Source organism: Notechis scutatus, chromosome 4 (genome assembly GCF_049901735.1).
Source record: "Notechis scutatus isolate UNSWTSFEM ecotype Mainland chromosome 4, rNotScu1.2, whole genome shotgun sequence".
Classification (NCBI taxonomy): domain Eukaryota; kingdom Metazoa; phylum Chordata; class Lepidosauria; order Squamata; family Elapidae; genus Notechis; species Notechis scutatus.
The window spans coordinates 126,664,375-126,952,732 of NC_142012.1; the positions used below are offsets into that span (position 1 = coordinate 126,664,375).

General features: G+C 37.5%; 7 protein-coding genes and 1 pseudogene across 24 annotated transcripts in view; 3 read left to right on the plus strand and 5 right to left on the minus strand.

Moving 5' to 3' along the window:
- Positions 1 to 767: 767 nt before the first annotated feature.
- On the plus strand, positions 768 to 64,488 carry NGEF (neuronal guanine nucleotide exchange factor). Of its 2 annotated transcripts, XM_087964826.1 has the most exons (16): positions 768 to 954; positions 11,337 to 11,673; positions 18,919 to 19,048; positions 29,411 to 29,656; positions 30,333 to 30,475; positions 37,734 to 38,008; positions 47,333 to 47,493; positions 48,750 to 48,902; positions 52,181 to 52,310; positions 53,203 to 53,277; positions 55,660 to 55,749; positions 56,600 to 56,763; positions 58,079 to 58,234; positions 60,689 to 60,768; positions 61,624 to 61,728; positions 62,111 to 64,488. In XM_087964826.1, the coding sequence occupies exons 2-16, from the start codon at positions 11,406 to 11,408 to the stop codon at positions 62,281 to 62,283; spliced, it is 2,349 nt and encodes a 782-aa protein (XP_087820952.1). In that variant the 5' UTR covers positions 768 to 954; positions 11,337 to 11,405; the 3' UTR covers positions 62,284 to 64,488. The 2 variants fall into 2 exon arrangements, with proteins under 2 accessions (XP_087820952.1, XP_087820953.1); XM_087964827.1 differs by lacking the exons at positions 768 to 954; positions 11,337 to 11,673 and adding an exon at positions 13,238 to 13,638.
- Positions 64,489 to 67,532: 3,044 nt separating this feature from the next.
- Positions 67,533 to 82,082, minus strand: SNORC (secondary ossification center associated regulator of chondrocyte maturation). 2 transcript variants are annotated; one of them, XM_087964828.1, is made up of 3 exons: positions 79,947 to 82,082; positions 71,119 to 71,298; positions 67,533 to 67,673 (listed from the first exon to the last, which is right to left on the minus strand). In XM_087964828.1, exons 1-3 carry the CDS (start codon positions 80,017 to 80,019, stop codon positions 67,564 to 67,566), a joined length of 363 nt encoding a protein of 120 aa, XP_087820954.1. In that variant the 5' UTR covers positions 80,020 to 82,082; the 3' UTR covers positions 67,533 to 67,563. The 2 variants fall into 2 exon arrangements, with proteins under 2 accessions (XP_087820954.1, XP_026540642.1); XM_026684857.2 differs by having other exon boundaries at positions 71,119 to 71,301.
- Positions 82,083 to 84,506: 2,424 nt separating this feature from the next.
- On the minus strand, positions 84,507 to 181,646 carry GIGYF2 (GRB10 interacting GYF protein 2). 4 transcript variants are annotated; one of them, XM_026684976.2, is made up of 28 exons: positions 181,554 to 181,646; positions 171,014 to 171,071; positions 155,773 to 155,902; positions 150,241 to 150,336; positions 140,121 to 140,232; positions 137,628 to 137,739; positions 136,537 to 136,577; positions 117,016 to 117,195; positions 112,140 to 112,357; positions 111,893 to 112,055; positions 111,623 to 111,808; positions 110,448 to 110,632; positions 108,462 to 108,621; positions 104,684 to 104,850; positions 100,739 to 100,830; positions 98,983 to 99,090; positions 97,650 to 97,744; positions 96,447 to 96,547; positions 95,663 to 95,821; positions 93,586 to 93,744; positions 92,721 to 92,954; positions 89,906 to 90,028; positions 89,452 to 89,679; positions 89,159 to 89,367; positions 88,076 to 88,230; positions 87,461 to 87,621; positions 86,980 to 87,127; positions 84,507 to 85,561 (listed from the first exon to the last, which is right to left on the minus strand). In XM_026684976.2, the coding sequence occupies exons 2-28, from the start codon at positions 171,052 to 171,054 to the stop codon at positions 85,494 to 85,496; spliced, it is 3,831 nt and encodes a 1,276-aa protein (XP_026540761.1). In that variant the 5' UTR covers positions 171,055 to 171,071; positions 181,554 to 181,646; the 3' UTR covers positions 84,507 to 85,493. The 4 variants fall into 4 exon arrangements, with proteins under 4 accessions (XP_026540761.1, XP_026540830.1, XP_087820957.1 ...); XM_026685045.2 differs by lacking the exon at positions 150,241 to 150,336; XM_087964831.1 differs by lacking the exon at positions 95,663 to 95,821.
- On the plus strand, positions 122,389 to 133,098 carry KCNJ13 (potassium inwardly rectifying channel subfamily J member 13). Of its 2 annotated transcripts, XM_087964832.1 has the most exons (4): positions 122,461 to 122,549; positions 129,364 to 129,415; positions 129,925 to 130,405; positions 131,232 to 133,098. In XM_087964832.1, the coding sequence occupies exons 3-4, from the start codon at positions 129,928 to 129,930 to the stop codon at positions 131,849 to 131,851; spliced, it is 1,098 nt and encodes a 365-aa protein (XP_087820958.1). In that variant the 5' UTR covers positions 122,461 to 122,549; positions 129,364 to 129,415; positions 129,925 to 129,927; the 3' UTR covers positions 131,852 to 133,098. The 2 variants fall into 2 exon arrangements, with proteins under 2 accessions (XP_026540951.1, XP_087820958.1); XM_026685166.2 differs by lacking the exon at positions 129,364 to 129,415 and having other exon boundaries at positions 122,389 to 122,549.
- A 9,901-nt stretch (positions 181,647 to 191,547) lies between the features above and the next one.
- On the minus strand, positions 191,548 to 239,185 carry EFHD1 (EF-hand domain family member D1). The gene is made up of 4 exons (XM_026685362.2): positions 238,788 to 239,185; positions 211,115 to 211,262; positions 193,484 to 193,618; positions 191,548 to 193,193 (listed from the first exon to the last, which is right to left on the minus strand). The coding sequence occupies exons 1-4, from the start codon at positions 239,114 to 239,116 to the stop codon at positions 193,059 to 193,061; spliced, it is 747 nt and encodes a 248-aa protein (XP_026541147.1). The 5' UTR covers positions 239,117 to 239,185; the 3' UTR covers positions 191,548 to 193,058.
- A 12,557-nt stretch (positions 239,186 to 251,742) lies between these two features.
- AIRE (autoimmune regulator) lies at positions 251,743 to 269,553 on the minus strand. The gene is made up of 12 exons (XM_026685466.2): positions 268,704 to 269,553; positions 267,980 to 268,154; positions 267,439 to 267,588; positions 265,565 to 265,636; positions 262,188 to 262,306; positions 259,802 to 259,917; positions 256,629 to 256,725; positions 256,069 to 256,224; positions 255,238 to 255,359; positions 254,578 to 254,674; positions 253,159 to 253,227; positions 251,743 to 252,810 (listed from the first exon to the last, which is right to left on the minus strand). Exons 1-12 carry the CDS (start codon positions 268,851 to 268,853, stop codon positions 252,730 to 252,732), a joined length of 1,404 nt encoding a protein of 467 aa, XP_026541251.2. The 5' UTR covers positions 268,854 to 269,553; the 3' UTR covers positions 251,743 to 252,729.
- A 7,069-nt stretch (positions 269,554 to 276,622) lies between these two features.
- On the minus strand, positions 276,623 to 280,492 carry LOC113424293 (uncharacterized; annotated as a pseudogene). The gene is made up of 2 exons (XR_015749448.1): positions 280,368 to 280,492; positions 276,623 to 277,524 (listed from the first exon to the last, which is right to left on the minus strand). The product of XR_015749448.1 is annotated as an uncharacterized LOC113424293 (transcript).
- The window catches only part of SCLY (selenocysteine lyase), a 17,615-nt gene continuing 9,311 nt past the window's right edge, over positions 280,055 to 288,358 (plus strand). Inside the window, exons 1-5 of one of the 11 annotated variants that reach the window (XM_026685855.2) lie at positions 280,055 to 280,151; positions 283,424 to 283,556; positions 284,078 to 284,190; positions 286,962 to 287,062; positions 287,677 to 287,863. In XM_026685855.2, coding sequence (XP_026541640.1) covers positions 283,459 to 283,556; positions 284,078 to 284,190; positions 286,962 to 287,062; positions 287,677 to 287,863 — 499 coding nt within the window. In that variant the 5' untranslated portion in view covers positions 280,055 to 280,151; positions 283,424 to 283,458. Of the gene's footprint in view, positions 280,273 to 280,407; positions 280,548 to 280,816; positions 280,950 to 280,984; positions 281,197 to 283,423; positions 283,557 to 284,077; positions 284,213 to 286,961; positions 287,063 to 287,676; positions 287,864 to 288,358 lie in introns of those variants that run through there. The other 10 variants (XM_087964836.1, XM_087964833.1, XM_087964837.1 and 7 more) reach the window with 10 other exon arrangements.

Consider the following 288,358-nt stretch of genomic DNA (forward strand, 5'->3'; position numbering starts at 1 on the left):
AGGGATCGCGCAGCTTCGCAAATCCCTGCCGCTCGCGAAGCCGACAAACCGGAAGTCCCCAGCAGTAACCAAAGTTAACCAGTGATGGAGGATAACTAAAAATGTGTATAAATGCAAGATTAGACTCCAGTAAAGATCATCATGATTCAGTTGTTCATGATCAAACAACTCGACTGCCTCGTCATTACAACAACTCAGCAATCCAGCCACTCCTTTAAACAGTCTACATCTTATGATTTTGAGTGAATTTGTGAGTTCCATTCATCTCTTACCCAGTTAATAGATATACTGTATTTAGTTAACCATGGCAGTGCTTAAGATCTTACTTCAGCTTTCCTTTGCTTTACCAACCTAAAAAGGTCATAAGTGCAAGGATATCTTTTCAACTTCGTCATAACTACAAATGATTACTATATGAGGCAGTTGCTAAGCAAGGTCTTCCTATATTTATGTTTAATATCTCCACTTTGCCTTCATCATATATAGTAAATATGTGAAGGAGAGGAGTGATTTGATGAATAAATTAAAAATATAGTATGCCTTCATTCTTCGCAGTCTTCACATGTCAATACAGTGGCTTTAGGTTCTCACCTAGACATTATTTCAATGGCTGATGACTAAACTCTTAAGTAGCGCAAATGACACTTGGCATTTGTTTGCATTCAAATGAATAAAAGAAACCTGCTGCTTTAAATCAGGCTTGCTGTGACTCTGGAAACAAAGTAAACAGTGTCTTGGTAAACCTTGTTCCAAACACATAAGAGTCTGACGACAGGTGCTCTGACTGAAGGTCATTGCTGTTCTCAAAAAGGATTTTTCCAGTCCAGGCCTCAGAACTTCACTGTAAGCTCTTTAAATCACTTTAACGAGTGAACAGAATTTGCAACTGTAGATGAAAAGCTGTTAGTAGAAAATTTGGGCTGAAAGAGGAAATGGCTTAAACAGCAAAACTAGGTAAGTGAAAATGTTCTGTCTCTATTGTGGAGAAATAAAAATGGAATCTCAAGATAGCTAGGAAGAATACAAGTCTAGAAATTCAGTCTGTGTCAGGGAAAGGAAGAATACAAGTCTAGAAATTCAGTCTGTGTCAGGGAAAGGAAGAATACAAGTCTAGAAATTCAGTCTGTGTCAGGGAAAGGAAGAATACAAGTCTAGAAATTCAGTCTGTGTCAGGGAAAGGAAGAATACAAGTCTAGAAATTCAGTCTGTGTCAGGGAAAGGAAGAATACAAGTCTAGAAATTCAGTCAGTGTCAGGGAAAGGAAGAATACAAGTCTAGAAATTCAGTTTGTGTCAGGGAAAAGAAGCCAGTTCAAGACCTGGGATTTCCATGTTCTAGTTTTTAATCTTTTCAATATTTATTCTGTTTCTTTTCATTTTTTCTCTTACCGTAGGATATTTGTTATAACAGAAAAGATGAAATGGTTGTGTGATGGCTTTTGATTGATCACGAAGGGAGTCATCCACCTAGAATAGTGTTTCTCAATCTCAGCAACTTTTAAGTTGTATAGAATTGGAATCCACATATGTTAAAGTTGATGAGATTGAGAAGTACCAACCTGGAAGGTCTTTTAAAAAGACCTCCTCCCCCTAAAAAGTTTCCCCCTATTGCAGATCTTTTGTTTGCCCAGACACAACCTCCTTCCCTTGTTCTTAAATCACCTGGCATGCTTTGACATAATTTATGAGAATACCAAGATGAGAATTCCACTTTTTTAAAAAAATAAAGAATTCCACTTTTTAAAAGAGTCAGTTTGTGTGTGTGTGTGTATGCATGTGTGTGCATATGTGAAAGAAATAAAAGTTGTTCCTTTGTTATGCAGCATTTTTAGTGTCTAAGAGAGGAAGACTACATTTATGGAGAAAAGTAGTAATTTCTGAAATTGCGTGTAAGGCAATGGTAAAGACAAATGTGATGGCTAACAGAAGAGCAAAAATGAAAACCTCTTAAATTTATACTTTAATTGTATATTTTCATTGAACTTGGAATAACCACCCTGAATTCAGCAATCCTGTAAGTCAGCATCCTATTTTGAGTAAGCATGTATTCCTGTATTAAAATATTATTCACTTTAAATTTGATAGGTATGAATGTGCACATATGTAAATACTGATACATTATTGAGTTAACAGGTTGGGATAAAGGCATACCGAGAACTTATTGTTCTGACAACTCTATGAATAATTTCAGTCCACACCCATTAATGTTCACATAGTTAAATAATCTGAAGTAATGCATAAAGAAATACACAACTAAAAAGGTACTCTGTTTGAAACAAAAACAGTGAAATGTTAACAGTTGCATCCATCTGCACAAAATTAGTTGATAATATTCTGGACCAGGTGGTCTAGCTTACGGCAACTCATACAGCTGGAATACTACCACACTTTCCATATGGAGCTATCCTTGAAGGCCATCCGTACATTAAAATGCAATAGCTCATGCTGTGTTGGGCAGCCCCTGGTTTGCGCATATTTCCCAGCTGTTCCACAAATCTTAATGTCTTCCCAGGGGCAATTCAGGGTGCTGACTATCATCTTTAAAGCCCTGCATGGAATGGGGCTAGGTTATTTGTGGAATCATCCCTGAGGGCGTTCCACCAGGTTGCCTAGGGCAGGCCTGCTCCAGGTCCCTCAAATATTGCCTTCTAATGAGATCAAGCAAATGTTCTTTTCTGCAGCAGCCCGTGCCATGCCCCATGGAATACCCTTCCTTCTGGTTCAGAGACCCTCCAAACTTTCAGCCTTCTGGAATACTGGAAAAAACTAACTCTTTCCCCCAAGCATTGGGAAATAGTGAAGTTAAGTCCAGGGGTTTTATATATATTAATACATTGAAAAGCTTTGGTTGAGGCACCATGTTCTGGTTTTACTCTTTTTTGGGGGGGGGGAGAGATTATTGTTGTGAGCATACCAAAGTTGTGGCAATGAAGATGGATGGCCATATAAATAAATATCCTATTAATTACAGTATATATTATAAATGAAATTCAGGCAGTTTAAAATAATCTGTTTTCCCTTGGAGCTCAGCCAACTCTGTGTCTTCATGTTTGCTAGAATGCTTTTGAAATGAACATGTTTAGACTTGCTTTTAAGAGACACAATGACGCTATCGTGCAGAAATCTAAAGAAGCAGGTAACATAGCCAGCTCTTTCTCCTGTTTCTCACCCATACTTTTCCATCTTACATAGCAATGCTCATAACAAATTGCAATGATGTCAACACGACAAAACATGCACATCATGTAAAAGCTTCAGTTGTATACTTGCCTCATATCTGAAGCAAATACATAAATCACAATCTGTGCATAATGATGTCATCATACATATGTCATCAGTTGCCCTTACCATGCCCTCTGCAGGTGCGATGAGCAGCTTTATGTTTGCAGCATCTTCTAATCCATCACTATTTTGTCCCTCTATCACACGCATCACTTTCTCCTACATATCTCTTTCTGTCTGCCTGATTTCATCCATGTTTCATATTTGTGAGCCTAGTTCACTGCTACAGGTCATTACGGGATAGTAGATCTGTTCAGATGTTGCCTCAGAGGATGGGGAAGTCTCCTTGGCTGAACGTGTTGGATGACTATCTGTTGTGAGATGTTGTAATACTGTATTTCTCTTCTCTATAGAAGATTGAACTAAGTTCCAGTATCCTTAGCAATCCGGCAATTCAATATTTTGAACAGCAAGCAGCCCTGCCCTTTCCAAGTTGCACTAGTGACATCATTGAGGTTCTGATCTCCATGCTCATAGGAGAGTTGTCCAAACAAGAGGGCTTTTGTATGTATTAAAAGGTTTCCACATGAGCTGGCCTTTATAGTTTAATTAAAGGTTTATTACCTGGTCATGTGAACTAATGTTCAGTTTCATAGAGTAGGAAGAGCAAAGCATTCAGTATTATTCCTGATTACTGTTTTTAAAAATTTTAATGGCTTAGAACTTTAGTTACAGAGGCTGTGGCTCTTGTAGCATGAGTCAGACTGCTATAAGATCAGTTGAGGAACCACCATTATGCAAATTGCTGGCTTCAGGTGAATAATAAATTTCTGATTTTTTCTCTGAAGACTTCCTACACCAAGGGTCTTCAAACTTGGCAAGTTTAAGATTTGTGGACTCCAGTTCCCAGAATTCCTGAGCTAACATGACTGGAGGAAGAATTCTGGGAGTTGAAGTCCACAAGTCTTAAAGCTGTCAAGTTTGATCCCAAGGATCAAATAACTTCCTTCCTTCCTTCCTTCCTTCCTTCCTTCCTTCCTTCCTTCCTTCCTTCCTTCCTTCCTTCCTTCCTTCCTTCCTTCCTTCCTTCTTCAAAAATAAAAATTAAGATGTTTCTCAGAGATTTTCTATAAATAAGCTTTTGCTGCTTTTACCAGTGAGTCAAAGAATAATGGAATAAAAACAAGGCAGAATTCAGATATGAACTTTTTTGTGCTGAAGTTGGGCTCTATACATTTTGACTTTAAGAAAAATGTTATTCTGATACTGACATTTATTTTATTTATATAATAGAATAAGCTTTGGCAGATCTCTTACTTATAACTGGATAATACAGGAGGAATTGTTTGATGTGGGGTGGGGGGGACAATCAGAAGGATATAATTAAATTTAGTAGATGGAAAAGAAAGAAAAATGTTATACTTTATTTAATCTAAGGCCCAACATGTTGCACTGGTTGGTGCATCTAGCTCTCAAGTCTTAAGCAAGACATTCTCCAAGTCCCTCATATTGTCCTGAAATATCATCTGCTGACTGGACAGGGAAAGAAGTATCACTTCATAGTCTGCAGCAGTGCCCTTCATCTAGTGTAGAATAATATACTACATTTCTTTCTTTGATATTGCTAACTCTATTTCATGTTGCCAGTCAGGTATTTGTAATAATTTAGAAGTAAATTACTTATAAGTAATTTTAGTTAAGACAATTGCCCATTTGAGAGAAGAAAACTTCTAAAGAAAACAAAATACATACACAAACTAAGTGGAACTAAACCACACTTCCCCAGCCTTGGTTGCAGAAATCAAATCTCCAAATGTTTACACATAGCAATGATGGCTGAGGAATTTTGAGAGTTAAGGCTAAGTTAAATCTTGTGGGTATTTAAATGGGGTAGAAGTTGCCTAGAATCTCTTTGAATGCCACTATCGTGCAACAATGAAGTTATGAGTCTGCATTGCTGTCTGTATGGGTCTGTGATAGAAATGCAGTCCTACAAGATCCTATAAAAATTAAAATACATTAAGTGCATTATATATTTTATATGCAGCCCAAGACAATTCCTCCTCACTGAATGCAGCCCAGGCAAGCCAAAAGTTCCCCTCGAGCAGGAGGTGGGGAACTATGGCCCTTTTATGATCTGTGAACTTCAACTCAGGAAGTTGTTGGCTCAGGAATTCTGGGAGTTGAAGTTCACAGATTGTAAAAGGGCCATAGTTTCCCACCCATGCCCTAGAGCAGTGGTCCCCAACCACTGGGCCCCGGACCGGTACCGGTCCGTGGACCATTTTGTACCGGGCCGCCTATTTTGCTTGGGCGCCGCCATCTTGTTTTAACGGCGCTTGAGAAAGTGCTTCCGGGTGCACTTGTCGGTCGTCGGTTGGCATTTGGGTGCTGAAGGAATCCTCGTGCCTTAGTTTTGTCGAGGAGGGGGTGGCTTCGAACGAAGAGCCATCCCGATGGCGGTGGAGTCTCGCGTTACTCAGGAGGAGATTAAGAAAGAGCCCAAAAAGCCCATCGACCACGAGAAGGTACAAAGGAGGAGTTGAAGGTGGCAGGGAGAAGCGGGGGATGGCTGGCTGGCCGGTCGCTCGGCTCACCTTGCCTTGGTCATGCATGCTGATGCCGGTACCAGTCCGTGGATCATTTTGTGATGCCGGTACCAGTCCGTGGTACAAAAAAGGTTGGGGGCCACTGCCCTAGAGGATAGACACCATGAGAATGGTAGAAGGGACTTGGTCCTCAGTACATAAAGTTGGCAGTATGCCAGAAATACAGGGAAGGCACACAGGCCAAGATCAGATGATATCAAAGTTACCAGATTCAGTAGTAAAATATTTTTCTGTTATGATTCATTAATTGCCTTTTTTAATCAATGACATTGCTAATCTCATAAGTGCTCGAAAGAGTTAATGTCATTTGCTCTAGATCACTGAACGAGTAACACTGTGGAACTAAGTATGAACTTAGAGTTCTATTGATTATGTTATTCTAATTTATTCAGCATCATAGTATTACAAATCACATTGCAAAAGATGGTAACTGCTAAAGGAATAAAATTATTTTTAAAATTATGAACTGAATTCTTATATTACAGGCCCTGCATATACCGGTAGTTCTAGCACTAGTTAGCAGCAAATAGAATTTTCTATATCTCTTTATTACCTTCTAGTGTTTTTCCAAAGTTCTATACCCCTCATCTGGCAGCGCTAGTCTTTATTGTGCCTCTAATTACATTTGCCCCATGTGTCCACCTGCAGGAACTTGATATTGCTCATTGATGTTTGCTATGAGATTGGTAAACACCAATCCAAGTATGAATATGGCAGTCTTGAATGTTAATAGAGCATTGGAAAGAACAAAAAAACCAGAAATTAGATGGGCAGTTTTAAGCTAACAGCACTGAGCAATTAGTTCCTTATTGTAAGTAAGAGGAAGGAACCTGAAATTGCTAGTACATGTTTTATGCAACTGAAAACCTAGCTATGTTTTTTTTTCTTCTGTCATCAGGGTGTGGACAGGGTGATAGGTAGCATAACAATTCATACTTTGAATTCTTGTAGACAGTTCCTGAAGTCCTGTGAGAATAAGCTGAAGAAAAAAATATGCACAGGTGTACTAGAGGAAAAAGGATGAATACAATTAAAATAATGACAAACACATTTTAAATTTGAAAACATACATATGGCCTGTCCCTTTGAGAAAATAATTTATATATTTATATTTGTTGAACTATTGGACTGAGAAAATATGCGGACATGAAAAATGAGGGGGATAATTTTGCTTCTTATTTTAATGCAAACCAACTAAATTCATACTTCCTAAATTAACATGTGAACTAGAACACAAACTTTTAGCATTCACATTTCTCCAAATTATGATAGGCAATTAATTGATCCAAGTATGAATACAAAAAAGCGTGAAGTAGAAAAATAGTGTAAAGTACAACTTCATAAATAATTAAGTATATGAAAATAATTATAAATAGATTATCTTAATTTTGCGCACTTTTTAATTTATTTAATTTAAGTTATGATTTAATATAAACATTTAGCAAAGAATACTGCTATTAATAGGAATTGTGCTGTCCAGCCAATATATGGGAATTGGATAGTTAGGTAGCAATTGTGAGCTGTTCCCTTAAGGGAGTGCATCATGGTAAATGTAGTTAAGGTATTCTGGGAAATGTAGTCCATGTCACATGACCACATCTGTAATCCTAATTGGTCACTAAATTGACCCTCGATGGGTTGGGGGAGTTTTCCTCACTCTTGGCTGAATTCATGGACTCGTAACTGTTCTACTTCTATCATTACAAGAGGGGAGAAAAAGGATAGGAGATAAACCATCTTTTTACTATTCTGTATCCTGTACAGATGCAGATAGATAAACTCCACAAAACATCCATAACAAAGTACTTTTATTGGTTCATCAGGTATCCTCATAACTCACATTTGTGACAAAGTTCTTCTTTAATGATCAATCCTTTGCATATCTGTCTTGTAGGTAAAAAGATGGTTTATCTCCTATCCTTTTTCTCCCATCTTGTAATGATAGAAGTAGAACAGTTACCACGAGTCCATGAGTTCAGCCAAGAGTGTGCACAGGATACAGAATAGGAATCAGCACTGAATGGTCAAGAATAAATCCTTATGTCTTTTTATACAAGAGTGATTAGTTGAATAGTCCAAGGAATGCTGAAGATATATCATACTTTGATCTCAATAAATTGTATGATAAATTATGATAAAACCTTATTAACAAGATGAATAATTATGAGCTAAACAGCATTGCAGTTCAGAGCATTTGCAACTGGTTAAACATCTGCAGCTTGGAACAAAGTATTGAGAAGCAACCTCCAGGGATCAAAACTTCATCCTGTGCTATTTAGCATTTTTATAAAGAATTTATGGAATGAAGAATGTAGGGATGTTTCCAGATTTCCAAGTGACAGCAAGCTAAGGGAATACCTTAGAGGACAAAAATCATTAATCAAAATTACCTTAATAGGTTTGAACATTGGGCCAAACCCAACAGGATGAGGTCTGTGACAAGAATAAAAACCTACATAGGAAAAACTCTAATCAATTATAAACTTGGAAAGATTTACCTTGGAGATGTGTGTGAAATTTACACGTACTATGGTAATTGTCAGGCACAAACAACTAGGTTCACATGTGAAGGTTCAAAACTACTGATTCGTTGCTCAAGCCTGTGCATAGGAATCTTCTCAGACTAATAGTTTGCACCTGTATAAAACTAGATAAGGGTCAATAGTATTCAAGAGGGGGTTGGACTTCATCCTTCTTTGACTATGTAGTAATTCTAAACTGATGCTTTGCTTGATTCCTCCCCTGACTCTGCCGGTCTCTCCAACACAAATGGACTTGTAAGCAGGAAGGGAGTGAGTGTGTTACAATAGTGCTATGACACAGACTCTATCCTTTATGTATATCCATGTGACATTGCAGCACCAGTACGAAAAGGCAGGTGGTGCTACAATGTACATTTCATCATTTTGTTGTTATAATAAATATGTCTATCTAAACGTGTACAGTATAGCAACTGAACAAGTCAGTGTAATCTTGGTCTGCAATAATTGAACCACCAAATTTTTATATGCAGAGTCTGAGATAGACCTTGATTGCTTCCTCCAGAACTGAAACTTAAAGTATTTGAAAGACTATACTTAACTGTACTATTATCAGGCATTAATCATTTATGCTTGTGCCTAACAAATCTCTCAGTGAAGAGTGTGATCTTCATTTTTGTACAATTAAGATATTTTTTTTCGTAAATAGTAAGAGATTCCACATGACTTGTTGAGAAGGCAGAAAATGCATCAGTACACAGATGCATGGCTATTGGTTTGCAGTTAGTTTTTGGAGAATAAAACTCCATTTATTTCACTGTTAGCACCATGGAGACAACATAGATTATAAATAGAATAGGACCCAGAATATACTGATGCTTAACACTTGCTGGGTGAAGATATGAACTAACAAACTATTTTTTCTAACTTGCATCAAAATCAGGTTTGACTCACTTAATAACCATCTTCCTTCCACCAAAAGTGGAACTTTTGGTCTCACTTGTAGTTGTAAATCAAGGACTACTTGCATGAGAACCACCAATCAATATTTATTTTCAGTGACTTAGCAACTGTAAGTTTAATATACTAATTTCTGAGGGGCAGATAGTGTCATGGCTCTGCTGGACATGTCCTTTGATGAGGCAGAGGCACCTAGGAAAATAGTATTGGTGTGACCCAAAGGTGCTTTTTCAAGAGGCAACTGGATTTTCTGGTTTTTCTTTGAAGACGTTTTGCTTCTCATCGAAGAAGCTTCTTCAGAGAGAGCTCTCTGAAGAAGCTTTTTGGATGAGAAGCAAAACGTCTTCAAAGAAAAACCAGAAAGTCCAGTTGCCTCTTGAAAAAGCACCTTTGGGACAACCATGACATGTATGACTGAAAATCTCCATAGACAGTCTTGGTGTTAGTGATTCAAGTAATGGTGGAACCAATGACTCCATTCTGACTGATGAAATTCCTATAAGCCCCCAGAGTGCCTTGTCTACTCCCATGATAGCATCTCCAAGTGTCAAACTCAGGTATTCTGTCCTAAGCAGAGGCGTGTGATAAAGATTTAATAGAAGTAAGCAGAACTTGAGAGAGCGATTGGCCAAGAAGCAAGCCTACAGAGGAGCCAATGTTGAAGAATAAACTGCCCTAGTTATGCATGGGATAGAGATACAGCATGGCTGATTTCTTAGCCTTCATCCCTAAGAATGTTTCAAGCCTCAGATTGCATGTTTGTGAGCCACCCAGAGTTTGTTAGAATATTGGGGTGAGATGGGTGGCAAACGAATAAATAAAAAAAAATAAAAATAAGGCATTAATGGTCAATGCATATTGTAAAGATATTAACTGCATCTGGAAGTAAAGGCTTTAAAATAAACAGACATTCTAACCCTTGATATTGGGATTTTACAATTATTGCTACTAATGATTTTGGTTAACTAGAAAAAGGTAGGGTTACCAGATATCTGAATGGGCAAAAGAGAACACTGACAAGTGGAAAGGAAGACAAACTGAGATGGGGGAGGAAGACACATCGTTTAAAACTTTCTTGGCATCTGCGATAAATGCTACAGTATAAAACTGCTCCAGAAGTACTTAGACCTACATGCACATGAGATTATACTGTATTTTCCAACATCAGAAAGACTGGTTTTTCAATGGCAGGAATGTGCTGGAGGGTTAGGAGATGAATGTCTTTAGCTAGTAACTGATTAAGGTTTATTCAATTTCAGGTAGCAGAACAGGCTGGGAAAGAAAGGATAGAAATCATCTAATTAAGGTCACAAATGGGAGCTTGTTAACTTGCCTTAGCCCTTATTACAGAAGTGCTGTTGTGAAGAAAAGCTGCTCATGAAGCTGGACAATATTTGACTTTAAGACTACACCTACTAGACAGAGGACAAGAGGATAAAGAGGAGGATATGTTCTCCCTTTACTGGACTTCTGGTAACCCTAGTTGAAACAGTCTTCCCTATTGCTTAGGCTGACTTATTATACCAGTATATTGTATGTTATCTAAACTTGCTGGAGGCATAGAGGCCCATGGAATAAGAGATAAATGCTGGGGAAACAAAATTTTGGTTTAGGATTTAAAATCTGGTTACCTGATTTTTTTTTTCTATTTCTAGCCTCTCTGTTTAACTTACTGTTAAAGATAATCCTAGATCAGAAATGTGTTCTTCAAGGACCTGTGTTTGAATATTTTAAAACATTATTTGTACTGTTTTTCATTTTAAAAAAGTAAATTCTATTGAAGTGCAAGCTAAATTGCAATGTTAATTCAAACTTTTCCATGTAAGTGCCGTTCATAATAATGCAGATTGTGGGATCAAGATAGTTGTGAATCATATCCAGATTAATGTTTTGAAAGTATTATGAATGACTTTCTTTCAATTAATGTATCAAACTGTTTAATGATCTTAAAGGTGTATAGAATAATAAAGAATCAAGAAGAGTATCCATTTCTAAGTTGTTATCAAGCAACAATTTATTCTTCATATAAACATACAATGTACTCTTCTTTTTTAATTCTCATGCAGAGAGATCTGATGGAATGTACGAAGCTTCCTCGTTTGCTTCCTTGTTATTAAAGAATAAAAATTGTTGCTATGGAGAAAGAAAAACTGGAAGAGGTACAAGGACACCACCATGGGAGATCAGCCAATGATATCCAGAAAGATAATCCTCCACAGTCGATATCAAGCCTTGACTTGATCTCTGATGATGATTCTGAGGCATCTGGCAGTATAACTGAGAAAGAACCAAAAACACATTACATTCCTATTCGAAGGAATTCCATATATTATCGTTCTATCAGACATCGGAAAAAAAAGAAAGCAAGGAGTAGTAAAGAAGTTCAAACAGAATGTTTTGAAGGTAAGTAGCTGCCTAAGTGGATAGCCTTACTTATTTTTCCACTGAGATTGAACATTATGGATACTTATAGGAAAAGCAGGAGGAATGAGACAATGTATAAAATATAAATATAAAATAGAGTCCTACAAGGACTCTAGAATCTGGGTGCCTGCCTTCAGACAGCTGTTGGGTATCACGTTACAGTAAGTCTGACCAAAAAAAAAAAAAAGGTTTGAAAAGAGAAAGTGAAGAACGGCAAGATCTTCACAGTAGTAGATTGATAAATTTTTCTTTAAATTGAGTCTTAATTTACTTTGCCAAACCTGCCACAAAGGAAGGAAAAGAAATTACCAAAATATTTTATACAAATGAAGAAGCCTCTAATTTTAATTCAAAAGTAGAAATGGAATCATAGAAATAAATCTTCAAAAGCGTAATAGAATATAATTTTAAAAATTTGAGTGATGAGTAACTCAAATCCATATGGATTTCTGCCCCTCGACACCACAAAAAAATTGTATTAGCGTTTATGTACACAATTCAGTGATTCAAAATGATTTACTTATTCATTTATTTATATCATGCCTTTATTATTTTTATAAATAACTCAGGGTGGTCAATATAACAAATACACTTTCCTTTCCTATTTTTTCTCTAATAACAGCCCTATGGAGTGGGCTGGGCTGAGAGAATGACTGGTCCAAAGTCATCCAGCCAGCTTTCATGCCTAAAGAAGGACCTGAACTCATAGTTTTCTGGTTTCTAGACTAGTGCCTTCATGACTAGACCAAAGTAATAATTTTGTTCCTGCCAAGAAGTTTACTCTGATGCCCACTTAGAGTCCATTATTTTCCAAAAGAGGGAGGAGGCCCCTCTAAGAAGGAGTAGTGTTTTCCCTTCCTTGGGACAGAGGTACATCTTGCTCTGCATGGGTAATCTCATTTGTTTAGGGACCATTCAAACGTATAATGGCTTTGAATAAAAGTGAGTTAGGACCAGTTCTTATGCTTACCACAGCATCCTCACAGTCATGTGAATAAAAATTTGGAAACTAGCATGTATTTACAGTGCTTGCAATGTCACAGAATCATCACCATTTGTGATCTTCCCAGCTAGTCCCAACAAGCAAAGTCAATGGGCAAAACTCGATTTGCTTAACAACCACATGATTCATTAAATAACTGCAGTGATTCATTTAGCAACTGCAGCAAAAAAAAAAAGATTGTAAAATTCCACTTAGCAGCTGCCTTGCTTGCTTAGCAATAGAAATTCTGGTCCCAATTATAAGTTCAAGATTTCCTCTATCATTTGTTATAAATGACCAGGCCCATTCCTTATTACTATGGCATAAAATGTAGATCTCTGTTTCACTGTAATATTGCAAGCAGATGGCCAAAAACTAAAATCTACTATTTAATATTCTGCTCCTGTCCTGAATATAGTTCTGGATAAAATAAGCTTTTCTGTGTGCAAGGCAAATATCTTCTCCACCTCGTTAAGGCAGTGTGCTGGCAGGGTACCATACAGCTTTCCTCACTGAATCACCTGGATTCCAGAGACTTACTGCACCAAGCCTCTGACCGGCATTCAGCTGAGTCATTGTAATTGAAAACAACCCAACCCTTTTGGAGTCAAGAACTGTAGAAGAATATATTGAGGGAAAAAAGCCTGCTCTTCAGTGGATTGAGGGTTTAAACCTGGAAGTTTTGCTGTCCTGCATGCTCTCTGCTGTTTCTTTGTCCACCAGTGCTTGTTCACCTAAAAGGCTGAAGAGAAATCCATACATTCTCCAGAACTCCTGGCTTCATTAGGAGGCAGTGAATCTCTGTCTTTCTCTCTCAGTTAATATTTATTTAAACTAGGGAAGAGTAAGTTTAAACCTTCCAATCTCAGTGGATTACTGCCTGCCCTCATAAGACCTAAACACTTGGCCAATGGGGAATCACTCCTTGCAGCATTGGCTAAAATGAATGGACAAAAGAATGGGTGAGCTTTTTATCTTTTAGCTAATTCTTTGAGAACATTGAAATATTGTTCGTTTACAAAACGGAATCAGGCTGTTATTATACCATCGAAAGTGGCATTTGGTTTCTTTGGAGACAAGATCTGATTTTATTTGTTTCGATTTATTTTTTATGATTTATATTCACCTTTCCTGCCAGTAGGAAGCTATTTCTCTTTTGGGGGGGATGGTAGTACAAAATAATATTGTCTATTACCAAGGTTAAATCCAAGTGAAGAATTATTGTCTTGTACAAGGAAAAATAACAAGTTTGGCACAGGGAGGGTAGAAGCTAGCTGGAATAGCATGGTTAATTGGCCACAGAATCAACTGTGTCCTAGTATCAAGGTCAAAAGGTTACTGATTCTGGATTTACACTTTTGTTGGTGAAAAATAAGGACAAACAGGACACATACAGTGAAATTAAAATGTATTCTAGACTTATAGGATGAGATGTTGTGTGTAAAGAAAGCAGGTTTATCAGTAAATAAAATATGCACATGAGCAAACACATGTATATTTTAAAAATAGTTGAGAAGAAAACTATTTCTTTTTATTTCATAGTTTCATTTCATTTTAGTTTCATTTAAAAAGTTCAATTGAGTCTTATTACCTTATGTAACATATCTAGTGCTGCAGTCATAAGAATGAACAAACCTCTCAAGAGAATAGTAAATTTTTAAGGCACCAAACCTTGCTTGCAGAATATTGTATTCATGTTAGAAAGGCATCAAAGAAGGCATAAAAGTGATGTGCAACAAATGACCAACAAATGTATATTTGATTGCAAAATAAACTATGTTAATAAAGGGCCCTGAAATATAAAGTGTCACGGTACATTTACCTCATGAATCAGATTAGGTTACATTTAGTGCTCATTTTAAGAAGGACAGACTTTTTCAATAATATTGTCCTGCCTAGAGTAAGGCTGCCAGGCTGCTGGTAACCAGAAGAAAAAGGCATCAAAATCAATAACAGGAGGCTTATGTATAAGATTCAAAGGAGAAGGTAGGAAAAGGTACCCGGTTCTAAAGATAGTTTCTGTGGTCAGTTCAAGGATTGGAGTGTCAGTGGAGAGGGAAGATAGGAGCATGACAGAAGACAATAATGAAGTGATTCAGAACTGAGTTCTTGTAAAGTTAGAATTGTGCCAGACATATTCCAGTTGTCAGCTGTTAAGGAAGCGTCAGTTTGTTTGTGAACATCTAGAGAAGGATTTATTTGGCTTTTGGGGAGCTGCCCACCTCCAGGTGTTGGCATGGAATGGCAATGGGAATGAGAGCAGGTAGGAACTTTAAGTAGGATCAGCCTAACTTTTGCAGCTGCCATTGGAGTAATCACATGGACCAGGGACCATTTTGTCAATTTCTTTAATCTTGGTGGATTGCAGCTCTTGTGGGTTGGTGGGACAGGACGGTCTAGGGTGAGTTGCATTGAGTAGCATTGACATGAGGTTTTGCAAGATGGCAATGAATTGGTCCTCAGTAAAGGGATGTTGAGTGTGAGGCAGAAGCATCCCTGAGGCTGGTACTGGTTGGTGTTAGTATCATTGATATGTTGGGTGATATGTTGGTACTCTTTGGCATAGGAGTAGAGAAGCTAGGCTCAGAGATGATTGGATGGTGGAAAAGGAGGGACAGGCAAGGATAATGAATAGAAGAGGGGGGCAAAGTGGAAGGTGGGCGATGGGCTGTTCTTATGGAAAGTGACTTCAGTGTTTTGAATCACAACATCTTCCATTCTCTTGTAATCTTCCCCAAGGCCTGGTAATCAAGGCTGCAGAATACTGGCTCCTGACTGCTGTTGGTTAATATACAGCTAGCCTGTAATAAAATTGGCCTCACCCATTATTTAATTGTGGGTGGGATATCTGACCTTGTTTGCAACACCAAAACCTGCCTGGGTCCAGAGGGAGGGTTTCTCTCTCTAAAGTTGCCCTGCTGGGTTTTGTGTGTAGCATCAGCTGCAGAGCCAGAGTCAGGATGGCAATTTTTGCCTGAGAATCCATGTCAGATGAATTGTTCCACAGATTGTCTACTGTAAGGTCCTCTTTGTATTATTGTACTAAGGGGACAAAAGGGACTGTTGCTAGCACTGATGATGTTATCTAGGTTGGGTATTAAAATGTCTGTAAGAAAACAATCAATCTCCGAGAGCACCAAGAGATGCCTCATTTAAACCCCGAGCTATAAATATTCTCCTTTATTGATATTGCATGTATAGCAGTTTTCCTGCTATATAGCAACCTCCCTAGTGGAACTGCTAGAGTCTGTGGCTTGGTTGGCATTGGAGTTCCCCAATCTTAAATTTCAAGGGGACTTCATGGCAACTATTTGCCATCCTTGGGTATAGGCCTGGCTTATGAAGTGGCTTAGCAATTCATGGTTACCATGGCAACTGTAGACCTAACCGAAATTATATCTGGCCTAACTACAACGAAGGCCCTATAGACCACCTTGTTTTTAATCTAAAGGCACTTGGAATGGGATCTGAAACTGCTGGTGTTACCGTTAGTCCCTTGCCATGAATAGATCACTCTCTGCTGGCTCTGGAGTTCTGTGGTATTATCCCTGCCTATAGGGAAGCAGGCCCTATCGAATGTTTACCCTGGTAGGGTTCGACTGAAGCTTTAGTTGCTGCTTGGAATACAGGCAGTCAACTATTCATTTAGTGACCAAGTTATAACAATGAAAAAAGTGACTTATAACTGTTTTTCACGCTTATGACTATTGCAGGATTCCCATGGTCATGTGATCAAAATTTGGATACTTGGCAACTGACTCATATTTATGACTGTTGCAGTGTCCAGAGTCCTGTGATCACTTTTTGTGACCTTCTTAACAAGCAAGGTCAATTGGGAAGCCAGATTTCACTTAACAACCATGTTACTAACTTAACAACTTCAGTAATTCATGTAACAATTGTGACAAGAAGGGTTGTAAAATGGAGAAAAAAAATCACTTAACAAATAGCAACAGAAAGTTTAAGCTCAATTGTAGTTCTAAGTAAAGGATTACCATCAGGTAACTTTGGCTTTAGTTGTAAGTCATGCCTAGGCAGACTCTATGTCCATGGACTCCAGAAGGCTTCCTGGTTTTCAAAAGAATCCCAGGTTATGAATTGGAGTAATAGACACCAAGAATGTTACTGGAAGAAAACAAAGAACAACACGGGAAAGAGTATTATTTAAGGATTAGCTCATGGCAATAAGGGTAGCAAAATGTAGTTATTTCTCCACCTTTATTGAATCTGCAGAGTACCAACCAATAACGCTGTTTAGGGTAACCAGGACTAGGTAGGGTAACCCGTAAAGATTATTTTAGGCATCTGTCAGATAAAGTTGCTCAGATTCACTAAGAGCTGTACAAGTCTATGGAGTTACCAGAGGCAGTTGTCTTGGAGGAGTTTAAACCTCATGGCCCTAATGAGATAGACATGATCTTTTTATCTGTGACTTTGGCAAACTTGTGTATTAGATCCAGGGGTGGGATTCAAATTTTTTAACAACCGGTTCTGTGGGCGTGGTGAAGTTGGTGGGCGTGGCTTGGTCATGTGACTGGGTGGACATGGCTTGGTGGTCATGTTATTGGCTGGGTGTGGCCAATATCACTCACATCGAGGCATGCGTCTCCTCACCTGGCATCTCATGACTGTGGGGATGCTGCAACAGTCGTAAGTGTGAAAAATGGTCATAAGTCACTTTTTCAGTGCCATTGTAACTTTGAATGGTCACTCCACACAAGCAAAGTACCAGCAAAGGAGTGGGGGGAAACTCCAGAGACGTTCCTGAGACAGGAAGTCTAGTCCTGCCAAGAATGTAATAAGGGTTAATGGAGAGGCAGTTTCTGTAAGCAACACCAGAATGTTTCCTTCCTGCCTTCCTTACAGGATTAGGCCAGTAATTTCTTCTAACAACCGTTCTCTGAACTGCTTTGAGTGTTAACAACCGGTTCTAGCGAATAGGTGCGAACTGGTAGAATCCCACCCCTGATTAGATCCATGTCCCTCCTGGTTGATCTCCCAGTAGAAGACAAGCAGCTGGATCCAGGAGGTGAGGAATGCTTTTCATTCCGGGACAAGGAGGCTTAATCTCCTCTCATTTTGATTGCTGTAACAAACTTTACATGGGGCTTCCCCTGAAGATCATTTGAAAGCTGTAGATGGTCCTGAAGGTTGCAGCACAGGTAGTTATACACTAATATAATGCCTCTGCTCTGTGAGCTGCGGTAGCTCTCAATAGGCTTCTAGTTACAATTCAAAGTTCTAGATACGACCTAAAAAGTTCTATAAAGCACAGGACTGGGATTGTTTGTGTCCCCACTGTTTTACCTGCTCCCTAGTTCTTGCAGGGAGGGAATACTCCAGGTCCCTTTGATCAACTAATGCCATCTCATTGGACCTGCAGATGTACTTTCTCCATGGCTGTATCTGCAGAGAACAGCATTACCTCCCAAGAGATGCAGATGGCTCTGAACCTGTTAGCCTTTCATAAAGCACTGAAAACCTGCTTGTTTCCCCAGGCAGTTAAGTGCATTCTCTTGGTGATGTGGCTTTTTATTTTGAGTTTTATTGTTTAAACCACGGCATCATAGGTTATATATTGTGTTTATGGTTTAAATCTTTGTATGCCACTCAGAATCACTGCTGTGACATAGGCAGCTTTATAAACCATATAAATTTATTTGTTTTGTAATACTCCTCACTTAAGAATTTCCCAAAAATAGAAAACCCCCCAAATTCTCAACATATTGTTAAATTATTTTTTTTTTTTTTTTTTTTTTTTTTTTTTTTATATAATTTTTTTTAATAAAAAAAATTTTAAAAATTTAAATATTTTTTTATAAAGTAATGATGTCCTTACTTTCCATCTGAGCAAATTTGACCATGACCATTATTTCAGCTTCTGTTTCTGAGACTACTGAGGTCTACAATACATCCAATTGATAGCTTTTTCCTCTGAAAGTATCATAACACATTATTTTCATCCTTCTGTTCCATAAAGCAAAGAATATTGAAAGCTGAAATCGGAGGAAACCTTTCAAGCAATATACTTCTTCCTCTGAAAAGAATGAGGTCTTAAAGCTTGGGATTTTTGGAGGATAATAGCAATATGCACAGCTAAATGTACTATGTTTTCTTCAGTATTTTGGAAAATGTATAAACAAGATGCATCAGCATTGCCCACTGAACATAACGATCATCTCTTTCTTGTTCCTCTTAATTGCAAATACTTACTTATAAACACTTTTTTCTTGAATGCAAAGGCTCACTCAGAAATGGTAATGCCAAAAATGAGCTTCTGAACAAAGAGGAACTGTTGCATATATTTCACAAGAGTCTGTCTCTACACATAAAACCAAATATGACAACCACAGAAGAACAATGGTTTCAAAGGTAAGGAAAATAATATTTTATTCCCCTGAAAATACAGAAATAAAATAGAAAGGGTGACATTATTTTTATTTTATTAAATTTAAAATTGGTTAGTCAATATTCTCCTCCCATTTTGATTTCTGTTTCTTTATTTTTTTCCTCTGTTCTCTATCCTCTTAGTTTGGTTCAGTTCAGTTATTTATTTTATTTAATCTCATTAGCCAAATTGTTTGACTCCTCCTGAAAATCAAGACTGGTCTGTTGTCTAGCAGTGCAGAGTTTCAGATGGCATTAATAACAAAGAACAAATAAAAGCCATGATGGTATAGGAATACTTTTAAAAGTATCCCTTTGGTTGGCTAGATGGACTTACAACAAATTAGCAAAGATGACAGGATTTTTTCCACAACTTGGTGACAAGTAGGGTTGTCCACTGCAACAACCCAACCTTCTCTATTGCCTATCAACCAGTTAATCTGCCTGCTTGCCCATCCCTGTATAAGATAAGAAGGTAGAATTTCATTGTGCCTGCTGACTGCCTAGGTCAGGACAGAAGTGGGCAATCCAAGGAGGTTTCCAAAGTGTGCAGGGCCAAAGTATTTGTCCCAATTCTGAAACTGTGTGGAAAAGGATTCAAGGAATATCACAGATGTCTTAAGTTCTACAAAAAGTTTTAAAGGGGTGATTTTCCTCCAATTGAAAAAGTTTGAAGAGAATATAATATTTTTAAAAAACCCACCTCCCAAAAAAGACACTTTTTTTATCCTGACCATTCCAATTATTTCTGAATTCAACTCAATGTTTTTTTAAGCACAAAAAGAATTGCAAATTTGTTGGCTTAGGGGTCCCAATATCAGTTTATCCCAGAAGCAAAACATATTTTAACTTCAATCACTTAATATCGAAATTCAGATATTGCTCCAAATTTTCATAGAGAATCAGAATCCTCACTTTCCTCACAGAAGGCCTTCCACTGGTCTCAAACCTAACCACCAAAGCAGGAAGAACTCTGACAGAAAATGTTGAGTGATACCAGCCACTAAGGTGTCAGGATAAAACAGACATGTGCTAGTAGAAAAGGTGAGGAAAACACAGGGATGGGGGGTGGGGGGGAGTTGTTACTCCTGAGAACATAGCACATAACCCAAAAAAATTGTATAAGACAGTGACCAGCTGCTGGAGAAGAGAAAGAATACAGGTACTCCTCAATTTACAACAGTTTGTTCAGTAACCATCTGAAGTTTCAACGGCACAGAAAAAAATTACACGATCATTTTCTCACGACCATTGTGCCATCCCCACGTTCACATAATCAATATTCAGATGCTTGGCAACTGGTTCTTATTTATGACAGTTGCAGTAGCCTGGGATTAAGTGATCACCCTTTACGACCTTGCAAAGGAAGGTCAATGAGGAAGTCAGATTCACTTGTTTATTTAGTTTACTTTATTGTCATTGCACCTCTTACAATGAAATTAAATACAATCTTCAGTGTACAATTTATGACTATGAAAATAAACACAAATGCACATCCGTCACACTCCACACATTGCATTGAAAACCCCTGATATCGCATTAATATTGCACTATACAGTAGACTTCAATAGAGTTATTGCCCTGGGATAGAAGCTGTTTTTCAGCCTATTTGTCCTTGTTTTTATTATTCAGTACCGTCTGCCAGATGGTAATAGTTTTATGTTTAAAGATCCCCATCTTTTCCTACATTTCATTTAGAATCCAATAGGTATTGAGTTATAAATAGTTGAAGGGTTATGGAGGTTTTTAGACTGGACGACCATTTGACTGAGATGGTATAAGGGTCCTGACGCCTTGACCAGGTGGTTGGATTAGAAAACCTCTGAGTTCCTTCCAGCCTCTGATTTTATGCCTCTATGATTCAGGTTCTGAGAATTTGAATTAACACATTTTATGGAGGTTTAGCTTAGCTTTATTGCTCTCTCCTGATTTAGGTGTTAGGTATTAATGCAAAAGTAGGAGGGTTTCTAGAAACAGAAGCTGACCCTGTCATTTTTATTTCCATTGTTTCATATCTGCCCATAAAATATGTATGAAATTAAGAATATGCATATTTTATATCTGTGTAAATCTACACACCTATTTAAATATTTCATTTGATTAGGAAGCTTTTAAATCTTATTGTAACCTTAATATAATAATTACTATGACATAGATAAAAATGGACCATTTGAAAGAGATATATGCATGGTATTAGACTTATTTTTCATCTGGATCATAATAAGATTTCATTTGAGAAAATTGAGGACCTAAAAGGATGGCTATTCAGTTATTTATTTTTGTCTTCCATTTGTTGCATTACAGTACAGAGAGATAAATAGTTTGGCCTCAGCTAGTATGACAAGATAAATTAAATTGTGAAAGTTTATATAAGCGTTCAAAATGGAACCAAGCTTCAGTTTCACGTCTGGGTTTGAAAGAAAAATTTGGATACATGAAATGTACTGAAACCAGTCACTGAAGTAACCACATTGTGGATAAATTAGAACCCATTATTTATGATCTAAAGCAATTTTTAGGCAATTATTTCAAAAGCATTCATAAGATACGATCATATTGTCTCCAGAAGAGTGTAGGAAACAGAGCTTGCCCTTTGACATGAAAGGAAGGAATATCAACAGGAGTTCCAGGGAAGGTAGGGTATGGATAATTCTTAGATAGATTATGAGAGGTTTAAGATTTCATGCATTGCAAATGTAAGGGTGACACCCATTCCTTTTTCATGAATATAGGCTCGCTGAGTGCCTAAGCAGAGTAATGGATTAGATTAGGACAATAAAGAGGGATTTAGGGCTTATCTTCATGTCCCATTAACTGTGACATAAATATGCCCTGGTAATGGTTTATTAATGCCATTTCCTTAGGATCTTGCCTGAAGGCACTGATTTCCAGAGGCATCTGTTTGTTTGATTCCTGACCATTTTCTAAACCAGGTCTTAAATGTGCTTCATGTACATGCAGTTTTGATTATTATTATTTTAAAAAGTGCTAAACAGGGATACCTGCCCAGGAGTCACAAAAAGGCAAATGACAAAATTCTGTGTTGAGACATACAATGCACATCCTGCCCCGTTTTATATGTATATCATCACATCATATATGAAAAATGTATGACAATATGATGCTGCTTTCATCAAAATGAGAGAGCTAGTACAAGGTGCATTTAAGGAAAGAGAACAGAATATGCTGCCAGCTGTTTGTGGCTTGTTATGTCCCCACTGAGTGAATTACAACTTTTGCACTGCTTCTGCAAAAGAGGCAGTCCTTCTTACCATTTTTTATTGCTTTGGTTGATGGAATGCTATTTAGCTTACTCTTTTCCAGCCTCATGGTCCTTCATGGGCTACTTATGGATCTACCAATTATAGGGACAGAACTGGATTCACTGAATAGTTCTATCCCCAGAATAGTTCTATCACCTCCTTGCAACAGTGTTTGAAAATGAGGCACACTCATTATTGGTCTCTTCCTCCAACATCCATGTTAGCAACCTCTTAGATGAGCAATTTCTGGACATAAATTTAGAGCTAGACCTGTATTGTAGCCTGTCTAACAGGTCTGGCCAAAATGTCAGCTTTTTCATGAGAACAATTATTATATAGTTAAAGAAGCTGACCATTGTTTGAATAGGAATATCCCGTTCCCCAAATTTATTTGATGTAAAACAAAGCAAGCAAGTTTAATTGTTGAGTTGTAAAACATAGAACCCTATTCAGAAATTATATTTTGCAATTTTGCTTAATTTTTTTCCAAATAGACATACCATTTTTATTTTCATCTGTAAGAAATATGACTACAACATTCATTAACCAAATGCCAAACTAGTGATATCATCTTGCTCTTCTCTCTGAAATCCTTTTAAGCATTGCCAGAATTTTTAAGGGAAAAAAGTCTTCATATAATGCATTCTCTCTCAAATGCATATATAAAATGGCCCCAACTCAATTTTATACTGCACCTGTTTAACTCAGATGAAGTTTGTGCCAGATGAAGTGTAACAGAATAATTGTAATCTAAAATTTCTAACATGGAATATATTTAAACCCTCCAACCTAATTTAAATAGCCACGGAAGAATAATTATAAGCATTCATTTGAAAAATAGCACAATAAAAGCAAAGCAATGCTTGAAAAATATCTGTGAAGTAAAAAGGATATTAAGCAGGTTCACCCTGTCCACCGACTCTCTTGGAGAAACATATAAGAGAGGGCCATAGACTCTATCTCAATTCCAAATTTGTATGTAATAATCACATATAGCTTTAAACTCTGGCAGAAATTATTCTAGTATATTTAGACAGCATGATGAAACAGTTTGTCTATAAACATTAATACATGTCAAGAATTCCACATGTGGTGGAAGAAGTTGGCCAAATCAGAATCCCCTCTCATATAAGGATCATAATATGTATGTATCACTGTATGTGTTGAGTAAAGGAACACATGCTATAACATGTTTCTGCCATAATTATAACTGTGCAGCCATGACACGCATCAATATTGGGAAAGGGTTAGCTGTATAGTTCCACAATTTCCCTCCAATGTTCTCTAAAGCAGTGGCCCCCAACCTTTTTTGTGCCGCGGGCCGGTACCAGCATCACAAAATCATCTACGGCCCGGTACCGGCATCACAAAATCATCCGCGACCCGGTACCGGCATCAGCACGCATGGCAAGGCGAGCCAAGCGACCAGCCAGCCAACCGTCCCCCACTTCTCCCCGCCACCTTCAACTCCTCCTTTGTACCTGTGTCGATGGGTTTCGCGATGGCTTCGGGATGGCCGCTCGGCTCGCCTTGCCATGCGTGCTGAAAGAATCCTCGCACCTTAGTTTTGTTCGAAGCCACACACACCCTCGATGAAACTAAGGCGCGAGGATTCTTTCAGCACCCAAGTGCCGCTTTCTACCCGGAAAAGCTCACCGGAAGCACTTTTTCATCAAAACAAGATGGCGGCGCCCAGCAAACCGGCGGCCCGGTAGAAATTGTTCCACGGACCGGGACCGGTCCAGGGACCGGTGGTTGGGGACCCCTGCTCTAAAGGTTGTATGGGTTAAAGGAGTTGTCATCTGCACCTCTCTTTTATCTAAATCCAATTCCAGAAGGATTTCATCCACTCTTTTCCAGGGAACTATCTCTGCAGAACTGGTAAATCTATGGAAACAAATTATGTCAAAAAGAAAATGGGAGTAATTACTGGAATTCTAATATCCCAGTAATAGATGTGTCTTTATGTAGTTTATATCTGGATGCCTCCACGTTGATGGAAAAGAGTGGATTCAATTCTTAATTTTCATTGTATAAAAATAAATGCCTAATATGTGCTAAAATAAGGAATAAATGAAAATAACTCCCCTTCTATACTGCAGCATGTAAAAAAATTAAGAAAATGAATATAATAATTGCACTGCTGGATCTGATCTAAAAGCCATATAATCTGTCATCTCAATACCTCTGAGAAACATAAAAGGAAATTGGTTGAGACCATGGAGAATCTCTCTAACACAAAAAATGGAGAATACAGAAATGGGTTAATGATCTGGCAGTAAATGGCAAACTATATAAGAAACAATTTAATATATTAATAATAAAATAGTTTAGTTTATAAGAATATCCATGATAACCCTAACGTTTATTATCTTGACTGCATGAAAAAACCTTAGGCTCCCATTCAAAGTCATATATATGCCTCTTTAGGTATCTTTTTTAATACCATCAGTGCACTATTCTCAGAAAGTTGTGTGATTATGAGTTACATCTTAGTAGGGCAGTCACAGGCAATTTGGGAAGTAAATAGGTGTATTATGCATGTGGAAAACCTCTCAGTGATTGTTTCAACCCTAATCGTTATATCCTTTTGAAATATCTCTATAGATTGGAACATGGGATGGGGCATTGTGAGACAGTGGGTTCAATTCAATTTAGAGAAAAATCTCAGTAGACGGTTTTACTAATGAGGGATATATTCCCAACTTCCTGGCCATTACTTCGTGATCATTTCTTGAAGCTTCCCTTTTGTTCTTGCCTGTGGTTTAATTATCGGCAGGTAAGGTTTCCTAGTCATGGAGGAGGCATCACCAATGTTTGTACCTATATACCCTGTTCCATAAGATAGTAAAAGTCCTAAGCTAGGATGAATATGCACCAAGCTGTTCTACTGTTTTTCCTCTAAATTCATTTTCTCTTTCATTCCATTTACTAAAGGTCTCCTGCATATTTTTAAATTTTAAATTTTTGTTTATTGCCAAATTCAATATGTTGCAAAATTATGATACTTGGAGGAAGTATATGTGGGGGAAATTCTAACAGCATGGTGAAGTTGGTTATGAAATTAGTTAAATTGGGTTCTCTGAAAAAATATTTTGAGATTGACTAGAGATGGTATAGAATATGCAACTTAGTTTTCTTCCAGCTAACAGACTGCATTTAGCACAACTGGGTTACAGCACAACTGAAAATTAAGTAGAATCAAAAATAGTTAGTATTTGGGTAAAAAAAACAACCCAGCAAATACTGAGCAATTCTCTACATTGTAGAAATTTTTAAAATATTTGTTAAAATTATATTTGGAATAATAAAATAGTGATGCTATGCATTAGAGAATTCCTATTATTGTGCACTATAAAAATATAATGTAGCCATTAAGCATGCTTTAGTGCAGGGGTAGTCAACCTTTTTATAGCTACCGCCCACTTTTGTATCTCTGTTAGTAGTAAAATTTTCTAACTGCCCACCGGTTCCACAGTAATGGTGATTTATAAAGTAGGGCAGTGGCCCCCAACCTTTTTTGTGCCGGGGCCCGGTACCGGCATCACAAAATGATCTGCGGCCTGGTACCGGCATCAGCACGCATGACAAGGCAAAGCGAGCCGAGCGACCAGCCAGCCAGCCGTCCCCCGCTTCTCCCCGCCACCTTCAACTCCTCCTCTGTACCTTTGTCGATGGGCTTCGCTTCGGGACGGCTTGGGGACGGTCGCTCGGCTCGCCTTGCCTTGGGTGCTGAAAGAATCCTCGCACCTTAATTTCGTTTGAAGCCCCCCCCTTTGATGAAACTAAGGCGCGAGGACTCCTTCAGGACCCAAACGCCGCTTTCCAACCGGAAAAGCTCACCTGGAAGCACTTTCTCGTCAAACAAGATGGCGGCGCCCAGCAAACCGGCGGCCCGGTAGGAAATGTTCCACGGACCGGGACCGGTCCGCGGCCCGGTGGTTGGGGACCCCTGAAGTAGGGGACAAAACCCCTACCGCCCACCATGAAAGCTGCAACGCCCACTAGTGGGCAGTAGGAACCAGGTTGACCACCACTGATTTAGTGCATAGATGAAGAAATGAAATGCATATTTCTCATATATATTGGGTATTATGGTGGGTGGTAAACTAATACAAAGACAAATGCATGCTGTTGTCCAGATCACCTAGACTTTGCTCAACAAAACACATTTCATTCATCTCCATAAAATTTCCATCAGACAATTTTGCAAGATTGGTGCTGAAATACCCTTTGTGTTTCAGGCATCAACTTGCATTTTATAAACCAAATTGCTACCTAGGAAACACACAATATTGAATACAGTGCAATATTTTTCAAAAGTGAAAATGTGAGCACAAGGTGCTACAACATATAAAGTTGATTTTGCACAAACTATTTAATTTTGTTAAAGACAACATATTTAATTTGGTTATGGAAATAATCTATTTTCTGTATTTGTACAATACATTGAATAATAATAAGCCAATTAAATTGGTTTGGTTGCACAAAATGGTGAACCACAAACAACTACAATAAGGTTAAAAGTTATCAAACTAAAAATAAGCTCCAATTCCTGTTAACTTATTTTTTTTTAAATACCATTTGTCTGCAGCATGTAGATCTGCACAGAAACAATATTGTAAAATTAATTATGCTTGTTCATAAGTGTACTCCTGTTACAAACCGCTTGGCAGACTGTGAGGTTTGACTTCCCCTCCTTCCAGGTAGCCAGAACAAATGATTCTGTCAAGTCCACTTAAGTTCCCCTATAAATGTCCATTTAGTGAATTTCATCTGTGAATGCTCATCTGTATTCATTTTACAAACTTCTAGCAAGTTCCTGCTTTATCTCTTCTAGTCAGTTTCACAGCAGAGAAAGAAAACTTCTAGATTTATAGAAGTAGTATAGGTAGTCCTCAACTTACACCACAATTGAGTCCAAAATTTACATTGCTAAGGCAGTTGTTAAGTGAGTTTTTCCCCATTTTATGACCTTCTTTGCTGGAGTTTTAAGTGAATCACGGCACTTGTTAAGCAAGTAACCTGGTTGTTAAGTGAATCTGGCTTCCTTCCCCATTGCCTTGGCTTATCAGAAGGTTGCAAAAAGTGATCACATGACCCTGGGGCACTGCAGCCGTCTCAAATAAATAGTTTTTCTCCAAGGGAGGTGGGCGCTTAAGAAATATGAAATATAAATAAAATAAATGAATACAAACCAGTGGCCAAATGTCCAAATTTGATCATGTGACCACAGGGCTACTGCAACGGTTATATGAAAAATAGTCATGAGTCACATTTTTCAGTGATGTTGTAGCTTTGTATGGTCAGCAAACGAATGGTTGAAAGTCAACAATTATCTATATATGTCTTCCACCATTATCCTACACATTTTTCAGCAAGAATAGACAATATCAGAAAGATGGGTTGGGCTTATGTAACTTTTATTTTATTAGCTCTTTTATTCTTGACAGGATATGATGAAAATTATTTTGGCATGTATTACTTTGCTTTGCCCAAGCACTGTTTTCAGTTCCAGATCCAGTTCTGGGCACTGCAGTCTATAACGGACAAGGAACAAGTTCAGAGGATGTCTACCAAGATCAGAGGACCAGAAATTAAGCCCTAGGAGGAATAGTGAGAGGAACTGGGTACATTTAGTCTAAGTTATGACTGCGATCTTTAGTTATCTAAAGTTTTTTTAATAGAGCAGGCAGGATTTGTTATTTGTCATTCTGAAGGACCAAACCAGAACCAGCGGTTTGAAACCGTAATGAAATAAATTCAGATTTGAAATGTCCTCATAGTAAAAACTTTCAACCAGTGGAATAGAATATTGTCAAATTTATGTGCTCTCCATTTCACTGTTCAAAGCAACTTCTCACTGGAGAACATGCTACTAAGCACTTTATGGAGTGCTTAGTATCATGTCCTTCAGTGGACATCTTCAAAGAAAGGCTGAAAAGCCAACATTGTGTGGTGAATTCTGCATTAAGGAGGAGGCTGGACTTGAAAGGACTCCGAAGTCCTTTCAAGATGGCTGGATATTTCCCCTACTATCTGCTCACTCCTACCTACGTTGGCTGTCCTTCCTAATTCTTATCTTCATCCCCGGTCTCTGTTAGCTCGTTCCTAGTCACAAAGCTAACGTTTTGTACACCTTGAGGCTGCAAAGTACAACTATAAATGACTTAAGCTTTGTCTTAACTTGTTGCCTAGATTAAGATGATGTCATGGGATAAGAATAAAAATAACTCTACCATTGCATGGTTGTGCTGTGGCTAGGTGCAAGTGGGGACATGGATTATGATTTGTAGTTGTTGCAGTGAATCCCAGTCTTGTAAAATTGTGAGGATCTGTGCATCAGATTCAGGGTTTTGTGCTAGTTCTGCACCTCGATAACCATGCCCCAAGTACATGGCTATTACAGCTCTTTTTCCATAGACATATGTTATCTGTGGTTTTACAATAGGCTCAAGTGGTTCATGAAAAACTGAACTTATCTATTAGAATGGATGTTTTGGATTCACTTTTTGTCCTCTAACAGCCCCAGATTTAATCAGATATGTGATTCTTATGGGTCTTTCCATGCTGGATTCCACGAAAACAGACAAATCTATTTTGGTTCCAAGTTTTCCCACGATGTAATGCCAACAACGATTAGGAATCCCAAACCATTACGGCCCATTCTTTATAAATAAGTGTATTTTGCACTTTGAAAGTAAGCTGAGATGGGTTTATTTTGGGAAATGAAAATACATAATGGTAGAAGCTGGCAATTTGCTTCCTATATTTTTATTTTATTGAAAGTAAACAACCATTCAGTTCGTGCAGGAAAACGGAGGGATTTTTTTTTAGAAAACTCTCCGCTGACGAACCCCGGCGCTCCCCTCTGAGGAGACCTTTGGACCTCTCCCGGTCGTTTAGCAAATCAGGTATTCAGGAAAAGTGTTTCAACTTCCACTTCGGCGGAAGAAGTGGGTGCCTGGAAGCTGTACAAGTACTCGTACAAAACAAGGGAAAGTGTGAGGGGGCGGCGGCTGCCTCTTTCCCCCCCGCCACCGATCTTTCGCTCTCTCTCTCTCCTCCCCCACCTCCTGCGCAGGCTGCTCTCTTCCTACCCCGGTTACTGTGGCAACCGCCCGGACTTCCCCGGTCCCGCTTCTGCTGCGGAATCGCTCGGCAGCAGCAGCAGCAGCAGCCGCCGCCGCCCGCTGCCGGAATCGCTCCTGCTGCTGCCGTCCTCCTCGCCGCCTCGCATGGAGCTGCTGGCTGCCGCGCTCAGCGCCGCCTGCGCCTTGGACCACGAAGGATCCGCCGAGAGCGTGGCCGCAGGCCGCCCAGCTGGCAGGTGAGGGATTCAAAAAATGGGGATGGGGGGGGGGGCGCGTCCTCGGGGGGGGGCGCCCCTTCCGCCCCAGCCAAGACGCGCGTCGCCGCTCGCTTCTTCTCTCCGGAGCGCGAACTCCGGTTGCTGCGCCTTTCCTGGTAAAAGCTCCCGAAGTTCAGTTTGCTTTCTGGCCCGGCTGACTCCCGTAGGGAAAGGGGAGGTTCTGTCGCCCCGAGCCAGCTGGCCGACGCCGGGTCTCCTCAGGCTCTCTCCGACCCCTAGTTCTCTCTCTGAGCCCCCAAAGGGTGCGCAAGAGTTAACTCCGCCGTCTATGGAGCCTCGCCCCCGCTTGGCTACCTTCCCTCCTTTTTCGTTTGCCCGCGTCTAGCGCGGTTACATTTCCTCCGCGAAAGAATACTCGAGTCCTCCTCCTGCCCCGGAGACCAGAGCGGAGGACTTGTAGTTACGGAGAGCTTATGCCTCTTAACAGGTAGCGACGAGGAAGGACAGCCGGGGGCTGATGCCTGAAGCCCCGATAAACTCACTTTGATTTGCCATAATTCCGCAAACACTTACAGCCCGGCTAGTCGCTGCCTTGGGGAAAGCGGGGATTCCGGGCAAAGGTTGGGAAAGAGGCTCGGAAGAGATACTGACGCTCAAGCGGTGTTGTTTCCTTCTCTTCCTCCGTCTACAAAAGCGAATCCCCTTCCATGGCGGGGCCAACTTCTTTTCCGGAAGAGACCCCTGAGCAGACTGACTGCCCGGCTGCTTTCCCCGAAGCTCTGCAGATGATTCAGCCCATGACCGCAGACTCTTGGAAGAACTTCATTGAGGAAATAGGTAAGAGGACCCTTCCCATGCAATCCTGAGAACGGTGAGCTGCGTTGGGCAGACGCTTTTATTTATTTGCTTGCTTGTTATATTTCGCATGTGGCATCTACAGGACGCGTGCAATATCAGTTGATACGCAAAACGAATAAGGGAAGGATTCCAAAAAGTCGAGTTTGCTGGCCACTACAAAAAAGGGGTGGGGCCATGATTGCAAGGTTGCAGCTGCCATCTTGCCTTTTTTGACCCCTATCCCTGCAGCTCTCACCACATATAGGCTTCCTTTGAATTGTTCCGGTTCTATGCTGTCACAAATTTGTGCAGATAAAAGTTTAGATGTCTTATTGGATGGAGATGAGGAAAAATTGATTCTGAATGACTGTTTTGAAGCAGAACAACATACAGAGAAGGAGATAAGCCCAAAACTAATTTGTAAAAGATAAAATACCATTTGAATGGCTGAAGATAATTTGTATTATTAATTTGCAGCAGAAACACATCAACAACAATATAAAACACTTTTAATATATGCTGCTGCCCTTTATACCAAAGTATTATATATTAACTTCATTTATATTCACCTTCAAGCACAAAATAATTTTCTTATCTCCCATCTTTCACTATTCGGTTAATTTATATTAGTGCTAAGGAAAATCTTGATTATTAAGTTGATTTTCAACAAGTATTGAAAAGACATTTTTAAAAAACGTAGTTCAAGGGACATTATGTATCATTCTAAAAGCAATTTCTCTTTCTCAGTTACATGTGGGAAGCTAGCACGGTTTCTAAGATACAGTTCTCCTACTGCTATTTTAATCTCACTTTGACTAGTGTTCCAGAAACAAAGTAATTGCAGCATATACTTACAATTTGGAAGAAACCATTTTTTCTGGTGACTTTCCTGTGACAAACTATGCATGTTTCTAAATATAGTTACATTGTATGTACAATATTAGTGCTATGCATTGATCTATACAAGTAACTCCTGAATAAATGCTTACAACTTCAAATAAATGTAAATCTGTATTTAAATATAAAATATCAATTCAACACTTTATAAAATTGAAAAAGAAAATTATTTAAGCATTGCTAAACTTTAAAACGGAGGGAACCTCACAAAAACCTAGCAGAAATTTGAATGACTTTAGAATGAGTGCTTTTAGAATTTTGAAATTGACATTTAGATTTGTTTGAAACATCATTTATATGGTGATGGACATATCTTCATGTTTTCAGTGATGCATACTGCATGATTTCATTCTATAGAGCAGGGCCAATACAAATTCAGTGCCAAATTTCTGCAATTTCTAAGAAAGATGAAAATTGATGATGTCATATGTTTAATTTGTATTTGATGTTTTCAGTGGTCTTTGATGTTAATTGTGAAGGGGAGGTTCTGGTATTTCTGCAGCATTTCATAACATACGCAAGACTGGTCCTAAATTGCTCTAGGTTAAATTGGAAGGTGTTAAACATACAGTAAAATCTGAATTGATTGCTTATGGTAGATTTTTATGTAGTTTTGGCTTATTTAAATAGTAATGTTTCACTTTGGCTTTTTTAATGCAGTGATTTTGTTGCAGTTTTATTTCATATTTTGCTCTGATGAGCAGAAAACAACTAATATTACTGAATTTCTTCATAGTTTTAGAATTGTGAGATCTTAAAAAATGTTCACTATATAATTTTTCTTCATATGACTGTGTAATTCTAAATCAGATTACATTGAATTTGATAGATGGGAACAGGAAGTTTCATCCCTATTCTGTGCCAGGAAAATAAGTTATCTTTTATGTAAGAGTAAGAATGTCACAATTAGACATGTAATTACAAAGAATAAAATTTTAACTTTATAGAAGTAAAGTAGTTTTGGATGTTGGCATGTATTGCTTGGTTACAGTTACAAATCCTTTGTATGTAAGAGAGGACTTGTTTGGAAATATTCTAAACCTAATTCAAAATACTTAATAGAAAATGGTGCACCAAATTCCATTCCTCAAATCAAATGTATATGCTTATTTCTGTTTTATCTGCTGTCTTTCACTCATGTATATCCTTAAATGGGGTTCATATAATATTCTAAGGTGTAATTTACTTTTTATTCATTTTGTCTCTGTGTTTCTTGCAAACTCAACCATGTTTTATTCAACAAATCATGGTGACATGGTGATTAACTCCAGACCTTTTACCCTCTGAGCAATCTTCTCCCAGAATAACAGTATGGAGACCAGCCAGTAGTTATCAAAAATACCCATGCCAAGTAGTGGCTTCTTGAAGGGGGTACATTACCTCCTCCTTCAAATTCCAGCCCCTCACCCAAGAAGACATTCACCACTATGCTGACTCAGCTCCCTCTTAATAATAATTTCCAGACTTTTTTGTTTTTCATATTGACAGTTTTAGATTTGGATGTTAGCTGGCAGATATTTGTTGTTTGAATTCTATAGTCCCAGAGAACTTAAACTTCTTCATGTTCTATTATTTTGTCTATTTTGTTGGTCCCACCAGTTCGTGCTTGCAGGCAAATGGTATTTATTGCAGATGTTCCAATGTACCATTGTTGCTACTTTGTCACACCATTGTTTGTATTCAATCTATGCAATCCTCTTGCAATGGCTAACTAGATGGTCCACTGCTTCTTCATCTTCTTTGCAGATATGACATTTTCTGGATGGATAAAAAAATTAAAGATGAATTTAGTAAAAATCAAATGGAAAAACTAATAATAGTAGAAGTGGAGTGAAAAGAATTAAAAACTGGACATCTCCTAGAAATCATCAATTGCATGGCTTTTGGTTCAAATATCTGATAGCTTACATTCAATTATAACTAAACAGCTTAATGAAGTATTGCATAAAAGAGACATCCGAGATTGGTTAGTGGCAAAGCTAATCCAAAACAATCCAGCAAAAAAGACACAATCAGAAAATTATAAGCCAATAACATGTATAAATTACTCTTGGACATGTCAAACTCAGGGCGTCAGGCTGTTGTCATGTGACATAGCACAACGTTTCCCCCCCCTTTGCAGAGCTGGGGTGGGCATGGCCTGTGCATGACACATACAGCCGATAGGCTGCCAGTTTGACAGTCCTGATTTTGAAGAAAATAGCAGTATTCTAATATTTCAAATCCCAGTAGAAAAGAAATGAAATGAAATGAAATACAGAAAAGATCAACTTCTGATTGATAAAATTGTTTTGGAGCATTGCAAAAGGCAAAAAACCAATTTACATATACAGTGGAATCATTATAAAAAACCTGTTTGATTAATTACCACATAGTTGGACCATCAAATGTTCGGAAACAGGTGGTGTCAGTAAAAACATTAGAATATTTATAGAAAAAATAATGAAGCAATGGAAGACAGAATTGAAAAATTGAAAAATGTCAACTTAATGTGAGCTTATCAACAATAGGAGAAGCATCTTCCAGAATGACTCATTATCAACCTTGTTATTTATTATTGCTATGATCCCAATTTCAGTTATTTTAAAGAAAAATAAATATTGGCTATCAAACAACAAAAATGGCAATAAAGCATATATATATGCATGTATGTATATGTATGTATGTATATGTATAAAATAATTTGCTTTATATGGACGATCTATTCTATAGCTTTATGAAAAATCAGAAATAGAAATTTAGTCATTGACAAATATCCTAAGAATTTTTAGCATGGATCTAGCAATGGATTTGGCCTGGAGAAATGTGCTTTAGTAACAATAAATCAAGGTAAAATCACAAACAGTAATGGAATTGAAATGCCGAGGGGCCAAACCATCAGGAGCCATTAGGATGAAGCCTGTCTGGGCATTTTAAAGTTGGATAATATGAAGCATGAACAAGTTAAAATGTGATAAATAACATTTTAGACAAGAAAATTAGTAAAGACAAAATAGATGGAAAGGCCATCAAAGCCATCAATACCTAGACCATACCTCTGATATTGTACACTGCTGGAATTATTAACTGGACACAAGCTGCACTGGATAGTTTGGAGCAAAAAACAAGAAAACTAGTGACTTTTTACTATGTGTTACAACTTTGTAGTAATATTGATAGATTATACCTACATTGAAGAAATGGAGGCAAATATTTACTTCAAGTCAAACATACAGTCAAAGAACAGCATGCATTGGCTGATTATAAAAAAGACAAAATGTGAATATTGAAATAATGTAATAAAGAACAGAATCCTGGCAAGGAAAAGCATTACATGGTCAATTTCTATAAAAAATTGAGCAAAAAGTGGATAAAGATAATACTTGGTAAGTGGAACATTAAAAAAGAAGAAACAGAAGACTTTATTTTGGTTGTTGAAGAGCAAGTTATTTAAAATAATTTAATTAAAGCCAGAATTGTAAAGTGCAATTCTTCCAAAGAAGCAGAAGAAATATCATTCATATATTCAGCTTGTGCAAGAAGATCTCACAAATTGATTATAAATAACAACAATGATTATAAATAACAACAAACACATTCACCAAACTGATTTACTGGAACATCTGTAAAATTTACCATGTCCCAGTGAAGAAAAATGGGTGGCAACATATAGTTGATAAAGTAGTCAAGTATCATGTGATTTCTGATAAACTCTTGGCCTATAACACACCAGATTTAATTGGTGAAAAAGAAGAATGTACAGGTAATCAATGTGGCAATTCCAAGGGATAGTAGAACTGAAGAAGATCACAAAGGATTAAGATCTGGAAAATTGAAGTTGGAAGATCATGGCATACAGGTGAAATTTGAAAAATTAGAATATCGTGCAAAAGTTCATTTATTTCAGTAATGCAACTTAAAAGGTGAAACTAATATGTGAGATAGATTCATTATATGCAAAGCAAGATAGTTCAAGCCGTGATTTGACATAATTGTGATGATTATAGCTTACAGCTCATTAAAACCCCAAATCCACAATCTCAGAAAATTAGAATATTACATGCAATCAATAAAACAAGGATTGTACATAGAACAATATCGGACTTCTGAAAAGTATAAGCATGCATATGTACTCAGTACTTGGTTTGTGCCCCTTTTGCAGCAATTACTGCCTCAATGCGGCATGGCATGGAAGCTATCAGCCTGTGGCACTGCTGAGGTGTTATGGAAGACCAGGATGCCTCAATAACGGCCTTCAGCTCTTCTGCATTGTTTGGTCTCATGTCTGTTATCTTTCTCTTGGCAATGCCCCATAGATTCTCCATGGGATTCAGGTCAGGCGAGTTTGCTGGTCAATCAAGCACAGTAATCCCATGGTCATTGAACTAGGTTTTGGTGCTTTTGGCAGTGTGGGCAGGTGCCAAGTCCTGCTGGAAAATGAAATCAGCATCCCCATAAAGCTCGTCTGCGGAAGGAAGCATGAAGTGCTCCAAAATCACCAGGTAGATGGCTGCGTTGACCCTGGACTTAATGAAGCACAGTGGACCAACACCAGCAGATGACATGGCTCCCCAAATCAACACAGACTGTGGAAACTTCACACTGGACTTCAAGCATCTTGCAGTGTGTGCCTCTCCATTCTTCCTCCAGACTCTGGGTCCTTGGTTTCCAAATGAGATGCAAAAGTTGCTCTCATCAGAAAAGAGGACTTTGGACCACTGAGCAACAGACCAGGTCTATTTTTCTTTAGCCCAGGTAAGACGCTTCTGACGTTGTTTGTTCAGGAGCGGCTTGACAAGAGGAATACGACATTTGAAACCCATGTCCAGGATCCGTCTGTGTGTGGTGCCTCTTGATGCACTGACTCCAGCCTCAGTCCACTCCTTGTGAAAGTCCCCAACACTTTTGAATGGCCTTTTCCTGACAATCCTCTCCAGGCTGCGGTCATCCCTGCTGCTTGTGCACCTTTTTCTTCCATGCTTTTCCCTTCCACATAACTTTCTATTAATGTGCTTTGATACAGCACTTCTGGGAACATCCAACTTCTTTTGCAATTACCTTTTGAAGCTTTCCCTCCTTATGGAGGGTGTCAGTGATGGTTTTCTGCACAACTGTCAGGTCAGCAGTCTTTCCCATGATTGTGATTCCTACTGAACCTGACTGAGAGACCATTTAAAGGCTCAGGAACCCTTTGCGGGTGTTATGGTTTAATTAGCTGATTAGAGTGGGACACTTTGAGCCTAGAATATTGAACCTTTTCACAATATTCTAATTTTCTGAGATTGTGGATTTGGGGTTTTCATGAGCTGTAAGCCATAATCATCTCAATTATGACACATCATGGCTTGAACTATCTTGCTTTGCATGTAATAAGTCTATCTCATATATTAGATTCACCTTTTAAGTTGCATTACTGAAATAAATGAACTTTTGCACAATGTTCTAATTTTTCGAGTTTCACCTGTACATTGGCTGTTGAGGTTCCAGTGGTTATCAGACCGGATGTTGTACCAAAAAATCTTGGATGACACTTAGAAAATTTGCAAATTGACAAAATTTCCCTTTTTTCAAAAGGCCACCCTACTTGGATTTGCACATATACAACACTAATATATTATGCTATCCTAGGTTCTTGGGAAGAACTCAATGAATATGAAGACCAACACCAACTAAAGAACTGGCAACTATGATTTCACATTGTTGCATATATAATAATAATTTATTACATATATATGCCACCTGACTGCCAATGGCTCTGGAAAGTTTACAGATTGTTAAAAACCCTTAAAAACAAGGAACAATTTAAAAAATATACAAACAACACAAAACAAAGGAAAAGAGATGGCAGAAAAAACAAATCCAGGAGAGAATAAAGAAAAAGGTTTATCTGTTACTTCCAGCTAAAATGCCTTTACTCATCCCCAAACACACACATTTCAGAGAGCAGTTAATGATCGATTAAATTGTTGGGGGAAGAGGAAAAAGGGAAATTTACAAAGAGGAAACTAGTGATCACTGCTCTGAAAATATTTTACATTAAATTGCCCAAGAACAGAATCAGTGTCCAGTCTTGTAGCTGAGACATATTAAAGGTTGACCATCAGTATAAACTCTGATGCACTTTCCTTCAGTCTCAGGGATGAAGGAAGAGCTAATTGATATGGCCGTGAGGATGAGCATATAGTCTCAGAGTCTGTAGAAGTTCTCAGCTGTACACTCTCCTACAATTATCTCAAGTTGCATTGCTTTTTTATATGATGCCTACAATTTGGTTATTTCCATTTCTGGATTTGTCTCAGGAGGGAAAGTTCTGAAACATCTTCATTTCACATGCAATATGGGGCTAATTCAATAACAGTCTATGCATTCTCTGACTTTCTAGGTCTGTTGTATCAAGAATATCGAGATAAATCCACACGTCATGAGATTGAAACCAGACGGCTGCAGGATTCCCAGACAGATACTGAAGAAGGCTCAACTACTGAAGAGTCACCAACAGAAACAGAAACTGCAAATGTATTAGAAAACAAAACTGTCCCCCAGATTAACTTGCTCAGGAATTCCACTTCAAGGTTCAATTTATGGCAAGATCTTCCAGAAATCAGAAGCAGTGGTGTTCTGAATATTCTCCAGCCAGATGAAATCAAGCTTCAAGAGGTAATATCAACTTAAGGGGAGGAGATAGAAAGGGGAAACACTCTTGATATTTCATGGAAATAACTATTGGTTGACTCATTTATGTCAGTTACAAATATTTAACATTATTAGAATGTTTGCTTCTTTATGTAGTTTTGAACCAATTTCATCATGTTTTTTTTCTTAAAAAAAATTAAGAACATTCTGATTCTGCTCAGCCTTGGCTCTAGCTGTTCCATCAGGATTGAGCTGCTAGTGAATAAGTAACATGAATGTGTAAAGGTCATAGTCCAGGCTCAGGTTGTTTAAAAAAAGAAAAATCTACTAGTTAAAGAAGGACTTATTGGAATTGATTGACAAATTCAGCAGTAGACGTCAATGAGGTCAGTTACCCCAAAGCATTTAAAACCTTGAATGTTACATTGTTGATGATCTTTTAATTGAAATATATAACTTGTTACTAAAATGCTGATCCATTGACACAATATGCCTTCCTATTTTGCAAAGAAGTTTTAGACAAACCCAGAGAATTGCAGAAATCAGAGCCTGAGTAGTTTGATAGAAAGTAACATTAGGATTTATTTATTTATTTATAAAAATAATAAAGGCAGGATAAAAACAAACAAACACTTTAGGAATTATTGATTCCAGTACATCAGGGTCCCCAGCCCCTGGGCTGTGGCTCACTACTGTGTCATGGCCTGTTTGTAACTGGCCACATTAGCAGCGGGCCAGCGTGCTTGCACATGCACACGCAGCTCAACTTGTGCAAGTCCAACTGCACATGCAGTCCCGTGGCCCACCCCACCCCCAAGCTGGACTCCAAACTGCAAAGGTTGGGGACTGCTGCAGAAGAGAAATTAGGGGAACCAGTGTTAGAAAATGTGATGAGCCAGGGTGGAATACAAAATAAACACAGTCACAAAAAAACAGGTAAAACCCCCTTTATTCCTTCACTTTGCTTCCAAGCTCCAAATATCCTTGACTGGAGACAAAAAACTCCCACACGAGCAGTTACAAGAAGGAGGAAATGCCGTTTAAACTAAAAATGCCTATAAATTAAAGAGTAAAAAACAACACAAACCAGGCAAGATAAGGGCTTGAAGACGTCCACAGATATCAGAACACGCACTGGCAAGGACGCCAAACTCAGAGAGGAGCAATAAACTAGAGATATTTCCACGCTTTGTTTCCAGCACTGGCTTATACGCATGTCCGTCCTCTTATCCAGTTGTCACAGCTGCAGCCCATGAAGAGGATCCAAGGCCCTCTCCTCCTGAATAGACCACGTCTCTCCCTTATCCTCTCCTCCCTGCATGCCCTAGGAGGGAGAGGGGATGGGCCTGGGTCTTCCTCTGACTGCCCAGCCGGCCTATGCCGTTCCCCAGCCTCCTCCACAACCTCCCGAGCCACACTTCCACTGAGGCTGTTCCTCAGAGGTGGTCTTCAGCAGGTTCTGACTAGTTCTGAAGAACTGGTAGTGGAAATTTTGAGTAATTCGGAAAATCAAATACCACCTCCAACTGGAGATTTTACACTATCCTTCCCCTGCCACGTCCACAGAACCGGTAGTAAAAAAAATTGAATCCCACCACTGCTGTTCCTTCCCTCCCTCGGAGTCAGTCTCCATCAGGAGCATGACAGAAAACCATCTCTAGAAGTTGAATATAATATTCTATATTCTGAAATCATTGATTGTTGTACAGTGGATTTTTCAGTCATTGTTCTTTCTTAGCATGATCTTTTTATTTTCTTGCACAAATTCACTCATAGCTTTAGTGTAGCAAAGTCTTGGAATATGATTATTGGGCTCTGAATTGCACATCATGAGAATCTCTACCATCGTGATTAATACATATCAGCACATTCCTATCCTGTAAAAGAGCTGAAAAATTGTTATTTCTGGATATTGAATTTAGGTCACTCTTATGTAATTTTTAAAATTATGATTGAGAATAGACTTGTTATAGTTTTAATTTATTGCAGAAGCAAAGATTTCTGTTATAAACAGAATTTTATTCTATATTAAATGCCCTACTCTGGTTTATGTATAATGTGTAAGGTTTAACTATTCCTTTCCCACTGCCCATAAAATTAATTCCAGATAGCCTTCTTTCTAAAGGTATAAAGACAGAGTGAGCTTTTTAGTATCAACTTCACTTGATTTTAGTGGACCTTATTGCCAGACATATTGTCAATTTCAGCCATAATATTCAAATGAACTACACATCAGTCAGTGACATCTCAGAGTTATGCTGATTTAATAACTTCTAAAGTTAGTTGAACAGCTGTAGGAATTATGAGAAGCCCTCAGTCAATGTTGGCTCTGCTTCAGTGCAGGAAATCCTTGACTTACAACAGTTCATTTAGTGACTGTTTGAAATTACATTGGCACTGAAAAAAGTTACTTATGATTGTTTTTCACGTGGACAACTGTTGTGGCATCCCCATGGTCACCTGATCAACAGTCAGATACTTGGCAATTGACTCATATTTATGACAAGTGCAGTGTCCCAGGGTTGTTTAATCACTTTTTGTGACTTTCTGACAAGTAAAATCAATGGGGAAGCCAGATTCACTTAACAACAGTGTTACTGTAATAACAACTGCAGTGATTCATTTAACAACTGTGGCAAGAAAGATCATAAAATGGGGCAAAACTCACTTAACACATATTTCACTATGCAACAGAAATTTTGGGCTCAATTGTGGTCGTAAGCTGAGAACTTTCCATACTTGGTTTTATATTTTCCATTAAATGTAATATTCTGGTTAGCAATGTTCAGCTATTTCAAGTTCAGAATCTGGGAGATATGAAAAACATTTATTATGCTTGCACAAAAGAGGCAGTTCCAAATATTTTTGCAAACAATTTGTTATTGCCTTCTGCTTAGAGCTCAGAGAGATTGACTGGCCTAAATTCATCCAGTGGTGTCAAGGATAGGAATAAAACTCACGGTCTTCTGCTTTCTATGTTGGTGACTTAAACCACTGCACAAACTGTCCTTCATTCAAATTAAAAAATGAAGCATGCTACTTTTTTTTTTTATAAACACAGAGTGCAACCAGATCTGAGCTAAAATATAATTTAATTTACATAGCTTGTGCCTAATGCTTAGGAATGGTTTGTCCTATTGCAGTTTCTTTCCATCTGCAAATAGTGTTCAAATATTGCATGCTATTCTGAAATTAACATTAAAATAATATGAGTAAAGGGTGTACTGAGATCAAATCTTGCAAAAAGACTATATAGTATATATAAAAACAGCAAAGATATTATAGAAAATACAAGATGTTGTTTTCATTAGTATTCCCCATTATATATGTTATTCCAGCCTTCGTCAGATAAGATGTGACTAAACAGGGACAATGATACCTTTAAACATCCATCATTTGAAGGCATGAGAAACCATATCTGTGATGTTGCAAGGACAATTTATGAATGTGCCATGAAGTCACCAAGATTGGGATTTGAAGAACCCTATTTTTAAATAATAACTCTACATAATCTGCCAAATAAACACAGGAGAGATTATGGCAATTTTGAAATGAGTCAGGGAAGACTATTTTAATACAGAACATAGAACTATGATTATATGCTCAGGGAACAATGAGAAACGAACCTTGAAAATTAGCTTTACTGCAGTGGCAGCTAAATGTAGTGGTGGAAGCTTTTTCAAAGGATATCAGTGAGAAAGAATTAAATGGTCTTCTGGACATTTCCCAGACTTGCTAGACTGGGAATGATGAGAAAGGGTCCTGGGCCTTGCTTAGAAGCATGATAGGTGGAGATCTGTGTTTGTTTTGCCCAGGATGGTCTCTTAACCATTACCGGGAAGTCTTTTTTGTTGTTGTTTTTACAAGAAAGACAGAAGTACAAATAGTAATTTGTAATACCATATAGAAACACATTGGCTGGTAGCGTCTAAGAAAAAGTACCACCTAACTATCCTTAATTATGAATCTGAACAGGAAAACTGCCAGTGACTCGGGACAAGCAGAATGGGGACTTTTTCTTTCTTGCCCTCAGTCAGATCCCATCACTGTCTTTTCCTTATGATCCAGGCTGTCCTGGACTCCTTACAAGAACCTGAACATCAGTGATTTCAATGTTTGCTCTGCTTTAATCCTATTTTTGTTGTTGCTTTTTCTGCTCTTGTCTTAATTTACCTCTGTAAATATGAAGATATATATGATAGACGTTGTTTTCCAGTCAAGCTGTAATTAGTTATTTGCTATACATATTTTCACTTTTTGTTATTTTTAATCTGGCACGGAGAGACAGGAAGTGAGAAATGAAATAAGAGGGTTGTTTTTTTTTCTTCACTAAAGCTCCATTTTGTCTTTTTTTAAATGCTGTGAACGATTTGATATAACAAGTAAATGTAGGCTTGGAAGATATGCTTTGGGGTGATTGATTGAATCAAGAACCTCTCCCCATTCAAATGGTCCTCAGCTTAGGGCCATTCACCCACAAACTATTCAAAGGCACAGGGATGCTGAAAAAATGGATAGAGGACCAGCCCTCAAAGTTCCAGGCATCATAGCATTCCTGAGGTCACATGATTGCAGCCCGAGTGTTGGTGTGCCTGGCTTGCAACTCTAGGGTTGCAGATAGCCAGGACCATGTGATCACCATTTGCAACCTTCCCTGCCCTCTTACCACAATCAAATTCAGTTGGGGAAGCTGGCAGGGAAAGTTGCAAGTCACCCCAATAAGCCACTCCCATTTTTATTTCTGCCCAGAGTACCTCCCTGCTGATACATAACCTCTGCTGACTCTTTCCTGGCCTCCCGTGATTCTCACATACAACTTGTGCTAGCCTCTCCTGTGGCTTCTGTATGGCTGTATGTCTCAGCCCTCTCAGACACTCTCCTGGCCTCTCCCTACCACTGGTATTCCTGCATCAACCCCAAGTTCCATACCTGTAACGTTACACTTCCTCCCACTTAAAAATTCACATGTCTTGAGATATGATGATGATCAGGACTGCCTGGGATTGTTGTCACTAAGTGATGTGGTCATGTAATGTTGCCCTGCATTGGTTAGCAATGGCAATCCTGGTCCCAATTGCTGGTCCCAATTGCAAGAGCTACCTATACATCATTTTTGCACCTGTATTTTAAAGTTACTTGACTCTTCTTTGCCTGGTGTGATCCTTGGGTCACAGGCATGTAACCACTGTTTCCAGTAAGGTGGGGATCAGCCCTGGCTGAATTCATTTAATTCCAAAAGAGGTCACAAGTGAAGAGAAAGTATATTCTGTTTTCAATAATGGATGAAGAACTTAGAAGAAAACTAATTTGTTCCTTTGGAATTAGGGATGCCAGAGTTTGTCAGTATCACATAAATAGACAAATGCCTGTTCAAATACTATCTGAAAACTACATATATATTTTTTTGCTTTTTAAGGACTTGCCAAACAGGTTGGGCATAAGACCAGAGTATATGAAGTAGCTGTGACTTTACCTTTTCAGTAAACCTTGAAATTAGGCTAACTGCCAGTGACACACTGCAGCACGTTGAATTATTTTAGTTCAACATAAGTAAGGAGGGAAACATTATTGAATGATAAAAATGACTATATAACTGATGGATAGGTTTAATTATCTAGACATCCGTTGAGCATCAAGTACAGGAAAAAAACATTAATCACCAAGACTTCCTTGTGCTAAATAGGACTGATTTAATGATGCAAAAAATAGGAAAACAAGCTAAAAGAGATATTACTCAGATTCTTGTACCATGCTGACAAAGGAGGAAATGACCAACAATGTGACTATAATGGAGATGGTTTGAAAAGCCACCTAACAATTACATGAATTTACAATTTAATTACTAGCATGTGAAAATATTTTTGCAATGATTCTAGACAATTACGTTTAAATTTCTTATCAGTATTCTGCCCTGGGGACCATGCCAGGAGTGTATATTTAATTCTCTTCTGAAAACCTGAATAAGTTTATTAAATCTATTTAAGAACATGCCTGTCATACTCTGACCTCATCTATTGATTTTTTATCCTAGTATTAATCCTTACTTCAAGAGAGGTGATGGATTTCTTTTACCTCACTGGAATATTTTTAGAGGCATATATATTGCTAACATTGGAATTAAAAGTTCTACAGTTTGTTTCATAACTATGCAATTATGTAAGAAGCTAGTTTATATAACATGTTACCCATTGTTAACCATGATTTTTTTAAAAAAGAAATTAATGTTTTGGGTTTGTATAAGATGCTGTGCAAACCATATGATTAAGTTCATACATTTACCAACATTAAAATGTGGTTAGTTTGTGGTTCAGTGCAGCTAATTATTGTTAACATTTTTACATGTTATAGTTGTTCTGAGTGGCTTATAAAACTCCACATGTGATATATAAAATTCTATAATCACTTATAATTCTAGAGTAGCCTCTAGACAAGATGAGCAGCACATATTCTCTAATAAATAATAATAAAATAAAAATTGTGGTGTGCTTGGTACTCTTTGACCTTGTTGGTTTTCTTGCAGATGTTTCATTACCAAACTAGGTCATCATCAGTACACTAAAACTAAAAAAAATCACAGTCATGACTGAATTTTTTAGGATAAATTGATAATTGCAATTTAAAACCTGTTTGAAATACTGTTAGTTTTGTGCCAGTTTTGGCATTCCAACATTTTTCAATGTGTTATACATAGTGCACGTCTCAACTACAGAATATAATGATGACAAGTGTCAGATAGGCAATTATATTTAGCTGTTTGACAGTGTCATTGAATGTTAACAAAGATTTTGAGTTGCTTTCTGTGTGATTGGAGAGGAATGAGGGAATGCATCTCTGTTGCCATAGAAACTAGGCCATTATTTCTTGCCTTGCTATCCTGTACTGGTAGCTTCATTGCTGGGAGCAAGACTTTTGTTTTGATTAAGTTCTAGTTATTGACTACTTGCAATAGAATGCAGATGTGTCTTCATGTTAAGATATGCAACCCATGAGCAGCAGTGCATTGTAAATAGATAATTTTTCCTTTGAACATGCAACTATGTGCACCCTTTATCTGAATCAAGTAGGATTATTTATGTGTAGTAAGACAGTGTAATATGTCTAAAAAGGTTAGATAAAAATATGAGTATGTATGTGCACATGAGACTGCTGAGTGAGCTTATTCATTGCCATGAGGTGAGCTATCATCAGTACATTGATGATGCCCAACTATGAATCTTGTCCCCTGTAAATTAAGCAATACTGTGAACGTCTTATCCAGGTATCTGCAGGCTCTGAGGATCTGGATGGGAAGCAATAGCACTTAGACTTATATGCCGCTTCATAGCCCTCTCTAAGCAGTTAAGCAGGAAAAACCTGCTTAAGCTGAATTCTGATAAAATTAACTGGCTCTGGGTTTTGAGCCTTACTGATTCTAGGTGCTGGATACCCTAGGCAAATCCTGTGAGCAATCAGGAATCCTGCTTGAGGACCAAGTAGATGTCATGCCTAGGAAGGCCTTTGCACAGCTTCAGCTCATACCCCAGTCACCCCCAGAATGGGACTAATGGGACTACTGCATGGGGCTGTCCTTGAAGAGTATTCAGAAATTTCTGCAGGTGCAGAATGCAGCATGCAGTTATGCATGCTGCTAGGGCAGCATATATAAACCTCTGCTCTGTTCTGTTATTTGAATTGGTTGTCAGTTTGCTTTTCGGTTCAATTCAAGGAGCTGGTTTTCACTTTTAAAGACCTTCATGGCATGGAACCAGGTGGGGACCGCCTCTCCCCAATTATATTAACCCATGCCATTAGGCAGAAAGGGCATGCTGCTGATACCATCAGCCAGGAATCTATGTTTGATGGGTCCCAAGCAATAGGCCTTCTGCTCTGGTACCTGCCTTAGGGAACATCCCTCCTCCACCAACATTAAATTAGCTCTATCTCTTTTGATGATCTGAAAGTCCCTCAAGATCTGCTTTTACCACCAGGCCTGGAGGTCCTATGGAACTAGAAACTTGTTTAGATGATTCCATTGTTCCACTCTCTCTGTTTAGGGTTTGTATATATATATATATATATATATATATATATATATATATATATATATATATATATATATATATATATATATATATATATATATTTAATTATCGCCATTTCTTAATGCCGATTTTTACATTTTAAACGTTATTTTTATGCATGTATTATTTTTTTCTTGACCATTGTACACTACCCAACGTCACCTCTCATGATATGTGCAGCTGTATCAATTAGGGTAGGTAGGTAGGGTAGGTAGGTCGATAGATAGTCCAACTATATTAGGCAATGTATAACTAACACAATGAGGTAATTAAATAAAGGAGAATGTTTTAATGGTATTCAGAAAGGGAAAATAGCCTAATCTTTCGGTTCAGTACTGGTTATTTAGGATGATTGTGCTGGAGTAAATTCATTCATTCTTGCTATCCATTTCAGAAATTTACAAATATATATTTGAAGTGCTAAAGAAACGTGACATATATATTTAAACAATTTTCTGAAAAGGGTAGCTTGGGAAAACTTCCCCAATTATGAACAATCTTCTTTGCTTTGTCTCTCAGATGTTTTGCTGCTTCATTTTATCTGTTCTGTTATGAAACAGTATTCCCATACTAGGCAATTAAGGAACTATCTGCTTTATGTGAATCCATGATAATTAAAAGCTGGTAACAATGCTGAAATGGAATTTCAGTCTATTTCATACAGCTTCTTTTCATAGGCTGTATTTTTTTCACCATTGCAACACTGTTCAATCATTCCCTTTCCCTTCCAATTAAAACCCTTATTAAAATTCTTATCAATTCACACAGTGACATTTTTTTTCTATTTAAAGTGTGACAAAAACACTAAACAATGGAAGCTTTGCATCCTAAGCCTAAAATATCTGATTGAGAAAATATTTTCAGGTTGTAACCCATAAGAAAGAGTATATTGCTCTTTTAGATCTACAAACTTTGATTCAACTGCTTAAAAGCTCCCAACAAGATGTTCTGTTTCATCTGCATAGATGAACATCTATAGAAGTCTGTGGGACTGGCTGTAAGTGTAGATGCCAATCACTGGACCAGAAGAGCAGTCTTCAGAATCTACATATTTATTCCAGTGTGCATAAACCATCATAGCACATTCTCATTTCTTCAGCCATTATTTACATGGGTTTTTATATATGTATTTTCTATTGCTTTATATTCTTCTGAAGCAGCTGACATGGTAGTGAATGAAATGTACGGTATATTCAGAGATTTGTTAAATTCCACCCTGTCCCTCTGATAAAACTAAGTTAACTAACAAACTATGACTTCATAATACAATTTTGGAATTCTCCTACAGGCTATGTTTGAACTGGTCACTTCAGAAGCCTCGTACTACAAAAGTTTGAATTTATTGATATGTCATTTCATGGAAAATGATCGACTGAAAAAGATTTTGCATCCTTCAGAGGCTCACATACTCTTCTCCAATGTTCTGGATGTCATAGCAGTCAGTGAAAGGTAAATCCTTAAATGATTGTTATGGGTAGAAACTTTCTCATCTTCTCTGAAAGGGACAGATAGTGATTATTAATAACATTAGTAAAATTTACAGTATTGTTCAAAATTGCTTCTCTGAAATAGTAAGATTGTTAAGTCTTATATTTTTTCAATCAGAAACAGCAAAAAACAAAAAAAATGCATCAGACGAGTCCACTTTCATGCTGCTGTAGGGAAGTGTGGACTTAGTAGGTTGCGGAAATTATGGATGTCATCATGATGGTTGGAACCTCACTGCTTATTTCCACAGTCCTGTTCTTTTTCGAACTACTCCTGCAGGCACTGTCAGAGCAGGCAATGTATTTTAAGAACAGTCCTGTTTATCCCATATTTTATCTCTAGAATTAAAGACAGTGTGTCTTTTTAATTGAACATTATGGAAAAACAACATTGGGTTGGATAGATCTCTCATTTGTCAAGGGTTAGATTGATAAGACATAAATAATTTCAGAGTAGCAGTGTTTCAGAATTAATTTGAACGAAAAAACTATAAATATTCTGGCTTTCTCTCTATGATTTTTACTGCAGTCATTATGTGAATATGTCATAATGTACATTAATCAATTCCTGCACCTATACTGTATATATATATAAAATAGGATTATATACTCCTCATTATGCTACTTCTCTTCCTGTGAATCAGAGGTCTAACCATGGGTATGGGGTCATGTATGCATGCTATTCTCCCTACCCATGAAATGAGGGCAAAAACCTTTAATTTACAGAGATCAGTGTCAAGAATTGGTCATTAATTACAAAAACAAAAACAAGAATCTTTTACTTAATTCTTGTAACATTCTCTTTCCACAATCTGTCTAGGGATTAGTTTGTCTCAGCTTGAAAAGTATGTATGTATATGTATATATTTTGCTCACATTTTTAAATAAGTTACTTAAAGTTATTTATTAGATAAAATGAAAATGACTAGTCATGTATTAGTTTGCACTTATAATATTTTTTTTAAATAATGAACTTTCAAATATACTCACATGGCTCAAATGTGGTATAAAACAAATAAGAGAGATCTCCTTCAGCAATGCAAATAAAAATGAAAATATTTTAGAGTCTATATTTTCCAATTTTCTATGCTTCTTTCTGGAAAGAATTGAAGCAAAACACAAACTGAAGATTCTGTCGCAATCTTTGCTTTCCTTCTTTGTTGGCTGTATGTTGTTGTTTTTTTAATTTGAATGATTAATTCTTGATTTCTCCTTTAGATTTCTCTTAGATCTTGAGAAGCGAGTAGAAGAGAACATTGTAATCTCCGATGTCTGCGACATTGTCCATCAGCATACTGTTAGCTACTTCTCAGTATATGTCACTTATGTGTCCAACCAGACCTACCAGGAAAGAACCTACAAGCAACTTCTGTGAGTGTAATTTCTCAAGCATGGCTTTGCTAATGAAACAATTTAACTCCAGCACAGCAACTGGATAACCTTCAAGATCTCAATAGTTAGCTCACAGGGGAAATTTATTTTCCTCAGGTTTTAAGAATTCATGTCTGGGTTCAATGTATAATTAAGTTAAACAATACAGCCAAAAGACCAACAGAGGTAGATGTAAGCATTTTGTATTGACTCATCAGTACCTACGTTATAATAACACGGTTAAAATCAGCTTCAAATATAAGACCTAGCAAGAGCATTAATTAAGCCTATAAGGTATGCAGGAAAGCAACCAATGGCAAGCCTTATGCCCACGGGAGGCGTAGATTGACACAAACCGTTTCTGCACACACAAGAGGGGCTTCAAACGGTTAATGACCACTGCCTCAGCAAAACACAGGAAAATGGCCGAAGAAGGCATTTTATGGCCTTGATTTGCTGCTGTTGTTGGATTACTCAAGGCTGTATGGACCCATTTAGGAAGATGCTCCTTTATTCTGAAAGCCAAACACCTATAAGTTCTGTTGATGTAATTGTCTCCACAATTACAAACAAATAATTAAGTGCTAAATATGTGATTCATTTCATACCAGAATAAAAGACAAAAAGACATGTACCTGATCATAAAGAAGGATATTACCTTTGGGCATTGTTCTGTCCCTCAGTCTGCATGGCACAATTTTTATAACAGATAATTAAAGGCGGGGAGGGGGATGCATCTCCTTGCCCTCCTTTAATCTTGGCAGGATATCTTTTCTTCCTACCTATTGATGGAAGGACAATCTCTTTTAAGCAGTGATCCCATGAAATTATGAGATCCTTTTCATTGTGAGCCTTTTTATGACTGATAACACATCTGATTTTACTAGCTTAATGAAGATTGGTTCAGAACTTTGGAACAGACCATAAGTGTTGCGGATAACTCTAGTCTTTTAGAAAAAAAAATCTTCATTACATTAAGAAGTGATCTAACAATTGTGAGCACACACATAAACATAACAATAAAAATACAGCTTGTAGGTTCCCTAATAATGAAAGCACCTTGCTCTCCTTGAACCAAGATGTATCCTGATAAGGTCAGGAACATTTTTACCAAAGTCATTTAAGAAAAGCTAGGCAGAATCATATATATAACATTTACAGTTAAAAATTGAACTGTTCATGGTGATTCATGCTGAAGTCCTCTGTACCAAATGTATTCACTAAAGATGGTTTTGTATTTCAGAAATTACATCAAATTGAGGTCCAGAGGAGGGTTAATTGTGGCCATTCCAAAATTTTACCTGCTTCCAGAACAGTGCCTCATGGCCTAGGGAAGCAGAGGGGCAGAACAGCTTGCTCTGCTTCTTCAACACCATCTCTGCAGCCCAAGGTCTACGGAGACCCAGCAGAGTAGGATGGGGAGAGATAGATGAGAGGTCCTTGCGGGTTGGTCATTAGGGAAGGTGAATTGCCAAGTGCCTGAATTTTGTTCAGATATCTGTGGGTGCTGTAGCAGCTGCAACTTCAGACGGGTTGTTAAGTCCTTTCATTCAGCACCATTGTAATTTTGAATGGTCATTGAATGGTCTTAAGTTGACAATCTATACAAGCAAACGTCTGTTACTGCCATTCTAAAATTTGTTCATGTGATTCAAGGTTAAATTGCTCCTTAACAAGTGCTTAATAGAAGGGAACAGTGTTCCTTAGAGATCTGTGATATTACAGGATGGAAATTATTCTTGCTTCGAGAACAGTTTTTGCATAGGAAAGATACATTCAGGAATGAGTACCACTGGCAAGAAAGTGGACTAAAGTAGATGAATGTGGTAAGCATGGTGTTGGAACTTTATCTCTTCTTGCATCAACTTCTGATCAAAACATTGAATGACAGTGCAAATCATTAAAAAGATCAATTGTAATTAGATGACAAGTAGTGTATTCTGATTTTTTTTACTATGATTCCGTTTGAAGTTGTTTCATAACCAGGAATTAAGCAACAAAACAGGGATATAACGTCAATGGGAAAACTTTCAAAGAAAAGCTACAATGGATGTTCAATTTAATGTGCTTCCTGTTGTATATGTATTGCATAATTATATTCATGTTCCAATTCCAGGGTCAAATTGGCCTATAGTTCTCCTATCCATTCTTTCTCTTCCTTCAGAAAAAAACATTTGATGGCTCATCGGATCTCACCAGGCCCCCCCAGGGTTCACTTGAGCCAGAATCCAGGGTTTGCTTCAGCTGTGTTCCCATGATGATGGCTCAGCCTGTTTGAAACTATAAACTGGAAGTGCTCAATCAAAAATCCCTGATAGCCTGAGATGCAGCTTTCAGAGATGACCAAATTGTTATCAAACTGTAATTTTAAATGTGAATGAGAAGGAAATTAGTAAATATATGATTGAGGAATAAATGTTTATCTGTGCTTAGTTTTGCTTACATTTAAATATAAATTAAATTAAATGTTCTTCTGGTCCACTTGCTATTTTTTGGATTCTGGCCTGTGGCATACCATTTAAAGGCCAAGTGCAGCCCTAACTGGAAAGAGCTGTTTTGCACTTTGGCCTTAAATCAATAATTTAGATTTAATTTTCATATTCCAGAGGCTTCCCTCTATTGTAGTTCATTATGAACACAAAGTTCCCTTATAATGATGCCTTTTCTTGGCTGCAAGGAATCCAATAACATGAGCTCCCTTGCAAGATAAACAAAAATTGTGAGCTGCTTTTCTGAACTACTGAATGACAGTAGCCATACCTCTGCCTGTCAATGTGAGTTTCCCATCTGGGTCAAGTAAATTCTTCATCACAATATTTCCAGCAAGGTTTCCCTTGGTCAGAGCACCTTATAGAAAGCTGTCTTCTATGACAATATGCACTTCACCATACCAGAATAATCTGACTGTGTAAAAATGTATAATTAAGTCTCTGACTCAACTGCTTGGACACACTCTCCATTCACATACACCCCCACACACAGCATAGGCAGCTAAGTCTGTATATGTTACATAAGGGAAACCATTACTCTGCTTGCATATAAAAAGTCTATTTTTCCATTTCCCAATACTATAAATATACTCAACCATAAACCAACATTCAAAGTGCTAATATTTTGCACCACAATTTTCAAAACAAGACCCAAGCCAAAGGTGCCGGAAGTATTGAGAAAGGTAGTGTTGTGGATTAAAAGAATAACATAGAGCAGATCAGTTACTCCTACAGGCTTAAGACAAAATGAAATAACAAATACCTCTCTCAATCTGTCTGTTTCGGCAGCCAAGACAAGCCAGGTTTCCGAGAGCTGATTTTACAATTGGAACTGGATCCAAAATGCAAAGGCTTACCTTTCTCATCTTTCTTGATTTTGCCTTTTCAAAGAATCACTAGGCTGAAGCTGCTGGTACAGGTACAATAAATTTATATTCTTCTTTTCATTCTTATGTGGGTGCCACCTGCAAAGGAGATGACAACATTCAAATAGGAAATGAAAAGCCAATAAGAAATATTTATGGGTATTAGGCTGAATAGAAGATCTGTAAATACTCTTTTTAGTGTTGATATTATAGACGGTAATACTAAATTAGCATCAAAGTCTTATACATGTATTCAAGTAAGTACTGTTCAACAATAATACAACTTAACAATACATACAGTATATACATATATCTATATATATATAAAAGCAAAATACCATTCACGCATCATCAAAAATCTCCAGAACCGTAAAGCCTACAAACTTGAAATTTGGCACGTATGTTCCTCTTGGCTACTAGGTGCTCACTAAGAAAGGATTTTTCGAAATGACCATCAGAGCAATAGTATTTAGTATATTATTATTAACACGCTCTGATGCTAAGGAGTTCTACTCTCCCTCCCCACCTGAAAAGAAATCTGTTCCAAATGCAAAACACAAGCAGAGGAGAGGAGTTTCAGTTTTAGTTTCACAGCAGCAACCAGCTTTAGTACAGAACAGTTGAATTAAGCTATGCCCAAGCTCCTTGCTGTCTCCTTGCTCACTCAGCAAACACTTTCAGTTTCCAAACAGCCCTCAACTCTCACACATTGACAGGATGCTAGCCAGATGGATGCTGGTAGGCAGAGGCAGAATTTTTCCCCCTTGTTTTCCTCTTCAAAAACTAAGCCCGATCACATAGTTTCGTAGTGAAGCACGGGTATAGAGCTACACACACAGAGAGACAGACAGACAGACACAATATTTGAAAATATCCTACTGTATTATCAGAAGTTGCACGGTTTCTGTAAAACAAGTTAATAACATTTTACCTGCTCTTGTGCAGAATATTCTGAAGAAAATGGAAGAAAAATCTGAACGTGAAATCACTGCTCTTGAGGCTCACAAGGAACTGGAAATAGTAAGCTTGTTTAGATTTTTTACTTTCTTTTTTAGGCAAATAACAGTTCTAATGAATTGAAAGCCAGGAAAATGTCTTATATAATACTTTTTATATAAAATTCACTTCCTTTAGAAAACCATTCAAGCAAGTTTCTAAGCAGGGGTTGATTAGTGTTGAATTGACACACCTGTGAGGATCTTTAGAGGAAATACGTTTTCTGAGGGAAAACGGATTCAGACTTTAGGATCCAGAGCTGTTGTCAAACACTTGAAGGTGATAAAAATCCATGGAGAGCAGTTAATTTAATTAGCTGCCGCCATTCAAAGACTGTTAATAGGTCAGATTTGCATCTAGAAGTGTAGAGTTACTTTTATGATCCCAAAATTGTTGAGTCATGGCATATATTTTTAAAAGTGTTTCATTTCATTCAAACTCCATTTTAGGAATCCCCTGTGCATATCCTTTCTGACTAAATGCATATTTCTGGGTTAGGCCAAATTATAAATGTTACTATTAAACTGAACCAGTGTCTGATAAGAAGTGAAATATAAAGGTATCTGCCCTCCCTTGGCCATGCAGGATGCAACTCTGCTTCAGGTCTAGTTCATCTGTGTTAAGACCAAAAGTATACATATGGCCTACAAACATGGGTAGCCAGTTTGGTCAAGTGGTGAAAGTGATGTCCTAGAAACTAGGAGAACCTGAATTCCAATCCTGCCTTAGGTGTGAAAGCCAGCTGGGTTACTTTGAGCCAGTCACACACTTTCAGCCCAATCCACCTAACAAGGTGGTGGTTGTGGGAAAAATAGGAAGAGGATGGCATATAATACATTTGCTGCCTTGAGTTACTTATAATGTAATAAAGGCAGGATAAAAATATAATAATAAATACAAATAAATAAAAAGCTGAATACTTATTTCTATTTAAAACATGTTATAAGATACTGTGTGATTTTTACCACGCACAAAATCTAATTATGACCTTACCTGGAGTGGCAGTACCTTATGACAGTGACTCATATGTTTATCACCATTCCATTGAAATGCTACAATTTACATGAGCTGCTTTCAGAAACCACTTGGAAGTTCAAAACATAGCAACCTGTGCATTAGCTAAGATGCTGGACCACATTCCCCTTGTGCTGCTAGCATTACTTTGATTGTCAGTAAATTTCATGGTACAATTAAATAACTCACTGACTTATAGAGCCCCATATTGTATGATTAGGTATCTCCAGAATTACCTTCTTTAACTATAATTAACCTAGTTAAATCCCCTTTGTCAGGCATTACAAGCCTGAGACCAGAAGGAGGGTCACTCTTGCTAGCATTATTAAAGCAAGTTAAAATGAAACTCTTTTGGAAGGCTTTTGATTAGTTGGATGCCATCATGGAATTTTATATAACTATGCATCCCCTTATTTCAAATTCGGTTGAATTATTTTATATTTTATTTACATTGTGGATGTTATTCGCATTGTATGATTGGGTCACTATAAAAACTGAATATTTATTTAACAAATTTATTTAGCAACCCAACTCAATATTCCGTCCTTGGCATGGTTTAATAATGAGAACTAAATTGTAATTTGACAGAATCCCAGTATGTTGAACAGTTCATACCATATTGGCAAGTACAAACCAAAAGTTATGAAGCAAGTAGAAATAGATCTTTGAAACCATTCAAAAATTATTTTGTTGTTTAGCCCTCAATATCATTGGGGCCAGGTTCTTAATAGCATACAGTATTAAGTCTTACAGCCAACTATTGTAGTACAATTGAATTAGTTTGCCCATCCTGTTTGAATGAAACATTAAATTTTAGAGGCATTATAGATTTGTCTTTGCCCATACTTTAAAGTCATCTAGTCAGAGTATATTTTTAAATGTGTCAATTTACACAGTGAAAAAGAGTGACCTATCTGTAGCCAATCTAGGTTAGATGATTTCTTAAATAAAAACATCAAAAATGAACAAAAGAAAAACAAAGTTTCCCTGAGAATTGAGCTCAACTTGTGGCGACTCATGAACATATCCATGTTATTTTAACAATAATATAAGAAGAGATTTGCCACTGCCTTCTCCCAATGAATGAAATTATGACAATGGGAAGAATCTGAGTGAAAGGAAGTCCTTAGAAGATCTTAGGGAACTTCGATATCACTCCACTCCTGCATGTTGAATGGGCTGGCAAATGCATCTACAATTATAATAAAGGCAATTGGACAAGGACTTGCCTAACCATAAACTAATTTAAGTACTGCCTTACTTAGATTGCCCTTTGTGGTTTGTTTATTGCTGTTATAAAAAGTTAGCCCCTTCATTTTAAGTGCCGTGGAAGCTCCAAAGCAGGATCTTCAGAAGTGCTATTTCTGAAATTTCCTTATCTTTCTCTTTTAGATAGTGAAGGCATGTAATGAAGGTGTTAGAAAGATGAGCCGCACAGAACAGATGATCAGCATCCAGAAGAAATTGGAATTTAAGATCAAGGTATAAAGCTGGTAAATCATGATGAGAAGACAATTGGGTTTTAAAGAACATGCAGAATTGTATGGAAGCAGATTATATGGAAAATAGGATTTGGGACTGTGGGAGAAAAGTCTTTGCTTGATGAAAATAAACTGTGCTCTGATGAATTTTGAGAAAAAATCTGAATATAAGTGTTCTAGTTTTCACTAAGTAGAACATCATTTAGATCTCCTTTTCTTGGCTTATATTACAGAAGGACTAGCTAGAGTGAAATGACTAACATTTATACTGAATAATAAATTGAGGATTCAAATCTGTCTTCTGCCATAAAAAAGTCCACTTCTTTTTATTTTTTATTTTGTTGTGAGGAAATATTGGAGAAAGGAATGCAGTTCATGCTGCTTTGAGTTCCTGAAGGAATTAGGAAATATAAATCAAGCAAACAGATTCAGGATGTAGTTTAAGGAATTAAAAATCTATTCTAGGGAAATGGCCTAATCAGAAATCCTCCAGAGGTTCCTATTACTTGTTCAGATCTATACTACTTCAGATACCATGTAACTTCTATATCATTATTTCACGTTTACAATAAAGATATTTAACAAAGGGTAATAGAAATAGTAGCAATCTTAAAAACTGACGCTGCATTTCACCTCTTCAAAGAGTGTAACGCTTGTTAATATAGGTCCCATCCATTCTAGGGTAGAGATGAGTAAGAGTCCTTTCATTTTGTATGCCCCTGTTATACCTATGAATTTCTTCAAGGACCATAATGCCTCAAAGGTCTTAGCCCTTGTTTTAAGGGGGCACCTTTCCTTCCTTAGCAGTAAATTCTACTTGGTTATGATCTCTGTTTTCTTTCCATCATTAGTCTGTACCCATCATCTCTCATTCCCGGTGGCTGCTAAAGCAGGGAGAACTCCAGCAGATGAATGGCCCTAAAACATCCCGTACACTACGCACAAAGAAACTCTTTAGAGAAATCTACTTGTTCCTTTTCAACGACTTACTAGTACTGTGCAGACAAACTAATGGGTAAGTCTAAATTAGACAAATTTAACAATTCTGGAAGAAATTATTCTTCATTAGTAATTAATGTTTATTAATATATTAATAATTACTATAACAATATATTAATATATTGTTTATTTACAACAATAATATTTTAGAGTCTGTCTAGCATACAAAGAATCTCATGTTACTACAGCCCTTGCTATAGGCATAAAATATTAGACAAATCTTTTTAGCTCTTGTTATTGTTTTAACCAAATTTGCTCTAATGATATCCCTCCTTGGAGATTTGGACTCTCTTAGTTTCCTGGTTCCCTGCAAATTATTAAGAACCTGATTGTTCTACCAGGCCTTGGGTTATGATGGTAGTCAAGTTGCTTTGTGTTTGGGAAGGGCATCTTTTGGTTTTTTTTTTCTTTTGTGTTATGGATTAGTTTGAGACACTGGATATCAGACAGGGATTGAAAATGGAATATAGGTAGTCCTGGGCTTAAGACTGGTCACTTAGCAACCATTTGAAGTTATGACAGACTGCTTATGAGCCGGTTTTAAAGTTAAAACCTTTGCAGTGCTCCTGCAATCATTCCTCCTTATGACCAAGTGCAAAAATGCTGCAACACCTCCTGCCTATCTGTGCCACCATCCTACTCCACCAGGTCCCTACAGGCCTAGCTGGAACATGATCAAACATTGCTGAATCAGAGCTGAAGAAGCTTCTTGGATGAGAAGCGAAATGTCTTCAAAGAAAAACCAGAAAGTCCAGTTGCCTCTTGAAAAAGCACCTTTGGGATGACTGAGAAACTCCGTAGACATTGCTGAATCTGTTACCCCATTCTAATAGAAAACAAAGAAGTTAAAGGCATTTTAGGTGCTTTATATTTTTTGAAGCTATATAATAAATAGGTGATTACACTAGTTTCCCCAAATCAAATCAAATCCTTATATTATGACATGACCAGAATATGTTTCCCATATTCCCAATAATCACCTACCCTCAGGAAACCCTCCCCTCCCCCACCCCCTCAACTCCCAGAGCAATACAGAGTGAACTGGGCTACTTTCCATGTTGTGGATACAGTCATAAACCAGGTCATCTGATTCTTGCTTTTTCTTGAAATAACCTTCTAGGTCTAGGAGAACCCTTGCAACAGAGGAGGGATCTTACTATGTCCAGGTCCCTTTAATTTATAATTGAGATTAAATCATTTATTCTTCTAATCCTGAGAAATATATTATTCTGGTTCATCTCTGACAAGTATATTCTATCTGTTTCTCTGTCCCATTTTTTTAAAAAAGTGTATCCCAGCCTATAATAATAATCATTTATTATTTGTCTCAGTGACAAGTACCAAGTATTTGATTCTGCTCCTCGAGGCCTTCTTCGAGTGGAAGAGTTGGAGGACCAAGGACAGAGCTTGGCCAATGTATTTATTCTGAGGCTTCTGGAAAATGCAGATGACCGTGAAGTCAGCTATATGCTGAAGGCGTTATCCCAGTGAGTACAGCAAGTGATACGCATGTGAGCATGTGGATTCTGTGAATGAACCCATTCAATTTGTTCCAGCTTCATGAAGTATGGACTTTTAGCTTTTCCAGGCTAATCAGTGAGCAAACTGCTTGTATGCAACTCATCCATATTCCATTTTTTCATTCGCATGCATGCGTGCACAGAAATCTGTTCAGAAATTGCTCTGTGTATAAATCTTAAGCAGAAACTACCTTGTAATTTATTTCTATCAGTAAAATTAGCTCCCCTTAATGTAATTGCCTGTTTTAAAAACCCCATGATTAGGCATAGAAAATGTTAGTCTCTAATTCTTGGGCAGAACCAGAATGGTTTAGTTTCTTCCTCCCCCAAAATAGTGAATTAAGGGTAGGGTCATGATTTTTTTTTCCATACTGAAATTAGGAAACCAAACGAAATTGTTCCCCCCTCCTTTGCTGAGAGCTTTTTATTCTCATTCTTCAATACTTTGTTCCAGAACAGAGCTCTCCAAACTTGGCAACTAAGGCTTGTGGACTTCAACTCCCAGAATTCTGGGAGTTGAAGTCCACAAACCTTAAAATTGCCAAGTGTGGAGACTCCTGTTCCAAAATATTCCTAAAATGACTATAAAATGTACTAAGGAGATTATTCCCCCCCTCTTTTTTTGGCTACAAAACTGTTGTTTGAAGGTTAATTATTTTGTGGACATTTTTGCAAACAAAGCTAATGCTACCCTATGATAATTGAATTTCAAGAAGAGATCACATTGGGATTTTTTTGTGGTAACTCCTTTTTTAAATTTGTTGTTGCTTTTGATTTTATATATATAAAGGAACTTTTTCAGCCCAATTTCTGAAAACATAAGTAAGCTTTGACTACATGGAATAATATTGATTAGTATTTCCACTGCATCAGTAGATAATCATCTCACAATCAGAACATGAACACACATCATCAATCATATGTTTGAACAGGGGCTTGGAGTAGAAGACCTCCAAACTCACTTCCAATCCTTTGATTTTAATGATATGTGCAATCAGTGGCTAATACTGAGGTTACTCTGTCCTTCCTGTGTTGAAGCATAATCTTTTTTGCAACATCCTACCATGCCTGGTAATTCCATGTCTCTTTGGGAAGTGATACGTGTTAAAGTACATTCATATATTAAAGGATGTTGATCATATTACCATATTAACACATGATTAGTATTAAACCAGATGGGCAGTAGTGAGTCTGGCTCAGATTCTTTCATGCATTTCACCGTTATAGAACAATGAGACAGCAGATTTTCTTCTGAGGTGTTTAATAAACATGGATAAAAATACTTTGTGGAATTGATCCCATGTGAAAATCATAAGGAACATACTTGATGCTCTTTGATCACCATTTATTAGTTAATAGGAGATATTGCAAGTCTTTATTTGAGAATTTTGCAAATAAATCATATCCAAAAGAAATTTCAATGCAAAATTTTAATTCTGGAGTTTTGAAGGCTGCTAAAACTTGTGGACCATTTTTTCCCCAGACTAGTTTGACCATTTCATTTGCTGATGTCTGCTTCAAAAGGCAAATGGAACGTATTATAAGAGGTTTAGAAATCCTATATATTTAGTTTCATAAACTTGATTATGATTGTTTATGCAGTTCTGTAGAATTCCTTATATAATTTAATATGTTCTTCTTTAAACTTTGGTTTTTTTATGTACAGAATAGTTTTAAGTACTGAAACCATCAGCACTCAAGTACTTGCATTATATTCTGTTTTATTTTATTCCTACTTTAGTTGTATGTACAGTATTTCCATCCAAGCTACATAAATTCAGGTTAGGGACCATAGGAAATATTGTATGTTCTGTTCTGAAATCAAAGTATATGCTCTTCATGGTCAGTCCTTTATGTATGAGTTACAGGTTTACTGTATCCTGTCTGATTTGAAACTAAGTAAGAGGAGTACTGTATATAGTGAAATTTACATTTTTGTAGTCTACCAAACATTTCTTAAATACGCTCAGTTTTCACAGATATTTCCACCCAGAGTTTCTTAAGATGGCTGGCCATATGTATCTTTTAAATACATAACTGCAGATGAGTCATTTTGCAGAGGCATGGCATGAGAAGGGGAATGATAAAATGCCTATAGATTTATAATTACGTTTACATATGCTGAAGCAATCAGTATTAAGATGAAGACCTAATGCTGTGTATGCACCAAGAAAAAATATTTTAAATGAAGGAGTAATAATGGAGTAAATGCATTCTTGCATATCTTATGGTCACTGGACTTACAGAAAAAATGTGTTATGAGCTTTCTGATTCCTCCATAAATGGAATTATATATCTCTAAACAGAAGAAAAATTTGCAAATTGGCAGGAACAATTAATTGTAAGAGTTGCATGATTTCTAATCTTTCCAAAAGTGCCTGGAAAACTGACTGCTGTGATCTCTTCCTATATGTCACATAGAAGTGAAATGAAACGCTGGATGATTTTGCTGGCTCCAAATCGACGAACAAAGTTTGTTTCCTTCACATCCAGGCTTATGGGTAAGTGAAAAAGAAGGTGGTATCCAAACAGGTTGGAAAGGCATGCTATAGCTTTCTTCTTTTATTGGATTTTAGCGATGTCAATTCTTCTAGACTTTAAATCAGGATAGGTATCATTGATTGGGAAAGCCAGTTGTGTGTAGTGGTTAAGGCGTCAGGCTAGAAACCAGGAGATGCTGTTTTCTGTATCTTGTACAGAGGTGGATTCATAAACTGTACAGATGCAGAGAGATAACTCAACAAGATGTCCATAACAAAGAACATTTATTGGTTCATCAAGTATCCTCATAACCTACGTTTGTGACGAAGTTCTTTTATGACCAATCTTTTGTGTATCTGCCTTGTAGTGAAAGATGGCTATCTCCTAACCCATCTTGTAGCGGTAGAAAAGCTGCTATCAGTTCATGAATCCAGGCAAGAATGGAGGGAAACCTCCCCAACCCCTCGAGGATCAATTTAGTGACCAATCAGGATTACAGATGTGGCCACATGACATGAACTACATTTCCCAGAATACCTTTAACTACATTTACCATATGCATTCCATTAAGGGGACAGCTCATAATTCATAAGTAACTATCCAATTCCTCTAGACTGGCTGGGACAGGACAGCACATGCTGAGTTCTAGTTGTTCCTTAGGCACAGAGCCAACTGGGTGATTCTGGATCAGTCACTGTCTAGGAACGAGTTAGTGGCAAACTACTTCTGGAAACATTGAGAGATTCTTACACACTATGTTTTGCAGCAAGTTTTTCATACAGACCAGGATTTCATTAGCTCCTAATTCTATTAAAAATACCCATGCAGTTCCCTCTCATAAATGATTGGCAAGCTAAATTAATTTCCTTTAACAGATTGCCCTCAAGTACAATGTGTCCATCCTTACGTGGCCCAGCAACCAGATGAGCTTTCATTGGAATTGGCTGATGTTCTCAACATTCTGGAAAAGACAGATGATGGTAAGATCAACAAGACTTATGCAGAACTGTGTCCCAGTTCCATTACAATGGAACACTCTTTTATTTTCATCACTAAAGATGGCACACTGCAGTGTATTTGAGCATTCCAGCAGTCATGGCCCAAGGAAATGAATAAGTGTATACTTTGTCATACTCTTATTTAAAATGGCAGTAATATTAAGGTATTTCAGTGCTAATGAAGCTGTATTCTTACATTTCCTTTAGTTGTAACATATGCTTCATACTTAAGGTGGTATAACCACCATCATGATGCATTCTAATTAAAAAATATACTTGCTGCATATTGAATTATTAAGCCAATAAAGCATCGATCTCTATTAGTACATTTCTTCCACCATCACTATCTTTTCTTTTATTCTAGGCTGGATATTTGGGGAACGTTTGCATGATCAAGAAAGAGGTTGGTTCCCCAGTTCTATGGGTGAAGAGATTATGAATCCCAAGATTCGCTCTCAAAATTTAAAGGAATGTTTCCGAGTGCACAAAACTGATGACAGTCAGAGGAGGAAGATGGGCAGCAGGAATAGACAATGATCATTGCTTAGTCACCTGTTTTTCAGAAGCTATTTATGGCAGAGGCTGAGACAATGAAATGGAGTGCTTGAGAGAATGCACACAAATCATCTTTTGGCAAGCAAATCCTTCCACCTATGAACTATTGGGCTTCCTTGCATTCTCATTACAAATTGGATAGTCTTTCTGAAGACAAACTGAAAAGAAGAGAGCCTGTCATTCACCTGTACAGATGTAGAAGCTGTAAATGTCTTTCCTAATGTACTGCATACTCTGAAGATTGTAAATTTATTAACTGCATGATGAAGAAACTAATCACTTGAGCATCTGGGAAAATTATGTCAATGTCCATAAATGCAACAACTTGGTTCTTTGGCATCTTATCCAATGGTATAAAAAAGTGCAGCATTTGATTTTATGGAAAGATAATGAAGTTGTGGACAATACTACACTGAAAGTTTATACTAGAAATTGTCAACTTCCATATTTCTATACTCAGGAAGTTTCTCCTAGGAACTGAGTTTGAACTGCTCATGTGATAAACTAGTTTCTTCTTGTGTTTTGGAAGAAAGGTGGAGGTAACAAAAAGATTAGGAAGTGCAATGTTATATAGTTAAAATGCACCATAATATTTATTTACCTGGGTGTCTTGGTTATGAACTTCTACGTTCTAGAAGGTAATATTGAAGCATGCAAAGTATATTTTCTAAAATAAGAATCAGTTGGTTGCAGTGGCCCAATTGGGAATTCAGATTATCATTCTTCTACTTTATTGACCTGTGTAGCCTACACTTCTTAAAATGATACCATATTACGCAGGATGATACTGAATCAATTATTCTGTTTTATAAGAACCATTACTCCCTGACTAATTAATCACCAACTGCTCTTACTTATCCAAACGTAATTATTTCATACACTTACCACTGGTAACCAGACAGCGTATAGCTGTGTTTGGAATTAGTGCCAAAATGGGGAGTATATTAAGGTAGGGGTCCCCAACCTCTGGGCTGCAGCTCAGTATGGGCTGCGGCCTATTTGGAATTGGGCCATGTGAGTGGCTTGGCAGAACACAAGTGGCGAGCTGGCAGGCAATCACGCATGTGTGCCGGCCCGCTGCATGTGCAAGTCGAGCTGCACCCATGCATGTTGGCCCACCACTTGCACAAGGGCTGTGTGTGCATGCACACTGGCCTGCCACTCACACAGCCCAGGTTTTCCTCTTCCTCCCCCTAAGCCAAGTTACAAAATTTGGGGACCATTATATTAAGGGGTTTGTGCTAAGCAAGTGCTGCACTGAACTGTATAGGAGAATGCAATATTTGAGACAATATCCCTTGAAGAGATTTCTTTGCTTGAGTATCTTGCATACACTGAAGCATTTCCATATGTTGAAAAATATAAAAGAAAAGCAGATAACATTTTTCACAGCCAAATAAGCTACTCATAACATTCCAAATAGGTGCTACATCTGGGAAGCATCGGTGTATCGTTCAGAGTCAGAACAACGAAGTTCTGTCTTTTGCTCCTTCGTTCTGCAGTTGTGCACCAATAAGAGCCAATGCCCATGCAAAGAAATTAAGTGGACCTTAGACAAAAGGTGGATGTTTGTATTAAATGTTTCCAAAGTTGTATCAAAGTAATAGAAATGTGTTTTTACTCATTTGTTGTGCACCCTTAGCAAAGTGCATGAAGTCTGTACTTTAAACTTTGTGTACAGGAAAGCCTTGAGCCAAAAGAACAAGAAATGTCTTATAATTTAATACAGAGCCATAAAAAGCATCAATATCTTTTTTATTTTGGAAAAGCCACATGGTCAGCTATGGGCCCGAGCCTAACAGATTAAAAGGTTGTAAAGCATCTTGCATATTAAAAATGTTACAGAAGCAATTATCAAGAAGCATATATTTATATACTCTTAATTTATTAAATGCCCTTTCTACAAGGCACAAATAGAACAAAGTGTTAATTTGCCCAAAATTGAGACGCTTTTGAAGAGATGAAACTCTTATAAAATATGAAAGGCCATTGGTCTAAATGGTTTTGTTCTATCATTATCAGTAACAATTTCCAGAAGTAAGACTTTTCAGCTTGAAAGGACAGAGAGTGAATATCTGAAAACTTTTGTAAACATTATATTAGAAAAAAAATCTCGCCCACTCATGTTCCTAGCCAATGTAGTTGTGACCAGTATTATTAAAATATCCTTGTGTTTTGTTGCTTCCAAAATTAGTTTTCCAAATTGCATTTAAGGTAACTTTTTTTTCTTGAGCTATACTGATACATGTCTAAAAACACCAAAGTGGCTGAGTTTTGAAGAGAAAGCGTCCATTCCTGCCTCACAATTTTAATCTAATACCAATCATGTTTTGCTTGTACCATTGCTGTGCCTTTGAGTATTTTACTTGCAAAATAATAAAGGAGATAAGATTGTATAAAAACATGAAAATATCTAAAAATTGTAGCAATGTACAAATAAGTTCCTATAATAAGTTGAGCAATTATGTCTTTATAAAAGGACGATCTGGTAATGTTAGCTGGACTTTATGGAAGCTTAGCCCCACAGACGTTCATAGGGGTCAGGTTTGGGAAGAATCCTGTAAGCAATAGAAGAAAGCCATCTTTCAAAGAATCTCTTGTTATATATGAATAAATATGAGATATATTAATATATGTGATATATTAATACTTTAGGGAAGGAATAAAGGAGCCTAGGATTCTCTGGGTGTTCAGCTATAAATCCCAGAATCCATGACTATTAATCAGGCTGGCTAGAACTGGGGAAAATTCAGAGACCCAACAATTGTGATCCAAGTCAACATACTTTACAAACAATTTAAGATTGAATACTCTGAGAAGCTATTCCAATGTCTAAGGAAGCACAGATAATTCCTGGCAGAGAAAGTTCTTTGTAAATGGAAAGAAGAGCTCACTTTAGGTTAGATAATCTAATATACAGTTTAAGGAGGTTTTCGGCCAAATCTACCACTGGAAAGTTTCAACTTCCTTTTTAACTCTACCAAACAAAATTGTGCAAAAGGTGATCTTAAGTGGCTCCATAGGAATGGCTAGTGTGGTTCTAACCTCACAAGCCAGTAATCAAGTACCCTTTGACACAACTAAGCCTGGGTTAATACCTAATTTCACAATTAACTCCCAAACCAAATTAACCATTTGAGAGATGGGAGTAGAGTTTCACTTTTTATAGTAATTGCACCACTCTGTCATATATTATTGGTCAAATAAATAGAAGTGCATGTTCATAAGGGCATGCAACAAATGATGATGTTCTACACAAACAAAGTAAAAGTGTGTGTGTGTGTGTGTATGTATGTGTACACACACATATATACACATATATACATACATATATATGTGTGTGTGGTCAGCTTTGTTCGGGTATTTTCCCACGTCATTATAGTTGTGCTTTTAAAGTTGTAGCAACGTTTCGGCAGAATCTCATCTGCCATCATCAGGCTTCTGTATAGTGTTCGTCTGTGAGTCAGACTTTCACAGCCGTTTCTGTTTTAAATGTGGGGCTAGCCTACACTGTGCCAGAATGGTTTTTTCTTCATCCTGATTGGTTGGGAGTCTTGGTCTGTGTTTATTGGTCTTGGAGTTTGCTGTGTTCTGCTTGATTGGTGTTTCTAATATCTTCTGTCTGTTTTGTAGCTTTTTTTGTCTTGATTGGCTGGCAACATTGTGTTTCCTGTATTGGAGGCTTTTAGTGTGGCTTGGCTTTAGAGATTGAAAAAAGACCTGAAAGCATGAATAGAAGAGATGACTCCACCAGACTGTCAATTATCTGGAAGCCTGCACTCTCAAACAAAAAAATCTCCACACCACAAGCCAGACAAACACCTGGACACAAACAGACTCCCCCAATACCTCCAGCTCAAACACACCCCAACCAGGCACCCACATGAAACCTAGCTTCCTAATAAATGATAGCCGTCCGTTTACTCAGAGCCAAGCCGCACTAAAAGCCTCCAATACAGGAAACATAATGTTGCCAGCCAATCAAGACAAAAAAAGATACAAAACAGAAGATATTAGAAACACCAATCAAGCAGAACACAGCAAACTCCAAGACCAATAAACACAGACCAAGACTCTCAACCAATCAGGATGGAGAAAAAACCATTCTGGCACAGCAGTAGGCTAGCCCCAAATTTAAAAGAGAAACGGCTGTGAAAGTCTGACTCACAGACGAACACTATACAGAAGCCTGATGATGGCAGATGAGATTCTGCCGAAACGTTGCTACAACTTTAAAAGCACAACTATAATGACGTGGGAAAATACCCGAACAAAGCCGAATACCATACATGTAAGTACCCGCGAAAACACACACATACACACACACACATATGGATCTTTGGTTATTTGGGTTTTCTCCCGCGTAAAATTGGAAGTATCTTGGCAACGTTTTGACGAAATCTCAGTCGTCATCTTCAGGTTTCTGTCTTCGGCTTTGTGCTTCTCGGAGTAAAAGTGCTTCTTACTCCGAGAAGCACAAAGCCGAAGACACAAGCCTGAAGATGACGAATGAGATTTCGTCGAAACGTTGCCAAGATACTTCCAATTTTACGTGGGAGAAAACCCGAATAACCAAAGATCCACATACAAATATCCACGAAAACCTCAGAAAACACACACGCACACATATATTAACCTTTGTGTTCCTCATCTCCCCAAAATTATATCCAATGTTAACAAAACGTAACTTGTCTGCTTTAAAAGAAAGGGCAAACATCGTATTTAGGGGAAAAAGGCTTGTTTAATTATAACAGAATATAAAATCAGGCCATCTGAAAATAAATACAGAACAGCTTGTTCTTACTCCCTAGCACTAGTATTTCAGGAATCAAAAGCTAAGCTGCTGGTTATAATTTTACTTTTGCTTTCGCAATCAAGCCTTCACAGTCATTTTTAATATGTGCCTTTAAGTGCATGCATGAACGTAGTGTGGCCTTTCAGTAATGTATGGGCTTCATAATATTTGGTGGTGCAAGCGTCGTCTTGTCAGGAACTTGATGGTTGTAGCAGCTTCTCGGTCAGTCTAGATGTACTTCCCACCCAACAACCAACTGCAATTATTAGACATTTTAGGAATTTTCAAGGTCTTTTGTATGAAAGGAAAAGCATTGTGTCCGTGGTGCAAGGTGGCTTGAGGACAGGTTGGCCTCTGAAATGCAGGTGTACCTTTGTTCTTCCTATTCTCTCCCAAAACATGCAAGCATGGAGGAAAGGAAGGTTCAACAAGAGTATACTTGGGGAGGAAAGCACGTTTTATTAATTTTAGGAAGAAGAACATTTTCGTAGAGTGATAACAATCAAGGCCACAATCACAGACGTTCCCAGCAGAGCAGCAATCACTATGGCACCGATAGCCCCAGGACCCAGAGACTCTGCAGATGAGATGAAAGAAAGAAGAGCACTTGGATTGGCATATTCAGCAAACAATGCAATAGTAAATTAATTAAAAATGAGATACACTCAAAGGCCAATATAATTATTTTGGTAGATTATGCCTAAAACCACAGCTGCAGGAGGAGAATAAAGCTCCAGGCTGGTATGTTGCATTCCCAGTCCTGGGTCACCACCAGGTGATCCTTGTTAGAGCTAAAAAGCTAAGCAACTGCTGTCCTGGATAGGGAATTATTGCTCCCTCTGTAAAGGATGCCCATGATACATATTAAAGAGTGTGATCATATGGTTATGTCCTTTTGATCCCCTCTGCAGACAACCCTGATCAACATGGGAAGGCCAATACTTTAAAAATGATCAGGACTTCCGGTTTGAAGGGCTTTGGTGACAGACGAATCCGCGATCGTGCACGGTTTCTGCCTGGGCTCGCCGGCTGGTTTCGGGGCTAAGCCACCCTGTAGAGGTGGTGAAGAGGGGGGAGACCGCCAGCAGGGTCGAGGAGAGCTGCATCTCTCCTCCTCAGCTGGCCATTACTCCCTTTCCCGAAGGCAGTAGGAGCGGTGGTCAGAAATGGCCATCTCAAAGAAGAACTCAACCGGAAAAGAACGTGCAGGGGGAAGATAAGAAGTGAAAGTTTTGGCTGACTGGGCTAAGTTGAAAAAGGAACAACTAAGGTACCCTGGAATTTAAATTTTACAAGAAATAACATCGCTCCCAAAGAAGAGTCGGAAGCAGCGAAAGAAAGTGAAAAGGGAAAGGTTTGGCTTTTTTTTTCTTTCTTCTCTCTCCTTCCTTATATTGACAACTAAGAGACCTAAATAAGAAATTGGAAAAATCCACTTTGGCATCAATAGGCAATTAAGCTGAAAATATAACTAAATGCCAAAGAGACAATAAAATTTCTGGACATTAAAAACTTTCTTCTATAAGCAGGAAGGGAGAGAGAAAGAATAAGGGCAGGATCTGGAAGAGGGAGGAGACTGCCTGGACTTTAAAAGAATCTAAAGTAAAATTTCAATAAAGACTTCTAAAAGATACATTTTAACTGAAACTTTGCAACTAAATAGTAACCCCAGGAAGAGAAAGTGGGAAAAAAAGAAACAGCTTGCGTGTATTTGGATTACCTGGTGACTTTTGGATTTTTGGTTATTATATTTGAATGATTAAAATCAATCGGGTGGTTGTTTAAAAATTTCTACAATGGCATCACTTTTGGATGAATTGAAAATGGAACTTAAAAAGTACAAAGAAGATGCACAAGAAGGGAAGGGTTCTTTTGGCTTCGTTTTTCAATTCCTAGAAATGGAGGTCTGGAACTATGAGAAACAACAAGAAAAGACTACAAAACAAGAAGACAGGGACAAAGAAGAAGTCATCTTTAATGAACAAGTAACTCTATGTGGGGAAGAAAAAGGAAAGGGGGGAAAGAGGATGGAGAATTTAAGACTTAAAAAAACAACCAAAGAAAAGAAAAATAATTCAAAAAATAAGTATAATACTGGAAAGCAACAGAAAAGGGGAATACAGAAGAGGGAAATAGAGGTAGAGAGACAAGGGGGTAAAAGGGGGAGAGACAAGAAGAGAGGGAAGAAGGAAAGGAAAAGAAGTAACAAGGGTCCGGAGCAAGATATAAAGAAACAGCACCTATTTAGAGATAATGGGTGAAAATTTAACTGAAAAAGGGATTCTGTAAAGTTACATAAGATTGTATTGTTATATTTGTAATAGAAATAACTTTAGAAAATTGGAAACAACATATTAGAATGAGGGATAAAATAGTTAGTGTAATTTAGTGAAATGTTTGTGAATAAAGTAAATGAAATAAAATAAATGAGAAAATTGAATTAGGAAGGAACGGGAACATTTTAATTAGTCAATGTTTTATATAAGTGAAGGGGGGGGGAATTAACTATGGAAAGTTTATAATTGTTCTCATAGAAGTATGATATTTAATTGAAAAGTAACGTGAAAAACATTAAGACCTTAATGAATATCAATATTAATGATAGAATTGAATTGGAATGGAATGTTGTTTTAATTATATACATTTATAATTTTTTCTTTTTTTTTCTTTTTAAGAATACTGTGTGTAGTTTAAGAATGTACCAAGCAGAATCCAAATGGAAGTTATGTATTATATTGAGTGTTATAACTTTAGGGGAAAGATATAAAGGCGTCATACTCCAATCAGTAACTACAGGAGAAATTTTGTTTAATGAGAAAAGATAATAGACAATTGAAACAGGACAGACAAAAAATATAAATATAATGATTTGAATTGAGATGAAATAAATATAATAAAATTGAGGAAATTAAAAGAGGGGAGAAGCCATGTAGAAAATGTAAAATTGTAATAAGATATGGAATAGAATATAAAAATGAGCATGAACCTGAATTTGTGTCTGTACGAAGAAATGTAACCCGGGATTATGCTGCTTTCAAAAAAGATGTTTTATTTGTATTTCTTTTCTTTTTGTGAAAACTCAAATAAAATTTACAAAAAAAAAAGAAAAGAATGATTGATCAGTAGGAAAATGGAGTGGGGAATTTTCCTGCAGACTTTTTGGGGGATTTTCCCAAGGTCTCTGGTCCGCGGAATTTAGAATTATGAGGTTGGTGGTCCCTGAGGTCCAAAAAGTTGGCTACCCCTGTTCTAAGATATCAGGTGCACATTTGCCATAAGCAGTACTCCTTGCTGATGGGAAGGACTCACAACCAATCAGTTTGGGTACCCCCTGAACAGACTTCCACTAGCACAACTAAAGTCCAGCTTTACCTCAGGTTGGGTCCCATTGTTCTATGCAAGCTAGGATATCTCAAGACTGGTTGCAAATGAACATATTGCTTCCTGCATTCCATCAATTAAAAGTTACATGCAATTTGCTTCTAGTACAGAAATGCCTGGAAACAGTTTTCTCCCCTTAACTCACTCCCTTAAACCAGGGGTCCCCAACCTCCAGCCTTGGACTGGCACTGGTCTGCAGCATGCCAGAAACTGGGCCGTGCAAACAAGTGAAGCCACATCCATGCGATGCAGGCAGCACACAAAACCATGCCCCCCTCCGCTCTGCAGAAAAACCTCTCTCCATGGAGCCGATCCCTGATACCCCAAAGGTTGGGGGCCACTGCCTTAAACCATTGTAAACTTAATTGTAATAGAGGAACAAAAATGATCCTAAAAGATCCCATTGGATTGATATAGCCAGCCAGGCCTCTTTATGTATAGTAGCCAACCAGTGGAAAAGAAAAGTGCTATATTATATTCAGGACCCACTCGAAAATAACACATGGTTTCATTCTTTCCTTGATGGGCACGTAGCCCGGGAGGGGGGGGTGTCTGTAAGTTCTGCCACCCTTCATTAGAAGGCCTGACAAGATGTCACTAGGACCCTCCCAATAATCAGCCTCACTGCCAAGGACGGATACCATTGTCATTCTCCAGCTGGTGGAAATGGGTTGTGTCCTCCAGTTCATAATCAGATGTGTATGATGGGAATCCTGTAGAATCTGAGAAGCGGGCAGGAGAGGTGGTTTCTAAAGCTCCTCCGCCTGATGGAAGCTCTGGTGGATCATTCCACAATGTTGGGATAGGTCCTTGTGAATATTCTGCTGGGGAAAACAAAACAAACAAACAAATCATTTAGTCTTTTGGCTAAAAGCTGTGCTAAAAAGTGCCGGTACAGCTGAGCATTAATAAGCAGACAAACTAAGTTTTTCTGAATTTCTCCAAGGGAATAAGGTCTTCTCTAAAAGAACATTTTCTTAAGGTAAAATGTCTCCTTTAGCAGCCTTAGTAGCACAGCTACAGAAAAAGGCCCATGGGAGGACTCTGCTCAGGAGGCTTTCACTGGGTTAAAAAAACAAACACAAAAAAAAGCCGGAAAATTTGCTCTGCCAGTCAGTCTTAAGCCACAATCAGTAGTGCTGTACCTCAAAAACATCTTCCAACACCAACTGCTGCAAAAAATAGAGAGCACTGCCCCCTGCTGGTTAGAAAGGCTGTAAGCAACTCAGGAGCTGGTGTGCAAATGATTTTTTTTTTCATAGGCAAGAAGGCGAAGAGAGATTTGAAGGGGACAACGTGGCTGATGCTCAAGTCTGCTTGAAATGGATTTTTGAACAATCCAATTATATTTTCTAGAATTTGTATGTCCTTTAAATTTCCATATCTTTTGGTTTTAAATCTTAATTTTTTTATCACATGTGGACTATTTCAGGAGATTAGAATTAGCAAACAAATAGATTTGTTTTTAACAATCAAATAGTAATCTATGTAATAAATAATACCTTGCAACTTTATAAAATAAATATTTGTTAACTGGAAAGCAATAATAAAAAATCTTCTTTAAAATGGGAAGGATGAATTTCTTAACCTTTTCAGGGATCAGCGGAATGAGACCAAATTCCAGGTTTTCCTCTTTGATTCATCTTGGTATCTTGGTTTGCCCAAGCAGAGGAGGAGTGAATTCTGGTCATTATTCTGTTTTGCCTGCACAAGCCCCCCCCCCCCCCCCCCACCCGGTCCCCCCACCCCCAATGTAGACTTTCTCAACTTTGCTTGTCAGCCTCAGAAGGCATGCAACCAGAGTAGTTTTTAAAATCCACAGCTACATTTAGTTAAAATTTTAGATAGCATGTGGAAGACAACTAAGGATATATAAACTGGAAACTATCAAATGTATATGTGAGATTAGATTGAGGCATCTGATTCAAACTATTTTGAAAATATCTTCCCCATCCCAACAAACAAAGGCCAATAAAAATAGGCATGATATTAAAGAAATACTTTTCATTTTTTTTGTGAGCACATGCTGTAATTAATAGCAAATTTGAGCATAATTCTTATAATGGGATAATTAAGAACACCTAAACAGGGGCTTGTAAACTGAAATGTTAAAACAAGTACATATAAAAACTAAAAAATATTGTGGCTCTGGGTATGTATCATTTGTTGCCAGAGTTTGTCAGCTTTTCAGACAGTTTGCTGACTATCCTCCCGAGGTGGCTTATCTGAGTTTCTAAGAAAACACATCAAATAGCCACATAAGGTTTTGCACAGCTTCATTATATGTGTTAACTGATTACATGACGTACACATGGTAGGAAAAATGCATATTTCTACTTACAAATGATATGGACATATATGCTGGAAAAAGGTATTTTAAGTAACAATTGCACTGGAAAAACAGGGAAATAGAGCTCTGTGGAGAGGCAGAATAAATGGGCAAAATGCCATTTGCAGCATTGAACACTTCTGGGAATAATATAAATATATTATAGTGACTTTCAACTGGTCCTCACACTAATGAGCATTGCAGCATCCCTGTGATCATGTGATCAAAATTCAGATGGTTAGCAACTGAAATGTGGTCATTAGCTGGGGACTACTTTTATTTTGAGGCTAAAAACGTTGTTTTTATTGTCATTTGCACCAAAAAGACAAAAGGCAATGCTTGTATTAGCCCTTCCTGCTGGGAACTGAAATCAAACATTTTGGAGGGTATCAGGCTGGGCACAGTTGGCAACATTTTCAGGAATGGCCATTGTAGATAACAACTTCAATCTCAGTTCAGGCATCTGCAGCGGGAATTAATTTTCACTGCAGGATTTCTGTACACAAACCCTTAATGACCTGCAGTGTTTCTTTATTGGCTGTGCTAATCATGTCTGGTCTATGCCATCTTGGAGAACTCAAATGAAACCAAAGAGAGTGTGACACAAATTTCTAATAACATGTCCAGTTCTTGTTCAATGCTGCTTCAATTCTCCAAAGAACTTAAGAAATCTGATGTATCTCCATGAAAAAGGTCATGGAGCTTTGTCCCCATAGCTTTTGATTTGCTATATTAGATATATTTCATTTGATTTGATTTGCCCTCTGAAAGCCTCTGTTTGCTGATAATGTACAGTTTGAAAAAGCTCATTAGAAAAAAAAATGCAAAGGAAAACCAGCTGGCCCACAGAGATGGCAAGCACCGAGTACAGTGGTGCGCTTAATGAAACATCTACCCTTACATTCTCTCCCCCTCTTTGCAATGGAAGCTTGCCTTTGATACAGCAGTTCGACTGCCAATCAAGGCAGGTGACAAACTGCTGGACTAAGGAAGACTGGGGGCAGAGTCTCCTCCCCCTTTGCAATTATGAGGTGAGGTTCTAAGAAAATTACATTTTCTTTGATGCTGCAATTCATGTCCATCCCCCCCCAAGCTTCCCTGGAGAAAGTGAAAAGCCATTTGTGTTTATATATGGGTAGGCCCAGAAGGCAGGAATCAAAGCTCGTTTTGTTAGACAGCTTGAAACAGAGGCCCTAGCAAGAACTGGAGACATTCTACAGGGCCCTGTTGAAGCAGTGGAAATATCACACCCAGCTGTAAACTGGAACCACCTTTCAGTTTATCATATAACAAAACCTGTGTAAAAATAAGGCCTGGACCAAAGGACTGCAGGAGTAGCCAAGGAACATCAACAGAGCAGGAACACAGCCTCGATTTGTGGGGGTGTGGGTGCACATTTATATAGATAAACCAATCCTTCCATAGGGTTACATTAGTCGATCAATAGAATTGCACCAAACAAGAGGGAAGGAAGGAAGGAAGGAAGGAAGGAAGGAAGGAAGGAAGGAAGGAAGGAAGGAAGGAAGGAAGGAAGGAAGGAAGGAAGGACCGACCAAATCATTGTCCTATTCTTTTAGGACTTGCTTAACATGATACTAAAACACAATCCACTTTCAGTTGTTATGATATAAAAGTTCTCTAGCAAAAAGTCTACTTTGATAGTACAAGTAATTGTTGGGAAAGAAGATTCCCTCTCTGAAAGCCACCATGGCTATACTTCAATCTATCCTAGCAAGATGGCCGATATGCAGGACTTTGCTCTGGCCAGCCTGAATTTACATAGATATATGGACATGCCAAAAAGATCTCTTTAAAATTATACAGCCCTTCTAGTTACCTAGTCACTGGAGTAGGTATGATGGTCAAGAAGGACTTGTTTCTCTATGTCACTACCAATGAATGGCCACTTGGAGGTGGTGTGAAGGAATTGTGGCCTTGTGTTTTGAAAGAACCTATTTTCTGCAGTGTATCAAGCTTCATTGTTGATGTATTTTAGACATATTTTAAAAAAGCTACCTTATGTTGGTCTTCCCATGCCTCAGTCAATAACTCCACCAGCAATTCTATTCTAATGAACGTTTTTCATTTCATTTTGTTTCGCTTTGCAATTTTTATATCTTATACATGGCTTAGGGGTTTCCTCTTATGTTTAAGGGCAAATCCAGTCATGTAATTGTAAAAATGATAAAATTGTTATAATCTCCAGCCCTCAACTCCCCCCTCCCCCCAATATTTTAGGGCAGGCAATTCCTTTTGCATCAGCACCTCATAAGTGTATTTGCTTAAATAATGAAGAGCAGACCAGAACAACTTCATAGGTGAAAAGGCCTAACTATGCTGATGCATGCAACATGAAGCACAAATTATAACTATGTTTTTCCAGATGACAGTTTGTTTCTATATTGTGCGCCAATGATCGTAATTGGAGAGAGAGATAGAAGTGAGGAAATTCTTCCTCTGCTGCTTAATAAAGATGCATTCTATTACTTTCTTACTTAGGAATAAGCTTAATGGAATTCACATTGAAATTCACACGTAAGATTGCATTAGGTGAATAATTTAGCTAAACATTTCATACAAAAGCTTGCTCTCGAGAATGGTTTTACTGAGTAGGGGCAATGGGGGTGGAGGGTGGGGGGTGTTTGTGGTTGGAAGGTCAGCCCATTGAGTAATATGTTTCTTACTAAATTTAGAGTTACTGTATATATACACTGGCCTAGGAATATATCCCAGTCCATCTAGTAAGACTCATAAGTAATGTGCTGACAGTTTTTTTTTTCAACTGTTCTTGCGAACTTCTAAGCAAACAAACAAGGGTGAATTGAATAACTGTCCTTATTATCTGCTCCACCCACCACTTAATCAAAATTGATATACGGTCCTTGAAATATTTGTAGAATTGGATGATAAAAGCTACACTTCAAAGTGCAAACTTTAAAGAAATGTAAGAAACCATCATTTGGATGCCTTGTTTGATTAAACCAGTTTGGTGTACTGATTAAAGCAGCTGGATTAGAAACTGGAAGGCTATGAGTTCTACTCCTGATTCAGGCACAACTGGGTGACCTTGTGATATTTTTCCCTCTCAGTCCCCAGGAGGAGGGAGGGGCAAAAGTGTTTTTGAAAATTTTGCCAAGAACAACGGCATGGATTTGTCCAGGCATTTACCAAGAGTCGATAATGACTGGAAGGCAGACAAAAAACATGAAACAAAACGCAGCCCTAATAGATCATCTTATTAGAATCTGAGGGAGACAATCCTGTCCTGGAAGAAAAGACAGGAGCAAAACAATTTTGTTGGGCTATGCAGAGCACCTGGAAACCAACAGGTCCCTTCCGAGGTTGAAATATTGGCAGCTATGAAATCTTATGATATGGAATTGGTCATCTCCATCCCACTAAAATTTCTGATATAGGATTGTCTCCTTATTTGAGCGTTAGGCAGGAATTTGACATAACCAAAATAGCAATACTGTTTTAATGCAGAGTGTTTTGAATTATTTTTAGCTTTCTTCAGCTTTACCGATATAGGAAAAAAGTGGCTATGGTAGTTAGGAAAAAGGATCTATTGGTTTTGAAAAAAATAGGTCTGCTGAATTTAAATATACAATATATACAAATATACAAAAAGTGAACTTTTGCTCAGGTCACAACAGGAGTTGGGATTGTGTCTTCTCGGAATCAAGAACAGAACTCTCTACACACATTAAGCTCACTTATTTTCAAGCAGCACTAAGCCTGTTTACTTCAAGCTAGCCTTTATTAGCCGAAAGAAAATGGATAATACAACTATTATTTTATTATTTGCTTCCTCTTTATAAGCTTGTGACTGAGCAAGGAAAAAACCCGCACGGACACTTGACTCAACTGCTTCCATGTTTCCTTTGGGGCTAACTGGAGTATCTTCTTACTCAGCTTGGATGACTCTGATTTTGAAAGCTGAGCAATCGACAGAGAAAATCAGGGACCAAAATGCTCTTGGAAACTAACAGTGGGTTGTCTGGATCCTGGTAGCCATCATGGGCATGTGGCCAGTGTGTGGATGAATGAAACCCTTCTTCGGAGGCACAAGGGAAGACTGTGGTGCAGTTCTGAGTCCTGGGTCAGCAGAGCTGAACGTTAAACAAAACTTGTTTACAAGAAGTCTCTCTATAATGACCATCTAGGCATACCACCATGCTGGCCCTACCCTTTTCATCATTCTGTTTGAGCTCGGCAGCATTCCCCCTTGCCCCACACAACCAAGCTGGAAAAAATCATTTGAAAAAAAAAACATCAAAACACAATGGGCAAAAAGTCATCTCCATAATGCATACTATATAGGTAGTCCTCAACTTACAACCACAGTTGAACCCAAAATTTATGTTGCTGAGAAATTTGTTGAGTTTTGCTCCATTTTACAACTTTTCTTGCCAGATTTGTTAAGTGAATCACTGCAGTTCTTAAATTAGTAACATAGTTAAGTGAATCTGGTTTCCCGTTTGACTTTGCTTGTCAGAAGGTTACCAAAGGGGATAACATGAGTCTGGGACACTGCAACCATATAAATGTGAGTCAGTTGTCAAGCATCTGAATTTAAATCACGTGACCATGGGGATGCTGCAATGGTCATAAGTGTGAAAATGGTAATAAGTCACTTTTTTCAGGGCCATTGTAACTTTAAACGGTCACTAAATGAACTGTTGTAAGTAAAGGACTATCTGTATAACCTAATCAAACTGATCATTGCTACTGATCATTGTTCAGAACTCCCTGCAAATGTGCACTAGGTTGTAAGCTTCAGTTACAAGTGCACATGAATTGAAATTAGTTAAAAACAAGCCAGTTGGTAAATGCATGCTAATTATATTACTATATTCAAATGCTGCATGAACAAAATAAAACAGAAAAACTAGACACGTTAATTTATTCCCTTACAAATATTTTCCATTTGGCTGTGGAATTTTGTATGCAGTATTAAAACCAACAGCATGCAGGAAAAATTGTAGAGCAGATCATAAAGCGATCAGCATAAGTATCTTGAAAACAATGCAGTTGCTTGCCAGAAGTTAACCCAGATTTATAAAAAGCAACACTTGCCAGATTAGCTTGATCTGTTTTTTCTTAGATAATTTTAAGATCCATTATGCATATTTCAGCATACAATTTCACACAAAAAATACCTTTGATTACAAATTTCCAACTCCTGGTTTATCTTGATTGGGTTTAGAAGCTAAGAAAGGACTTATACTTGGTCAAAAGACCACCAATAAATATAAAGGTTGTCAGCTAGTTAAAAAGCATCCTGAATGAAGGCAATGACAAGTGATGCCCATATTGTTGCAAAAAAAATTCATGATTATTTTCCTCTAGCGGGAGTTGAGAGTGAATCAACGTGACTTTTCTTTAACAGAAACAAATTTTCTTCTTGAGTGTCTTTTAAATTTTATTACATCAAAAGTAAACCATCCTCATTCATTTTTTCTTCTTCTGCTGGTGTTCAGTTTTAGAAACTGTCTGGGTAAGTCCCTGCAGTTTTCTTGGCAAGGTTTTTCAGAAGTGATTAACCATTGCCTCCTTCCAAAGGCTGAGAAAAAATGACTGGCCCAAATTATGCAACGTTTATGTCTAAAATAGTTTATGTCTAAAATGGGACTAAATTCAGTCTCATGGTTTCTAGGTCAATGCCTTAACTACTACTGGCACGCATTTATTATCATATCATTATCAAATATTTAAGAAACATTTTGCAAACAAGTTTGTTTTGTTTTAAATAATGTCATAACTTTACAGAAATGAGTTTTTTGTGTAATTTCTTATGTGAAAAGCAGAGATTAATCTTCTTTGATGTTTAATAGGAAACTATCCAACTTTTAAGAGTTCTAAAAATAGCAAGACAAATGTACAATGCTGAATAAAAAACTGAAAAGCTTAACATTTGCCAAGTTTTGAATCCAAATGAGAGAAAAAAAGATACATCATTTAATATATATTTATTATGATATTCTGAAACCTCTTCCACTTCCATATTCTTCTCCCACTTGTACTTGTAATCAAAATAACATTTATTTTCAGAAATATCTGCACAGCGTAAATTTTTTTCACTGGACGGAGAACCTTGAAATCAAAGTCTGCATCAAAATTCTTCTCTAGTACACAAGAAGGGGCAAGTGACTATGGGTCAGTGGTACAATGCATATTCTTTTATTTGAAGATTCCAGGTGTGATTCCCACCAAATAATCCAAGTAAAGAAATCTCAAACATCAGTGCAAGAATGTATTTTTTGTCTGAAATCTCTGAGAACTACGTACTTCAAATGGGAGAGAAACAAGGGAGAGTGAGTACTAAAAGAAAGCCCATTATTTCTCTGAACATGAGTATTCATTTTGCTTGGAGGAATATTGTATGTATCCTCAATGCTTTCAGCAGTTGTATTGGTTCATGGTTAAGATCTGAATGTATATTCTATTCTGCATTTATTTTCCAGGAGGGGGACATGCACACACTGCCATACTAACACTTTTTATAGTAATATCTGTTCCTATAAATTTTTATAATACTGAATCTCACTGATATTTGAATAATTTCATAATACTACGCAAATTGGAGAAATTAACCCATCCACAAATCAGTTCTGCAATCTATTATTCAAACTAAACATCCTGTAATATATCTGCTATCATAAATTCATAATTCATTCTGCTAACCATGTGGAGATAAAACTTCCCAGAATGTCACAGAAACTTACATGTGGCTCATACAATTTTTTTACGTTTCAGCAAACGCTATCACACTCATCTTCACACATACAGAATTAAAAACTTCCATTAAAATGGAATAATTCCCAGTTTAAAATTAAACCATGTCCCGTGTTTATGACTTTTTCTGAACACACTCAAGTTAACTGTATCAATAAAGATTTAAGTTCCACCCTCATTTAAGAATTATGTTCCAGATGACCAAACTGAAACTAATTACAACCTTACTGTCATAAACATGTAAATTTTAATCTCATCCAAGTTTTTATAATTATAACATATTAATTATCCATATATTGCCTGTATAGAAAAGAAATTCAGAATTCTAAGAATGCACAGGGAAAGGGAAAGGGGAAAATGCTATTTGAATTATAATGTTGGCCACAAAGAAATTCAACTTACCAGTTTTTACAAGAGAGAGCAGGACTCCAGACAGTGTCAGTAGGATGAAGTGAAATGTCTTGGTATGGGGCATTGCCTCTCCAAAAAGTGAGATGCTTCTGGGAATGCTCAAACTCTCTAAATTCTTAATTAGGAATCAATTTTCTGAAGCTAAATCAAAACCTTGTCCAGTCAGTTCTCAAATCTCTACATATGTAGAAATAGACATAAGCAGAATGGCAAATACTCTACAGCCTCATTTATGTATGCAGTCTGGCTGATTAACTGATTTAAGCCAGAAGGCAGTTCCACCTTCTAACAATTTTGTCTTATTTCTCCACCCCCAAGTTCTACAGTTGGCCCTTGGAAACTCAATCCTGCCCCAACAGAGCAAGGCATACATTAATTGGCAGTTAACTGCAAAACCCCAAAGGCTGCACTAGGCTTCCAATAACTGGACTACATATTTTAAGTTTAGGATAGCAGTGAATAACCCTATTCATTAGACAGTTCTATACTTAAAATAGGCATGTGTTTGCATAGGGTGAGAGTGCAAAACAGAAGGATGCCAATCACATAATGTTTAAAGTAACAGATGTTAGAAGTTTCTGAATTCAACGTTATCTAACAATTCTTGATTGAGTTTAAAATATATCCCAGGTATCAGATCCATGTTTATTAACCATTCTCTGATTTAAATTCTGGACATTTTGCGATTCCTGTTTGCTAAGGGATGACCAAATTTCTTTAACCTGAAAGAATCATATACATGATGAGGGATAGTTGAATTTTCCAGAAATGTTCAATGCCTTGAAAAGCCTGAATCCTTACATTCAAATATATATCAGAAAGTATTTTTAAATAAATTAGAGGTAGAAGTCAAATTTTCATTAGGAAGAAAATCGCTCTAGCATACTTATTTACATGAGCACTTAGAAAATCGGCTAAAATCAGTTAGGCACTTGAAATTATTTGCAGCAATTTTACATTCAAACTGCAATGAATGACTTTTGTTTAGGTCAATTTACTGGGAAAAGTATGCATTGTTCAAATAACTTAGTTTCATCATGGTGTGCTTTTATTTTTGATAGAAGTGTGAAAAAATATTTTAAGGACCCATCCTTGATCTAACTTCAGTTTATAGGATTCAGTTTTGAAAAGTGGATTGTTGTAAATTGTTATACGGAGGCACAATGGCAGTTTTTAAATAAATGTTTCATTTTCTATTTATTCCTATTAAAGACCAATGATTTTGTTTTATAAGAGTTCCATTTGAGTTTTTCTAGGCATTTTACTTATATTATTAAATATATTACAATTAAATTTCTTTCCCTTGCAAATTGTGTATATCAGCCCCAGTTCAATAGCCAAAATACTATACTGAATTACCTTCAAATGAAGTTAAATTAGTTCTTGTTGAATCATAATTTATATCAGTATGCATATAAAAGCTTGGTAATTTTGCAAGGAAAAACTTCACTGTGTTCCTGTAGTCAGTCTGAAATTCAAGGCTAAGATACTTTCTGCCACTTGGGTCACTCAAACTGTTTTGATTCAAATTATTTGCATGTGAAACTGCAACTTTTCCATTTCATATGTAAAACTACTGTTTCAAGCATTTTGGAAGTGCTTTGGATTTGAAACACTTCCAAAATCCTCAAAACAGTCTGTTTTGAACTCACAAAGTTTCAGTCAAAAATTTTCCACATCTCTAACTGCCATATTTGTTCCCCTGGCAAATACTCCCTTTTATTCACACCTGACTTTTTAACTGGAAAAATGTGAAAAAAAATGTTTCTTATTACTTGGCACCACAGAGATAGACAACAGTTGGCCTAGCATAGGCTGCCACTACTGTATGTTCGTTTGGTGAACTGATATTTAAAAAGGTAATATATAAACTCATTTGGTATATTGGCACAAAGTGGCTTATAAAATAAAAAAATCTAAAGAAATAAACAGTAGCAGCAAAAATCATAGCACATCCTACAATACCATCATCTGAACATCTATGATCTGGAGCATTATTCCTTTTTCCAGCAAGATAATACTTCTGAAATGAGTTGCATTAAAACTAGTTAAATGACCCAGCACCATTGAACATTGTAAATTGAAATACTACTTAACAATTGTATCATACTTCCCAGGATTATTATTCTAGAGCAGGGGTCCCCAACCGCCGGTCCGCGGACCGGTACCGTCCGCTGGAACAAGTCTTACCGGGCCGCTGGTTGCTGGCGCCACCATCTTTTTGATAAAAAGTGCTTCCGGTGAGCTTTTCCTGGTAGAAAGCTCACCGGAAGCACTTTTCATCAAAGATGGCGGCGCCAGTTGATGCCGATACCGGGCGCGGCGCCCAGCTGATGCCGGTACCGGGCCGCGGCATAAAAAAGGTTGGGGATCACTGTTCTAGAGGGTTTCAGTTCAAAACTCAGTTTGTACCTGTTAAGGGAAAAAGCCACCTGTGTTAAGATCATTATGTTAAGATAATTAATTGGCATTTGGATAATTGTACCTATCAGTATTAATTCTGCAAAGAATTTACTTTAAACATTAACATCTGTCCAAACTAAAATTCGAAAAGCTTCTAATAAATCACAGCTTATGACAGCCTTATCCATTATAGAACAAAGTTCAAATTGCAAAAATCCATTTTTTAATCAGAATCTTGAGATCACCAACTACAAATAGAAGAAAATAGATAATTATTAAATTATTAATATTGTTTAGTTCTAATCCTACTTATTTTACATCTTTTAAATGTGCTATATTTTTATGACCTACAGTATTTTATGCCTACTTTACTTGCTCAGTGTTGAATGTTTTATGTCTATATCAGGGGTGTCAAACTCGCATTGTCATGACATTGTCACGTGACGTATCGGGACTTTTTCCCCCTTCGCTAAACTGGGCAGAGGCAGGGCCAGCACATGACACATCTGGCCTGTGGGCCATGAGTTTGACACCCCTGGTCTATATGTTTGTAGGTGCTTCTGACATGAATAAAGAAAATTATTTACTGGATTCCATAGGTTCATATAGTGAAATGTTTTGCATAGATAAGTATCAGTCTATTCTGTCTAATTTAAGTCTGAGAACTTTGTCAATAGACTGCAAATCAGTCAGGTTCTATTTAGAGATCTTAATCTGTCATCCGTCTTTCAATAAATTACAAGATTATACAAAATAAAGGCTATTATTATTATTAGTATAGTAGTAGTAGTAGTATTCAAATAAGGCAGTAGTTTCCTGAGCTTCAAATTTTACCCATGCCAATTTTTACTAAAATTAATTCAATTTAGAACTGGCTTCTTACATAGAATTGTTTGTATACACGGTCTTGGATGAGCAAACTGATCTAAGATAAGGACTGCATACCTATTTACATAATTTATTTACACCTCACTTTTAAAAATTTGAGACTTACACAAAGACAGCAATTCAAAACACTTATTTGGAAGTAAGTCTAATAAAATTTAATAGGACTTACTTTTGAGACGGAGATGCACAGAACTGTCTTATAGGGCTCTATAAAAATATTCAGTTACAGTAATTTAGAGAGTCACATAAAATCACCTTTGTTCCCAAAAGACAGCATGTTTTCCAAGTAGATAAAGAGAGCCATTTTTTATTTAAAAACCCCCACTGTTGATACAGTACTTGCTGTTTTGATTACACTGGGCTTATTAATGTCTCTATTCTAGATGTTTACAACTGTAAAAGGAACTGCACAGACTTGGTCTCTTGCATAAACAAAATAAGAGTGTGAATAAGTGAATGTCTTCAAATGGAAAAAAGTGAAGAGTGAATCTTTGTCAAACATTTGCAGCCTTGATGTTTATTTCCACCTCTAAAATTATCAAGTAGAAAAACCAGCCACATTCCTCTAGGATTACAAAATAAAGCAACTGCTGTCCCTCCAGCTCCTATGTACTTGCTTGTCAATTAAGCAAATGGGTATTTGTAGCACTTCAAGGCTGAGTTTAGCACCACAAAAGATTGCCAAAATTGGCTTTGACAAAAGCAAACAATATGTGCAATAATACAACCAGGTTTTATTTTTTTTTAAACTTCTTGTCCCCCCACTTACTATGTAGAGGGAATTTAAAGATCTGTTGTAAACATAACTACCTCCTCTCCCTGCTTCATAAGTGTACAAAGTAAAGGAGAGCAGGAGAGCAGATTTGTGACAGGTTTCTCTGTGCTAATAGATGCAAAACTATTTACAAGTCTACAACCATCTCTATACAGTTATTATACAAATTGGCATTTGAAAGGTGAGGAAGGGAGAGGAAAATCAATTGAAATAAAAATTAAAGTAACTTCAGTTGTTTTCTTCAGGTGATGTCAAAAAAAAATATCTTCACACAGCAACTTCACTGCGCAAATGGGAGATTGGGGTGGGGGATAAGGGTGGAGGTATCTAAGTGCACTGAATTCTGGAATATAACTGAGAGAAGATGGATAGTATAAATATGGGAATCATGAAAGTAATGGCAGAGTGTACTATGTAACAAAAACCAGCACACTGCATTTTATTCATTTGATTTTTCTTTTTACAAACGCAGACACTGCCAATGCTCAAATTCCTTGTGTCATTTATTTTTCTTTGAAGACGACATCTCCTGTTCCTTGGCATAATGCTGCTGCAGAACTTACAAAATCCTGAATCACCATCATATGTAACCAGATGAAAATCTGGCTACATTTCATGCTCCAAAGGTAGTGTCAAATCCTCACACAAAGCCAACTGATGAACATACATATGGTAAAGATCCTATGTGTCTCTGAAACGAGACAAATTCACAGCAGAAGGGTCCAAAATAACTGGCCCAATCACAATGGAGGAAAGAGAATTACAGGAGAAATTCAGCCTGAAGTGCCTCCTCCCACAACTTGAGTCCCAATTGTTCAAGAAGGCTGGATGCACCGAAGCCTGAACTCAAGTAGCATTGACACCACCACTTAATGAAAACAGACTTGAGCTTCCCCAAATGCAATGTGCTGAAGATAGGCTGACAGGGATGTGCAATGCCAGACCAATCCAAGCTGAGTGCTGCCCACCACAAAAATTTTCTGCTGTTGGCAGTTTTACAGTTAATTTATGAATGCACCTCCTGAAATGGGAAGGCATGGAAGTCAGTATCTGCATGGCATTTTGGTTCTGAATGACATCTGTTAACCATGAGCTCTCCACCATGATTGCATGGGCTTATTGTTGTGAAAGTAATGACAGAAGGGAAGGAAGCTACCATATGTAGACCTCCAGATGGCTTTCCAAATAGCTTGGGAGAAAAAAAATCACTCACAGTGCTTTGAATTCAACCTCTTGAATAAATCTTCTTTTCTGTCTACCCAGTTCAAAAACCAAAGACCAAAATAAATGAAGGTGGCTGTGCAATCCTGGGCAGAAAGCATTTGTTGAAGCTAGAAACAGCAGCCTGAGATGATTGATTCTGTGATCCATTTGCAAGGCAAAAATGACAGCAGTGAAGAGAAAGGACTCTGTCCGGCAGTGGAGAATGCATGGTTAACAGACACTGGAAAAGCCAGGTGAGTGGTATTTACTCAGTAGTCATCCAAAGTCTCTATTTCTCCCATATTGAGCCGTTCTGATGAAGCATTGACTGAGAAACCTGAAAAAGACAGATCCAAGTTTATCAGTTCACAGATGAATTATATTTCATAGTTGCCAATTTACATGTAATTAGACAGCCATACAAAATTATAGATAATAGTCAAGGAAAAAAATGTTCTAATATAACAGTTCGATACTTTTTAAAAATTGATTCATATAATAAAAGTATTATTGAAGAATTCTCTTGATAATCACATATTTTATTTAAAAAAATGCATACTCACTATACATAAAAATACATAAATACTATCTACTGTTTCTTATGAATCTAACAAATCACCAGAATGGAGTATACGAAGTTCAAATGCAGAGATATGTATATAAAACTTTAGCATCTATTTTCTTGCATACATCTGATTGCCGAAGTAGTAAAATAATTTGTGGAGCAAACTCTGGGGACTAAAAGGGTGTTGACTGATAAATAAAATTGCAATCCCAAGAGGAGAAAAATAGTTATTACCAACTCTTCTATCTTAGTTTCTACGTTCTCTGTGTTCTCTCCATTTATTTAACATATCATATTAAAATTTCTGGTTTATTCAAGAAAAATGAGCAAGAGACAAATGATGTTACCGTATTTATCGGCGTATAACACGCACAGGCGTATAACACGCATCTTCATTTTAAGAGGGAAATTTCACCCCACTCCCACCCCACGTGCGCTTCAATCCACAGTGTCCCATTCTGCCTGCCTGCCTGCCTGCCTTAGTTTCTGGTTGTTTGGGAGCAGCTTCGGCTGAGAATAATAACTATTCGCTCTTTTACTCAGCCGAAGCTGTTCCGATTCAACCATTAACGAAGGCAGGCAGGCAGGCAGAACGGAGCACTGCGGGCGGGCGGGCGGGCGGACGGGGTGGGGGAGAAAGGCGACAGGAAAAGCCCCCGCTTCTTTGAAGCAGTTTCTTCCTGTGCTGGTGGAGGAGCGAGAGAGCGACTGAGAGAGCTGACCAGAGAGAAGGACAGGCTTCGGTTGCTTCCTCCCTCCCCTTCTTTCATTTGTGTCCTTGATCCCCGATCCCAGCAGCATTCACCGAAGGCTTCTTAACATTATATCGGCGATAACACGCATACATCATTTGCCCCCTATTTTCAGGGGGAAAAAAGTGCGTGTTATACGCCGATAAATACGGTACATTGCAAGAGCCAGTCTTATGTAACAAGCCAGTCTTATGTTTCTTCAGGCTAGAAACTGGGAAATCATGGGTTCTGGTCCTGCCTTAGGCACAACGACACCTGAATAGTTTTAGGCCAGTTGTTCTCCCTCAGCTCTAGGAAGGAGGAAGCAGCAAACTACTTCCAAAAAGCTTTGCCAAGAAAACTGCAGGGATTAGTCTAGGCAGCTGTCAGAAGTTAAGGCTGACTTGAAGGCACACAAATGTTACAAACTAATTCTAATTTGAAGGTTCTAAAACTCACCTAACAAGCTTGGATCTGCACGGACCATTTTTTGTTTCTTCTTCTTTTTGCCACTCTGCACTGCTTCAAAACTGGACTGCTGATTGTTGCTCTGATTAGTCTGAAAGACTGTATGCAAAGAACAATGGTTCATCCCCCATACAGAATCCTGGAAATAAAGGGCATATTTTAAGGTACAATTAAGTTTTGTGCACTTGCTTAAGAAGCATTCCCCCTATTGTGGGAATGTATCAGAAGATATATTCATTCTTATACTGTTACCTGATATTTTCCATATGACCATGGTTTATTCCATTTACTTTTTATCTACATACAGTTTTAAGAAAAGCTTCAAGATGAATAGTTTCTATATTAATACATCCATACTCAAACATGCTCTCCTTTTTAGGAACAATTCCACATCTATCTGATGCATTTTTCCTCTGCCCGAATAATATCTACTTCTGACTTGGAAATATTTCCCCAAAACAGAAATATGAACCTGCTGCTGCCGTTGTTGGTTGGCTTTTTGTTTGGCACGGCGCTCAAGAAACTGCTTGGCAAATTCCTTGGCTTCAGGGGTGTCCCCAAGATAAGCTCTGATGTAATCGTGAACCTCATAAGGAGATTCCACTTCTTTCAGGAAAGAAACAAATGTGGGAACTAGAACAAGAAGAGAGATTCAATTGTGAGAACTCTGTAAAGAATGTTAAGTAATGCAATGCAATGGACAAGAGCTTTCCAGTATCAACTATTTGATAAATTAATTTAAAAACTTTATGTAAAACAAAATTATTTCTGCTTGAAATAAAATTTAAAAACAAAAACAAAAGATGTTTCCTATCGTCACTGAATTAGTTTAATTTTTCAGCAACACAGTAAGTCCCGATGCTAAGATCTACGATTCAAAAATATAAGTGATATCATGCAGCACAATTTATATACCCACTCCTCAAGAATACTGGGCAATGAGTATTAGATCTTCTATAATTTTCTCATATTTATTTATATTACAAAACAGTATCATTAGAATGCAACTATGATACAATTTATTGTAATATGTGATAGCATGCATGGTATATATTGTAAGATGCTTGTACCTTTTATTACTGCTTACCATCCAAGTTGTTAGCTGTGTTGAGTGCATGAAGCATTTGTTCACACCACTGAGTGAATCCATCCTGAGGTTTATTAACTCCCTGAAACAATTTCAATAACTTTTCTTCTTCTTCTACCTTCTTATTATGTCTGCTTGTAACACCTACAGATTTACTGGAACAAAGAAAAACATGATCACTGCAGAGTATGAGGAAGAGATGTAGACTGCCAGGAATAGTATAGGAAGTATGGAAGTCTAGAAACCAGAAAACTCCAGCAATCTGTCAATTATATTAAAAATCATAGGGGTGTACAATGAAGTATAATCTTAATAGATGTAGCCAGCTGGACTCACTATCCATTTGCTCCTATTCATACTTACTTAGCTTCATACTGGGCTGGACTATCCTTCCCCACCTGTTCACTGACTACCTTCCATCTTTCTATCCTGAAAAACATGTGTCACAGGGAGGTGGTCACGGCAGACATCTTGCCCTGTGGGCATTATTCTAATATTTCTGGACCTAACATATATGCTAGAGTAGGTTGTAAGCTGTCCAAAGTTCAGTATTAAGATGGATGGCTATACAATGTTGCAAGCAGGCAGGCAGGCAGGCAGCGCCATGTTAGAAACCAGGAAAATGTGAATTTTAGTCCCATCTTAGTCATGAAGGCCTTGAGGAAGGCATTGGACCAGTACTCTCTCTTAGCCCAAATCACTTGACAGAGTTGGTTGTCGGGGGGAAATATGAGGATGGAGTATAAGGAATGTTTTCTGCCTTGGAGTTATTTATAAACATAGTACAGGTAGAATAAATAAATCATTTTTTAAAAGCCAAGCTTGGCTTTTGGAAATGCATATATCACTCCAGTTCTTCTTAAGACAAAGCTGGATAGCCCACTGCATGTAATAGCTTTTTACCCTGCCTAATACTTTTACCAGTTACTTATACCAGCTAACCTAAAGTATGATGAAATAAGCAATCCTGGTTGTGCTGTGGTTTGATAGAAAACTTTCATCCACTGAACCGTTTATAAGAAATGCACAGGCTTTGGCATTGTCTAATAGAAGAAAGAAAAATTCAACCATACACATTCTTACCTGATGCTAGCATTGTTCTTGTTTTTATTAGTTGCATTACGAGGGCCCACTTCTTTGATTGCATCATCCCAGAATCCCATGTTTGAATTTTTTGTATCAGCATTACTCCAAATACTACTGACAAGGTCTGACGCCCACTGGTTGCTAGGATTTGTGCTTAGAGAGCCCCATACTGAACTGCCAATGCTGGTATGCCGATTTGAATGTTGCTGGGAAACAAAAAGGATGAAGTATTTAAATCTGCCTTGGCTTAAATGAGAAATTAGAAGCATAAAAATGTAGGAGCCACTCACTGTAGCGCTGCGGGTTCTGCTCTGCTGCTGCTGTTGCTGCTGCTGCTGCTGTTGCTGCTGCTGTTGTTGCTGCTTCTGCATCTGCCTTGCCTCTTCCTGCTGTATCTCCAAGAGAGATTTTGTAGTGCCAGCAGACTTGGCAACATTTCCCCAACCAGACAGTTTCTGTTGTTGCTGCTGCTGCTGCTGCTGGAGAGCTTTCATTAGTTCACGCTGCTGACGCCTTTGCTAGAAAATAGTAAGTGCAAAACTTGATTGCAAAACATCACAGGAGTGCCCTCTAGTAGCCACCACTCATATTAGCAAGCAACAGTGCAGTTTTCAGAAGCAGAAAATAGGTAGAATCCTGTAATGTCTTTCCCAATGCACATCCTAAGCTTAAGGAAGCAAATTCAAAAGTTCTTGCTCAGCAGCTACCCAAAACTATTTATTGTTTTGAAACTGTAACATTTACCTCTTCTCGAAGTTGTTTCTCTCTCTCTTCTTCAAGCTTTTGGATTTCTGCTAATGATAATGTTGCCTGTGACTGACAAACTCTTGAACTGGATTGCTGACCCCATGTTGAAGAAGAAGGGAGCTAAGAACAAATGTACACAGAAAACACCAGTTAGATTCTCCTAATGGAGACAAGAAATACATCAAAAATGAGATGAATAAAGAAAGGGTAACAACAAGACTACAGGTATTAACAACCACAATTCGATTATTGCTTTCTTTTACTGTAGAATTGCAATCTTTTTCTGTATGACACCCAAGCTTGTAGCTCAATATAAATTTCATATTACCGACAAAGAGAAATCGTTTCTACAGCAGTAAGGTTCAGACTAAAGGTTGAGGCAGAGAACTGTGAAAAATAAATGGATGTTACTGAGCTTAAATATCGCATGTAAAATAAGGGAAACAGCTAAAACAGTTGAAATTCAGTAATTCAGAAGAGGAAACCCGAAAAGATGCATTAACAAAAGTAAGACCATACAAGTATTCATGAGCCTTTGGGCAAACTTTTTATCTAGAATGATTAAATGTGAAGTGGTTTGCCATAACAGGGCAGCATTGAAAAACGGGGGCGGGGGGGGGGAGGGGGAGAACCAGTATAGTATAATGTATAAAAATACAAGATTGCTTATTATACACAAATAATGTACACCCAGTTATTGAGTAGCCATCCAAAGTTACAGTGGCGCTAAATGAAGGGACTGATGACTGGTCCGCAATTACAGCTGTTGCAGTGCCTCACGATCACTATCACATGATCAAAATTAAGGCAATCAGCAGCCTGCACACACTTCCAACCACAGGGATACACCCCCGACACACCTACCCATCCCCAGCATTTATATCCTTTTGACCCGCTGCACTGTGGTCCCTGCCCTGACCCTTCACAAGGCATCTGCTGGCTGCACGAGATTTTCTTCCCCAGGTTGTGCACAGTGGCTTCCTCCTGAGACCTAGGGTAGATCAACTCAACATGGTCAGCAGCTGCTTTGGGAAGGGGCAGGATGGATGCAAACCTCATCAGCTGCAGGACCAAACATTGAAGGTCCAGGGTGACAAAGACAACGATGGCTGGGACTGGGGCACTTCCTGGGATGCTGAGACTTTGGGCATACTGTTGTTAGAGCTTCTTGGGGTGAGACAGTTTTGCACTGCTGAGTAGGGGCTGCTGAGACTTCCAGGTGCAAGACAGGGTGCAGAGCAGCCAAAAGGGCAGAGATGGGGGGAGGGGAATAAGCAGTTGGGAGAATTGAAGGGGAAGCAACAGAAGAATCAAGGCTTGCAAGCTGGGAGGGATCAAACCTGGAATGGTTGGATTGGAATTAGTTTGACAGCAGCGATGGGAGTGCCAGGATTGCTGTTGCTAAGCGATGTAGTCAGGTGACATTGCATGTTATGATTGCATTGCTTAGCAATGGAAATTCTGGACCCAACTGTGGTCATAAGTCATGGAATACTTGTCTTTGTTTTGCTGGAGTTATAGATTTCTTCACCGATCAAGGGTAGTTTAGATTCAGAAAAGAATTACAATCTGTCTTTAAAACAATCACATTCTCATCTTTTGTGTGAACTATTCAGTTTCAGCTTCTTGTAGAAAAATATGGTGGTATTAAAACCCAATGTTGTGACTTCTAGAAATATTTAACAAGTAGTCTTTGCTTAATGACCCAAATAGGGGCCAAGCGAAGTGGTTATTAGGTGAAACATGTGGCCACACTGCTTGGCAATAGCAGCTCCAGATTGTTCCCGGTTCTGGTTATTAGACAAGGACCATTACTGTTGTTAAACAAGGAACTCACATTTCTCTTAGCCTGCACAAATTACCAGTTCTGTCCTGCTGCCATCTCCTCATCCAGCCTTGGTGAGCTCCCTTTGGCAGATGAGGTTCTTCTGTCCTGCCAAGCTTGCCTCTTATTCAGTTCTCCCCATCTGCCTTTCTCCCCTGCATTTCTAACCTTTTGGCTGCTCTCACTCCCCTTCCCACCCACAGTTGACCTTCTGTGTCTTCTTCCTCCTGTTGCTACCGCAGGACGCGTTGCTAAGGGCCTCAGCTGACAGTGTCTTGTGAACAGCAGGAGGAGGAAGACAGCAAAGGCCAGCTGGGGATGGCGGCTGAATGCAGGGTGAGATGCAGGGCAAAGGGCCACGAGCTGATCAGCTGGGTGCACTCTGTCGGTAGCAGGAAGAAGAAGATGGCAAATGTTAGTTGGAGCAGCAGAGGGCAAGGCAGCTGGAATGGCAAAGAAGGCGGGAGAGAGATAAACAGGTAGGGGGAGCTAAAGCACATGCTGTGGTTGTAAATGCAGGTGAACTGCCAAATGTCTGAATTTTGATCAATTGATCGTGGGGCTGTGGCCATAGCTATAACTTCAAAAGCGCCATTGTAACTAAGGTCACTAAAGGAATGGTCATTAAACCAGGACTACCTGTTTTCTCTCATAGTTCTAGATTTAGAACTAACACATGCTACTTGATAAATTTAAAAGTTTTTGTTTAGGGAATAAAGAAATAATACTATTGGCTTCCTTTGGGGCTCAAAAGAAGGCTTATTCTCTGTCTACCCAAAACACAGAACAGCAAACAGGCTGCTCATGTAAATAAGAGATATACGTATTTTTTTCTAAAATTAAAAACAGCAACCATTGTACAGATTTTGCAGAACTAACAGGATGAATCTCTAGTCTTGTTATGAGCGTTAATTCATATTCATTTTATAACGACAGTCATTATTCATTTGAAAACAATACAAAAGTTACACTGAGAAATATTGGTACCTTCATCTGCGCGAGTTGCTGCTGTTGTTGCTGCTGCTGCAATCGACGCAAAGCTTCCTGTTGCTGCTGCCTCAGCCTCATAATTTCCTTCTGGCGTTGGAGTTCCAGCTCTTTCCGCTTCCGTTCTTCCTCTTCTTGCCGCTGCTGAGCTGCTTCTTCTTCCATGCGCAGTCGGTTTTCTTCTACCTGACGCTTGGCCTCTTCTTCACGTGCCCATTTGGCAGCCTCCTCTTCCTTTCCAGTTCAGGGAAAAAGCAAATCCTTATAGTTCTAGATTAAAATGTTTACTTTCAAAGTATTTCAAATTATACAGACACGTAGGTATCCTCTGGTTTAAATAATGCAACTTGTTCCAAAACGTAACTATTGCGCCAAACATAAGTATAGAACTAATTTCAAATAATTCAACTCAACAATCCTCAAAAATGCATTATACCCTTGTGTAGTTATATATTATATAACCCCCAACTGGGTGACTTGAATGCAAAAACAGACAAAACTTCTAAGAAAAACCCAGATAAACAAAAAGTAAACATGATAGTACATGTAACAGGGAGAAAAGAAACACCTGAACTAAACAAAAACCGCACACCAAAGAGGAATACCCTGATATCGCAGTGTTGAGAAAACAGATTTTCAAAGTTCATTTCAAAGTTTGTCCAATCGGAGCAGTCTCATCATTTATCAATTCTGAATTGCTAAAAATCTTATGTTTCATCAATGACCATCCCTTTTCTGTTTCATCTAGAATGGCTTATTAAAAATACAATCACTGGGGAGGAAATATGCAAGTATCTATTGCTATGAAGGCAGCAGAGTTTATCAGGAATACTCATTCTGAACAGATCAGCATCTTTCTTTTCACCTGTTTGCGAAGCAACTCTTCTCGCTGTCGTCTTTCCTCTTCTTCTCTTCTCCTTTCTTCCAACCTTCTAAGTGCTTCTTCCTGTTGTTGCCGTTCCTCTTCTTCTCGTTGCCTCCTTAGTGCAATTTCTTGTTCCCGTTGTCGCCTGAGAGCTTCCTCCTTCCACAAAAAGAAAGGTTAGACTGAACCATTAGTATCTAGTAAGACTGTATAGCCATGTCTCCTTATTTGTAACACAGCCTTAAGACTAAAATTCTAAGACATCCTCCTAATCTAGTTGCTCATAGTCAAATCTGAAGTGAGAAATCTCGACTACTAAAAAGCTGGTAGCATCCTGAAAATTTGTGTTGTTATACATCTTTTATTGATTGGATAAAGATTGGGATTGGACTGATGCAGTACAGCTAAGTATGTTATTCTCAGCACTGATGCTGATTAAAGCTTTCCTTTGAGGGCTAATAGCAACTTCGAATAACTATAAACATATGGGGAAGAAAATTATCCTTCTCCTTTTGTTATCAGTTCCGTCTTCTTCTTTAAAACCATTTAAATTTAATAACAAAGAACCACCAACAGTGACAGGGCAAACCACTAGTATATAAAAATAAAAACAAACCCTACTCCCATCTAGCACTGATAATGTTACCTAGTTTGGTAATGAAACGTTTGCAAGAAAACCACCCAGCTCAAAGAGCACCAAGGACCCCACAAATTTATTTAGCTTCATTTCTATTTTAGTCCTTAAAGATTATCTGTGCATTCTACATTTAAAGTTTTACAAACAACATGAACAGGCTGAATATTGTAAAATTACTATTCCAAAATTATTTTTTCTTGTAAGTTATATTTTTAATACATAACCCTGGCACTATCTGCTCACCCTGATGCCTCATTCCCTAGAGTGTGGCACAGATTCTTCTGATTATCTTCTTGCTGTTCATGTCATTTTTTAAATTAAGTTAGCAAATTTTATTGGTATTGACTGAAATCTCTGCCTTTTGGAAATAGAAAACCTTGTAACTATTAAGTAACTATTACATACATGGTACAAATAAATAGACTGCAAGATTTTTTCAGGAGATTATATTTTAGTTTTTAATTATATCCTTTAAAAATACAAACAGAAGATAATTGGAATGTTGGTTAAATTGATTGCTTTTCAATATTTTGATTTTTTTCATTTAATAAACAATTCTCTTATTTTGAGACTATAGCAATAGCATTTAGATTTATATACCGCCCCCATGGTGCTTTACAGCATTCTCTGCGTGGTTTATAAGGTCAGCATTCTTTGCATATTGCTCCCAACAAACTGGGGACCTCATTTTATCAACTTTGGAAAGATGGAAGGTTGAGTCAACCTTGAGCCCTGTCAGGATTAAATTCCAGTCTGTGGGCAGAGTTCTTCTGCAATACTACACTTACCCACTGCACCACTATGAAACTTGTTATTATTTATTTGATTTCTATAGACACCCATCTCAACAAATGACTCTGAGTGGCATAACACTAAAACAATTAAAACAATACAAATAAATATATATGGCTGCTGATTAAAGTCACCACCATAGATGTATGGATGTTAATATGGTCAAGAAATGAGGCATATCCTTAATACATGTCTGGCTCCATGCCTGGGCACGTAACTAGGTCATCCCGGCCTTATGAAAAGCCAGATTCAGGATCATCCTAACTCTGAAGACAGAATGTTCCAGAGGGCAGGGGCTATACAGAGAAGGCACACCTGCTGGTCCCTGCAAGCCAATCCTGTCTACTTTATCAAAAGTCACTTATCTCAGGTAAATCTACAAAATCATGCTTCGGGCACCTCAATCAGTCTTGCCCAGTCTGGTTCAATTCTGAGTGGATACAAATATCTTTATCTGACAGACAGTTACAATATTCTTCAGAGTGGCCCTGAAGATGTTCCAATGGATTTACTGATATAAGTTAGAAAAGTGTAAAAGTAAAATTAAATTCTAACATGTTTCTTTCTTACACACTGCACAATACTGGAAAAAATGGCATCTTTGTTTAATATGGCAATAATAATTATTGAACATATTTGAATTGTCACCTGCTTCCTCCGAGCTAACTCCTCTTCGTCTCTTCTTTTTCTTTCTTCTTCTTGTCTCCTAATTAGTTCTTCCTGTTGCCTCCGAAGCTCCTCCTGCCTCTTACGCTCGTCTTCTTCTCTTTTGGCCCTTAATTCAGCTTCCCTCCGTTCCTGCTCTAGCTAAAATTTAACAGCAATACTCGAAATATGACAATAGAATTGTCTCTATAAGTAATTGCATGATTCTTGCTAGTATATGATTTTGCCTTAGCATCCTTCCCTACAAGTATAGTAGTGAATGTCTTCCTAGTATTTTGTTTTTATAACGTGCTAAAAATCTCTTTTCCAGTATTAACTATTCTTTATTTAATGTCCAACCAAGAAAACAAATGGATCATTGAACAAATCAACCCAGAGTTCTCACTCAAGGCACAAATGACCAGGTTCAAATTATCCTACTTTGAACACATAATGTGAAGATCTAGTTCTCCCATCAAGGCTCTGATTCTGGGAAAGGTGGAAAGAAAGACAACTAGAGCAAGGTGGATATGGTAATCAATGCAGCACTGAAACAGCTGAAGGACCAAGTTAGCACAGATTGTCATGGTGAAAATCTATCTATGTGATCACTAAGAGCCAACACCAATTTGATAGCACATAGTTAATCACCTAATTGTTAAATGTTGCACTCTAAGTATGGCATATAGCATCTGCCACATCACAGTACACTGCTATAAAAAGATAAATTAGAGGTTGACGTAAAAACAATTTCATGCCATATAGCAAAATATACACTGCTCCTTACCTTTGCAACTTTGGCCTTTTCAAGCTGCTGTAACTGTTCTAAAGCTGGTCCCTGAGCTGCAGTATCGATTGGGAGATCCCAGACACTACTTCCTTCCCAGACTTCAAAGCAAACAGAGAAAAAATAGAGACTGTAGATGTGTAATGTATATAACTCAAATATATAAAATAACAAATAAATTGGAAATAAGACTAAATTAGTACTGGTAGTAGTATATTCTCTAGTCAATTACTTGAAATTTTTAAGTACCGTGTTTCTCATATAATAAGGCCGGGTCTTATTTTTTTTTGAGCCCTGAAAAATGGCTAGGCTGTCTTTTTGGGGGTGACTTAATTCCCCCCCTTGCATCTTCGGCGGGCGGCGATGGCTTTGGATGTTGACCTCGCGTTGGTGGGCACTTACATCGGAGTCAACGCAGGCAGCACCATATCTGGTGTGCAACAAAAGTACTTCCTAATGGCAAGCCCCCCCACCATTCCCCCATTTTGCATGTTTTAATATAGGCCTTTAATTTGGGGGCGGGGCTTAATTTCATTTCATGCCTATAAAACATGCTGGGACTTCCTATTGGGGGAGGCCATATTGTTGGAGAAACAGGGTAATTACAGTACATAATTTTTTTAAATTTTATATTGGAAACCTTTTTTTGTTCCTAAGGATTGGGTTCCTAATTAGTCTAAAGATATGGGACATAAAATCCAGCTGGATTTATCAAGGAAAAAATGTAGAAAGGGTTTATTGTTGAGCAGAATGCTAAGACAATGGTAGAAATAAATCAGGGACAATAAAAATGCTGAAGAAATCAAATCAAAATAAGTATTTAGAAAGCATTTTATATTAAAAGAGACATATTAAAGGCAATAAGCGGGACAATATATTCAGTAACATTCATTTCCTTATTTTAAACTACTGTATTTAAGGTCCTATTTATATAAATCTAAGACAGCAATATATTAACTAGGTAACTTCTAAGAGCACAGAATACCTCAGTAACAATTATAGTTTATTATATCCAAATCGCACAAAACATTTTTTCATAACTGCTTAGAATTATGGTTGCAGATCTTGGCTTGCTATGAATGTCAAACCACAGCTTCGGAACTTATGTTACTTGCAATTTCACTAAAATTTTGGTTTTATAAATAACTTTAATATTCAATCTAAATTCAGCCAATATAAACATATTCAAAAACTGTTTCCTACCAGTAGTTTGCGGAGCAGTTGACTGAAGTTCCCAAATTGAACTAGTGTCTGACATTGACCTTGTTACAGGTGGCACCATGTTCTGTTCAACTTTTCTATAACATAAAGACTGAGAGTAAACACACTCTCTCAAGACAAAAGTTATCTTGTTTTAATAATTTGTTTTCTTTTCTTCCAGAAAGCCAGTTTTAAGGTAATATTGTACTTCTCTGTATTTTCCAGACTTGAGCAAAATCTAGAAGTTTCATAAGAACTTTGAATACTATCAGCTGGAAATTAAGTACAAAGTCTGCATTATTGAAATTAAATATATTGCAGGAAGATACAAATTAATAAATACGATATAAATCAGGTGTGTCAAACTCAAGGCCTGTGGGCTGGATCTGACCCACAGGTTGCTTAGATCTGGCCTGCTGATCACCTGGAAACAGTGAAGGACTAGCCTACGGTGCCTCTGTCAGCGAAAATGGAGCTCGGCAGGCTGTGCACACCCTTCCTCCAGCTCCATTTTCGCTGGCAGAAGGCCATTGCAGGTGACAAATGGACATCGAGCTGGCCACCCCCACCCCCGGCCCGTGATTAAACACAACCCTGATGCGGCCCTCAATGAAATCGAGTTTGACACCTGTTGATATAAATTGTCCTCCTGATCCCAGATTTCTAGTCAGGCAGTCCTCAACTTACAACCTGACACTTAGTAGAAGTCAAAAAGACACTGAAAATGGGACTTACAACAGTTTTGTGATTACAATTCATGGGTTTACTTCTGGTTTCCGGCAAAAACTGCCCCACAGTGAACAATAAATTTGCTTAACAGCAGTATTTGCTTTAAGAACCAGCATAAAAAAGTTTATAAAGTCAAATCCAATCATATGGTGATCTGCTTTATAACCGTCATAGCTGCAATTACAGGTTCAATTATAGGAATAACTTGAGGACTACCTACAAGATTTTTTTTACCTCCCATTCCATTTGAGGAAGCTGAAGAATCTTGAAAATACATGTTACCCTGTTATTTGGTTCTGCGGAGGCTTCAGTAGAATGAGGACATGATATTCAGAAAGATCCTTTACCAGCTCACATGCTGATCCAAAGCCCCCTGAACACCATAATATGAACTCTTGAGAGAAAAGGAATCCCAGGAAATTCTACCCATCCCATTCAGTTGACAAAATTCTCTGCTAGATCAATATGCATTCCTTCAATACTATGATAAATTGGTAACATACAAAGTAAATAAAGTAAAGCACAAATGAGACAGATGGTTGAATGCAAATAAAAAGATGTATTTGTGGAGAAAACACATCAGTGGCCTTGGAACCTGCATATTTACCTCATTTTAAGTGCCTGGAATTGTTGCAAAAGGAGAGCCAGCTGCTGTTGCTGCTGAGATGAGACAGCTGCTTTTTGCTGTTGTGCCATCACCTGTGCATATTGTTGTCTTCAAAAGGAAATGCAAAATAGTCATTCTGACTTACAAAATGATTTTTTTTACTTTAAAATCCTTCATATATAACACATGCACATGTAATCTGATTCTGGAAACACACAATGGTGTGACTGTGTGGATACATAAGCTGCAGAAGCTAGTACCTCTACATCTCCCCTTTGCTGCCCTTAGAGAATTAAGAAAACCCCAATATATGCTCCGGAGTATTGGGATGGAAGTCAGGTTAACTGGTATCTTAGAACAAAGATTACTACATTAATGAAAAGACTAATATCAGAACACAGAACTATATTGGAGTCCTGAAATATTCTGAAGTTTCCTTTTATTTGTCATGTTTATTATCATCTTTATATTTCATTTTATGAAAAGATATACTTAAAAGAAGAAAAAATTAAAATTATTACAAAAGATCAAGAAGACTCTCCCCCATGTTAGTTATCTATTTTTTTAAAAAACTTGTATTATGTATAATATATTGCACTGTATTCTTCAGTATAAACTTTTTTAAAAAAATAAGGTGTATGTTATACAAATAGTGATCCCCAATTTTAATAATAAGAGCAAAATGTGTACTTTGAAAAAGAGTAACAATAAATAAGCTTACAAAAAATTACAAATTGATGTGGATGAATAGATACAAAACTGACTGTTCCAGAATAATTAATAGATATGACTCCAGACTACTAAAAAAAGGACATCAAAGAAACATAGAAAACTGATGGCAGAAAAAGACTTAGTGGCCTTTGGTCTGCCCTTTGAGTTTGTTTTTTGTTTTCTTTTGAATTAATTAATTATTTCTTCTTAATTATTATTTTTATATTTTATTTATTTTTATTTCATTTTTTATTTTAAATTTTTGTTGGATGATGTGTGTATCCCAAACACATTTAAACTCATTTACTGATGATTTACTCACTACCTCCACTAGAAATTAGTTCCAAACTTCCTTTCTGTGAAGTAATATTTTCTAACATCACTTTTGAACTTCAGTTTGAGATTATGCCCTCATGTTCTTAATTGTTGCTTAATATTGAAAACACTGCCTTCTAGAACCTTATTTGCACCTTTAATATATTTAAAGTTTCAATTATGTCACCCCTTTCCTTCTGTCCTCCAGGCTGTACGTACTCAGTTCCTAGTGCCCTCCTGATATTTTGTTCCTCAGATCTTGCACCATTTTTATTGTCCATCTCTGGACTCAATCAGTCTTATCAATATTTTTGTTTAAGTAAGGTCTACAGAACTGCTATAGTATTCCAAATGGGCTTTGCCTAAATCCCTACATAGAATTAGAAACCTTTTCCTTCTCGTGATAGATGCAACCCAGAATTTTACTTGCCTTCACAGATACATGGCCACACTGTTTGCTCCTTTTGCAATCATCTGCTATGAGCACACCTAAATCCTTTCCTTCCATTGCTCTGTCTAATACTGTACCCCCAATACTGTACCCTACCAGAGGATTCTTTTTTGCTAAGCACATGTTCTTACATTTTTAAACAGTGAACTGCAGTTTCTACATTTTTGACCAATTTTCCAACAATCATTTTCTGTGTTACAAATACCCCCAGGAACATCAAATCTACTACACACCTTTGAGTCATCAGCAAACAAAAAACCAAAAAAGCCATAGACTTACTGTAACAAAAATTGCTGGTACTGGAGATGCTGCATTTGATACATGGCTGTAAATTCCTGTTGTCTAGTTAGACGATCTTGATCCAACTCACCCTGTGGGTGTAAACAAATCAGTTACCAGTGTGTACCACTTGTTTGATTATAAAGTAGTCTTCACTTAATGACTTATCATTCAGTGACCATTCAAAGTTGCAACAATTCTGAATGGATAGTATACAGGCATGATATTCCACTCTGAAAAAAAAATTGGGGCCGGCCAAAGAGACCCCCGCTGCGCGCCCGGGAGCGCCCGCTGCTTTCCCTCGCCAGGGCCGGGCGGTGGCGTGTTGCATGGAGGCTGGTCTGTGGCTGGCCTAGCTTCCCTTTCCTGCCGCTCAGCGGCCTCCGCTCGCACCGCCCGGGCTCCGCTCAGGTATCCGGCTGGGGCTGTCAGGAGTTGCTACCGCCGGCACGCAGCTCCGCGGCTCCAGTCCCGCGTTGCCTCGGGAAGGAAAGGCAAAACCAGGAGCCGCTGCTGCCGTTTGCAAGCGCCGCCGGCTCTTCCTTTTGCCTTTCCTTCCTGAGGCAAGCGGACTGGAGCGCTGCGGAGCCGCGCCAGCAACTCCTGACTCGGGGCCTCCGAGGGAGGAAGGAGAAGAAGGGGGAAGGGGGATTCCCAAATAAATCTGAATTCCAATTTTAATCGGAAGAATATCATGCCTGAGTATATTTGATTGGTCCCTAAAATTATGGCCTTTGCAGCATCTGGTCTGCAGAGGCACTTCAATTATCTTCCCACACTTATCTCTCCCCGCACTTTTAGCCTCCCTGCGGAATGGCAATTCTCAGTGGCAGAAGCATCAACACTTAAATGGAGGCCTGGGATCCTTCAGTGGTGGTTGGCCTCCACTGATCTATCTATTTCAGCACCACTGCCACCAAAGAGTGCTGCCTCCAACTCCGCACCATGGCCGCCCATCCCAGTGCCACAATGTAAAGTCTCACCTGCCGTCACTGCCCTGTGCCCCACTGACTCTCCTACTGCTGATGATGTGTGCCTAGCCTGGACCTATGCAAAGCAGCTGCCAACCATGTAAGGTTTTTTTCCCCCCAAGGCCATTTACACCATTATTACAATGCTTCAGAAAGACTTTAGAAAGTTTGAGGTTTTCAGAAGCACTGTGAGAAAGCTGCATCCACTGTTCTTGCAATGCTTCAGAAAGTCTTCAGAAAGCTTCTGAAACATCACAAAAATGCTGCAAGAGAATTGAGAAGGTCTCGCACAGTCAGCAGCTGCCTTGCATAGGGCCAGACCAGCCACACCTTGTCAGTAGGAGGAATATGCCCAAGGTCAGCTGACTCGGCAGGGCCTGAAAAGCACAGGGCAGTGGGGTGCCTGGGATGTTGCACTGTGTGCTGCAGTGGCTGCCATGGCATGGAGATTGAGATGGTACTCCTCAGCAATGGCAGGGGAACTGGTGCTGAAGTCGAAGCCCACTGGGTGGGCAGCTAAGACTTCTATTTGAGCCCCAACCCCACTATTGCCAAGTACCACCACTGTTCATGGCAGCCAAAAGGGTGGAGATGCGGGGGGGAGGGGAGGGGAGAAATAGTCAGATTAGAAAAATTCAAGAGGAGGTGGTCCCTTGCCTTACAGGCACTAAGGTAGCAATAGGAATTCTGATCTCAATTACTGTTGTGACCTGAGAACTATCTGTATTAAGTATTTCGTGGAGAATAAAGGCTCAGATAAAGACATTCACAAATAAACAAAACAACAGTTCTATAATGGCAACTAAAATTCTGCAAGTAGAGCTAAATTATGCACTGTATAAATTAAGCAATTTAAATAAATATGCAAATATTTGCTATTGTATCTGATTTAGATTAATGCAGTGCTTTTTAATTGGACTTAATCTTGAACAGCATTCTCTAAAATCTGGTGGCCAAGTTGTTCACTAATTCACACTTTACTGGAAATATTATGCTTTCTAAAGAGCTGCTAATTTGTTTTTGGGCACAAGCCCCATTTCTCAAATATTTGCTCATTTTAAAACATCTGCTTCAGGAGGACTTTTTGAACATATAAAGTAAGGTTACAGTGGGAGGAATAGAAGAAAGATATTTTCTGTTGTGGCACAACTGTTGAACTTTTCCATTAATAGCATGGATCTACTTTATTTTCAAACAAATTGTTAAAGCAGTTTGGTTCTATGTTATTATGAGATGTATAGGATTGCTTTATTAAATAATTTCTCTTTTTAAAAATATTGCTGCATGTGAGAAAACATCATTTTATATGTAAGTTTACTTAGAAATACTTTTTGAATCCATAGCCAATTCAGCAATATTTCTTTTTTAAAAAAAAATTTTTTTTTTATTAAATTTACAATTAAAAACATATCAACATTACATACACAAAGAAAGAAAGAAAAGAAAAACACTCGGCCTTACGAACCGGAAAGAGAAGAGGAGATTTAAAAGAAAGGAAGAAGCAAAGAAAGAGAAAAAGAAATGAAAAGAATACTTTAAAAACAGACAATATCCTTTTTGACATTCTACAAGATCCAATTCTCCTAATTTAATTTGAATACGCACATCTTATCGATATCTATGCTTAAATTACCCATTGTCTTTTAAGCAGTTTATCTCTGGATTAACCAATTATACCAAGAGTTCCAATTATCGTAAAATGTTGAAGGCTCTTTATTTTTAAGTGCTATAGTTAATTTGTCCATTTCTGCACAATCACATATTTTCTGGATAACCATTTGTTCTGTGGGTGTATAAGATGATTTCCAACACTGAGCGAACGCTAATCTGGCCACAGTTAAAATATGAATTGTTACATATTTCATCTTTTTGGGTAAATGTTTGTCAGAGATCCCTAATAGGAAGAACTCTGGTTTGTATTCAATTAGTTCTTTGGTTATCTCCTCCAACCATTTTCTGATTTTTTGCCAATATTTCTGGGTTTCCTTGCAGGACCACCACATGTGAAAAAAGGTTCCTTCTATGCTTTTACATTTCCAGCATTTTGGACTCGTGTTAGGGTTCATAAGTATTACATTATCAGAATGGGAAAAGATTTGGAACAGAAATATCAAGATTACAAAATCGGCAGTGTATAAAGAAAATACATGCCAATTCAGCAATACTTCTATAAACACAGGAATATAAAATAAATATAAAATTAGTTTATTCAATGAAAAGTAGAAGAAAATGTAAATTATACTATAGTATTGCCAAGACAACTAAACTGATATAAGTCACATAGTCATCAGGATTGATCAGATGAAGTGACACATCTAAGACCAGATAGGCTTCATTTGCCAAAATTATCCATATAACCCCTTCCTGCAAATTTGATGATGGCCATTATAGCTTATAAAGCTAGAAACACTATAGAAAGCTCAATGACCTAAGTGTTCTATTTCCAGCACAGGCATCTGAATCACATGAGATCTAATACCAACTGTAATGATTCTGTGTATCTTATGAATTCCTATATGGTTAAAATGAGTCATATGTTGCCTCATGCTTTTCAGGTTAACGTGTAAATCCATAAGGACATATACTGAATAGTCTTCCCTTGATAGTGTGTTAACAATCTCTAGTATGAGAGCGTGCTATAAGGGATCAGTCCAGTTTGAGTGCCCAAATAAGAATGGTACACATCATTCATTGATATCCAAGGTAAAGTAATACCTGAAGCAATTTTACTTAAAAACTTACTGAATGACAGTTTTGAAAATAAGTGAAAAGGAAAGCTGGCTCTGCCTTAATGGTAAGCATTATGCATACAACTCTCTTGCTTCACACAAGGCTTTTTGCGCCTCTCTCTTAAAAATAAACATGGAAAATTGAGGCAGTCTTCCTAAAGTTCACTACAGTACAAAAGCATATAAATAAATTCCTACAATTGTCTTGTCTTGTCTAATTGTTTTAATTCAGTTTATGAATTTACCATATGTAGAGGTGATGCTGGCCCTGGAGTGAAAGGGACCCTGCCCCATATTTTCATGATGTCTCCAAGGGGCTGGAAGCTGTCATCACATGCTCTTTTCACCAATAATGACATTGTGAAATATCCAGCTTGGAACCACTCTGTCATCTCCTGATTACTGAATGGACCTGCAAAATTACCCAATGTATATACAAAGTTGAAATCCACAGAAATAAGTGAGAAAACATACAATCTCAACATTGTATGAACAATCACAGATGCATGTAAATTTATTAAGGATCATTTTTAATATTTTACCTATTTATTTATTGGGTGCCCTTGAGTCAGTTTTGACTCCTTTAAAAAAAAACAATTTTATTTGGGTTTTCACAAAACAAAAGAAAAATAAAACATCTTTTGTTATTGAACAGCATGGTTCTAGGTCTTCACATCTCCATACAGATACAATCTCAGTTACATATTCATCTTTCATCTTCAATTTCATATCTTATCACTACTTTATGTATTTTTTTATTAATTTTGCCCTCAAATACTTCCCTCAGGCTTTTATAGCTTTCTCATTCATTTCTAAATCTATTACACATCCTTTTCAAAATTTTCATATCTTCATAATAATTATACTTATACTTTTATCTGTCCTGTTTACAATTTCATTACATATCCATATTTCAAACATTACAAAACAAGGTTTCCCCTATAGTTGCCATTTAGAATGTGTCACCTTTATATCTTATAGTTAGTTCCCTTCTCATTAAACATTCTACTTTTAAATCATCCCATTAAACCAGGGGTCCCCAACCACCGGTCCGCGGACCGTTACCGGTCCGCGGAACAACTTCTACCGGGCCGCTGGCTTGCTGGGCACCGCCATCTTTTTTTGATGAAAAAGTGCTTCCGGTGAGCTTTCCGGGTAGAAAGCTCACCAGAAGCACGTTTTCATCAAAAAAGATAAGCGACGCTAGCGCTTCGGTGAGCTTTTCGGGTAGAAAGCCATTTCTGGAAAAGCTCAAGCAGCCGTTCATCTTTTTGAAAAAAGATGGCGGCGCCACTTTTCATCAAAAGATGGCGCACTGATGCCGGTACCGGGCCGCGGCGTAAAAAGGTTGGGGATCACTGCATTAAACTATTATAACATTCATAGCTATATAACATAAATCCCTTTATAATCAGATACCGCATGGTACTTCTCCTTTAAATTACCTCTAAACAATTTTAAATTTCAATGAAAAAAAAATCAATTCAAATTCATCCTAGAAACTGGTTTTAATCTCCTTACAGTCCTTCTAGTATACATTAATATATTCAATTATGTTTTATATATTTTCATATTTTATTTCATCTAACTGCTATCAGACATTCCATTGAATAATACAGGTTTCATCTTCAATTTTAATTGCATATATTTTCCTGTTTTCTACATAATTTATTATTTCTAATATAGTCATACAATCCCTTGTAATCCATGCAGAATCCTCTATCTTAACTATATTTTCAGCTATTGTCTCTATGTCTATCAAACAATTTCCTTTAATTCTTTTTCGTTTCCCATATTTCTTTATTTCCTGATTTTGTTTCTTGTAACTTTTCTCCTTTATTTTTCCACTTTTTCTCACTCCAATTTTTGTCCCCCTCCCTCTCTTTAATGCTTCCTTCTGTAATCCTCCCTTCTGCTCTTTCCTTGTATTTGGTTTATTTTTCACACTGTTCCTTTTCCTAATTACCTCCTCTAATCTCCAATTTTTAAGTCCCTTTTTCCCCTTTCAATTTCAAACCTCATTGTCCCAATTTTTTGTTAATGATGGCCTCTCCTTTATTCAAGTCTTCTTCTTCCTCTGAAACTTTTTGCTGATCCTCATACTCCAAAACCGCCATTTCCAGAGATTGCAGAACAAAGCCAAACGATTCTCCTTTCTCTTGCAGCTGTTCCTTCATGTTTTTTAAATTCCATTTTCAGTTCCAGATCAAGTTCTGCCATCTTTCCACACTTCCCAGTACTTTTAGACAACCAAATTCTATAAAATTCTTCCCAGAATTAATTTCAATTGACCTCTAAACTCAAAAAGTTTCCAAAGTCTCAAACAGTTCCACGTTTCTTTTACTTTCTTTGGGGCTATTCCTACTTTTTTGGTGTATTTTGATTGTAGCAAAGTTTCATTGACTTCGTTATTCTTTAAAAATCTTTTAAGAGTTTACATTAGTTTCTTTTAACATCAGGTGGCACTCTTTGATATGTCCAAGTTCCACCTTCTTTTTCCTTCCTCCACTTTTTCTCCTTTTCTGGCTTTTAAGTTTCAAAAACTCCTTATTTTCCCTTTGACACTTTCAATTTCAGCTTGAAATTTGCCTATTTGGTGTCAAGATCGTTTTCACTAATTTCTTCTTCTAACTTTTCTCTCGAAGTTCAAAGCCACTTCCAGCTGTCAAATCTTTTTTCCCCCTCTTCTTTACCGCCGCTTTAAAACTCTTTTTCAAAACTTCTTAACTATTTTAATTCCAGGGTACCTTGTATTCAGATGTTAATTCAGCTTAGCCCGGTCACCCAAGCTGTCCTCTTCTTCTCCGCTCCTGCACAATCTTGTCCAGTCAGATCTTCCTCTTTGGGGTGGCCATTTTGACCACTGCTACAACTGTCTTTGGAGAGTTTTATGTCTAGCTAAGAAGGGAAGATACGGCTCCCCTCAACCCAGCTGGCAACCTCCCCCTTCTTCGCCACCTCTATGGGGTGGCTTTGGCACCAAATCAAGTAGATAGGGGCCCTCCAGGAGCAAGCACAAACCAAAACTGTGGACGATCGCGGATTTCGGTCCGTTGCCGAGGGAGCCTAACCAGAAGTTTGAGACAGTTTTGACTTCTGACAACTCTCTGAACTACAAGTAATCCTTGACTTACAAATAGTTATTTAGTGACCATTCAAAAGCCTGACAGGTCTACCTGAGTGGGATGGGATGAGGTGAGATACTTGTGACCTAGATTCAAAGTCTTCATGGTCACATATTCCATGGTTATGTGACTGCACTTCAGATATTTGGCCATTTACATAACTACATTTTGTGACAGTTTTGCCAAAAACTGGCATTTATTTCCTGTTTTCAGCAAAACTGTGCTCTTAGCAAACTATTAGTTCACGGTAACTGTAGTGTTGCTTAACAGCCACCACAAAAAAAGGCATAAAATCATGTCATGTAAGTGATCTGCTTTATGACTATAACGAATTATGATTATGATGGGCAATCTTCATTCTGGTTGTAACTCAAGGACTACCTGTAGCCTCTGCAGTTTTCTTGGCAAGGTTTTTCAGAATTGGTTTGCTATTGCCTACGTCCTACAACTGAGAAAGAACTACTGGCCTATTGCAGCTCTAGAATATATGTATATATATATTCATATCTTGACTTTTCTTCAAGAAGCTAAGTAATATACATACCTCATTTTTATGTTCACAATGTTGTGAACCAGATTATCAAAACGCATGACTAATTCAATGTCATCTCCTATGCAGTATTGACTGAATGGAGTTTTAAACCAGATTCTCCACAGACCTGTTCTGACATTCGAATCACTACAACTACATTGGCTTTTAGAAATTGCTAGACATGCCACATTTGCTGTCATGTTTAACAGTTATAGCCAATAATCTTCCCAATGGAAATTCTGTTTGTCCGTCTGTCCAACTATCCATCCTATATGTGATTTCTCTTGTTTCTAATGAAATGAAACAAAAAAAACCCAACCAAACCAAACCAAAAAAACCCAACCCAACCCAACCTAAAACACTTACCCTGAATTTCTCCTTGAGGATCTTTGTAGAACCATTTTTGCATGGATTCATGGTGTAGTGGTATTGAAGTACCCTTTCCCCTCTGCTCTTGAAGTTTGGCTGCTAATCTTTCATCGTCCAAGGCACTATCTTGCAAATATGCCACCATTTTTTCTGCTTGCTATAATTAACAGAATTATGCTATGAAGAATACAGCTGGTAAGCAATCACTAAAATATAGTGAAGAAACCTTTGTAATTAATATGGTTGGAGGTAGAAAAGAAAAAAAAGCTATCCTAAAGACTGGTCTTATATTGCACATAATTATATATAAGTTAGGATGCTCAATGAAAACTGGTCACATAATCAATGAAATCAACAAATGAGTCTCTGCATTAAAAGGCAGTTTGAAAGAATGTTGATTTCTGAACACTGTTTTAGCAGACAAAAATAATTGTGCTTTAGAACTTGAATGTGAATTACTTATTAAATTAAATTTACTGTAAATCACAAATCAGTGAAAAGAACTTTGAGATTACTAACATCAAGAGGGACAGTCAGTTACATGAATTCACATTTGGTCATACAAAGGTTCTCTTTACAACCAAGTAATTTACAACCAGTCTTCAGGGTGGTTTCTATGGGTCCCAAATATGACTTAAAGTAAGCGAAGAAAGGCCTACTGAACCTTCATCCACCCAATATCAGAAATTGGATTAAGGAAAGGTGGATTCAAAGCTACTACAAATGTAAATTTCTATGAGAGAAGATAAAAGGCTTGATAGCCATTATTTTGACATCAGTGTGGGGTAAACTACAGAAATCAGGATCTAGAAAAAATATTGTTGGGAAAAGGAAGACCAAGTCTTCATGATTCATTACATCTGTAGATTTTTTTTAAAGGAATGCCTTCCACTGGAGCATAAAATAAAGAAATGCTGAAAGGTATCACTTTGAAAGTTCAAATGTAAGAGGAATATCAAAGTGTATAAACCTGTTAGTGAAGAGACAATGTTTAATATGATCTCCAAACAAACTCTGTTTAGTTACATAAGAAGTTCTTGTGGAAGACTTCCAAGAAAAAAGAGATAACAACACATTTATCTGAGGCAGAAGGGAAGATTGAGGTGCTGGGGCTAGACTGAATGGCAAAATGCAAATCTACTGTGTGGTATCATCTACTAATAAAGCAGAGGAGGGTATAATACAGCACTATAGGATTATGAAAGTAGAAAATTATAGATCAATGAATGAAAACTCTTTATCCTCGAGCAAAACGCTTCCAGGAAGTAATTAAAATATAGATGAAGAATCACTATAGATCTGAAGTCCCTTTCCTTTTTGTCAGAGTGGTGAGATCACTCCATTTTATGTAGCACAAGTGTAGATACTTTTTAAAGTCTATTAAAATGGCATCAGTCACAATTGTTATAAATATCAAAATCACATTGAGCGTAGGAAAACCTCCCTTTTTCAAACTCTGCTACTTTCTCATATCACCTAATTAATGAAAGTAGGATAATGGTTTAATACTTTATTTATTCTATAAATATTTTAGTTCTATATCAAGACTTCATTGTATAATATTTCATTTTTGCTTTGCCTCTCTGAAATCTATACTTGTTTTATATGCTAAGTGCTGGCATTTCATTATTCTTCTATCAGAGGGCCTGGATTGGGTATGGAAGCCAGAGGGAAGTGGGAAACAAGACAGTATTGTAGCCTTCCCATCTTCCCTTGTGCTGCACCACCTACAGGTTTCTGGGAAGACTAATTGAAAGGTGCACTTGCATTGAAACAGCCACAACTTCCCCAAATTTCATTGCCATGGAGATCATTCTATAAGTTAGCTCATTTGAGTTACTATGGTTCAATAATTGTTGTTACACCTTCCATTTTCACCCAACCGAACGTTACAAACAGATATGAAAGTTTTAGGTTTTTTGATAGATGTACAAAGGAAATAAAAATTATTTTTTAAAAATAATAATTTACAGATGTTTTTACCTGTTCTAAATGTTTGAGGCCTTCTTCATCATCAGGGTCAGTAAGAGCATTTCCCATACCAGGAGCAGCCATAACTGATGTTTGAACACACCTTAAGGCTGAATTTGGACTAGAATCTGAAGGAGGGATACTAGAAACTGCTTCGGAAGGAATTTGTGGCAAAGACTGGATAGCAGAAGGAGAGTCTAGAAGGAGGAAAACAAAAGATACAAAATTATTTTGTGTAGTATTACATAGTTCATCAGAAATTACATTCTCTTTTCTATCATCTTTACATCTGCTCCCCATATATACAATTTATTTTTAAAGAAAGTAACAGAAAAAAATATTTTGGAGCTTCCTACACATAACATGATCTAGCTAGCTTTCATGATATTAACTGAATAACATATTCATACTCCAATTACAGAATTAAAAAATATAAAATAAATATATTATACTACTGATAGCCCATAAAAATCTGCAGGCCAAATCTGACTTATCATTTAAAACCAGGCTCTTAACCCTGGGCTTTGGTGATGGAGAGTGAGACGCCTTGCTTCATTGTACTTACCATTTTTTTATTTTTATCTTTTAATGATTTTAATTTCTTTGATTGCTATGAACTGTCCAGAGCCACTGAGATTTGGATGATATATACATTTAATATACTATGGTTGATTGCACAGCCAGGCAAGTGTTCAGACTGGCTTTAGCATTTTTGTCCACATGTCAGGTGCTTCACAAGGACTTGGGTTAATTGTTATTATTATTCCTAGACTCACCATCTACCTAAGTCCTTGTTTAAAAAATACTCTCTCTTTCTATGGCTGGCTTTGGAGGACAGGGCAATCTTCTCAAGGCATAAAGCTATCACCAAATACACTGCATTAACCAGCCTATTTTTATTTTAAAGATGTATATAGTCAGCATCTCAAATTTTGTAACCTTTTTGCAGCACATGTTATCTATGAAATATACTAAAAATCACATTAAGTTTTCAAAAGCCCATCCAAGAGTGAAATGCTGCTTTATATCAATATTTGAGTAAACGGCTACAATGAAGCAGTTAATGCTGTTGGTAATCACTCAAAAGTGCTTAAACCATCTTTTTATTCTTTCTGAACCATTTTTCAGATGGTTCCAATTTCAATGGTATTTAAGTTTCTCATATCTTCCACACTTATTTTGATTACCTTCTCTGTTGAGCACTTTGGATAGTGGAATATTCTCCATTTGGCTTTCTTCAAATTCTGATTTTTCTGTTGCTACTGGAATACAGTCTTCCTTCCTTTCAATGAGGCTTGATTGTGACTGTGATTTTGGTGAGGTACCTGACCTGGTGGATAATGAAGATTCTTTTCCTGTTTCTTCTGTTTCTTCTGAAAGGAAATAAATAAACCTAGGTAACTGATTTGACTGTTTGAAACAACAGGTGAAGCATAAGTCCAATAAATGCCTCTTACCTGCTATTATTCGCTCTGTCTTAATTCCTTCTTTCAAAAGGGTCTTATCTAATTCTTTGGCTTCTTCATTATGACTTTCTTCTGAATCTGACTGATCTTCTTTTTCCTCTATAGGATGGAAATCCATTTCCTGTTCCTCAGGAATTGGTTCCTTTTGAACTTTCTAAGGATGATATATACATCGAAATTTATTCTATCAGCTACACATAATTCACGTCATGTATCAAATCAATAAAAAGTTCCTTACCTTTAAGGACAGGAATGCCCCAGATGAGTCAAAAGTCCCCATTTCCTCCTCAGCATCTTCTAAGCACCATTCAGGAAGGTTATCCCTATCATCGTCCATACTGCCACTGCCACATCGTACTCTTCGGTAACCCCTTTCATCATCTCGGTCTCGAAAATCAAATTCAAATCTTCGCCGTCGTTCCATGTGCTCTCTCCAGCCTGCAGAACGAGGGCCGTCTAATGGGGGCGGGAAAGTAACTTTACAAAAGAGTTCCATAGGGCAAGAACTTATTTGGAAGGAGAAAGGGATAGAGGAAAAGAGTACAGGGAAAAGAGAGGACAAAGTGACAGAACTTCAGAACGCCACTACAGTCTATGGTCCATGTTGACAGAGGCAGTTTATAAATGATCACTGTACCTTTCCAGAAAATGCTACCCCAAAATACTACTGTTTAAAACCATAATAATATAAGTACAGGTGATCCTTGTATGATCCCCACTTGTTCAATGAACATTCAAGCTTACAATAGCACTGAATGGGTGATAGTTATGACAGGTCATCAGAGTTCTGGCCATTGTAATGTCCCCCTAGTTCATGCATTCCTGATCTAGGAGCTTAGTGCACAGTTCACAACTGCAACATTGCAGAATCCAATAATCATGTGATTGTATTTTGCAACCTTCCCTGCTGCTTCTCATAAGCAAAGTCAGTGGAGAAGCAGGTGGTCACAGGAGTTTCTCGCTAAACAACCTGTGCAATTCTTGCTTAATGACAGCAACTGCAACTGCTGGAATTGCCATTACTAAATAATGACATCACTTACTCATCACTCAGTTAATGTCCCAGTAGTTTTATTTAATCCACAGAATTGTTAAACTGCATTATATCTTCAGTCATAACAATCAGCGTCTGCTAATAGAATAATTTCACTAAACTATGACATTTAATACCTTTCATTTTAGTTGGATTATCAGAAAACGTTTATACTTTCCTTTGAGATCTGACACATACATTCTATCATTTCACAGAAGGAGAAATTATACTCCTTTTGTATCTACTCTCTACTCCAAGGAGACAGTCTCTTCTTTCTCTCTACTACCTAGTATTCCTCTTTTTTTCAGGAGTTTGAAATATGGTGTTTAATCTGTGGCTTCTGGTTCTATTATACAGTCCCTCCTTGCTTTGGGATGAGGTGCCAGCAATAATATTCTGTGAAAATATATGCAGTTGATATTTTATTCCAAGCTTTTGCTTTGAAGATGACTATGCAACTGTAACTTGCATAAGAATGAGTAGGCAGAGGGTTGTAAATTATATTATTGTATATTCTAGGAAAGAGGTAACATTTTTGGGAAAGTCAATATCGCTGATCCTATAGTTTTATAAAAATAATTTTAATATAATTCTTATCAAAATCTTTAAACAAGAAACTATAGGAAGAAAAAATGAAGAAACTATACAAAGAAAAAAGAAAATGAAACAAATCAAAGAAGAAACACGTGGAAGGAAAAAAAAAGTTGAAGAAAAATAAAAATGAAAGTAGCTTCTGACATTCCTCACAGCAGTACAACTGTACCTAGGCCTGGGGCTCAGAATGTGTTAAGGTCCCAATATTTGGCCTTAGTATTAGTTGATTGATCATTGCGGGTGCTGTTGGTACTTATTTTTGTGGATGTTGTTATTGTTTTAATGTTTTTAAAAATGGTTTTAACTCTTTTATAATTTTAGAATGTAAGCCACCCAAAGTCACTTGGTTGAGATGGGCAGTTATAAAAATTGAATCAATAAAATAATTAAATGAATTTGGTCTGTCTAAAATTACTCAGATTGCTCTTCTTTCTATAATGTACCTTGTCTAATAATCTTTTTTTTTTCATTTTTATACAAAAAGTCCATAACAGATTTCCAGTCATCAATAAGTATAGAGAATGTCTTTTTTCTAATCATTTTAGAGTTTTGAATATTCAATGTGTCTGAACATTAGCCACAGGCTTTGGTAACTCAGTTTGTGGTTCTCAAAAGTGGTAGGTTACAATTAGTCATCCTGATAGTAGGATCTTTTGAGTTACTTTAGTTAAAAATTATTTATTCTTGTTGACTAAGTGCAAGGCATGATTAAATAAGCTGATAAAGATCACATAGTTGAATGTATATTAAATTACTTATGCTTGAAGTGATCAATGATTATATTACTTGTAGTGAGTACAATCTGCATTTTGTAAGAACTTATTCTTTTACAGCTTAAAATTTGTTTCCTTTCTACTGTGTCTTATGAAGTGGCTGCATAGCTAAGGATCAAGGAGCTTAGACAATATATATATTCAATTCTGTGAATATATAACTTAAACTCAGATAAAATTTATCTTGTACGATCTGTACTGGAATAATTAAATTACAATTAATATAGGTAAAGGTATAGCTACAGGAGACATATCAAAGGTTTCCTAGACCGAACATCTGGAATTTATTTTAGCCTGAGTTTTAATATTTGAGGTAGAGGAGCTTGAAATAAAAATAAATAAATAAATAAAAAATATTTCAATACCATATAAGATATCTAACAGCCAAACTGATATAACAATCAATATTTAGAATATTAACTAGTAGAAATCAAGGTTGTGCTTTGCATCAATCACTATCTGTCTAATGCTCCTCACATGTTGTGCCTTAGCACTCCATTAGGAGAATAAAAACGCTACGAAAATCCTCTTTTTACTACTACTTTTCAATCACACAGCAGAGAAAGAGAAACAAAAGTTTTATAGCTGAGGGCACAGAAAGCTCAAGTTTGAATATGCCACTTTATATAATCCCTGTTAAATAAGAAATACAAATTATACAGTAAATATATAAATATATATTACATAAATATAACAGAAAATAAGCTTTTTGTGCACCTCATAGGCATGGAACTTATTAAAGACGAAGACTCTACCTTAGTCATACATAGCTAATTCTGACCTGTGGAATAGCTTTTGTCACCTCCACCTACCTCAGATATATATTTTTCTGGGAACAAATGAATCTGCAAGCCAAGAAAGGCACGTCTTCCTCAAACATCTTTACAGTCAATGTGCCCATGCTAGATGAAAGTACCTTTCCTCTTTCAGATCAGAATAGCTCTATATCTCCAATGTAAATCAATAACATTATTAATAGAGCTAATAGTACTGTACAACAGCTTTAGAGAAGTTGGAGAGATTTTGCCATCTTCCCCTACTATATTGGGTGTCTCAGGGTTTGATGCGGTCTTATTTCCTATTTAATGTCTACATGAGGCTGCTGGGGGAGCTCATCTGTCATCACAGTGAAATACTATCAGTACGCTGATGATGCCCAATTTTATATCTCTGCCATTGATGAATGAAGTGATTGTCAGAAACACCTTATTCTGATACTTGGAAGCTGTAAGGGTCTGAAAGGGAACAAAGGCTTCAGCTTAAATTTGGCAAGACTGGGCAAGTTTTGGAGCCTGCCAGTTCTAGATATACAGTATTGGTGTTGGATAGGGTAGGACTGCACTGACTGACCTATGCAATCTAGCATTCATGACTTCTGCTTGAGGAGCAAGTGGCAGTCCTGGTTAGAAGGACCTTTGAACAGCTTCAGGTTGTGCTCCAGTTGCACCCATTCCAGGATCTGGAGGCTCTGTTCACAGTTACCTCCTAGTTGGACTACTTAATATGCTCTACATAGAGCTGACCTTGAAGAATATCTGGAAGCTTCAGCTGGTGCAGAATGCAGCAACATGGGTAATTAAGTGCGCTTCTATAACAACACACGCATTGCAAGCTGCATTGGTTATCGGTCTATTTCTGGGTCCAATTCAAGGTATTGGTTTTGTCCTACATGGCATGGGACAAGGTTATTTGAGAACTCATCTCTCCCTGATTATATCTACCTGTCCTACCAGGTCCAGCAGGTATACTATAGGTCCCATTGGCTAGGGAATTTCATTTCAATCTGTTTTAAATTTCCGGAGATCCTTCAAACCCTAGTTCTGTTAGCAGGCCTGGTGACCCAGGGACTGGTAAAATATTGAGATGGCTCCTGTGTAATTAATACCTGCCAATCTCTTTTATTCTGTTTAATTTTTCACTTTTTAAAGTTTTTAATATTACTTTTTTAACTTTATTATATACCATCTTGTGTCACTTAATTTATCAGATGGGCAGCTATATAAATATGACAAATAAGTTAGCAACATTAATATTTCATAAGGAAATATATTCAGTTCAAGACCATTATCAGCAAAGTATGCTAAAATGTTTTATACCTGAAAGGATAATAGGAAGAATATTGTTAATATTCTCTATAATGGAGTATTTTGTGTACATGTATCCGCTTCTTTTCAACTAGCAGAATTCCTCCCCCGGTTTTTTAACCTTGGGATGTATCATTGATATTTAGGTTTTACTTCTTAATAAAGGAGATTCATTGTTTGTCTTTATGTTAAACAAGAGGATGCTAATGAATTACTCAAGTCCTAAGCAAAACCTTCACATCTGATCATCATGAGGTACTGATTCAGCTTTTTAAAATTCTATTTAAGCTAAGCAAGACTATTGTGTTATTATGTATTTACTGTTCATATTTGATGTCAGGAAGAACCCAATGAATTATTCTCTTATCACAAGTATTTCTTTCCATACCAATCCAAAAGCTAACTGAAAATACTTCTATCTCAGGAGCTAAGGTAAAAACAAATGGATTTGAGAACACCTGGAAGAAAATGAAATGTAAAGCTAAGAAAGCTGTCATTGTCTAGTAATTTGTAAGTATTATTTGCAAAACATGCTTTAATCCTCCACAAGACAGTCATATTTTTTAATTCTCTTTTTCTCTTGGTTCATTTCTAAATTGTGTACTGACTTATTAGCCTGAATTGCCTCACCTGGACTATGAGGTCGCCACCTCTCACCGTCCCTTCGTGAACCAGCAAGTCGCCAACCTCCATCATCATCTTCACCATTTTGTTCTTCTCTGAATATGCGCCAATTTTCACTTTCAGAGCGTATAAATTCATGTTTCCTTCCTACTGTTGAAGTTCCAACTTCTTCAAAATTCGGTCTCACTAAAAATATAAAAACCTATTTTGTGATAAGTATGTATATCATGCAAGAAATTTGGTATATAAACCAGAAGTGTACAATTATCACAACATCTTTGGCTAAAAGAATAAAAGATCAAATGCATGTGTCCTCGTGTTTGTTTTAAAATTCAATTACTTTATGTTAAGGACATTTTCATTTTTCATAGGGGAAAACAGGCTGTGTTTTCAACAGGTTTCATAAAGCTGTTGTCGCACAGCTGCAACCCCTTAAGAGTGTCAAACGTTCACTGCAACAAGTCTATCGAAGAGCATCTGCAAAGTTTTTTTCCATAAACAAATGCCACCTGATGTTCACTGAGATTGCTTTATCATAGTTGAGAAGTATCAAGATACTATTCCTGGTCACACTGAAGTTTACAATGGCACAAAGATTCTGTTGTGTTTCGTATGGGAGGTGTTTTTAAGAGCTGCATCTAGTTTCTGTTTAAAATACCTATATAATGTTATTCAGCACACTAAGTCAAATCTAGAAACAGCATTTGTATAACGGTGTATCGGAGGCTGCTACAAGAATTACTATATAACTTTTATCGTTCTATATAAAATTCTGCATTTCAAATAATATAGTAGCTTAAGAATAAAGAGGTGTTTTATATGGTTTGGGTATAGTTTATTTATAGATAGCTTTGTAGGGCATTGAAATAGTCATGATGGAAATTTGTTTGCATCACAGTAGGAATCCATTGGAGAGTTGCATATTATGCTCCAATGAATGCTGCTTTATACTTATTATTTATCATATGGTATATTGTACATGCACTTGCAATATATGAAGAGTATAATCTCTAAACATAAAGAATGCCACAGATGTATACCATTGGAAAATATGAAAAAGGATACTTGATGAAATGAGGAAGCAAAAGAGATGAGAAAAATATGTATGAGAGAATGATTGCTGCAAATAATAATGAAAAAGATGTGCAATGTCAGATAGTTGAAGTCAAGAAGGCCATGAGATGGTTAAGAGGAGTGAAGAAAATGCAGAGGGATTTTGATAGAAATAAAATTGACTAGAAAATAGGTGAAAAGGACCAAACAAGAAAACCCTGGAGTGAATTGAATTAAAAATAAAAGTGATGAAATGATTTGGTTTGAAGCCAAAGAGGGAATGTTGGAATAAACATTTTAGAAACTTATATCAGAGGTATCTTGTAGAATTGAGTTGAAATGAAATGAACACTAGAAAAGTTAATGTTGAAAAAAAATGGATGAACAAAAAGCCTTAAATGTTCTGAGCATGTTGAAAAATAGTACGATTACATTTGCAGATGGCATTACTAGAAAGACATGTTAAAATATGGATGTAGTTTGCTTGAGAACTAGTTAAGTGATTTGCTCAACATATCTGAGAAGGTTGCAGCTCTGCCTCATGACCAGAAGAATATTATTCTTTGAGTAGAATAGGAGTATAAGAAACGACATTGGCAGAAATCTGATTAAAGGAATACAAAATGTGATAATGAGCAAAATTTGAGAAGAGCAATGCAATTTTTTGCTAAGCAGATGGTACACAGAACTTTTTTCTCCTCTACAGCAGGTCACTGAAAAATGAATGCATGATTTTTTTTGTTGATTTAAAGAAAGCATATGAAAAAGTAAACAAGCTTGAATTATAAAAAAATTGTACAGTTGGTTGATAAATATGGTAAGATCAGTTTATCATCGAACTAAAACTTTTATGAGAATGGAATAGTTAGCAAATAGTTCAATATTGACTAAGGAGTAATGTACTTATGGATGCACATACAAGAAATATTTGTAAAAATGTTAGAAATATATTGTTTGAGAAGGTGAAGGTATGTGTGATGGCATGGCTCTGTGATTAGTGTTTTTCTTTGTTCTATATTGCAAAAATATTGCAATGAAGAAATAGATGAATACTTCCTGCCTTGGTAGTTACTAAAGACGGGGGGAAAAGCTGGAGACATTTTAATATGTGCAAATGCTAACAGAAAGATAACAGGATAGCATATAGATTGTTGCAAGAAATTAACATTTAAAAAAGTAAAAAATATTGTGTAAAAGAACTGAGAACGGCTCATAAGAGACAAAAAATGGAAACATGGTACTTAGGAAGTATGGGTGATAAAATAAGAGGAAATGAGATTAATAAGTGCTGAATGAATGTGGAGTAAATAAAAAGGAATGTCCAGTAGGAAAACAGTACATTGAGCTGGGTTGATACAGAGAGAAATGAATAAATGCAGCTGCAAAACAAATATACAAAGGAAGCCTAATTAGATTGAATAGATAATGGAATGAAGCTGTATTGGTTGGATGGAGCCAATGACATCTTAAAAAACAACAACCAGTGATGACTTGAAGAACAAAAGCAATAAATGAAGCAACTTTGGGTTTGTGGGAAACAAGGCTAGTTTTCAAAAACAGTACAGAAGGGTAAAATAAATGGTGTTTAATGTTAACTACTTTCAGTTATTTATATATTTCTTTTACTTATTTCAAAACTTTAATATCTGAGTTTCCTTTCTGTACTTTGTATAATATTGCTTATCCTATGAGAGGTATGGGTATTTGTGGTCATTTGTAAAAATTCTGTCCAAATTCAGCGGAGTATAACACCATTTTGGGGAAAACTTCAGCGCCATCTTATTCAGTTAATTACATTTAATTAAAATTAAAAGAAATTTGGAGTGGGCTTAGCATACCTATATTTATAACTAAAACACTAGACAGTAAGTCACATTAAATTTACTGTATATTTTCTTTTGAATATAAATGGATATTAGTGGAATATATGACTCTTAATTGTGTAGCAATACAAATTTGTCCATCAACAGCATAGAAGCTTTATAAAACAAATATAGAGAAATTGGTTTAGATGACATAATTTTTCAAAATCTATTTAATAAGATTCAGATGTATTATGCTGTGAAGTTATTAAAAAGTGGGAGGCCAACAATACCTCAGTGACCAATTAACTTTAAATATATGTACTTAAATTTCTGTAAACATCCATTAATTTTATATTCCTAGTATGTTCATTTTATTGGCCTTAGATTCCTTGGCACGTGGTTGGTCTTTCGCCATGATTTCCCAGGATGAAAAGAGAAAAAGATCTGTGACTTTGCCTCAAACTAATTGACTGGACTTCCTGAGGAGAAGGAGCAGTTAAAGGGCACCTGCATTCCATGTCTGACTCAAAGCCTGTGATGGTGTTTATGGAAAAGTTCAGATACAACAAAGACATCCAGCCAACAAAGTCTACAGCTATGTAATTTGAAGTTTTAAAAGGACCAACTTCAAAGTGTTGTATTTTGGAATACAAACCTTTGAGAACTTGTTTATTGAAGGTTAAAAAAAACTAGGATACCAAATAACAGTGTCAACAATCTATAAGATATATAAACACTCATACTGTTTTCCACTATAGTAACAAAGAGGAGGGGTTTCCTGAGAAGCCTCTTAATTTAAGACAATAAATAACATTAATCCAAGGAAATATATAAGCAACAAAAAGCTGTAATGCAGTGGAAGGTTTTTTTAAATGGGAAAATTATACTGTATACTTATGAATCCATGAATACAATTATAATTACTGTAACTATAATTTCTAAAGTGCATTCAATCACATTTTAACACATATACCAGCTTTGTTCATTTCTGTTCCTGAAGAAATAATCACAACTTTTCAACTATACAGGCTTTTCCATAGAATTATGGGGGAGTGGGGGTTGTTTCATAGTACAATCTAATTCTACACAAGTTTCATATCTTGCATAATAGCCAAGTCTTACCACCTATACAGATCAACATTTCATGATATCTCTCAAACTGGATTAAAGGTATCAGTGTATGGAACTAATTGTTAAGGACATATGTAAGGGAAAAAACATATTATCTTGAAAAGTTAGGGAAGTAAATCTGTTGTAGTTCCATATGCTTGAATGAAAACTATTGCCTTGTCCTTGTAACTACAAACCTCATTTTTATAGTGCTATGCCTCAACATGTATTAACACATTTTCTACTAATGAAATAAAGAATTAATGATTTATATTTTGTGGATTGTTAAAGGAAATACATGAGAGAGATTTTCAGTTTCTAAGTAGCATTATATTGGTCTACATTAATAATTTTCACAGCAGGTCTTCCGTAGTTTTACTGCAAACAATCAGAGTCTTTGTTTCTCAGATCCTCTTAGGTCTGACGTTCGATCAAAGTCCCTACATCAGCAACTAACTAAAGAAAAATGTGAAATGCATTACAAAACTACTGACAGATCATACAAGTAGTTCTAGATTGAGAGGAGCTCATTGCAGCTATTTCTTTACTAGTGATTAATTAGACTTAACTAACTCCAGACACCACAAATTCTAAATACTACATAAAAGTATCTCAACAAAGCATGTAAATGTTTCTAGAAAGTGGCCACTGTGGGCCTCATTTGAGCTATTTTTTTACTAATCAGATTACTCCACACTAATTCCGCACAGTATAAAGTTTGAATGCCATAGATTTATTCACTGTAAAATTGTGCTTCATTTTGGTTATAGAAATTTTGTTCCAACTTCATAATACTTTCTTATTACATCCAGTAAAGACAACCTTATGAGCAAAGTTGACTTAAAATATAGAATGATTAGATACTAAATCTTGAATTTTTGGTTATAAACTATTTAAAAGTAACAAATCCATATCAATCTACAAATAATATTATTTTCCAAGTCCAAGATAAAAATAAAGGACATTTCCAGCTCTAAAATAAAAAAAAACTAAAAGGAAGAAAGTGAAACGGAAAGTACATCACCACCAGCTTGCCTTTGTTTGGAAGAAAATATTTTTAGTAATGTAACTTTATGAACAGCATCTCAAGAAAATGAATGGAAAACAATTCTGAGGAATGTCATTCCTTTGAACCAGTAAGTAAAGCTTTAAGTAAGATTATGCAAACCTAAAAGCCCCATCCTGATTAAGAGAAAAAAATGCACCCTTTTCTCCAAGTAAGGTCTTGTGCATTTCTCCATAGCAGCTAGGCTATTGTTGGATAAAGAAGTTCTAACAAATCAGCATTCTTTTCCACATGACCACAGCTAATTGGCCCCCCTGCAGATGAAATGACCAATCAAATCAGCTTCATATGAAAACCAACCCCCCACATTATATACTGTGGAATGAGATCTGTAAGCCCATTCTGAACAAATATCCTTCCAAACTAGAAAAACGGGTTTTTTTTTTCTTCCTTCCTTTTGGACCACTGTATACAGACAGATACAAGATCTTGGTACATATTCCATATTCAAGATACCCACCTTTCTCCCTTTCCCTGCCACACAGATAAAAGCTACAAAGACACGGGTAAGTACAGAATGCTAACAAAGCATATTAAGTTTTCCAATTCTATATTTTAAATTTTCACAAAGCAAAACTTATATTATTTAATAATTTCCTGAATCAAAACCTATAAAGAAGTCATGACTATTGATAGAAACATTATGATAAAACATACCTTTCTAGTTCTACCAAAGTATAAAGCAGATTTTAGCTGGGCAGTTATCAAAATTGATTGCCTAAATTAAATTGACGTTATATGATAAAATTACCAGTGAACTCTATAGCCAGGTGAGCACTGTTTTATGGTAAGATGTAAAGTATATAGTTCTTAAATAAGAAATAGAAACATATACAATTATTTATCAATTATGTGACTGAATATTGAAAATGTGATTATTTTCAGAAAAGCTAGAATTTTATATAGTATAATAGTACCCAATAGTTAAATTTCAAGTTCTACCCAGTGAAGTTTATATCCAAAGTATTGGGAATCTTTACATTTTTATTTGAATTTCAATATGTCTTGAAGAAATTAACTTAGAAGATCAGTCAGAACAAGACAAATTAACATTGCACACATTTTAATTCTGCACAGCAATATTTTCTGGGCAAAAATTACAGCCTGGAGTAAAAAAGTTTTAAAGCTGGGTGAAGTTGTATGTACAGTTGTTTTAAATATGATGGTAAAAGTTTGGTACAATACTGATTATACTATTGAATTTGTAAATTTGTTTGCCTTTTTATATAAAGTGTATCTTACATTTTTATTTAATCTAGAATATTAGACTGTGCAGACTACATTTTCTAGGCTATTTAGAAGAGATTTATTTTCTAAATATATGCAAAGGTTTTATTTTGTTTTACTATTTTCAAGAGTTTATTTAACACAAGAAATCATTAAAAAGATAAAGACAAAGAAATATACCATGTAAGACTAATGACACCTGAATGTGTCTTATTTACCTTTTAAATCTATACACAAATAGATTCGCTTGGTGTCGATTTGCACCAAGTTAGATTAATTCCATTTCAGCAGCAGAAGCATCTAGCGGAACTTGTCCGTACTATGAAGCTTAGTGATATTGGTCCTAATTATTATTTGGATAGGGGACCACAATGAACTGAAATATTGAAAAACCTTTGGGGAATAAAGCACAGGCCAAAATCATTGGTTAAAAAAAAAGTTTTGATTTAGTTATAAAAACAATTCAGCTTTGAGACAAACTTATACCTACATCTACATTATCTGCAATGGCTCATGTACTTTATAAATTACCACCTCACATATATATGAGAAGAGAAAATAATTCAAAATGTGATATATAATTCTATAATTTGTGCATACATGCTAATTTCTGGTTTTATTAAGCAAGATTATTTAACGCATGCAATATTTAATTACAGCTGAGCAACATTAGGAAAGGGGGTGATAAGGGGAGGGGAGAGAACCCTTTGCTTATTCCCTGTAAGCCATGTGTAATATAAATAAGTTTTATTATGGAGTGGGTAATGGAGGGTGGGTGAAATGAGTGTCATATAACATTGAGCAAATTTGATTTTAAGTGAAAATGTACAGTATTATGTATTATATACAATTTACATAATAGTAATGCAACTTATATTCAGAATAACATGACAGTAAATAAATAGTATTTGCTATAACACTATATCCTTAGAACTTTGTAGTAAAACTGCAGTCCAAAGCTATAATTTTAACTGTAAATGTTTTTTCCAACCAATTTTATTAAGAATTATACATGTAACAAATAAAAGTCAATACAAAGTACAAAAATTACAAACCAAAAATACAAAAATGGAAGCGGGGATTTAAAAAGGAAGAATAAGGGAAAAAAGAAAAAATCAGTCTCTAAATAAAACATGATTTCTCTTCGCCCGTGGCTCATACCTTAAGTAAGGAAAACAAAATCAAAATGCTACATAAATCATTTTTTAGCAGCAAAAGTCAAATAAGGGCAACCAGATATAACTTTTTTCTTCTTTTAACCCTGGTCAAACAAACCAAAGCCCATCTTATAAATCTTCCTAGATTTTTCTTTGACCTCTTCAAATAATGGGCATTTTTGAAAATAGTTTGCTGCTTATTTATATTTCAAGGCTTTAGAACTTTTAACAGATTTTTCTTGATCTGTAAGTAAAATTTATCCTTTTGTCACTTCTAAAAAAAGTCCTTCCCAGTCTTAGCAGAATCTTAGCCAGAGGGGAAAAAATGTCCAAATCAATTTTCTGATGTAATATATTTTCATCTCTTGTAGGGAATAAGTCATCCATCAGAAAGAACCAGTTGTACTACATTTAAATCTCTCTTTAAATTAGTTTCATAAGCATTCATTGCAGCTTGTTCTTGTTTTATAACTTCACAAGGACATGTTCTGTCAATTTCATCAAGTATCTGATCCAGGCTGTCCAAAAACTTGGCTGAAAGATATTCAAAGTTTACACTAAGGATTTCTCTTTATTCTTTGTTAAGAATAATGAATTAAGAATACAGTGTAAAATTCTTCCAGTAACAGATCAAAATATCACTTTCTTCAGATCAGCCAAAAGTATTTTTGATAAATAATAAATTCATTACTTAAGGTACAATGTAATATTCTGGCAAGCACCTGAATATGACAGTTAAGCTGGAACAATTATAAATACTGAAAATATCATTATAAATAATTTTCTTTTCAACGTGATAGTTTATAAGATATTTTTAAAATCACATTTTGTTAATAATTAAATGATGCACTTTAAATACAAAATGCTTCAAACTATTACAGGTAAACAGCTGTATTATTCAAATATTGTGCTGATTCTGAATTATCTAGGCTTATTTAACTGCATCAGTGAAGCCATTATTTTTGCTTCAGTTTTCTGGACTCCACTTTAACTACTATACATTATACAATTTATTGACATATCCAGTTTTTGTGTATTTATGCAAAATTCAAAATTACTTTCTCCCAATTTAAGTAAAAGACAGAATAGAAAACAGAGTTAATGACAAGAGATGGCAGTCAATTATTCTTTGTTGAAATTCATTTTTGTTCTATTTATAGAACCATAAATGTTTAGCATTTGGTTATATATGAAAATGTTCTGAATGTTGAGCTTTTAATTAAAAAAAAAAAGACAGAAATGAAACATCTGCTTCCGGCAGATCATAGCTTGAATTCAGATATGCATAATGGGACTACTGGAAACTGTCTTCCTTGCTTAGAACTCTATCTACAGCCTCCTTACCTATGAAGAAGCTCCTCTAGTTTTGAATGATCCTGCTGAATGGCACTTATTGTACAGGAAACAATGGGAGTTGGGAGAAAATTACTCGATATTGAAAAATAGAAGAGGAATATGTAGTTTAAACAGTGAAGGAAATACTCGGGTGGTTCCTAAGAATCTGTATTGGGAATTCAATGAGGCAATTTGAAACCAGTACACAATAAATGCTCCTTTAATGTCAGGATTGATGTCCTAGTTTGTTTTTTCCTTGAATACATTAAATTCAAAACTGGTATACTGCAAAGCAAAAACAACCTCCACTATTACAATACATGAGATGAATGGCTACCATGCCAGCCATTTGTAAAAAGAAATTTATCCATTTATACAAGCCCTTATGGCCAATCTCAAAATTCCAAATGTGTCAAAAAGATAGTGTTTGTGGACACTGCTCAATGAAACACAATGATATAAAACTGTGAAGAATATTGTGAGAAATGTCTAAACTGAATGCATAATTTAAAAACTTAAAGTCAATATGTATATAACAAAGACAAAAATCCAGTTATACATCTACTCCACAACCAAAAATGTAAGATTATGATAGGATGTTTGAAAGAAAGTATCAACTGTCTGGCAAGTGAAAATTATGAAAAAAAATTGTTAAGGATTTTTACGTCGGATAAAAATAGCAAATTTGTATCTGTAAATTTGTATAACAGACAAAAGTGAAAAAGTATATAGAATTTTGAGAACTACTTCTCAAATCACAAGTGTAAAAGTGCAGCTAAAATTACTTATCCTCTTAAATTAAACTACTGAAATGACTGAAAGTTTTGAGTGAAATCCAGTAGTGGAAGAGAAAATGCTGGATTATTCAGACGCACTTATTTCTCTTGTACTATTTAAAGTAATCTGCTATTAATTTGTTTCTGACTAGTATTGGTAAATGTCAGAATTCTTCTAGAATTTTGCATGTCTGAAGTTGCTTAAAAGGGGGGAAATTTTGTAGAAGATATTATTCATTTATCTTGCCTTAATGCTGTCAAAGTTGTACCAACAGTATGTTTATATACTGTATATACACTTACCTCCTAAAGAAAATTCCTAATGCCAGTCTCCCTCCTTTACCCAGTTCATATCAATATAAACGGATAGATAGGTAGATAGATAGATAGATAGATAGATAGATAGATAGATAGATAGATAGATAGATGGATAGAACAAACATATAAAAAACAGAGGGACACAAGTGAATGTTCCTTGTTCATTTCTAAGCACGGGACCACTAAAATATCACAATTCACTTAACTATTCATAGGAATTAATGAAAAAAAAATGTTAATATACTAGGGACCTTGTTGTGTACCTCCAGATCCTACAAAATGATTTATACAGAAGCAGCTTACTGGTCTGCTGGAAATGCAGTGTGTGCGTGTGTGACTCTGCCTTATCTATGCTTGGTCTGCCATGTTTGCTAGATAAAGAAACCAAAATCTTGAAAATTTCATTATGTCATGTATTAATTTCTCTACATTTATGATGGCTAGACTGAACTCAATGTAAATTTAGTAACAAAACTGCACATTTTAGATTTAATGACTTGTCTTAGTTTCAAAATGAGTTTTTACTAGTTTCATTTTTGTCTCCATATTTAGCTACTAAAAAAAGCAGAACATATATTTACTACATAAATAAGATCCCAATTTTTATAAATTAAGTGATATTCAGAGGTGTAATTTAAAATATAATTGATGAATTTCAGATGTAAAATTGCAAAAGCTTGTCACAAAGTAGCAATTCCCAAAAATTCTTTTATGAAGTGTCCTAGCTAGCTATAACGCATGAAATATAACAAAAAGCACAAAAGGCCTTGTGCCCTTAGCTAGATCTATGATAATACAAACACACTCTGTAGAGATTGTTCTTTATTTCTAATAAGAATTTAATCGAGATGGCTTCAGTGAAGATTTCTATATTACATATAAATTTTAAAACTACATAAACTCATAGTTCATAATTAAGCTATTTATTTCTTTATATTTCATATTTGTAAACCACCATCTCCCTCACAGAAAAGGCTCTGCACAGTGTATGATATAACTGATAAACAACGTATCAAATGTATAAAAACTTAAATTAGGATTAAAATTTTAAAACACTTTTAAATTCATTCCATTTCTGAATACAAAAAGACTTTTTAAATAAAGGGACATAACTTATCTTTGGATGAAATTGAGGCACAATTCTAAGTCAGTTTTTCTGCGCTGCATAATATATAAAGGTTCTGTGCTGTGAATGGTATAACGTGTTAATCTTGTTTTTGCTACAAATGCAGAGCCCTTACCTGTAATATAGCAGTAATATTGACTTATTTTATATAATTGTTGCAAAGACAACAGTCTCTGTGTATTAATACACAAGCAAATAAATATTGCTGCTATTATTTTCATTGTCCCATCAGATTATCAGTAGGCCATGGTTTTGCCTTCAATATTCCCAGCTACAGACCACTGACTTTTATGGATATATATTCCAGTTTTTTTAATACATATTTCAGAATTTTTAATCTTTTGCCACTCATGTAACACTGAATCTTTTTTTGTGATTCTAGCAGATCAGACTTCAAAAGTACTATATGACAACATGAGGCATTAATGGCATCTAAGCAATTGCATATATTTTGCATAGTTACTGGACTTTATTCCCTATCTTTAAGAATGTATTTGTATATAGTGGAATTAGTTTTCATAGATTTCCTCTTAAAATTGATAAAAATATATTTAAATCTATCAGTGATCATACTATGCCTCTATATAAGATTAAAATATAATTTAGATCTATTGAACATAAAATCTTTCATGTTTAAAAGTTTTAAAATATAAACGTGTTAGATGTACTATGTTCAGCTTATGTTCATAACAAACTATTCTGTTCTTTAAATAAAATAATAAAAGGAAAGGACAATTGATAGGTGTTCCTAGATTAGTCTAGCACTGCAGAGGGAAATAGAGGAAAATATTAAGCATAATTATATTTCAAAAGAAATAACCACGAGGAAGCAAAACAATGTGATTTACAAGGTACTAAGTATTTCAAAAAATATTTAGTTCAGCCTCACCACCTCCTCTAATTTTGAGTTAAGACACCTGGAGCACAAGCAAAATCTATACAATGCACTGTATCTAACTATCACGCACTGTTATCTATTTATTTACATGGCCTTCTCATGCATATGTGTCATTCATATAAAGAACAACTGATGACAACATGGAAACAATGTTTATTCCAAAGTCTCTAGCAACAAGAAATCATGACTGGATATTTTTTATATTTCTGAAATTATATGAGCTCCTTTTAAAAAATATGAATGAGCTTAAGCCATAGAAAATTATGTTTAACACCTATAGGTCCCATAGGAATGAATTTGCTTTAAAAACCAGATTAAACACTAAATACATATATATAAATAAATTATAAGAGAAGCCTCATTTCAGTTTCTCTTTGACAAATTTGGAATTTAGCATTGGCATTTTTTTCCTCAGGACTTCTTAATAGTTTATATAATTGCATAATATTTTCCGTATTATTCTCTGTCCCCTTTTTAATACAGCTTTACATCAGCAGTGGCCTGAGTATGTTCAGCAGAAGAGGCTACATCCCAGGTACCACAATTCTAGACAATAAGAATACCATGGTTGGAAGCAGTGAAATTGTAGACAGAAACTCACAGAAGTTTGTGAGGGAAATTTTATGCAACAAGTGTGATATGACAGCCTTAAGATTGCCACCAAAAGAACAAAATTTATAATATTACAAATAGTACTTTGTTTCGTAAACACATTACTTTATTCAGATGATGCACACTTGCAACACTCCTTTTCTACTTTAGAACTAAACTTTTAAATACACAAGTAAATCTAAATTGGCTAACTTTTCTAAATTGAAGTCTGAAAAAGTCATCTGACATTTAGGGTTTTATTTTGTTTTTTAAGGTAACAATTATTCCATCGTGACTAACTCTCCAAAATTAATTTTCTCAGAAGTGCATGTTTTAAAAATTTCCTTGGCTAGCTGCATGTGGCATCTAGTCCACTGCCAATATGTCAGAATCTCTGATCGTCATGAGAATAGATAAACAAGTGACCCACAGTTTTTTACTTTTCATTTTCAGAAGATGAGGACAGAAGCGATAGAAAGCAACAACACCAAACCTAGTGCTCCTTTGCTGACTCAACGGTACCCAAGGATGGTCACTAAAGATGGGCATAGCACACTCCAGATGGATGGTGCCAAAGGAAAAGGAATTGCATACTTAAAAGACGCTTGGGGAATACTAATGGATATGCGCTGGAGATGGATGATGTTGGTATTTTCAGCTTCTTTTGTCCTCCATTGGCTTGTTTTTGCAATTCTCTGGTACTTCTTAGCTGAAATGAATGGGGATCTGGAGATTGATCATGATGCCCCACCTGAAAACCATACTATCTGTGTAAAGTACATCACTAGCTTTACAGCTGCTTTTTCCTTTTCACTGGAGACACAGCTCACAATCGGTTATGGCACAATGTTCCCAAGTGGAGACTGTCCAAGTGCAATTGCTCTACTTGCTATACAAATGGTACTGGGTCTAATGCTGGAGGCCTTTATCACAGGTAAATAAATGTTACCTCATAACTGTTTCAATGGTATGGTTCATATGGAAATTCTGTTGTGAAGTTAGAAAAGAGAAAGAAGGAAAAGGCTATGCTGCTGACTATTAAAACATTATTTTCAGAACAGCTTGACAAGCTATACTTCCATTTTATGTTAGTAAAATAATAGTACAAAGGATTTTAAATTAGCAGTGTTATCTATTGTACAGATGGGGTCCGCCCCCACAGAATTAAATGGTTTTAAACTAACAAGATGCAAAGCAGCTGTACAAACAAAGTAAATCCTACTTAGTTCAATAAGACATTTCTCTGTAAATATACTTAGTACATCTTTTTTTAAAAAATCTAAAAGGATGATTATTTGAGGGGTTTTGAATGAGTTATGTATTACAATACAGTTAAGCCTTCTATAAATTCTATTGCACAGCTATATATTTTTGGTGAGTATCTGTACTTTTCTATTATACATATAATCATTGTAAATACACAAATATATTTATAATAATGTAAAATGAAACAAATAGAAAAGTAACATTTTCGTATTACCAATAACTAAAAAATGGTTTATCATAATAAAATTTATTGCAAAACAAATCTGTTGAGAGATGATATAAAACATTAGGCTGAAATGATACATCATAGGAAATTATAGCTCTTGTCCTAAAAATAAATATTAACATATTTTAATTGTTTCAAATTGATGTTCATTTATATTTTTCTGCTTCAAATAATGTGGTAGACTTATTTGTGCTTCATTTCCATCAACTGGCACCAAAAAAATTACATCTACATGCATGATCTATATTTAAATTCTCTTTTTATTTAGGTGCATTTGTAGCAAAAATTGCCCGACCAAAGAATCGAGCTCTATCCATCCGGTTCACTTATGTTGCAGTGGTGACACACAAAGAAGGAAAGCCATACTTAATGTTCCAAGTGGCTAATACTCGCCCAAGTCCACTCACCAGTGTTCGGATCTCTTCAGTTCTTTATGAAGAACGTGAAACTGGTCAACTGCATCAAACTACTGTGGATTTTCATTTGGATAGCATAACTTCTGAAGAGTGCCCATTTTTTATTTTTCCCTTGACATATTACCATTCTATTACACCATCAAGTCCTCTAGCCATTCTTCTACAAACGGAGGCTCATCATCACTTTGAGCTAGTAGTCTTCCTTTCAGCCACCCAAGAGGGCACAGGGGAGATATGTCAAAGGAGGACATCCTATCTCCCGTCAGAGATTGTATTACATCACCATTTTGCCTCTATGCTAGCTCGTGGCGCCAAAGGGGAATATCAAATCAAAATGGAAAATTTTGATAAAACAATCCCAGAACTTCCAGCAACAGACACTAAAAGGTCAAAAAGGACTGAAATGGAGATTCGCATCAATGGACAGCACATTGACAGCTTCCAAATCTGTGAGACACAGATGACAGACTAAACTGTGACTGTGTGCCACTTTTTAAACACAACAAAATGCCACTATCACATCAATGCTGTCTTTATCCTCTCTTATTTTCTCATATTTGTTTTATTCTATGAGTACCTTTGACTTTAGAACAATGTGCAGAACAAAGAGCATAGTATCCATTATACTGGATGAGCCACTAGAATTGCAAAAAAAGTCAGGGACAAAAACCATTGCACAAATCCTTAGAAAACAACAACAACAACAACAAAACTTCCTGCCAAATTCAGTGGACTATGATTAAACTGCACTGACCTAAAATAGAAGACTGTTAAATTCAGAGAGCTGTTCAAGGAAACTAATTAAATGACATGAGGATTAATACTATGGAAAAATGAACGCAACTTTATTAAAAACATCTCCTCTAAAAAGAATGGTCACCTGAAATTCTCAAGGTCCCATAGGACCTCAAATTAACCTTTCCTTGCTATACAGTTACAACAGAATATGCTGATGCCTAAACATGCTATGAAGAATGTTGCTAGTATTTTCTGTGGCACTGAAATTGCAATCCTGCTGTGCTTGTTTATTAAGGAAAATCGCAAGCATTTGCCAAATCTCTTTGTTCCAGCAGCTAAGAACAAGTTCAACATCCCTAGGCAGTTTTGTGATGAAAATGAACGATAAGAATTTTAAGATATATTGGACTCTAATACTCTGCATTGGGACATTATCAGACATCAGGAAACATCGATATGTGTTCATAATTCTTCTGTCATGAATAATTCTTCTTTTTCGGTCTTGCAAGGTAATTCTATCAGAAAAGCCCGCTATTTCCCACAATTATTTATCTTTTCATACTATGTTCATTAAGTGCAGATAAACATTAGACTTGACAAAATAATTGTGCAAACATGAAATCTAATTATCAGACTTTGAGCAATAGACCTTATGCCAACTGATTCATGACTATTACCAGAACAGTTTATCAGAACTAATACTGTTGCTGTTTCTCAGTTTAAAAAAAACATTTTGTGAATTTTCAACCTTTTTTCAGCTGGAAAAATCAATAACTCCTATGTATACACACATAAGAAAGACTACAAAGCATCATCAGAACTTCCAAGTGCTTTTATGTAAAGGCTGATTACGAAGATTCTTCTCAGAAGAACATGGTATAGGTTTTAATAGTTTTACTTTCAAATGGCTTCATTTCTAACTTACAGTTATGAAGAATTTAGTTTTTTGCTCTTGAACTTGGATAAATGTATTTATATGTATATACTGGTGTTGCTGTTGAGATTTGTTTTACTGTTGAGATTTGTTACCAATTATAAAGTCCTTTTTATGAAGCTTATTCTTATTCCCCCAAAACTAAGGAATGGGTTATACCTGACAATTATGGAAGCTATGGTCAACTGGGAACATGATAGGGCTCTAGACAATTAATTAATTTCACAATGATGTTAGCTGCCAATTCAAAGCTGCTAAGTTTTTAAAGCATATGAGATCCAATATTTTATAAAGGTTATTAATGATATTCATGTATGTAATCTTAAGCGTAATCATACCATATTCTCAGGATGGATAAATTGTGTTTTACAACTGAAGAAAATAGATGTGAGAGTCATGACAAACCATGCTTTAGAAAAAATAATCTGGAATATCATCACAATATACCACTAAACTCATGTTCTCTTACAATGTTTTGGAAGTAATTTTGCCCTTGTCTGTGCTGAGATTTTAATCTTTTCTTTTACTGAGTACTGTGATTATGGCTTAGCTCAATGCAGAAACCAAACAGCAGTAGTAATTATCACTTTGAAAATTCATTAAATTGCATTTGTACTTTACCTTTTTATCTATCACTTTCAACAACTGTCTCCCTTCTACAACATAGTGATTATAAAAGTTTTTGATCTATAAGCCCAATTTTTATCAAATTCCAGTTTAACTATACTAATTTTATAATATTTAAATTTTACAGAAGTTCTAATATATAGATATGTACAATAAAACAAATGCAAACTTTCAAACTACAAGTAAACAGTCCTGATAAAATGTCACATGCTTCCAAATTCAAGTAGAAGCATTAATTTTATTTGCCTCAAATCTTTCACAATTTAAATATTAGTTAACAAAAGCAACTTGTTCTTGTAATGCAACATTAGCAATTTTAGATACTGTTAAAAGGGTTTTGTAGAAAAGTGCTTATGCTGAAAAAAAAATTATTTGGTTGGACAATTTCAGCATGAACAAGTACAAATGGCACTCAGACTTCAAACATAAAGTGATAATTCTAATTCTACATTAGTTTTACTAATCCCAGTTATACTACTACCTTGAATGCATTATTTGGAGATTAGTGCAAATAGCCACAGGTATTTATATAACTTAACTCTCTTACTGAAACTAGTTAAAATCCTCACTCAAGCTTGAAGTTTTGACATTATAACCTTCCAAATTAGCCTACTGTATGGAACTAATATGGGAAAAATTAGGAATGTGAATTCTAAATAAAACAGCCCACTAAATAATTAAAAGAGGTATTTTTAAGCCACAAAAGAATTCAGGATTACATCTTAAATGATTACATTTATTTGAAATTAAGATGATCTTGGATTTAAGACAATCCACAAAAGAAATATTGCACACAAAAATACTTCACATTGCCCAACTTTCTCATTTTGTCAAATAGGATTGCCAATTGCTACTGAAGCCAACAAGAGATTCCTTTCTCTAAAAATTTACATATGCAATAATTCTTATGGGTGTTTATATGTACATGATAGAAACCATATCTAATAAAGGGCAATGCTAGGATAAAAAAAAATCTTAAATAATCACTGATTAAAATTATTTGGCTGTAAAATATTTATTTTGTAATTTATATACACACACACACACACACACACACACACACAGTATTTAGCTTTGTTCGGGTATTTTCCCACGTCATACCAGAACAAAGCTGAATACCATACATGTAAGTACCCACGAAAACTTAAGAAAACATACATACATACATACATACATACATACTTACATACATACATGCATGCATACATATATATATATATATATATATATATATATATATATATATATATATATATATACACATACATATACATATATACACACATACACACACACACACACACAACACACATACGGTACATGTAGGCAAAAAGAAAATCAATTAATTTTATAAATTGAATATCTTATTTTATAGCCAAATAATTTTAATCAGTAATTATTTAAGATTCATTTTAATCTTAAAATTAAGTTAAATATATATACTTAAACAGAAAAAAAGGAACTGTTTCTGGAAATCTGGCTCAGCAAACAGAAAAATATGTATACCTACTCTATAGTAAACTCCACTAAAATTAGTGGTTTTCACTCCCAGATAAGTATACAGAGAACATTGCTATAATGGGGATAAACCTATTTAATTCATTTTATTCTATTGACAATGGGGAAGATATCTTTTTCCCCTCACAAAAAAGAAACAGATTAATAATTGGTCTCTATGTGTGGATTCAAGCACAAGGAAACATGCATACTTATTTATAAGTCCCACTGAGCTCAGTAACTTTTATTCTCTGATAAGAATGTGTAAGATTTAGCATGCTAGTTTGTTTCTCTTCATTTATCACCTCCATGTGCCTATAATCAACATTCTACCTTGTCATCAAAATTTTCTTCTGACTATTGTAATGTTCCTGATTTGACGATCTTTACTCGCCAACAGAATCTCCGCTTACCCTATATTTCAAAATAAAATTGAGTGGACTAATATAATTTCCTCTAACAGGAAATCAGTAATTTCTCCCTCAATCCTGTCTTCATTTCAGCCCCTTGTTTTCATTGGTTTCTTCTTATAAAATTCATTATATTTTAAAGTATTCTTGGATCTCCCAGTACTGACTTTCACACATGTATAATTATTAATGGAAAAATCCTCATGTATCTTTTAGGTGGTCTGTTTCTTGGTCTAGTATTTATTCTAGAAACTTTAGCAGTGAATATTTCCTTTGTTCAGTTTCTCAAATTATCATATATAATATTTCTCAGTTCTATATTTGATTAACAAAAATGCCATATGGGTTGAAAACTCCTTTTATTAGAACAACTATAGTAACAGAATCTTAAAAAGTATGAATGTGCTTTTCTCCTCCCTCGTTTTATTCTCATGTAAGGGCTGTTTGAGATATTTTCGTATGTTTGTTTCTTGGAATGGGGTCAATCTGTGTTTGTCTGAGCATTATCTTAGTAATGGGTTCTTCCTGTTGTCCTTCAAGATCATATTCTATTCCCTTTGCCTTTCCTCTTATTTTAGCATAGCTATTACTTCTGTGAGATAGATCAAGCTGAGAGAGAATGACTTGCTCAAAGACTTTCATGACTTAGAGATGTAAGGCACCCCAGTAATAAGAATCAGTGCAACTGTGCCCCCCAAACAGACTCTTCTCAGTTTTTTTTCAAATGACAATATACAATTTATTTAAAGGCTCCAAAACTTAACATTCCCTAATCTGGGAAGGCTCCAAATACGTGAAGTGCCCAGATGGGAAGGTTATTTGCACAAGGAAACGATATTCCTGGGTTGGATAATTTAATATTCAAATATATGAATTCAAATAACAACTCCTGACTACAGAGAATATCAACTGTTATACCTCTAAAGTTTTCAGAGAAAAGACCCTACATACCTGGTTCTTTTCTGCCTGTTTTTTCAAACCTTCTGTCTCCCCTAAAAAAATAGAAAAACAAATATACAATAATGCTTTTTTAAGGAGAAATACTTCATTTTCAAAACTTAAAAAGAAAATTCAAGCTAGAAATTCAAGAATGTATGGAGACAGAACAATGAAAACTGTTCTGGGGATGAACATTAAAACACTTTGCATTATATCAATTTTTTCAATATTTAGTTATATTAAACATGTTCTTAGAATTAATTCATATTATCAATACATTTATCCTACTTTACTGCACATTAATACATAACATGCATAACATGCATAACATGCTTGTTTCTCCTTATATTTAAATTATATATGATTCGATTATTTTCTCCCATAATGTTTTTCTCCCATAATATAATTGTTTGTTCCTTTGCACTACAGATTCACATGACATTTTTCCAATGCCACAGGTATTGAAACAAATCTAAAAACCTTTTGAGTCCACATACTGTTGTTTGTTGAATATCAACACAGATTTCCAGGATACACAGGAACTATTAGCTAGTTCAATTCTTGTTCATACTCTCTATGTTTCTCAGAAAACCATCAATAATATAATTTCTAAGGAATAAATTTTTTACATAATTCTCTAAATCACCAATATTAGATAATACCTTCTATTTTAATATACTTATTTAAGTAAATAATATTTTATATCTTGTTAAAGTGAAATATTTTACAACATAATCTGGATCTCGTGATTCCATACTTCTTAAGAATAATAAGAATCTTAGGACTATTTCTAAAATTATTTTATTATGAATATTCTCTGGGATAGGATCTGCTACCAGTGCTAAATCTAAAATTCATTCACTTCTTCACTTATAATTTGATCTGTAGTAAAATTACTCAGTATAATATACATTAAAAGTACAAAAGTTGTGATAAAATAAAGCATATTTTCAAAAACACAAATAGAGACACATTCTGATTTAATATTTTAAGAAATATAGTCTTAGAAATAAATTCCATCAAGGCATGAACATCAAAGCACAGCCAGGACTGTTCCATTTAAAAAGAAAACATTTCATTATAGTATATGATTTTAGAATTACCTTTCCTCCCAGCTCTGTGACCTATGCATTTCTCTGCCCCCTCCTCTTCCAAATCCACCTTCCACATCATCAAAACTTCTTTGGTAGAAAGTACTTTCTCCTCGACCTCTGCCTAAAAGATAAAACAGCTATTTCCTCATTACTGTACCTTTCACAATTTTCAAAACTGAATTCAAATATTATTTAGCAGATATAAAGATGAGACATATTGATGAGACATATTGAAAGGTACAAATGTTATATCCCCCTAACAAATTTAGTGGAGGAAGGGTATGAAAATATAGTTCATTTCTATCATCCATTTCATTTTTCTACACAAGTCTTCCTTAATTTGGTGCTCTCTGGATACAGGGGCTTAGCTCTTAGTAATGTCCATTTATTGAAAAGGCACTCAAATTGGGAAAGCGTGGCATAGATTCCCTATCTAACCTACACCCAGCTTATGTGATTTCTTTTAAATATTCTTCATATAGAGACAGAACTCTCAACTTCTTTTCTATCAATCTAGTCATTTGCTGAATTGAATATTACCCAGCAAACCTACATGAGAGACAGTCAACCACTGGGCCTTGACTGACAATTTATCAAAGAAAAGTATTTGTTGGCAGTGTGACAGTGCTGAGATCTCAGCACTTCTCTCACCATGACTATCCATTTTATTTTTATAAACATTTTCAATATATTACTCTTCCATTTCTCAAACCAAACATCTCATTCTTCTATCTCTGACGAAACAAGCAAGTAAAGCCAAGTCCTGTAACATCAACATGCCAGCATATAAAGAAAACTTTGAAATCAACTTTCTTCTGTCTGACTTGTAACATTTATTATTTATCTTTAAAGAATGATAAAGCATCTTGGTTATATTTGTGGTACTGAGCACAATATGAACAGATTTAAAGAAAGAGGCAAGTAAATAAGCATGGGTGAGGATGGTTGCTGATCAATCATAGAAACACTCCTTAACGTAGAAATAGGCAGATACAATTATGAACTGAAGTGAGCAAGGTGGTGATGCTGCAACTTCACAGGAACTGGGACTTGGATTTTAAGCTACATTTCTTTTCCATTTTACAAATATGTTACAACTTGTTAAGATGGTTTAGCAAATATTTTATTTTCTGCTGGAAATTAGAGAGAAGCTGTCCTATTATTAGGCAATCTGCTCCAAATTTCAGCAATTAAATACTTAGGGTGGACACTAAAAGCTACAAAAAAGGAGTGGGGCTTCATACAGCATAGCATTCGCAGGTTTTCACATTTCTGAACTGCCGATCTCTCTCAAAGAAGGACTTTGGGCAATGTACAACAAAATATCAACTTATAAAAACAGTATATAAAAATTAAAATATTAAGAGTTAAAATAGCAGGTGGCTGAACTCACAATCTTAAGGAACCTGTACACTTTGACAGGCCCAATATATTCAAACTGATTCCAGATAACCAGGCAAGACAGACCAGGCATCTCCCCTAGACCGGCAACAGTGAGAGCTAATGACTTTGGCAGATACTAAATAAATTCTTCTGCACACTCCTGAAAATGGTTCTCTGAGGGTACGGTTACATGAAACAAGGCTTCAAAATGGCTATCCACAAACATAATTAATGTGGAGAAATATTGTTGCTTACCACCAAAAGGTAGGCCTTATAGTGGCTTTAACCCTTATCTGGTCAGGTTCATCCCCTGCAGAATGCCAGTAACATTTCACATTTCTCTTCTCTCATTTCATCTGTCTTAACTCTTCCATAAACCACAGGGAGTGATCCAAAAGAGGGGATAGGTCACATAGGTACAATCTGATCTAAGGCCTCAGCCATCATCTTATTCTGAAGTGATGACCAACGCTTCAGATTAACCATGCAACAGACCAGTGAGAATAACATCTTCTTCTGAAGCCCATCAGGGTCTATCAGTTACTCGGGGCTAACTGATCTCATGGTCTGGCGTCTCTGTAGTGGATGAAGGTGTCAGAGAATCCCATGGTAATCAGGGTGAGATCTGACCATGACAAGGGGAGACCAAAAGTTCCCTCAATTTCAGATCTCATAACCACTGCTCTGACAGGAATACCAGATCCTCATTTGGCAGGTTTTAGATGACTACGCTATCCAATGAGAGCAGAAATAGTTTATTTCCACATTCCAACTGAAACATTTAAGAATATGTTTAAAACATTCCAGAAATAAAGCCATTTCATTTTATCTTCATTTCTAGATAGATCATATGTTTAATATTAGTACATTAGAACAATTGAGCATTGGCTAGAAACATGAATTACTCTTCAGCATTATAGTACTCATTTTTTTCTCATATTATATATTTTTAACTTTCCATTACAAATGTTAGGGATACATTCTCTGTATTGGCAATTTTTTTTTTTCATTTTTCTTTCATTCAAAATAGAAAAAAAAATTATGGTATATTTATAGCAAAAATATCTTGTTTAATTCTTTAAAAAACCCATAACATTTTGTTTATTTAAAAAATCTCACCTCGACCTCTAGAGGAACTTCGACCTCGGGGAGCCCCTACCACTGTTCCTCCTCCTCCTCGTCCCATCAATCGTAGGACAGCAGCACTATTTACAGAAACTGAAAAATTTCTCTGCCAAAAATAAGAAATAAGTAACAAAAACATTTCTGAAGATATCGTCAAATGAAAACATATTTAATACTCAACTCCAATATTATTCTGCAACTGAAAACACAATGTAGCACCAAATCAATATTAGAGAAGTAATGACAAGGCAGATGATTGACTGAACTATTAAAATGTTTTTATTAAAAATATTTTAAAGCATTTAAGACTGAAACAAATTAATGCACACAAAAAAGTAAATTAGAAAAGGCAGTGTATAGAAGATAAAATACCTGTAAACAAACAAAATTTATAATTATATTTAAAATTCATTGTTTCATTATTTGAATAATTAAATAATTGATCATATAAAACAAATTCATATTAGAAATCTGCAAATCCCTGCAAAACTTAAAATATAGCTAGTTTTATTAATATCACCATTATTTATCATTATCTGAAATAAATGCAAATGGTTTTAGTTTAAAAAAATGAAAGAAAAAAATACTAAAACAATAACTATGAACTGAAAAAGCTACTTGGATGAGAAGTGAAACGTCTTCAAGGAAAAAATAAGACCAAATAAACTTCAGCTGCCTTTTGAAAAAGCACGTTTGGGTCAACCATAATCTGGACGACTGAGAATCTCCACAGACTAAAATAATAAGTAAAAACAATATTGAGTGCTAGATTATTTGTACCCAAAAGGTGGTCACAGATGGTCTTGGACTTACAACCTTTCATTTAACAGCCATTTGAAGATGCAATGGCACTGAAAAAAGTGAACAAAGACTGGGCGTTGGTAGAAGTTACCATGAACGCCCTTTCTATCTATGCTGCGAGAGAACCCAGGATGGGTTGACTCCTTCCTATGATGTCATAGCTGAGTCTGTACTAAGATATAAAAGCCAGCCCCGGGAGAGACCCCAGCTTTGGCGAAGCTACTTGACAGACTGAAAGGTGTCTCTGAAAGCCCAAAATAAATACAGAAATATGTCTTACCCACTCCGGATGAATCAAAGGAGGGGCTGGACTCTCTCGCAGCATAGATAGAAAGGGTGTTCATGGTAACTTCTACCAACGCCCATTCTCCTCCATGCTGCATCAAGAGCCCAGGATGGGACATACCAAAGCTTGCATGTCCAGGGGCGGGTCCTCGTCTGGCTCATCACACCGACTGTGGAACCACTCGTTGAAGCACCCGTCTGTCGAAGGCTGCAGTCGTCGAGGCAAAAGCATCCAGACGGTAGTGTTTGATGAAAGGAGACGGGGATGTCCACGTGGCCGCACGACAAATCTCCTCCAAGGATGCTTGGGTCGCCCAGGCAGAAGTGCTTCTAGTAGAGTGCGCCATCAGACCTCGGGGAACCGGAAGGGCCGCAGCTTTGTAGGCCTGCTCAATGCAAGACCTGACCCACCTGCTAATAGTAGGAGAAGAGGCCTTGTGCCCCAAGTGAGAAGGGAAAAAGGACTTCCTGAAGGACGAAGTGCACTTAATGTATATTCTAAGAGCCTTCTTATGTCTAGTGTGTGCCACTGCCGCTCTAAGTCATGGTGCGGGAGAGGACAGAAGTCAGGCAAAACAATGTCCTGGGACCTGTGAAACCAGGTGTTAACCTTCGGAATAAATGAGGGGTCCAGATGAAGAACAACCCTATCATCGTGAAAGGAACAAAGGTCCTGTCTGATGGAAAGAGCAGCAAGCTCGGAAACCCTCCTGCAGAAGTGATGGCAACAAGGAACACTACCTTCAGAGTCAGGAAACGGAGAGACACTGTTCTAAGGGGTTCAAAGGGGGGCTTTGTAAGGGCATTAAGGACCAAATGAAGGTCCCAGGAAGGATACCTGTGAATCACCGGAGGGTGCAGGTTGGAAGCCCCTTTCAAAAACCTCCTGACTGAAGTGTGATGGGATAAGGAAGGAAGCGAACCCCATGAAAGGACTGAGGAGAGGGCCGCAACCTGCCTGCGTAAGGTGTTGGGGGCCAAACCTTTCTCCAGCCCATGCTGAAGGAAGCTAAGAACTTCTGCCAACTGGGCTGAAGCAGGAGAAAGACCCTCCCTGAGGCACCATCGGGAAAAAGCCTTCCAGGTGGCATCATAGATGCGCCTTGTAGAAGGTTTGCGAGAAGCCAGGATAGTGAGGATGACCCCTTCTGGAAGATCAGCCTCCTCTAGCCGCTGCCGCTCTAGTGCCACACGGTCAGCTTGAACCACTGGGGCTCTGGGTGGAGCAGGGCCCCCTGGTGAAGGGAGATTAGATAGGCAGGGATCCTCCAAGGAGAAGCCACCGATAGGTTGACCAGGTCCAGCAAACTAGGGCCTCCTTGGCCAATAGGGTGCCAGGAGGAGGAGCTCCGCATGTTCCTCCAACATCTTCTGAATTACTGCCGGAATGATGGGCAGCGGGGGAAAGGCGTAGAGGAGACCCTTGGGCCATCTGCACCAAAGAGCATTGGTCCCCTCCGCTCCCTGGCAAGGAAACCTGGTGAATAATCTGGTGACTTGGGCGTTTTGAGGAGTGGAGAAAAGATCCACCTCTGGTGTTCCGAATCTGAGGGAAAGATCCCTGAATAGAGATGGAGGAATGGACCATTCTGTCTGGTCGACTAGGCTCCTGCTGAGCCAGTCAGCCTGGGAGTTGTCGACCCCGGAGATGTGGTCTGCCGAGATCGATAACAGGTGTTTCTCTTCCCATAACCCCAGCCGTAGAGCCTTTCTCATGAGGGCTTTGGACCTCGTCCCCCCTTGCCGGTTGACATGAGCCTTTGCAGCCATATTGTCCGTAAGGACTAGAACATGAGAGCCGGTCACTGATTGCCTGAAATGCTTGAGAGCCAGAAAAATAGCTCTGAGCTCTTGCCAATTTATGGGAAGGGTCTGTTCCGATCTGGACCAAACGCCTTGAGCTATCTGGCCCTGCATATGGGAACCCCAACCCAGGAGGCTGGCATCGGTGGTTATCACTAGCCTGTCTGGGTCCCTGAACAGAAGTCCCCTCCAGATAGATGGGGAATGCCACCAATTGAGAGATCTCCGGATTTGTGGCAGGAGTGGGACCTTGATGGATAAGTGGCTGGTTCCTGCTCGTTGGTAGGGAAGCAGGAACCATTGGAGGGCTCGGGAGTGGAGCTGAGCCCACGGGACAATGCCATTACAGGAAACCATCTTCCCCAGAAGTTTGGACAGCAGCGACAGGGGGACAATTTGATGTTGCTGGATCTGGCTGATGATCTCTGCAAGGCTCTTTTCACGAGCTGGGGACAGGAAAACCTGGCACGACATGGTATCGATGACTGCTCCCAAGTGTTGCAATTTGGTTGTAGGAGAGAGCTGGCTCTTTTTGGTGTTGATGGAAAATCCGTGGCTCTGGAGACATGACAGGCTAATTTGCAGATCCCAATGGGCCGCAAGGATGGAAGAGGAAAGAATCAAAATGTCGTCCAAGTAGCATTGGATCCTCACTGGAATAGAACGCAGAGATGCCACCAATGCTGCCAGAACCTTTGTGAAGACCCTTGGAGACGATGAGAGGCCGAAGGGAAGCGCTCCATACTGGTAATGGGTATTCTGATAACAGAAACGGAGAAACTGGCGATGATGAGGCCAAATTGGGATGTGGAGGTAAGCCTCAGTGAGATCAATGGAAGAGAGGAGGTCGCCCTCCCGAGCGCTCTCTAAAATAGAATGCACAGTCTGCATTTTAAATCGCCTGTATTTTACAAATTGGTTGAGAAATTTTAGATCAAGGATGGCTCGCCACCCCCCGAGGCTTTGGGAACGATGAAAAGGCGAGAGCCCACATCCCTGTTGAGACGGGGAAACAGGTTGAATAGCCCTGATTTCAAGAAGGTGCTGAATGGCCTGATTCATGAGGGCTTGCCTGGAAATGTCCCGAGACACAGGACAGTTCAAAAAATTTTGGTGGGTTGGGGTTAGGAAGTCCAATTGTAACCCTGACCTAATAGTGCTGAGCACCCAGGCGTCCGTCGTTGACTTCTCCCATTTGGAGGCAAAGAAGTCTAGGCGACCTCCGATGGGTGGGGAGAACGAAGGATTACTTAGAGTGACGGAACAATCCCCTCCCTCCCGAAAGGGCCATTTACTAGCAGAAGGTTGTTGCCTGCCAGATGTTTCCGCCCGTTGGTCTTGGCGTTGGGAGTATGGCCTGTGAGAGCGGGGGAAGCGAGATGAGGTCTCCGCTCGGTAGGCAGGAGGGCGATAAGGAGCAGGGTGATAGTCGGCTTTCTTCCCAGAGGAAGAGAGAATTTTACGTTTATCTCTGGTTTCAATAAGGTTCCAGAGCATCGCCAAAAAGCTTATCGCCTACGAAAGGAACTGAAGCCAGCTTCCATTTTCGGCGTGACTCCGCCTGCCAATTTCGGAGCCATAAAAGTCTTCTTGCTGCTACAGAAGATGCCATGGCCTTGGATGCAAATTTGGCGGAGTTGAGAGTGGCATCCGCAGTGAATTCCGCCGCTGCAATAATCTTATTAAGGTCTTGGTGAGACCGAAGGTCAGAAGCAGGCAATCTATTCTGGAGTTGGCGCAGCCGCCATATGGATGTCTTGGTGAAGAAGGATGCTGCTGTTGAAGCTCGAACAGCCCAAGCAGCAGCCTGGTGATTGCGCTTGAGGGTCTGTTCGGAATGTTTATCATCCAGTTTCAGGATATCTTCTGGCTCCGTGGGAGTGCCAGAAGATGAGAACGAGGCCAGAACCGGAATGTCAACAGAAGGCACTGCCAGGGCATTGTCCAGAGCTGTGCTGACATTGTAGAAACGCTTATCTAGAGAAGATGGGTGAGGACCTGCCGAAGGAGAAGCGAACTGTTCCTTGACCATGTCGAGGAACAAAATGGGAGAAGGCAAAACCTCTGCATGCACTACAGGCTTGGAGAAGAGCGAATCCCTTTGGCTAGAGGGATTTCCTTGTGGCTCGGGAGCCACTTCCTCTGGCGACAGCTTGGCAGTGACCAAGGCCTTGCTGAGTAATGGTCTGAAGAGAGTAGGTTTGAAGATCAATGCAGAGGTTGTCTGCTCTGGACGAGAATCCTCTTCCTTTGAAAGATTTTGGTCAAAAATCTCACCCTCTTCACACTCTGAATGAGAAGAGTAACTATGTTCAGATCGTGAAGGCCTTCCTTCCTCATCAACCTCCTCCCATTCTGGTAGAGAAGAATGGACCCTGAGGTCCTGAGGCCTGTGTAAATCAGGATGATGAGGCAAGGAACTTATAGATTGAGAAGGGAGAAGGGCCTGAACCCTTTCCAGAGGTTGAAGAATTTGCTTGAAGCCTTCAGCAAATCCCTGCCTAATGGCTGATGAGACTACATCTTGGATATCCCTTGGTCTATGCTCAAAGGTAGAGACAGAAGGCCGAAGGCCAGCTGCTGTGGGAGTGAAGGTGTCTTCAGGCCTAGATTGAAGAGAAGTTCGAGGCCTGGAGGGAGGGGAAGGAGCATAGGGCACAGAAGCCTGTTGGAAATAAGGCTCAGATCTGCTTAAATCCTGAGGATCTGACTGAACAGCAAGAGCCTCAGGAGACCAGGATGGAGGATGGAAAGGCTCATAGATAACTTCTCCTCCCCTAGGAGGGCTTGGTTGGGGCCCACGAGTATCACCTGAAACATGCTGTAGTTGCACTCCCTTCTGTTGAATAGTTCTGCTGAACTGCCTCTCTAGAGCGGCATGTCTGCGCGTCTCTCCCCTCAATTCAGCCTGAGTTGCCTTCTTAGGAGATAGAGCCTTAGCTCTGATTTTTGCAGCCACCTCCCTCTGGACTGATTGGGTGTGTTGCCTATGTCTTTTTCTCCTATTGGGCTTAAGAGACTGTTCCACTGGAGGGGGAAAGCTCTGCCAGAGCCTTATCTTGCTCCATTGGTAAAATAAAGGCTCTTGCATTGGAAAGAAGTTTAGAAATTTTTCTATTAAGCCCCTTAGGGTATAAATGGCCCCCGGGCTTACAAAATGGCCGCTCACCTCGTGGTGGAAGGCTTGAATCCAAGATGGCCGCTGACTACAGGAAAACAGGCTCCAAGATTGAAGAATCGCTCCTTAGGCTATACAGAGCCCCGAGCGAAGTCAGCAAGGGAAAAACACAGCAACCAGCTACACGATCAGCTGGCTTGAGCTCTTATCAGTTTGCCGATCGTGTTTACGATCCCTCCAAACTGCAGGCGTGTGGAAGGTCTGCAGACGCTGCCCAGCTTGCCTGCACAGAGCTCTGTAAAGCTGCTCCCAACGTTGCAGGAGAGAGAGAGAGAGAGCCCTGCTCTCCTGGAAGAGCAGCTGCCCAGATCCCTGGGAGCTGCTTGAAGAGAGGAAAAAAGTACTGAAGATCGCTGGTGATTGCTATCTAACAGAACGTTTTCAGAGACACAGCTACTGACTGAAAGGAGCTGAGTCAAAAGCTGGGGTCTCTCCCAGGGGCTGGCTTTTATATCTTAGTACAGACTCAGCTATGACGTCATAGGAAGGAGTCAACCCATCCTGGGCTCTAGATGCAGCATGGAGGAGAATATGACTAGTCTTTGCACTTCCAACCTTCGCAACATCCCCTTGGTCATGTGATTAACTTAGGCATATATTCACAATGGTTGCGGCATGGGGGGGTGTCACATGATCACCATTTGTAATCTTCCCAAGGGGTGACTCATAAGTAAAGTCATTGGGGGAAGCTGCATGATTTGCTTAGTAGCCATGGTTATTAACACACACATACACATACATACACACACACACAAATACAACTTCTAAAGCTATAAAAGCTTCTAAAATAGAGTCTTTGATTCAGTGGTAGAGTACACACAAAAGAATTTAAAATTCAATTACCACCCCCCTATTAAAAAGAAAAGTTATTTAGAAACAATTACATATACATCAGGGGTCCCCAACCCCCAGGCCACGGAAGTGGTAGGAAAGTGTGTGTGCACAGCTCTACTTGTGCACGTAGTGGTGGGCAAGCATGTACATGCATGCAGCTCCATTTGTGTGAACAGTAGGTGCACATGCCCATTGCCTGCACAAATGGAGCTACACCCACTCCATTTCTTCTCCCCCCACTGTTCCGCAAACTAGAAAGGTTGGAGACCGCTGATATACAACATTTGGGTGGCTATATGATTATGATCTTTTTATTAAAGAATGACATAGAACAGTGGTGGGTAACCTTTTGGGGCTCCTGTGCCAAAAATTGTGTGCGTGCTTGCACTCGCACACTTACGTGCCAGCACCCAGAAGGCAATGTGCATGCCCCCCATACCCCCCTGCGCATGCACAGGCGGTCCCCCCGCTGATCCCTTACCTGCACTGCACCTCCCAGCTGATTTTCAGCACGTTTGAGTCCTTTTTCGGCCTCCCAGAGGCTTGAGGGAAGCCTCTGCAGCCTTTGCAGGCCCAAAAATGGGACTGTTTCGTCACTTCTGGTATTTCTGGAAATACAGGAAGTGACAAAATGGGCCTATTTTTCGGCCTCCAAAGGCTGCAGAGGCTTCCCTCAAGCCTTTGGGAGGCTGAAAAAGGCCCAAAAATCAACTGGGGGGCGCGTGCATGCGCAGTGCAGGTAAGTTTGCCTGGGGCTTGCGTGCCTGCACAAATGGCTTTGCGTGCCACCTGTGGCACGTGTGCCATAGGTTCGCCATCACGGACAAAGAGGAAATCAGCTACAGTGCTAATGTAATAGCCAATGTAATAGAAGGATTAAAGAGCTGGCTTGGAAAAAGGCCATAGAGTTCTTTGGCACCAGAATGGTGATATGAATGCATATATCATATAAAATGTGGTTCCCTTGATTGTGTAGTGTGGTACTCAAAATACTGGATTGGAATTAGAGAAATTTAGGTTCAAATCCCTATTCAACCACGGAGCTTATTAAGTAATTCCGAGCCAACATATGCTTCAGCTTTGTTCAGTTTGGGGATAAATAGGACGGCCCCCATATTGGTCTCTTTGAGCTCTTAGAAGATAACAGTAACATATGTTCCAGCAACATAACAATGCAGTGTTATGTTGAACAGTGCTGAAGTTCAAATAACCAATATTTTAGCATGCTTTGAAACTAACAATTAAATTAGTGTTATGTTAGTAAATTTTGAGCTCAATCATCCCAATTTTTCTCTCTCTAATATGCATGAAAAGAAGAGATTGGAAATGTGTTTTATAATTTAATTGCAATTTAAACTAACATCACTTTGGTATATATGATTCAGGTATCAAATCTATTACAGGTAGTCCTCAACTTATGACTGTAATTGAGTCCAGAATTACATTGGCAACTCGTGGCAGCTGTTGCAGTTGCAATTGTCATGTGACAACACTCAACATTTTTTGCGTATTTAGTGTGTATCTAGTGTGTATTTAATACAACCCTTCCTTATATTCATTTTGTAGTTCTGCTCTGGAAGTTCTTCAACAAGAAGTCAAGGCATTTGTTTCCAGAGTTCAGGAACATGGTTTCAAATAAATGTCTGAACTATGATGCTGGCAACTGTAACACTGTCTCAACAGTCTGATATTTTTTAATCAGATCAGCGGGTATACTAAACTTCATCTTAGAATCCCTAATGAGTAAAATATAGTAGTGTTAGGGAAGATTTATTGGGTCAGAGAAACGTATCCTATAAGAGTTAATCAATTATAGAAATGCTGACTTTGCTTCATAGGGCTATAATAGTGCTTTTTAATCAAGAGATGACTGAATGTTTTTATACAGTATCTGAAAATAACACATTTGAGCAACACTGGGAAGAACTGATGCCCTTTCCTTGGGAAGGTATAGCATTGCTAAGTTAATCAATACTTTTGATATCTCCAATTAAATTATTTTAATACACTGTACCTAAACCTTTCTTTAAAAACATTCTATAAACTTCAGCTGATGCAAAATTCTGTGACGGAATAGTTAAAACATATTTAAACCAGCAATACTTTAATACTGGCATTGAAATAAAATCTAGGTTTTAAGTATATTTTTGAGATCAGCTTTTATTGATTTTGACTTTCAATTAGGCTACCATATTAGGACAATACAACTCCAATGACTCCCGGATGGTACCAGTCCTTACATTTTTTACAGGCTGGTTCCCATTGGCCTATCTGTAAGAAGCTAGAAAACAATATTCTAGAATATATAGGAGTCCTCTTCCTGCAGTGAGTTGACCTTTTCAGTGAGATATTCATATAGGTACACCTTGATTTACAACTGCTCACTTTAGGACCATTCAAAATGGCAATAGCCACGAAACAAGTGCTTTATGACCAGTAAAACACCCCATCCATCACAAATGGTTGTGCTATGCCCAATAGTCATGTGTTTGCAAATTGGGCAGGTCAGTTTTATGACCTGTTGCCACATGCCATGATCATGTGACTGTGATCTTATATTAATTTTTGCTCCAAAATGGCTTATTTTCTAGTTAGGTCTTCATTTTGGGGGAAATACGGTTCTAAATGCATCCATCTAGCTGATGATCTTAAATGGAGCCTATTTTTGAGGTAGGGCTTATATTACCAGTGTCCTTAAAAATCATGCTAGGGCTTATTTTCCAGTTGGGTGTTATTTTTGGAGAAACATGGTGTATGTATTTGTATGTATGTGTGTATAATATTCTTATCTTGTACTTTATCATAATGAGTCTTATTAAGTAGAATGAGACTGTAAAATCAGAATTACCTTATATTTTTTTACTCTGTGGTAAATTAATAAATTTAAACAAGAAACTTTCTGAATATCTGAAAATGGCATTAAAAACTTCTTAGGTCAACTCATATACTTGGAATATCATTTACAATTCTTTAATTTTAATATCGGCCAACATGAAATTCGGTAAGTAACAGTAGTTGTATTTAGAATATATGGGAATACTTACTTTATTTTTAAATTGTAAAATATTTATGTAGTATATATTATCATGCATAATAAGGAAATATTTTATAGCTGAACTGGTTCTCTTCACCTGAATAGTAAATGTGCTATAATAAATAATCTACTATTAAATTCTCATATAAATACCCATTTTTAATTTTTTTTAAACTAACCTGTTCTTCTTCTGTAAAAGGTACTAGTGCCAAAGGTAGTAGGGGCTCCTCTTGTAGAATGGGTAGAAATTCTTTATCCAGAAGGTCTGAGGGTATCTAAAGGGGAAATTAAAAAAAAAGGAGAGGTTGCAGACCTGTAACAATAGATCTTTGAGTGGTCATCTACACCATCATACATATGGATTTTCGTACTGTACATCAACTTGTTGACACTTATTTTAGAACAAATGGAAAATTTGAGGGAAACATGCCCCTGGCTCCCAGTGTGCATATCCCAACATTATCCTATTTTCTCCTGAGTTCTTAACAACTACCACAGCAGATAAATAGGGAATAGAATCACCAACAGAAGAAAACATAAGCAATAGAGAAAAAAGTAGGTTGTGTAACTTCACAGATGACCACTCAGAGAGCTATAATTTCAGGTAACCAACCTATCCTCCTACTTTGTGGTCTCTGCTAACAAAATATGGATAAGTAGGAACCTTTCTTGCTGGGCAAAAAGACATATATATATAGGAAAGAAATAAGGTCAGGGTCAAACATGAAATATGTCTGTTTTTATTTGTATACCAAGTCAACAGTTTTAAATAGGAGAAGAGTTATGACAGAATGATTATAAAAGCTCTCTGGTAGAAAAGTTATGAAGAACATGGTTGCTGTGTTGCTGTCCATTGTTTCAGTGTTTACACTCTAACAATGGAACACTCAAAACCTGCCAGAGGACTATTTTGCAAACTGTTTAGAAAATATGACAAAATCCTATAAACATCTGCAATAGCTGGTATCTATAGCTTACAGAAAGATCTTATCTAGTTTAGACAAAAAGCCTTATACACCTTCAAATAGTAAAGAGAAATTTATAGTAGAATAGACAATATTGAAAAGAAGGATGGAAGAAAAATATCCAGATTCAACTGAAAAAGCAACATCATTTGGATGAGGTACTTCACTTGGTGAAGTACAGCAAATGCATGCATGCAGTACAGAACGTACTGGCAATGAAATGGCAACCAAGAATGCCAGGAAGCCAGTTCAGCAGTCTGAGATTAAATGTTGTTAGGGTTAAAGGGTTTGGACATAAATAGATTCAAGAGTACAAAAAGGTTCTCTTAATTGCCAGGATTGGTTACCTAAGCAAATATAGTTTGAGCAAACCTTTTAGAAACATTTAAGCTATTTGCTGAACATGGAAACCCCATCAACATAATAGGAATCTACGATGGCTCTTAAAGTCTGAAGAAAGGAACAGAAAGGCTGTCTGTTTGCAAGGAGAATAGAAACTGGAGGAAGTTTTGCAACAAGCAAACTGTTGTGCTTATCTGCAAAAGCCATAAAATAAATACATTTCATTTACTAGAAACGAATGTTAACTGCTGCACACAAAGCAAAACAGATTCTCTAGATCTTCCCGAATGTTGTAATAGGCCTGGCTAACATGAGAACCTGATACAGTTGTCTTGATTCATAATAATACTATAGAAAGCCTCTGCTGGCAGCAGAATACAAAATAAAATCAGTATTCTCCTTCTGCACTTATTCAATTCCTCTGGTTACAGAATTTAACACTCTAACATTTTTCTTTAAATATGAAGACATCTATCTATGAAGTTTATTGCCACTGGTGGATATTATTTGGCTTAGAAAAATGCTGATATTCCTCTTAATAATTAGATCAAACTACTTGAGATATTACTAATAAAGGCACAAATTGCACAGATTTGTAATCCTAAAATACATAAGGATCAGGCCTTCACAAAATAAGGTTACACAGAACAACTTGGGCACTACAACAGAATTGAACTAATCAGAAGGTATAGAGAACCTTTCTTACTACTGAGACTTTGCACATATTTATGAGCATTTGTCATTTTCATGAAAAAATGCTATTTATATATTAGAAATCATATCTAGTGAGAACTCTGTTTCTTCAAACACTATAACTATCAGAAGTAAAAGTCAGAGGAGATAATAAGGAACACTCCCAGTGTGATTATACTCCGCTGCTGCATTAAAAAAAAAAGAATAGGAATTTAATCCCCAGAAGAAAATCATCAATTTAAAGCAAATTAAAGCACACTGAATTCAAAGTCAAGTGAATTGGCTGATCATTGAAGTATATATGAAGAGTCCTGGAATTCTGAGTTCATTATTGTAAGTGTGTGTGTGTGTGTACACACACACACGTGTGGAAATAGAACTTCTGTGCCTAAGTGAGGCAGTCATTAAATGAGACACACCCAATTTTACAATCTTTCTGCCTTGATCTTTAAGCAAATCACATGACTTTTAAGTGAATCTGGCTTCCCTCATTGACTTTGTTTGTTGGAAGCCCTCTGAGATGATTACAAATGACAATCATATGATCTGGGATGCAGCAACTGACAAATACATTACCATACATAATCAGAAATACTTTGATCACGTGACTATAGGGACAATGGTTATTAAGTGTGTGTACTGTTCATTAATCACTTTTTCAGTTACATAACTTCAAACGATCATTAAACAAACTGTCACAAGTCAAGGATTACCTGTATTTTAAATTATAATTATCCCAACTCTTCAGTTTTTTATAAGCTCTTAAAAAAACTGTGCCCAGGTCTGGGGGCCCAAGTATACACAGCGACCTGTTTTTTAGTTAATTTAGGGATTATGATGGGCGATTTATTCTCAGTTGCCATATATTTTCATTTTTGTATTATTGTAATTGTTTTTATTTTTTTAAATTTAATTTACTTTAATTTCTAAACAGTCACTTAGTGAGATAGGCAGCCATACAAATTGAATGAAAACAGTTCACTTCAAGAAGAAGCAAGTAGTAATAAAAATATCAACACCTGCAAAACTCGCAATCAAAATCAGGTCCACTGATACAACGTTCATCAGTACCAACCCTGATTTATAATTCCTGCAAATTACATTATTTGTCAGAGTGGAAGACCTGGGCGATAATCAAATAAATAATCTACAATGTGTGAACTATGGCTGCTTGGTAAAAATACAATCTGTTGAAGAGTTGGATCAGTTGGTGGAAACACCAATATCTTCAAGACTGTATCAGGCAGTATTGAAGAAGTGATATTCGGAAGAATTCATGAATAATGGAAGGAAGACGTCAATATCATCAGCAAGACAACCAGAAAAGGATTCACTTTCAATGATTCACACTAACATTATTTAAATTTTTCTCTGCAATATCATTACCTCAGCTAGGATGAATGATAAGGTGAATGTCACCATAGTAGTAAGCTCTATGACCCAGTTAAGTTATACTTTTGAGAACTCAAGACATACAGTAATTGGCTGTAGCATATCAGCAATATAAACAGATGTACTGCAATGCAATAATGGCAAGTGATAAGACTGATAATTTTGATAATATAGAATTCCACTCTGAACTCCCAAAACTTGTAATATTCTGAATCCCCTCAAACTATAGATAGTCTTTGCTTAACTATAGTAATTAGGACCAGAATTTCTGTTCCTAAGCAGAGATTGAAAAGTGCAACATTGCATGACTACATCTCCTGGACTATAGTGAAGTATTTGACAAAATCTCATGACACTCTAGTAGAGTAAATATCACAATATGGGTAGAGTATGTTACCATTAGATGGACATGGCTAGTTGAACAATTGCATTCAAGGAGTATTCATTAACAGCTCCATGTCAAACTGAAAGAAAAATTGAGTGGTGTACCATAGACTATGTTCTAGGCCTATCCTGTTCAACACATTTATAAATGACTCAAATTAGAAGTTAGAAAATATGACTATTAATTTTACATGATGGAAAATTAGGGGAAATAGCAAACATTAGGAAGACAGTGTCAAGATTCAAAGAATGTAAACAAGGAAGAACAATGGGCAAAAGTCAACAGGATGAATTTTAACAGGAACAAATTGAGATAGGTAGGAAAAATCTCTATCAGATAGGAAAAACCAAAAGCATAAATATAGGATGAAAGTACCTATATTGGGCACAGTACACCTTAAAAAGAAAGCCAAGGCACCAGACTACAAACCAAGAGATCATGTGTTATAATCTCATTTTAGGCATGAAACTGTAGGCAGTAGTCCAGCAATAGCCAGGAATCAACACTGATTTGGAGCTACCAAAACAAACAAAATACATGAAAAGTGTCTATGTATCTTGGTGGATCACAATGAACATGAGCCAACAATTTACTGATTGTTAAATTTATGTGCCGCCCATTTCACTATAAAGCAACTCAGGCAGTTCTGATGCATTTGCAAAATACAAATGAAGTGTTAGGCTACATCAGCAGAGATCTACTGTAGTGCCAAGAACAAAGGAAGTCATTATTGCTCTCTATTTAGCATAGCTAAATAGGCAATAGCTGGAATACTGCATCCAGTTCTGGCACCACATTTTGGAAAGAACTTCAACAAACTAAAATGTAAACATACTAAGAGGTAAGCAACCAAGATGATAAGGGACCTTTGTGAAAAAATACAGTATATCTGGAATGGTTGGAGGTTATAAGTATGTTTACAGAAGATAAAATTGCAAAGAGGTATGATTGCTGTTTTCAACTATCTAAAAGACTGTCATGTAGATGGCATAGCAGAATTGTTTACAGCTGCTCTGTGAACAGAATCAGAATATGTTTAAATTACAAAGTAGATTTTGATTGAACATCACACACACAAAAATTCCTAATAGTAAGAGCTGTTCAACAATAGACTTCTTCAAGAGTTGGTGGACTGTCTTTTTCTGTAGTTTTTTAGACAAAGTTTAGATAGACATGTATTGGAGATAGTTTAGTAGGATTCCTGTACTGGATAGAAGCTTGGACTATATTATATTCAAATCCTTCCTATCTTTTCATTCTATGTTTCAATAACCTGTGATTTCAGCAGACAAATATTCCAGGCTACCAGCTTTGTTCAGTTGGTCTGCAATTGTCATCAACAGTGGAAAAATTGGTGCTACTGATACAAATATTTCTGTTACTGGCTATCTGTTACTGATTATCTGGTATGTCCAGATAATCATTTTATAAGCTGCACTTACAGCTAAGTAACAAATTTATGTGAGTTCTCTTAGTGAATTCTCCAGGCAATGGAGCAATATCACCTAGTATACAAGATGGAATACTAGTGAAAACTAGTGGTGCCAGCCCACAAAATATTTGTAACTTTAATTGAATTAGTCCATGTGTTAAAGTAATCAATGTAATGAATAATTTATAAAAGAAAAGAAAAAAATATGACTGACTGAATCTAAAGAATATTTTCATTCAACAAGGAAATTTTGATACAACTCAATTAATTTACTAATCGTTTCATAAGTATTAATTAGAACAGCAGTGCACAACCTTTACCTTTGAAAAACAATGTTGTTGATTAGAGGAACATAAATCTTTTTAGTAGTTTAATCAATAATTATTTAAAATCTCTCTTTAGCATATTTGAGTCTAAAATGCTTACTCCTGTATTGTAGTAACATAACATAATAACTATGCACATATTTCAATATAGATATGACTATTTTCCCTTTACTTACCTTATTATCTTTCAGAAAAAGTGCTAACATTTCTTCTCTTCCATAACGATAATCAGCTAATTTATATTTTGGCAAAGCTGGAGAGAGAGGAGGAGATGTCACACTCCCACCACTTGATAGAGCTCGAAGCCTAGAGGAGAAAGAAATCAATGAAATTAGTATTTTATACATGTAATTTTCTCATTAGGACAGTGGCTATGAAGATTCATGTCACACCGGAATCTTTTTTTTTAACCTATTAGGAATCAAATTTTGCAAGCTTATACTCTGAGTCCTTTGTAGGCAATTTCTGAAACACTTCTAGCAAGGTATGTTTTGTTCCACCTTCCTTATAACAAATATAGTAAAAATTATATTATTCTAATATGCCTTGTCCTGAATTGATTGTGAGCATCCATCTTGGTTGCATATTCTGTTTTTCATATTAGAATTACTGCTGTTTATTATTGTTGTTTTTGTTTAACTAGAATGTTAACTAGAATGTTATAATCTGGGCAGTTTATTAACACTGCTAAATAAATAAATGCCAGTGACAGTGGCACACATCTAAATATCCTTTCTCTATGATGGAGAATTTGATCGCCAGAATATTTTTCGTACATTATAATAATATTTAAGCACATTGCAAGAATAAGATTTTAGAGAAGGGGTGTCAAACTCAATTTTACTGAGGGAGGCATCAGGGTTGCGTTTGACCTCGGGGGCATGGCCAGCTTGATGTCACTTATGTCTGGGGCACTTGTGATGGCCCAGGTGCTCTGCCAGCGAAAACAGGCTCCTGAGCTCTGTTTCCGGCTGCAATGGCGTCCTGAAACACTCTGCCAGGGAAAACGGAGCTCAGGAGGGCTGCACGTGGCCCTCCCCAGCTCCGTTTTTGCTGGTAGGTAGAGACACCACATTTTTGCTGTTTCCAAGGTGGCCCCATGGGCCAGACCTAAGTACCCCAGCGGCCAGATGCAGGCTTTGAGTTTGACATCTCTGATTTAGAGGAAGAATAGGGGCTATATTAAGCTAGGAGTTTGTCACGCTTAAACCTTATTGCCAGGCAGTGGTTTACGAGTGCAAAGAACAATTACAAGTCTTGCAAGTCTTTTCAGTAGCTAAATAGCAGTGCTTATAATAATTTCAATAAAGCAGGAGAATAATCAGTTCAAGAACAAACTTGCTGATGTTGCAGTGATCACAAACTGAAATAGTTTAGTTGGACTGATGCCCATAGTTTAGTTGGACTGATGCCCAATTGCATGGTATGAGTGAAGGACATGACTCTTGCTAGATAATTTTTTAAATTGTAGAAGGGTCCAAACAGGCCTCTATATAAACATAGGACTCATGTAAGCCAAACATACCCTGGCAAAAAATTACAACACTGTAAAATTACTGAAAAGCTTCTTGCCCAAGTGTCCTCATATCTGTCATCTGTCATGTCTGTTATATTGTATTCAACCTGAAATGTTCTGTGATCAAATACAGAAGTGAAAAAGATGAAATGTGAAGTTGTTACAATTCAAGACAGAGAAAAGCAATGTAATTGGTCCACCAGTCTGGTCCACCAGAACTTCAGACCTGCTTTTCCATTCATATCAGTTTTACAACTATTTTGTATGACAAAGCTTTGACAACATTCCAAAGTACAAAAGACACCTGAAAAAACAGTTACAGTAAGTCCTTCAAAAAAAATCTCTACCCTTTTTTTTAACCAAGCAATAAGATTAAATTGAATGAGAGTTTACCAGTTCTGTAATTAACCTGTTCATTTCCCAATCATTTCTATGTTGTCAAATTCTATCGTTTGGATATAACTTTTTTGAGCCTAGCAGTAGATACAGGAAGATTAATTCCATTGTGGAATGGTTGGTCTTCCAAAGGCCTCCTCATTACAAATGAGCCTAACAAAAAGCTATTTTTCTACATTCCATATTGACTTTTATATTAGAGGCTAAGAACTTCCAACAGCATCTTGTAAAATTTGGAGACTAGCTGAGCACGCAGAAAGCATTCCAGAGCTAACCTCTTCTCTTCCTTTATCTAGCTATTTACCTTCACAGCCTGATTTTCAATGGACTGCAGAATTAAAGCAGCAGGTTTCCATCCTGCCTGCTGCTTTCCTAGCATTTGAAGAAAGCAGAATATAGACCTAAAATGTATATCAAATCAACTATCCTGAATATGCGCATTTGGTCCATTATAACTAAGACCTGCATAGAAGAACTACTTTTAGTCTGAATTATTAACTTGAATAATGTGGTAAGATCAGGTAAGTTGTCTTAACAACTTTTTCAGTAATAATGTTTGAAGCTTTGAAATAATCATGTACAATAATTATTTCAATGGCTGAAATAATTTTCTGAACAGGTTTCTACTCTTAAGATTTTGTGTCCTTATTATACTTGCATTCCCTCCTCCATTTCAATGCTATCATAATCTCTTCAATTGGATTAGCAAATAATACAATAAACATGAGTACAATAAAAAATCTTTTTGGGCTTTGTATTTTGACGGGGCAAAACTATATAATTTTCTGACCTAAATATATCATAAATGCTCCCATTTTTGAAAAAAAGTTGATTAAAAATGAATTACATGATACATTTAATAAATATATGTCTAATTTAAACTATGGATTTAAAAGGAGTTTTGACTGGAAGTTCATCATATAGACTGTTAACCAAATAAGAGTAAAATCTACCCACTTTCAATATTTTTAATTATAGTGAAAGTACACTCACTGAAATCAATAGAATATTTAGTTATCATTCCAGTTGTCAGTGAATCTTCTTTAATCTAAATAATGTTACTATATGGGTTCTTAATAGTAAAATCAGATATTAATAATAAAATAACAGAATAATAGAGTTGGAATGGACCTTGGAGGTCTTCTAGTCCAGCCCCCTTCCCAAGGAGGAAACCCTATACCCATGATGGCGAACCTATGGCACACATGCCAGAAGTGGCATGCAGAGCCCACTCTATGGGTATGCCCGCCGTTGCCAGCTGCTCTTCCAGGTTCCATCACACATACGTGAGTTGGACAGCTGGTCCGGCATGCATGTGCATGCAGCCAGCTACTCTCTTCTGGGTTCTGTCGTGTGCATGCGTGCCAGCCAGCTGGTCTTTGCAGGAAGACCAAGTGTCCAGCGCACATGCATGTGATGGAACCCAGAAGTGCCACTGGCCGCCACGCACATGTGCAACAGCCAACTTCTCTCTTTTGGGTTCTGGCACTGCAGCGCACACATACATGCACACATACACACTGAAAAGATTAACCATCACTGCCGTATACCATTTCAGACATGGTATAGGTTGTCCAATCTCTTCTTGAAATCTTCCAGTGATGGAGTGCCTACAAATTCTGGAAGGAAGGTATTCCACTGATTGATTGTTCTAACTGTCAAGAAATTTCTCCTCAGTTCTAATTAGTTCTCTCCTTGGTTAGTTTCCATCCATTGCTTCTTATTCTGCCTTCAGATGCTTTGGAGAATAGGTTGACCCCCTCTTTGTCACAGCCCCTTCGGTATTGGAACACTGCTATCATTTATCACTTATCATGAATGAATGAATGAATTAATTAATTAATTAATTAATTAATGAAAGAAAGAAACTCTGAGTACCCACGTACAAAGGCTAGTCACCATACGAGTGCAATCCAACATTTGCATCTATTATTGTTCTAAATTAGCATATTGCATCTCTGATTGTTCTAAATTAGCATTTGTTCCTAGATTCCACCCCCCCCCCCAATCAACTTTCTCAGAAGATAGGTGGAGTTTGATATCCAGTAATTTAAATAAACTTTCCAAAACTATTATGTGAATCATTAAGCCATGGCTTTGGAAAATTTGTTGAATTATCTCAGTGCAGAGGCAATGTCACAACTGGGAATTAGGTATACCATCTTACAAAGCATATCGATTACAAAGAGAAAGGTATTTAATCCTTTGACACAAGGTAGTTCAATGTCCAAAAATACTGTTCAGAATAAAGAAGAGATGATGCATCAGTTTAGGTTGCTTGCTCATTGCATGGCAACAAGGATGGCATTATAAATAAAATTCATGACATCTACTATAAAGGAAATCTATCCAAAGTCAGGAGGAGATACAATCTTTACATACTCCAAATTATCAGTTGGCTGCTGTCATAACAGAGGAATCATTTTCTTGTATACAATTTTCCTTATTCATAACCACTTTTATTTCATCATTCCACCAAGCATCTTTTATATACTTCCCACTAATTGCTAAATATTCTGAAGCCTCATTGTAGGTATTAAATAAAAGTAAATAACTATTGTTAAATAATACAGTAACTATTGAAAGTATCAAGTGACATTTCCTCTGTTATTAAAAAAAATGAAAGATTTAGCAAACAAACTGGAATTTTATCCTATTAATCTGCTGCCACCCTGTGGCCACTGTTTTCATGGCAACTAAATAAAAAAAATCAATGTTCAATTTGAATATTATTTCTCTATGTATTAAAATAATCAGTCTAGCTATTTTATTCCAACCTTGAACCTTTGAAATACTTTTATAGAGTAGCTTTATTCCAAACACAATGTAATCTTTACTTATTTATTTACTTGCTTACTAAGTTTCTAAAGTTGCTCAACTCAAACAATGTGACTCGGGACGATGTATAACAACAAACACAAACACACTCCCCTGAAACCCACATAAGTTAAAACATGTACAAGATATAAATATAAAATACAAAAATAAAAATTATGGCCATACACTGTAACAATATGTTCTGACCCAAACCCTTTTCCAATAAGACAAACAATAATCAAAAGGAACAGAAACATTTTAATGAGTCTTACGAATCCCCGGTTAAAAGGCTGTTGCAAACTAATTAACTTTGATAAACACAACCTTGCCAAAACTGTGCGAGACTGCCAAAAATCACAGATAAGAACTATTTCACAACACAAGAGTCTTCAAATACCAACTTAAGATACTGTAATGTCCATGAAACTGAGCTTCAAAACGTCTTTGCTTCCTGCAAAGAACGTTAGCTTCACAGCTGGCTTTTATCTTCTTGAAGGAGGGGCCATTACCTTGCAGCCTTACTCCTGAGTTCCCCATGCTGTTGCAGCTGTTCTTTCCTGCGAGCAATCCTGCGTGCACGCACACTTGGCACGGGCTCCTCGGGAACCTCCTCATCGCTGCTGCCAGCCCCCACAATCTCTGAAGGCAGCAGTCCACTCCCTAATGGTCCTGGCCCCTCATCTGAGTCCTCACTCTCCTCAGCCATCCGCACCTGCTGCCAGCTAACCACAACACAGAATAACCAAAAGGAAACTATACTCAATTGGCCCCAGTTGCCTAAAGCAATAGTCTAACGCATAGTATAATCAGTGTGGCTTTGTTACCAGATTAGACCAACTAACTCAGGAAATATTATAAGCATTTGATAGTTCAAAAATGTCTCCTTGGGAAATTTCAAGGCACCTGGAATGATCTCAATGCAGCCACCTCAGAAGCAGGTAGGACGGAGACTAGTGGACACAAAATAATTTTTCTGGGGAATATCAGTGTCTGCAGCCTTACATTATTTACCCCCCCCCCCCCAAATGGAACAAGTAATGCTTTTCTTAATTCTAAGACCAGCACAATATAACAATGGCAAAAAGCCCAAAAGCAGTCATAGCAGCCTTGTCTTTACACACTTTTTTTTCTGAAAGTAAAACTAGTTTCCTTATAAATATGACACTGAAATATAATTTACCATGTCTCTGGATCACAATTAAAAGAAATGTGGTTTGCATTAAGTTTGGTTTGCTCTGCTACCCAGTATATTTATTATCAGCAAAGGTGGTAGAAATTTGTTCCAAAAAAAGGACAGAGCTTGCATTCGCAAGGCTGATTGCTGACTTTCAAAGCAGAATTTGCAGGGAGCCAGTTACCTCTGTACAAGGCCAGAATGTTTATTAATAACAGATGGAACAGAAGAGAACAGAGAAAATATCCTGTAGAACTGCAAAATATTTACTTTCTGAACAACAAATAAGGTATGCAACTTGCCTCGAAATAAGTATATTAAAAATACAATACTTAAATATTATATGAATTAGGCATTAAACAAACAATAACTTTTAATTTGATCCAAGAAGGTGACTGACCTTTGCAGACATACAAATACATAATGGTTCATTTAATGTGTAAGTAAAATTTGGGTAAACCCCAAACTTTATAGATACATCATAGGAGATCTAAACTAAAAACAATGGATTAAAAAAAAGGTACTGAACCAGTGATTGAAATTTCAACCCAATGTGTAAGTTTTTTTTTTTTTTTAAAGAAGAGACAAATTTGGAGTATTGTTAGATAATCTCTGGTGAGAGCAGAATGAGGATTGTGGGTTCATCCTTTCCCTACTTGACTCTTCCCTCTCTGCAGCTTTCGATACTAACTATAGTATCCTTCAGGACTGTCTCAGATTATTGGGGTGAGCGGCATTTTCTCCAGGGTTGGTTCCAGTTGATAGTGACTGGAGAGAAGAGATCTTGCCTTTGGTCCCTACGGTGTGGGGGTGCTGCAGGGTTCCATATTTACTCTACTCCTAATCAATATAAACCCAAAGTCCACTTAGTGACATCATCCATTGCCATGGGGTGAGGTATCATCAGATGTTGACAACATCCAATTTGCAAGTAGTACTTGACTTACAACAGTACAAATGATGACCAAAGTTATGGGGACCTCATAAAAAGTGGCAAAGAGCCATACTTCAAGTTATAATTGTTGTACCACCATTGCAGTCACATGATCGCAATTTAGGAGCTTGGCAAGCAGCTCACATTTATAATGATTGCCGTGTTTAGCAGTCATGTGATTGCAATTTACAAGTTTCCAAGCCAGCTTCCAACAAGCAAAGACAATTGGGCAGGCAGGATTTGCATAACGACCACAGTGATTTGCTTAACGGCCATGGCACAAATGGTTATAAAATCAGTTATTTCATGTGATGACTCACTTAACAACTGCATCACTTAAAAAATTCCAGTCCAAATTTTGGCTGTAAATTAAGGACTACCTGTGTACATCTCTGCCCTGGTGAATTAATACTTGTTCTGACCCAAGCCTCGTTCCAAGCAAACAAAAACCAAACAGAGATAAAAGCAAAATGTGTTTAATACTTCTCTGTGAATTTTGTTCATTCACAGTAAAAATGCTATTAAAACTAATTGTCCCAGATAAGAACAAGCCTTGCCAAGGTTGTGCAAGGCTGCCAAGAACACTAGATTAAATTGCAAGGAAATATTCAAAACCAAAAGTCTCCAAACACAAACCAGGATAGTCTGAATTTCCACAAGACTTGAAGTGCAAGAACTTTTTTGCTTCCTGCAAAGAATCCCACCTCTGAGGGCTGGCTTTTATCCCTTAAGGGAGGGGCCATCACCTTGCAGCCTTACTCCTGAGTCATCCGTGCTGCTGCAGCTACTCTTTCCTTCAAGCAACCCTGCGCATGCGCACACTGGACACAGGCTCCTCAGAGTCCTCTGCATCACTGCTGCCAACCTCCATAAGCGCCAAAGGCAGCACTCTACTCTCTGACAGTCCTGGCCCCATCCCTGCATCACACGCAGGCCCCTCATCCGAGTCCTTGCTCTCCGAGACCTCAGCTATCTGCATCTGCTGCCGGTGAACTACAACAATACTATATACTCTTATCCTCAATCTGGAAATTGTGAGGGTATGGATGAAGAACTTATAAGTTTCAGCTGAATCCTGGCAAGACTGTATGGCTTTGGATTTTGGAGCATGTCAGTTCTAGGACTATGAAAATTTGGTACTGTGTCGGCTTGTATGGTCTTAGACATCTGGGGGTCCTGCTGATTCACAACTCTTGCACATATTTGTATGGTAGTCAGTTATAACCATTATAACCATTCCTAGAAGGGGAGGAACACTTTACTCACAGTTACTCATGCCGTAAGCACCTCCTGATTGGATTATTGTAATGTGCTCTAATTCAGGGGTCTCCAACCTTTTGGACCTCAGGGACCATCAAATTCATAATTTTAAATCTTGCGGACCACTAATATGAATCCAGCATGCCGCTCGCTGAAGCGCCTGGACTCCCACTGATGGGATGGGGTGCCTCAGGCACTTAGCTTGGCTACCTGTTTCTGCACCTTAAATATTCAAAGAGTCATTTGGACCTGTTTCCCACAGAAAACAAAACACAGGGATCTCTCTCTCTCCCTCTTTCTGTCTCTCTTTCCCTCCCCCCTCCCCTCTTTCTCTCTCTGTCTTGTCTCTCTCTTTCCCCCCCTTTCTCCCTCTTTCTGAGTCTTGTCTCTCTCCCTCTCCCTTCTCCCTTTTCTCTCTTTCTCTCTCTGTCTTGTCTCTCTCTCTTTCCATCTCTCTCTCTGTCTTGTCTCTCTTTCCCTCTCTCTGTCTTGTCTCTCTCTTTCCCGCTTTCTCCCTTTTTCTGTTTTCTCTCTTTTCCTCTCTTTCTTTCTCTCTCTCTGTCGTCTCTTTCCCTCTGCCCTCTCTCTTTCTCTTTGTCTTGTCTCTCTCTCTCTCTCTCTCTCCCCTCTCTCTTTCTCCCTCTCTATCTCTCTGTGTCTTGTCTCTCTCTCTCTCTCTTTCCCCCTTCTTTCTCTTTCTCTCTCTCTCTCTCTCTTTTCTATCTCTCTCTCTTTCCCCCACCCGTCTCTCTGTCCCGGGAGTGGGGGTGGGGGGAAAGGAACCTCTGAACTGGTGCTGGGTGGTGGGAATCTGATGCCCAGAGGCCGACGGGCCACATGCGGAAGACCAAATGGCTGGCGGGGAGCTGGGGCAATCCTGCAGTCTCCCTAGTAAACCCATGTCATGGCTGCTGCCTCCTGCCTCCGCGCATCGAGGCCGAGCAGCAGCGGGAAGAGCACAGACCCCCTGAGCCGCAGGAAGCAGCTGCCAGTGATGCCCTCAGGTGAAGATGTTGCGAGGGGGAGGCTCGACCCCTCCCCTCAGGAACCGCAAAGCGCTCACCACCCCTCTGGCACCCACCAAGCCTCCTCCTTCCCACTGGGCATATGAGCGCTTCTGGTGAGGAGAAAGAGAAGCATGGTGGGAGGAGGCTTGGTGGCTGCCAGAGGGGCGGCGAGCGCTTTGCGCCTCCTGACGGGAGGGCCACGGGAGATTGCGCCCTCCCCTCGCAGGTCAGAAACACCCAGAAAGTGCACTGATGCAACAATCTCTTGCATGCTACCCTCCCCGCGTGCATCAAACCATCTGCCACCGGTATCACCTGTTGCAGACACGAGTGCGCTGCAGACCACCAAAATTTTCTCACGGACCACCAGTTGGCAACCTCTGCTCTAATTGGCCCTGCCCTTGAAGACTGTCCAGAAGCTTCACCTACTGCAAACTTTAGCTGCATATGTGCTTCTAAAAACAGCACATAACACCTCTTCTCTGTAAGCTGCAGTTCCTGCGGCCTGACCCTTTTTTTTTTCAGATCTGTTGATTTGCTATAGATTGCTTTTTAACTATTCTAGAGTTCAGAGACACTAGCTCTATGTCAAAGAGCTGAGTCAAAAAGCTGGGGCTCTCAGCAGAGGCTGGCTTTTTATAGTGGCAGACTCCACAGCATGGTGGAGAATGATTATATTGGCAGGCCTGAGGAGATAGGCCTTCTCTGCTATGGCATATTGCCTTATGCAACATTTGCTTCCCTGAAGTGACCACAACTCCATCTCTCTTTATTTTTCAGGAGTCCCTCAAGGCCTGACCTGGGGTTCTCAGGGAATTAGTGGCTCTGTGCTTAATCATGTGTATGTGGGAATAATATGAATGTGTTTGACATTTATTCTTTTCAATATGTGTGTGTGTGTGTGTGTGTGTGTGTGTGTGTGTGTGTGTGTGTTTTCTTAAGTTTTCACGGGTATTTATATGTATGGTATTCAGCTTTGTTCGGGTATTTTCCCACGTCGTTATAGTTGTGCTTTTAAAGTTGTAGCAACATTTCGGCAGAATCTCATCTGCCATCATCAGGCTTCTGTATTGTGTTCGTCTGTGAATCAGACTTTCACAGCCGTTTCTGTTTTAAATTTGGGGCTAGCCCTACGCTGTGCCAGAATGGTTTTTTCTTCATCCTGATTGGTTGGGAGTCTTGGTCTGTGTTTATTGGTCTTGGAGTTTGCTGTGTTCTGCTTGATTGGTGTTTCTAATATTTTCTGTCTGTTTTGTAGCTTTTTTTGTCTTGATTGGCTGGCAACATTGTGTTTCCTGTATTGGAGGCTTTTAGTGCGGCTTGGCTCTGAGTAAACGGATGGCTATCATTTATTAGGAAGCTAGGTTTCATCTGGGTGCCTGGTTGGGGTGTGTTTGAGCTGGAGGTATCAGGGGGAGTCTGTTTGTGCCCAGGTGTTTGCCTGGCTTGTGGTGTGGAGATTATTTGTTTGAGAGTGCAGGCTTCCAGATAATTGACAGTCTGGTGGAGTCATATCTTCTATTCATGCTTTCAGGTCTTTTTAGAGATTGAAAAAAGACCTGAAAGCTGTGACTCACAGACGAACACAATACAGAAGCCTGATGATGGCAGATGAGATTCTGCCGAAATGTTGCTACAACTTTAAAAGCACAACTATAATGACGTGGGAAAATACCCGAACAAAGCTGAATAATATATGTATGTATGTATAATGTATGTATGTATGTATGTATGTATATATATATATATATATATATATATATTCTCAGAAGCACAGAGCAGAAGACACAAGCCTGAAGATGATGAATGAGACTTCATCGAAACGTTGCCTAGATATTTCCAATCTTACGCGGGAGAAAACCCGAATAACCAAAGACCCACATACAAATACCCGCGAGAACCTCAGAAAATATATATATATATATTTGTTTTCTTAAGTTTTCGCGGGTACTTACATGTATGGTATTCAGATTTGTTCGGGTATTTTCCCACGTCATTGTAGTTGTTCTTTTAAAGTTGTAGCAACGTTTCAGCAGAATCTCATCTGCCATCATCAGGCTTCTGTATAGTGTTCATCTGTGAGTCAGACTTTTACAGTGGTTTCAGATTTAAATTTGGGGCAGCCTATTGCTGTGCCAGAATGGTTTTGTCTTCATCCTGATTGGTTGGGAATCTTGGTCTGTGTTTATTTGTCTTGGAGTTTGCTGTGTTCTGCTTGATTGGTGTTTCTAATATCTTCTGTCTGTTTTTTGGCTCTTTTTGTATCTTGATTGGCTGGCAACATTGTGTTACTTTATTGGAGGCCTTTAGTGCAGCTTGGATCCGGGTAAATGGACGGCTATCATTAGTTGGGAAGCTGGGTTTCATCTGGGTGCCTGGTTGGGGTGTGTTTGAGCTGGAGGTATCAGGGGGGATCTGTTTGTGCCCAGGTGTTTGCCTGGCTTGTGGTGTGGAGATTTTTTTGTTTGTGAGTGTAGGCTTCCAAATGATTGACAGCCTGGTGGAATCATCTCTTCTATTCATGCTTTCTGGTCTTTTTTCAATCTCTATGGCTTCTCTGATGATTCTGTGGCTGGGGTTTTCTATAGTGGCTAGGGTTTTAGTGCCATTGAAGTTGATACTATGACCTGTGGCTTCCATGTGTTGGACTAGTGAAGAAGTGTGTTCCAGCTTTTTGACTGCATTTTTGTGTTCATCCAGGCGGGTACTTATTCTTCTATTGGTCTGTCCAATGTATGTGGCCAGGCATGATGCACAGGGGACTTCGTATATGCCTTGGTTTTCCAGGTCAATTTTATCTTTGGGGTTTCTAAGGATGGCTGCTATTTTTCTGTCTGTTTTGAAGGCAGTCTTGATGTGATGTCTGTGTAGTATCTTACTAATTTTGTCTGTAGTACCTCTTATGTAGTGCAGGACAGCTGTTCCATAGGTCTGTTCATCTTCTGGGTCACTATTATGTCTCAGTGTGTTTTTGTGGATCAAGCCGGTGATTTTGCTTTTCTGTATTGTCAATACAGAAACCTGATGATGGCAGATGAGATTCTGCCGAAACGTTGCTACAACTTTAAAAGCACAAATACAATGACGTGGGAAAATACCCGAACAAAGCTGAATGCCATACATACATACATACATACAAATATAAATGCATCCCTTCTTGTGAGAAGGGTGGCCATATAAATTTGATAAATATGTACCACAATTTCACTTAGACAGTATATTTAAAGAATGCTGAAAAGGGGGAAGGAGTTGAATGATGCAATGGACTCTTCAATGAGTCAAGTACCAGCTAATTATTTTACTATCTTATTATACTTGTTGCCTATTAATATTTTTGTAGGATAGCAAGGCTATTATTTGTATTTCATTCATTTTAGAATTTCACTTTCCCAGCTTTTAATTTTTCAATGTGGTCAGTTCTAAGCACTTTTGTGTGTATGAAATGACACCCCTCTGGGTGATTCTGCCAGCAGTTCTGGGAATTCAACTCTGCTATACTCAAGGCAAATAAACTATGATTCTTTCTTCTATCAAAATTTACTTTTAAATTCTGAATGACTGGGAAGATGTAGGTCTCTCCAAAAAGAGTGAACAGGTGTCAAGAGAAAGAGGCTGACACACAAGGTATAATCATAACTCTTACCATCTCTTGTTCTTAAAAACATTCATGTCAGCCTCTTTCTCTGTGACCTATTTTGTGGAACTGTGTCTCACTATCAACCTGCTTTTGCTACCTTTCACTCATACAGTAACTATAACAGAGCAATGTCAGCAAGCCATAATTTTAGTACCATGGAATACTGCCACTAATAATGGGCCAACTTTGGCAACTGATTATGCCAACTCTTCTGCAATTCCACAAAGCCCAATGATCAGAAACAGTAAAGTTCCACTGCTTGTAAAGAAAAGGCAAGTCATTCTTCCAACTGCTATCCAAAAAAAAGAAATCTGACTTATTTGCCTTGAATATCCTTGAACAACAAGGCCAGAATATTAGCACTAGTGGGTGTCCTAAGCTAGCTAATCAGCTGCGACAATCCCTGTGGTACCCAAGAATTTCACAAGGAGAATTCCAACCCATAAAAGCAAGGTTAATGGTAATTCATCAGTGCCGTTATAAAACTGGCATTCCAAAAAGCCTATGGAAACGTCAGAGCTGTAACTGCAGGCAGTCCTCATTTAACAACCATTTGTTCTGCGGCTGTCTGAAATTACAATAGTGCTGAATGACCAGTATCCAGCATGCAATTCTAACATTTCAGACAGCCGCAGTCATGTGAGTGTGATTTTTGACATTCCCCGCTGGCTTTCCAAAGCAAAGGACCCACATGGTGCTTGATTAATGGTAAAACTGGGATTGATGGAATTGCTGTTGCTAAGTGCCATCTCTTAACATCACTTTTACAATCATACTGCTTAGCAATATCAATTCCACTCACAATTGCTGTCATAAACCAAGGACTACCTGTAGTTTTAAAATATTGTACTTTTCACAGTTGGAGTTTTATGCTTCTTAATTCAGAGACTGTTGAACAATCAGGAGCAGTGGTACCCTTGAGATTCTGCAACTTCCATCAGGATGGTGAAAGCAGCACTGTGCTGCAAGAGCCATCCCTACTGATGTGCATGAAATATTACAATGGATATGGAAAAGGGGTGGGATTTACCCTACCATACTGCTACTTTTGTTATTCTGTACTCCACCCCCATTCCTGGAGACACTACTGATTTAGAAGCTTTTGTGCTGTTCTTGTTTCATCTCTTGTTTAAACAAGATGTAAGGCAAAAATGTATTGCCATGAAACTATTCAAAATGATGTCCATGAAATATTACAATATTTACAACCCACTAAAACTTAATAGGGTTAATTCACCTTAAACACCTTATAATTCCTATTTTTAACCACTTGACCCAAAACTGGCATTACAGTCTATATGCTGTATAAATTCGTATAAATTCCCTCAAAACTAGTGTGCCCCAGAATCTCTTTGCCAGCTTGAATCACACTTTTTTTTAATTAAATATCAATTTGAATCAGGTCTGATTCACAGAATTCTACTCTTTTAGATCAGGGGTCCCCAACCACCGGTCCACGGACCGGTACCGGTCCGTGGAACAAGTCCTACCGGACCGCTGGCTTGCTGGCGCCGCCATCTTGTTTTGATGAAAAAGTGCTTCCGGTGAGCTTTTCCGGTAGAAAGCTCACCGGAAGCACTTTTTCATCAAAACAAGATGGCGGCGCCCAGCTGATGTCGGTACCGGGCCGCGGCGTAAAAAAGGTTGGGGATCACTGTTTTAGATGATCCATCTACTTGTTTTCTTTTCTTTTTACTTCCCTCAATCTGGCCAAGCAGGCTTTTTTTATTCTTTCTTGTTTATCATCTGTTCAAATCATATGTCCATGATATGCAAGCCTCTACTTGCTGATTACCACCTCAAGTTACCACCTCAAGTTACCACCTCACCTTTTATTTAGAGTGACAGCAAAAGAGGGCCATCATCCTATTTTATATTATGTGACTTTCAGAATGCACCTGACTGGCCTTATATAGCACAAGAATGCTGAATTAGATGGATAACTGGCTAATTCAACAAGGCTCTCATTTGCTTACTGACTACTGTGAAACCCAAAACCATGTTCAGTTTTACTGTATTTAGATCTAATACAGAACTGACTCATCATTTGTTTTCAGATAATATACAAGCAACATGAGTAGTAAATACAGAGTAATAGACTGATCTCACAGGTTTCCCTATGTTGTATAATATGGCAGGAAATAGCAAAGTGAATATCAATATTTTCTTCAAGTAAGAAAGACGATTAAAGGAAAATAACATCTAATTATATCACCACAGGACATCATAAAATTGATTTGAGATGTCTCCAATACAGCACAACACAATTCAAACTGAAATTCTGATTTAGAATAGTCTCCCACCTGATATGGGGGGGGGGGGGCTATTCTTTTAGCCCTCTGAAGGCCATGAACCCTGGCTTTCCCTCCCCTCTTCACAGGATTGTGTTGAGTTGGGGGTCAGTAGTATGGATGGCTATGTAGCCTTGATGAGAAAGTGCTTTATGTAATGTTTTTAGTAGTTGTTGGGAGCAGCCTAAGATTAATATGTGAGATAGAGAGTCATATAAACTCTTTAAATAAATAACCTACATAGTTGCAATTTTAAAAAAAGAATTCAACACCTCGTGTATTTTTTCCACAGTCATTTGGAGCAATATATTGATAAACCAGCTACCATATTATCAACGTTCAAAGAGAAAATCTTTTGGAGAAATAAAGAGACAGACAGACTTACCATTCAGGTCCAAAGTTAAGTGTCTGAGTTTCCGCTGCCATTTTTGAAAAATATTAACCTGAAAAAGAAAACACAAACTATGAATACATAAGAGTGTATATAAGTTCTAGTGCCACAGCTCTACTGGAAGAGACCTTGGAGGTCCTCTAGTCTAATAAATGCATAAAACACAGTCTCCAGTAAAATTCAATCGTTCCATTTTCAACATTAGCAAAGATGCTTCCTTTAAAAGAACTCACATTCCTTTCAGTATATTCTTTAATCAAAACCTAGTTTTTGCTAGGAAGTAGCTGGGAAAGCAGAAGTAGCTGGGAAAGCAGAAGTAGCTAATCTTTTTACTAACTTTGTATTCCAAAATATAGCAGTCTAACATACAACAAGCCAGCAGACAGATGTCATATCTTGTGTGATTGAGAAAGATTCTTGGCTTTGCTATACCTTTGCTATAAAGGTATAATTACAAACAATGTCTATTTCACACACTTCACAAATAGCCTGTGATCCACTAGCCTATGACTTCCAGGGTTACTAAGGGCTTTTCTTCTAAGACAAATGCAACTAACAACATAAGTCATAGGGATATATGGATTCACTCATAATTCATCACACAGTCAGAAACAGCATGACTCTGTTAAATACTTTTAGAGAAAATATTCTCCTTTACCAGAGACCTCGGAGTTTTCTGCGTAGGATCTTAGCTGTTCCTAACAATGCACTCTTTAGGACAGAGAACTCTGATGTTCCTGGGATCTTTTGGAGCCACTCTTCATACTCTGTACTTAGATCCTGTCTAGTAGATCCCTACTTTTATGGATCTGGTGCCTAGTGCTGTTCTTGTGCTGCTATGATCAGTGCCTCAGTGCTTTTAATCCAGCCCTTTTCAGCCACTGGTAGGATTTCCCAATATCTGCCACCTCAGCTATCTGTGTCAATGGTACATCATATGCAGGGTTTTGCCTTGCCATGGCACTTCCTCCAATGTCTGCTGGGAGGCATTCTCTGCTGACTCAGGCATTCTCTCAGAAGCTCATCTTTGGTGCCATCTTACTGATGTATTCCTGGGTACTCTGGGTTTTGTCCACCCTCTTTCCAGCTAGTGTACAGTCTCTGGGTGTTGGACTTAGGGTGGGAACCTCTGTACACTGTACATGAAGAGCTTCTGGGTCTTCACATTGGCAGCTTCCATGTCCTTTTTGGGCCAGCTCACTATACCAAGAGGGTATCTGATGAATGATAGACCATAAGTGTTGATGGGATGGATCTTGTTCTTCCCATTAATCTGGCTCTTCAGGACCTGTGATCCTTTCGTGGTACTTGGATGTTCCTGTCTTTTTTACTTCCTTGCCATGGTTCCCATGTGACTATGACATACCAAATTACTTGTAACTGGTCTGAATGTTATGTGGCCCTCTGGTGGTTCCATCCCATCCATCCTAACTACTTTTCCTCTCTTGATTACCATCTAGCCACTCTTCTCTAGTCTGAATGACATCCTAATGTCCTCACTGGAGATCCATGTCAGGTGATCAGTGAGTTGATGTCTCATTCACTCTTAACATTCAACTTGATGTCATCCATGTGTACAAGAGGTGGCTGATGGTAGTTCAACTCTTGAACTTGTATCCATATCCAGCCCTGGATCAAGGAGTGCATGAAAGGGAGAGGGAGGGAGAGGGAGACCAAACACCATACCCTAGAAAGTTAAAGTACAGCTCTATTTAACTTTATAAAAAAATAAAATGTACGATTAAATTTGTCAAGTATAAGTTACATTGTATTATTAAGTAGAAACTAACAGATTTTAACACTTAACCTGTCATTGCTACCTAGGGAGGCAGCAAGATAAGATATTAGTTGTTTTTCAATACCAGAGAGACTCTGCAAAGAGATGAAGACTTATGTATCTGGGAGATTACATTAGTATCCACAGAAAGTAAGAGTAGCATTAATAAAATGTTGGTGATAGACTTTAAAATATTCTGGGAGTGAGAAATAACTATGTATCTGGGGTCTTAACTGTCTTCAATTCTCTCCAGCAGCTCCCGGTGCTTTTCAAGCCTGTATACTGTAGTAGATACCTAAGAAAAACTACTTTGGAATCTGAAGGACTGAATATTGTGTGGCAGACCTGCAAAAACCACAAAGGGATGCATGGTAGAATAAGAAGAAAGATTTTTTCTTTGACAATCAAGCCTCAAACTAAATAAATCTATGTTATGACTGCAATCAGAAGATGATTAGTTTTGTTCACTGCATCTGAAAAATGCTGCAGAAAAAAAAAGTGTAAAAAATTAGTCATGGATTTCAAGCTGCTCCCCAGTGAAAAAATTATAGCGTAAAGGGATTTTAGCCTAAAAAAAGTAAAAGATTTTAAAAAGTTCTTTAAACTTGAATCGTTCTCTCTCTCTTTTCAAGAATCTCATCATTTTCATTCAATTGCTTCCTTTAGACCTTCAAACTTGACAGCTTTAAGACTTGTGGACTTCAACTCCCAGAATTCCTCCTCCAGTCATGTTAGCTCAGGAATTCTGGGAGTTGAAGTTCACAAGTCTTAAACTTGCCAAGTTTGAAGACCCTTGCTCTAGACCAGTGGCCCCCAACCTTTTTTATGCCACAGCCCGGTACCGGCATCACAAAATGATCCGCGGCCCGGTACTGGCATCACAAAATGATCCGCGGCCCGGTACCGGCATCAGCACGCATGGCAAGGTGAGCCGAGCGACCGGCCAGCCAGCTGTCCCCTGCTTCTCCCCGCCACCTTCAACTCCTCCTTTGTACCTTTGTCGATGGGCTTCGGGACGGTCGCTCAGCTCGCCTTGCCTTGGGTGCTGAAAGAATCCTCGCACCTTAGTTTTGTTCGAAGCCGCCCCCCCCTTCGATGAAACTAAGGCGCGAGGATTCCTTCAGGACCCAAACGCCGCTTTCCAACTGGAAAAGCTCACCAGAAGCACTTTCTCATCAAAACAAGATGGCGGCGCCCAGCAAACCGGCGGCCCGGTAGAAAATGTTCCAAGGACTGGTACTGGTCCGGGGCCCGGTGGTTGGGGACCCCTGCTCTAGACCCATTCAGTCTTCTAATATACACTCTTTGCCAACACAATCCTCGTTCATTATGTCTATATTACAAAACCATCTCAAAGTACTTCTTTCATACTGGCCATCATTTCAGTATTCAATCCATATACATTTAGCACCTATATATTCTGACTCCATTTCTTTCCTGTATTATCACATGTACTCTTTAAGTATGACATTCCACTTACTTTTATGTTTCTCTTAGCATACACGATTCATACTTTCATATAATCAGATGACAGAAGCATGCTCTTATTAACAGTTATTTTCATTTCTTCACTACTTGAAATAGACAACATACCACCCACTACTTTTCTATCAGTATTTGTCCACCTTAAAATTTCTCCATCCATTTCTTCCTATTTAATAAGCATCCTATGAAAATACAGAAATTAAGCTCCTTTAGTTTTTCACCATTTTTATTTAAATTCACATGGTGCACTCATGCTCAAGGACATGAACCAACAATTTGTTTTCTTGCTAAATAATATAGCCAACATTTATTATAGAACATTAACTCTCAGCCAACAACATACAGTAGTATAGTAAAGTACACACACATATTCAAGTCCCCAACCAATAAAATTCTAATATTACCACAAATTTCTCTTATATATTCATTCCTATATCCATGGCTTACAAGGGGACATCCATATATACTTGACTTATTCCATGTTGAGCCATTCTATTTATTCCTATGCATGCTTTAGTTTCATCACATACTTCTCTCATTCAGCAACCAACTTTCAATTCTATATTTGCACAAATCATACCTTATTTCAAGCCTATTCACTATCCTGATTGATTTAAACATGCAATACGTTTTTCACATTACACTGATACCTTTCTCAATGCCCTGATAAAAAGTAAAAATCAGGTTGAAGTCTTCCCAAATTTTCCTCATTAGCATTTCTCAAATATTTTCATAGCATGGTTGAGATACTAAACCCGTTACAGTTTTTGCATTCATCCTTGCTACATTTATCTTTATGATAAATTTACATTTATCTTTATGGCATAACATGATAGTCCCTGACTTGAACCACAAAATTTCCACAAACTACAATTTTGAGCCCAAAATTTCCATTGCTAAGTTGGTGAGCTTTGCCTCATTTTATGACTTTTCTTGACAGAGTTATTAAATGAATCACTGCAGTTGTTACATAAGTAACACTGTTAAGTGAACCATTTTTCCAATATTTTCTTTTAATTCCTACTTGTTGTTATTACAGAAAAGCCAAACATTCTGTTTTTATCATATCAAATAAGCTAGGGATGTCAAACTCAAGGCCCACAGGCTGGATCCAGCCCATAGGATGCTTAGATTTACCCCACAGGGAAACAAAAAACAGCAAAAACAGAGCTCCGGGGGCTGCAGGCCGTTGCAGCAGAAAACAATGCTTGGAGGCATGCCCCTCCAGCTCCATTTTCGATGGCTGAGGGCTGCAAGAGGCCAAAAATAGAGCTAGCGATGGCTGTACATGGCCCTCTCGAGCTTTGTTTTCTCTGGCAGAGGGTTGCAGAAGGCTGTTGTAGCCAAAAACAAAGCTCGGGAGCCCATTTTCACTGGCAGAGCCCTCAGGCCACCATAGGCGCCTCAGACATGAGTGACCCCAAGCTGGCCATGCCCACCCACCCCGAGGTAAAACGCAACATTGATGCAGCCCTCGGTGAAATTGAGTTTGACACCCCTGAACTAAACCATGGAAGGGCTATCACTTATTAAAGAATCAAACAGGAGCAGTCAAATTTATATGATACGAAAAGCCAGTATATACAAGTTTTTAACAAACCATACTCACAGGTTCTTGATAAAATTGTTAAGAAAATATAACATATATTCTCTGCAAAAGCAAAAAAGAAAATATTGTCTGCTGTTTTTTTAAAAGAACTTCTCAAAATATTTTGTAGAACTCAGGATATTAATCTAAACTAGAGGTGGACAACTGTAACTCCATGTAGTCACCTAGTCATTTCTGCATCCCCTGGAGCCATATGGTATCATAACATCAAAGTATAGAAGCCAACTGCTTAAATAGTTGGGCAATTTCCTGCTAATTTTTAGAAAAAAATGAAAGAAAACGCATATATTAAGGCTCTAACAGAATTAACATCCCTATAAAATGTTAAACCCTCCCAAAATACTAAAAAGAGTACATAGCCCAGAGAATTAAATCTATTTGTGAAGATTTTTTTTTTTAAAAAAAAACCATGCCTGTAAAGATCTCAAAATTGTTTTATTTTCCATTTAATAAACTGTTTATTTTCCCTTGGAAAGACTCTTCAGACAATCAGTAATGCTTTAGTCACCTAGTGATTGGGCAATGCACTCTACATGGGGCAATCCTAGAAGATCATCCAGTTTGTTCAAAATTCAGTAGTATGGACAATAAAGGCACTTCTCACTACACCCATATGTCACTGCTGCTGCATAAACTTCTTTAATTGCTAGTTGGCTTCAGATTACAATACAAAATTCTGGTTGTTAATTGCAAAGCCTCCATGGCATAGAACCTGATTGTCTGAGGGACTACCTATCTCTTGTTGTTGCCTGCCCATTATATTCAGGCAGAGTGGATCCATTCCAAGTCTCTTCTATGAAATGTTGCCATGTTTTGAGACCAAGGAAGCATGGCTTTTCTGTCACTGAACAGCATCTCACCAGAGGTAAGGGTGGTAGGAATCCACTCTCCTTGGCTTCCAGAAAACCCTTAAAACCTGGCTCTGTTCCTAGGCCTGGGATAAATGAGTTTGTTGGGCCCCAATTTTATATTTTTATTGTGATTGTTTTTAGTCCAGACTTTCTCATTTTTTGTTTTCAATTGTTTTAATCACATAATGGATTTTGTAGCCTATCCAGGGTCTACTAGATTGGTTGGCTATTTTATGGATAATTTCATGGATAAATAAGTAAATAAAAGCCAATATTTATAATCATTCAACAGACATCCCAAACACATTTTTAATTTAATCTATAGTTCTTGTAGCAAAATTGATAAAGTGTTTTAAAAGATAGATACTGTTGTACCCTTTCTGGCATAGGGTATCAAACTGGAAGACACTGAATGTTATTGGGAGAGGGGAATTATCAATACTTTGCAGGAAAAACAAAGTTTTGACATAAACTGCTAGATTATAATATTACTAACATTAAATATATTGGATTGTTCATGAAGTGTAAACAGTATTTAGTCTACATGAACAATCCAATGTATCTTATTTATTACAACAAACCTTCAGATTTCAAAAGCATAGCTAACTTTCCTCAATTTGGAATAGTCGAAAGTAGGCTATATTAGTCAAAACTTTCATCTGTTATTTTTTTCTAGAAACTTGTTGATGCTAGGTATTCCTTAATGGAAACTCATATTCCACATAGTCACAGTTGTGATTTTTGCAAGAATACATAGTTGTCCATAGCTGCCTCTATAAATTTGTTAATATCTTTTTGACTATATCCTCAAGATACTTCATTGAAATAGAAAATATTCTTACGTTCTTAAGGAATACTGTTTAATACCAAGTAAGCATGCTGTTGACTCCATAGTTTACTCATTTATCTGCTTTATACAAAAATATGAATTACAATAATTGAACTTTTAATTACCATAATTTGGGATCTATGTCAGTAAACATGCTTGAGTCTCTTACAGAATTGCAAACAAGCATGTCCATCTATGAATGTTATTTAAGTGCTTCTCCTCTGTTCATAAAACAATCCGTGATAAAATATGACCTAATAAAGCTAGAGATGATTGGAAGGATTAATAGTCTTATCTATTAATGCTGTCTTGTAATGACTCATCTTGAAAGTCTTAAGACTGTTCATTCCTCACACATTCATTCTCTTTAGCTGGCTGTGTATAGTTTCCTAAACATAATTCTCATTTTAAAACGTGAAAGACAAAAGTATTTCACGAAGTATTTCCTGACATCTACAAGTTCGCAGGAGATATATTTTTTCACCTGCCACTACCTAGGATTGAACTCTCAATCTTACGAGTGGGAGGCGAGCGTCTTCAACACTAGGCTACCACACTACTCAAATTCCCTTCAAGATAAATAATAAAAAAATAAATAAATTTCACTTCAGATTAGGTTAAAGTTTTGTTGCTGGAATGGTACTGGGATATATCAGGACCACCATGCCAAATGTCATTCACCATGTCTAAAGATTGCCTATTAAATCCACTTTGAGCATAAGCTCAAAGATCAGCCACCACACTTTGGAATATGTTCTTGCAAATATTTATTTTTATTTATTTGGTTTGTGAGTTGCTTACAAGATAATAGGTATAAGTAAAAAGATAGTTATGAATACATGGATACATATAAGAAAAAGAAAAAAGAAAAAGAAACAATACGACAGGGACGGTAGGCACGTTGGTGCGCTTATGCACGCCCCCTACAGACCTCTTAGGAAAGAGGTGAGGTCAATAGTAGACAGTCTAAAGTTAAAGTTTTTGGGGTTTGGGAAAGAAACCACAGAGTCAGGTAGAGTATTCCAGATATTGACCACTCTGTTGCTGAAGTCATATTTCCTGCAATCAAGTTTGGTGCGATTAACCTTGAGTTTGTATCTATTGTTTGCTCTTGTATTGTTATGGTTGAAGCTGAAGTATTCATTGACAGGTAGGACATTGCAATGTATGATTTTATATACTATACTTAGATCGGACCAAAGGTGTCGTAGTTCTAGGTTTTGGCCCTTACCCTTCTCTCATTCAGGAAAGTCCTAGACACCATTTTGTATCAATAGACATTTGGCCTGCAAGTCAACTGTTGCCATCTTCTACATTATATTGTTTTTAATGTTTGAGATATTCTGTTTCCAGTTTGCTCCTTATATACTACCATTGATTGTAGCAGTGTATGTATATTATAAAATAAATAAAACAATAAAAGCATAATTGAAAGTCTGCTTTACCCTTTAACACTGAAGATTATGAAACAAAGGTAAAAATATATTTTAAATAGACTGAGCATGAAATAATACAATCTAACCAGGACTGCATTAAAAATAAGCCTGAAATTGTCTTGTTCACACCATTCAGTTTAAAATGCCAACTTCTAACCGTGAGTTCCAAATTTGCTCAGTTCAACTATATTACAGTTAAAGCTCATCTCAATTCCAAATCATGACACAGCAAACTCTGATAAACTGAATCAGATGGAAATACTTCTAATCTTTTCCTTACAGTAGTAGTAAAGAATAACAAAGTTCATTCACATACCTACACACTACACTATGGTTTAACAGTCTCCATACATGTAGCTAAATATTTCATTCATGTGCAACTGTCATGTGAGAAAAATGTCAGATATTAGTAGAACTAGCTTTGCACTTATCTCACATACTTTACATTCAAAAGGAATTAATTCCTTATGTATTTTCTTATATTTTCACAACTGCAAGAATGCTCTGATTTTCAAACTCCACTTTTAAAAACCATCTAGTTCTCTCACTGTTCAACCAGGTTTTGTCATACTTTGTTTCCCAGAATTATATTGTATCTGCTATGTTCCAAACCCATTTGTTTGCCTATGTCATATCCTTGATCATTATTTAATCAAAGATGGACTTTCTTTCAACAGTCAGTACTGCTAAGCCTTTGTCGCCAATTCCCTGTAAGCTTCTTCAGTGTGCATTAGTTATTGCACTGTTACTATTATCATTGAGATAATAAATCAATTGCTATTATTTGGTAATTTATTAAACAAATTTATATAGCTGCCCAACTCACACATGGGTAATTCCTGGCAGCTTTCAAAATTTTTAAAAATCTACCATAAAAACCCTCTAACCCCCCATCCATCTACCCACTCCCATAGCAGCAACAACACAATCAAATTAGTGACTCCATTCATTTTTCACAGACCTCCTGACAAAACTATGTTTTTATCCTCTTGTGGAAAATCAAAAGAGTGGGGACCATTTATTAGATTTTTATTTGCCTGTATTAATTTTTATGTAAATAAAGGAAGGAAGCAAACATACATAATATTCCTTCCTATTTTCCTAACAACAAGCCTGTAAAGTTGGTCAGGCTGAGGCAGTGTGACAAGCCCAAAATCATCCAGCCAGTTTTCGTGCCTATGGTGGGACTATAACTCAAGTCTACCGGTTTCTATTGAAAATTGGAGCAACAGCCTTCATATTTATTCAATCTATAATGATTTTACACCTATACCTTGCTGTCAATTCACAACTAAGTTGACATACTATATTAAGCCAAAATATAATTTGCTTTTTTTCTATCTTAGTGTGTTGTGTGAATCCATTCACCGAACTTTGTAAGTATAGGACATGGTTTTGTGTAAACCCAACCAATGAAAGTTTAGTTAGGAGAGAGTTAATATGATGTTTGAGTTACATCTATGTCTATTTTATATTAGTTTGGGTATATAGTACCTAATTGAAATGAATAATTTTCCAGTTGATCTCTTGCAGAATGTATGGCAAATTTAGCCTAGCCAAGCTAGGAACAAGTAATTTCTATTGCATTGTGAAAATATGCATATGGAATTTATTCAAGTTCTTTCACAATATCTATTAAGTTCATAAAATTCTAGATAAAATACATATATTAAACATATAAATAACCTGTTTTCCCCTTTTGAGAATTCATCAATACAATCTCTATTTGCTTAAATGATTTACATTTCCAATATCTGTGTACAGTATTAAGCATAACTGCCTGTCATTCTTCTGAGCTGTATTATCACCATTAAACAGTAGGAGTTATCAAGCATTATCAGTTTCTCTATAATACCTAGGCTGGTGCATTATTGAACACTACACAACCATCTATTTACAAGTACACCCTACTACCTAACTCAGATATTAAACGCCATTCTTACGCAAACCGTTGACAAATTGGTCAACGGTTCCTCCTTCTTGGGTTTGGTAAAATGTGTGCTTGGAAAGTTAAGAGCGCTTTCCTTTTTTAAAAAAAGTGTAGACCCAATCCCGTACTGAAGAAAATAGCACAACTGTGTTACGAGTTAAAAGAGAAGATACACAGCAATTGGGAATATAAACACGCTTCTCTGTGAATGCAGAGCCCAGTTTCATCCAGCCAGCCAGCCAGACTTAGAAATGTTATCGATATGCCGCATGGAGAGGGAGAAGCCCCTTTCTGTTTGGCGATCTGTCAGTGCCAAGTGAGCCGTCCCCTTACCGAAGCTTCGTTTTGCTCACCCGGACCCTGCAAATTACTTAAGTAACTCATATGCCACAGCTAATAAACCCCAACGCCAGTCTCAAGCCCATTTCGCCCGTCTTCGGGCGCTTCCCCGGATACGAGACATATGGGAAGCCGGTGCTCAGCGAGAGGCCTAGGTGTGTTCAGGGCAAAAAACCCACGACAGTGAGTCAAACACAGGCCAGGGAGAGAAAACTAAGAACCCCAGCAAGAAGTCGCGTCTGAAAGAGGAGAGGCAAGCCCACTAACAGCCGGTTTACCTGAGGTCGCGAACGCAGAGCCTCTCGGATCCAAAGCCAAACCTCAGCACCAGCAACACAAGATGGCTACCGTGCTACCACGCAAGGTCATGTGACCTCACTGCCGTGGCCCCGCCCTCTTTCGATAAGCTGGGTAAGAGGAAGCGGCTCGCGGAACAAGGAAGAACTTTCCAATGCGGCGCTCGCTGGTGTAGAAGATTGCCCAGCTTTCTCTCTCTCTCTCTCTCTCTCCTTTTACGACGCAGCCGCGCTCTCCAAAATCCTGAACTATAAGTGGTGACTTCGGTTCATAGCGGACTGGCTCACATGATACACTACGTCAAACCAAGAAAGCCGACGCTGTGGTTTAGCAATGCGATCATATTGAAGAATTCCCTCTCCCGAAGAGCCTAGCTGTGTCGCGTTTTTTTAAAGATCCGTGTGATATTCTCCCCCGTCTATCAGGCTGTTAAAAAACGAAAGTCGCGTATGTCTGGTATTTTTTGAATTCTATTATGTTGTGTTAAGATTTAATTTTCATCGTAAACTTGATATAAGGTAGTTTGTTTTCAACAAATGACAAGGAATTCCCACACAGCACACTACGTAGTCTTTATTTTATTGCAAAAGGCAGATTCCAATAGCAAAGACCATTAGATACTTCCAAAACAATTCAGTAATTGAGACCTGCATATTTGCATGGCACCTGCAAATTATAAGGTTCCACAGAATGTTGGTAATCCATTCCAGTAAAACTTCTATCTAGTTCTTCTTGCTTAGTTTCTGTCTTCAAGCAAGAACAGCCTATAATTTTATTTCAGGTCAGATGGAGTCAGGAACTCAGTTGGTTACACGCAAGTTGGTTACACCCAATTTGCCCATATCTTACTCTTCGTTGTCCTTTGCCAAGTTGCTCCCTTTACAAATCCCGGTGTAGTAACGTTGGGGTTACAGCTCTATTCCTTTTCTAGCATGCATCTTATTTGCCATGTTGCATCGTGTTTGCATATTAAGAGTGGCTTTTCTGTCCTCTCTAGTCTTATACTGTGCTTTGAGCTGCAGAGGAAGGGAGTAAATAGATTCAGAGAGAGATTATAGGATTCAAAATTACATTTATCGTTAATTATGCCAAGTTCACACATTGTGCTCAAATATATTTTTCCTGTTTTATTTTAAAGCTTTTAATAATTGTTAATGTTGTCTTTCACCATTGCTGTATGTTGCCCAGAATCACTTGTTTATGAGATGGGTGGCCATATAAATTTGACAAATAAAACCATGGTTTGAGTAACCATGGCTTGGATAAAGTTCAGCTTTGTGGTCTGAATTCATAATTGCATTAATCAATGAATCTTAGTTTATAAGATATAATAGCTGAATTCAACTAGTATGCTATGTCAAAACCAAATGATTTGCTATGTATGAACGGTTGAACCCAGTCTGTTACTGAAATACTTCAACATTACAATCTCTAGTACTATATAATGGATATTCCTTTCTACCTAAAACTTGATGTTGCAATAGACTACGTATTAGACCTGAAATAAAAATTAAATTCCCATCGCTATTTTTTTTACTATTTTTTCAATTAATACTGTATCCTTTTCTAGTAAAAATTCTTAGCTCAACCATCTTAATATGTGCTTGTTTAATGGGCTGTTCATAGCAAAAAATAATCCTTTCCCAATTTAGAATGTTTTTAAAGTCTAGGGAAAAAAGAAAGAAAATTAGGCATAATAAGAATTCCAAAGACTGCTATGTTACAAAAGCCTCAACATTTCTCTAATCTTGTAATTCACAATTTGCAGAGAAAGCATTGCTGGTAACTTCTCTATCCATGCAGTCATGTCTGGAAGAAAGTAGCTTCATACTTGCTGTATAGGGCCTGAGAAGGTAAAAACAAGCAATTTGGATGCAGTTTCAAAACTGAAAGGTGTGTTCCATATGGTCAGTCCTATTTGTAAATTAGTGCCTGTGTTTTTACTGTTTGAAGAAATCAGAGTCCTTTCAGACTTGAGTAGTATATACAGATAGTCTTTGACTTACAACCATTTGTTTGATGACTGATTGAAGCTACAACAGCTCTGAAAAATCAGACATGACCATTTTATAACCATTTTTATAACCACTGCAGCATCCCCATGGTCACGTGATCAAAATTCAGGCACTTGGTAACTGACTCATATTTATGACCAGTGTCCTAGAGTCATATGATCATCTTTTGTGAACTTCCAATAAGCAAAGTCAATGGGGAAACCAAAATCACTGAACAAACATTACTAACTTAAAAAGTGCAATGATTCCCTTAACAATTGTGGCAGGAAAGATCATAAAATGTAGCAAAACTCACTTAACCATCTTGCTTAGCGATGGAATTTTTGGGTTTAATTGTAGTTTTAAATCAAGGATTACCTGTAATCCCAACTAAATAAATAGAATAGAATTCTTTATTAGCCAAGTGTGACTGGACACACAAGGAATTTGTCTTGGTGCAAATGCTCTCAGTATACATAAAAGAAAAGATACATTCGTCAGAAGTCAAGAATGAAGGCTTCCGGTTTTGGACTTCCCCGAAGACGGACTGCTGACCGTGATCGTTTGTGGCTATGGTCCGTGCTTCTTTATCAGAGAGCCCCGATCATCTAGATCTGGGGCAGAAGCCGCCTTGTAGGGGCGGTGGAGGAAGGAGAGACTGTCAGCCTGGTAGAGGGGAGTCGCAAATCCCCTCCCTGGCTTGGCAAATGCTCCCTCCAAAGACGTCTGAAGCAGTGGTCTAAAATGGCCACCCTGAAGGGGAAGTATAAGCTGGAATAAGATTGTGCAGGAGAGAGAAAGAAGCGGACAGCAGGAGAAACGGGACACTATAATTAAATGAAAGGTACCCCAGGATTAATCTTTAAGAATTTTTAAGAAAGGATTTAAAGCGGTGAAGAGGAAGGAGAAAAAAAGGGGTGAATTGTCTCTGACAGCGGTGGGGCTTTGAACCGAGAAAGGTAGAAGCTGGAAGAAGAAACCATTTAATTAATTTGGATAAATATATTCTGATTTTACATAGGCACTAATAAAGCTGAACTTGAGACTGTTAAAGGGAAAACTTAATACCAATTGGATTTGACTTTTTTATTGGAAGATTTTTTTTAGTAAAAGTTTTATTGGGTTTTCACAAAACATAATAAAAATAAAACATCTTTTTTTGAGAGCAGCATGATTCCAGGTTATTACATCTCCATACAGACATAATCTCAGTTACATATTCATCTTTGTATTCAATTTCATATCACTATTTTATCAATTTTTCAATAATTCTTCTCTTCCCTTACTTTCCTCAGCCTTATTTTATAATTATCTCATTCCTTTCTAATTCAATTACATATCTTTTTCTAAATTTCTATATCTTTCTAGTCATTATACTTGTACTTTTGTCTGTCCTATTTATAATTTCATAGATTCTTTTCCATCATCATCCCGAAAGGGAAGAGAAAGAAGAAAATTCCTTCCCCTTCCAGGCATTAAAAAGCAAGGTTCCCCCTAATAGAGTGTGTCACCTTTATATTTTACAATTATCCTTTCAAATCTCATTAAACATTTAATTTATACATTATGCAATTATAACATTCAATTTCTAATATCTATTTTATATCATATAACTCTTATCAACCGAATTCCGCTTGGTACTTTTCCTTAACAATACACACTTAATTCTAAAAAAAGAAAATATATATAAAAATAATGAATAAAATGATTAATCCATTCAAATTCATCCTGACAATTGATATTGATTTCATTATAAATCTTTCACATTTCTCTTCAATTGTGTTTTACAAATCCTTAAAAACAATTACATTATTTTCATTCATTCCTCTTACTTCCTAGTAAGCATTCCATTACATCACAATATCAGTTTTATCTTTCACTTTAATCATGTTTCATATTTTCTAGCTCATTACTATTTCTAATATAACAACACTATCTCTTGTACCCTTGCAGAATCCTCTCTTTTAATTTATATTTTAACCATTATCTCTCTTTTAAGTAAGCTAATACCTTTAATCCTTGTATCCCATTTCTTTATTTCCTGTTTCTGTCCCTTATAACTTCTTTTCCTTTTTATCTTTCCCCTCTTTTTCTCTCCACCCTTTTTGTCCCTCTGTCTCTGATTCTCTTTTCTGCTTCTTCCTAATGTTATATTTACTTTTCAAACTATTGTTTTTCTTAGTTGTTTCCCCAAGGCTTAAACTTTTAACTCCTTTTCCCCCTTTTTCCATTTTACCCCACATTGCACTGTTTGGTCGTTAAAGACGGCTTCTTCTTCGTCCAACCCTTCTTGTTCTTCAAGCATTTCTTGTTGTTTTTCATAGTTCAAAATCTCCATTTCTAAAAATTGAAGCGCGAAGCCAAAGGATCCTTTTCCCTCTTATGACTCTTCTTTCATTTTTTTAAGTTCCATTTTTAATTCCTCAAGGAGTACTGCCATTTTAAACACTTTTAAACAACCACCCAATTGATTTTAATTCAAACCACTAAAAATCCAACACCCAAAATTCCAAAAATCACCAAGTAATCCAGAGCTCTTTCTTCTTGCTTCTTCCACTTTTCCTTTCCAGGGGCTCTGTTATATTGTAGCAAAGTTTCAGTTACAGTATATCCTTTGGAAATCTTTTTAAAGTTTCACAATTAATTCTTTTTATTTCCAGGTGATATTCTCTGTTATTTCCAAGTCCATCCTTTCTTTTTCTCTCCATTTTCCTCCTTTTGAGGACTTTAGAATGTCCAAAAAAAATCTTTATTTTCCCTTTGACACTTTAATTTCAGTTTAGGATTACCTGTTAGTGTCAAAGTAAATCAACACAAGTCTCTTCTTTTTTAACTTTCAAAGCCAATTTCAGCTATCAATGTGAGAAATATTTTTTTTTCCTTTTCCCCTCTCCGCCGCTTTAAAAATCTTCTTTTAGGAATAACGCTCTTTAATAATTTTAGTTCCAGGGTACCTTGCATAAATAGCTTAGCCCAGTCTGTCAAGCTCTCTCCCTTTGTCTTCCTTCCTGCTCAATCTTGTCTGGTCAGGTTCTTCTTTGATGTGGCTGTTTCTGACCACCGCTGCAACTGCCTTTGGGAAAGGGAAATAATGCCAAGCCAAGGAGGAGAGATGTGGCTCCCCTTGACTCAGCTGGTGGTCTCTCCCCTCTTCACCACCTCTACGGGGTGGCTTCAGCCCTGAATCCAAAGGATCGGGGTGCTCCAACAGCAAGCACGGATTGAAACCGCACACGATCGCAGAATTCAGTCCGTCGCTAAAGAAGCCCAAACCGGAAGCTCCCAGAAGATTGTGGTTTAAAAAGCCGAATAGCTAAATTAAAAAAAAAGGGGTGAAGATTTGTTATAATAAAGAGTGCCATCTAATGGTTAAATTTAATTTTTTTTCCCTAAAAGACTCTGTTTCTTAAAAACTGTAAGGAATATTGATACAATAAAACAAGAACTTTGAAAAATTGAATCATTGAAACAAGGAAGCATGAAGATTCTGCCCTGGGATTAATTGTTGATTTTGACATAGATTTGGTATTGGATTAGTTGTGAACCAAAAAGTTGGGAGGAATAAAACAAAAGCTGACTGTTGGAAACTAATCTCATAGACACTATTTGGATTAAATTATTAGACAAAAATGTGTAAAATGGCAATATCTCTTCTGGAATTAAAAATGGAATGTAAAAAACATTACAAGAGCAAGGTGAATTGTTGGGCTTTGCTTTAAAATTTATGGAAAACGTGATTGCAGAATATGAACAAAGACAAAAGACAGAAGAGGTGGAGCTGACTACAGAAGAGGCCATTTTTAACTATCATCAGGAACAAAGAATTTTGGAAAGGAGGAGGAAAAGAGTGGGAAATAAAAATATGAGATGTAAGAAGTTAAATAAAGAGGGAAATATCCGAAAAATTAAAAAAGGTAAAAAGAAACAGCAGAAATTTGAAGGGTGGAAAGAAGATATAAATAGGAATGGAGATAAAAACTGGAGTAGAAGAAGAAAGGGGAAAATGAAAGGGAAGAGAAGGGATAAGAAACAGGATCTGGAAACAAAGAAATATGGGAATTGTAAAAAAATGAAAAGAAACTGCTTATTTAGAAGGCATAGAGACTGGCTGATTAATATTCAAAAAGGGGATTCTGCAAGGTAGCATAAACATACTTAAAGTTATGAATATTGTAGGAAATAGGGATATATAGATTAAGATGAAAAACAAATACCTTTTGATATTGGAATGTTAGCTCTTATATGTATAGAGATAAATTGGAATAATTAATGGAATATGTTTACTAAATATACTGAAATAATTGAAATATGAGGCAGGCTGTAATGAAGTAGACATTTTCTAGTATTGGAATGCAGGCTCCTTTGTTTAAATGTATAAAGATGAATGGAATAATTAATGGAATATGTGTATTAAATATATTGAAATAACTGAAATGATAAAGGGGGAGAGCTGAAATGGAATTAACATCAGAATTCAGGATTAAATGAATAGATTAATATGTTCTCTTTTTTGAAATTGTAAATAAGTCTTATGAAATTAAAAAGGGGAAAAACCATGCAGAATCTGATTTATATATGCTATGTAGTTTTAAAGGGATTATTAATTTCAATTTTTTGGGTAATAAAAAGTTAAATGATTAATGGGATTTAAAAGGGGAGATAATTGATCAATATGTAATACTTAGAGGTGGCACACTTAAATTGATAATTTTGGTGGGACAACTATTTCTTAGAAAGATTGTATCAAATTAGAATTTAAGATGAAATATGCAAATGTGACAGTTAAAAGTATTAAAGTATAATAATTATGAAGATATCAGAAATACTGATGAATTAAATAAGAGGCAAGCATTTGGAATAATACAATAAAATAGAAAATATATAAAAGCATTGTTAAGATAAGTTGAATATAAAAACTGAATATGTAACTATGGTCATATTGGTATGTAAATGTGGAAACCTGTAATCATACTGTTCACTAAAAAGAGATGTTTTTAAAATGTGGAAAACTGAAATAAAACTTGTTGTTTTTTTTAAAGTCAAGAATGAATAATAAATGAACAAAGCAATCTCTGAAGGATACATGATTGCTGTCATCTAGTCTAAATAATGCAAGAGTTTTAATTAATTGCAATCAAATTCTGCCTAATTTGTTGCAAATAGAGTATAAATCTCTACTGATAACAGGAGCTAAATGTTACTTGTATTTTAAGATTTGTGTTCTTTTTCTTTCTTTGATCTATCAATAGCATGTCTTTCATTTTATTTGAAATGCATAGACAGATGCAATTTGGTAAGGATGGTATTCTTCATTTTCCATATAAGCCCTGCTTACAGTGATAAGTATATTCAATTTTTAAAAATCAGAAATGGGACCAAACACTATTTAAAAAGTATTTGCCATTTATATGGATATTCATATACTGTATTTATTTCTTCAGTTTTTAGGAGCTCAAAGCAGCACATATATTATTCCCTTTTCCCCTTTTTCTGTACACCAATAACACTTTGAGATTGGCAGGGTACAAAACACTAAGTTTCTGTAGCTGCAGGTGAACCTGGTGTTATGGTGCCAATCCAGTTCCTGAATGACTACGTTACATTGGCTGTCAAAAATTGTTAAATGTTACTATCATCTTTCCTCCAGGATCTCTTAGAATAAACACAGCATTCCCTTCTCCCATTTTTAACATTTGAGGATGGGCCGAGAATGTTTGATTGGCCCAAAGTTATCAGTGAACTTTTGTGATAGGATTAAACCTGATACTCCCTGACCTTAGTTTAAGAAGAAGAATTCTTTTATTGGCCAAGTGTGGTTGGACACAAGGAATTTGTCTTGGTGCAAATACTCTCAGTGTACAGAAAAGAAAAGATACATTCTGGGTTACAGAACCAAACCAGACAGTTATAGAGGTGTAGACGATAGACTCAATAATTCCTCTGTAGAACTGTTATCAGCAGCTCCTTGGGCAGTTTGAGCTTTCTGAGCTGGCACAGAAAGAACATTCTTTGTTGTGCTTTTTTGATGACATTTTTGATGTTAGGTGTCCATTTTAGGTCATGTGATATATGTTAATTGCTACCCTGCACTGACTCTGAGCTCTCATATGGCTATAAATAATTATAAATAATAGTATGATATAGTGGTTAAGATGCCACCTAGAAATCAGCAGACTGTGAGTTCTATTCTCCCCTTAGGCATGTAAGATGACTGGATGACTTTGGGCCACTCGCGCTTTCTCAGCCAACCTATTTCACAGGATTATTATTGTGGGGAAAATAGGAGGAAGAAGCATTAGGTATGTTCACCACCTATAATTACTTATAAAGGAATAAAAGTGGGATAAAATTAAATAAAGTTGAATATAAATATCAGGGACTTCTATCCTCTGTTAAACAATTTTTTCTCACCTCAAAGTATGAAAAAAAAATTTCTCACCTCTTCATTATGCCTGGTATTTAAAATGGTAAGAATTTGTACATTCAAAGCTCACTTTCCAAGAAGTAATTGTATCTCTGATGCATACCAGTAGCAACCAATCCAGTGGCGGGATTAAAAAAATGTTACTACCGGTTCTGTGGGCGTGGCTTGGTGGGCGTGGCAGGGGAAGGATACTGTAAAATCTCCATTCCCACCCCACTAACCTGCTTTCCAGCTCCATACTCCTGTGCAGGGCAACAAAAGAAGACCCAGCTGATCAGCTGGGACTCCAATCAGCTGGGACTCAGGAGTCAGAGAATAGATGGGGGTGGGGCCAGTCAGAAGTGGTATTTGCCAGTTCTCCAAACCACTTAAAATTTCCGCTACCAGTTCTCCAGAACTAGTCAGAACCTGCTGAATACTACCTCTGAACCCATCTACAGTATTTCCCTCTCCTCAACTGCCACTTTACACCTTCCCAACTGACTAAAATTAATTGCTAAAAAACTCTCAAATATAACTCTGTGAATGTTTTTTACTTAAACAAAAAGATAAATAATCAGAAAAATGAGCATGATATAGAATAAGATGTAAGCACCGGTTTTTTTTTAATTAATTGCTTATGCAATAGGACACAAATTCTGTAAATAAATACTGATATTACTGCATAGTCAAATATAAGGAAATTTGAAGCCCTATTTAAAGTTTCAGCAAAAGAAAAATATAGCTTGCAAAAACAAAGAGGAATTTCATTTGCTCTAATTGTTTCTCCCATTCCATTTATTGGCTGGTATTTATGACAAATTTCTACATAGAATAATACTTCCAATTCAAACTTACAGAAATAATCCACTAGGCGGAGCTCAGAGAAAAGCAGTTTAAGCATCTTTCAATGAAATGTGCAATAATTTGCCATTTATATTTCCTCAGACTGCCTTCCTGTCTCTGGTTTCTCAAAGGCATTTTCAGTAAACAAGGCCCTATCAAACTTTAAAAGAAAAAAATCCAAAAACAAAAACTCTTTGTTAGCTTTCTAGAAAGGGATCTCTGAAATTTTGATGCCTGCTATGTCTGGAGTAAACCAAATCAAGAAGGCTAGTTTTAGAATAGCTTCAGCAGGGTTGTACTAATACATACTCATTCAGATTATGTCAAAGCAATTTTATAAACAGTGGAAATAGTTGATATTACAGTCCAATACTAAATGACAGAACACATCAAAAGCAAATGAGAACAATTCAGTCTTGGGCTCATGAGTATTAAGTATCCTTTATGGGATTCAAACCAGATAAATTCATGTGATCATACCAATAATTCTACGTTATTGATTAGTGGTTAGTGGGAATTCCAAAAATTCTATGTTATTGATAAGGGTTAGTGGGAATTCCAAAAATATACTTTAGTTTTCATCTTGATTATAATTGATTCATATTTTTCAGAGCATAAATGTAAACCCATTTTCCCTTAAGGAGGCAAACTTTACTTTGATACCGATTTCAAATTTAACCTCCACTAGTTTTTCAAAAATTTATTTACATATGTAACACAAAAAAATCAAACTTTATGATGTATAAAAACATTTATTATAAATATTTTCACTAAAACATGCAATTTTTATCAAATATAATCTGTGGATTTGCAAATACAGTTTTAATTACTAGCAATTCTTTTACCCACTACTATATATTCAACAGGCTGCTTTTTTATTATTCTGCACTCACAGTTTAGTATCACAGTATAAAAAGCTAAATGTGAAAACAAAGAAATAGAGAATATATTTGTTGGCAATCTCATGGCAAGATTAGTAAAGCAGCAAGCATTTTTCTTCTCTATGTATGTAGACATATACACGTGTAAATTCTGTATACAATAGAATCTTGTTGAACTATATTACAGGTTCTGCTTTGAAATCTAGTTTTTCTTGCAAACTGTTGGAACTGGCAAATAATTTCAACATCTTATGAAAGTGATAACTCTGCAAAAAGGAGTTTAATTCTCAATAATGATCCACAAGTAGTATGAGGATTTCCAGAGTGGAAAGCTAATGTACCCTAAACTATACTGCTCCCTTAATCTCTTATTGATAGAAATTTCGTAACGTTAAAACTCAATGACTAAAATACACAGAAATAAAAGGGAAAAAAGGTTCTGGTCCCATGCAAATCATATAAAAGAATGTGACCACAAAAATACAGAACTAAGGCAGAAGACCTAAGATCAGAACTGTTACTTGCTTTGTTACCAAGAAAAGAGGAAAAAATGAATGGTGAATGTTGTATCTTTGATATGTACTCAGCACTGTTAAATAGCAGTTTAGATTCAGAAAAGTACACATGGAATTTCACTTGTGCAGTTTGGATTTTCCATCTCCTCTTTCCAGCTGTAGCCTGTGGTGCCCCTTAAACATTTTCTCATGACTGTCATGGAAAAATTTAGAGGTATTTAAGTCTAACTTGGGAGAGAAGTTGAATCAGCAGAATGAAAAAATGTAACTGTCATTCAGATAAGAATATTTTTGGATTGCAGGAAAAATCTAATAACTAAAAATTTCCTTTATCCCATTGTCCCCAGTACCACCATCAGAAACTTGTTTTCTAATATACAGAACACTTGGAATTAGAGCATTCCAGCTTATCTGAGAAGCAAGGTCTTATTGTGAAAGTAAAGCAGAGCTAAGCATTATATAGCATTATATATTATATAGAAATTCTAAAGAATATTTTATAACTATTGATGCAGGACTGTTTAGAATGACAAAAAATGAAATTGCCAGTATTCAATTTACTTATGAGGAGTTTCAACATTTGCTAATGGGACTTCATTATTAGGATACTTAATTCTTCTAAGCAATTATTATTAAGAGTATAGGGCCTACTGGAATTACATCTAGCATTTGCAATTTCTGAATGCTACCATTGGTGGCACATCCTCCAGCACCTAATAAACAGGAGCTTCAAAAACAAAAAAGAAAAAGAGCTATCATATCACTTCTGTTTCCATTTAGGTAGGTGTCTAATCACAGACAAAGCTTGTAAGAATGTACACCAATTTCTGGTGACACATTTTTTCCACTATTGACTGAATGCTGACTTGAGTTCTCGGAAGGCTGCTCTGCGGTGCCGTCTTTCCTCTTCCTCACGTTTTCGCTCATCTTGTTCTGCTTTTATTTCTGCTTCAAATTTGCTTGCTGAAGACAAAGCTTGAACCTAAAATTCAGGTATAAAATAGTAATATCATTATTACCATTGTAACAATTGTAAAACACACTGTATTCAGTAGGGCTTAGCTCATTATAGAGGTACGCAGCTTGTGCAGAGAAAAGAAATTCACTACATTTGTGAGTAGCATTACAATGGCCACATTTCAAGGACAGGACAAATATTTGAATTGATTTAAATAAGAACAAAATTCATTTTGTGTCATTGTTTTCTACACATTTAACAATTTGTAGCGACTTTTAGAAAAACCCAAGATACCTTACATATGCTTTTTTTACCTTTGCTTCAAAAAAATTTTTGGCTCCTTTTACTCCTTCAAGAGCCACATCTATTTCAGAGAGCTTTGCTAAAGCCATCAATCCACTGTCTTCTTCAAGTTCTCCAGCTGCAGCTTTATGGAAAATCAGAAGAAACTAGGGGGAAAAAGACAATGGGAAATTATTTAGAAAAAATTAATCAATAAAATTAAACTCCAAGTCTAAGATTGGAGATTCAAAATTAAAGTTCTGCATTTATTCAGAAAGTGTATGTTTAGGGTCCAAGTAGATAAAGAAGATTTGTGGCTAGATCATCCCTTATTTAAATGTTTATTTAAAAGCTCCCATAACTATAGCAACTGTAGACATATACATACAGAGAACACTACACTGGGGAAGATTAGGTTAACATTTTTCTGCAATGTTATTTCCCTTACTCTCTCCACTCAAATGTTGGCAGTAGTAATTGGTATCTGTGAGCAACTGCTTAGTACTCCAAGCAGGTAGCTGTGATATAGCCAACATCATAAAATAGTTCCCATAAATGCCTTCATGGCAACATTGCTCTAGGACATTGTTTGGAATTTTTTAAAAGCCCTATTCTGCTAAAACATTGCCATTACAGTCTGGTAAATCCACTAGGGCAGGGGTTGCCAACCTTTTGGACCTCAGGGACCACCAAACTCATAATTTTAAATCCCGGGGACCACTAATATGAATTTTGACTGACGGTGGCTTGCTGACGTTGGTGGGAGGAGAGAGAGAGATCTGATCTAAACTCTCTCTCTCTCTCTCTCTCTCTCTCTCACACACACACAGGCAGGGGTAGAATTCAAATTTCTTAACAACCTGTTCTGTGGTCGTGGCCTAATTTGTGGGCGTGGCTTGGTGGTCATGTGACTGGCTGGGCATGGCTTGTATGTAAATATTATAAATATTTATGTAAATATTGAATTTTTAATGTAAATATTGAATTTTTTATTAAAAAAGAGCAACTTTTACCCAAAATCAGGCAAAGCAGGCAGGCAGATTGAGTTGCTCACAGAATCACAGATTCATTCAGAGATCTATCTGCCATTGGCTACCTGAGTCTGCACTGAATAATAGAAGCTTCAGTCCTAAGGAAGGTTTTAAGCAGGGCCGAAGATCTAAAGATTAGCTAGAAAGCAAGAAATTCAATGGTTTCCTGCTTTCTAGCTAATCTAAATCTCCCAACACAGCAGAACAGCTGATGATCGGGAAAAAAAAAGGAAAAATAGCAACTTAGCAGGCAAGTTTGCCAGGTAAGGAGTGAGTGGGCGGGGAGGGTTCCCGCAGGCCATGTGGACCAGTGATCCCCAACCTTTTTGACGCCACGGCCCGGTACCAGCATCAGCTGGGTGCCGCGGCCCGGTACTGGCATCAACTGGGCGCCGCCATCTTTTTTTGACGAAAAAGTGCTTCCGGTGACCTCACCGGAAGCACTTTTTCATCAAAAGATGAGCGGTGCCAGCGCTTCGGTGAGCTTTTTCGGGTAGAAATGGCTTTCTACCCGGAAAAGCTCACCGAAATGCGCCATCTTTTTGATGAAAAAGTGCTTCCGGTGAGCTTTCTACCCGGAAAAGCTCACCGGAAGCACTTTTTTACCAAAAAAAGATGGTGGCGCCCAGCAACCAGCGGCCCGGTAAGACTTGTTCCACGGACCGGTACCGGTCCGCGGACCGGCGGTTGGGGACCCCTGATGTGGATGACGCAGCCTTGTGTTCCCATGCAGCCTGGATTAATTGCTTTGGGAGGTTCTCTGGGGGTGACATTTCTCTGCGGACCACCAAAATTTTCTCGCGGACCACCAGTGGGCTGCAGCCCACCGGTTGGTGACCACTGCACTAGGGCCTACTGACAGAGGAGATCCATCAGATAAATGTTTTGTCCCAACTTCCCCACAAACAACTAAGAACCTACAGCTTTTCTAAGGTAGGCTATTAAAAATAAATAATTTATGGGAGAGTAATACAGAACTTTTTATTTCCCTTAGTCTGAAGAGAAACCCAAGACCAGAGAAGTTTAAAAAGAAAACCAAAGATGCTATTAAATTTTAAAGTGATATTTTATTCAAAAGTTATTGCTTCTAGTTAGATTTTTTCCAAATTTCAACATATCCTTATATTCAATGGATTCAATTGTATTTCCACTTTACGTGCAGACAAATTATAAACCCTTAGCAGATAAAACCACAAAATAATTTATCAAGTTCTACAGACAATTTTGGCTACAACTTTTACTACATATAATGGATAGTACTGATTTCACTATTATTCTGTGCAGAATTCATATTTTTTCACTAGGGGACAGTAGAATCTAATGATACTGATAATTATATTTTTTTAATCAGGAAGTTAAGCATCTGACAGAACTGTTTGTTCCCAAGCTTATTCTTTTTCCCAGTAGCTTACTAATATAGCATCTGAAATTAAAAAAAAATTAAAACTCCCTAAATGCCCCAGGGATGGGTGGGAGAAGATTACACAACTGCTAAACTGTTTCAGGCCATAGTTAGAATGGGTGTATTCATCCAACTATGTAGTACTATTTGCTGGGACAGTACTTAACAATTCCTCAGTGAGTCATATTCTCTGGCTCAACGTGCCTGTAAACAAAGACTTCGCCACAATGATGAAGTCATTACTCACAGCACAGTACAGAGACTAAAGACTACTGTAGGATAGAGGGACTGAGCTAACACATCGAATCTCTAGATTCCCCTCAGAATACCAGTTTGTTCCTAATATTAGACAACCTACAGAAACTTTCATGAAGTGAGAAAAACAAACAATTAGAGGCAATTGGCAATTTAATCCCCTTTGTGCATTTTGGCATGTTTCCCATAACAAATGGAGGACTTGAAATCTCCTACCCATGTCTTATTTCAAGACAAATCATGAGTCACCCTATCTTAATGTTGTGCCTTCTTCAATGGCTTGGTTAAGTTACAGCACCATCTACCCATTCTTGAGCTGTCAGAAAATTTAATTTGCATAAAGTGACTCTATTGCCAATATCTATCCTGCCTCAATAGCATCTAACCCTAGCATTTTTTAAGAGGGCTCAGCCTGCCTCAAAACAAGCTTATCAAATAGCCAATCTCCCACCTTTCATGCAATTAGCTTCTGGGTGAGCTTGTTTCTGCTATCAAAGTAGGCCCATTTTGTCAGAGCTGCCCAGTGCAGCCTCTTTTGCTTTACTGACAACTCACCTCATCAATCAGATGACAAGTTGTTTTAATACTAAATTTTATAGTCTTTTGAAATCGGAGTTTCTTTTTGGAGGATTAAAAAAATAGAGCAAAGGAAATTGCCCAGAGCCAAAGTAAAGTGTGCCAGAATATACTCACCATTACATTGTCATGGATCACTGCTGGCTTAATGGACAAAAAACTATTTTAAATCAGAGCAGCTAAAGATGATTTCTGCCTGTTTCATTCATGGGCTGGAATGTGATAAAGGCAAAGTCAAGGGAATGTGGCAGATAGTCTAGTGGTTAAGGCACTAGAGGGAGTTCTAGATTTGCCTTAAGCATGAAAGCCAGATGGGTGAATTTGGGTCAATCTCACCCTAATCCACCTCACAGGGTTGTTCTCATAGGATATAGGAGTATTAGGTATGCTTGCAATCTTGAGTATACTCTCATTACTAAGATCTAGGGTGGCTGAGCTGGGAAGATAATTTTCAGGCAATGGTACACACCTGGACTGCTGGTGTGGTATCAATATATACTCAATATTTGGAGAGAGGGAGTTTTGAAGTTAATGGCTTACAGCCACAAAGCCACTGAATGTAATCATCTCAACCTTTGTTTCAGAATTTTATCATCTCAGCATGATAAAAATGTTCTTGACTAAGGGAGTTCATTTTCTGCCATAGTTGCCATGACAAGCCCATAGAAATAGAATAATATGGTTTATTTCTTGATATGATGAGGACAAGAAACTGCATTTTGTAAGAAACTAAGTTATAGAATTGATAGAACTGCTATGATCTGTACAAGAATTGCCTTGGTAAGCAATATAAAACTGTTGTCAAGACTTGGAATATTTTAAACATGTAGGCCAGCTTCTGAAACCATTTGCTGAAGAACAGAATATGTAGTTGGTCAAATTAAAGCAATTTTGCCAGGTCCTGCATGTAGATCATGTTCGTTACTCCTGAATTGATGCATTTTCTCCAATTCACTGGTCTAATTCATGAATAAACAGAACTGCAGTGTAAGGAAGCTGGTACAAACATAAAGTTTAGCAGCTTATCCATGCTGGCAATCTTGTATCAATAATAATTCATTAACTGAAAAATTGTACAGAATCTAACTGAGAACGCAACCCAGTTATATTATGTAAATCCTTGACAATAAGGACTTGCTTAGCGACTATTCAGTGTTATGGTGGACCCCCCCCCAAAAGCTACTTACACCCAGTTTCAAAGGTAGAGCTGCTGTAGGGTACCTGCAATTGTTCACCCTTGAATTGCAGGGATGCTACAGTGTCCCTACCTATCTCTCTCCCCGGTTCCTGTAGGCTTTGGGCCTGCTTCTCACTGGGCCCACAACCTCCTCACTTACCTTTCCAAGATTTCTGGAGCATGGGTTAGGGAAGGAGGGCAGGCCACTCTGTTCCTGGGCCGTGTGGCACAGTTCCAGGAGTGGCTGCCATTCTTAGGATAGCCTCATTGAATTGTGGCTGCTCTGAAAATCGTGGTTAGTTTCAGGATCTCACTATGTGGCCCAGGAACGGAGCAGCCTGCACTCCTTTCCTAACCCAAGCTCCAGAGGCCTTTGAAAGGTAAGCGCATAATTAGTGACATGGGTATGGAGCCTGGTGGAGTGGGAAGCAGACCCAAGGCCTGCAGGGACCCTGAGGAGCAGGAAGAGGAGCACAGGGTGCCTCAGGGGGTGTGAGACCTGGCATAAATAAAGATTCACTGAGTTTGAAGAGCTTCTTGTTAATAATAAATATATAAGGAAGCTTTTACAAGAAAAGCTCTTGTAAAAGCTTCCTTATATATTTATTATTAACAAGGAGCTCTTCAAATTCAGTGACACTCTAGAATGCAAATCTATTCCAGTATGTACACAGACATAGCTGTTTGTAGGGGAACTATAGTTCTCAGAATTACCAGCCAGATTTCTCCCATTTGGCCACAAGAATAGAGAAACACATTGTAATACCCAGTGACAGAGCAAAAAAGAGAGGCACATGGGAATGACTCATAACAGCTGGAAGAGGTCAGATAGGATCTGCCAAATCCAGATCATCTCTATGCACAGGAATAGAAAAAGTTCTCTCTAGATAAGTAGCTAGTGATTTCACAATGTTCCATTCACATGACTTTTTAGAGTTTCTTTACAATATTATACCAGTATTTATGGTTATAATTCGTACAATCTATATACATTCAAGTACCAAATCAAATCACTATTCAGAAAATGAAGAAAGCAACATGTATGTAACAAAACTTCAAATCAAGACATATTATATTCTGGTGTTTAAAGGTACTAGAATAAGGTACCCTTTAGAATTCTCAGAGAACAACTGTTATTCCAGAAACTGACGTGAATAAATTCCTCTTGAAAGAATGTAAGACAACTTGCATTTGCAAGTCTATATATTACAAGGTTACAAATGCAGATTCCATTTTACTCTGCTGGAAAGATTACAAGTTCTGAGCTGCAAAATTAAGGATGACAACCAGATGATAGTAAAATACTAAAATTTTCAGTATGGTTTTTGCAAAATCAAGTGTCTATAGCCCAGATCTGGTAGCCCTAGGGGTAGTGACAATCTTTTTAGGAAAAAAAGGGAAAGCCCAAAGAACAAACAAAACATTTCACAACAAAAAAATAGATGTTTAGCCTGTGCTTTGAAACACAGAACAGGGTGGCTAATAACAAGGAAAAACTATAGATATGTAGTCATTATTCCTAGTGAAATAAATTATTTGCAGCAAGTTTGTTGTTTTATATGCATGTTATTCACTTTGAGATCTGATCTGGAATGGTATGTGGCAATTAGTTACACATTGATAGAGTGATAATTGGAAGAAGTAAAAATTAACTTTAGTAAATACCAGGCGTAAAAGTAGATCGGAATAAATTACCATTGCAAAACTATAGAACACAACAACTCAGGGAATTTCCATACCTTTTCCCACTAGCACACATTCAATGCTGGTGAAATATAAAGTGCTTGCTAATATGCTACATGAATTTTTTTTGTTCTTCTTCCATGTCTGAAGTGCCTCCCCACTTTCCCTTTATCTCCTTTCATTTGACTGTTCTCTTGGTAGAAGCTCTTCCTCCTGTCCCTCAAGATAATTCCCTTTATGCCTTGCTAATAGTCTTGGGAGATTTAAACCTACCTTCCCTTGTGAGGAGTCTGGAGTGAACTAGGAGTTCATGGTCATAACAACCATGGACGTAATCCCAGTTATTGAATCTTGCATGTATATAAGAGGTCACACACTAGATCTGTTTCTCACTTCTCAGAAACATAATCTGAAAGTGGGGTGTACTGAACTTTATCCCTTATTATGGACAGATCACTCTCTGATTGCTATGGAGTTCTGGGGAGCAAATCCCTTCCTGTCAGCCTTTAAGACAGGTCAGGCCAATAAATTATTTCCAAGAACCATTGGAACTTTATTGTTACAGAATATAACAATACAATATTGAAGCCTAGCAGTGTCTCTATCCCCTTATACCAAAAAGATTCAAGGGAGGGCAATCTCACAGCATTTGGCAGACAATACAACTCAGGTTCAAGAGATGGTGGATTCTTCATGCCAGTGGACAGTGGCAATACAGATAACTGGAATATCATTTTGAGCCTGTGAGTTCTGAAGAAATAAATCAAGTGTTTATTTCTTTGAGTAAGAGTGTTCCTACCATCTTAAAGGAGTTAATGAAGCCTTCCTTCAATTTGACTATTTTGAACCTGACTAACTTCAACCTACTTCTTTTGGGAAAGTGTAGACCAAGTGGTGGTCCTGAAATCACAAAGAGTCATAGATAGTATTTGAAATATTGGTAGTCAGGTTTCAGACTTGGATCTATACAGCATGAAAGATGCATTGGTCACACTTGTGGATGACTTTTGGAGACACCTGAAACTTTCCTGGTTTTCAGCTATGTTTAACACCATCCATCATGGCATTGTAAAGCAACACCAAGTCACTTTTGAACAAAACATGCAGCAGCCAAAAACATCATCACAACTCAGAAAGCAGGAGGGAGTGAAAAAAAGAAATTCAAGATTCTGGTTCACCCTTTATTCTCCTGGGTATTAGGGGAAGGGAAGGGAAGAGAAACTTTGATAGACTTTCAAGATTCTGTTATTATAACCGATATCTGACCTAATCTACCCTCAAAGTGCTGATAGTGTTCTTGACCATCTTTGAAAGACTGGAAGGGGGAGGGGGACTATTCATTATTGTTGCCTTCCCTCATGAAAGTGCAATTCCAGTTGGTAATGATAGGGAGAGAGATATCTGCCTCTATGGGCACCTCAGAAATGTCTCCTCCCTCTATAACTTTTAACTAAACTCTGCAGATCAGCCAGAGAACATTCCTGCCATTTCTGAAGAGAACTTTTTAATAGAATTTAGATGTTCTCCACTGAGCCGAAGGGAGAATCCAGGATGGGTAGTCTCTAGTCTCCTAGCTCTGCAGACCGAGTTGAAAAACTGAGGACACAACCCCTGGTAACGGTCCCCAGTTCTTCACTCGGTCTCAGCGTGTTCAAACCTCCCTTTAAGGGCTCTGAATAGTTAGGATTGTAGAAGAATATTCACCCCCTGGATTAAGCTTTTTTTCGCAGAGAGGCTTAGATCAGGTTTGACAGCTAGCCAGCTTGCCGATTTAGCACTTTCATTTTTTCGCGCCTTTTTTCCAGTTTGGGTTTTTTTGCATATTATTTTATTTTTTTGACTTTCCTTGCTGGTGGACTGGTTTTTTTCGGTTTCATGTTAAAACTTGGGTGGAGGTGACCCTGTTAGGGGTTTGGGATTAACCCCTAGAAGAGTATTGCAGCAGTAGTCAAGCCAGGCAACCAAAGCGAGAGTGGAAGGGCCCCAGAGTATACACACACTGAACACAAACACTGTTTGTAGTTTAAATAGTTTTTAATCCAGTTAGAGTTTAAGCATTGTCATTCAGTCCATTAAGTCATTCACAGTATTTCCATCCAGTAAGACTCACTAGTATAGTCCAAGTTAAGAGTCCTTGCAATATCTTTATCAGCCGATAAAGATATCTTCTCCTCCTCCGGTTTCACTCTCCAGAGAAACAAACGCTGGATATTCAGCAAACAGTAGCAAACAATAACAGTTCAGTCACAGGCACTCACAGTCAGTAATCTCAGTTAGTCGCAGCAGCACACAGTTACAGTAACAGACGGTAACAGCCAGACAGTCAGCTTTCCAGCTTCTAATGCTTCCTTATATTGTAACTTCTAACCGCACCCTTAATCGGCTAATTGCCTGCTGCATTGTGCTTAAAGTGATAAGCACTTAAACCATGATATCTAAGTTTTATATATTTATTCACCCAAACCATATTTGGTATCAATGTTATACCTAACATACTCCCCTTTTGGGTGAAATAAATATATAATACCTTTACAATCTTATCCCATATTTTTCACAACTCTCTTGGTGCTTACTGGCACCTTGGGCTTTAGTAAAATTATCAGCTAAATTGTCCTCCGACATACAGTACTCTAGCTGAATCATTTTACTTCTTACAGATTGTCTCACGTTTAGGTATCTTAGATCTGTATGCTTGCTCCTTGTTTTTACTCCAATATTTGTGGCCATTTGAATTGCTGCCTGATTATCTTCATGTATAATTATAGGATAATCTACTGTTATACCTATATCAATTAACATTTGTTTATACATTATTAATTCTGTACATAACAATGATAAACAGGAGAATTCTGCCTCCATAGTAGACAAACTTATATGCTGTTGTCTAATTGACTTCCAGCCTATTAATGTCTTACCCAGCATTATGGCTGTTCCTGAAGTCGACTTTCTAGTGTCTCTTTCTGATGCAAAGCTAGCATCTGCATAAGCACTCAAAATTAAATCACCCTTTGGTTCTAAATACAATGAATAATTCATTGTCTTTTAAGATATCTTAATATCCTCTTAGCTGCAATCCAGTGTCTTTCACATGGTGCAGAATTGAATCTAGCCAACTGATTCACGCAGTACGATATATCTGGTCTAGACCAATTACTAATATAACTCAAACTACCAATTAAAGATTGATAAATCACCTTATCAAACTCAGGGCTTTTTACATCAGTGTTGCTAAACTCCTGACTCATTGGAGTCTTAGCTGGCTTACAAAGCTCCATTTTGTAATCTTTTAGCAATTTGCTTATCTTATCTTCCTGAGATATCTTAAAACCTTTCCGTGTTTTCTTTATATTCAAACCGAGATACTTCTTTATCTCCCTAATTGCTTGATCTTTATTCTCTTTCCTAATGATGCTATTATTTTATTTGCTTCATCATTAGTTTCAGTTATCAATGCAATGTCATCTGTGAATAGTAATAATAATGATACTTTCCCATTTGTCTCCCTCTTAAACAAACATGGATCGGCTAAACCAGCTTTAAATCCTATATTGTCTAGTTCCTTTACAATATACTGGTTCCATTCATAGCCTGATTGTTTAAGACCATAGAGGCTTTTCTTTAACAACCAACAATCATTATTATCCTTATTTTCACTTTTAATACCTACAGGTTTTTTCATATAAATATTATGTTTTAATGGGCGTGCAAGTAAGCAGTTTCCACATCTAGATGGTTAACTATATAGTTTTTACTAGCTGCCCACACTAAAGCTGCCCTCAAGGTTGCTGCCTTAAGACTAGGTGCAAACACCTCATCATAGTCATTAGCATTCTGCCTAAAACCTTGGGCTACTAACCTTGCCTTATGGATTAAATTACCATCTTTATCTATTTTTACCTTAAATATCCATTTGCAGCCAATGGATTTCTTTCCTACAGGTAATTTGGCATTTTCATACACCTTCATATCACTTAATGAATTCAGTTCCTTATTCATTGCTGCATACCATTTTCTTTTTCCTTATTAGGATACTTTTTAATTTCTTCTACAGAATTAGGAACTTGATTAATCTGGCACACTGTGTTAGCCTGGTACCTATCAGGCGGTCTAGATACACGTGTAGTTCTTCTGGGAATTACAGGGCTTACAGGAGGACTTTGTTGAACTACTACCTGTTCATCTTCCTCATCCTGTTCAGCTATTGAATCTGTTTCTTCCTTTATGGGCACTATTTCATCCTGTATTTGTCTCTTTACTTTATTTTTAAAGTTACAGGGATAACTAATGGGATTTCTATAGGATTCAATAATTACATCTTTATTGGCATCCTGTTCTAATTTCTCCCATCCTTCATGTTCTAGAAATTGGGCACTAGCACTACATAACACTTTAGATGTGCCTTTCTCCCAAAATCTATATGCCCTATGGTTTGCCTGATAACCAACGAAGAAAAATCTTTTAGCTCTATGTTGCCCTTTTTTTCTGAGTTGTGCAGGAATATGCACCCATGCTGGTGCACCAAATGTGTGCAGGTAACTTAGATCAGGTTTCCTGCCATGCCATCTGGTAAATGGAATTTCACCTGTTGTTGTATTAACAACGTTGTTCAATATGTTATTAGCACACATTGTAGCCTCCCCACAAAGAATCAGGTAACCCAGAATCATTTAACATTGTTCTAACCATTGCCTGTAGTGTTTGGCCTCTTCTTTCAATAAAAGCGTTATGTTCTGGCCTGTATGGAGCAGACTTCTTATGCTCTATTCCAGCTACCTTAAGTCTGTTCTGGAATTTGTTATTAACAAATTCGTGCCATTATCTGTCACCAGGGTTATCAGTTGTCGTTTAGACTTTCTTTCAGCAAACCTAAGCCAATTGAAAAAATGTTGATATGTTTCAGTTTTGCTTTTCATTAAATAGCAAAACCCATATCTAGAATAATGATCCATAATGCTCAGTATATATCTAGCACCCCCATACTGGGTTTCTTTGGACCTATTATGTCTGCAAATACTACTTCTAAAGGTTCTTTTGTTTTGAAACCATTTAGCCTATTTGCAGGCAATACTTTTGCTCTTATCTTCACAGCAAACATTACAACGCAAATATTTATCACAAGGTTTTAACCTTATTCCTTCAGATAACTCAACTGTACGTTTTAGCATTTTAAAATTTACATGCCCCAAACGCCTATGCAATAAATGGATACATTCTTCATGAGGCTTTATATTATTAAATACAGTTTGAGCCTCCCCTTTCTTACTATTATCTAAGACATATAATGTTCCATTTAAAGCTGCAGTTACCCTTTTGTTATCTTTTTCAATTATGCAATTATTATCCTTAAAAGTAATTACATAACCTAATTTATCTAATACCCTTACTGAAAGCAAATTAAACTTTAGTTGTGGTACATACAACATTTTTATATCCTGGTTTATGTACGGACAACGTGCAAAACCTTCACCTTTCGCTTTCAGGTTCCAACCGTTTGCAAGTGATATATGTTGAGAACTTTTAGACATTTTTATAAATTTTGTCTTATCTCTTGTGATGCAGTGGGATGCGCCACTGTCAACCACCCATAAATTATTCTTCACATCAGAGTTGCTAAACGTGGCTAGTTCAAATGCTTTCTTTGGCTTTTTTACTTTCTGGCTTTTTCTCTTTTTGCAGAATCTTGCCAAATGTCCTCTGCCTCCACAATTAAAACACTTTTTAATTGTGTATGCCGTTGAAGATAAATTCTCTTCTTCCAGGTGCTTTACTTTGCTTTGCTGGTTTCTTTCAAGCTTTGAAGATAATTTCTCTTCTTTCTTATCTTCTCTCAGCTCGTCACGCTCACGACTTCTTCTGGCTTCTTCTAGTAGCCTGCCTGTAATCTCGGTTAATGAGAGGCTTTCTTTTGGCAATACCTCTAACGAAGTCACATAGTCATCATAGCTTTGATCTAATGAAGATAATATTATGTAGACTTGTTGCAGTTCATTAAATATAAGCTCTTTTTCTTGCAATTCTTGAAAAATGCTCTTCATACAGTTTAAATGAACTAACATATCTCCATTCCTCTGAAGATGCGTTGAAAAAGCTTCCGTGTAAGATTTATATGTGCTCCTACACTGTCCCGAACATAAATCTTCCTGAGGTTCTCCCAGCAGTTTGCAGCATTTTCTTCTCCACGAATATGGACTAGCTGCTGATCACAGAGAGTCAGTCCTATGATGCATAAAGCCTGCTCATTCTTCAGTTTAAAGTCTTGTAACTTTTCTTTATCATCATCATTAGCAGGATCCCAGCTACTCACATCTGGTGGGTTTGCTATAATGTCCCACAAACCTTCTCTGCGTAGAAGTAAACTACATTTCATTGACCATGAAACATAGTTTGTTCCATCCAGCCTGGATATCATGGACAGTTGTGACAAATTTACTTGTGCCATTACTCTTCAGATATTTTGACTATTTTAAACTAATTTAAAACAGTTTGTTTTTACAGTAATGTGCAACTCACACCAACTCTCTCTGCTATATCCTGGTTAGTTAGACTATGCTGCTGGGCCCATAACCAATGTTAGGGGTTTGGGATTAACCCCTAGAAGAGTATTGCAGCAGTAGTCAAGCCAGGCAACCAAAGCGAGAGTGGAAGGGCCCCAGAGTATACACACACTGAACACAAACACTGTTTGTAGTTTAAATAGTTTTTAATCCAGTTAGAGTTTAAGCATTGTCATTCAGTCCATTAAGTCATTCACAGTATTTCCATCCAGTAAGACTCACTAGTATAGTCCAAGTTAAGAGTCCTTGCAATATCTTTATCAGCCGATAAAGATATCTTCTCCTCCTCCGGTTTCACTCTCCAGAGAAACAAACGCTGGATATTCAGCAAACAGTAGCAAACAATAACAGTTCAGTCACAGGCACTCACAGTCAGTAATCTCAGTTAGTCGCAGCAGCACACAGTTACAGTAACAGACGGTAACAGCCAGACAGTCAGCTTTCCAGCTTCTAATGCTTCCTTATATTGTAACTTCTAACCGCACCCTTAATCGGCTAATTGCCTGCTGCATTGTGCTTAAAGTGATAAGCACTTAAACCATGATATCTAAGTTTTATATATTTATTCACCCAAACCATATTTGGTATCAATGTTATACCTAACAGACCCTGAGAACCTGTGTGGCCCGGGCTGGGGCAGGAGTCGGTGTCTTATTTAACTCACCGTCTCCCGATCCACTTTCCCTTGCCTGGGATGAACTGCAGCTGCCGCTAAGCGCCTCTGTCCCTTTTCGGCGGCAGCAGCCATTTATTTCGTTTGGGGACAATCTTGCAGTTTGTCTCCAGGATTGTCCCTTGGGAGGGGTTCTGGCCATCGGGATTAAATCCTGACCCCCCCATCCAGTCCCCAGAGCACTGTGGCAGCTGCGAGACTCTTGAGTCTGCCTGATAATTGCGGTGCAGCCAGCGCCAGGCTCGCAAGCCTCTGACCTGTCAGGGCTTGCTGCAATTCAAAGAGTCAGCTGTTTTTTTAACTTTTTTCCCCCTGACTTGGCTTTTGAATTGCGAAGCTGGGCTGAGCTCACCACTTTGGGTCGCACTAGCCTCCTGAAGTGGTGGACAGCTACTGTGGCTGTAGCTGACAGCTTAGGCTGATATATATATATATACACACACATATATACATATACATATACATATACACACACACACACACACACACACACACACACAAGTTTTCGCGGGTGCTTACATGTATGGCATTCAGCTTTGTTCGGGTATTTTCCCACGTCACTGCAGTTATACATATACATATACATACACGTATGGTATTCAGCTTTGTTCGGGTATTTTCCCATGTCATTATAGTTGTGCTTTTAAAGTTGTAGCAACGTTTTGGCAGAATCTCATCTGCCATCATCAAGCCTCTATATTGTGTTCGTCTGTGAGTCAGACTTTTACAGTTGTTTCAGTTTTAAATTTGGGGCTAGCCTACTGCTGTGCCAGAATGGTTTTTTCTTCATCCTGATTGGTTGGGAGTCTTGGTCTGTGTTTATTGGTTTGGAGTTTGCTGTGTTCTGCTTGATTGGTGTTTCTAATATCTTCTGTCTGTTTTGTGGCTTTTTTGTGTCTTGATTGACTGGCAACATTGTGTTCCTGTATTGGAGGCTTTTAGTGCAGCTTGGCTCCGAGTAAATGGACGGCTATCATTTGTTAGGAAGCTAGGTTTCATCTGGGTGCCTGGTTGGGGTGTGTTTGAGCTGGAGGTATCGGGGGGGTCTGTTTGTGCCCAGGTGTTTGCCTGGCTAGTGGTGTGGAGATTTTTTTGTTTGTGAGTGCAGGCTTCCAAATGATTGACAGTCTGGTGGAATCATCTCTTCTATTCATGCTTTCAGGTCTTTTTTCAATCTCTATGGCTTCTCTGATAATTCTGTGGCTGGGGTTTTCTATAGTGGCTAGGGTTTTGGTGCCACTGAAGTTGATGCTATGACCTGTGGCTTTCATGTGTTGGACTAGTGAGGAAGTGTGTTCCAGCTTTTTTACTGCATTTTTGTGTTCATCCAGGCGGGTACTTATTCTATTGGTCTGTCCAATGTATGTGGCCGGGCATGATGCACAGGGGACTTCGTATATGCCTTGGTTTTCCAGGTCAATTTTATCTTTGGAGTTTCTTAGGATGGCTGCTATTTTTCTGTCTGTTCTGAAGGCAGTCTTGATATGATGCCTGTGTAGTATCTTACTGATTTTGTCTGTAGTACCTCTTAGGTAAGACAGGACAGCTGTTCCATAGGTCTGTTCATCTTCTAGGTCTCCAGTATCAACTGAACTATCTGTTTGAGAACAAGGAGCAGCTGAATTCGTTACAACGTCGTCCAGAACTGGGGACCGTTACCAGGGGGTGTGTCCTCAGTTTTTCAACTTGGTCTGCAGAGCTAGGAGACTAGAGACTACCCATCCTGGATTCTCCCTTCGGCTCTCCGAGAAGAAGTGTTCAGGTAGGACCTTCTACTCTTAAACCATTCAGGGTTTTATTGATTAAAGCCAGTATGTGAAATATTCCCAGAAACAAACTAAAATCTAGTGAAGCTTTTTTTAATCTATCAAGTTATTCAATAGCTTCATGCAATATTCTATATCAGTTGAAGGTCCTTTCAAAAACAATTCCATGCAGAATTATTGTTAACATTAAGTGTACATATCAGTAGAAAACAAGTAACTGTGGGGGAAGATACTTCTTTCCACATTATCTATTGAAGTTGAGAAAGGGCACTCCAAAACAACACTTTGAAAAGGTTCTGTGCAAAATCTGATGGCAATTAAGATTCTTCCCAATTGAGAGGGAAACTGTGGGCCTCCCCATATTTAAGATCTAGTCTTAGAGTGAAGGAATTTATTTATACCAATCTGCCCTTGCCCCAAACTGTTCCTTCCAGATTCCAATTCATTGACTATAACAGGATACATTTCTATTTAACGAGTTACCTGAGTATACTATTTGCAATTGGGCAAAATCAAATAATTTGTACATATTTCTCTGGCTTTTTATATTCAGGGAGATCCAAACTATATGTACATAAGAATTAATGCTTTGGTCATCTTCACAAAGCTTTGGTCAAAGCACTTCTCCTTAATTATATAACAAGAATTTATATCTCATAGCATATTACCAGACTCCTTGGCCCTCTGGGATGTGTCAAGTAGTCTCTTATGGACATCTGACTATTAATTTGGGAGTCAGTTTACATTACAAATATTAAACAATTAAAACCATTATTGTAGATGCATATCTATGCAATTTAACTGTCAGCCTGTTGCTAATTTTTAATATATGCCTACAGAAGGATTTTGAGTGAAGTTTTTTTCTTCCCACATACAGTACAAAAATATAGGATATATTGTTTATAGTGGATGATTCCCTTAAACGTTTGTTCCATAAAGAATGGTTTTCACAATGAATATACAATATCTGAATGAAAGAGGCACTTGCTTTGTGCAGGACTATGCACTTTGTATCATGGTATAGCATCTGAAGTTGGAGAACATTATTTGGATATCTTTGGGTGGTACCCAGCAAGTGAATATTGCCTACTTTTGTAGGGGATAAAAGGCTCTTTCTGTCCTCCTAAATGTAGATCAGATCCAAAACTCAACTTCACAGGAAGATGAGAAAGATACTTTATTGTAGGCTAAAATAACAAAATTTCGCAAGTCTGGTTGTACTTCTTCCTTCCTTCCCTCTTACACTCCACTGAGTCATGGAGGGGCCAACCTGATTCTTTTAATATTATTTCTGTTCCAAGGACTTAAGTAATACTTTTGTCTTTTTCGCTTACAAAATGTTTCTCAACATTTCTTCCAAGTTCCCTTCACTGATTCTGTACATGTATACAATTCACTCCTCAGTTCTTAATTTCAATAAATGAATGGCTCTGATATGGATAAAATATTATTTATGTGCCAAACATGGTTCAAAAAAACACCGTTTGAATTGTCTTCTGATTCTGCTTTGGCTATTACAGTAATCCCTATTGTGCTCAATGCAGAGTGTGTCTGAGTGATTGGAGCATACAAGGAGAAAGAGGAAGAGGAGGAAAATAAGAAGCTTATAAATCCATGGCATGTTCCCTACAGTCCAACTATAATTCTTATGCAATATGCTGAGTCAAAACCAACAAATTTGAGCATATCTTAGTGTTTAGTAAGAACAAAACCAATATTTTATTTATTTCATTTATATTCCACTTTTATTATTTTTATAAATAACTCAAGGTGGTAAACATATGTAATATTCATTCTTCCTCCCGTTTCTCCCACAACAACCCTTTGAGGTGAGATGGGCTGACAGAGAGTGACCCAGTCACCTTTCATATCTAAGGTGGAAGTAGAATTCACAGTGTCCTGGTTTCTAGCATGGTGCCTTAACCACTGCACCAAACTGGCTCTATTATGTTACTCTATTCCATTGTTTCCTGCATGGTTTAGTGCGATGTGTACTCCCAGCATTTAAATTACATTTTAATTCTCCCTTAGACATGGAAACCAGCTGGGTGGCTTTGGATCAGTTTTTTTCAGCTCAATCTAACTCACAAGGTTCTAGTTGTAAGAAAAATAAGAACAGGAACATTATGGTTTCCACTCTGAATCTCACAAAATAAAGGCGGAGTATAAATCTAATACATAAGTAGATTACTACCAAGTAAGCATGACTTAACATGCTATACAAATCAAGTAATACTGTAGAGTTTGGATTTCAATATCTTTAAAGCACAAAACTTCCATGGTTTAAATTTGGGAGTGGATAGGGGAGATATATAAATAGCAAATTCTAATTCTTTGGAATTCCTTTGGGAAATTATGTCCTTGAATATCCTCTTGTGTTACTCTAAATAGGGTACTGAAATCTTATTCTTAATGTACTGCACATTCTCTTTTTTTTTTTTCTAAATGTTGAAAAGCAGAAGAAGTAGCTAAGTTCCACATTCTTGGAACTTAGCTACTTCTTCTGCTTTCTTGTTGCATTGCATATCTTTCTTACTAGCACGTACCTCACGGAAACTGAGCTTGCCATCAAAGTCTTCATCCACTTCCTTGATCATATTCTTCAGACCCAAATGTGTTTGAGGTGCACCTAGTTTCTCCATCATCAGCTTCAATTCCATAAGGTCAATGTATCCATCCTTTCCAGAGTCATACCTAAGCAGAAAAAGAAATATTAAAAGGCCACTGTTGAGCTGCCTGGCTGACAAGGTGAAGTACACAAAAAACATAACAGAGCTCGAACTCACCAGCATAAATCCCAAATATTCTGTCAAAATAAATCCAAATACCACCCTCTAACCAGGGCCAATTTTGTGCATTGTTTAGCCAACAATTCCTTTAGCTATTTCTCCCACCTTAGCAAGATCAGACTTGAAGCAAATTACTCTGTATGACTCAAATTTGTCATTTGCTTGCTGTCTATGAAGAAAGAGAAATGATAGAGTATGAGGTTGGGATTTTTTCTTTTTTAGATTTTTTTTAATCCCACCTTTATTACTTTTATAAATAATGATGGCTGGCCCAAAGTCACTCAGACAACTTTCATGCCTAAAGCAGGATTAGAACTCACAGTGCTGCCTTCTAGCCTGCTGACTTAATCAATAGGCCAAATTGCTATCTGATATTTGAAATACAAACAGTCAGTTTGGTATAGTGATTAAGGTATCAGAAAACAAAGACCACGAGTTCTAGTCCCACCATGGGCACAAATCCTGGAGGGTGATTTTGGGCTAGCCACTTTCTCTCAGTCCTAGGATGGAGGACTTCTGAATATGCTTGCCAAGAAAACTGCAGGGACTTGTCCAGGCAGTGTGAAAGAATGATTGAATGGAAGGGGAAAAAATCCTTGAAAACATGATATTTGAAAAATCATCTGCATAATTAAACATACCACCTGAGATAAAAAATAAAGCACAGCCTGTCACTCATACATAAAAGAAAAAAATGTTTTCCATGGTCTAATTAAATCCTATTCATTCCTTCGTCCTCAATATGGTATTGCTCTTTTAAATAGAGTGATTAAAAAAATCCTCTCAATATCATCCAAATTTTAATTGATTCAGAAAAAGATTGACAGGAAATGGAAAAAATTCACCCAGTTCTGATGTGACAATTGGCAGAGACTTGGACAAGGAGGTGGCTTTAAAAGGAACCCAAAATCACACCAAACAAGAAAGACACATAACAATGTGGAGCAAAAGGATGGTTCAAGTGCTGGCCTTTCTGTACCTTATCTGTTCATATAGCAGAAGTTTATATACAATAATAAACAATTTTACTGGCATGTCAACTCCATGAAAGCCTGAATTAATTATTGTCCTCAGACAAACATATGTAAAGGGAGGGGGGGAGATATATCTATGTAACAATCACAAAACATAATCCAGATATGCATAAAGAATTTTAGAAATTAACCATTCATGAAATATTAATCTTTTTCTTTTAAAAAAGGCATTTGTTTTTGAAAGAAGCACCATACTAGTATTTTTGTTATTTCTTCTTAAAAATATCCTTTTGGGTTTTAAATGCCTTTTCTCAAATTGAGAAAACTGAAAAAATATGTTCCTTATTATTGAAAGAACTCTGGCTTCTTGATTGAAAATGTTAACAAAGGATCCTACGCCCACAATATAATTAGCACATGTACATAGATTACCTTGTGGGTTTCTAGATGAACTGAAATCTAAAATTTGATGATATAAAGTTTAGCAACACAAGAGCACTTCACATACATAAAATTCCTTGCCACTGGCAGCAAAAATAAGATGAATCATTACTATATTTTTTTTGTTCCTTTTTAGTCTGAATATCCCTTTGGCTACACCCTCCCCCTCACTTCCTGTAACCGTAAAAAAAAAAGAATCTACAAAGAAAAAAGCCAGTTTTGTAGATAAGAAGGGCTGATTCACAAGAAATAAAAAAGAGCCAAGTGGACCAGGGAATAATTAAGAAACACAGATAATATTCACAGATGAGAGAGTGTCTGGGGCAAACACCCTAGGAGTCATAAAGTCAGGTATTATTCTTAGACTTAAGTCTTTCAGATGTTTGATACAGAAATATATTTTAGGATAGAAAAAAGCTACAATTAAAACTACTTTTTTCAGAGCTCTAATTTTGGCTAATAGAAAATTCATTATAATGTTGATTTATTTTTAAAGCAGCTAATATATTTTAATGCAAATAGAGAAAAATAATCTAAAATAAACTCCAAAGCTGATACTAAAGTCAGTTAAGAACCTGGCGAAAGACATGAAGCTCTTTTAAAAACAGATTTTCTAATACTAAAAGAGCAGGATCCAAATGCAACATAGGAGCATACTGGCAGCAATGCCAAAGGAGATTTTCTTTGGCTTGCTTTAAAGACAGTCTTTGACAGCAGAAACATTTCCAAAAAAACTTCTTCTGCAGAACTTAAAACCTGAGTGTATTCATAATGGGAGAGGTGATCTTTTAAAACAATTATCCTTTAACAGCCTTAAGTCATTTAAGGCTTTTAAATTCAATGCTCTACTACAGAAATTGTGCCCAATCAGCAAGTGGTAATCAATGCAGATCCTACATTAAAGGTGTATGATCCTAGTACCTTGTTACCAGTAAACAGCCTAGTTGTCACCAACTGCAACTTAGAGACACTTTTCCTTAATACCATCACTGCCACAATTGCTACCTGTGAATCCAGTCACAACTGAAAATCAAGCAGCACTCCCAGACAGTAGACCTGTTTTTTCGGGGAAAGTACAACTTCATTCAAAACTGGTTGAACCTCAAACTCCAAAATCAAATTTTTATTTATAAAATTTTAAGGGGCGTGCATAAGTGCACAATCGTGCCTTACTATCCCTGTCCTATTGTCCCCATTTATTCGTACTTATGTCCTGTATTCATACTCATGTTTATTCTTATACCTATTATCTTGTAAGCGATTGACAAATCAAATAAATAATAATAAATTTGTGTGCTATTTGCTATCCCTCATCCAGCCCATTGTCATACAGAGGCAATGTGCAAGAATATGGATTGCTTACTGGTCATTAATAAGAAAGAACAGCCACCAAGAAGTAAATCAACTTTCCAATCCAGTTTCTAGCACAGGTTATTCACCAAATAACTAGAACAATTTCAATATAATATCCTGGCTTAGAGGCCAGATAATCTGTATGCCTCAGCTATATTTAGAACTATTAAGATGTCTATTTTTTTTCAGTCAGTTTTTCCAGAAATGGAATAATTGAAACTGGACTATAATTGTACAGATTTTCTGGGCCAATGAGAGCTGTATCAGAGATACAGTACTACTTTCTTAAAATGGGCTTTAATCTGCATTCAGTTTGATCTGTCCCAAGAATCCATCGATCAGATGATCCATTTCAACATGCTCAGGTGCCTAGTAAATAAAATAGTTTATTCTGCTTGGTGGGAGGGAAAGGGCATTGGTACTTACCTGATATGCCCGTTCTCTGTGAGCTGCATTGAGCATCCAGTAGTGGGAGGTGCATAGTCTCTGCTCAGATAGGCTGGGCTTAATTGATAGGATGCTCCTCCTCCTCCACGGGTTCCTCCTTAGCGTCCCCCAGTTTTGGCAAAGACAAAGTGATGTAACCCTCGCCTTTTTTTACCTTGGTTAATTGTTGGTTGGAACAGGATCCCACCAGACGGAAATTGGGTGGAGCTGGATGCTCGTCGCAGCTCACAGAGAACAGGTGGTATCAGGTAAGTACTAATGCCCTTTCTCCAATGAGCTGCTCCGAGCATCCAGTAGTGGGACATACCAAAGCTTGGCTTGTCCTATGGGAGGATCTCTGTCCGGAGTGGAGTCCCCCCAAGGTCCATGTGGACCTGTTGCAAAATTCTCCTACCAAAGGAGGCCTCAGCAGAAGTAAACACACCAATTTTGTAATGTTTAATGAAGGGCGATGGGGAAGCCCATGTTGCCACCCAACATATTTCTGCTATTGGCGTTTGTATGGCCCAAGCCGCTGAAGTTGTGGCACTCCTGGCCAAATGCGCTGTTATGCCCTTAGGCACTGGTAATGATTGAGTCTCGTACACCTTAGCGATTGCAGCTTTCAACCACCTCCCTATAGTTGAAGGTGAGATTTTGTGCCCCTGAGTGGTTGGCTGAAAGGAAATGAAAAGAGCCTTAGTCTTCCTGAAAGGAGCTGTTTGGTGTAAATACGTACGGAGAGTTCTCCGTACACCTAGTTGATGCCATTGATGTTCTAGCCCCTGAGACGGTCTCAGGCAAAAGTTCGGAAGAACAAGTTCTTGTGCCCTGTGGAAAGCCGAATTAATTTTTGGGATGAAAGCAGGGTCTGGATGAAGAACCACTCTGTCAACATGAAAAATACAAAGGTCTTGTTGGGCTGATAAGGCTGCTAGTTCTGAGATACGTTGTGCTGATGTTATTGCTACCAGGAAAACTACTTTGTATGTGAGAAAATGGAGACTCGTAGTTTTCAGTGGTTCGAAGGGGCCCTTTGTGAGAGCCGTGAGGACCTTGTTAAGGTCCCAGGTCGGGTAATGGTGCACCACCAGAAGGCATAAATTTGTGGCTCCCTGAATAAAACTCTGTATGTGTGGGTGGTGTGAGATAGATCTTAGACCTTTCCAGGTAAAGACCAAGGCTAGGGCCACCACCTGTCATCTCAAGGTGTTCAGTGAGAGACCCTTGTCAAGACCCTCTTGAAGGAACTCCAATACTTGTGCCACTGACAGAGAAAATTGATCAACGTTGGATTTGACACATCATTTATAGAAAATATTCCATGTAGTATTATATATGTGGTTTGTTGAAGGGCGGCGAGCTGCTTGGATGGTGGTGATTACCCTGTTCGAGAGATTCTCATTTCTTAGATGTCTCCGCTCAACCTCCATATGGCTAGGTGGAGCCATTGAGGGTCCGGGTGTTGAATCGGACCCTAGGTGAGCAAAACTCTGTGCAGCGGAATCCTCCAAGGTTCTTCTGTCGACAGACCCCTGAGGTCTGCGAACCACAGCCTCCTGGGCCAGTATGGGCTCACCAACAACAGCTCTGCTTTTTCTTCCAAAAGTTTTTGGACTACCCTGGGAATCACTAGGAGAGGGGGAAAGGCATTTTGGAGTCCCAGGGCCACAGGCAACGTAGGGCGTTGATGTTCTCCACTCCTTGGGATGGGTGCCTTGAGATGAATCTCAGGAGCTGCGAGTTCAGGGGAGAAGCGAACAGATCTATGACCAGTTGATCAAATTTCTGTACCGCTTCCTGAAGCAAATCCGGGTGCAGGCGCCACTCTGATTGATCGACTGTGGCCCTGCTTAACCAGTCCACCTGGGTGTTTGACAAGCCTGAAATATGCTCTGCCCTGATGGAGAGCAAGTTCCTTTCCGCCCAAAGACACAGTCTCTCTGATTCCCTCATAAGTTGTCTCGAGTGGGTACCCCCTTGCCTGTTTATATGGGCCTTTGTTGTGACGTTGCCGGTAAGTATGAGGATGTTCTTTGCCCGAATATGTGGAAGGAAACTGTGAAGAGCCAGATGGACTGCCTTGAGCTCCAACCAGTTTATGCTGAACAATTATTCTGCTGCTGACCAACACTCTTGAGTCGTGAGGGATTGGAAGTGTGCTCCCCATCCAAACAGGCTGGCATCTGTAGTGATGGTGAGTCTGTGGGGCTCTTTAAAGGGGCGACCTTTGTTGATGGTCGGAGCGGTCCACCAATGCAGAGATATCAGGACCTTCGATGGTACAATGACACGGGCCTTGGAGTTGCTTTGTCCCAACCGTTGGTATGGAAGTAGGTACCATTGCAGTGATCTTGCGTGGAACCGGGCCCAGAAACACAGGAGATCATTTTCCCCAATAATTTGGACAAGTTGGCTAGGGGAATCTGCTTAAGGGTTCTGATCTGAGCTAATTTTCTAATGCTTTCCTGTCTCTCGGGATAGGAACACTTTCCCTTTTACAGTATCTATTACAGTGCCCAGGTGAGATAAACCAGTTGAAGGAGACAAATTATTCTTTGCCCAATTAATGGAAAAACTGTGTTGTTGAAGGTTTTGTAAGGTAATTTGAGTATCCAATTCTGTCTGTCTGGATGAGGATGATAAAAGCAAAATGTCATTCAGGTAGCACTACAGTTTTACAGGTATACCCCTGAGAAGGGCGGCCAGAGGACCTTTGCCAAGACCTTTGTAAATGTCCTTGGGGCAGATGACAACCCAAAGGGTAGAGCGACATATTCAAAATGTTGGTTGTTATAACAAAATATGAGAAATTTGCTGTGTGAGGGTTTAATTGGAATGTGTAGATAGTCCTCTGTTAAGTCAGTGGATGTTAAAAAGTTGCCCTTTCTTATGCTAAGCAGAATGGATTGCAATGTATTCATCTTAAACCTTTTGATAGACTAGGGAACGATTGAGTTGTTTTAAATCTAAAATTGTCCTCCACCCCACCCCCCCGAACTCTTCGGGACGACAAAGAGTAGTGAGTAGAAACCTTGCCCTTGCTGATCCAGAGTCACAGGTTGCATGGCACAGATCTCCAGTAGGTGTCTGATAGCTGTATCCATCAGGTTCCTTTTAACAGGGTTTCTGGAGAGAGGGCATGTCATGAAAAAGTTCAGGGGTGTAGACTGGAATTCCAGAGCCAGGCCAAATCTAATCGTGGCTCGAACCCAGGAATCTGAGGTAGAGGAATCCCAACAGTCTGCAAAGAGTTTTAGTCGTCCTCCAATGGGAGCGTAATCTCTGAATTGGTTTTGGGTGGCGGAAGCTCCTGTTTCCTGCCCCCTGGAACGATCTTTTACCTTGCCCTCTCCTTCGGTTCCTGTCAGCAAAATCCGATCTATCTGACTGTTGGCCGTTCCTAAAGCCAGATACCCTCTGGAATCCTGGAGAATATTGTCCCTGATAGGAGGGGCGAAAGGAACCTCTCCAAAAGGGCTGGTAATTTCTGTTATCTGGGAGATGAAAAAAGGAGGGGAATATCTTTTTCTTACTTCTGGTTTCTATCAGAAGCAGTTCATGGACAGCGCCAAACAATTTGTCTCCCAAAATTGGGGAAGAGGCAAGCTTCTATTTGTGTTTAGTATCAGCTTGCCAGTGCTTAAGCCATAGCAATCGGTGATCTGTAACCTGCAATGCCATGGCTCCTGCTGAAAATTTGACCGCATTGAATGTTGCATCCGCAGAGAATTCTGCATCCAGAATTAGTTTGGTGATGTCTGATGCGCCCTGATATTAGAATTTGGAATGGCTTCCCTCAGATGACGGAGCCATCTGAGGGAAGATCTAGTGAAAAAAGATGCAGCCATTGCCGCCCTTATGGCCCACGCATCTCACTGATGCACCTTGCGGAGAGCTAACTCAGCTCTTTTCTCTTCTGGTGTGAGAGCCTCCTCTGCTTCGTTGGGAATCGCAGAGGAGAATGCTAAGGCTACCACCGGATCATCTACCTCTGGAGTATTGAGGGAGTTGGAAAATTCTGGTGCCAAATTGCAAAACTTTCTGTCATATCCTGTGGGGGCGGGGTACGCTGCTGCCAAAGCCCATTGTTTCTGGACCAGATCCAAAAACATCTGCGGGACTGGGATAACATCCATTTCAGTAATTGGTTGGGAGAAAATCAAATCCTCTGACTCCCCTTGTGATCCTGGTTTTTGGGCAAGGGGGGAGATTTATCAAGCCAAGCAGTGTTTTTGGCCTTGAAGAGGAATGATTTGAATAGTTGAGGACGGAACGGCCCCGTAAAGGTCAGTTGGTCAGGCATGATGCCTTCATCATCCGACATGCCTCTTTCGAGGGGGTCCACCTCCAACAGGACTGGGTCACTGTCATCTACTGACTCTGCCTCAACTTGTTCCATTTCGTCCTCTTGTTCTTCCTCCTGCTGCAAATCATGTGGATGTATGAGAAATCATAGAAAACTCCTCTTGGGGAGGTACCTGAGGGTAATGCAGATCCGTTCTGCATAGAGACTGTACAGACTGTGGGTCGCATTCAGCAACTGGAATGTGCCTGGCCATCACAGTTTGTTGCACCCCCGCTGCGATTCCTCTGCGGATCGCTAGCTCCATCCATGCTTTCATTCTCTCTGGGACCTCCTCTGGAAGGAACTCCTCTTGGCAGAGTCCAGTCACCGTTGGTGTGAGGGTAGCCTCAGGGGCTCACTTTGGAGCAGGTGCACCTGATGAGGGACCATGTTAGGCAGGTCCGGTGTTAGTCGGCCTAGATGGCATGAACAAGTCTAAGGGTACAGGGGTGCCCTGAACCTGAGGCAGCCTAGCTGGAGTAGGTGGCTGGGAATTCTTTTCAGCCTCGCTTGTGCACTTTTTGATGTGCCTTTTGGCATCTATTGGCATCCTTTTCTGCGGCCTTTGAAGGACCCTTAGCTCGTTTTGACTTGTCTTGGGCCCATGCCTTAGAGCTATTTCTGCTTGCCATTACGACTCTTTAACGACTCTCAAACCTACGAGGCAAAATGTATGTGGACGGTTGGCACGTGCGGGGTCCTGCTCCAAGACAGGGCAGGGAGCCCTATAAATACTTACTCCCCTTTTTTGGTTTATTTCTTTGTAACTATCAATTCGAGATAAGTTTATTATTATTATTGTTATTGTTATCTATAAACATATATGTATATATGATATGATATTATTATTATAATTATTATTATATAATTTTTATATATCTATATATGAATAAATGAAGTTATCAATGCCTCAATACCATACCTCAACAGCTGCCTGCACAGGTGGACACAGGCCTTGGTACTCGCTGTTGTGCTGCTGTGTATTATATGAACTGTGAGGGCTGCCAACTAAAGTAATTAATCTTGCTAAGCCGAAAGAATGGGAGTTGATTTCTTGCCCCCGATCTCTGCACTGAGAGCCCTGAAGGGGGTTAAAACCTCTCAGCAGTCAAACAAAAATTAGATGGAAGTTCCACTCGATGCAATTTGAGAATGGTGCAGGCCATTAGATTGCATGCCAAAAAGGCAGCAGGGGACCATGTTAAAATGGCACTGGCCGTTAAATTGAGCACCAAATACAGCAAACCTTCACTGTCCCAATCGCCTGAAAAATGGCTCCTCTGTGATTGAGAGGCGAAGAGGGGAGAATAAGAGCTCTGATGCCCCCACTCCTTCATTCTCCGTCGGAAGGAATCACCTCAGACAAAAAAGGACAAGCCCCCTTTTATTAAAATAGCGCGGTTCAAAGAATCACAATGGCAAGTCTATTAGCATCTGGCCCCAATCGCCGTGAATGCGACCAGATCGCTGTTGCCGATCTGATAGTAATTCCGACAGCTTCGAGCTCTAATTGCCGTTGGATCTCTATGTGATGTGAATTTAGAATTTACTGATGAAAGATCAAACCTCAAAACTCGTTCCTATTCTGGCCAAGGAGAAAGCTACCTATCCACTGAAGGCTGAGCTAAAACGGGGGGACGTTAAGGAGGAGACCGTGGAGGAGGAGGAGGAGCGTCCTATCAATTAAGCCCAGCCTATCTGAGCAGAGACTAAGCACCTACCACTACTGGACGCTCGGAGCAGCTCATTGGAGAAAATGTCACTTGGGAGCAATACTGTCATCCACCTGGGACTATTTCTATTCCACAAATCAGCTGGGGCTTTGTTAGCATGATTGACAAAGAAGAAATTCCCCAAATTTAGAAAATCCAAATGTTTCAGGCACATGGTTCAGAACATTTTAACAGAATCTTCATCCTGAAGAGGTTTGTTGCTTAAGTGTAAATGACCAGGGAGTTAATTGTCTATGACAGGGGTCTTCAAACTTGACAGCTTTAAGACTTGTGGACTTCAACTCCCAGAATTCCTCCTCCAGTCATGTTAGGAATTCTGGGAGTTGAAGTCCACAAGTCTTAAAGCTGTCAAGTTTGAAGACCCTTGGTCTATGATAATGGAATCATCAAGAAATGTTTCAAAGTTCAGATCATGACTGCACTGAATAGAATATAAAATCCAGCATGTGTCTTACTAGATGCATAGAGGCAAGTATAGTTAAGATATGTCCATAGTGGTCCGAAAGGATATAAAATTGTGCAACTTCAGCAATTCTCAATGGAAAAGAGCCTACAGTAACCGAATGTTATGTATGAAATTATCCAGGGTATTCAGGAAGATAGACTGTTAGGCAATGCATGATAGTCTGTTCAGGACATCTCCAAATCTGATGGCTTATACATTAGGGTTAAAATAAGAGAATAAAAACAATATGGAGAAACAAAAACAACAGAATTAACAACAACCAAATGCCAGCAACAGATACATTGCATTGGGACAGAATACACATAATCAGCAGTCATAATCAAAGACCAAAATACAATATTCAATACAATACAATATTCACTTCAGAGCAGGCTGCGAGGACTTCAGAGGGAATGTTACCACACAAGACAGACACAGTTACAAAGTAGGCACATGTTCTTGTTCCATAGGATGATAATGGTTTACACTGGGATCTGGATCTCATTAACTTTATCTGATCTAAAAACAATAACAAATTATCTCAAAGATAACCATATCCCCTAAGTCATGAAGGCATTACACATGAAGAACAATCTTTAATTGCACCTAGAAAACAACAAGTAGCCATTGGGAAATTGGGAAACAGCAATAACTACCTGCATAGCCACATTCTGGACCATGGTAACCTTCAAGTGGTCTTTGACCTCCATACAGGTAGTCGCTGACTTTCAATCACCTAGTAACAATCTAATTTACAACAGGCCTCCCCAAGGCTACTTACAACAGAGATTTGAAGTTTTGACAACTGCCTTCCCCTGGTCATGTGATCACATTTGGGGCACTTGGAAACTGGGTCTGCAGCATCCTGTGGTCAAATTACATGATTTACAGTGGGTGGTTTTTCCCCAGAAATGGACATTTACTTGACATTTCCAGCAAAAAATGCCCATGACAGACAATGGATTTACTTAACAAATGCTGTGTTCATTTAACAATCAAATTAATGATCACTGCAAAAAAGGTTGTAAAACCAGGTGCGATCATGTGGTAACTTGCTTAACAACCAGCACAACTTATGACCACAATTTCAGGCTCAATTACAATTGTAAGTTGAAGATTACCTGTAGTTTAAACAGAAATAAATAAACTATGGATGATGGAAGAAGATCATATCTCAGTTCCACTTGGGGAGAAACAACTTCAAACAGCCAGCCAATTGGTGCAATGCATTTCCTCCCTATATTATACTTTATACCTCCATTTGTGCATTGTAGCTGTTTTTCAAAACTTGCCAAATTAGATTTTTCTAAAGCTTTTGATGATTGTTTAGGTCAGGGGTGGCAAACTTGCGTCATGGCAGTGTCATGTGACAGGACTTTTTTCCCATTCACTAAACTGGGCGTGGGTGTGGCCAATGTTTGATGCATCCGGCCCATGGGCCGCAAGTAGGTTTAGAATCTGAAGCAGACCTGGGCATTCATCTCCCCATGGACCACATCCACCCTTTTGGCTGTTTCTGTCCAGCTCAGGACAGTGGCGTCAACAGCCCTATTAGTTCACTCCGCTACAACAGTCTCAGGAAAATTAATACCCACCCCTTCTCTGAAGTCAGGATGATAAATAATCACACGGTAGGGATATAAGTAACTATTACAGTTTATTGTTACATTTTATGAGGATGCCTCCAGTCCAAAAACAAAAATATGGACATAAATGATTTCAGTAAAGATAATGGGCTATATTATGCCCAAAAGATAGTTAGTAGATATGAATCTCAGCTATCAGATAAGAACGTCAACTGTGCCAAATTCTGTAAAAGTAACATACAAGGAGCCTAAACACTTGTATAACACATCAAAAAATAGGATACTTCCCCCCCTATAACAATGATGCACTTGCAATGATAGAAGAATTGCAGTAAGGTATTTCCTCTATTCAAAGAAGGGCTGTAACACAGAAGTAGTCATTACAATCCCAGGAAATGTCATTCTCATTCTTTCTCCGCCTACTGGGTCACTGCCCAAATCAAAATTTCACAAACAAAAATTACAAAAGCAAAGTATGGCATCCTGCCACTCTGAAAAAGAGGTTTTTATGGGAGCTGCACGAATTGTAATGGGAGTTTTGCGAGAACAGCAATAGCTCCAGAAGGGTTAACTGAATCAGGATCCACAGCCAGCGAGCAGTCTCTCATATCCATCATTCCAGCACAGAAACAACACAAAGCAAAGATTGTGAGAAACTGGGTCTTGCCAGAAGTGGGTTGAGATGGCAAAGCATTGCTCTATCATAGTATTACAATAGGTGTTCAGTATGCTGTGCCAGATCTTTCCTTCAAAGCATAGCTTTCCAAAGTTACACTGCCACAAAAAGCAAAGAGGCTACAGAATATTCAATCTGTTTTCAATTCAGCAAGAGCAAGCCGTAGATAAACCAGCTCAGCAGTATACAAACACAAATTAAAGGAGCACTTTTTTTCTGAGACCATTTTAAAAAGTACAAATCTAGCCAGTGAGCTTGTGAAGCAAGGAAGACAAACTTGTTTTTCAAGACAAGAAAGAGCTCAATGAGTAAAGGGTGACGATTTCATCATGCCTCAAAAGGGTGACGGTTTTATCATGCCTCAGTAGCAGCATTCAGCCACCCATTTTCTTTTACTTTTTAATCTAAAGTATTTTTATTTGGATTTGTAATTTTATACTTTTCATACTAAACATTTAATACACATAAGACAGGATATGTCAAATAAATAAATGGAAATTTTATCATCTATTATATTTCCTTCCCTTACCATAAATTGCTTATGAAAATATCTGAAACAACAAACTACCATTCATTATCTTTAGTACAGGCAGCTGTATTGCCTGTATGACAGAGGGTATATAAAAGATAATGCCTCTTTGACTTTTAGTAAAGATAGTTATGAATTCCATAGATGAAATAAATTGCAATCAAGTAAACTTGAATGAGCACATTAACTCTTCCTTAATGTTGATCACAATCCAAGAAACTCATTCTAGATGACCCATACCAAGTTAAAAAATGCCAAGGAGCTTAACTGATAATACTTAAGAATCTATTTGCCCTCTGAGAATGTTAACAAAAAGTCAAAATTTGGGGTGGGGGAGAAGAGTAGAACAACTAAACTACTGAGGAAGTGAGTCTAATAAAATATCTAATAAAGCAAAATTAGAATTTATCACAGTTTAACAACCCTCAACAGTTCCACAAAAAATCTTCACCCTTGTTTGAACACAAATTTCTAAGAGTGGCAAAAAGACACAAGCCAGTAGACGGACTTGTTTCATCATATCCTTTTCCTCCTTTTTTTTTTCTTGGTTCCTTGGAGCCAGTTTTTGACTCCTGGTAACCTCCTGTACAAGTCCAAGGAGTTTTCTTGACAAGATTTCAGGAGTTTTGCCTTTGCTTTCTTCCTAGAGCTGAGACAGCAACTGGCCCAAAGTTATCCATCTGGCTTCGTGACAAGGCAGGACTAGAAGTAATGGTCTCCCATTTCTAGCTTGGAGCCTTAACCACTAAAGTGACTTTTATTTCTTTTCTTAGGAAAATATAACTGTTAAGTGCTATTAAGAAGGAAGTTTATATTTAACTGGTTTAATTGAAACAAAAGGCAGTAATTATAAGATGTTTAGTATCAGGATATATGAAGTACTCATGAAATCCTGACAATGACATAAACCATCAAAAGCAAGAGATTTGAAGGAGTAAGCCATTTCTGAAGGAGTTAAACAACACAGAAAAAAACAATTGAGCCCTGCAGAACCATAAACAAGGGGTGGCTTTTCTCCCATTACCACTGATTGAGTCTGCTCAATTAAGTAGCAACATGACATTGTAAAACAGTACTTCCATTTATAACTCTGGCTGGGAGATAGTTCAAATGGTTATCATGTCAATGGCACTGAATGCCACTGAGAGATCCAATAGGAATAGGAAGGCAATACCTTCCTGTTCAAGTTTTCCAAGATGGCCTATGGAATTTCAGTCCCATTCGTGGATTAAAAACCCAACTGAAACCAATCTACATAATTTACTTCATTCAAGATTCTTTGTAGTTGTAGTCTTACTATCTTCTCCACAAACTTTTCCAAGAAGGGTAGATACTGATTGGAAGCTATTTAGTCTGATTGAATCAGGAGATCACCTCTTTCAAAGTGGTATATTACCTGCCTATCCAGCCCACCCACTTTCAGATGACCATATACTACCTCTAATCCAAAAGTATATGATTCACCCAGCTTCCTGAGTTCTGCTATCTGTGCAAGCATAGATACATACCACAGATAGCAGAACTCATTTTTGAGAATCATATCTATATTCTCTGAAACTACAAAGATAACCCCACAAAATGTTGCCTGAGTTATCCAACTTGTTTCTGTAAAAGTGGGATCTATGTCAGAGCAAACGCAATAAATTGGATTGATAAAATGTCTTGTAAACATATCTCAGCAGCCTCAAGATATATTATCCTGTCTATCCTTCCCTAATAGGGTATGAGGCAACTTGAGAGCTGCCTTTGGACAGTTTTCAATCAAGGCAGTGAGAGAGAAAAATACTGGTATTTCGCTATTCTCATCGTGTGGTACAGGTTCAAAGTTGGGCTTGTATCTGTGATGACCTAGGGTGGGATACAAAACAAACAGTCACAGAAAACAGGTGAAGCCCCTTTTATTCCTTCAGTTTGCTTCCAAGCTCCAAATATCTTTGATGGAAGACAAAAAAAACTCCCACACAGTTACATGAAGAAGAAAAAAAACAACACAAACCAGGCAAGATAAGGGCTGGAGGATGTCCGCAGATAACACACACTGGGAAGGATGCCAAACTCAGAGGAACTATAGAGATATTTACACAATTTGTTTCCAGCATTTGCCAGTACGCAGGTCCAAACTCTTAATCAGTTGTCACACCTGCAGCCCATGAACAGGATCAAGGCCCTCTCCTCCCGAGGAAACCACATCTCTCCCTTATCCTCTCCTCCCTGCGTGCCCTAGAATAGATAGGGGATGGGCCTGGGTCCTCCTCTGACTGCTCAGATGGCCTCTGCCCTTCCCCAGCCTCCTCCACAACCTCGGGAGCCACACTTCCACTCCCTCTTGGCTGTTCCTCCTCTCCCTCAGAGTCAGTCTCCACCAGGGGCATGACAGTATCTCTATACAGTAATATTTATTCTTCATTTTCTAGCAAATAGGGTTAAAGCATTATTTGTGGTACTTTGTATCCAGATCTCCTTATTAAACTATGGAGTGCCCCAGGAACTATATTATTAGCATAATATAAAATTTATATTGCTACATATTTCAAGACATTACATAAAAATGATATGCCACATACAACAAAAAGATACTGTTAGTAATTTGTGTATATTTTTTTCATTATTTATTAAATTTATATGCTACCCATCTCACTGCTCACTTTATATGGTAAACTTTATAGAGTAGAATTCAATGCAAGTCAATATGATATAACAAACCCTTTTCTAACTGCTGCCTGCTAAGAAGTGAGAAGTCAGAACATTAGAAAGAAAGAGGCTAGGGAAATGGTTCTAGTCTGGAAAACTTTTTGCTATCTTGCTTTTACCGATAGCAAGTCAAAGAAACATTTTTAGCAGCTTAGCTGTTAAAAAATTGCTCCAAAATTATCAGAGGTAGTTAAAGCACAATTAACATTGTCGAACAATAATTGTTTAATGAAAAGGAATGTCTTTTTTCCCTACTACCAACATTCTGTGTGGTAGATTGGGCTGAAGAAAGACTAACTAACCGAGTCATGCATTTGGCGTTCATAGCTAAAGAAGGCCTAAATTCAGTCTCCTGATTTGTAGCCCAGCAACTCAGCCACTGCACCAAACTGGACTATCACAGCATTGTTCAAATACATGGCAGATGTCTCACAGAAGACCTGGATCAGATATAGAATAAAGGATTTAGGTTAGAAGGCAGAAGCTGATATATGTTAGAAAATCATATAATTCTCCTTCATTGGAAGTAGAGGTTAATTCTTTGCTTTGGATATCTGCCCTGAGCAGATATGGCCTAATTTGCTTCCTTCCAAATCCATGATGAGGAAAATAAAAACCAGAAAATTTTCACACAATCTACAAATAACACAAGCTAATTGGAAATACATCAAGTTGCTGGAGAGCACAAGGTTTGGGCAGATAGTTTTAAACAAATGATAAACAAGTGGATATGTCCATAACTTTAAGGGAAGCTTATTTTATGCAAAGCAAAATTTAAAGCTTAATTAGGAAAGGAGAAACTAAGATTAAAAGAATTGTGAGAAACCAAGGTAGTCCTATGGATGAAGAGAAAAGATTAAAATCCACAAAAAGACATACTTATTATAGCAAACCAAAAGTTTTAGAGTAATAGAACTCTAAACTCTAAACTTAGAACTTTCAAGTTCTCCAGAATTTTCCATTGGACAATACAGATAGAAAACTGTATAGAAAACTGTAATAGAAAATCCAGTTCCCTTTTTGATTGAGAATTTTTTTTCTTGTTCTTAAACTAGATTAACCAAGAAAGAACTTCATACCACAGAGACTAGCTAACTCAAAAAGCACAAAGACAAAGGAGAGAGACAAGCTACAGCACAAGAGATTGGATCATAGCCAAAAAGAAAATAAAAAGTTGAACTGTGGCTCCACTCCAAAACTATGCAGTAAAACAACTGCATCGAAAACAAAATCCATATCAAAGTTCCATCTAACTCATTCCCTATTCCTAAAGTGGGTGTGTTTGTTGACTGTGTATCATTCACAAGGGAAACTGCTACTCCCAGAAAGCAGCTCTTACTGACTGCTGTAAATGTTGCACCCCATGCTAGAATTTTGTATCAGATCCCAAAGACAATATTTATTTCACTTGGCTTTGGCAAGGAAATCCTAGTGTTCCTTTCAAATGAGCAGTAATTTCTTCTTGCTCCTTTGTTTTTATTTCCATTAAAGAAGAGGCTAATTTTCTTTGGCAAAAGTCCTTCAGCTAATCAGACTGTTCATACTGAGAACTGTTACTGTGATTATATTGCTAATTACTTATTAGTCATCGTCATGATCAATCCAAGGAATCTGAACCAGGATTATGAACCAGGATTATGCATTTCATATTCCCAGTTCTGAGATGACACATGAGGAACCTGTGTGCAAAATGAAAAATAAAGTTTCCCCACACAAGCATTTGGAGAAATAAATACAAACTATTTGCATGAGGCATGCTTTTTCTAGTGGTATTAGACTGAGCAAATTTCCTCATATATAGGTAGTCCTCAATTTATGATTACAATTGATCTTGTTGCTAAGCAAAACATCTGTTAAGTGAATTTTGCCCCATTTTATGACAATTCTTGTCACAGTTGTTAAGTGAATTAGTGCAGTCGTTAAAGATAGTAACATGGTTGTTAAGTGCATTTGGCTTCCCCATTGACTTTGCTTGTCAGAAGGTCTCAAAAGGTGATCACATGACCCCAGGACATTGCAACCGTCATAAATGAGTCAGTTGTGAAGCATCTGAATTTTGATCATATGACCATGGAGATGCTGCAATGGTCATAATTGTAAAAAACAGTCATGTCAGTTTTTTCAATGCTGTTGTAACTTTGAATAGTCATTAAATGAACTATTGTAGGTTGAGGATTACCTGTATTTATTTATCCCTTGTCTCAACACTTCCTATTTTTTTAAATAAGCATGTCAAAAATATTTTAAAGAGATATACAGCAAATAGATTACAGCCATTCAAATGCTTAGCCCTTGTTTAAAGATTAAAATTTTATCTTCATTCACAATTTCTGTATGACTGAGGCATTCCTAAGTTCATAGTCATGGACCTGCTATGATTATATGCAATCTAATATGCCACTAAAAAATGAAAGAAGTCTTGGTCATTCAAACTCTTTTCCTGCTTATCACACTTGAGAAGAAACAGAACAACAAAGTTGTTATTTATTATATTCTTATTTCATATAAATACACACACACACACACACACACACACACACATATATATATAAATATGTCCTTCAGTCTGCCTTAAGGACCACTTTCATTATTCAAAATAATTAAAAAACTTTGTTCATGTATGTTCTGAGAACAGAAAATGAAACTTTTAAATATAAATTCTATGAAAGTATTCCATCAGAAAAACAAAAATATACCAGGACATGTAAATGCACTAGAAGTAGCATCGCTGCAAGATCTAACCTGCCAGCGCTAAATAACGAACTGGAGAATCCACACTTCTGACCGAAGATCTTGAGCCAATCTTTGCCACAACCTCTTAGGGCAAGACTGAGTCACGTACTGGGGAAAAGTGACAGTTGACAGGGGCGTGGCAAAGATTATGGACTCAGTCTCTGGGCAGAAAGACATGTGTCAAACCATCTGTGGACTTTCCAATCCTTGTGCTGGAGAAAATAAAGAAGACTCACTGTAAAGTTGCCACTTCAGCAATCTTCAATTTCTTATTCTACTGTTTACATTCTTTACAAACTAAACTGTCCCATGAACATTTTAAAAAGACAGAGGTTCAGGTATGTAGTCTTGTTCAAAGTGGCATTGCCCTTGACTATTTCAATCAAGTACCATCATTGTTTAATTGTAGAATGAGCAGAAATCATGATCTGAATTTTTTTGTAATGCTTCAGACAGCAAAGGAATGTTGCACTCAGTATAAGTGACATACATTCACACAGAAAACATCTAGAAAGGGCTGTCTTTCCTATATAAATTGGTAGGACAAGAAGCAAGAGAACTACCAGCCAGGGTCTACTGTGGCTGCTGTTCTGTCTGAACTTCAACTTAGCCCCATTACAAAACCAGTACAATCCAGATGGAATTTTTTTAAGGCAGCTTAGGAACAGCTAGGAGCAGCAGGGGAGACAAGCAGCTTAGGTTGTCATGAGGAATTACCCTTACAGTGAAGATGCTAGGGTTTATACCTAGCATTTTGATTACATAAATGAATGTGTGTATATTATCTTTCTAAAAAGTGTTCAGTTATAACCTTATACTGAAAAGATATAAAATACTGACATAGTTGGTGAAAGTTTAAGCCATGTGGTTTGGCTAAAACTCCAGTTATGTGCATTTATGAATTTTTCTACTCAAACTGACTAAAACTCTTGTGGAATTCCCATGCTGAACAATAATTGCTTTGTTTTGCCACATGTTATTTCATCTGAAAGAGACTTATTAGCATTTTCCCTCTTGGAATTATCTATTCTCTCTCCCCAGCTTGTCTCTAGGCCATGATTAAGTTTAATTAGTAACTGTACATTTTCCTTTCTAAAAAGTCCTCATTTTAAGTTAAGGGTGACTATAAGCAAAGGTTATATACATTTAATTAGGATCAAATAATGAAAGTGTGTTTCAAATAAGTTTTCATTACTTTTCTTATACCTTCAAATATCCACCAAACTGGCACTTTAGCTTTTTAGTTGACACAATATTGGCAATTATATTTACTACTTAAATATCTATCCCACTCACAAATAAAGTAGGGAAATGGCCACATCTTTACATCAAAAGAAATTAACATTGCCCTATACTAGTACCTATTTATACATATTTAAAATTTAATAACAACTTTTTAAGGCCTCTGGAAGCTGTCACTCGAGACTTTGGAGGTGAAATATGGTCCTAAAAACATTAGGCTGTGCTCCTCTGTTGTAGGATCCAGATGCAAACAAAAATCATGAACAGGATTTGAAAAATGAACAAGGATTGGTGTCAGAAAGGCAAGAAGCTGAAAACCTGTTGCCAAAATCAAACTTATCGTCTGGGGCATTGAGTGAATGTTACGCAAACTCTAAAACTAAGTCAACTGATACAGCCAATTAATCCAGAACCCACAACAGATCCCCATCTCTAAATATTCGGAGTCATTTCACTATCTACTGCTACAAGGCTAGAAAGGTAGTGAAAGTCATTGTTCTGAAGGCTAAAAATCTTTCTAGCCTTCAAAACAATGGCATTCCCAGTGCTCTTCTGTATGCAGAAGATAACACCTCAGCTAGGTTACAGGTCCAAGGCTTCTTTCTGCAGCCCAGCAGAGGGCTGGGCCTACTATCTAGAATTGAGTCTGTCATCTGCACCTCTGTATAACTGTCTGGTTTGGTTCTGCAACCCAACAGAACAGACACAGACTTCAGAGGATAATTAGGACTGCAGAAAAAACAATTACTACCAATCTGCCTTCAATCGAGGACCTGTATACTGCATGAGTCAAAAAGAGGGCTGTGAAAATATTTTACAAACCCCTCACATCCCGGACATAAACTGTTTCAACTCCTTCCCTTAAAATGACGCTATAGAGCCCTGCACACCAGAACAACTAGACACAAGAACAGTTTTTTTCTCGAACGCCATCACTCTGCTAAACAAATAATCCCCTCAACAGTGTCCAACTATTTACAAAGTCTGCACTACTATTACTATTAATCTTCTCATCACTCCTTATCGCCCATCCCCTCCCACTTGTGACTGTATGACTGTAACTTTGTTGCTTGTATCCTTACGATTTATATGGACTGTTTCCTAGTATGATTTGATTGCTTATTGTACCCTATGACTATTATTAAGTGTTGTACCTTATGATTCTTGACTCTTCACAAATGTATCTTTTCTTTTATGTACACTGAGAGCATTTGCACCAAGGCAAATTCCTTGTGTGTCCAATCACACTTGACCAATAAAAGAATTCTGTTCTGTTCTGTTCTGTTCTACTCGACTCGACTCAGCAGGCAGCTTTCAGCCAGTCCCCAGAAACAAGAGGGAGTCCTTTTGGCAGTTGGCAGCAGCTTGCAAGTTTCCTTGTTGGCTTCCCCACTGACTTTCTGGGGAAACCAGCAAAAAAGATTGATAAGAAATTAATAAGAGAACACCTATCTGCTTTGAATGAGTTCAAATCTCCAGAACCAAATGGTTTAAATCCCAGGATGTGATATATGAAGGAGCTGGCAGATGTGATCTCAGAACCACTGAATGAAATCTTTCAGAGCTTCTGGAGCATGGTAGAACTGGAAAAGAACTGATGTGGTTCCAATATTTAAAAAGAGCAAAAAAATGGATCCAGGAAATGGCAGGCCAATCAGCTTGACATCAATACCTGGGAAAATCCTGGAAAAGATAATCAAACAGTGGATTTGTGGGCATCTAGAAATAAACAAGGTGAATACAGGAAGCCAGCATGGGTTTGTTAAAATCAAATCATGCCAGACAAATTTCATTCCTTTATTTGACGAAGTGACTAAATTAATGGATCAGGGAAATGTTATGAATATAGTATATCTGGACTTCAGTAAGGCTTTTGACAAAGTAGACTACAGCCTACGTCTTGGTCAAGTAGAACAATGTGGGATAGGCAGTGCTACTACCAGACGGATTCACAGTTGGCTGACCAACTGCACTGAGCATGTAGTTCTCAATTGAGCTATAACTACACAGAGAGAAGTACACAGTAGGATATCTCAAGAGTCTGTCTTAGACATGACTCTTCAACATCTTTACAAATGATCTATTTTAGATGAAGGGATAGAAGGGGAACTCATTAAATTTACAGAGAACACCAAACTGGGGGGGAATTGCCAATGCTTTGGAAGATGAATTCAATATTCAGAAGGATATTGACAGACCTGAACATTAGGCCCCATCCAACAAGATGCAGTTCAGTGATGAGAGAAGTAAGGTCTTGCACTTAGGCCGGAAAAACCAAATGCACAGGTATAGAATAGGAAGTGGCTGGTTCCACAGTAGTAAATATGAGAGGGATCTAAGTGTCCTGGTGGATCACTACTTAAGTATGAGTCAGCAGCATGCTGCAGCTGCCAAAAAACTAATACAGTTCTAGGCTATATCAACAGAGAAATAGCATCAAGATCATAATAAGTAATAGTACTGCACTGCTGAGACCACGCTTGGAATACTGCATCTAGTTTTGGTTACCACAATTCTAAAATGACACTCATACCCTAGAACAGGGAACAGGGGTGTCAAACTCAAGGCCTGTGGACCAAATCTGATCCGCTGGGTCATTTTACATCTGGCCTGCGGGGCCACCCTGGAAACAGCGAAGGACTGGACCATGGTGCCTCTGCCAGCAAAAACAGAGCTCGGGAGGGCTGCACAGTCCATTTTCAGCTGCAACGCCCTCCTGCAGTGCTCTGCCAGTGAAAACGGAGCTCAGGAGGGTTGCAGCCAAAAATAGAGCTGAAAATGGAGCAGGCCATGCCAGCCGAAAATGGAGCCAAAAATGGAGCGCTGCAGGAGGCCGTCGCAGCAAAATGGAGCCAAAAATTGAGCTCCATTTTTGCTGGCAGAGTGCTGGCAAAACAAACTACAAGCAAAAGTGGAATTTGATCACACAAGTGATGAGCTGGCCACGCCCACCCCAGCCTTCTGAGGTCAAACACAAACCTGATGCGGCCCTTAATGAAATCGAGTTCCAACAACCCTGCTCTAGAAAGAGTGCAGAGTAGAACAACAAAAATGATAAGGGATCTGGAGGCTAAATCATGCAATGAACTGCTAAGGGAACTAGGTATGTTTAGCCTAGTGAAGAGAAGGCCCAGAGAAGAATGATATCAGTCTTCCAATACTTGAAGGGCTGTCACAGGAAGAAGGTGTTGATTTATTCTCCATAGCACCTGAGGGCAGGACAAGAAGCAATGGATGGAAACTTGTCAGAGGGAGATTCAATCGGGAAATAAGAATTTCTTAGCAGTAAGAATGATTGATCAATTGCCTCTAGGAGTTGTGATGCTTTTCAAAGTTTTCAATAAAAGATATGACATCTGTTTGTCGGAGATGGTATAAAAACTCTTACCTTGAGCAGAGAGTTGGACTAGAAGACCTCCAAGGTCCCTTCCAGCCCTATGATTCTATTAAAAGATTGCAAACAGTGATCATAGAGAGGCTTGGCAAACAGATTGCCAAAAAACCCAAACTATAATCATGAGATTGTGGATACATGGCACATTTTACAATAGCTGGAAGTGCTTCAGAGGCTGTTAAAAAAAAACTATTGTAACTTTGATAACTACCTGTAGTAATTTTGTTTTATTTCACTTTTAAATATGTTTTTAAAAAAATATGCATAAACATATGCATTCAATAAACAGAAAGAAAAAACAAGACTTTTTTCTTTTCATACAAACTTCTCTTCTTGGTCAACCAAGGGTGAAATTGTCTTATCACAGGTAAGTAAATAACATGGAATGTTTAACAGACTCTGGGAAGATAAAGACAGAGCAGGATCATTACAAAAAAAATGTATTTAGTTCAGAAGACTAAACACTCCACCTGCATTGCAGAGAGTATAAGCTGACTTGACAAATGGCTTTTGCAGTTTTTAAGATTCTGTTACATTATCTACTAACAATACATGCATTCCAGAAATCCAGCTTTGTTTTTGAGTTTTGTTTCTGAGAGCTTGATGTAAGATATCTTATTATCTATTTGCTATTTACCTGTTAGCATCTATTTACATGTCTGAGTGAAATAAAGGCACTGAAACCAAGGACTTTTAAGGTAACTTTCACAAAACAGTGCAAACTAAAAAGTAAAAAGAACATTGTTGAGTACTTGTCCACAGCCCATTTGTGGTCTATAGACACAAATAAGTCCTCAACTTACAACCACAATTGAGTCCAAAATTTCTGTTACTAAGTGAAACATTTGTTAAGTGAATTTTGTCCCATTTTATGATTTTTTCTTGCCTTTTTGTTATTAAGTGAATCCCTGCAGTTGATAAGTTAGTATCCCAGTTGTTAAATTAACCTAGCTTTCCATTGACTTTGCTTGTGAGAAGATCGCAAAAGGTAAACACATGGCCATAAATATGAACCAGTTGCCAAGCATCTGAATTTTGATAACCTGATCATGTGGATGCTGTTGTAACTGTGAAAAATGGTCATAAGTCACATTTTAGTGGCATTATAACTTTCAACAGTCATTAAATGAACTGTTGTAAGTTGTGGACAACTTGTATCTTGTGATATCATATTCTGAATCAGAAACTTCAATTAACATGGCTACATATGGCAGCATTTTTAACCAACTACAAAGAATTATATTGGCTGCTGAAGGATGGGAAGGGTAAGGTAGGGGAAAAACATCAGTTTCAGTTTCTATAGGAGAGCTGAGCAGACAAGAATTTTTTTTCCATCAGTAGCACAGATTGCACAATTTTCCTTCCTTAAGCAAGGAATGTGCTTTATAAGTCTAGATGTCTATCTCAAAGGTGTGAATTTAACTCCTAACTCAGCAGAAACATCTCCTGTAAGATACATGTCAGAGAGGAATCTCTGTATTATTGCAGCTGTCATATCAATATTGTAAAGCTATTGTTTCTTCAACCTCATAAATTGTTTCATTTTTCTCTTCTGGAATCACTGTTCCTGCAACTGCATCAAGCAAATTTTGATGATGATGACCCAAGCTCTGTAAAGGACCTTGGAATACTCACCTCTAATGATCTAAGTGCTAGAGCCCACTGCAACTACATAGCCAAAAAGGCATTAAGAGTTGTTAACCTAATCCTACGTAGTTTTTTCTCTGGTAATATCACACTACTAACCAGAGCATACAAAACATTTGCTAGACCAATACTCGAATACAGTTCATCAGTCTGGAACCCTCATTACGTATCTGATATTAGCACAATTGAGAAAGTCCAGAAATATTTCACAAGAAGAGTTCTCCACTCTTCTACTCGTTGTAGAATACCTTATGCCACCAGACTTGAAATTCTAAAACTAGAAAACCTTGAATTACGCCGTCTTCGGTCTGACTTAAGCATGGTATATAAAATCATACATTGCAATGTCCTACCTGTCAATGAATACTTCAGCTTCAACCATAACAACACAAGAGCACACAATAGATACAAACTCAAAGTAAACCGCACCAAACTTGATTGCAGGAAATACGACTTCAGCAATAGAGTGGTCAATGTCTGGAATACTCTACCCGACTCTGTAGTCTCTTCCCCAAACCCCAAAAACTTTAACCTTAGACTGTCTACTATTGACCCTTTCCTAAGAGGTCTGTAGGGGGCGTGCATAAGCGCACCATCGTGCCTACCGTCCCTGTCCTATTGTTTCTCTTATTCTTTTATTTTTCTTATATGTACCCATTTCATGTATTCACAACTATGTATACACTTATACTTATTATCTTGTAAACAATTGGCAAATCAAATCAAATAAATAAATAAATAAATAAATAAAATTTCAAAAACTGTCACACATGTATAAATTGGATGGCATATAAGTCAAATAAATACTGTACTTTCTTTTGCCTCTGCGGGTTAAGAGATAGTGATAACAACGACTGGATTAACACATCATGGAAAACACATCACGGTAATTCACCAATAACCAGGGTACCTAACAGTTTAATGTGACATGTAAACTGCTATGTTCAGGTTTAGCTTAGTAACTAATAACAGTTTACTATATAACCTGAACTCAGTCACTCTGTATGATCTGTAAATCATTTATTCAACAAGCCAATGGCATACCATAGTGTGTATGCTCAGTCAGGGAGCAGCCCAAAGTAACTCAGTGACTAAGTAGATATCTGAACCAGGGCTTTCACAATTCCTGTATGACAATCAATATATCATAAATCCTTTTCCTGCTACTAAAATCTAGCCAACTATATTTGAGTCAGCAAAAAATTACTCCAGTTTCAAAACCTGAAATTTGCCTCCCACATTGCTGATCCATATCCTGCTACTATCTCTGTTCTGACTCACTGCAGAAAGTTGCTATCCTAACTTAGTGCACTCACAATCAGCAAAATGGCAAGTATGCTGTTCTCCCTCTTCAGCCGATCATCAGGCTACAGGAAAAATACCCACCATTCATAGTGCTGCAAAAGGAATTGGGGGGGGGTCTGTTTCTTTCCTGTGCCTCTCCACCTGTATCCCATTCTGAATAAAAATTTTAAAAACAATCATGAAAATATCACAGACACTTAAAATTTCTCTTTCCTTTCTTTATACAATTGATCAATAGCAACTTACAATTTCCTCATCAGAAAGTAATGGGAGGTAAGCATATCAATATTTCTCTATATTGTGCTATTTCAGCCTGTTATGACACTTCACCCTTATACCATTATAAGCCTTGGAACGAACTTAATTTTCCCTATATTCCGTCATGTCCAGCAGATTGACAGCAGAGAAGTAGATTGGGAAATGGAGGGAAAAATAGCTTGAAACAGGCAATCTCACTTACTACTGGTCATGTGATTCTATCTCTGACATAGTGGGTGGCAAAGCAAAACAGATTTCACACATCTTGCAGCTTCCACTAGATGCTCACAATGATTTACATTTGTCTCATAGGGTGGGGATGGGATGAAGACATCCCAGGGATGTCATAAAAATGTTGTCTGTATTATAGTTAGGAACAAGGATAAAAAGGCCCAGGATTCAGAAGCCAATCCCATTAAATTCAATCAAGCACAGACTATACTATTAATTTAGTTTACTAGCCCATATATATTGAACACTAGGACTTGCTTTAATAGCAGCTATATGACTATATAGTTAATAAGTTGGAATAGCAATCAAAAATGTACAGCAAATCAGGCCAAAGTCTTTTTCAATTCCTCTTTTAGTAACATAATTGGAACAAGTGACAAATAGTACATCTTTTATTACTTAAAAGCACAAGCTAAATATAACCATGGTTGACTTTGCAGGGGGGTGGGGAAGGTCAAGTTTTTTGTGCAGTGTGATTTTTATGGCCAAATATAAACTGCTGCTCCAATCCTGACCACAGAGATAAGATACCAAACTTAACAATAGGGAGATTTAACTTGACCCTTCCAGTTCTGCGGACTGAAGATCTTTTTAATTTAGCTAGTGAATGTTTTTTCTCCCCACAACACAGAGAATTGGCAAAAAGAAACACTACAAGTTTCCATTTTGCAAGAACAGCAGCAAAAGAAGGAACTGGAAATTTTAAGATTAACACATGAGGGAAGAGATTGATGAAGTTTATCTTTTTAAAATGATAAACACAGAAGTACAAAAGGGAACAGCCACACCAATAATTCATTTTGAAAAAAGCTACTGGATCTGCAGAATTTGCTCTATATTTTAGTCTTCAATCCTGTGCATGCTATTTAAATTCCATTGAATCTAGCCAGTTTTATTGTGACTTTTCACATTACCTTTCAATTTATCAGAGCAGTTGAGGAAAATGTGATACACAGGACAGTTCTGTAAAAGTTTACTCAAAAGTAAACCTTACTACAATTAACAAAACTTTCTCCCAAGAAAGTATGTATCTAGCATATAGGTATTGTGCATTCTCCTGTTCTAGAGTCAATAATACTCTCATTAAACATTGACCTCTGTCAGTGCAGGTAGAGTTATAAGCAACTTTTTCAAAGTCCTTTCTCTAACTGCCTCATGCTTGATTCATATCAAAAAATCTTGAACTTCCGCATAAAAGGTTTTAAAAACTTTAAATTTCAACGATTCCACAGACTTCATCGATACTAAGAAACCACTGTTGGAACTTAGGTTTGTTTTAAACATACGTGGAGGCTCGAATCTGTGAAAGATTTGGAAATAAATACTACAGAAAACTACTCAGGCGTTTCAAGTTCGCCAAGATCGAAAATTACAAATAAGAACGGTAAAGAGATAGTGCGGGCTAAGACGATGCTTACAATCTAAATAAGCGCTCCATATCCTTGATCTGCCGGCGAGTGAACTCTTTAAACTCCGTGTAGGGATTGAAGACCTGGGCGAGGCGGGGCTCTGCCGCGCCGGCATTAATGTCCTGCCTGCGAGTCAGCTTGGCGCTCAGCTCCGGGTCAGCAGCTGCATTCAGCGCACTGCGATCCTCGGCCGGGTCGGCCGGGTCCTCGGGGCTCGTTTCGGAACCCACCGGCTCAGGAGCAAAGCTGTCATCCTCTTCTGCAGGAGGCGCCTCCGAGGTGCTGCCGTCTCGAAGCAGTCGTCTCTGCAACTTTTGGGCCAGTTCGGACGAGGCCATGGTCGAAAAAGTACGAGCGTGCCCTGGAACCACCGCCGCCGGGCTCTCTTCCTTTCTTTGCTAAAAGCTTACCCGCCCCGCTAACAGCAAACTTTATTCTAGGACTTTGGCGAATTGGCGGGGAAGGAGGGCCGGGGGCGGGGAAGCGGCGAGAGGCCGGGCTGAGACTTAAGGAGGCGCCAGAGATTGGCGCGCCATCGCAGTAAAGTCTCTGTCTCTGGGGTTATCCCTGTCGCGGAAGTTCAAACTCTTACAGTTTCCCCCGTTATTTTTTTTCCGCTGCACCTGTCACCGAATCCGGTGTTGATCCTTTATTTCTCTCTGGCTGTAACAAACACCTGTTGTTGCACTTTTATGATAGCTGATGAACCGCTGTATTCAATCTCCGAGCAAAAAGTGGATTGGCTTGGGTCTTAACTTAATAATGAAAATGTATAATTTATAACTCTGATTAAAGCTGCACTCTAATGTGCGTTTGGTTTTGCCTTTCCATCTCCTGTCAGATGTCATTAGGGGCTGTCAGATGTCAGAGATGCCTTTTCGGATTTGATGGAAGAGAGGAAAAGTAATAACAAACCTGCCTTGGATAGATTTAAGATTAAATTGTAAACAGTATATTTTAAAACAGGAGTGCGGTATCTCTTGGAGCTGGTGTGAAATTTTGGGAACATGTTCTGGTGCTCTCCAAATAATAGTTGTAGGGTTTGCCTGTTCACAAAATGGCTGACAAGAACAGTTGCAGAGCATTGATTCCCTAAAATGCTTTGCAACCAGTAATAGAGCAAGTTCCTCTTCCTCATGTTTACACTGTTCTTTTTCAGTGTATCTGGGAACACTTCCAAACAAAGCACTGGCCTGCAGTTATCCATTTTTATTCCTTTGGAAATCTTATGGGACTCTGAAACATACTTAGAAATGTTATGCCAGGTTCGCATTTCATTTTGCAAGATGCCAACACATTTTAAGTCAAATGGAATAGGAAATCTGGTGCCAAAATGCCTTGTTGGCCTCAACCTCAACCATTCAGCATAATGATGGATTTTTTTTCTTAGAAAATAAATGTTCCTGTTATATCATTTCTGGGTACAGCCCAAAGAGCCTACAGCTATAACCTCACTATACACTATATTCATTCCTGATTAAAGTGTTATGTCAGAAACTAACCAGATATATCATTGCCAATCTGTCAGTGCAAGCTGAAGTATGGCTCTATTTTTTGTTCTAATATTCTATATATGACATCTTTAGTGAATTGTGTATATTTAGACATATAGATAACATTGGCTTCTGACATGCACTTACCTGGCAGTAAAGTTAAATAGAGTAATTTTAGTCTTAGAATGAATTCACTGGAAATTATCACCAGGTAAATATATATATAATACGGGGTTTACAGTCATAAATATTTTTAGACAGTCATGTAAATCAGTGGAAAGCAGGCATGTTAAACACATGTTAGCCTATCAAGCAGTCTTGGGTGACTCACTGACATCTTGGGGGTGGGGGGAGGAAATGAATCCACTGCTGCCATCAGAAAAGATCAAATAGTTGATTAGCACAACAACTATTCCTTTGTGCCCCACAGTTAAGATATCTGGCACTTTCTCTACAAGATGTGCAGAGTACTGGTATAAAAAAATTAATAAACATGCATAGAAGCCATTAACATTTTACTTTTTGTTAATCTTGGGTATAGGATATTAAGGTTGAAGTTTGATGCATGCTATCTTGGAATTTAAATTTCACATGAAGCAATATTACTATTAAATGGAAACTTCAAACTAAGGCCCATTGCAATAACATACATAAGACTGTTCAGAATATAGTTGTCTTTATTCCTTTTGAGCTATTTGCCACATATGAGAAGCAGAGGTGCTATTCAGCAGGTTCTGACCAGTTCTGGAGAACCGGTAGCAGAAATTTTGAGTAGTTCAGAGAACCGGCAAATACCACCTCTGACTGGAGATTTTACAGTATCTTTCCTCTGCCATGCCCATGAAGCCATGCCCACAGAACCGGTAGTAAAAAAAATTGAATCCCACCTCTGAGAAGAATCAATCATGTCCTATTTATGCTTTAATGCTTGTTCTATTCTATATTATGTCTTCCCTTGTTCTGCATGTAACATTTTTCATAATCTATTTTACAAGTGCAGGACATAATAGTAATAAAAACAACAAGCATGTCTTCTATGTGCTACTAATAAGGAAGAGAAGGTTCTTTCCCTTTTACTCATTTTGAAATTAGGCTTTGTAATCCCAAATGATGCGGGGTGGGGGGGAAGAGTGATACAATAGTGAGAACTATTTTTATAGACATTTAAATGTGCTTGTCCTTTTAGCCTATTCTGTACTATGGAAAGTGAAAATTACTGAGAACAATTAGGATAGGAGCTAACACTGTACATATAGAATTTGTACAGCAGAATATTCTAGTAACAACTTCTGCTTTTGCAGGCACGTGCAAAAATTATGGGAGGAAAGGAAATTGCATATACTTGCACATGTATACATGTACAAATACACACTCTAATAACAGTATAAAGTAAGTGGTAACTTTAAAGTACCATAATACTCTTTGTTTTGAGGGTTATTTTTAGCTTAAAAAATTACCATTAAAGTTCTGGTCCACATCACTACTTGGGAAAATAATTTAAAACCTATCTAGAACAAATGTCAAAAAAGCAGGAAAGTGTTCTTTTAAGAATGTTCTTTTTGTAATTCATGCTTTTACATATTAATCCAGAATTATTGCCATTCAAGAATTTGTGTGCTTGTATGTAAAATCTCTACAGTTTTAAATTGTTACTAATTAAATTGTTTCATGCGATGTTGGTATTAAGTAATTCATCTTGAAGTTCAACTCCCAAATGACATGTAACTTAGATTTTTCTAACTTCATTAGATTTTTATTAAATTCCTCAATAAAATGTTTCACTATCCTTTTCTTTAATAGCACACAAGTTAGGTAAAAAATGTCAGAGGTTTTCTTTAATTTTTCCAATGTACCTTTTCATGTGGAGATTATTGTGCCTAGAAGTTGAGAGAACAATGATTATCAGAGGGTTCTAGAATAAACTCATAATTTTGTCAGAAGAGAAATAAAAACATAATTTTGTTATAGATAACATGCTATAGCTGTTGGAAAAAAATGATGTGCTTCAGATATCAGAGAAAAGCTTTATGTTTTCTAAAACATCAATGGAGCTGTTTGAATGTGAATGTTTGCACTAAACAGAAAACTGGCTTTAGCTAAATGTCTCCTATTATATTTTTCAAGGCAAGAGCTTGTAATTTGTCTATCCCAGGAGGGAACTTCCTTAAATTTACAGAGGCACATCTCTCACATTTTTCCTGAGATCTAAAATAATCTAGAATGAAGTCACAAATGTAACATTATTAACACTATACTTTGACTTTCTGTCTTCCAGAAAAAATCAGCAGAGATTTTCTTTTCTATATGAAAGTACAGTAACCATAATCTTGTTTACGCTTTTATTCTATCAGTATCTTTGCCACAAGAAATCAATGATAAGCCACTAAAATTTCTGAAGTACATTTTTCCTAAAAAGTAGCTAGTCAGTCAGAACTGGTAGAAAGTAATGCCTTTATCTAAAACCCTGTTAAGTGCCTGCTTCAAACAGTAATTGTCCAGAATACTGCCTGACATTATATTTATTTTTGTTAAGATAACCAGAATTCCTGAAAATAAAAGCTGAGTATCAGAAAAGCCAATGCAGCAAAAAGTAGCAAGGAAGTATTCAGATTCAGGTTTCCTTTCCTAGTAATTGTACTAGTTTTCTTTTCTAGCCGCAGAGCACTGGTGTTTATCATAAATAATGTTGATCTTGAGGAAGTCCAGACAGAAAAATTCCAAAGAAGTGGAAATTCCAAAGGAGCACATTTTAACCCTTTTTCTTTGCTTATTCCACATAATAAAAGAGTTTTGTTAAATGAGCCCTTAAATAAAGTCTTTGTTAACACTTTATGCATCTATAAGGGCATAAGCAGAAGAGTCAGAGAAGCATAAGAAAAGAACGGACTTAGTCATTGCCTGAAGTATGGTTTTGAAGAGTTAGTTCTAAATGGGTGAGCACATGCACACAAGGCTTATCTATAATATATGAAGAAAAAAATAAAAAAAATATTTGATCATGTGCATATGACTTAGCACTTGTTCCCTGCTTCTAGCATGATTAAGAAAGCACAGCGTTTATATCAAAAGATGTGATTTATTTACCTTTGGATCATCTTTTTATTCCTTCTGTTCATTTAATTGTTGGTTTCAAACTATTTGGTAGCATCTTTCTTGCACTTACTCTTTTGGGGATGGGATGATAATAGCAATATAGAATGAAATGTAACTATTGAATATCATAGCACATATAAGGATAAGCATGAGGATAGTTTCAGCCAATTAAAAATGAAGAATTGAGGAGGAAACTTCAATTTTTAGCTATTCAGTTCACACTTGCACTGAATAATGGTTAATCATCATATAGTGGTAACAGTGAGGATATGATTCTATCTCCAGCTGAGGCTAAAGTCAGCTACTCAGCCATTGTGTTGTTTTGCCAATGAGCCAAGTATTACAAACTTTGCCAAATTATTGGAGAACATACTTCTGTTTCTTGGGCAAAGGTGTGTGTGGATATGTATGTGTGTAAATAATGAGACTTTAATTCTAACCTTCCTCCGAACTTGTCATGTAAAAAAAAGTTAGAGAAATGATAATAAAAATTATAATGCTTTTATAGATCAATTGGCAAAGAAATAGAAAAATCGGTAGTTAAGATAGAAAAAAATATGAAGATTATGCAAATATGAATATCACTAAGTCAAAACTGGCACTCTTGCAGTGGCAACAGCTGAAGATTGATGTAAGGTTGCACTTTGCCTATAGCACTCTTTTTCATAAGCACTATGGTGATTGCTGCATCAAAAGGTGTGTATTTCTTGCAGTGTGTGACTAGAATAATTTAATCATTGATTTCTCTTTAGACTGGATAAATGATCATCTGCATTCTACAGGGCATTCGTCAGACCAAAATATAATGACAGAATGGACTTGAGATCTTATCTTTTTCTACAGACCTACTATAAACAATAATATATATTCCAATCATATAGTATAATATTCAAATTATCCAAAACATTATGAGCTCAGGCAGATATATTACTTCTTTTCTTCTAGGGTACAATAGAGCAAGGTTCCTTGACTCCAAATTATTGTTTCTTTTTTGTAATTCATACATTTGTATTTTTATTTCCCGTATATTTAGTGCCACATTTTTCCAGGATATATTTGGTTGCATATTTGGGGTGATGCATCTCTTCCCAAATGCTAATAATTAATGTACTATATAGTCATATCATGGTTCAGTTGAAGACCACATTTATTCTAATCCAAAATATTATAGTCAGTGTGGCCCAGATATTTAATAATAAATTGCATTCCACCATTATTCCTGTACAAATGACATAGTTAGGAACAGATTTAGCTATTTGCACTATTTGACATTGAATAAATTATCAATATTTCATCCTTAATCATCAGTTTTGATTCTAAGTTCTAAAGAAGCAGTGGGAACATATCATAATTATCGCAAAACATTCATTTTTATCACAGACATTTAACCTAACAGTACTTTATTTATTTCCCAAATTCTAGGCATGAGAATGTATAAATAACAAAAGTCATAGTGCATTATTTCTGATTTTTCAATTAATGATTTATTATGTTGCATTATATAAACACTCTTATTTAAAATATGGGGTCATTAGTTCAGGATTTTCATCTATAACTACAGAAGTTGGGAAATTTTGGCCGAGGTATCCATATTTCGGTCATTTTTAGCACCCTTATGTACAACCAATTTTCTACATAATCTACACCATAATCTACACCATAATTCTAGAGTTCAAATTTCACACACAAGTATTGACTATGGGTATAGCCAATCATTCATTTTCAATATCTTTGTTTTCTGTTTCCAATTATTCCCATTGACTAAAAAGAACATTATCAGAACCTAAAGGGTCTTGACCCAAAGGTACTTTTTCAGAAGGCAACTAGACTTTCTTGTGGTTTTTTTTGAAGAATTTTGCTTCTCATCCAAGCTCTTCAGCTCTGCCAGGATAGTGGGAAATGGAAGGATTTATATTCCTTTCAGACAACTGGTAATATGCATCCTTTTAGAGGGTCATTGACATCCTTTTAGCTCTACAATTTGGGATAAACACTCTTTGAGTGGTGTGGGAATAGGAATGGATTTTCAGAGGAAAAATTGCAGACTACAGGAACCAGGAGCACTACTCAAGTGATTCTGAGTACACAGATAAACCTCCAAGTGCTTCAAAGACCTTCTACAAGGATGCAAATTACCAGCTGTCTGCAAGGAATATAAATCCTTCCATTCTACACTATCCTGTGAGAGCTGAAGAAGCTTCTTGGATGAGAAGGAAAAATGTCTTCAAAAGAAAAAACAAAAAAGTCCAGTTGCCTCCTAAAAAGCACCTTTGTGACAACCATGACCTGGATGACTGAGAATCTCTACAGGTCTTGAGTTCTTTCAGTCTCTAAGAGCTATTTGTTTAATTGTAGGTATTCATTGCAGTATCATTTATCCCCATATGGATTTACACAAATATGTAATTTTCGGCAGACTCAAGGGTTTGTTCTGTTACATCTTTGATCCTTGTTCCATAGAAGCACACTTCATAAGATTATAGGTCTGGTCAGCACATATTTGTTCTGATTTGTTTTAAAGGTGAACAACCAACTACTACAACTTTTCTTTGTCTTCTCATAGCCAACAGCTGTATTTTCTCTGCCCTTTAGAGAATCACAATCCTGTGTCTTGTTCTAGAGTGTCTCTTTTCCTTCCCTGAAAGCTCAGCAGCTGTTTCTCATGCAAGGGTCTAAATCTTTCCTAATTTCCAGTGGGACAGAGGATTTTTCAAAAACCTTGATGAAATCTTTTATATATCACTGAAAATTACAGGGAATCCCCATTTATCTACTTAGGAAAAATTAAAATCTAAAATGCTGGTTAGACTAAAATGCTGGTTAGAAAATGGTTTCTTACAGAAATATCACAATATAAATGCTTGCGTGAATAATGCATATAAATGATTATTACTTTTTACAAATTTGCAAATAATTATGTATATGGAGGTCTTTATTAGTGCCATATGTGTCTACATGGTATTTCGGGAAATATCCTAAAGTATCTATTGATTATTTGAGATTGCAACTTATTCAGCGTCCTTGCTGATAACTACATCCAGGAAACATGTAATATAAAAGAAAATATACTTGGAGGTCCAGATCCTGTAGTTTCTCTCTTTTTAATGTATAAGATTGAACTGTTACAAGTCAGCCTAAAAAACAAAATCCAACATAACAATTTAACCTATATAAAAATAAGAGGCAGAGTCTACAAATGATCAATTATTTATTTGATGTGAAAATCAATTAGGTTGCTTAAGTTTTCTGAACTAAAAATTGAGACATAAAAATTATACCAAAATAATATGTAAACAGAGCTGTCAGTGATGAAATAGCATTATAATTTTTAAAATTAAATACAAGATGTTACAAGCAGGCTTTGTTCTGATGCTTTTCTTAGAAATATATCAGTTCATCTGTAATTTCTCTTGCCAGCAGAAGCAAATGAACATAACATTACAATAAACATTAAGTTTTTAGATTTACATGGTGCCTGAATTTGAAATTTGAAAGGCTGGTGTTGCCCTCTGCTGGATTATTGTATGTTTTTTAAAATGCAAGTTTACTGGAGAAAAATTATCTAGAAAACATGTGGTTGCTCATGTAACATGTACGAGCAATTTCTTATGTCTACATATTTTTATGGGTATGCCTGGCAATGTTTGATTTAAGGAGGTGCCTACAGGTGCAATATATTCTTCCTACAGATATCTACCATTATAAACAATATGTAATTTAGGAAGGAAATTTAAGTTGAAGAGGCTTTTAAGTGGTGGTACCTCAGCACCAGAATATTCTCCTCAAACAGACTGATCTGATATCATATATTATGGCATTTTAAGTACTAGTTATTATTTTATTTTCCTAGGTATTGCAGTCCTATTTGTTATACCATATAGTTCTGGTATATGAATTTTTTTCCTTAAATTATCCAGAGAGCTTTTGCTATTTAAAAGTATGTAAACACTATAACTTGCATGGCCTCTGATGTATTATTCAGCTGGCAGATAATGGCCTACTGGAGCAAGGGGGTTTGGAAAGGTTGGGTATTATTTGAGTATCTAGCTCAGGCTATTTTATCAATAAGAAATGTATTCAGAGGCAATTCAGATTTAAAGTATATTTATCTGGTTCAACATAATTTCAGATTGCCCTAAAGGTTCTTTTCCAAAAGGCAGCTGGAATTTCTTGGTTTTTTTCCTAGAAAATGTTTTGCTTCTCATCAGAACTGAAGAAGCTTCGGAGTTTCCGGTTTGTCGGCTTCGCGAGCGGCAGGGATTTGCGAAGCTGCGCGATCCCTGCCGCGCTAGCCGTTTTTGGGGCTCCGACCCAGACGGGTACGGAGCTAGGCTGCCCTGCAGGGGCAGCTGAAGGTAGGGGGGATCCGGAGAAGGGTTTGGGGGTGTTGCAGACCCCCTCCCCGGCCGGCAGAACCCCCTTTTCCCAGGACGGTGCAGCGGCGGTCTGTAATGGCCGCCACAAAGAAGCTGGCAGCCGGGTAAGAATGCGCAGGAGGAAGTGGAGAAAGTGCTTGAGAGGAGAAAGTCTTTCTTGGTTCCTAGGACTCTAAGATATATTTAACAAAATTCCTGAAAAGTATGACTTTCTGAATGATACCTTCGAGAAGAGGAAAAAAGCGGCAGTTTAATGGTGCTGAAAGGATAGCTTACCCTCTTTTTTTACGGAATAAAAAGTGAACATTAAGAAACCTATTTTTTTTAGGTGAAAACTGGCTCTAAGCGGTGAGTGGGAAAAGAGAGGACTTAAAAAAAAAATATTTGTATGCTAAGACTTTGTTGGAGGAGATGCCTTAAGGATTGAAAGACTAAAATATATTGTAATAAGACTTTAAGAAACAGATTTGGACTTTCCTTTTCTTTAATTGATACTACCCCAGGAGGAGAGTGGGAACTCTGTCTTGGTTTGGACTGACTGAGAACTTTGGGATTGTCTTATTTTTTCTTTGGAATATTTTGGCTGTTGTAAGAGAAAAGAAAAGAAAAGATTTATAATGGCTTCTCCTATCGAGGAACTGAGAAAAGACTATGAGCAAGCAAAACAAAATGGTAAAGCTGGTTTGAAAGAAGCCTTCCTTTTTTTAGAAATGGCGCTTATTAATGATCAACAAACATTGCAACAGATGAAGACAGCAGAAGAAGAACAAAGAAAGGAAGCCATCTTTAATAAATCTCAGAACTCGACCAAGAGGGAAGGAAGAGGAAAAAGAAGAGAAATAAAGGACTTAAGATTTAAAAAAACATTTAAGAAAGGGAAAAACAAGGTGCAAAATCAATATAAGGATGGTAAACAAAAGGGAAGAGGAATGCGACAGAGAAGGGAAGCCAGTAAGGCAGAGGCTAGAAGAAGGGGGCTAGAAGGGGGCTAGAAAGGTTTGTTGGGGGAAGAAAGAAAGAGAAAAGGTGGAGAAAAGTTACAAAGTTTTGAAATTAAATGAGAAAAAGAAATTTTTTAGGGATAAAGGATAAGTATAATTTCTTCAAAGAGATTTTGCAAGGTACATAAGATGACATTGTAGTATTGTATCAGAAATAGAAAATTTAAATGGTTTGAGAGTTGATAAGAGATTAAAATGTTGGAATGTTAATAATGATTGGTTTGAAAATATAATATGAGGGGAGATTTAGAATATTAAACTTTAATTAAAGAGTTTATTAAGATTATGGTATTGATGTTATTATAAAACTTTCATTATAGTATTTTGTTTTTAATATTTAAATCTATTGCTTAACTAGGTATTTAATTGTTTTAGAGGTATTATTCAGTTAGAATGTACCAAGCAAAATCGGATTGGGTATTTTAAAGATTAATTTGATTAATTTAGTGGGGAGATAGAAAGGCATCATACTCTGATTAGTGATTTCAGGAGAAATTTCTTTCTTTTTAAAAGGAATGAGACAAAGGTATAATAGAGAATGGACAAAAGATATAAATATAATGACTCAAATTAAGATGATTAATTAAGATAGAATCAAGAAGAGTGAAATATGTGGAGAAGTTAATATAGAAGACTTAGAATGGTAAATAAAATAAGTAATGATATGTAAGATGAGCCTGAATATAATTGAAGTCCATGAAAAGAGAGATACCTGGGTCCAAGTTACTTTCCAAAAAGATCTTTTATATGTTTTGTGTGTTGTGTGATTATGTTGTTTTTTTGGGGGGGAAATTAATAAAACCTTGTAGAAATATAGAATGAGAATAATGGTAACTAAGTCAGAAAGAAGTAGATGAAATAATAATAATAAAATTGAATAAGAGTGAAGAGAAATAAAGGGAAATTGGATAAGAGGTTTTTGTATGTTTATATGGAAATGGTTTAAAATAGAATTATAGTTTACCTGACTTGTTAAATTTATAATGGAAAAAGGTTTAAACATGTAATGGAAAATGATGTGTGTTTTGAAAATTAATAAAACTTGTTTAAAAAAAAAAAAAAGAACTGAAGAAGCTTCTTGGATGAAAGGAGAAACATTTTCAAGAAAAAAGCAAGGAAGTCCAGATGTCTTTCGGAAAAGCACGACCTGGATGATTGAGAATTTCTATAGACATCATTTCAGATTTCACAAAAGATTATTTCAGTCTATAATCCTGAAGGACTTGGATCGTAGAGAACCATTATTTAGAAATACAAAGAAATTTCCATCTTGTTAGAATATGCATCACTGAAAATTTTGCCCCTCCCTCATGAATTTACAATAACTGATAATTAACCTTTTTTGTTCCAGTACCGTCTTCAGTCAAGTCCCTGCAAAGTGACCCTAAAACTATCCTGCTTCTTGGTGAATCAGAGAAAATGGAAATAAATATTGTATAAATTGCATATGGAGTATGTTATTAGCAGAAAATCTTAAAATAACATCACGGGTATTTACTTTTACAATTAAATGAATACAATAGTTTGCAAAGAAACAGGAAAACCATTGGGACTATCAAATTTGCAGATGACACTAAGTTAGCAGGAATAGCCAACACTCTGGATGATAAGCTTAAGACACAGAAGGATCTTGACAGACTTGAACATTAGGTCTATCTAACAAAATGAAATTCAATGGTGAAAAAAGTAAGGTTCTCCATTTAGGCAAGAAAAACAAAATGCACAGGTACAGTATATGTGGTACCTTGCTCAATAGTGGTGACTGTGAGAGGGCTCTTGGAGTCCTAGTGGACAATCACTTAAATATGAGCCAGCAGTATGCTGTAGCTGTCAAAAAAGCCAACACAGTTCTAGGTTGCATAAACAGAGGGATAGAATCAAGATGATGTGAAGTGTTAATATCACTTTACAATGCCTTGGTAAGGCCACACTTGGAATACTGCATCCAATTTTGGTCGCCATGATGTAAAAAAGATGTTTAGACTCTACAAACAGTACACAGAATAGCAACAAAGATGATTAGGGGACTGGAGACTAAAACATATAAAGAACGGTTGCTGGAACTGTATATGTCTAGTCTTATGAAAAGAAGGACTAGGGTGACATGATAGCAGTGTTCCGATATCTCAGAGGCTGCCACAAAGAAGAGGGAGTCAAACTACTCTCCAAAGCACCTGAGGGTAGAACAAGAAGCAATGGGTGGAAACTAATCAAGGAGAGAAGCAATTTAAAACTAAAAATTTCCTGACAGAACAATTAATCAGTAGAACAACTTGCCTCCAGAAGTTGTAAATGCTCCAACACTGGAAGTTTTTAAGAGATTAGATAACCATTTGTCTGAAGTGGTGTAGGGTTTCCTGCCTAAGTAGGGGGGTGGACTAGAAGATCTCCAAGGTCCCTTCCAACTGTGTTATTCTAAACCTTGTATCCAATCTTAGTCAACATAATTGTTAGAAAACAAAATGCCAGTTTGCATAAATAAATTATTTTAGATTTTGATGACAGGGAACATTTTTCACAAATATAGAAAATTGTATACAAGAATTACAAAGGTAAGGAATGAAATTGATAAATTTACATTCAACTTTTCAGAAATGGGAAAAAATATTTGGAGAATGTCAAAACCTTTGATGTATTTCTCTTTGACTACAGAGTTGAAATTTACTGTCAGTTGTGCACACAAACTGAAGAATACAACTGTTGCTGAAAATATGCATTGTAACAAAAGTACCTGAAGTTTTGTATTAATTATGCAGTACAGCTTTTTTTACCAGAATAGTAAGATTATTTATTTATATTTAATATTTCATAACTGCCCATTTTCCTGTTTATAAAATCAGTGTACTGTCTTTTCAAAATTTTGTAACAATAGCATGATGAAGTATACAAATAATAATGAAATACAGCTCCCAGACTCACGTCTATGCTTTATCAATTGAGTGTGTATGAGGTTATTATTTTAAAGCACAGAGATAGATGAAAGCAAAAGCTTAATTTGTTTAACTCTTTATATTAGACATAGAACTAGAAAAACAATTTTTGGCAATTTTAGGGTACAGTACAGCCCATCTGTTCCAAGTCCTGAATGCATGTCTAAATACTAGATGAAATTACTGAAACCTCAGCCACCACCCTGGAATTCCATTAGATGCCTGGGGCAGACCAGTAAGATCTATTTCATGAGTGGTATGGCACCAGATCTTCCTTATCAAGTTATGACACCATAGAATAATAATAAAACATTAAGAAATCTAGAGGTCACTTTATAGTAAGCAAGGAGTTTTTTGACGATGGCAAAGCATAATATCAATGTTACAAAGTTATAGATCACATTGGCTGCCTCAAGATTAAAAAAAAATCATCTAAAGTGAGTAATGTGTTAAGCCCTTATATCTGGAATACATCCATGGCTCTCATAATCATTAAGAATTCCTGAGCTGTCTCCAACTTTTCTCCCACAGAAGGAAAATTAAGTCCCCAGGAACTCCACCACCAACTACAGATTTTCTGAATGTTTTACCATGATACTACTATCATGCCAACAGTTGTGAGAGGTTAATTGAAAAATTAATTCATTGACTTGTTCAGTTACAGAATTAACAATAGGCAGGCAGTTCTAGTTTAGGGTACCACAATTGGGACTTGGTTGTTAAACAAAGTGTCACTAAATGAAATTGCAGCTGTGCTTATGTTTATTCAGCTTTTTTTTTCTTTACAGACCCATGACAGTTGTAAATGCAAAGATTGATCTGAACGTATTTTTTCATCATCATTGTAAATGTAAACAGTTACTACATAAGATAGTTACTATCAGTACATTCTATCAATATACATATAAAACATAAAAAATCATATTTTGAGCATAGTGTTGAACTGTAGAAAAATGAGATTATATTCCATGTTACTGAAAAATAGCAATGGAATTAGATATATTATTATTATTATTATTATTATTATTATTATTATTATTATTGAAAAACAGTGCCATCTATGAGAAAAATCCTTGGGTGCCTGATAATGAACGAGGCATGCTCTGGAATGCCCAATGCAAAATCCCATCAAATGTATTCTGGAAGATTATAGAGAAAATAAAATAATCAGAATCTGAATATAGAAAGAAGATAATTCATAGGAATAGGTTACACAATAAAGGCAAACATAAAACTATTTTTATACTTAAAAAAACAAATTCACTTATTCCTGGGAAGGGTAAACCACATCTAATTCTGATCAACCGTTTTTCCCACAAATTTGCAAATCATTTTGTGGCTGAATTTGTTAAACTAGTGCGTCAAATGCTGAATATTACCAAGAATGATTTTATTTTTGCTGAAGTCTACAGATGTATTATAAATTCCACATTAGATATTTTACAGAGCCAAATAAATAAACCGACATCATTATTTATTTGATTTACCTCCCCTAAGAGTGAATCCAGATCATCTTTGTTCAATGCAGGTTCAGTTCCAGCAGAATCTTCTACCACCTAGGATTCAAAATATTTCCTTACTATGTAACTGTATACATATCTATTCAGAAGTATCTATTCCACATGTTCAATAGGATTTGTTCTCATGCTAAATACAGGTTTAATGGCCATTTCAAAGTTATGATATGACAAAAAAATAACTTATGAAATTTTCAATATTTACATATTTACAACCATTGCAATCTCCCTATGGTATTGCAATTGCCATTTGCGACCTTCTCAGGTAACTCCAAAAAGTAAAGTCAATGGGGAAGCCTATAGATTGCAAATCATGATCATATAAATTTTGTACAACATAACTATGGTAAAAGGAAAACACCAGCCTTATGCATGAGAGTTTAAAAAGTCAGGTGTGAATAAATTATTCTATCTTCATATTCCTTTGGTGGGTCCTGCATTTGTCTGCTGATACCTGCTCCTTGCCTTCCCCCAGAAAGGGGTCAATACAATAATCATCAGAAGTCTTCATTGGGTTCAGTCTTAGAGGAACGTGGATATAAAATTTTTAGTATGCTGAGGTTGTTGAGCTTTGGAAGTGAAAATGATTCTATAAGCTTGAGGCAGAAGCTATTTGAGACACTTTTCAAAAATATAAGCTGCAGGAATGGATTAACAGATAACCAAGTAAAAGTTGTAGGTTTGTGTCATAGTTAAACATATGGAGACCACCATACCTGTCTTTTTCTTCAAATTTCTCTTCAAAATTCACTTCTGGAATAAATCCTTTGATTTGACACATTCATTTATATTTATAAACTTTACCTGTTGGGTCATCCTTTCAGATATATTTGTGAGTACAGAAGGTCTGGCAGAGATTCTGTGGTTGCAGGAGACTTAGGTTGCAAGAGACTTACCTGAGCAATTTGAGACATTCTTCTGCAAGGTTCCCTATTGACTTTCTCCCCTGCAAGCTTTTAAGGAAGGATGTGATTCCCAACTGACTTTTTCTCAGAAAGCTTCCCAGGCTTCCCAATTGGCTTGTGGGCAGGTGTCAGTTGTAGGAAAGTTGTAACTTAGGATCACATGACGGCAGCAGTGAACAATAGCAGGGTTGAAGCAGGGTTGAAACAGCAAGAACTTTCTAAAATTTCATTCCAACAGAAGCAATGGGTGCCAGCATTCAGTAATTTAGCCCATTTGCAGTACTTTAGTTGAAAATGGTTTGCCCTGTGTTGGGCAAACCATTGGTCAAACTCCCATTAATCTCAGATAACAAGGTATAAACCAATGATAGGAATTGCATCTCACATCTGAAGCATGAAAAGTCATGAAGGCCATCTGTGTATATACCAGATTTCTTTAATCCACTGGGTACAATAAGGCTGAAAAAAATATGGAAAATCTGACCTTTACTGCTCGTAGTGTTTGAGCATTGGAATGTGAGTCTCCTTCCAAGCTGATAACTGTAGAGTTGTCAAAACAGGACTTACATATCAGGATTCCACTAGAACACAATGTAAAAACAATCTTAAGCATTCCCTCAAAGTATAAGACTTGATTTCAGATTCCATGGTTGCTAAACTGGGTAGAGCTATGTTAGACTACTAGTAGATTCTCAAATGATTTAGTGTCTTTTTTTCCTCACATAAATCTTTTATCTAATCAAACAGCAGCATAAACATTTGCAGTAGAGCCTTCCACCTTATCATTTTGTCTCTGATATTCAGGAATATTTAGAGTGATGGTGATATGGTGGATCATTCAGTTATGTGATTTTGCACCTGTACAGAACCCTCTGCAAAAGGTGAAGATTAAAGTTTTGCCTTAGCTAAAACTTTAAAATGGCCTTGGAAAAAATTAGGAACAAATATGCCTCTAGGTGTCATATCAGTCACATTAATTTAGTGCACCTGACATCAATATTTGTCAGGTCTCCATTCTCCGCCTGCTCACTTTCCATGGTAACAGCTGGGGCCTTTTTTCACAGGAGTTTTGCACTAGGCTAGATGCCAAGGCTTGACAAATATAAGAGATAAATAAAGATTTATTTTTCAGCACAATTAATACCTGATTTCATCTGTATGGGCAGGAAAATGGCAGCGCCAGTGGAAAGCCCTGAAACATTTATTGCAGTAGACCACATCTCCTCCTTTCCAGCATATACCGCATTTATCACCAATGGTTAATTTCTGAAAAAATACAATTTAAAGTAATTTTCTAGCAAAAAGTGGTCCTTTTTTGCCTTCTTGAGAATAATTTTGTACTTTACATAATATCTCTTTTCTATCTAGAAATTGCCTGGACTGGTTCCTGTATTTTTTCCAGAAGCATTTTTCCATTGCATCTTCCTAGGGCTGAGAGAGAGTGGCTGGCTTTGTGCCTAAGTTGGCATTAGAACTTACTGTCTCTCAGTTTCTAGCCTGGAGTCTTAATCATTACACCAAACTGGCTCTTGTATTCTATTTATTCAAATTTACTTAATATTGAGAAACATAATTCTAGCATTTACTTAAATTAGTTTTAATTAAATTTAAACTGAAACAGTTTCAGTTAGTTTTGGATTTGCCCCATTCTTGCTCCTAGCCCATTCATCTCTTGGAGTGTGATCTTTAGTCTCCCAAAGCCAAAAACATATCCCTGCTTTAAACTTTTATCTTAACATACAGCTCTTCTGATGAAAGCAGCTAAGTCAAACACATGGCAACAAATTGTTTCCCCCATCTGACTCTTGCATAAATTCTTACTTACTTACTTACTTACTTACTTACTTACTTACTTACTTACTTACTTACTTACATACATACATACATACATACATACATACATACATACATACATGATTTGAAATGGCCTCACCCACTGAAATGTGAAAAATCCACAGAAAGACAATCTACTGACCAGTTGTTTCTCTGTTCCAGCATTCTGTACTGTGGATGGAGCTGCCACAGACATTGAGAGCAAAGATGGCAGGGGTTGCCTGAAGGAGGCACACAGAGGTTCTTTGATAAGAACTCTCCTCCCATCTTCAGTTGTTCTCTGGACATAAACAGCACCCTTAGGAGATAGGAAAATTAAATAACATTCCAGTCCTTATTCAGCAGGAAAACATTTGCACATAGAATGGAATACAAACTGTGCAAATTATTTCAGATCTGTCATATGCTGGTCTCAAAATGTTCTTAAAGAGACAGAAGTTCTTTAATTACATTATACACCAAATATCTATGCATAGCTTTAACAAAATTCAGTCTCTGTTTTCATTTTACAGAATGAAAACTAGAACTGTGATACAGGAGCAAATGAACAGACAACCACTGGAAAAAACAGCAGATTTTAGAATTACTTAGATATGGCAGCCTTCTCCAAACTAATATGCTTCTGATATCTGGCATGATAGCTCCTATCATCTCTGGACAGAATGACCATCTGACCTGGAAAGTAAAAAATTACAGTTATACCTGACTTTGAGTAAAAGACTCTCTATTCTTCTCCTCTTCAGTGCCCCTGTCCTCTTTGGCCTTCCCAGATGAGCAGGAATCACACCTCCATGTCCCACTGATGAGTGTTCCAAGGCAGAAAGACAGGTAGATAATCAAATATACAAAGGAAAAAAGAAGGAAAAATAAATTAAAAAGCTTCTTAAATCTTATATATAATCTGTTTCTTTCATGCAGAGTAGTTACTGGCTGAAAATATTTTGCTTTTTCCCTTAATCAGGGGTGGGATTCTACCAGTTCTGTCCACCTCTGTAGAACCGGTTGCTCTGAAGAGCAGCAAACAGAGAGCATACATTGAACCGGTTCTGTGTCTGCTGCTGTTTTGGCCCACCCGCCCGTCCGGGCTCTTACCGGTCCTTTGTTTCCTGCTTTTTCAACCGCAGCTGCTTTGCATGGCACAGCTGCGGTTGAAAAAGCAGGGGGAAAGGGCTTTTCCAACTGCTGTGCACCGTACACAGCGCTGCTCAGCTGTCCGGGCAGCTCAGCAGGCCGTAAATTGCACTTGTGCGACTCACGCATGCGCGCGCGATGCAGAACCACAGAACCGATAGTTATACTGGTGGGATCACATCCCTGCCCTTTATCCACATTTTTTGAGGTAGTTCTCAGTTGAATTACATTCAGCACTGGTATAAGGACAGCATTCTCCATTATATTTAACTTAGGGTCTCACAATGCACATGGAATAATATCTATCAATATCTGTTGCTGCTGCTGATCTCTATACACAATGCCTGCTGTTCATGCTGTCTTCAGATTCTGTCCATCTAAATCTTCCTACTACACACGTTGAGTTAGTGCTGCTCTCTTATGCTTAAAATGACACAAAACAATGCATAAAATTGCTGTCCTGTCTTACTCTTTTACAGGGGGCGGAGAGAAGTGGAATGATTGTAAATATAAGGAAAATGACAGAAAAAGCTCGATTTAGTTGTTTTCATTATTTTCTGGAGTGAAATAAGTGAGGGTAGGGCAAAAGAGTCATATGCTGAGATGGGCAACTATAGACACAAAATAAGTATATAAAGCCAGAAATATATTTTAGAATATTTTGTTTCAGCATAATTGCATAAAAATGCTTCTACTTTTTACACATAAAATAGTGCAACAGTGTTTTCCTTTTTTCTTCCCGTGGTAGATGCCCAAAGAAAAGTTTGTGTCAGAAACAGGGAGAAGCAGGAAGAAAGGGGATAATGAATGTGAAAGAAATCAAGATGCTAATGAAAATGGCAAATCCTGGAAGAAAATGGCAGCAGCAGAGGCTGAGAGATTGTGGCCAGATTTCCCAACATTTCCTAAACACACCTCTGATCTCATATACAGCAGGTCAGCTGATCTAATCTCCAACACAAGCATGACTAAATGTACAGATTTTATACTTCATGAAGCCATGATATAATAGCACTGACTTAAGCAGAAAAATATTACTTTAAAACTGTTATGCTTATTATGATCTCAAGCTGTTTCATTCATGGCCTGGAGATAAGGCAAGGGTAGCATCATGAAGATAATGAGTGAATATTGATGTTTCCAGAGTATAACTGAGGCAGACCCAATGCAGTAATGGAAGAAGCATATCCAGATGGCAGGTTTCAGCAAATAAATAAATTACTAGGACATTAACCACTACTTCTTCTAAAAATTTAAACAGTTCAATGGCATTATCTCTATACCTGATGCTTTACCACTTGGCAGCTGATCAATAGCCTATCATTCTTCATGTCAAAAAATATTTGTTCCTTATTCTTGGTTTACAAATGGTTCTGTCATTCAGTAATCCTGTTTGTAAAGAGTTCAATCTCTTTACAAATCTTGTTTGTAAAGTGTTCAATCTCTTTATAATGTTTCTTTGCTTCTATTAGGTCTCTCTTATTATTATTGTTGTTCAGCAGTCCTACCTTAATTATACATTTTCTTGCAATATTTCTGATTTTTTAAAAAATATTTCATTTTATTATCTATGGAGATTCTCAGTCATCCAGGTTATGGTTGTCCCAAAGATTCTTTTTCCAAAAGGCAAATGGACTTTCTTGTTTTTTTTCTCTGAAAACATTTCACTTCTCATCTAAGAAGCTTCTTGGATGAGAAATGAAATGTTTTCAAAGAAAAAACAAACAAGAAAGTCAATTGCCTTTTGGATAAAGCACCTTTGGGATATCTTATTTTCTTTTTCTTGTTATTTTCTTCTCTTTGTTGATATTCTTGATTGAGATATCTTCCTATGTCAGATACAATAAGGCAATATTTAAACAAACATTAAATATGTCACACAACCAGTCCATAAGTATACCTCATCCATATTTTAACATTCCTCCAATTAAAACACACTATGTATGCCTGCAAATCTGCACAATAGACCAGACTAGCTAAAGCAATGCCTTTCCCAATGGCAATATATAACTGAAAAACTGAAAATAAATAACTGCAATAAAACAGATATCTTCAAATTATGAATTTGAAATGTGGTCTGCAAGAAACAACCCACAGTAAATTAATTGTTCCTGGAAAAATAAAGAGCGGCTATTGCACTGGAGTTATGTAAACAGACACTCAGATACTTGGGCTTGTGATACCGATAGATATGGATTAGATATGTCTGTCAAGGTTAAGCAAAGTGATAGAAAGTAAGACAATGGATAAGGTGGTTAGATGCGATCAAGGCTATCAGTGGGATATTCCTGTAAGAAGTGCTAATTTTTCTCAAATTACCAGTGAGGACAGATTGAGATGGAGAATATTTTTACAGATCTCAGAAGTTGTGCCTGACTTGAAGATACCTTAGATATAAACAATGTACATAGCTATATCTAATAATGTACATCTATCTATCTTTTTCACAATTATTCTTCTTTTTTTTACTTTGAGAAGGTGTTGATTACTGTACTTTTTAAATTATAACCTAGATGTTTGTCATCTTTTATTTGTTTAAATAATAAAAACAAAAGCCCTTCTATAGCCTGCACCCTAAAATTAATTACAAAACTCAGTGAGAACATGGTACATAAGATTACAAAACTAAGTTAAGGAACTAATTTTAAAGGCCACAAAGAACCATAATCATACAAGAAAGCATATCGCTGTAAATCTGAACCCACGGCTATATTCAATTTTAGATGGATAAAAGTTGTTTTTACCTTGGAATTTCTGTCAGTGGTGGTATAAGGCAACCAAGATGAAAGGCCTTAGGGCACCCATCACAACAGATCAGCTCTCCACCATCCCTACAAATGGCACATTCATCATCGTTCTTCTGGCCAGCAAAATTGTGGAATGATTAAAATGAAAAGAACATTACAATTTGAACCAATTTCTTACATATGGCCAAGGTTGCTTTTGCTGATTTTATTAAATCACTAGACTTTTGTTAAAATTATCATTTCTTAGTTTACTTTGACCAGTAGCCCATTTTAAAGATTTTCAATATCCACGAAAACTTATTTAATAATAGGCTTACAGTCTTCCAGAAGATCATATACCAATGTATAGAAAGATCTGTATAATGTCTGAACGATATTTTGTAAAGCCCGAGTCAGATATTGCAGAAATCAGATGTCCGATTTCTTATGTAACCCAAGCCAAAGCAGCCAAGGAGGGCAGTGAATATTGACCAAATGGCATCCTCAACAAGCCAACAGAAGCTCACTAGATGCAAGCTCTTGACAGCAGCAGCAGCAAGATCATGAATAAGATGTCCTAATCTCATTCATACTCTAAGACTTGTGGGAGAAGATGGAGAATACTGTTTTAAAACTGGAATGGCTAAGGACAAATTTAAGCTCCCTCCACCCTGGACTGGGAGTGAAATAAAAACTGCACTATGAAGACACACCCTATAAAAACAGTGAGATGTCTCCAAGCATAGTTAACAGGTCATACAGAGCCCCAAATCTCTGCAGGTCTTACTGATTATTTCTATTTAGGGAGAAGCGTAAATCCAAAAAAATATTTGGGTAATAAAGAGGTTAATTATTAATACCTTTTATAAAAACAGGTAAAAATTAGTTTATGCATTTATTATATGCTTTGAAATACTTGGGGAATTCCATCTTGATAGAAATGGCACATCATCTAAGAAGGAAAAAAAAATACATCATGGCCAAACCCACATCTTTGAATCTGACACCAGTTTAGTACATAAGGAAAATTGGGACTTCCCACTGCTGATGGATTATACGTTGGGTATACGCTATCCTAGATTAGGACAAAGCTAATGAACTATTAGCTATTAGGAACACACAGGGCAACTCCCATCATGCCTCCACATGTTCCTATCACAGGAAAGTTTATGGAAATTTTTCATTTATATTAGAATAGTGTCATATACACTTAGTCCTTGATTTACGACCATAATGGAGCCCAGAATTTCTATTGTAAGTCATCAAGTCCAAGACATTCACATAACCGGATCCAATTTTATGACTTTTTTTTTTTTTTGCAGCAGTTGTTAAGCAAATGCCATGATCATTAAGTGAATCAATGTATTCTAATGGATATTTTTTTCCAGAAACCAGTAAAAAAAAAACAGAAATCTGTAAAAAACAAAACAAAAACCCATTAATCACAGTCATGTGACCATGGATTGCTGCAACCAGCTCTAAAGTTGAGCTGGTTACCAAACCTCTGAAATATGCGACCGCAGGAGGTTGTACAATTGTCAAAACTTCAGAATTGGGTAATAAGTCATAATGGGGTTTCCACTGTAACTTTGAATGGTTGTTACTTTACTATACAGTAAAGGATTAGTCTAAACAGCAGTTTTCCAACAAAAATATGTCTATAGGTTCTTTCTACAATCTCACCTCTCTTATTTACCTCAGCAAGAACATGATGTATTGCCATATTAGATGGAACAATTATAGAAATTGTATGAGATTGTTTTCCACTTCAGTTTTAGGGAATGTTAGTGACTTTATGTTTTTTTAAATGTCAACCATAGGGCTTACATTGTAGTTTCATGTGATCACTGACTTAAATATTGAGAAATTATGCTATTATAATTGTGTAATTGAGTAATAGCGATTGGTAAGATTCAACGAGGCAGCAAGGAATGAGTACGTAGGCTGCACACATACAGGAGCCATTAATTGTTCCTTTCCTTTAAAATAATGCATTCAAATTCCACACAAATGTTCCCACTAATATGCAAGGTAAACAATGCAGTATCTAGCACAGTATCTGTCTTTTGTATGTGGAACTAGCATGCAAATGTTTTTCTTGCTGATGTTCACCTATTCATATTGAACAGTCATGTTCAGTTGCTATTTTTGCATTTTAATATAGATTGGCAATATAGATTGGCATGCAACACTTCTTGAAAAGTACATTGCTATTGGTGCTATATAAATAAGACTAATAGAGGCTCTTGGATTTCCTATTTATCTCTACGTGGTCACCATAACCTTGCCACAGTGAGACTGACTTTAAACAGAGAAGTCAGCCCAGCATAGATTCCTTTTTACTACTAAAGATCCAAAGAGAATAAGAATTTATAATAGTATATAATTATACATATTCAGAAACCTGGGGTTCTTTGTTATTCATGCTTGGCTTCTTTTCATAAGCTTTATTTTCTCCAAGTTCTTCCGATGTGCTTGATGTATAATATTCATCCCCAACTTTAACAAATTTCTTAGCATTGCCTGGAAAAAGACATATTTGACATCTTTGGAACTGTGCCTTTCCTAGGAGACAATTTAACCTTAGCTGTAATTGAAATACAGTATTAAACCAAATTAACCTTTTCAAACAATATAATGTAACATATAGTTATCTTTTCTGCATACGCCCAGCAGTGCAAAATGAAGTAAGTTTGGTATAGATTTTACAACAAAGCAAGAAAGAAGCTTAACACAATATGGAGAATATCATTGTGCCAATGTTTAAGTGGTACTAAAGTAGAATGTAGCACTTTGAAACAGCTGTGATAGATTCTCGACTGTTCAGTAGATTCCCACCTTTATACCTCAGATCCCCATATGCAAAATTGAGATCTACTTAAATACTCTTTTAAAATGCTATTATAACAAATGATCAAGTTAACGTTCCTTTGGAAATTCTTCATCTTGACATTGAAATTGTCTATTATTTCTGTTTGAAGATTTCTTTTCTGTTAATATATTCAAAAGAAACAATCAACAAGCCAAAAAGGGAACATATAGACCCATGATGTGCCATAGGTGGCATGCAGAGCCATTTGTGCGGGCACGCGAGTCCCAGCCAAACTTACCTGCACTGCGCATGCACGTGCCTCCCAGCTGATTTTCGGCCCATTTGAGGTATTTTTCGGCCTTCCAGATGCTCGAGGGAAATCTCTGCACCCTTGTGGAGGCCGAAAAATGGGCCTTCTGGAAATACCAGAAATGACGAAACTGGAAGTGATGAAATGGGCCCGTTTTTCAGCCTCCAAAGGCTGCAGAGGCTTCCCTCGAGCTTCTGGGAGGCCGAAAAGGGGCCTCAAATCAGCTGGGAGGCGTGTGCATGTGCAGTGCAGGTAAGGGGGGGTGGCGATATTGCACGACCATGTGCAGGGGGGTGCATTGCATTGTGGGTGCCAGCAAGTACGCACTTTCAGCACACCACAACAAAAAGGTTCACCATCACTGATATAGACCAAAACACTTCAATACCAGCAATCAACACCCTGATGTGCATAGATTAACACCAAGATTAACATTGGACCAACAATTAAGTGACTATACCTCAATCAAGAAACTGTCAAACAGCCCAAGCAAAGAACTTCCAAGACCACTCTCACCAACACCAACAGGGCAAACCACTAGAATATAAATTGAGAGCAAACCTCACTCCATATTAGCACTGATGATGTCACCTAGTTTGGGTAATGAAACATCTGCAAGAAAACAACCAAGCTCAGGGAGCACCAAGGATCTTTAATTTCAACATTGAAATATTCTCCTTATCAGTTTCTTCTATCAATCATGTTTGATTCTTGGACACTGTCTGAAATAGTCCCTTCAATTTTCTTGGCAAGATTTTTCAGAAGTGGTTTGCCATTGCCTTCTTCTGAGGGCAAAGCGAAGGTCACCCAGTTGGTTTTTGTGCCTTAGATGGAACTAGAAATAATCTCCCAGGTTCTATGATGCCATAGCCATTACATTATACTGGCTCTTTGAAGAGAATATTTAGCAATTAGAAGGTTCTTTAGATTGAGTAGGATAATTGTGGAGAGATAATACTGAACTGATCTAATTTTTCTTATTTGAATCTCATAATTAATCAATTTTCTTACATGCAAAGAATAGACTTAAATGAAATCATCAAAAAGCAGCTTAGAACAACTGTTAAAATGAGAAACTGATTCAGCAAAAGTTACTGAATAGCCTTTAATGACATTTTTTCTCACCTAATGTAATATATAGGCTGCCTGGCTAAAGAAATATTTTGTATGCTGAACAATACTTTAGCCATTCAGAATTCTAAATAAGAAGAATGACTTGGGATCATATCTGAGTGAGCAGTACGTTAAGGCATTGTATAAAGATAATGTTGGATAGTCAAAGACTAGCAACCAACGACTTCAAAATTAAATCTAAAACTTAACCAAGTTGTGTGACATTTCAGTATGTAACATTGACAAGTCTCCAAACAAGGATGTCAAATTATTGTGAAATTCTTTGTTTCTTTCTGAGATCCCAGGGAGACATTTCAAAATCTAATGATCTGATAATGAAACAAGATTGTTCATGGTTTTAAATTTTATTTTGATTGATAGATCATTTCACAGAAGTAGCCGAACAGTATGGATTAGCATATTCAAGAGGGCTGTGAAAATATTTATAGACCCCTCACATCCTGGACATAAACGGTTTCAACTCCTACCTTCAAAATGACCTTGTAGAGCAGTGGTCGTCAACTGCTGGGCTGGGGACCACTGATGATCTGCGAGAAAATTTTGGTGGTCCACAGAGAAATGTCCCCCAAAAGCACTCCCCCCAAAGCAATTAATCCAGGCTGCACGAGAACATAAGGCTGCACCGCCCACATGGCCCACCCACCTGCTGGCCCCCACCCTTCGGCCGAGCACAGACCTTACCTTGAGTAGAGCCACGTGAGCTGGAACTGGAAGGTAAGACCAATAGCGGGGAGGGAAATCCATCATGGGGTATCTTGCTGACTTAGCGGGGAGGGAAATCCATCATGGGATGTCTTGCTGACTTTGGTGGGAAAGTCAGTCCCATATTCCAGAGCTGCAGTAGTCACAGGACTGGCCTTTTGGTCATCCCAGAGCAGCTCCTCCAGTCCATGGCAGGCCAGTGCACCTGGGTAGAGGAGCAACTGCTCCGGGATGACCAAAAGGCCAGTCCTGTGACTACTGCAGCTCTGGAATATGGGACTGACTTTCCCACCAATTTCAGCAAGCCACCATATGTCAAAATTCATATTAGTGGTCCGTGGGATTTAAAATTATGAGTTTGGTGGTCTAAGGTCCAAAAGGTTGGTGGCCCCTGTTATAGAGCACTGCACACCAGAATAACTAAACACAAGCAGTTTTTTCCCGAACACCATCACTCTGCCAAACAAATAATTCCCTCAACACTGTCCAACTATTTACAAAGTCTGCATTACTATTACTATTAATCTTGTCAACACTCCTTATCACCCATCCCCTCTCACTTGTGACTGTATGACTGTAACTTTGTCGCTTGTATCCTAATAATTTATATGAACTGTTTTCTAGTATGATTTCATTGCTTATTGTACCCTATGACTATTATTAAGTGTTGTACCTTATGATTCTTCACTCTTGATGAATGTATCTTTTCTTTTATGTATTCTGAGAGCTTATGCACAAAGACAAATTCCTTGTGTGTCCAATCACTCTTGGCCAATAAAGAATTCTATTCTATTCAACAAAAATAGCAAAGTGATAAACTTACCACTTGGAAGAGGGTAATGTTGTACCTCAGCATTTTCTGATTTCTTCACAGCTTTTGTTTTAGGATGGGACCCTGTTGATTTATAAGACAGTTTGCAATACTGAAAGCAGAAATTGTCTTTTTTTTTTTTTTTTTGCAAAATGCACAATATCGGTACTATGTTTCTCCAACAGTAGGCCCCTCCAATAGGAAGGCCCAGCATGTTTTCTAGGTATGAGGTGAAATTAAGCCCCTCCCCCAAAATTAAGGCTCATTTAAAACATGCAAAATGGGGGGAAGGGTGGGGAGGAAACTTGCCATTAGGAGCGCCCCACAGGCAGCCACGCCTCGCCACCAGCTGCTCCTAATGGCCGATCATGGCAGAGAGGGGAGAGCTCCCTACCCCCAAGCGCCATTGCTGCAGACCCGGGTATGGTGCTGGCTGTAGGCCAATTCAGCGAGTGGGCAGTGGTGGAAGACACTCTTCCCTCTCTCCCTCCCTCCCTCCTTCTTTCCCTGCCAAGCTTCCCAGTCGCCGTCAAGCAAAGCGATGCCCCTGCGGGAGGGCAGGAGGTTCTCGTTGGCAGTGAGGTCTGTCCCACCGCTGCTGCTGCTGTTGTTGGAGATGGCACTGGCGAGAGAGGAGCCACTGCCGGCAGGAACCATGGAAGCTAGGGAGGAGGCTTCTCACCTAAGAAGCTGCTGAAACACTGCTGGTGGAGGAATGCGCTCAAACCGTTCCTCCACCCGCTGGAAGGGCCACTTCTCCACTACCACTATGCCACAATGTCCAGCAGGGACTCCGGCCTCTGCATGTTGCCCAATGGCAGCACTCTGAACGCAGCATAAGCCGCAGCAAGGGCAGAAGGGAAAGCGACAGCGGTGGAGGAAGCGGCAGTGGTGCAAAATGCTCTGCCGCTGCTGAGGCCGACATCCACGCCGCCGCCGCTGCCCGCCCACTGACCCAGCCTGCAGCCAGCACCATACTCAGGTCTGCAGCAAAGGCGTTTGGCGGAGGTAAGGAGCTCTCCGTGCTCAGCCGGTAGGAGCGGCTGGTGGCGAGGCGTGGCTGCCCGCGGGGCACTCTAGGAGAAGGTGCATGGTGGTGGGGGAAATTAAATCACCCCCGAAAAGATGGCCTAGCTGTTTTTGGGGGGTCAAAAGAAAATAAGGCCCAGTCTTATTTTCTGAAAAACACGGTAGTTCTAAACTTACAACCACAATTGAGCTCAAAATTTCTATTGCTAAGCAAAGAGGTTGTTAAGTGAGTTTTGCTCCATTTTATAACCCTTTTCTCCACTGCTGTTAAGTGAATTACTGCAGTTGTCAAATGAACCATGCAGTCATTAAGCAAATATGGCTTCCTCCATTGACTTTGCCTGTTGGAAGCCTGCTGGGAAAGTCACAAATGGTGATCACAATACCCTCGCACAGTGCAGCTGTCAGAAATACATGCCAGTTGCCAAGTGCCTGAATTTTGATCACATGACTGTGAGGATGCTGCAACAATCTTTAGTGTGAAAACAGTTGTAAGCCACTTTTTCCAGTGCCATTGCAATTTTGGTCACTAAACAAATAGTTGTAAGTTGAGGACTACCTGTAACAATAAATCTTATTATATGTTATTTATTAGAATAAAATTAAGAACTATACTTTTCTCAGAAGCTTGAGAACCATTAGTAGAGACAATATACTGTAAAGGAATGTTTAACTCCAACGGCATGTTATCTTTAATTTTATAAAAAGAGAAAAATGCAGTATGATGTCATTCCTCTTCTGAGATGCTTAAGTTTTGGAGAGGGATTTCCTTTTTTCTTTAAATTTATTCTTTTCATATTTTAGTTAAACTGCAATATCCCACAGATACAGTAAAAACATAGTAAATAATTCTATACCAAGGTGCAGATCAATTTTCCCTGAAGGCTGAGTCAATTGCAAAGGGTCTTTTTCTTCTATCTTTCTCTTTCCTTGGGATTTGTGCTGAGTCACAATCTTTGGACTAATGGCAACTTTCTTTGTTCTGCGATGCTTGCTGAAATCCATATCTGAAAACAAGGGAAATACTGAGACTGGTTGAGATTCTTGCCTACAATTGTGGGAATTTATCTCCAACTACATAGAAGGTAACTTCTTCCTTAGCAAAGACAGATATATGCCACAAGATAGATCTTCTAAATGTGCTGGCATTATTAACTCACATTTTCATCATTGTATCAAGTGGTTGGCTTTAAATTAAACTTGAATTTTAGCTTATACTAAAATCACTTTGATATGCTAGACATGTCCCAAGTACACTAATTTTACTATGAACCACATCCAGCCAATTAGATACAACTTGGATTACTTCCATAATTCTCAATTTCTGTACTACCTATTATTCACAACTTCTGTCTCCTGTAAATTTCATTTTAAGGCCATGATGACAACATCTTATACCTTTAGGAAAGCTGCTCCAAATGGACTGAAGCTTGGAATACCTCTCCAAGTTGTATTCTTTGAAAAGGACTCTCCAGAAATCTTCTATGGAAGATAAATCCTGATTTAGCAACCATGTCAACATGGTATAAAAAGCCCGGTGGCAGCCTTCAGTTTCCTTCAGGTGGAGAGTGTCCTTCAAGACAAAGAGAGAGAAAATACAAAATTGACCTAATTCTCAAATATATTTTATTCCTTTAAAATGCTTAACATGCAGTATATATTATTTGTTGTAGTCCATCTTCTTGAGTAGTAGCTAATTAGGGATGGTAATAGCCTCAACATTAAACTTTGGTGTATAAATTGGGAGACAACACTTTCATTCATACTTCAATTCTAAAAGTTAATACCCAGGATATACAGTTTCAGACTCTCTTGATTTTTCATCGTACCTGCCCAAATAAAAGTTTATACAAAGCTGTCTGAAAAACCATCACATTTCAATAATTTGCACAGAATGAAAGAGAAAATGCAGTAATGAAAAATAAAAACTCCAAAGTTAAAAAGTGAGAGAGAGAGATCAGCAAAACTGTAACTGAATATGAGTTATGCATAATATTGTATAAAATAAAACAGCAAATATGCAAATTATTGTAACACATTAAATGAATGGCTTAAAAGAAACAGATATATTCCAGTATTGTACTGAAGAGCTATATGTACTCAGATTTTTTTCCCCTCTCACCTTGAACATCTCTTCAGTGACAATTTCATGATCAGCAAGCCCATGAAGTAATGGGAAGACATCATCCACTGCCATTGAAATCTCTGTGCGATAAATCTTCAGTAACTTTCTCAAATCTCCTTCTCCTAATGCTCTATTGGAATTGAACATCCTGGAACAGAAACATATGTACAGAAGGAGTAAACTAATCTTCCAAGTTTATTTTTGGATCAACTTTGCATGAAACAAACCTGATTAAAAGTGCCAGAAGATAATTAAAACCCCAGTTTTGAGGTAAAATATTCTGAAGGATCATCAATTATTTTATGAACCTTGCTGGCTTTGGAACATTAGACGTGCAAAAACAGTTTGCAAAAAGATGGTGCTCCTGCCTATAATTTGTCTTTTCCAATGACTCCTTGGTTGTTATTTTTCATTTCTTTCAATATTTCTAAGTATTCAGCTTTGACATGCTTAGCCAGGCTGCCTTGATAATCAAGAGATACCACCTTGTTGGTCTCACCTCCTAAATGGTAATCAACACAATATCTGCTTTCTGTAGTTCCTTCTGCTCTTTATATTGCTCCATCTTGAAATAAGGATAGATGAGGAGGGAGGTGGTGGTGTGTGGAACAAGATCAATAAAATTTGATTGAAGATACAAACAGAAACTCGGTAATAACACTCTGATGAATCTGGGAAATAAAACCTCTCTCCAGTAAAGCCTATTTAGACCGCTTTATTATTTGAAATATCGTGTTTCTTTCACAGTGTTTCACTCCACCCTGTGCCATCTGCACACACTGTGTATTACCTTTCTTGACTGGAAAATGAGAAGGTTATACTGTGTATGGGGAAGTGCTGGGTCCCCACCCCACCCCACCCCTGGTCCCTTACAGTTCTGATAAGGTTCCATAACTTGCATGAGAGACTTGCCAATTATTATTTTTTTATGTTGCAAAGATATGGCTATAATCAGGAATATAATAATATTGAGCACCTATATTCATGTTGTTTGACAAGTTATTGCCATAATTTATTTAAAATACAAATATAGGATTTGTATTTTAGTTTTAGAAAACCTAATACTAGTCTATTGCTTCAATTCATGAAAATCAGGTGACAGCTAAAAGCTGTGAGTAGTGTTCTTTTATATGCTAATTCTGTGAGAATTGGATCAGAAACTGCTTTTCATGAAAAATAAATATACAGTTACTCTCAAGTAGGTAATTGGTTTCAAAACACTTTAAATTATTCTTGACAAAATTTGTGGACTTTCCATGGTATTTAATCATTATATCTTCACTAAAATGAAGCTAGGAAAAGCCCACAATAATGATCACCAAAGAAATAAAAGTATATAACTCAAATGATCATAAGTATTGCTAATGTGTTCTTAGATCCACAAATGTCCATTCTACTTTAGAAACACTTGGATAATTATTTTTAACAGTGAATTCATTTTAATCTATTCTCCAGTAATGCTTTGTCATCTAATTCTCTATTCATTACCTTTCTGTAAATATATTAGCTTAACTTTTTTCTCGCTCCTTTTTGTAGTAGTCATAGTAGTTCTTCCCCTTTTGGTTCAGATAGCTCAACTAATAACATGGCTATTATATATATTTTCCCTAAACTATATTATTTTCCTCTGTCACTAGAATACAGGTATTGCAAGTATTTTAAACACACTTGGAATGAAACAGAGCATGGCTAGTTGCTGCTGTATCCCTGCTATTGAAAATGTATTCATATTTCTACATCTCTAAATCCAGAAAGCAAGAAAAAATGGATACATATTGACCTAGGTAATGATTTATTTATTTATTTACTTGTCAAGCAAGTATTAGATAACAAGTATAAACATGGTTATGAATATATGAAATGTATACAAATAAAAAAGAAACAATAGGACAGGGTCTGTAGACACGTTGGTGCGCTTATGCACGCCCCTATAGACCTCTTAGGAAAGGGGTGAGGTCAATAGTAGACAGTCTAAGGTTAAAGTTTTGGGGTTTGGGGAAGAAACCACAAAGTCAGGTAGAGTATTCCAGACATTGACCACTGTTGCTGAAGTCGTATTTCCAGCAATCAAGTTTGGTGCAGTTTACCTTGAGTTTGTATCTATTGTGTGCTCTTGTATTGTGGTTGAAGCTGAAGTATTCATTGACAGGTAGGACATTGCAGTAGATAATTTTATGTACTACCCTTAGATCAGATGGAACGCAGCGTAGTTCTAGGTTGTCTAGGTCTAAAACTTTCAAGTCTGGTGGCATAAGGTATTGTGCTACGACGAGTGGAGAACTCTTCTTGTGAAATATTTCTGGACTTTCTTGACTGTATTAATATCTGATATGTAATGCGGGTTCCAGACTGATGAGCTGTATTCAAGTATTGTTCTAGCAAATGTTTTGTATGCTCTAGTTAGTAGAGTGATATTACTGGAGAAAAAGCTATGCAGGATTAGGTTAACAACTCTTAATGCCTTTTTGGTTATGTAGTTACAGTGGGCCTTAGCACTTAGATCATTAGAGATGAGTACTCCAAGGTCCTTGATACAGTTGAGGTCATCAACAAGGTCTTGACTATTCAGCTTGTATTTTATTTTCTGATATTATTTTTTTTTGCCAATATGTAAGACAGAGCATTTGTTTGTTGAGATTTGAAATTGCCATTTGTTTGAACATTCTGACACATAGTCGAGGTCATTTTGAAGGGTAGCAGTATTGTCAGTGGTGTTGAATTGCTTTACATCATCAGCGAAAAGAACACAGTTGCTCTTAATATAATCACAGAGGTCATTTATGTAGAGTATAAAAAGAGTTGGTCCTAGAATTCTGCCTTGGGGTACATCACTGTTGATAGGTACAGGATTTGATAGGATGTTCCCTATTTTGACTATTTGTTGCCTTTTTGACAGGAATGCATCTATCCAGTTATGCAGGTGTCCGGAGATACCATAAGATTTTAGTTTCAGTGTACCATTGAATCAAAAGTTTTACAGAAGTCTATGTAAATAGCGTCAATTGCTTTGCCCTGATCAAGTTGTGTAGTCCATGTTTTTGCATTGTAGGAGTTGCAGATTACAGGAGTTTTTTTCTGAAACCAAACTGTTTGTTAGAACTCTCTAACCTACTCAGGTTGTTTGTCTCTAAGTGGAAGATAATGGATTGATTAATAATTGATTCCATGACTTTACAGGTGACGCAACATAAAGAGATTGGTAATTTTCAACTAGGCTGGGGTCTCCCTTTTTGAAGATGGGGATGACCGTGGCTAGTGACCATAGATATGGCAAGGAGCTGGTCCTGAAAGATTTTTCAAAGATTATGCTTAGAGGTTCTGCTATGGCAGTGGATAGCTTTTTGAAGGAGTAGGCACATATTCAGTCCGGTCCAAAAGATAGAGATGGTTTTAGAGATGGCGTAGTGTTTTTTCAACATTATCTTCTATAAAATTGATATGTATTAGATCATTGTAGTTGTCTGTGATTTGACTAGGAAATATTGGGCATGATCCATTGCAGTTTACAAAGACTGAGCCAAAGAATGGTGTTAAAGATTGGCTTTAATGGTGTCATCATTACAGTCTTTACTGTTAGGTCCTTTCAGGGGTGGGATGGACCTCGAGTCTTTTGTTTACAAAATTGTAGAAAGCGCAGGTGGAATTTGTGCGTAGGTTTTCCTCTTGTTTAATGTGATAAGTGGTGCATTCAGTCTTTATCTGGTGGCATAAATTTTTGTATCAGCTTTTAAAGTTGGGAACATGACCAGATTTGTTTTTCCATCAAAGGGATGTCTTTTTGGATTGGAGCTTCCTTATTGTTATGGGTAATTTTTTTTCCTGGTTTTGGAAGTTGTTATTGGTACATAGTTTGATGACTCTTTTGACCTCAAGTAAAAATATGTTGTAATGGTCTTCAACAGTATTGCATCCAGTGAATAGAATTTGCCAATCAAGAGATGAGATCATTGTCTATAAGATCATAGTTGCCTTTTTGAAGTTATAATTGGGGATCCCGTCGTTATTTTTGAGGACATATGTTGAGACAAAAGTCAATCATGCTGTGGTGACTGTTGGAAAAGGATTCTTTTATTTGTATTCCGTAAATTAAATTCAAACTGTTGCAAAAGATGAGATCTAGGCAGTTGTTGTTGGTTACTAGTTGATCCACACCTCCGTTTTTAGAACTGTGCATACCTACATGATTATGTTTATTGTGGCATTGCACCTCACCCAAATTCATTAATGAAGTGGGAACTGTAAGAAACAGAAGTACGTACTATTTTACAATTTCAAGTGAAATTAGAAATTCAGCTGAAATTGGCACTGGGACTTACCTGAAAGCATTTGAGGGCTGTTGCTAGTTAAGGATTGAATTCATTCATGGTGCCTAACTATGTTGCTCATCTGATTGGTGCAATTCCATTCACTATTTATAAGCTAGTCTTGACTTGATGCTACACATGAACAGGGACCAACATTTCTTACATGCATTGAATTAAATTCCCATAATCCTGATAGTCTGTGAATTATGTGTATATTTAGAAAAATATGGACAAGTACAAGCATACTTTGGACAGTTCCTATTCCCAAAAGCTGGACATATTTTGTCAGCTACAGATTTTGACTATATGCAGGAATGATTCGGCTGCTAATCAATGATGTGAATTTGGTATCAAAGATTATTCATATTTGCAATCACAATTGGTTTGCAAATTCTGACCGGAAATTTGCATGGAATTTTAACTTGACTGATATGACCATGTGTGATATATTAGAACCTGCCTTGTGAAGAAAGATTCTATTCATTCAGGCCAAGCATCAAACTTCTGATTCAATTTTCATATAATGACAAAGAAGTAGGATTAAGAGGTAGGCCTTCTAAGTTATGGTTAGGGTCCCCTCAAAAGTAGGATTGGTTCCATCCAATCACTGTTTCAATAAGCTTTAGATATAATTATTATGTAGTACAAAAGTAGATTATAGAGACTGTTGTATCATAAGCATTTATTCCATTCTTCCAGGATGCACGGTGAATACTTTCTATCAGACTTAAAACAAGAAACAGCAGCAGAGATGTTTATTCACATGACAGAATAATTAGAAACAGATTTGCAAGTTAGAAATCAAAACAACAAAAGGAAAAACTGCAAAGGTTTCGAGAAAATTGTATTCAATCTCCAATCTCAACCTCAAAAAATTGACAAATGGAACAGATCTTCCAATTAAAGTTAGATTAGGGAGATGCTGATCCTGTTAATATTCATAAAGGCCACAAAGCTTTAACATATTGATGAAAAGCACTGCAAACAATCAGAATGCTGCTTTTAAGCAATTTTATTCTTGGCCAGAAAAAAATCTTAACTCAGTTTATAAAACAATTAAAACTGTTAATTGAGAGCCTTCTTAACATTTGTATGAAAACTGTCTTGGTCATGCAATTGATTATTCTGTAGCTGATCACAGTACTGTTCAAGTAAGCTTAATACAAAGTTAACATACTTGATCATCTTCCTTTAGTTGTAAAAGGTAGATATAAAGGAATTAACCTAGGAGGCATACATTTCCCATTCTCAAAATTTCATTCTCTGAGTTTCTATTATTCTACAATTTTTATACTACATCCCATATAAAAACATCTCAAGTGATTTATTTTGTATATTCCTTAATCTTTAGGACTTTCAAAGAAAAAATAAGGCCCATGACTCATTTCCCCCATTTATTGTACTAAGCTTCTCAACTAAGTCTAATTTTGTTTTCTTCATAATACCAGAATCTGAGATCATCAGGTGAAGGTGAATGGCGGGAAATTCAAGAAGCCATTTCACATTATACAACACTTAATTTAATCATATAAATTCATTTTTATAAAACGAATCACTTTTTAGATAATTTTAAAGGATTCAAAACATTCTCAGGAGTATCAGAATACGAATAATTAAAAGTGACATGGCTCTAAATACCAGAATTTAGAGTAAAGCTTCATTCCTGAGGACTATATAATTTTCTAGGCAGGTGGTTTCCCATTGCCATTTTCCAGGATATGATTATACCTCTGAATTCCAGTATCTAAAGAACAATTTGTAATAGGAGTTATTGTCATCATAAAGCACCTTATTTGGAGGCTTTCCAGAGGTACACAGTTAACCAATATGCTTAATTCCAACACTACTTTTCTTATTTTTGTTGTTGATATTTTAGCATTCAAATTGATTATTTTCCTTTCAAAACAATTGCATAATTAAAACCAGTTTGGATTTACTTAATCATATATTCACTTGTACTGTGTGTACTGTTTATTTTAGTAGTTAGTTGTTATAGGGGAATACATGGAAAATATAATGCTAAAAATACAGAAAAAAGCTTTTAGATGTGAAATGAAACAAAAATATGTAATAATAATAGCACTTAAGACTTTGCATCACCTCCATAGTGCTAGTACAGAACTCTCTGAGCAGTTTACAAATATCAGCATATTGCCCACAACAATCTGGGTCCTCATTTTACCGACCTCGGAAGGATGGAAGGCTGAGTCAACCTTGAGCTGGTCAGGTTTGAACTCCTGGCTGATGGCAGAGTTAGCTTGCAACATTGCATTCTAACCACTGTGCCACCATAGCTCTTGTAATGTACCTACCTAATTTATGCAGAATTATTCTTAAAATATTATTGAATTCACTTGTTGCCTATCTCGCCATGGGACTACTCTAGAATTATAAGGAAAAGATTTGAATATTTTAAGTTTTAAATTTTTAAAGAATCAACAACTTATATACAAAGTCAGTTGGTATGACTAAGTAACTAGATATTTCTGTTGTTGCAAACATGACAGTTTACACATTCAAAATTATCAGTCTATGAGACTTTTTTTCTTTAACCTTTCGGCAGGTTTACCTTATTGTGTTACCATATCATATTGTGTTTTACACATCTTCCTGTTACTTTTAACTACAGATTTTTTTACATAATTACCACCGATATTTAATTGCCAAAAATTTAGAAAAACGATAGCTGTCACCAGCACACTGATATCAAACGCCATTGTTTAAAATTCCTGTTTTCTTCCAATAAGCTATCAAATTATCTACAAGAACTGGTTTGCCAAAGTACAGGGTCTCTTAGCATCTACTAGGTCAAATAAGCAACCCATTACTTTTTGTGCAAATACCTAAAACCATTTGAATCTCAGTGTATCAACTGCAAGTTATATATACTACATCTCTTAGAGCCAGGCAGGTTTTTGTTTTCTTTTTCCCCTAGAAAATAACAGCACATTCTGAATCACTGGGACCAATTATTATTTTTCCTTAAGGGACATGGTTTAGTTGTCATGGTTTGAGTTTGCAGTTTATTGTGATCTTCAATATTCCAATGTTACACAAAGACTATGAATTTTGTCCCTTTCAATAGCCATGTATAGCTTCTTAGGTTAATAAATTGGATATGGTCTTCCAATCCCCAGCGATGTAAAACTGGAATACAACACATTATTTAATTAATTTACTCTTCATTTTTTTCTTCCTCAGACCTCCATATTATGTTTTTAGCAAAAGGTTTTTAGTATGCCTGGTTCTGATTCAAATGCTGTACATAACGGATAAAGCATTATCTTCCTAAGCTGTTTATTGAAATGCATACATTATTCTCATGGAATGTAACCTGTTCATGTCTACTTTTCTAAGCTTATAAGCACTGGAACTTCAGATTTCTTTTGCAAATGTTATATTTTTTTTCATAACTAATATTTTCTCTTTGTGAATATTGCTATAAAACTAAATGACTATCATCTTAACTTTTTCCATGGACTATTTTAACCAATCCTTTTGGTGCTGCTGTTGCAAAATAATGGAGCCCAACATAATTATCTACACCGACTCCCAAATAATCTTGGTACTTTAAGATCTAAGTTAATTCCACTAGAGCGTTCAGATATCAAACTAGCAGTTCTTCTATTTGTCAAAAGTCTCATAGAATCCTGGTCTGACTTTTCTGATATTCATACGTAGATGCTGATTTTCAGAAGGAACTGATTCATTGTAAGTGGTTGAAGTTGCTGTCCCAGTTACCCAACAAGGTGACAGACGCTTTCTTTTTGCTTTATCTGAAAACCCTGCAATTCCCTTGTTGTATTCAAGACAGGAGTCATCTTTATTCTTATTAACATCTTCAACTGGCTGTTCATCCCTGTTTGAAGTCATTTCTTTCCGCTTACGAGCTTCTTTCTCTTCCTCTGCAATTTTCCTAAAATGCTCTAATGACTCAACCTTTCTCCGTCTTTCTATTGTTTCCATTTGTTTTTTGTCCACAAAGTTCTCAAAGTACATTTTTCTCTCATTCCTCTGATCTTCAAGGAATTTCCATTCAGTATCTGTCATCTTAACACCACTGCACTGCTCCAATTTCTCTCGTGTAACAGTGTCTGTACAAAATATATCAAAAAGCTGTTCTGAACTCCTATTGAAGTCATCTGCTTTCTGAATAAACAGTTCATTTTTTCTTCGTTTTCTGGATTGGTATAACTTTGAGAATTCTTCATATACTTTCAGAATATGCTTCTTTATGCTGTGTGTTGCTATGGTATATAGATTGCAAAACAACCAGTGTTCCTGCAAAAGTTCAGCAAGCAATTGGGCAGCATCTTCTTTGGATCGTTGTGCTTGACCAGCCCTTTTTGGATGCAACAAATACAACATGTTTTGAATGACATCCTTCTTTGTAGGCAGAATTCCTTGTGCAAATTCAGATGATTCTACATAATCAACAGTTCCCAGAGTCTTTTTTGCTTTTATTTTATCCAAAGCTGCCATAATTCCTGTTTAAAGTCACTTTATATGGAAAGCTGAAAAAGAAAGGAGACATTAGCTGAAATAACACACCAACAATGAAATGAGAATTTTAATTCAAAAACTTTAAAATGCTGTACGAGTAGTTCTCGCTTAACTGTCGTAATATGGATCGGCAACTCTGCCATTAAGCAGTCAAGTGGGAAATCACAAACCATGCTTTCCAGCTGGAAGAGACAAGACTACTAAGTTTCACAGCTTTAGCATTTGTTTGCCTTCTTACCATTCCCCCACTCTTTGGAATGCTCAAGTGCCCACTTACTGTCAAAAGCAATGCAATCACACTGGCAGCCTAGGACTGAGAGCTGCAGGCAAGTTACACAGCTTACAGTACTCTTGAAACCTCTTCCTCTCCAAACTTTCTCCACTCTGCTGGGGGAAGGGGGGGGGGGGAGAGAGAGAAAACAGCTCTCTTTTATTTGACTGCTGCCAGCATGATTGCATTGCTTTTGATGGGTAAAAAAATAAGCTTACTGTTTCATTAAACTGTATAAAACATTAGTATATTATTTTATTTACTGAAACAATTGTATTTTCAATTACCTCTATTGACAAAGATAACTAATATTTTCCCAAACAATACAGATTTATAAAACAATGTTTATACAACAAAGTGTATTTATTTTATTAAATTTATATCCTGTCCATATCACCATTACAACAACTCTTGGATACAACCTAAAAGACAAATAAAATCAACAAAGCCATGTCACTGCTATATCCTGATTACATTGCATTATGTTTTACAGGATCTGCCTTTTAAAATTATTGTAAAGCTACAGTTGGACCAAAATGCCTATTTGTCTGCAGGTGAGAGCTACTTTTCACACATAATATTGGAATCCACACTGACCAACAGGAAAATTCAAAATGAATTAAAGCCCAACTTCATCTTAGCATCCAATAAGATCTGAGAGACTAGGCATGCACCTATCACATAAGCAGTGTAATCTGGCAGTGTCTAGGAGGCATGTCTTTTCTGCTTTCATGCCTGCTGAAATTTAGATGCTGTGTAGTCTTGCCCCTGGCCTTGTTTTTTAAAGGCTCTTAAAGCTTCACTTTTCCCACAGGAACTGACCAGAAGGTTTTATTACCATCTTGACTATTTTTAAATTATTTTTGATTCAGTGAAGTTGTTGCTGTATGTTATTATATTGTAAAATTTAACAGTTGTGTACTATGCCCTAATTCATATGACAGCTGGATGCCTATATAAATTAAAATAATTCAGGATCATCTTGAAATAGTTTCTACCTATTCAGGACACAGACCCACTGAAGGTTTCTTCTCCATATAAAATCTAGGAAAAAATAAGGACATCTTATTCCTCAATGGAATGGAAACCCCATATGGAATGCCATACCACCAAAAATCTCAGTGGTTCCATTATTCTTATCCTTTAGCAATTCCTTAAAAGTTGACCTATTTAGAAAAGAGTTTTAAGATTTCCAGTCCATATTACCTATTATATTTCTAATTATAATTTATGAAAATTAATAGTTTTGCCATTATTTCTCAACTAGTCTGCTTTTCTGTTACACCACACAAGTCTTTTAGAGTGTGGCAATATATGTATTAAATGAATAAATGTATATTTTCCACTGATGGAAATTGCAATACTCCCAAGTAAGAAGATATTCTCTCAAAGGTATTTTTGGAGCCATTTGCAGCTGAACATAAGTTATTAATCACAGCTATATTAAACCTGCTTTATACTATCAACTTTTAACTATGCTCTTTATGGAAATTTTCTACATCTTTTCAAAAACTGTAGGCTATGAAAAAAACCCGACTTAGCTGCAAAGCTTAAACTAAACTTGAATTTCCAGAACTGTATACATTCTTAAATATTAATGCTGTCTACTTTAATTACTCTTAAACATATGTGCAAAGAAATGCTGCCCTAAACAGAATGCACTTTTCTTAGATATGAAGAAAAGGTATGGAAACACAGAGGAGAGTAAGCGGTACTCCCATGTACAGTGCTCGATTTTTATCCAATAATGCAAGCAGCAGCCTTCAAAATACAAACTTTACATTGTGCAGCTGGATTATAGTTGCATAATTTCCAGCAGCTTGCAATTTAAAAAAAAAAAAAGTTGCACGTCTGCAGGGCAGGTGGCCAAAGAAAACATAAGACAACCGGGAGGTGGAAGAACTGTAATGGGTAGGATAATTTAACGCATTAGTATTTGGGCGCCACAAAACTATTAGTGTCTTCGCTGCAACACATAAATAACAATAATTATTCATTCAAATTGTATACCGCCCGATTCTGTTCTCTAACCTAGCAGCTTTCCAAAACAGGGTAAACAAACCCCACCAGCCACCTCAATCTACCCTTCTGTCAGCAAACTCCAGAATACCTATAGGCTCTTTATTTGCTCGCTGGGGTGTGAGTGACTGAGCGCTGTCCTTCCAAACGGAGAATGAGAAGCCCCTCTCCATTTGGCAGATCCCAGTCGCTACTTCACTTCATTTGGCTTTTCTCAAACGAGGATGCTACGTAGAAAAAGCAAAGGGCCACCGGACCCATAAGGGGGTGGAGCGGCCTCCTCCCTCTCGGCCTCGTCAAGTCTCTGCCCACTTGCGTACAGCAGGCCATCTGAAGCCTTCTTCCCCGGTAAGCCAGCGACAGCGGAACCCAGTCCGGTGAACTTCAAATCCGCCTTTCCTCTCATCCCTCCCCTCCCGTTTCAGATTACCAGAACGGCAATATAAAAAAAAAGAAAAAAGAAAAAACGGTAAGGCGTCACTTACAGGCCCACGCGCCGTGTACCATCCTTTTACTGAAACCCCGCGAGATCTCAAGGCAGTAAAAAGGGAAAAGTGAACCCACCTCCGCCATCTTGAAGAAGGGCATATTTACAGCTTGCTTTCGGGGAAATTCCTTCCATCTCGCCGTCTCTATGGTCCAAACGGGCTTTTAACGAGCGGCTGAAGAAAACAGCGTTAACCTACCAGGAATCGTCAGCTAGCTTGCGTTTCGTTTTGACTAGTCAGCGGAGACGAAACATGGGTAAGGGCCTACCAAGTTTTGGAAAACTCTTGACAGGCCCTTTTTTTTTTCTTAGCGGGAAAAAGAACCGACTGAATAACAGCACAGCAAAACAAAAATGAGTACCATCTAGTAAGGCGAGTCAACAAACGACATCACGGTTAAAATAAGGAGGGGGTTCTCTGGTGGGGGGGGGGAGTAGGTTATTTTAAACTAGATGGCACCATCCTCATCGACGAAAGAACTGGCCGACCCACAAAAACAGGGAGGCTCTTAGCCAATTGGCTTTCAGTGGGGAAAAACTCGATTGGTCCTCCAAAGTGAACCTGCTTAAATTGCCGTTAATCGAAAACTAGATTCGAATATTGGCCAATCCGCTCTTCTCTGGGAGTACCGTCACCTTGCCAACGAGGGCGGGACTAAGTAAGTGCCTGCCGTCCTTCCTACGTCATATGTCACTTCCTACGTCATATATGTCAGTGCTTAGACTCAGAACTTCTCTTGCTGCGTGTCGGGTAATTTTTTTCAATCGCCGCTAATCAGCTATGGCTGAGTAAGAGGGCGCGGACTGGTTTGCCTTTAGACGATTTCCCTCAGTAACCAAGGGCTACGCCGTGAAGTTTGTGTAACAATTGTCTCGCTTAGTTGAAGTCTTCGACGTTTAACCCCGGTGAGAAGCGAGCTTGGTTTTGTGATTGACGGTTTCTCCGTTTTCCTCTCCAGGATATTATACACAGTGATGCGCTACGATTTTTTTTTTTAACCTTTTTTATAGCAGTCTGCTTATCTTTTGATGCTGTGCCATCGTTTTTGCTTGGTGCAAATTTCTCTATTATCAGATTAACTAAAAATTTAAAAGCTAACCTTGGCACAGATTTGTTTAACTTCATATTATAAGATTGTTATTTATATTAGTATATTAATAATTGATATTAAATATAATGCTATTAAATAATGGACCCAAGGCATCCAAAAGTATAAGCCTCCCCTCCCAGAGGACTTGTAGTTTAAAAACAGACGGAAGGTGGAAATAAAAAAGGAAACATTAAAATTATTTTAATTAAAGATGCTAAAACTAAATTACTACAGAACACTGGAACTGGAGTGTTGTGTCAAATATTTAATCAGCTAATTTAGTTTTGACTGATGAAAGTCTTTACTACTGTGATCCAACCCTTTACTAGGTTCCCTTTTGTTTTGGATATTAAGGAAATTGAAGTGCAGCATATCTGCAGGCACTAAACTTTGATATAGACATTAATAGGTATATTTTGATGCTTGTTTATTGAAAGACATGTTACATCCCACTCAGTGGGATTTAGGAAGCAACTATTTCCAAAGCTATTTTTGATACATCAGTGATGCTCTTAAGGATAGCAATTAGAAAGAAGTGAAGATGGAAAAGTTGAAAATTGGACAAATTTGGTTGCGCAAATTGGGAAATATGGTATATAAAGTTGCTTTGCTGCCTATACTACAAAGTATATGAGAATTAAATGCTCTGTATATCATACAAGATTTCATTGTTTAGTCTTATTTAATGCTGCATTAACAATGTCAGCTGATTTTAGTAAGGCAATGCAAATTCCCTTCCTACAAAACAAAAATGTTAGGTTAGTGTTGAACTGTAGCTTTCAATAGCATGACCAGTGCTGAAGGATGCTGGGAGTTATACTTTAATTATATTTAGAGAGTCATGAGTTTCCCATGTCTTAATGGAGTTAAAGAATGGAGTTCACTTTCATAAGCTTTGTCAATGGCTATCAAATTAAATATATTTAAAAGAGAGAAAACTGAGGGTCAATCAGTGAGTGGCTTCTTATTGTTATAACTGTTACCTCCTAAATCAGAGAGGCAGAGCTTGAGATATTACAGGAGCCTTACTCTTATGCCTTATGTCTATAAAATGTTTGTTTTACCACTGACAGAAAAAGATTGCTGGATCCAAAGTGATTTTGAACAACATATATACAAATGAATACCTAGTTAAAAATCTAAGTTTTCTTTCTGTTTTTGCTTGAACCAATGTGCTAATATAACTTGCTGATATAACTAATGTTCACTGTTGCAATCTCAGAGGCCATCTCATAATCTTTCAACTCTTTATACAGAGCCAGAAGATCCATTATTGGTTCAATTAACCCAATATTGGCTCTATTTTGTCATATACTAGTTCTTTGTAGCCCTCGCTGAGAATAGTAATGATGCCAAAGATTTGACATTACCTTTCTGCTCTGAGAGCATAAGGGAAGGTGGATTGTATACATCCACATTGTATATATTCCTTCCTGAAACTGTTAAACTCCAGGACCTGGATAAACTAATGCATTATATTTAGTCACCAAAAGTATAAAAGTCCATGAGTGCAATTCCTGGGAGAAGATTTGAAATTCTTAAATTAACATCTGGCTACTCATGTCTGAGCAGTGTCAATAAGGATGAAATCAGTCATATGGTGCCTCTTAGTGGTCAATTTAATCAAGGATCCTGAGGACACAAGTGTTTTGAGAATTAACTGTGGCGATCCTAATGCCCTTCTGACAACGAAGTTGTAAAAAGGTAACAGCAACCAAATTCAGGGATCTCTTTGATTCCTTTTCCTGACCATGGATCCTCTGAGTTCAGGCTGTCCCAGCCATATGTTCTCTGCTCCATTCCTTGCCAGTCACTTGTCACTTAGAAGCAATTACTGCCATACACATAAGATAGTGCGTCATTCTGTCTACCTGCATTGGATTCTTTTGTACATGTTTCTTTTGAAGCCAATATGCCTACTTGCAGGAGTTTCTAAGGAGTTTTAGCTTTTTCTGCAAGTACCTGAACTGGGCATCTGGCAGGCTACTGCAGAGAAACAAATTGTGATCTTGAGAGTTGCATGATACATTTTTCTGTTTCAGCGCAGGTCATAGTTTAACAAGGAGGCTGGCTGAGAATGGAAGAGACCACCTTGAAGATGATACTAGTGGAACAAAGAACGGAGACTAATGAGAAATTAAACTGTAATGGAAAAAATAATATCTCATCAAGCAGGTATGTAACATTTGTTACCAACTTATAGTCTTTGCTTTTAATTTAAGTACGGTACTAAGAACTTGCTGTTTCATGTATGATTTATTTTACAATAAAATCTGTTGAACTTAGTGGGGCTTATTTTAAATTGAATTTGCGTAGGATGGGTTGCAAATCTCATTCAAGAACACTATCCTGGAATGGAATATCCAGATCACTAAGATTATTAGCCAATTTCAAATGTCTGATTATGAGTCATAACTAAATACAAAATGCTTTCAAAATTAATGAACGTATCAAAGAGTGAGGCAACCCCTCTCAATTTTATGACAGTTTTCCAAGAAAGTATAGAAATACAATTTTGTAACATTTAGAGGTGAAATACAGTAGTGTTACTGCTTGGAAAAGTAGATAGCAGTGGGAAAGATTTTTCAAAGAAGGTTTTCCAAAATACACACTGCAACCTAGTGTGAAGGTGATGGTATTAATCTATGTGGTTCCTCTTTCCATTGATAACCATTTTTTCATTCTATCTCCTATAGGAAAATTTATATGGATTACAATGCAACTACCCCTCTGGCACCAGAAGTGATTGAGACAGTTAAAGAAGCCATGTATGAAGCATGGGGCAATCCTAGCAGTTCTTATGAAGCAGGTCTGATAAAAATAATATGGAGGTATTTTGTGAAAGCATCTTTTTGGGGTACAAGCATGTCTAATGGTAAAGGAGGGATCTAATTTTGAAGGGTTATTGGAGTGGCAGTTAAGGATTTATTAGAAGACTCAAAACATTGAATGGTGAATCATTACAGCCTCCAGTCACTTCTAGCAGTAACTATGGAAAATTGAGATAGCCCTAGTAACATTTGGATCTGAATGTTTGCGGTTAAATTATATGTACATACACATGCAATACTGAATTTTTCTTTGTTTAAAAATAATACATGGGCTTGCTGCTTGGAAAAGATGGTAGGATAGCATGTAATGTTGCATGTGTATGTACATATACCGTGTTTCTCCAACAATACGGCCTCTTCCAATAGGAAGTCCCAGCATGCTTTATAGGCATAAAATCAAATTAAGCCCCTCCCCCCAAATTAAGGCCTATATTAAACATGCGAAATGGGGGGGAATGGCAGGGGGGGCTGGCCGTTAGGAAGTACTTTTGTTACATACCAGGATATGGTGCTGACTGCATTGACCTCGGCGTTGGTGGGGCACTTCGTATCGGGAGACCTTCCGCCGTTGCTTTCCCTTCTCCCCGTGCTGCCGCGGCGTTTAAAGCAACACGGCGTTTGGCGCAGCCACGCGCAGCCAGCCAGGGCTCCTCCCTGCAACCGGAGCCCACAAGAGACACTCGACTTCAGGTGCTTCTGTCGCTGACTTTCCTTTGCCTTCAAAGGCAAAGCCAATTCGTTTAAAAACGACGCCCTACTACCGGTACGACAAAGACTCCCCTGCCCGAGAGGGCAACCCAACCCCACGTGGGGAGACAAATCTCCCAGGGCCGCAGCACAGGATTGGCCCACCCTGGGAGAAGTGCCCAGCCGCCATCCCTGCCTGGTGCCGGGCAGAGCGCAAAGAGCTTCACCTGGGGTGCCCAGCACAGCTAACAGGCGGGCCCTCCTACCTGGCGGCGGAGCTCTCGCCAAGGCAGCAAGCGCCTCCCCGCCGGACCCTCCGCTCATCCCGCCTGCCAACTGAAAGAGCCGGGCCGACGTGAGCTTGGCTTCCTTCCCAAGTCCCTCAAAGCCTGAACCTGAAGGGGCCACTGGGAGAGGCTGCCCAAGGCAATGATAGCGCCCATCTGTCCGCGAACAGGAAAGCGAGGTGACAGCAGCGCTGCTTCCCTGGCTGGCGGGTCTGGCTGAGAGAGCCCGAAGCCGCCCTTTCTTTCCACCCCTCGCCCAGCCCGTCCCCATCCCCACGCATCTCCAAACGTGCCGGCAGCTCCAAACGCTGCAGCGGCATGGGCATCGGGCAGAGGCGCTCACTCGGCGGGGCTCAGCTCGGAGGAGGATGCGGCGCAAGCCATCGCCTTGCCTCCCTGTCCACGGATGGGTGGGCGCTATAACTGCCTCGGGCGGCCTCTCCCAGTGGCCCCTTTGGGTTCGGGCTGGAGGGACTTGGGAAGGAAGCCAAGCTCGGGTTGGCCCGGCTCTTTTGCTTGGCAAGTGGGCGCGCACCCACGGCTCACTTTCCCGGCTCTGCCCAGCCTGCATGGCTCTGGCAGGATGAGCGGTGGGTCCGGCGGGGAGGCGCTCGCTGCCTTGGGGAGAGCTCTGCTGCCGGGTAGGAGGGCCCGCCTGTCAGCTGCGCTGGGCGCCCCAGGCGAAGCTCTTCGCGCTCTGCCCAGCGCCAGGCAGGGATGGCGGCTGGGCGCTTCTCCCAGGATGGGCCGATCCTGCGCTGCAGCCCCGGGAGATTCGCCTCCCTACGTGGGGTTGGGCTGCCCTCTCGGGCAGGGGAGGCTTTTTCGTACCGGTTGTAGGGTGTTATTTTTAAAAGAATTGGCTTTGCCTTCGAAGGCAAAGGGAAGGCAGCGACAGGAGCGCCTGAAGCTGAGTGTCTCCACCAGGCCCCAGTTGCAGGGAGAAGGCTTGGCTGGCTGCGCATGGCTGCGCCAAATGCCGCTGCGTTGCTCTAAATGCTGCGGCAGCAAGGGGAGAAGGGAAAGCAACAGTGGCGGAAGGTTTCCCGATACGAAGTGCCCCACCAACGCCGAGGTCAACATCCAAGCCGTCACCACCCGCCCGCCCGAAGATGCAAGGGGGGGAATTAAGTCACCCCCGAAAAGATGGCCTAGCCATTTTTTCAGGGGTCAAAAAAAAAAGAAGGCCCAGCCTTATTTTGTGAGAAACACGGTAATTTAACAGCAAACAGTCATATTTTATGTATTATTAAGAAGCAATACAAATAAATTTTAAAAAGTGTGTAAAATTAGTCAAACCATCAAGCATACCTGGCATTTACAATTTAAAGCAGCAAAATAGCTATGTGTTCTTAGCATCTGGTAGCCATCACTGGATGTTATAAACCTAGCCTCATTAATATTGTTTTGGGGCAACAATGGTTGGATAACTTTCAGAGCTGTTAAGTTATGTTTTGCCTTCAAAACAGTGGGAGGAGAAGTAGCATTTTAGCACACTTTGTGGCTAGTGTTGAGTGTTGTTTATTTAAGGAGGAAAATGCCATTTTAACACTTAGAACAAAGGATTACTTAAGCCTATCTCACTCACTGACTGGGGAATAAAAAGGTAATTTCATGGATACAAGACTGAAAAGTGGTGTTGCTGGGACTTCTCTGTACAATAATTAGGCGCAATTGGGAGAAAAGCCCATAATTAAAATGCACATGCCTTTAGTGTGAGAAACAAAATAATCAGGATCTACCTTATATGATACATTTTTGTCTTGCATCCACAGGTCAAAGAGCAAAGAAAATAATAAATGAAGCTCGTGAAAGTCTAGCTAAAATGGTGGGAGGATCATTCCAGGACATTATTTTCACTTCTGGAGGGACAGAAGTAAGATATCTGACATTGTTAACACTATGTTGAGCTGACTTTTATTTTTAAAAATGCCTTCAATTTCTAGCCTTAGTCATATTTATTTTTATTTTCTGGAAATGAAATTCTGGCTGAGAAAAATAAGCAAAAAATAATCCTGTTTATGATGTCTAAACTCCCCCCCCCCCCCCCCCAAAAAAAAAGAAAATAATGAAGTATAAAAACCCCCCCACAAACCACACCAACCCCAACACACAAAAAAAACAAAAAAAAAAAAAAAAAAAAAAAAAAAACCCCCACCCCCCCCCCCCCCCCCCCCCCCCCCCCCCCCCCCCCCCCCCCCCCCCCCCCCCCCCCCCCCCCCCCCCCACCCCCCCCCCCACCCACCCCCCCCCCCCCCCCCCCCCCCCCCCCCCCCCCCCCCCCCCCCCCCCCCCCCCCCCCCCCCCCCCCCCCCCCCCCCCCCCCCCCCCCCCCCCCCCCCCCCCCCCCGCCCCCCCCCCCCCACACCCCCCCCCCCCCCCCCCCCCCCCCCCCCCCCCCCCCCCCTTTTAACTCAAAGAAAAATATTTTTCTATCCTACAGAACAATTCTTTAATCTGATTTGTATTTCATTCTTTTTTTTTCTCCAGGCAAATAACTTAGTGATTCATACTGCAGTGAAGAACTTTATGAAAAGCAACAAACAAAGTACTGTTGCAACAAAAGAAAGCCATGAAGAAAAGACCTTAGGGACACTTCCACATATCATTATATCTTGCATTGAACATGATTCAGTTCGTCTCCCTGTAGAGCACCTGGTGAAGGAACAAAAAGCTGGTGAGCAATTGACATTTTGGAGGTAGGGCCATCAACATTTTTGGTGGCACTTTTGAAATGGAGGTGAGGATGTTTCACAAAATGGTTGTTATTGTAGGCATGGCCGTTCACAAAACACAAATTTAGTAGAACATGAACTTATGAGTTTCTTTATCTCACTATCTCATTTATAGTCTTAGGATGCTTTGTGTGTGTGTCTCTCTCTCTCACACACACACCAGTTTACCTTTCTTATTTTTTTAATGGGTAGATGAGTTTTCAGCACAAGTATGCATCTTCAGCTATTAAAAATTCTTTGTTTTTAAAAAAATATCCATGGAATCTTCAAATCTGTTCATGCTATACCTCTCTTCCTTATAGTTCAGTGAATTGAAGCATTTCTATGTGAGATGCTTCCAAATGTTATCTGTCTCTTTTGAACTTAAAAAAAATACTTCACATCTGTTTGCCTAACAGTTCCTGTGTTATCTCCATCAAGGCCATCTTATTGTCTGA

Excerpts from the sequence above, each read along its gene's own strand:
- NGEF (XM_087964826.1), top strand. The coding sequence starts at position 11,406 with ATGGAGAAAGAAAAACTGGAAGAGGTACAAGGACACCACCATGGGAGA. Across the intron at positions 56,764-58,078 it reads CTGTGCAGACAAACTAATGG|TGACAAGTACCAAGTATTTG; the intron begins GTAAGTCTAAAT and ends TATTTGTCTCAG. Across the intron at positions 58,235-60,688 it reads ATGCTGAAGGCGTTATCCCA|AAGTGAAATGAAACGCTGGA; the intron begins GTGAGTACAGCA and ends TATGTCACATAG.
- SNORC (XM_026684857.2), bottom strand. The coding sequence starts at position 80,019 with ATGCCCCATACCAAGACATTTCACTTCATCCTACTGACACTGTCTGGA. Across the intron at positions 71,302-79,946 it reads GCTCTCTCTTGTAAAAACTG|CAGAATATTCACAAGGACCT; the intron begins GTAAGTTGAATT and ends TGTTTTCCCCAG. Across the intron at positions 67,674-71,118 it reads CCAGCTGGAGAATGACAATG|AGTCTCTGGGTCCTGGGGCT; the intron begins GTATCCGTCCTT and ends TCTCATCTGCAG.
- KCNJ13 (XM_026685166.2), top strand. The coding sequence starts at position 129,928 with ATGAGGACAGAAGCGATAGAAAGCAACAACACCAAACCTAGTGCTCCT. Across the intron at positions 130,406-131,231 it reads GCTGGAGGCCTTTATCACAG|GTGCATTTGTAGCAAAAATT; the intron begins GTAAATAAATGT and ends CTTTTTATTTAG.
- GIGYF2 (XM_087964829.1), bottom strand. The coding sequence starts at position 171,054 with ATGGCAGCGGAAACTCAGACACTTAACTTTGGACCTGAATG. Across the intron at positions 92,955-93,585 it reads AAGAGTTGCTTCGCAAACAG|GAAGAGGAGGCTGCCAAATG; the intron begins GTGAAAAGAAAG and ends TGAACTGGAAAG. Across the intron at positions 85,562-86,979 it reads TGCAGATCCAAGCTTGTTAG|GTTTCTCAGTCAATGCTTCA; the intron begins GTGAGTTTTAGA and ends TGTCTTTTTCAG.
- EFHD1 (XM_026685362.2), bottom strand. The coding sequence starts at position 239,116 with ATGGCCTCGTCCGAACTGGCCCAAAAGTTGCAGAGACGACTGCTTCGA. Across the intron at positions 211,263-238,787 it reads ATGGAGCGCTTATTTAGATT|GTATGACTCTGGAAAGGATG; the intron begins GTAAGCATCGTC and ends TTTTCTGCTTAG. Across the intron at positions 193,194-193,483 it reads AAAATTTTTTTGAAGCAAAG|GTTCAAGCTTTGTCTTCAGC; the intron begins GTAAAAAAAGCA and ends CCTGAATTTTAG.
- AIRE (XM_026685466.2), bottom strand. The coding sequence starts at position 268,853 with ATGTTCAATTCCAATAGAGCATTAGGAGAAGGAGATTTGAGAAAGTTA. Across the intron at positions 262,307-265,564 it reads ACATTACCCTCTTCCAAGTG|GCAATGCTAAGAAATTTGTT; the intron begins GTAAGTTTATCA and ends GTCTTTTTCCAG. Across the intron at positions 254,675-255,237 it reads GCCCATACAGATGAAATCAG|TGGAATCCTGATATGTAAGT; the intron begins GTATTAATTGTG and ends ATTGTGTTCTAG.